The 288,358-nt window shown below is 43.8% G+C and overlaps 4 protein-coding genes and 1 pseudogene across 17 annotated transcripts; 2 read left to right on the top strand and 3 right to left on the bottom strand.

Moving 5' to 3' along the window:
• Positions 1-16: 16 nt before the first annotated feature.
• Positions 17-7,654, top strand: NEIL1 (nei like DNA glycosylase 1). Of its 3 annotated transcripts, XM_080660119.1 has the most exons (11): positions 17-140; positions 425-617; positions 2,012-2,463; positions 5,012-5,131; positions 5,226-5,289; positions 5,515-5,614; positions 5,978-6,105; positions 6,479-6,506; positions 6,671-6,732; positions 6,906-7,068; positions 7,248-7,654. In XM_080660119.1, exons 3-11 carry the CDS (start codon positions 2,030-2,032, stop codon positions 7,262-7,264), a joined length of 1,116 nt encoding a protein of 371 aa, XP_080516245.1. In that variant the 5' UTR covers positions 17-140; positions 425-617; positions 2,012-2,029; the 3' UTR covers positions 7,265-7,654. The 3 variants fall into 3 exon arrangements, 2 of the variants coding, with proteins under 2 accessions (XP_080516245.1, XP_080516246.1); XR_013960130.1 differs by lacking the exon at positions 7,248-7,654 and having other exon boundaries at positions 6,595-6,732; positions 6,906-6,968; XM_080660120.1 differs by lacking the exons at positions 6,906-7,068; positions 7,248-7,654 and having other exon boundaries at positions 6,595-6,772.
• Positions 7,655-8,164: 510 nt separating this feature from the next.
• On the bottom strand, positions 8,165-21,087 carry MAN2C1 (mannosidase alpha class 2C member 1; the record flags this gene model as incomplete). The annotated part of the gene is given in 42 exon segments (XM_080654314.1): positions 8,165-8,262; positions 8,265-8,278; positions 8,346-8,380; positions 8,384-8,455; positions 8,524-8,549; positions 8,552-8,594; positions 8,596-8,675; positions 8,805-8,884; positions 8,980-9,040; positions 9,043-9,088; positions 9,415-9,558; positions 9,671-9,855; positions 9,900-9,945; positions 9,949-10,026; positions 10,254-10,293; positions 10,295-10,323; positions 10,470-10,558; positions 10,755-10,857; positions 10,861-10,910; positions 10,995-11,080; positions 11,204-11,325; positions 11,661-11,787; positions 12,153-12,159; positions 12,162-12,297; positions 12,397-12,425; positions 12,428-12,485; positions 12,701-12,817; positions 12,941-13,033; positions 13,334-13,444; positions 13,607-13,713; positions 14,636-14,791; positions 14,794-14,824; positions 15,127-15,304; positions 16,936-17,006; positions 19,706-19,726; positions 19,730-19,829; positions 20,172-20,227; positions 20,231-20,247; positions 20,250-20,296; positions 20,553-20,576; positions 20,578-20,665; positions 21,045-21,087. Coding segments are annotated over 42 exon segments (3,144 nt in total).
• A 413-nt stretch (positions 21,088-21,500) lies between these two features.
• SIN3A (SIN3 transcription regulator family member A) lies at positions 21,501-106,642 on the bottom strand. Of its 9 annotated transcripts, none has more exons than XM_080660072.1 (22): positions 106,625-106,642; positions 97,731-97,804; positions 77,841-78,061; positions 71,092-71,271; positions 63,757-63,863; positions 62,827-63,109; positions 61,557-61,808; positions 60,856-61,008; positions 60,555-60,713; positions 58,504-58,593; positions 55,959-56,077; positions 55,201-55,411; positions 54,365-54,481; positions 50,645-50,883; positions 49,070-49,253; positions 47,350-47,923; positions 44,911-45,080; positions 40,549-40,722; positions 34,924-35,016; positions 33,442-33,536; positions 26,820-27,027; positions 21,501-24,479 (listed from the first exon to the last, which is right to left on the bottom strand). In XM_080660072.1, exons 3-22 carry the CDS (start codon positions 78,027-78,029, stop codon positions 24,249-24,251), a joined length of 3,828 nt encoding a protein of 1,275 aa, XP_080516198.1. In that variant the 5' UTR covers positions 78,030-78,061; positions 97,731-97,804; positions 106,625-106,642; the 3' UTR covers positions 21,501-24,248. The 9 variants fall into 9 exon arrangements, with proteins under 9 accessions (XP_080516198.1, XP_080516197.1, XP_080516200.1 ...); XM_080660071.1 differs by lacking the exon at positions 106,625-106,642 and adding an exon at positions 102,521-102,616; XM_080660074.1 differs by lacking the exons at positions 97,731-97,804; positions 106,625-106,642 and adding an exon at positions 104,677-104,802.
• Positions 106,643-122,031: 15,389 nt separating this feature from the next.
• PTPN9 (protein tyrosine phosphatase non-receptor type 9) lies at positions 122,032-285,497 on the bottom strand. Of its 3 annotated transcripts, XM_080657937.1 has the most exons (13): positions 284,965-285,497; positions 246,225-246,368; positions 218,882-218,971; positions 218,069-218,193; positions 211,688-211,793; positions 164,232-164,342; positions 160,547-160,875; positions 136,986-137,079; positions 133,059-133,125; positions 126,822-126,900; positions 125,263-125,413; positions 124,635-124,842; positions 122,032-123,887 (listed from the first exon to the last, which is right to left on the bottom strand). In XM_080657937.1, the coding sequence occupies exons 1-13, from the start codon at positions 285,025-285,027 to the stop codon at positions 123,673-123,675; spliced, it is 1,782 nt and encodes a 593-aa protein (XP_080514063.1). In that variant the 5' UTR covers positions 285,028-285,497; the 3' UTR covers positions 122,032-123,672. The 3 variants fall into 3 exon arrangements, with proteins under 3 accessions (XP_080514063.1, XP_080514064.1, XP_080514065.1); XM_080657938.1 differs by lacking the exon at positions 164,232-164,342; XM_080657939.1 differs by lacking the exon at positions 246,225-246,368 and having other exon boundaries at positions 284,965-285,173.
• LOC308254372 (nucleolin-like) lies at positions 238,572-243,864 on the top strand (annotated as a pseudogene). Its single transcript has 5 exons — positions 238,572-238,667; positions 239,113-239,566; positions 239,865-239,889; positions 240,120-240,459; positions 243,205-243,864. The product of its transcript is annotated as a nucleolin-like (transcript).
• Positions 285,498-288,358: the final 2,861 nt, after the last annotated feature.

Below are 288,358 nucleotides of genomic sequence, written 5' to 3'. Positions count from 1 at the left end.
CTGCGCTTTTACACAGCTCCGCCTGGTCCCCAACTCACCCTCTGCTTCGTGGACATCCGCCGCTTTGGCCACTGGGACCTCAGGGGCGAGGGGCAACCAGGCCGTGGGCCATGCGTCTTGCTGGAGTATGAACAGTTCAGGTAGGTGAGACCCTTCTGAGCCTCCATCCCTTCCTCTGTAGACCAATTCAGTGTATTTCCCTGGGGACAGCTTTCAGACAATTTCGATTCCCCTAGCATGTGCCATCCCCTCTTTGCTGGCTACTTCTGAAGTCTCAGCCTGTCACTGCAGAACCATCTGTCGTGGGTTCTGCTTTCTTGCCTGTTTTTTGTTGCTTGGCTGCATTTCTTACCCACAGGCGGTAATGATTCTGTTTATAAGTTATGTGACTGTGCGTTAATACTTAGTGTCACTGGGTCCCCAGGGCCTGCGTTTATCGCGCACCTGCGTGCCCCCTGCGCACATCTGGCAGGAGCCTCTGCTTTGGGACAGGGATGCTGTTTCAGGCTGGGAGTGCTGACCTGTCACTAGCCTGGTGACTTCTCCAGCCACAGACAGCTGCGACGCAGGACCTCGGACCTGATCCCGGATCCCGCAGGCGCCACCCTCCCAGCCAGGTGACTGCCCCAAAGCCTTTCCTACACCCCGACCTCCAGCTCAGGGACCCAACCCCAACCCGAAGGCCTGGGCCTCTGCCCGAGGAACTACATTTCCCAGCGGGCGCTGGAGCAGCAACCAGTTTCGGATGTGCTTCAGTACGGCTGCGCCCCTCGACTGCAACCCCCTAAAGGCTTAGGTTGGCGGAGAGGGGTGTGGGCCGCTGGTAACCTCAGCGGGAGACGGCTTGGGGGAGAGGGTGGGGGCGGACTGTACCGCAGACTGAAGAGAGGATGGGATTTGGTGGCTTTGGGGAGGAAGGGAGCCAGGGTGTACCGAGGACAGGCCGTGGGAGTGAGTGGTGAGGATTGGGGGAGCGGGCCATAGCGTGCCCGCCCTCAGCAGAATTAGGAATCTGGACCTTCACCTTTTCCAGCAGCTCGAACCCTCTCGGGTGCCAGGCCCCAGACTGCGTGAAGGTGTGGGAGGGGAAAGGAGTCTGCCCTGACTAAAGGCCCCCTCTGCCCGACCACATCTCCGCCTTCGATTCCTCAGGGGTGGGGGTGGGGGTGGGGAGGGCCAGCGGCAAGCTCCCCTCCTCAGCCAGGTGGCCAGGGGTAGGGAGAGGAGGTGGAGTAGGTTCCCCTGGGGCCTAAATGCCAAGCAGGGCGTGTCCTGTTTTATCCTGGACCTTTGGCCTGGAGCTCTGGGAGACCTTCCAGGCCCAGACGTACCTAGAGACACCTGCATCCCCTCCTCCTGTCCTGACTCGTCCTCACTGCCAGCTGAGCCTCTCTGAACGTTAGTTTTCCAGCTCCCAATTCCCGGGTGCGGTCATGCTCATTCCCTCAGGGATTATGTCAACAGATGAGGTCAGTTCTGAGCGGTGAGGTGAACAAGCTGAGCTTTCACTGGAGAAAAAGTGGAGGTAGAGGCAGACAATTTCAGATTTGGGAGTGCCATGAAGAAAAGAAAACGTGTCTGGTGGGGGGTGGGGTGGAGAGGCTACTTTGGAAGGGTGACCAGGGAGGGTGGCTCAAGTGTTCCGAGACTGAAGGGACAGCAGGGAAAAAGGTGTGGGGATGGAAAGAGCAGTGCGCTTGGAGCAAGTGAGGGGGAGCCTGGGAAGAAATGAGATGACAACAGGGGCCCAGGAAGGATCTGGACTTTATTCTAAAAGCAGCGAGGGTTCATGGGAGGTTAATAAAGGCAGTCATGCTCTCCCAGCCTGAACTTACCAGTGCCCTGGGTTTTCCCAGCATTTTCAGTTGGGGGCCAAGGGCTGTGGCCAGGCCAGCAGAATTTTCTGCCAAACCCAGCTGTCCATGATCCCCTCTGATTTGCAGGGTCCTCCTTTGTAAAATGGGGGTGATGAATCCTACCTCACAAGGTGCTCACCTGTTCTAACTTGCAGCCATCCTCCCCCCACAAAATGCCTGAGGGCCCTGAACTGCATCTGGCTAGCCAGTTTGTGAATGAGGCATGCAGGGGGCTGGTGTTTGGTGGGTGTGTGGAGAAGTCACCCATCAGCCGCAACCCTGAGGTGCCCTTTGAGAGCAGTGCCTACTACATCTCAGCCTCAGCCCGTGGCAAGGAGCTTCGATTGACACTGAGGCCCCTGCCTGGGGCCCAGCCCCCACAGGAGCCACTGGCCCTCATCTTCCACTTCGGCATGTCTGGATCCTTCCAGCTGGCACCTAGCAATGCACTACCACCCCATGCCCATCTGCGCTTTTACACGGCTCCTCCTGGTCCCCAACTCACCCTCTGCTTCGTGGACATCCGCCGCTTTGGCCACTGGGACCTCAGGGGCGAGTGGCAACCAGGCCGTGGGCCATGCGTCTTGCTGGAGTATGAACAGTTCAGGTAGGTGAGGGGCAGGTCCCAGACCCTTCTGAGCCTCCATCCCTTCCTCTGTAGACCAATTCAGTGTATTTCCCTGGGGACAGCTCCCTGAGCTAATGGATGTGAAAACCCAAAACTGATATGGGAGGAGGTAGGGGTGAGGTGAATAGGTAAGGCATGCCCTGAAGACATAGACAGTTACTGTGAGAGCTGAGGCTGGATCAGTGCCCCACACTGCTTCTTGGTGCCCTCAGGAGGCCCTTGGAAAGGTAGAGAGTTTTAACAACATCAAAGAAGGGAGGCTGAACTGGAAGGAAGGGTTTCAAGGTGGTGGGGAGGGAACTGCCTAATGACATGGTTTCTGAATCCGGTTTTGTGGTCTCCCACATTGTCAGCCCACTGGTCTGTGTCCCATGGTCTCCTCACTGTCTTCTGCCTGTGGGAGGGGTAATAGCCCTACCTGGGATGTGATGGAGGTCACTTAAGATGGCAATGTCAGCCAACTTTTCTTCCTCTAAAGAGGTAAATGGGTATGAGTCTCTGTTTTGTGCCAGGCCCTGCTATAGGTGTTGGGGGTACAACAGAGATCAAGGGCTGAAGTTCAGGCAGGGCAGGGAGGACAAGGAAACAAACTAGATTAATTCATACAGACACATTCCTAAAAAAAATCCAAATCCCAGAGGAAGAGAATGACTTCTGGCCAGGAAGTGGGGGAGGGGAGGCACATTAGGAAAGATCACATTCTAGGAGGTGACATTTGAGCTGAGACCTGCTTGAGAGCCAGCCAAGCAAAGCTCTAGAGCAGTGGTTTCCAATGTGGCGCACACAACCCACAGGGGAGCAACTTGAGTTTTAAGGGGGGCAACTTGAGAATGAGTTATTAACAGTGAATCTTTGGCATTTCTTATGGTTCTAGGGGCCTCATATAAATATATATTGACATATTTATGCATTTCATTTCTCTATGTTTTGAACCTTTATTTGCTATTTTTATATCACTTCATATTATTATTTTTAAAACCATTTCTTAGTGAAATCTTCCTCAGTACTTCAACTGTCCTTTCATTCTTTTATTTTTCTCTTTCATGGATGCCATGTTCTTTGGAAGCTTGTTTAGAACAAGTTAGTGGCCTTTTAGGCTTCCTCCATGTGAATAATAAGAATAATGTTACAGGGGAGGTACCAGGATTTTAGAGATGCTCAGGTGGGGCATGGCTAAAAAAAAAAAAAAAAAAAAAAAGGTTGGGAACCACTGCTCTAGAGGAAGAGCATTCAAACTGACCAGCACCACAGATGCAAAGGCCTGGAGCACATTTGGTAGATCCTCCCTTCCTTGGGGACTGCCCACCTTCACTTGACCCTTAGGAGACTTAGCTGCCCACTGAGGTGGGTCAGGGCATGTCTGGTGCCACAGGAGGCAATTGACTCCTGGCCTTCCTAGGCAGGACCCCAAGTGCACCCACAGGGAAACATCTGTGGCCCTGGATTCCTCCACTCACCTCTCCTGGGGAGTCATCTCACAAGTTAACTCTTTGTCAGCTGGCTCTGAGGTTTCTCTCACAGAATGAGCATCTTAGTCAGGGGTCCTCAAACTTTTTAAACAGGGGGCCAGTTTACTGTCCCTCAGACCATTGGAGGGCCGGACTATAGTTTTTTAAAAAAAACTATGAACAAATTCCTATGCGCACTGCGGGCCCGGGATGAGTCGGCTGCTAAGCAGGACAGGCAGCGGCACCCGGCGGGCCAGATAAATGTCCTCGGCGGGCCGCATGTGGCCTGCGGGCCGTAGTTTGAGGACCCCTGATTAGTTGTTTTCTTTCTTTTTTCTTTTTCTTTTTTTTTTTTTTTAGTTGTTTTCTTGGTCGTATAGCTGGGGAGCCCTCAGGGAGCTGGTCACCCAGTCTAACCTTCTACTCTTTTCTTTACTCCAGAACTGTCTTCTGGTCTCCTATTTCATATGCTTCTCAGGCCCATCACTGAGTTAGTCTTGCCATGAGCCTTTTCCACAAAGAAATAAGATACATTTCTTCTTCACAGTGGTGAGGAGAGATCCATGACCCTTAGAGGTGGGACAGGGGTTGCTGGAGCCCTTACTCCCATGCACTTGCTGTGTGAGATGGTACCAGCCTCATTAAAACCTTCAGGTCTTGAGAAGAATTGACCCTTCAGTGTTAACTCTTCATATCTAAACATCCAGAAGTCCTAGCTAGGGAGCTGTAGACTGTAGGCACAACTGAAGTCCTGTGATCACACTGCTTTCAAGAATGCCTGGAGTCTGGTGCACTCTGGAGGCATTCACACAACAGGTAAGACTCATGTGTGTCCCCTTGAACTCGTGGCTTTTATAATGAATTAAAATCCCATATTGTTCTCATTTATAACAGATAGGGAAACTGAGGTTATCCCTGCCAAAATAGCACTGAGGCTTGGAAAGGGGAACTGGGACTCCCAATTTCCTTTCCCTTATACCTAGGAGCAGGTTCTCCCAGTTCCTATCCTTCATCCCATGGCAATGAGGGGGGACGGGAGGGCAGAATGGGTGTCATGTGCCCAGGCTGTGTCCCTCCAGGGAGAATGTGTTACGAAACCTAGCAGACAAGGTCTTTGACCGGCCCATCTGTGAGGCCCTCTTGGACCAGAGGTTCTTCAATGGCATTGGCAACTATCTGCGGGCAGAGATTCTATACAGGTTAGCATGCAGGCCATGGACACGAGGGCTGGGTTAGCTGGGTGCCCACATTCCCCACTGCTTAGCATGTTTCCCTCTTTCATCCCGACTGTAGGCTGAGGATACCCCCCTTTGAGAAGGCCCGCACTGTTCTGGAGGCACTGAAGCAACACAGGCTGGTGAGGGTGCAGGGGAGGAAGGCACACTCACCTACCAGTGGGGCCTGATAGGGTATGGGCTGGGGCTGGTGTCTCGTGTAACCCAAGCAGGTGTTAGTTTTTCCTTCTCTACAATGTGTGTGTGTGTATTGGGGAAGAGGGGGATGAACCATCTCTGAGTCCTGCCAAGCTCAGAGGAGGTCTGATGGATCAGCTGCTTTCTGAGTGGCCCTGCCCCTTTTCCAGAGCCCTAAGTTGACCCTGAGCCAGAAGATCAAGGCCAAGCTGCAGAACCCAGACCTGCTGGAGCTGTGCCACTCAGTGCCCAAGGAAGTGGTCCAGCTGGGTGAGGCCCGGGAGCCAAAGATAGCGGACTACCTCTGTGTTGGCATATTGTATAACCCTGGGACAGTTGCTGCCCTTCTCTGGGCCTGGTTCTCTGTCTGGGGAATGGAAGTTTGTAGACCTAGTTGTTGCTAAATGGACTAGGCCTCCTCACTTGTCAGATGTCTGTCCTCCAAGCTGCCCATGAGGCAGGCAGGGCAAGGATTATTAACCCCACTCTAGGATGAGCAAGCCATGGCCGAGTGGGGAAGAGGTCACACAGCTGGAGAAGGGAGAGCCTTGGCCCCTGACTTAGTCCATCAGGCTCCCTCTCCTCCCAGCCTCAGTCTGCCGTCTAACCTCTGTCTGGCTCCTCTGTCCACAGGCGGCAAGGGCTATGGGCAGGCGAGAGGGGAGGATGATTTTGCACCCTTTCGAGCCTGGCTGCAGTGCTATGGCATGGTGGGCATGCGCTCCCTGCGGGACCGGCACGGCCGTACCATCTGGTTCCAGGTTTGGGTCCTAATGCTACAGAGGTAAACAGAGATCCCAAAGAGGCAGGTGTGGCAGAGACCTGGGGGTCACAGCCAGGCAGGTGATGGTGTCTTTATCTAGACCCCCAAGTGTCACACTGTCCCTGAGGGGCTAAGCCTTCCCTATGTTATGCCCCCCACTCCCTCTGAATCTCAGGGTCCCAGCTAGTAGAGCAGCCCAAGGCAGGGTGGCCTTGATGTTGGCTCTGACCTGGCAGGGAGTGGGCAGTGAGAGGCTTCCTAGGGGAGGATTATACTAACCTGGGAAGATAGGTGTGAGTCCTGCTTCTCCAAGGGAAAACGACCCCTGTCCCAACCAGGCTCATTCCTGAATATTCCCTATTCCATTTTAGGGGGATCCTGGACCTCTGGCACCCAAAGGTAAGGTACTCCTAATATAATAAGCTAAGAAAGCAGAAAGGATATGTTGCCTGCAAGGGTTGCAGCAGTTTCTGGTCCCCACTCCAAGAGTCACCCCAAAGTGGGAGTCTGGAAAAGGGCCCAAGGCCATAGGACCTTGCATCCTCAGCATCAGTGTCCTTCAGGGGGCAAGTCCCATAAGAAGAAATCCAGCGGAACACAGCGGGGTCCTGAGGACAGAGTGGAGGTATGGCTCCCTGCTCCTAACTCCTCCCTGAAATCTCCCCTGCCCTGGCCAGACCTCCCAAGCCAGACTTTTGGACAACTGCCTTCTGTTGACAATGGGGGGCGATGGTGGGTCCTAACCAACCTCTGAACTGCTCTCTGAGCATCTCAGGAACCTGTTTCTCCTCTATCCAGGACCACCCTCCCCCAAGCAAGGCCCCTTCTGGGACACGAAGGGCATTGAGAGGCCTTCCTGAGCAAACAACAGCTCAGCAGCCTGAGGGGACCAGCCTCCAAGACCCAAAAGTCCCCCCAGTCACTGAGAAAGGGAAGAGGAGAGGGCGAAGGGCCAACTCAGGTGGGCCTTCCTGAGCATTTTCCTCTGGAGATGGAAGGGGTACCACCAAACGGGGCTTTCCAGAAGAAAAGGGTGGCAGTACGGGCAGAGGTTACTTGTGGACAAATGGGGGAAGGAAGGCTGTCTGGGCAATCTTCAATCTGGGGTCTGAGTTGCCACCTCACCTTTCCTCCCCACAGGCTGCTGCAGACCTTAAAAGATAAAGACTGACATCCATCTTTGGAGCCTGAGGAGACCTCAGCCTCTTAGCAGGAGGATCTCCTTGCTTGCACCTAGCCCTTCCCGCTGCCTTGTCCTGGATCTGGGGGCTTGTGTGGCTTTCTAGAAGCATGCAATAGGTTAAAGGGGCTAGATGCCTGTGACCTTGTGGCTGTTCTCCACATAACTATGATGTTTTTCATTGTACTCACCATCCCCATTTTTTAAGCCCATGTGAAAAATGCTGTATTTTTAAAAATATAAACTGGTAAACTTCTTGGGCTGGCTGCAGAGGGTCTGGGATGGCCAAGTTAGGCCTGTTGCCTGGCCCTGAGTATAAGAGGCCAATTCCTCAGCAAGGCAAACTGGGCTCTGTCTCAGTCCTCAAGACCATGGCTCTCATAGGATAGTCTGCCTCTTCAGGGACAGCCCCTCAGAGGTGGTGTAAAGACCCCTCTTAGGAAGCCCAGGCTCTATAGCTCCTCCAGTCCAGGATTCCTCAGGGCCTGGGGTTGCTCCCCAGCCTGGCCAGACTAGTTAGTACTCCCCTCTTAGTGGAGGCTAGCTGGAACCCACCCAGACCCGGGCCCTCTACCTGCTGACACACAGGAGGGACTTCTTATCTCATGCTCTTATCTTGTGGTCATCCATATCCCCACTCATGGGGGCTACAACCCAGACCCTACTGCACACACTGATCACCTTAGATTTTGCCCCTGCCCCCAAATGCCCAGGAAAGACTTCTCTCCTCACAGCTGTAAGGACTGGCCTTAAGGGGAGAGAGCAGGAGTTACCAGCAGGGTTCCTGAGCCAAAGATTTATTGTTGCTTCGGGCTGGAAAGGCAGTCCCCAAAGCCTTCCAAAAAAAAAAAAAAAAAAAAATCCCACCCTCAGAGACTCAGTTCAGTGGAGGTTGCAGCTTAAGCCACAGAGACTGCACTTGGAAGGGAGAAAGGGTGAGTTTTAGGCCAGTGTCCCTAAGGGGTAGGTGGCCAGCTCCAGGAGGTCACAGCTGCAGAACATGAGGGGCCATGAGGACTCTGAGGGCAGGGCTCCTCTCTCCCCCACTCTCCACTCACAGGGGGCCCTCCTGAACTGACAGTGACATTTGCAGTCAGCAGTCCACATGGCTGCCACGTGCCTCATACAGCCTGAGCACCAGTGTGCGGCCCTGGGGGCTGACCTCAGCCTGCTGAGGGAAGTGAGCAGCGGGCAGGGCCAAGGGTGGACCCCGCCCTACCCTATCCCACCCCTTGCCTTCTGGATGGTCTCCAGCACCACCTGGGGGAAGACACAGTGAAGGCACTCCAGGCGGCTGTGGGCACTCCAACCCGGCTTGGACGGCAGCGTCAACAGCAGGAAATTGAGGCTGTAGGCTGCTTGGATAACGCCAGCATCTTGAAAGGAGCCTGGGCAAGGGCCGGAAAGGAACCAGTGGTGCAAAAGGGGTTAGGGGCGTGGAGCTGCTATTTCCCCCACTAACTGTTGGAAAAACCGAGGTTTGGAGAAGAGCAGAGAAGGAGCAAGGCAGCACTCACCCTTGGGCGGCCTCAGCGCATATGTGAACTCGTGGCACCCCATGTCAGCAGTGGCATCAGGGGCCTTAGGTGCCTGCAAGCTGTGGGGAAGCAGGGGATGGGCCGGCTGGAGTTCTGGCCAGGGGAAGACCCACACCTCCATGCCGGCTCAGAGCCTGGTGGGCACACCACTCACAGCGAGAGGCTGAGGATGCTGCCCCGAACTGATGCTCTGTACTTGCAGTCGTTGAGTAGGCCAGCCCAAAGCTGTGCTCCAACAGGTACATCCAGCTGTGGGCCCACACCTGAAGAGCATATCCCAGACCCATATTTTACTCCCATCACTAAAGTGGTAAGCTCTGGGACCCAGGGATTGAATTCCAGTTCTCACAGTAGGAGGCCCTGGACACCACCCAAATTGTCTATGCCTGTTCCTCATCTGTGAAATGGGGAGAACAGTATTTAGCCCACCGAACAGGCACAGTATCAAACTAAACATAAAGCATTTAACACAATGCCTGGCACACATGTTAGGAACCAGCAAATATTGCTCCTCCTCAACCCATTCTACACAAAGAGTCTCTCCCCAGTCAGGGAGAATCCAAACCCCCTCACCCCACCCATGTCAGACCTCAAATTGAGCCCAGTCCCAAGAGGTGGTATAGTGGGTGGGACGCTGCAGATGCCCAAACTGAACCTCATAGGTGGCCTGGGGGTTCTGCATACAGGCAGGGAACTCCACCTTCAGAAATGTGTGGGCTTCATGCCAGTGCACCTGAAGTGGGGGTAAAGAGTGAGGAGAGGGAGACACACACACAGGCCCAGGGCTAGCCCCTCCTTACTACAGCCTCACCTAGGAAAGGCAGCCACCACCTATCCCCTGCTATTTCGGTGTGGAAGGGGACATAGGGGCAACCAACGTGCAGTACAACCTCCTGGCTGAGCTGACTGTGGGGGCTGATCTGCAGTAGGAGCCAGGTGCTGCCCCCCACACCACCCTCAGCACCCACTGCTAGGGTCCCTGCCTGGCTCAGCACTGGCTTCCTGGGGAATATGCGTGGGAGGTGCTGAGCTAGGGCCAGCTGATGGAGAGGCCCAATAGGCCTGTATGCCCACCCCCATCATGTCCCAGGTGGTAATCCATGATGTCCCATGCATCCCATTACAGGGGGACATCATCAAACAGCACAAACTGGTTTCCCACAGTGCCCTTGGCAACAGCCTCCCTGGAAGGAGATGGGGACTGCAGCTTTACAACATGACCTTGGTTTCTCTAGATGTTCAAGGTGGGGTGGGAGGTAGGTGAGTACGGTTAGGGGACAGGGATTCCCCCCAGCCCAGCCTGCCCTGCTCCATGAGTGGGTCCCAGCCCAGAGCCACAGGTGGGCTGTTGAGGGCAGCGCTGTGGCCAAGGGGGCAGGGTCTGGGATCCATCTGCCAGACAGGGAGAGGGCAGTGAGGGGCTGGCACCTGCACCAGGGATGTCAGGCAGCCGGTCGGGTCCAGCCTCACCATTGTCCAGAGTCACAGAACCATCAGTCTTGGCAGAAGGGAGCCTTGAAACAGCTGGCAGGGGTTTCCACAACCAGCCCCGCCTCACCACTTACTCCAGCCTGGGGAGCTCAGAACCCCCACGTTGTTAAGTCCCTTCCCAGCCCTGCCCCACCTGGACATGCCAGCACTCACCTCTTGCACAACAAACACAGGCTGCAGGGGCTGCAGTGAGGTAGGGGCAGGAGCAGGAGTATAACCCATACTGGGCACCGTCACCAGGGCTAGGGATGAGGCCTGGGCATCAGTGTAGCCTCCCTGAATTTTCAGGAGCCTCACTCTGGGATGGGGGGGGTGGTGGTGGTACTGCTACTGCTATTCTCTAGCCTGGGCACCTCAGGGCAGAGATCCCCAGGAGAGTGTCCCCAACTCTCGGTCTGGATTCCTGCTGTAGTAGCAACCCCTCTCCCCAGCTCCTACCCAGGCTGTGGGTCCCGCCAGGCCTGGGCAGGGCCAACACTTCAGTGGGCTTCCAAGGCAGGGTATTTACAATGAGGAGGCCCTTGGCACCTGTCTCCCTAGCTCACAGGGCTGCAGCCGAAGCACTGAGCAGTGTGTTGCCATGGGAATGGATGTCTAAGGAGAAACTGGTTGGGCAATGGGTCTAGGATGACCTGAGTGTCACATAGGAGAGAGCAGCGGGAATGTTCTCAGCCTAACCTTTGTAGTGGCACATGGCTTCTTCTGCCACCAGCTGAATGCAGCTTCCAGTCACCACATCATGGAACTTGTTCAAGAGCAGGAGTATGCAGGGGCCAAGGGCAGGGATGGGGAAGGCCAGGAAGATGGGAAGAATGAAGGCTGGGAGGGGCAGCCAGAGGTTTCTCAGGTGAAGTCAGGTATGTGACAGGGGGCAAAACCAGGCTGACCTCCAGAGGTCCTGCAGCTGCGCTGCCAGGTATAGAAACTGGACACTGCAGACTAGGGCCAGACTGCTGAACAGCTCCATGTCATACAGGATGCGCTTACACTCCCGATTCCCATTCTTGATCTGAGCCCCAGCCAGCGAGGAGGGTGAGTCTCAAGTCTGCTTAAGTATCCCAGAATACCTTCCAAAGCCCTCCCTGGTTCAGAAACCCTGATGGCTCCTCAGGGCCCCCTGGATAAAGCCTCTTGTGGGTGACATGTCCCAAACACCACCCTCCCTCAGCACAAGTCTCCTCTAGGCTCCTGACCCACCCAGCTTTTGCTCTTTTCTCAGCTCCTCCTTAAAGAACAAGCCTCCTCCCCCAGATCTGGGGGTGGGGATTGGGGGAGGCTCTGTCCTGTTTCCTTTACAGAGCAAGGGCACACTCTCCCTGCTCAGCTGAGTGACTAGCTCCTGACCTGGGCGGGGTGGGTAGTGTAGGTGCCATTATGCAGCTCCAAGAAGAGCTCTCCGACGCTTGTGCACAGCTGCTTGGAGTTGCTCTCCAGTGCTGAGAACAGCTGCCCCAGAGAAGACAACTGCACCCTGAAGAGAATGTGAGCCTGGGTCTCCCAGTCTTGGGGGCCACATGGCTCACCCTTGATCCACACCAGAGCAGACAAGAGATCCAGCCCCCAAAGAAAGAAGCACCCCCAGAATGTTCCCACTTTACAAAGCCAGCTCTGGAAACGCCAGGAGAGTTCTCTCTCTGATGAGTTTAAGCCCCTTCCCACCCTCAGCTTTTCTCCCACCTCATCCCCAAGGTAGAAGTTGGGAGGAGCCCATGCACCAGGATTGGAGCAGGACAGGCCCAGTGGAGGGATTGGGTTAAATGGTTGAGCAGAAAGAAGGGCTCAAAGCAAGGGCTAAGTTAGCAGCTCAGCGAGGGCTATTAGTTAGCCAGGCCTTACCTGGGCAGCCATCTGTATTGTATAGCCGCTTTAAGTGGTCCACCATGATCTGAGGGGGGCCACTACCTCCATCCCCAAAGCCGAAGAGGAAGGTACTGTGGTTGGTCCATCCTTTGTCCCGGTTTTTGGCCACTGTCTTTAGTACCTGGAGAGACAGGGGCAGATCAGCATGGTTCAGTCTAGGACAGGACACCCAGCCTTCTCCAGCCCACCTCCCTGCCTTGATCTCTAGGTACCCTCTCACCTCCTCCACACTGCCCTCCATCCCATATGAGGTGGGAAGTGGGCCAGCACACGGGAGCCATCCAGCCCTTCCCAGAAAAAGGTATGGTGCTGCAGGCAGGCAGAGAGAGGGGCTAATGTCAGGGTTGAGGCAGAGTTGAGCCTTCCAGTCCTGCCCTGCCCCTTGTGTGACCCTGGAGCAGGCAGACTCTATCTGGGTGGGGGTTGGGTGATTTGTCCAGGACTCCTGAATAAGCCTAGGGAGAGATGAATGGGCCAGGTGGGACCCAGGCCCACTCTAACGTGACCCACTGGGGTCTGCTCACCGGAAAGGAGTTCACCAAGTTCCAGCTCAGTTTTTGGGCCAGGAAGTGTCTAATGCCACATCTGCGCATGATCTGGGGAAGTTGTGCTGAGTAGCCAAATGTGTTTGGCAGGCAGAAGTGCAGGAAAAGGGCCTCTGAGGCACAGGAACCAAGGCTTTTGGCAGAGCAGCCCAAGCCTCAGCCCCTTATTTCTCCAGGTTAAGCCCCATCTGCCTGAAGGCATAGCAGCTCCCAGCTTACCTCCGAGCATATCTTCCCAAACTCCTGCAGGAAGAAGTTCTGGCCCTGCAGGAACTGCCTCACCAACGCCTCTCCACTGGGAAGATTCCCATCCTGGCAGTGAGAGAAGAGGGAGTCAGCCAGGGTCAGCACCAGATGGGGAATAGGCAGGTACTCAGGTCGACCCCACCCCTTAGGAGAAGCCATGGCTCTGACCCAGGAAGTGTCCATCTCCTGGCTTCAGATTCAACCATTTATCTGCTGAAGGGAGCTTCTGTGCTGGGTTATGCAGACAGCCCGTCACAGTGCTTGAGTCCCAGGGCTTAGAATTCCAAGGACTAATAGTGCTGCAACAGAGAGGTTGTGAAGGGCCTGCAGAAAGCCCTAGGCTGAGGGTATGCAGACTGCACTTACCATCTCCACCCAGGTGCCTCCCAAGGGCACAAACTGCCCATGGCAGGCAAACTCCTGGAGCCGGGCATACAGGCCAGGGTAGTGGTTCTTTACCCACTCAATCTGCTTCGCCTGTGAAGCAGATGGGGCAGGAATTGTGCCAGGAGTAACAAGAACCCCACCAAAGGCCAAGTACCTGGGGAGCCGTGGGCATCTGAGTCTGGGGAGGCCCTCAGAACCTCACTTTTAGACCTATTTGGGTTTCTGGTGTCTCCACATTACTGTCCCTCTGACCTGGGAGCAGGCAAAGATGAACTCTGGGTTCCGTTCCATAAACTGCACAGCTGTTACCCAGTTCTGGGCACATTTCCGCAGAGTCTCTTTGAAGGGCCAAAGCCAGGCTAGATGGAAGAGGGGGACAGAGGATGGAGGGAGAGCAGCAAGGTCCCCAGCTCCACATAGATCTCCAGCCTCACCTCTGTCCCCCAGCACCCTGACCAGGCCCAGTCTGGGTCTCTAGGGCAGTGGTTCTCAACCTTTCTAATGCCGCGACCCTTTAATACAGTTCCTCATGTTGTGGTGACCCCCAACCATAAAATTATTTTCGTTGCTACTTCTCATAACTGTAATTTTGCTACTGTTATGAATCGTAATGTAAATATCTGTGTTTTCCAATGGTCTTAGGCGACCCTGCTAGCGGTTCTCAACCTGTGGGTCGCAACCTGAGAGCACTACAGCCTCCTTTCTTACCAGTCCAGAGCCCCCACCCTCTTCCCCACACCTTGGCATAGAGAAAGCCCTTGTTCTGTGGTCCAAAAACATCAGAATCAACACCTTGGGGAACTTGTTAAAAAATATGGATTTCTGCCCTAACCGGTTTGGCTCAGTGGATAGAGCGTCGGCCTGCGGACTGAAGGGTCCCAGGTTCGGTTCCGGTCAAGGGCATGTACTTTGGTTGCAGGCACATCCCCAGTAGGGGGCGTGCAGGAGGCAGCTGATCGATGTTTCTCTCTCATCAATGTTTCTGACTCTCTCTCCCTCTCCCTTCCTCTCTGTAAAAAAATCAATAAAATATATATATAAAAAAAATATATGGATTTCCCATAAGCCTCACAGACACTGAAAACTCATCAGGTTCAGAATTGAACCCCTGACCCTACCTAGAAAACCACCCCTACGCTTAAGCCCCCATCTCTATTATTTCATCCGAGGCCCAGGACGGGCAAGAACTTGCTGAGGTTTACACAGTGCTTCCAGGCAATGTCAGGGCTTCAAGGTCACTCCTGCCTACCCCACAGCCAACCCAACCAGCTATCCCCCTACCTGTATCAATGTGGCAGTGCCTCATGGCATGGATGGTATGCTGTCTTTTACCTCCACATTGGCCAAAGGACCTGGAGGCCAGATCCTGGGCCATCGGGAAGGTTTCAGGCTGGGCAGGATCACAAACATGTACAATCTGATTGGCTGTGTACAGGCCTGGAAGCTGCGCTGGTTGTCTTTCCCAAGGCCCTGCAGCAGGGTTCTGTCTCTTAATCCCTGTCTCAAGCAAGCGGAGTCTCCAGAACTAGGCCCTGGCTAATCTCCCAAGGGTTCTCAGCAGAGCTCTTTCCTTCCTCCAACTCTTTGCCCCTGCTGTTCCCCCTGCTCAGAACTGTTTCCCTCTTCCCCTTTACATGGAGAAACCCTACCATCTCTTGGGCAGGCAGAAACACTCTCCCTATTCTGCATTCCCAGAGTCCCAAGTATTTGACCCAAGAAACAACCAACCTGGAATTCTAGAGAGTGACCAGGTAAGGTGGGGTGTTGAGTACCTTGGCCATGCCCAGCACCAGTTCCAGATCCACCAGAAGCTTGTGGATATCCCAGTGGAACAAGGCCAGCTCAGCCTGGCTCACCTGGAACATCTTCTCTGGGTCTGGGGCTGCAATCATGGTGCCCTTCCCGGGCCCCAAGAGCCCATTGCAGGCGACTTCCTCATAGAGGGTCAGCCTACAAATATGGGGAGGCAGTAATAGGCCAAGGGACTGGCAAAGACCTCTGGGGGCTTGGGGAGGGAGGACAGAGAAGGCATCCAGATGACCCCTCCCCATTTACCTCCAGGATCCCAGAGTATGTCAAGTTCATATACAAAAGGGTCACAGAAGCACCAGCCTAAACCCATATGGTGATGAGAGCTCTATTATGGTTAGCGAGAACAAGCAACTCATTCTGGAACTGTGTGATGCTACTGTTTAGCCTTTTGTTACCAAAGCTTTCTTTACATAGCACTACCTTGGTCTCAGAACCATCTTTGCACATTAAAAACATGTTTGGCCCAGCCGGTGTGGCTCAGTGGTTGAGTGTCGACCCATGAACTAGGAGGTCAAGGTAGATTCCAGTCAGGGCACATGCCCGGGTTTGGAGCTTGATCCTTAGTAGGCGGTGTGCCGGAGGCAGCCAATTGATGATTCTCATCATTGATGTTTCTATTTCTCTCTCCATCTCCTTTCCTCTCTCTGAAATAAATAAAAACATATATGAAAAAAAGAGAAAACGTTTGGATTTCCCAGAGCAAAGACCCATCAGCCAACACAGAGCAGGCTGTTCTTTGTAGCATCATATTGGGCTCTGGTACTGTTCTACTCAGTCTTCAGAGACCACAGATGACTTGTTTGGGGAAGCCCTCCCTATTCCTCCTCCCACCCCTCTCCTAAGTCTGGAACAGAGTTCTCACATTGAGCTCCGAGGGTTTTCTCTCAGAGCCCTCATCAGTTTTGCAATTGTATAAGTATGTAGGTGTCCTCTTGCTCTAGAAAACCACATTACTCACCGTCATAGTCCCAGTGTCTGGAGGAATCAGACACAGTATTCAGTAAATATTATAAAATAAAATCATAATGTATAAGGAAGTTTTTAATGGTGTAATAAATGTTAATGTTATAATATGGAATGAAAAAATTTAGGATACAAATATCAAGAAAATATAACCTAAACTAGTAAAAACTACACCTAGAAGAATTCCTGAGACAAATACTGAGATATGCACTGAGTGGCCAGATTATTATAATCTCTGAATGCATAATAATCTGGCCACTCAGTGTATATCCTATATAATAAAAGACTAATATGCAAATTGTCCACTCGACCAGGAGTTCGACCAGCAGGCAGGCTGGTCAACCGCCCATGTCCCCTCCCCCTGGCCAGGCTGGCCGGATCCCACCCATGCACGAATTCATGCACCGGATATATATATGTATACACACACATACACACACACACACACACACACACACACACACACACACACACACACACTGAATGGCCAGATTATTATGAGTTCAGAGATCATAATAATCTGGCCACTCAGTGTAAATAATGGTCATCTCTAGGTGAGTGGGATAATGGGAGGTATTTACTTCTTTGTACTTTTCTGTATTTACCACAAGGCGTCAAACATTTTTATAGTCAGAAGAAAACAAATCCTGCTTTTAAAAAACAAACACTGAAGATTTGAGGATGGTTGTGTTGGGAGTAGGTATGTTTCCAAGACCATTCTGGGCTTCAGCTCTCACTAATGTGTCTTCCCCCACTGGTGTCCTCTCCTCCATAACCTTGGTCAACCAGTGCAGGGTTTCACTCACCTCCAAGGGTCTCCTTCTCCCAGCCTCTCAATCAGGACGTAACTGATCTTCTCCCCTTCTTTGGTCAAACATGGTGGGAGTAGAGTGAAGGAGACAGGGCCTGAGGTTTTTGGACAGTTTCATGTTAAACATAAGCTAAGGGAATTCAAGACCCTCTACTCGGTCTCCAGCTTTGGCTTCTTTTCCAAGGCAATCCCAAGAGTGATAAATCAAGGACCCTTGGTAGCAAGTGCCCCATCCCCCATGGCAGCCAGCATCATGACCACCAAACAGCACCAGCAGCAAAGCCCCTGGTCTTATGAGATGGGTCTTGGGCAGGCATCAAGAGACCTGGGTATGGCTCCCACTGTCCTCTGTACCCTTGAATAAGTATCAGAAGGGAAATTCTATAAAGTCAGGGACAGGTTTGTCTCATTTCCTGCAATGTCCCCAGTGCATAGCATAGGGCCTGGCCCAGAGAGGGCATTCAGGAGACATGTGCTGAGCCAATAGAGGGAGAGAGGGCTTTGCCATACAGGTAGGAGTCCTACCTGAGACTGAAAGTCCAATTTGAATGGAAGATGTGCAAACTGAACAAGTGAACTAACCTCTATGTATCTCACCTTAATCTACAAACAGTTATAAAGACCAACCACACATAGGATGATAAAGATACTGTTAGATGCATAAGCAAGATGCTTAATAGTGGTTATATCTGGGGCATTGTGATAGAGTAGAGAGGAGATGTTTGAAAGTTTACCCTCATCCTATTTAATAAAGGGGGAATATGCAAATTGACTGTCACTCCATCACAAAGATGGTGGTGCCCATAGCCACAAGATGGCGGCGCCCAGTCCTCTCAGCCCCACCTGAGTCTCCCAGTCCTGGTGGGGGGCAGCCACTGAGAGCGGGCAGAATGAGCAGCCTGGTGGAATACTTGCTTCATTGCCCTGGCGACAAGGCAAGTGTTCTGGCCCAGCCGCAGAGGGCCAAGGCAAGCGTTCCAGCCCAGCCGCAGAGGGTCTATGGGCAGGCTGGGCCTGGAGCGGCCGGGCGGAATGCTTGCTTCGTCATCACCACTGCAGAGACTCTGACAGCAGGGAGGAGGAAGTCCCACCCCTACAGAATCAGCCATTGGTCAGACAGCTCTCAGCGGCCTGACAGCCAGGCCTCTCATTCACCTGCATCTCAGACCATGACAGAAGGGAGGTGGGACTATGTCTAAAGAGCAACTACTGATACAATGTAGTTCTGCAGCCAAAAGAAGCCTGTGTTATCGGCAGAAAATGTCTGAAGACCAACATGCGTCTAGATGTTGAAAGAAGGCGGCACCTGCGACAGAATGTATCTGAAAAGCTACTATTGGCAAAACGTAGCTCTGAAGCGGAAAAAAGCCGGTGTCATCAACAGAAAATGTCTAAAGACCAACGTGCCTTTGAAGTTGAAAAAAGGCGGTGGCAACAACAGAATATGTCTAAAGAACAGTCATCAACAAGTACTACCAATACTGGTAGGAACTGCCTTCTCAGCAAAAATGGAGTACATGAGGATGCAATTCTTGAACATAGTTGTGGTGGAATGACTGTTAGATGTGAATTTTGCCTATTACTAAATTTCTCTGATGAAAAACCATCCAATGGGAAATTTACTCGATGTTGTAGCAAAGGTAAAGTCTGTCCAAATGATATACATTTTCCAGAATACCCAGCATATTTAAAAAGATTAATGCCAAATGAAGATTCTGACAGTTAAAATTTCATGGAAAATATTCGTTCCATAAATAGTTCTTTTGCTTTTACTTCCATGGGTGCAAATATTGCATCGCTATCAGGACATGGGCCATACTATTTTAGAATACAGACAAGTTTATCACCATACTGGAACTTTACATACTTTGGATGGTGTTTCTTGGAAGCAGGGGAGGGCAACTGGGGATCAGGCTATCAGGGGAGCAGTTAGGCATCGATCAGGCTGGCAGGAGAGTGGTTAGGGGGTGATCAGGCTGGCTGGCAGAAGAAGTTAGGGGCATTCAGGCAGGCAGGTGAGTGGTTGGGAGCCAGCAGTCCTGGATTGTGAGAGGGATGTCTGACTGCCTGTTTAGGCCCAATCCCTGTGGGACATCCCTCGAGGGGTCCCAGATTGGAGAGGGTGCAGGCTGGGCTGAGGGACACCCCCCCACACACCTCCCCACCCTCCTGTGCATGAAATTCGTGCCTCTAGTTGTATATATTATACACAATAAAGAACTGTTTATTAAGAGCTAAAGAGATGTGGTCTACAAAGCCACTAGTCTGGCACCTAGCAGAGGTATAAATGGAATTGCTATACTTATTATTATGATTAGTAACCATATTCAGCCTAGAATGAGAAGGTGGGCAGCCCGGCCGGTGTGGTTCAGTGGTTGAGCATCAATTCTCAGTCAGAGCACATGTCCAGGTTGTGGGCTGGATTCCCAGGAGGCAACTGATTAATGATTCTCTCTCATCATTGATATTTCTATCTCTATCCTTCTCCCTTCCTCTCTGAAATCAATAAAAATACATAAAAAAAAAAAAAAGGTGGCAGTCAGTGGCAGGGTTGGTTTAGCACTAATTATGTTGTGACCCAAATACCAACCATTTAATTTACCCTATATGAGAGGACCTAATCAAGCACAGGGGCCCAAGCAGCAACCTCCCCAGTCCTAAAATCCTTCTACCACTCTGCAGGCAGAGCCACTCAGCCAGCTTTAACTTCTCCAGAGACCAGAACTGAAATGTGGCTATGCCGTCCCTAGGGCAAGGCTCCTTACCTGAACTGGTTCCCCATCACATCACATCAGGCCCTCTCCATCATTTTCCCAGCGAAGGTGAACTTCCTGACCTACCCATGCCTCCAGGATGGTCAGCTCCACCCGAAACCAGCAGATCCACCATCTGCAAGAGAGCCACTTAGATGGGAGCCCTTGTCCTTTTGAAATAGTACTTTCTCGGATTAAGGGTCAGTAGGGGCTCGAGGTTTTCTCTATGCATTACAAGGTAATCAGATTTGATGGACAAGAAAGGAGTAAGGTGAGGGAAAAGAGGCAGAGCCAGGGGTCTGTGATCCGTCCTTGAGTGCCTTTCCTAAGGGGTGTCCAGGGACTGGGAGAAAAGGGGAAATTAACTCTTGCATTAAGTCTGAGGGACCAGGGACAGACAATGGAGGTGTGGCCCTTAGAAGGGAGCCAGCCCAGAGGGATGCCCACTGGCAAGGCCCTGCCTCTGGGCATTACCCACGTGGGTCCAAAGCTGTCGCCGACCTGTGCAGGGCGGAAGTCCTGCCGGATTGCATCCTAGTAGGGAAGCCTCTCAGCGTCAGGAAACTGGAGAGCGTGGCCACCGGGCAGCTGTCCCCGAAGAGCCTGGGCTCAGAGGGGCCAGAGGGCACGTGCTCAAAGTCAGCTTTCCACCTGACGGGTGGAATGCAGGGTCCTTCGATCCACCTTGGAGATGGCTGTCCCACAGCACAGCCTCCCCATTCCCTCCTCCCGGCCATGCCATCCATAGGGGGCGGGCACTTTATCCCTCAGTCCCGGTGGCTGGAGCTTGGGTTTAACCACAGAAAGGAAGGCTGAGGCCGGTGAACGAGGCCAGTTGGTGCCGAGAGAGGGGCCACACCTGCCACAGAGGTTACAGTTGTGGGTAAAGTGGTGACACGAATTTCTCCACCTGCTCCAGCGTAGTGCGCCAGTGCTTCAGGGTTGGCGCTGCGTCACTGCCGCCCGCCCACTCTTCTCAGAAAATTCCGGTGCTTCTGCGTGGAGGAACCTGTATGTGGACGGCTACTGGCTGCTTTCTTACAACAGTCAGGCTCTCTGGGAAGCCCAGCTGTTCTGAACTTGGAGTGGGGCACTGAAAGAAGTGCTTCTTGGGGCTCTACTCTATCACTTCTGGACTGGTGGGCCACTTGGCAAATCCCTAAATAAAATGGGAAGTCTGACGCTTAGATTCTCCAAAAGCTCTGGGACATAGATAGGGGGACCATTAGACGCAACAAATCACTTGGCATCAGCACCAACAGGTGGGAACCCTCTGGTCCTCCAGTGCCAGCCTGGCCTCTGGCTCCCTAGGGCCACCATGTATGGACATAGTGTTGAGGGCTTTGCATACCAGTATCCTCAGCTTCCTCTATTACAGTGGTCGGCAAACTCATTAGTCAATAGAGCCAAATGTCAATAGTATGACAATTGAAATTTCTTTTGAGAGCCAAATTTTTTAAACAAACTTTTTCTAATGCCACTTCTTCAAAATAGACTCGCCCAGGCCGTGGTATTTTGTGGAAGAGCCATACTCAAGGGGCCAAAGAGCCGCATGTGGCTCGCGAGCCGCAGTTTGCTGACCATTGCTCTATTACCTTATTTTATGTACATGGCTGTTGGTCATCACCAGAAACTCTGGAAAAGTTTTGATTTGAGATAGCATGTTAGTCAAAGCATTCAAGATCCTAATAGAATACTGTATTTTACCACACAGGACTGAAGAGTTAAGAGAAGCCATAATGCCAGACACCTAATTTCATTTTCACATTACTCTAGTAGTCCACTGGCAGCTTTTTTTTTTAAGATGGCCAGGGGAGTTCTTGTCTATAATATCATTAAGAAAAATATATACACAGCATTAGCCCTGATATTTTAATGGAAATACTGACCAAGTCAAATTTACAACATTTCAAATGCAAACTACACAGAAGGGTGACTGAGTACATAATACCAAGCATAATCCTATATAATAAAAGGCCAATATGCAAATCCACAGAACGGTGTAATGACCAGTTGCTATGACATGCACTGACCACCAGGGGGCAGATGCTCAATGCAGGAGCTGCCCCCTGGTGGTCAGCGCACTCCCATAGGGAGAGCACTGCTCAGCCAGAAGCCAAGCCTGACTCACTGCTGGCGAGTGCAGTGGTGGTGGTGGGAGCCTCTCCCACCTCTGCTGCAGGCGGGTGTTAAGGAGAGAGGGGTCCTGGAATGGGAGAGCCCCAGACTGCAAGAGTGATGTCTGACTGCCAGCTTAGGCCTGATCCCTGGGGTGGGGTGGGGGTGGAGGAGATCAGGCCTAAGCCGGTAGGCAAACATCCCCCGAGGGCTCCTGGACTGCAAGAGGCCGCAGGCTGGGCTGAGACACGCCCCCCCATGCCCCCAGACACCAGGCCTCTAGTTTAACTTGCCAGCTATAATACAGGCTGGGTTTAGAGCTTGTAGCTCAGATGTCACAAGACAGGAGGGACAAAAATGCTGTTTGTGAAAACCATGTAGTGAAACTCCCCCTTCTTTTTGGTTATACTGGTAGGTTGAAGGTTTTCTCCTGAACTGGCTCTGAAACCTTATTCCCAATCTGCAAGCAAGTGCTCTGGACATAACCCTGTGCAGGGACAGCAACAGCTGGGCCCCATCTATTTCCCCCATAATTCCATGTCAACATGATCTTTCTTGAGTGAGCAGAGGGGGATAGGTGAGTTAATTGCTGGGAAAACCTGAAGATTTCCCATCCCCAATCAGTACTTATCATTCCATCTCCAAGTCAGATACTGCCTCAGCTTCATCCTAGAATCTCCTCCCACCACAAGGCTCTTTTGCTGCCATACATTACTGGGTCCCACCTCTTGTGTTGTCTTCCCCCTCACCACTCCCCCCCCCACACAAACAAACAAACAAAAAAATCAAAGAAGTCTACCATGTATTTTGAAAGTCCAGAAGCCAAAAAGTCTGTGGGATTTGGAAGTGTGTGTTGAGGGTGGGGGTGAGGGGTGTGGATTTTTAATTGAAAAAAACAAACAAAAAAACCACTGTTGGTTACTTTGCAACTATGATTAGGGTAAATGGTTGCTGGAGGAAAATCCACCAGAAGTCCAGGCTGACCACATAAAAATCCTTATCACCCAGGATTAAATGTCTGCCAGTTTAAATTATATATATTCCATTTGCATTTAGTAATGAAGTGTACCAAATCTCCCTCCCAACCCCACTTATACCACACGCCTTATACACACTTCTTTCAAATACTGATTTGGTATTTAAGTTGTTCACTCCCATTTCTACTAAGGATAAGAAAAAATATAGAGAATTACAAATTATATAGCTAGATAACTCACTCAAATATCACACATATCTAAACAGTTGAAATAAGGGAGGGGAAAATATATATTAAAAGAATAAAGTATTCTGCTTCAAAATTTTGGAATATTTTGACTTGAGATTAGTGAAATTGATTGCTAACTAGAACAAAAGCCTGTTGGTACCCTGGATAAGGAACTGAGCCTAAATCCCTGCTTCATAATTGTTCTCTGGTGAGGACAAGGGACTTGGGTTGCAAGTTTATTCCTTAAGAACCAAACTTTATTTTTTTTTAAAAAGTTTTGGGGCAAGGGAAAGACAAGTTTTACACAAAAGTACTACAACCGTAACTCCCTTTGGTAAAAAGTGTAATAAATGTCTTGTACACCTGTTCATAGGTACTAAATCTGAAGTCACATAGAACTATGGTACACAAGAAGCTAGAGCAGTTATGCTAGCACATCAAAGCATATTTCTTTTAATAAAAAATTGACAGTATGTACATTATTTACAAAAAAGAAAATCCCCGTTAAAATTGTGTGTGTTTGAGAGAAAGAGTAAAGCTGGTGGATGGCACTGGGGAAGACTGATAAGGAAGCAGGTACAAAATAGTTCCTCGGGAGCTAAAAAGAACTGATTTGAACTTGTTGAGGTTGATAAACAGAGGAGAAAGTAAAAGGGAGGCAACAAGGGATTCGTCAGGAATCAAATCCACAAGATGATCAATCCCAAAGCCAAACCGTGGGTCCCACATAAAACCTAATGGATGCTCTAAATGTGCTTGAGTGATCAGGAAAAAAAAAAAAAAAAAAAAAAAAAAAAAAAAAAATCACATCCAGTTTTGTTCCCCCCTCTTTTTTTTGGGTGGGGGGAAGAAGAGGAGCATTGACCATCAGAGTTACAACCCATTTGAGCGTTGAGTCCTTCCCCAGTTAGTCAATGTACACCCATCCAGCCAAGGTTTGAATAGCACCTGGTTCCCTCTTTGAAGGTCAGGCCCCAGGAGACTCCAGTCTTAGCTCTGCTGGTGTGTGCAAGCAAGCTGTGTGTTTATGCTTAAGTGGATTTCCTTCCCCACCAGGATCCTAAACCCTTGGGGAAAGTTCCAGAGCACAGACAGATCAGGTGGCCATGTCCCAGAGAGGCCCAGTGAGGCTTGAAAGGCATCTTCCTCATTTCTTCAGTGCGTGTGAGGGCACATGAACCGCACCCCCCTCACACACACACCTCCTTCAAGTTATCTACTCTGGCTTCGCAGTTATGGGGTTTTGAACACTGTGCCGTATTTGACACGGTACTTGTTAATGTTCACAAAATGCAGAGTCTCTGTGTCACAGGTGGTGGTACAGGGTACCAGGCCCTCCAGCCCCTCACCCATGAGCCACTTGCTGGTCTCCGCTGCCATTTCACGGGGCACGTGCTCCTTGGTCCACTTATCTACCCAGGCCTGGAACCTCTGATGTAGCCTCTTGCTTACACGCTCATGGGACTGCAAAACAGAACAAGTAAAAAAACAAAACAAAACAAACAAACAAAAACACCCATGAACTAGGACCAAAAAAAACACAACCCTTCAAATACAAAGCCCAATTTTCTCCTAAAGTAGCAAAGAAAAGATGTGGCCTCAAGTCTCTGATACCACTGGTTAGTGGGGAAAAAAACACACACAAAAATGTAGGAATCTATGTTTAAAGAAGAGAACTAAAAAAGGTTAAGAACATAGAGCATGTAAGGAGTTGGAACCCACTGAGCCACCAAAGAAATGCCAACACAGGTTCTGGGCAAAACAAGCTCAGTGTTTCTCAATTTTAGCATTCATTAGAATCACCTGGAAAATTTGATAAAAATACAGATTTCCTTGTTTCTCTCAATCTACATTTTAACATCAGCAACCCACCTGATTCTAATCCACATCAATTGGTTGCCTCCTGCAGGGGCCCGACCAGGGCCAGGGATCGAGCCTGCAACCGAGGTATATGCCTGTATGTACCCTTTACCAGAATTGAACCAATGACCATTCAGTCCTCAGGCCAACACTTTAGCCACTGAGCCAGGGACCATCGGATTCTAATATACCCTCAAGTTAGACAGCTGTTGGTTATTTCTATCAGCAGCATGGCAATCCACTTCTAAATAACATGAGACTTAAAGGGCTTAAAACCCATTCTCCCTCACAGTATTACCCCCACCCTGTCCAGCAGAGTACCAAGCATAGCGGATCTCCAGTGGATCCTACCTATGCATCCTGTAAATATTTATCAGTGCTCACATAAAAGACAGAGGAGAAAAGGATGAATTAGGCCCAGCTCCCCAAATAATTTGAATCAGAGACACAGATACACAGCACACAGTACCATGAGATAAGTATATTAAACTGTCCACCCAGCATCTCCTACTTGAATGTTTTACTGCCCTATCAAACTTAAGCAGTCAAAACAAAGTGCTTGATTTGCCCCTCAAACATGGTAATCTCTTAATAACAGATATATTCCTAAACTTCCCACTTACCCAAGCAAAACAAACAAAACCAAATAACAAAAACCACACCAGGCATCATCCTTGATGTTCTCTTTTCTCTTACCTCAAATGGGAATCTAATCATTACTGTCTGACAACTGTATCTCCAGTCTGTTTAATTCTTAAAATTCCACTGCCACCTTTCTGCTAGCCGAGGTCACCATCGAATCTCATTTGGACTACAGCAGTTCTTTAGTGTGGTCTCTGCTCTTCCAACTTGGTGCCACTACTTTCCTCATAACAGTACAAGCCATCTTTGTCAACATCCCAATACACTTCAAACAAAATCCAAACCATGGCCTGTAAGACTAAGCAATGTGGCCTCTATTACCCTTCCAACTTCACACATCCCACTTTCCTTATGGCTCAAACCACACTGATGGTTTTAGTTTTTCACATATTCCTCCCTCTCAGCCTTGGACTTCCTTTGCCTAGAAATTATCAACCCCCCACTCTTCACCGAGCTGGATCCTTGTCACTGTTCAGGTCTTAAGCTTCGCCTCCTTAGAGAGATCTCTCCCACAATAGCTAGGCACATCACTTATTCTTGGTCACTTCACCTAGCTTCTTTCCTTGATAGTGAATATCACACTGCCTTCCTTATATGCTCTACTTCATGGCTGTAGTCCCAGGTTGTGGCTCAATACCTGGTACATAAGTATATCAGGAAGCTTTCACTACTGAAGCAGTACATGTAAATGGGTAGCCTTCATATAAGCACTACCACTTGAAAGTAAATGCTGGGAATAGCTTCAATGGAAATGCCACCAGCTGTTATGGGTTGATTTGTGCCTCACCTCCAAATTCATATATTCCAGTCCTAACCCTCAGTACCTCAGAATGTGCCCTAATTTGGAAATAAGGTTGTTGCAGTTATAATTAGTTAATATGTTAGCAGGGTGAACCCATAATGCAACATGACTGCGGAGGAAAATTTGGGACACACACATGCACACGGGGAGAATGCCATGTGAAGATGAAGGCAAGTATCTACAAACCAAGAAATATCACAGGGTGACAGTTAACTACCAGAGCCCAGAGGAGGCAAGCAAAACATTCTCCCTCACAGCCCTCAGAAGGTTTGAACCTACTGCCAACACTTTTAACTTGAACTTCGAGCTTTCGGAACTGAGACAATAAATTTCTGTTGTTTAAGTCACACAGTTTGTGTGGTACTTTGTTACAGCATCCTCAACAACCTAATACACCAGTTTACTCAATTCTTAAATCCAAGTGGAGGTGTTCATAAAGGAAGAGAAAAAACCAGCAGCCTTTGGGGTAGCGCTGGTCCTGGCTGGGGAGAGGTTCTCACCTGATGAGCCCGGAGCAAGGCAGTCCTCCGATACATGTAGTCCTCAGACTTGATCACATACACCATCTTGTAGGAGTTCAGCTTGAACCTACACTCCAGTTTATCCAAGCTATCCACATTCTCCATGCTCTTCTTGCTGTTTCCTTCCTTCCCTTCCTTTTCTTGCTGTTCTCGACCACGCTGACACTTCCGGATCCGCCGCAGGTTCCTACAAAGCAGAAAGCCATGAATGATGAGAGCTGGTCCAGACAGATTTCCATGACTCCCCTAAGAGTTTTCCTTATTATATGCCTTCACAGTACTCATCACAATTTTAGTTACATATAAAAAATGTCCAATGATTTCACTGTAAAAAAAAAAAAAATATTTCAGCTGCAGGGATAAACAGAAAAGCAGAAATCTTCAACCACCTCCTACCCCTAATTCTTCAAAAATCCCGCTTGACTTGGCAGAGATAACCTCCGTCAGCAGTTTTGCTTTGAAATCTTCTAGATCTCCTTGAAATAACATATGTAATCACTTGCTATGGTTCTGCTTTTGGAATTTGTTCAAGACAAAATAGGATCACACTATAAATACTATTCTATTATTCTCAACTTTTCACTACTCTCATGAAGATTTTATTTCACTACATATAGAATTGTCTCTCTTTAATGGCTGCAGAGGAAATGTGCCTCAATTTACCTTCCTTAACAGAAATCAATCAGGGGTTCGTCATCTGAACCAGAGCACAGAAAATTATTTAAATGCCTATTTTCTCAATTATTCCAAAGATGGAACATAATTAATACTATTCTACATACCTAGAAAAAGAGATAAACATCAATGGGTGCCTTGGTAGGTAGGTAGAGCTTAATTCTCTCCAACAATAAGCAGAAAAAGGTTGTTAACTAGGCAATTATATTATTTCCAATACTTTATTAAAAGTACTGTTTCAGTGAGTATCTCTGTATACATGTATCTCTGTAGGACAGCAAGTTCTTTGATCCAAGGACCCAAACTCTTTTCAAGAGGTCTGTAAGATCAAAGCTATTTTCATAATAATACCAAAACATTATCTCCCTCCCGCCCCTCACCCCGCTTTACTGCATTAATATCTGGCCTCACAGTGCAAAAGTAATGGTGAGTAAAAATGGTGGCAGCAAACTATTCTTAGAAATCTTTGCATTCTTCTCTGGCCATGCACTGGCAATTAAAAAGAAAGACGGCGTCACTTAAGAATGCCCTAATGAAAAGTAACTTTTTTTTAAAATATATTTTATTGATTTTTTACAGAGAGGAAGGGAGGATAGATAGAGAGTCAGAAACATCGATGAGAGAGAAACATCGATCAGCTGCCTTCTGCACACTCCCCACTGGGTATGTGCCCGCAACCAAGGCACATGCCCTTGGCCGGAATCGAACCCGGGACCCTTGAGTCCACAGGCCGACGCTCTATCCACTGAGCCAAACCGGTCAGGGCTGAAAAGTAACTTTTAAAAAATATGTTTTTATTGATTTCAGAGTGTAAGTGAGAGAGAGAAACGTTTATGATGAGAATCATCAATTGGCTGCCTCCTGCACGCCTCCTGCAGGATGGAGCCTGCAATCTTGCATGTGCCCTGACGCGAAATCTAATTGTGACCTCCTAGTTCATGGGTTGAAGCTCAACCACTTAGCCTCATCAGCTGGGGGAAGAAGTAACACTTTAAAATTAAATCCCAGCCCCTCAATTCACATCATTTTAATATACTGTAGGTAAAATGGGAACTACACAAGAAGCACCTTTGTGTGCTGAAGTACAATGAAATCTTTGAAGAAAGGCACTTGAGCTCTGCTGAGTTGCAAATGGATCACCAATTTTACCTGAAAGAACTGACTAGTCAGTCTAAGATATATGCCACATTTTTTTCTCAAAAATGAACAAGGGAGCCTGGCACTTCAATGAAAACTACTACATGTATTTGTTGTCAATAAGATTTAAGCTTTCAAGTAAAACTTAGAATTTTGGTAAACTGGTGCTTGCCACCATGAGCTGACAGCTTCCCATTATTTAAAGACTAGAGGCCCGATGCACAAAATTCATGCAAGAGTAGGCCTTCCTTCCCCCGGCTGCTGGAACTAGCTTCCCTCCAGCCACTGGCAGACACCTGGGACCCAGGCTTCCCTCTGGCAGGCACCCGGAACCTGGGCTTCCCTCGCAGGCCCAGCTTAATCTGGAAGGTCGTCTGGAAGAACGTCCAGTCTAATTAGCATATTACACTTTTATTATTATAGATGTATTTGATGAGGTCAATGGCAATATTAATAAATGTGGTTTTTTAAATATTGTAAAATGAAAATGTGTAAACGTCTGGTAGGTCTGCATAACTTAGTGAATTACAATTTTCCAAATAACCAATTGCATGAAGTTATAATGCATGAAAAAGAATCAGACTACAAAATAAACCAATGGTTTGACATAACTGTATGAAAAGATCATTGGTACTTTCATTGATACTGTAACTAATCTTTAAGAAACTACTACTTAAAGGGCTTTGTTGTCATATCAAAGAATGCATATTTGAGTAAGGCCAGATTTTCTTTGCATATTTCAACCAAACAATATAGTGCAACATACTGAATACAGAAGCAGATCTAAGAATCTAGCACGAAAAAGCTTTGCAAAAATGTAATGCAATGCCACTCTTTCACTAATTTTTGTTTGGAATAGCTTTTCATTATAAAATTACTACTGGCTCAGTGAATGGATTTGTGCACATTGAAAGGAAATTAATTAGAAGAAAGATTCGTAAGATAATTACATTACTGCAAAAAATTACATGTCAAAATAGTATCTACATATATAAAAGCCTAAGTGAACAAATGACTGAACAACTGGTCGCTATGATGTGCACTGACCACCAGGGGGCAGACACTCAATACAGGAGCTGCCCCCTGGTGGTCAGTGCGCTTCCACAGTGGAAGCAGCGCTCAGCTGACCAACCCATCCTGGTGGTGCACCAGCCCAGTGGCAGCCACTCACTCCCTCAGTAGTCCTGCAGGGCCAATCTCCAGAGAACAGGCCAGGCACCAATGGACTGGTGCCACTGGCACGATCCCTACAGCACCGTCAGCCTCCTGGAAGTCGGCCTCAGGCACCGCAGCCACTTCCCCTCCCTAGACACTCCGCAAGGAAGAAATTATATAAAAGCGGTCGCCAGGTGGCTCCCAACAACCAGCGTGAATGTCAATGAGATGGATCCGGATCCCGGGCAGGCAAGGGTATACCACTGCCTGCCTGGAGGGCTGATCGCATCCTGCCCTCCCCACCACCCACCTTGGGATGGGTGCCAGATGCAGGGCTTATGGCTGGTAAGCACTGCTGTGGCTGCGCGAGCCTCTCCCAATCGGGACTGACTGGGCGTGAGCCCGCGGCAGGCCCAGTAGGGCCAGGATGAGCAGGAGCGGCAGGCAGTGTTGGACTGCCGGTTTCGGCCCAATCCCACAGGCCACCCTGAGGGACCCCACCTGTGCACAAATTCGTGTACCGGGCCTCTAGTATATAATACAGTATTATAAAATTAAAATACAAAATATTTTAATATCGTTATTTGCCCTTTCTCTATAATAGAAGTGTAATAGATGAAAAAAAATTAGTAAATGTGTATGAAAATAATATATAAATTTATTAATAAACAATATTCTGTTGATGACATTGCTTTCTTTCGGCTTCAGAGGCATGTTGTGCCAATAGCTGATCTTCAGATATATTTTGTTAACGCCACCGCTTTCTTTCAGCTTCAGAGGTACATTGTGCCAATAGTTGGTCTTCAGATACATTATGGCGTCGCATGCGATTGGCGCCAGCAAGAGCTTTATATGTATCGTGCGTGCATGAGTCAACGTTTATTTTTAAACTGCCAGTGCGTGACATGTGTACCGGCCAGCCGGTCAATCAGTCACTTAGCCTTTTATATATATACTAGTGGCCCAGTGCACGAAATTCGTGCACATTAAAAGGGGATTAATTAGAGGAAACAATTTAATATTGCTATTTGCCCTTTCTCTATAATAGAAGTGTCAGAGATGAAAGAAAATTAGTAAAATGTATATGAAAACCTTCCTCCTGCCAGAGTCTGGGGCACACCATGGGACCCAGAGTCAAGTCCCTTGCCCACGCACATGCGCCTCAAAATCTTGTGAGACCCAGACCTGGCCAGCAATCCCCTCCACCCCCGGTCATTGGGATAGATCCAGACCTGGCTAGTCCCACCCTTGTCAAGCCCCGCCAGACAGGGAACGTAGCCTCAGGTCCCCTGGACCAGCGCCAGGACGGGGGACATGGCCTGAGGTCCCCCAGCCCAGACCGAGGTGGGGGAGCGTGCCTTGAGGTCCCCCGTCAAGCCCCACCAGGTGTGGGACATGGCCTGAGATCCCGTCAAGCCCCACTGGGTGGGGGGCATGGCCTGAGGTCCCCCGTCAAGGCCTGCCAGGTTGGGGGTGGGGGGCGCAGCCTCAGGTCCCCTGGCCCAGCACCGGGAGGGGGGAACAGCCTCAGGTCCCCTGTCAAGCCCCATCGGCAGGGGGTTGCAGCCTCAGGTCCCCCCTGGGCAGGGGACACGGCCTGAGTTCCCCCGACGCAGCACTGGGGGTGCACCTTGAGGTCCCCTGTCAAGCCCCACCAGGCAGGGGGGCGCAGCCTCAGGTCCCCTGACTCGGTGCTGGGGCGGGAGGTGCGGCCTGAAGTCCCCTGTCAAGCCCCACCTGGTGGGGGGTGTGGCCTGAGTCCCCTGGCCTGGCGCTGGGGCCAGGGGAGCAGCCTGAGGTCCCTTTGCCCAGCACCAGGACGGGAAGCGCACCTTGAGGTTCCCCGTCAAGCCCCACTGGGTGGGGGGCATGGCCTGAGGTCCTCTGTCAAGCCCTGCCAGGTGGGGGGCATGGCCTGAGGTCCCCGGTCTGGTGCTGGGGTGGGGAGAGCAGCCTGAGGTCCCTTTGCCCAGCACCAGGACGGGAAGCGCACCTTGAGGTCCCCTATCAAGCCCTGCCAGGTGTGGAAGGCGGCCTGAGGTCCTCTGTCAAGCCCCACGGGGGAGAGGAAGGGCATAACCTCAGGTCCCTGCTGAATGCTTGTTAAGGCTCCTTATGGGAACTTGGCCTCAGCTGTGGGTGCAGCCATCTTTGTGACAGAGTGATGGTTAATTAGCATATTCCCTCTTTATTAGATAGGATAGATTTCTGATAACATAATGTGTTTAGTATTATTGTTTTTAAATGAATTCATTAACTTTTTAAACATTCTCAGTTTTAATTTCTAATGTGGTAAATGTAACTAGATATAATCCATATAAACAAAAGCTTTTGGAGGTACTCAACCTCTAAAAGTGAAGAGATCTCAAAGCCAGAAACACTGAGAACCTGAGCTATTAAGGCAAATTATTAGAAACCAAAGTTCTACAGTAAAGGTCCCATACATGAACAGCTCTGACCCCAGAATGATTGTATCAATTTATATCCTTCCCCATGGAATATGAAAATGCCTCCCTTCCCTGCACCGCCTAAAGTATGTGTTACAAATATTTCTAAAACGTTGCTAAACACACGAAATGTTTATTTTCCTGTGTCAGGAGCATGGAAACTAACTCTGTTTTGTTTGCCTGGCACAGAGCAGCTGCTTGGGGTCTGCTCAATGAATCAATGAAAAAAAAGAAACTGGCAGAGCCCTTCTGCTCACACTACCATCCATGTTCTGATTAGGACTAAGCCTGTAATACTGGGATAACATCTTTCTGGAAATGTAAAGCATGAGATTTCAATTAAAATTTTGGCAAGATTTCAATTTTGGGAAGGAAGAAAGCCAGTCTACTACAGCAAAACCTATTTTCCACTTTTGAAACTCTTCTTCAACCTCAAATAGAGGACCAGCATTACAATCTGCCTACATATGGGCAGGGTGAATTAAAAAGATTCTGTGAAGGGAGTTAACAAAGCAGGTCTAAGATTGCTATCCTTTGAGAGGCCTGCTTACAAGGTTGTCCCTTGGGATATTGGATTTTGGGAGCGTTTCCACCATTCCCTAAATGATAAGAGTGGCTCTCTCTATATAAGCTGTTTGCTCAAAACATATGGCTTATGCTGTAAATGTGCTTTCCTTCTGGAAATCTGGAATTCTGGTACATGCTAGGCAGAGGATGCCTACATGACTAGCACCCAATAAAAAAAACTACAGCACTGAGAGAGAACCTAATGAGCTTCCTTGGTAGACAGAATTTCAAACTGATTGTCACAATTCATTGCTAGAGGAATTCAGTGTCCTGTATGACTTCAATGGAAGAGGATTCTGGGAAGCTTTTGCCTGGCTTCCTCTGACTTTGTCACAGATGACTTTCCCTTTGCTGATTTAGCTTTGTGTCCTTTTACACATTCAGTGTAATAAGGGAAGTAAATTGTCACTGATTCTCTAAAACTCTCACTTCTCTGATGCTTTGGCACGAGCTCCAAGTAAGCTTCTGTTTTAACAGCAGCACAAACCTTGATTAGTGCCCTCAGCAGAAAGAACAATGAACAGAGTAAGTGAAAAACAAGAATCTGAAAAGACATTTAACTTTCTGTTGTTTAACCATGCACAAGTGTATCCTGCCAATGCATGACTTAGTTCACTTACCTTGGGAGAAATACTGGTTTCCGTGCCAGATGCTCACGAAGCTCAGGAGAGGTAGTATCAGAATTCATGTATCGCTCCACATAGTCTGACCAGCGCTAGGATTACAAACACAAAATAGGAGTGGGGAGAGAGCAAAAACCTGAGCTCTATCCTCCCTCATCAGCAAATTATATGACTAAAATTCCTAAAATTTCAAGATCAAAAAATATGTTCCCATAATGACATGCTTGTTACTTGGTATTGAAACACAGCTTTAAAAGTCTGTTAGATCAGCTATTTCCCATTTTTTTTTTTTTTTCATTCAGGGCACACATAAACTAATTACCAAGATTCTGTGGCACATGCCCTGGCAGGGTGGATGGGTTGGAGCATCATCTTGTACACCAAACGGTTGTGGATTCACTCTCCGATCCAGCGCATATGGGAGGCAACCAATTGATGTTTCTCTCACACATCAAAGTTTCGCTCTCTTTATATCCCCCCCCCAAAAAAAAATCAATTAAAAAATATATCCTCAGGTGAGGATTAAAATAAAAAAATAAAAATTACAATTCTGTGGCACACCAAACAATGTATTTTTGCCAATATGACAAAAAAGTTAGGTATAATTTTGATTCACTCACACCAGACAACTATTATTATATTGACTGTCATTTTTTTATTTGACAATCTAAAGGGAGAGGTCAGTGCTCCTAACTAAATAGGTATTGCATGTTTTAAAAATTTTTGTGGCAAACCAGTTGAAAGTCACTGTGATAGATAGCAAAACCCAGTTTCTCTGAGATACTTAAAAGTTACCAGAAGTAATAAATATGTATCAGATGGCTCATTCACAAGTTTTATTTCCTCACAGAGCGTTTTTGTTAAATAAAATATTAGTGGCAAATGTTTGAAAATCAGTATCTTTCACATTAAAATCTGGACTTCTGGCATCTCTTTAAAAAAATGTAATGATTTGGCAACCATGAACCAATATTCCCACAAAACAACAGTCTCCCTTCCATATTCCCCCAACATCATACACATGGCTTACATCCTCATTAATATTACCAGTTACACCCAGGTATGATAACCAACTCACTCTGTCTACTCTGTGGAGGTTGAGAACTCCTGGCTTCATCTAATCCAGTAAGAAGTAAACATAACACAAAAAATCAAGATGAAACAGGGCAGATGCCACTTCATTTGTTGTTTCTTACATTTAAGGACAAAAACAGGAAAGTTGCTAACCATGAGGTTTCCTCAGAGGAGATGGCTTTACTGAAAGTAGCTGAGACTGCCATCAACCCCAAATAGCTACCTCCAGATAGCCTTTCTCTTCAGCTGAAGACATGGCTGGAATGATCTGTTCTTTAAAGAGCATCAGGTCCTGACCCTTAAGCAGACCTACGGCTGTCTTGGCCTTCTAGAAGACAATCAATGCGGAGTCTCCCAGGACATGACCGCTCCCTCAGCAAAGCTTCTGCAATATACTTGTCATACCTCAGCTTCTACAGGGTCATCTGAGTTCTCCTCTTCTGTGTCCAAAAGCTCAATAGTCAGCTGAACCTGGCCTTGGCTCTGAATGAACATAAGCTGCAAATAAGAAACCTGAGTGTAAACAAAAGACCATCTCCAAAGCTATAACCTAGCTTCTTAAGGGTTGAGAGGCAATAAAGTCATACAACTCTGTTCCAATGGAAAAAATGAGGAAGACAAAAACTTAGGAGGCAGGTGACTAAAAAGGCAAAAGTTTAATTTTGCTAGCAGCAAAATGAAATGGTAGTGCAAAAAGCACCGTTTTATATTTCATACTTCTTAAATTAGCTAGAATAATCAATGTCAGTAAGAGTGCTTTAAAGTCAGAACTATACAATGTCAAAGCCATTTCACTTGATAATCCCATTTCTAGGACTTAACACAAAGATGTAAACAAGTCTACAGTATCCTATATAATAAAAGCCTAATATGCTAAGTGTCTGGTCGACCGGTTGGCCATTCAACCAATCAAAGCGTAATATGCTAATGATATACTAAGGCTGCTCAACCACTCGCTATGATGTGCACTGACCACCAAGGGGCAGCCGCTCCAACCAGTAGGTTAGCTTGCTGCTGGGGTCTGGCCGATTGGGACTGAGTGAGATGGGCCAGACGGCGACGCCCTAGAGCCCTCCCTGGCTGGCCAACCTCCCACATCTCTCCCCGGCCCTGACTGTGCACCGGTGGGGTCCATCGGCCTGGCCTGCACCCTTTCACAATCCGGGACCCTTCAGGGGATGTTGGAGAGCTGGTTTCAGCCCGATCCTGTAGGCCAGGCTGGGGGACTCCACTGGTGCATGAATTAATGCACTGGGCCTCTAGTTTTAAAAAAGAAGGAACCTTCTCAAACCAAAGTGAAGATGAAAACATGAACACAACCGAGAGAAGCAACTGCATTTCCATTGCAATAAAGATTACCCGAGGTATCACACACACCATAGGGGTAAGGAACACAAAACACTGATGTATTAAGAAGTGATCTGCTATAAAAGTATTAGTCATATTGGAAGTTCTTCAAAAGCAAGTCATGCATTGCATAAAAGAACTATCAAATGATGATGGCACATGGATCTCCCCTTTCAGAACCCTAGGACTTTCACTGTCCTTATTCTAAGGGATTGCTACAGACAAGGTCATAATTCACATCACATGGAAGATCAGCACTTAGAAGGAAGCTTGAGAATAATTTATTTCAACCTCTTTGGTTTAGACAGAAAAAAACCTAAAATTCAGAGAGTAAATAAACAGGACTAGAAGCCAGCTATGGTTTCTGATTTGTTCTGGAGAAGCTTTAGAAATTCCTATCTTCTAGTAAAATTTAAAACATGACAAGAACATAATATATACACAAATACAAACAAAGTTACTTCTAAAATAGATGTGAGAAAAAAACCTGCCTCTAGGACTATGCTAAACCCCTCTGCCACTAGGATGACCTAGAGCAGTGGTTCTCAACCTTTCTAATGCCTCGACCCTTTAATACAGTTCCTCATATTGTGGTGACCCCCAACCATACAATTATTTTCGTTGCTACTTCATAACTGTAATTTTGCTACTGTTATAAATTGTAATGTAAATATCTGTTTTCCGATGGTCTTAGGCTCTACAGCAGCGGTTCTTAACCTGTGGGTCACGACCATTGGAAAACACAGATATTTACATTACAATTCATAACAGTAGCAAAATTACAGTTATGAAGTAGCAACGAAAATAATTTTATGGTTGGGGGTCACCACAATATGAGGAACTGTATTAAAGGGTCGCGGCATTAGAAAGGTTGAGAACCACTGACCTAGAGTGTCTAGATTAGTACTATTGCTCTAAGGAAATCACCCTTCAAAGTGATATTGAGTAGGCAGTCTACTCTCTACATGCTTAAAATTGAACTCAAATTCATCCCAACAGGCTCCTCCACCTGTATTCTGTCTTGCTAGGCCCTTCCCCATGCATTCACCCAGTTCCCTCACCTCTGTAACCACTCTCCAAGCCTTAACTAGTTTCATTATTAGACTGCTCACACCTATCACCCAAATTTGGTTAACTGCCTCCAGGAGTAAACTCGCCTCTGATTCCTCTGCATCTTCTTACTCAGTGCTACCAAACTGTCTTCCTGAAAACTCAAATCCAGTGGGATATTTAGTCCTTAATAATGCCTCACTGCTCATCAACCACAAGAAAATCCAAACCATTTACTTACTAAAGATCCTCTACCACTTGGACCCCCTCTGTCTACATGCCTCTTCCACCAATATCCTCCCTATACTTCATTTACTCAACACACAGTCACTGAATGTTACTACTTAACAGACAGGATATATGGTAAACGGGAACACGGTTCCATGCTCCAACTCCCTCTCCCACCCTTTGGGAATAATAATGAAGGCCATCTGTAAGCAGACTGTGAGACCTTGGGAACCTGGCTAGCAACTCAGTCTAAGGTCAAAGAGAAACTGCTTCTAGATGTCAGCCTGGATTGTAAACAGCTAGTGTTTCAATCTCACAAATCTTGTGCATATGTTCCTCCCCCTTGCATGCCCTGTTCCTCTGTTTTCTGTACTCTATAAAACCTGTATTGGGAAAGTCTGGGTGGTGCAAAACAATAGCACCGACCAGCTACCCCTGGTCGGGATTTTGTGGGACAACTTCTTTGGTGCAGCAGTAAACATTACTGGTCAGCCCCAACCAGTGGGCACAGAAGTCCTAAATCCCATGTCTTTCACAGCTAGCCATTTCTTTGGAATCCACAAACAATACCTAAGATTTTCTGGGACTTCAGCACTTTGCATAACACAGAGGCATGCTCAAAAGAGAACATAATTTCTTGTTTGGAGAAGATTAATTTAGTAAAGTAAATAGGAATATAAGCACCTAAGTAACCACAAAGGTACTATTTTAGAGACATGAGCAATATGCTGTGAAAATAAATAATTTCTCTTCAGTGAGCTGAGAAAGATTTCACACTTCACTGAAGTGACCCTCAGCTGGGCACTGAAGGATACAGAAGATCAATCAATTTCAGAGAAATTTTGACAGAGACAACTGTATTTTAATAAGTACATAAAAAGAACTACACCTTCCTCCCCCCCAAAAAAGTTGAAATGTACAAATAAACAATACACAGTAGGACAACAGGAAACAGGGAAATATGAATTTAAATAATTAATTTTCTAACCATCTAACTGGAAAAAAATAGAAGAAGTTTGATAAACCAATTGACCAAGGAAATCAATGCTCTTATGCAAGGGTACACTGGTACAGCCTAACATTTTAGAGAGTGAAATGGCAATATCCATTAAAATAAAAAATTTAAAATAGGTATCCTTTTGACCAAGTAATTTCACTTTTTTGTCTCTACCCTAGGTAAATACTAACACCTGCACACAAGGATACAAGTACAAGAAAATGCTGTTCAATGTAGCCCTATTTGAGATAGTTAAAAAACAAATACAAAAAAGTTTAAATGCTCACCCATAAGGGAATGATTTTTTTTAATATGGTACATTTATACTATTATGTATGATACAGCAGTTGAAAAAACTGAGCTAGATCTATATAAACCAAAATAGAGCAATTCTAAGACATACTAAGTGAAAAAAGCAGGATGTAGAATATGCACAGTCTAATGTTTCTACATATACATATGTATGTAAATGCACAGAAAAGGGTCTGAATGAACATAGCGAGAGCTAAAAATGCCTGAATGTAGAATGTACATAGGAAAAATAAAGGAGAGGAGGCTGAAGGTGGGTGGGGAGTGGTGGCAGAGGATTTAAAGGGCTGCTTATGTTTAGCTTACTGCTAACATATTAAATTTTATTCTCTATGTACTAGTAAACATTTTAAAGAAGAGGATCACTGTGGTGACACAATTTTCCTGGCTACAAAGCCTTTCTTCCTGCTATTCCCCCTGATAATTATTCTTATCTACAGATCGAATCTGTCCATTCCTTCATAAGGCTCTGGCCACAATTTAATATCCTGTTTAACTCTTTAATGGTGGGGAGGCTAATTCTGTTTCACCACCAAAACTAACACACAATAAGCGCACAACAAACATTTATAGAAAAGCTTAGGGAATCTCTTCTGTAGTGGGAAAGTCCTCAGGTATTAGAGGATCAGATCTGAGGACTGAACTGAAAAACTTGCTTCCAGTTCTTTGATTCTAAATTAAGCAAACATTACTAGTACTGAATTAGAAATGAAAACAACTGAAAGTAGAAGCAGACAACAAAGTAAAACGTTTGGGATCAGATCATTAAACTATTTGGAACATACCCAACTAGATCAAACTGTTACTTAGCTTTCTTCCCTGTTCAGCCAATCACAAACCTTAATCTGGGTCACCTGACCCTGCCCTTGTGTGTAAATACATATAGGCTTTGCTCAACTATACACATTTATTACATAGCTGCAATCATAATACACATACTTTTATGTCCTTTTATTTGCTTTCAATATTTTTATAATTTATAATGAATTTTAAGGGCTGCAAAATATGCTATCCAAGTATTTATACAATAGAGTACCATTAACCACTCCCATAGTGGGTTGGACATTTAGGCTGTTTCCAGCGATATACTTTTCAAATCAGCCATTACAATGATGGAAAACTGGAAACAACTCAGGTGTCAAATAAGGCAGGCATGAAATATCAAATAGTCACAAAAATATGCTGGACTCACAGGTGTTGCTAATTGCACAAAACAACTTATGGATACTATCTAATAAAGAGGGAATATGCTAATTGACCCTCACACCGTCACACACATGGCGGTGCCCACAGCCAATAAGGAGGGAATATGCTAATTGACTGCCTCGCCCTTAAAGATGGCAGTGCCCAGTCCCCTCCGGAGTCCCCCAGCCACCCAGGGCCAGCCCGAGGTGCAGGCAAGCCTCGGATGGCGGCTGCCCAGCCGCCCATGGCCGCCTGAGGCTCAGGTAACCAGGACCGGCCAAGGCTTATGCTTGCTAGCAGTGGCAGCAGCAGAGGTGTGATGGGGCATCGCCTTCCCCTGATTGCCAGGTCGCCTCCCACCTCTGAGGGCTCCCAGACTGTGAGAGGAGGCAGGCTGGGCTGAGGGACCCCCCCCAACTCCAGTGCATGAATTTTCATGCACTGGGCCTCGTGTGTGTGTGTGTGTGTGTGTGTGTGTGTGTGTGTGTGTGTATTTCTAGAAATGTAATCAATGATTATTTCTGGGATGAATTGTGGCCAATTTTTCTTTTCTCTGAATTTCTTATCTTTTCTACAACAATCAAGGATTACCTTTTTAAACATTTTAAAACAATATACTTACAAAACACTATCATATAAAAAAACATTCAAAGAAAAGCAGAAGACAAAATTATAAAAATCATATAAAACAAGTAATTTTTTATTAAGGCAAGAAAGTAAGAGACTGCCCGTAGGAGACTTTACTTCTATTTTTCCATGTTTTTTGTATATTCTCCAGTGAGATTACAGGAACTCTAAGAAGGTTCCAGCAGTGGAATCACAGAGTCAAAACACTGCTCTTTGACATCTGGTAGAGATGATCCCAACAACTTCCCCTGTTACTAGCACAGTTATTAACTACATGAGTAACTCACCTTAAAGCAGTTCTCCTCTGACATGAGCTGTTCGGCTTTCCGCTGATATGCTGACTCCAAGAGACTCCTCGAAGTCTGTGTGTTCAGCTGGCCTCCAGTAGCCCCATTATTGTTTTCTGCCAGGTAAAGGTCAGTCACTTGTACACAGATCTCATCACTCACAATGTGCTGCAGCTGGAATCAAGCAAAGGCAAGTAGACAATGAATCAAGAAAATATTTCTCCTTGTCATACACTCAACCTTCCTTTGATAGTTCCAGTCACTTAGCTCAAAAAGAGGTTTGGGAATTGGTAATTTTAAAAAATCAGTCACACAAAACCATTATTATTTTTTTCTTGGAGAATAACTAAGCCAAAATCTTCAACCATATCACCGGTCCATGAGTAAAACATTCGTATCTATTTTAAAGCAAAACTATAGACAATGGTTATTAATGTGCTACCTATTTAGTAAAGTTCTAAGGAACTTAAAAAAATTTTTTTACATGAAAGAAAATTCCCATGGTGCCTATTTTTAGGGCACTTCTCTACCATTTACAATTTGCTTGGAAGAGTCTGGAGAGGGGTGTTCTGTTACATGAGACAAATTTACATGTTTGATAATAAAACTCACTGTGTGCCCAAGGTGAGGAGAGGGACCTTAGAAAACCATGAAAGCAAGATCCATGTCTATATCCCCAGCCCTAATACAAAGTCTGAAACTCATTAAGTATTTAAGAAACTGTTGCTGAATTAACTGCTAAGGGCCTCAGCTGAAGGAGCAGAGTCAGGACTAATATTCAAGCTTTCTGACCCCTAGGGCCAATATTCTTTCTAACCACCTATTTTTCTACATCTGATAAAGTATAGTACTTAAATTGTATATAATGTTAATTATCTTTATTTCAAAACATGTCAATCATGATGGACTACTGCTAACATTTGTGACTATCTTATTAAATTACCTGATGACTAGAAAGTTGAATCTTTCAGTTTACATTTCCATGGATCATGACAATCCTTCTATTGTGAAATAAAAATTTCCTCAAATAAAACTACCCATTACAATGCCAGAGAATGTTAAAAACAAAACAAACAGATAAAGTAGAAAGCAAAAAGTCAACTGCAATATCAGCTTGTCTATTTTATTTTAAAATTCTCATAACCACTAAGCTATTCTATTTTTAGGAAGATATGTTCTTTTTGAAGTGCTAGTAACTGTAAAAACTATTTATTTTTAAAAGTCTTCAATAACAAGTATGTGTATTTGTACATAAATGAACACAGTGCAAAGTCAGAGGGTGAATGATTTGAGGGCAGTCTAAAAATCCACAATTGGAGATGATTAAATAAATAACAATTAGTCCAGACAATTGATTCTAATGGAGCATTAAAATAACGCTTATGATAATTTGATAACATAGAGAAAAGCTTAAGATAGTATTTTAGAGAGGGAAAAAAAAGCAGTTTAAAAGAAAATATATTCAAAGCATGGTCTCTACCATCCAGCGGTCCTCAAACTGCGGCCCACCGAGGACATTTATCCGGCCCGCCGGGTGCCGCTGCCTGTCCTGCTTAGCAGCCGACTGGTCCCAGGCCTGCAGTGCGCATAGGAATTTGTTCATAATTTTTTTTTTTAAACTATAGTCCGGCCCTCCAACGGTCTGAGGGACAGTGAACTGGCCCCCTGTTTAAAAAGTTTGAGGACCCCTGAATAGACACTTAGACGTTACTAGAGGCCCAGTGCACGGATTTGTACACTGGTGGGGTCCCTCAGCTTGGCGTGCGCCCTCTTGCAATCCGGGACCCCTTGGGGGATGTCGGAGGCCCGGTGCATGGATTTGGCCCAGTCCCCGCAGGCCAGACCGAGGGACCCCACTGGGGAACTGGGCCTCTAGTACGCATATAAGATTTTTCATTAATCTCTTCCCACCCTCCCCGCTTCTCCCTTCCCCCTGAGATTCATCAGTCTGTTTGTTCCATGCCTGAGCATTGAGTGTCTGCCCCCTGGGGGTCAGTGCGTATCATAGCTACTGGTCGAACGGTCGAACACTTAGCATATTAACCTTTTGTTATATAGGATACCCTCTTGTTAAAGTAAACCAGGTCACTAACTCCCCACCCCTACTCTGTTCTTGAATATCTGGCCCCTTCTAGAGTCTTCGGAAAGGGCATCACTATAATCCAGGGACAACTAGATAACTCCACACCCAAGCAAGGCTGGTCAGATTCTCACTCCCCCTAATCTGAAATGACAGTGCACGATAGACAGAAGAGCATCTGGATGGAAATATCAGGTAATGTTTGGGTCAGAGGCACTGCCATGGAAAGCCAAGGCCGGTAGTAGGGGGTGGGAGTGGGGGTTGAGGATTCAATGTTCATTTGCAGAGAAAAGCATTAGAATGAAGCAGATGTCTAGAAAAAAAGCATGCAGGCAAGGGGGGAAAATGTCCCAATCCAATTCCTATGTGATCTGGGCATATACTGAGTTTTGTACTAGCTACCTATTTTATTCCTAAAACAAATCCCTCTTAAATTAGCCTGGAAATGGTAAGATAAATGTATGGATTGACCCTGAAACATATGTTCTCCTCCAGTCAGGAATGAACTTAAGGAGAATACCAAGTGAGATGAGGTGAATGAGAGAAGATATGCCTTCAATTGAGGGGTTAAGATGAGAACCATGAACATAGATTTTCAACATATTGAATTAGGGTTTCTAGATGAAACCTGTTTCCATATAAAAGGACTAAACATTATGTATTATTGACTCAAAATCATAACCTAGTGCTTCTAGTAAATGAACTAATTATATCTATTGTTTCAAAAAAACCAACCTTGGCTTATAAAAAGTTAGTTTTAATGACGTTACTCCTAGCTGTAGCAGCAGCAAACTAACTTGTAAGCAGAAAAATAAGCATATGACAACTTTTAGGGGATGTTAACAGAGTCTCTCAAAAATTATGAACATAGCTAATTATATTCATACAATGATTTCTGCCAGTCATGATATAGACCTCTTAAGGAAAGGCCTAATAACTTCTTTAACTTTCAGGAAAAAACTGTCTGCTTGACAACTTTCGTGAAGATGCCAAAATTCAGAAGCATTTTCCCTGACTCTGAGAAGCTGCTATGGGAGGGATGCAGAGCCATGGGTACTCTACAGAGGATTTCATACTTTACCCCAAGCAAACACTTGAGCAACAAACTTTCCTTTCCATAGTGGCAGTGTAGACTTTAGAATTATCTTTTTGCTTTTTATAAGTTTTCACTTTATTTATTTTTTGTTATCCTCACCCGAAGATATTTTTCCCGTTGATTTTGAGAGAGTGGAAGGGAGGGAGAGAAACACAGAGAGAAACATTGATATGAGAGAGACACATAGATTGGTTGTCTCCCGTACGCACCCCAACCACAGCTGGGGATTGAGCAACTGAGGTACGTGCCCTTGACTGGAATCAAACCTGGGACCCTTCAGGCGGGGGGGGGGGGGGGGGGGGGACGCTGCTCTATACACTGAGCCAAACCGACTAGGGCAAGTTCTCACTTTATTTATTTATTTTTTTAATATATTTTATTGATTTTTTACAGAGAGGAAGGGAGAGGGATAGAGAGTTAGAAACATCAATGAGATGAGAGAGAAACATCGATCAGCTGCCTCCTGCACACCCCCTACTGGGGATGTGCCCGCAACCAAGGTACATGCGCTTGACCAGAATCGAACCTGGGACCTTTCAGTCCACAGGCCGACGCTCTATCCATTGAGCCAAACCGGTTAGGGCGGCAAGTTCTCACTTTAAAGAAAGTAGTGCACCAACTACACACTCCCTTTGGAAGTTGACAACTCAAGGCATACTGTATACTGTTTGCTATAAAATTATCATTGCAATAGAGGACATCAAACATATTTATAAACACCCAGGGTGCCACAGGAACAAGCCACAAAACCAACAACAAACCTAACTCAGAGATGCTCTATGAAACCCTTCCTGTAAAAAGAACTTCAAATATTAAATGAAGAAAGAATGCAGAATTACCAACACCTATAGAAGAGAAAAGGCTACCAGCAGAGAGCTCACCCCTGACAGACGAGAACAGAGCTGGGCCAGGAGGGCAGAGATCAGGGTCAGGACCAATGCTGGCTCAACAGGCAGCCAGCAAGAAAGGAGCCAAACATCAGGTGTGAGGCAGGCTCATCCGACTATGAGGGCACACGGAGCAAAGTGAGGAGTTAGTTATGTGGCTGAAGTGCATATTCACTTCCTCTCCCCTCTATAGAAGCATTCGTACATAAACATCATTATAAACCCTTTCTTTGTGCCTGGTCCATCTTTAGGGAAGGCTATCTTCCTGTACCCATCCTCACCCTCACCCTCACCCTCACCTGTCTGACGATGCTCTGGATGAGCTTGTCCATGGTGAAGGCAATGTAGGCATGAATGGTGAACATCTCTCGTAGTGAATCTTCATATTGTGATGAGTCAATGTTGCCATCCAGCAGGCTCCGCACCATATCCAGGAAAGCTGGGTAATAATCTTCTACATCAACATCCACTGTGGGAGAGATGGAACAGGTGAGGCTTTACCCTGCTAAGGAAAGATCAGGAGAGCAGGCAGGGCAGGTCCCAGAGCTGGCCTAAGGAGCATTGAATGAACCAATCCTAGGTACTCAAAGCATGCCTCCTCAATCTGCAGACACAATCTGACTACAATCAGGAGGCTACAATCAGCAGCTCTATCAGAGGACAGTGATTCTGCAACTTCACCAGCAGCTTCCAGAACTCTGACCATGCCAGAAAGACACTTAGTGACAGGCTGGGCTCTGCATAAGAGAGCAAAATATCCCAGGGAAGAAGTTTCTTCAAAAAGTTGTTGGCTCCCCTGCTGAGAGAAAACTATCACACCTCCCCCTCCGACTCAACCCCACCTGTGAAGAGCATTCCTCACATGAGTCACTTGCTCACCAAGCTATTTCCATGAAACATAGAGGGGCAGATGAGAAAAGCAGATAAGAGTCACACTCTAGCATTGGGAAACCTCTCAGGAACAGAAAAAAGGGTGAGCAAATTAAATACCCTATGAATAATAAAGTCATCTGCATCTGTCAAAGTCCCTTTGTTTCAAAATGGATTCCAAATGTTATACTTCACAAATTGCACAGTGATCTGTAGCTGTACATGAACCATTTCTGCCACCAACTGGAATCTTATCAGTTGTGATGGAGACGTTGGCAACTACCAGAGTGCACAGGAATGGTGAAAGGACTCTGACTGCAGCTTACTAAAATAAGACCTATTTATTTACACAAGGCACAAAAACATGCAGACTTGAAAGTGGCATGAGGAGGCTACTGGTATATTGGTTGTGTGTTGTTTCTTGATCTAGGTTCTGGTTACACAGGTGTGTTCACTTTATAAAAGTTCACTGAGCTATACAATTTGGATTTGTATACTTTTCAGTATGTGTTACACTTCAATAAAAAGCTTTCACTAAAATGACATTTGGTCACCAGTTTGTAAAGTATATACAGGGGCAAAAAGGCTAAGAGCAAAAGCTGAGTCCATTTATCTGCAATGTGATGGACTTATTCAAGACAAGCAAAACAGGACAATTACTGTTTAAAAGCAGCAACTGGCTTGAGTTTCTTCAGAATATCACCTTGTTCAGAGTCACAGCATAGGCATGAGCCATACTAGTGCCATGAAAAAATGCTGTTCTGTCAGAATAAAGCAGTGAGTGGAAATGCACATGAGCTATGATCAGTGAAGCTGGAATTGTCACTCAAGACCAAACTATGAAACCTCAAACCAAGATAAGTCAGTGGTCAAGCGAGGATTAGGCCATTTTCTCTTATTTCTACCCAAGCAGGTGGAATCACCACACTGAGGTCCAAAAGTTGTCTCTGTCAAGCTAGGACTAATCCAGATAAAGGTTTTTAAAATTCCCAGGGTCATTAGCTCTTCAACAGATTGAAGGGTAGGGCCACACATGGGCTTCTTATATTAGCAACAGTTAAAAAAAAATAAAAACTAATTTGCTCCACAGATTGTCTATTTCCTCAAGGGCACAGAAGAAAGGCTTCATGAAAAAGATTTTGGCTCACACCTCAAGTATTTAATTTATGAACTGAATAGTTATCTAGAAATAGGTGGCACAGAATTACTTAAAGCACATAATGGATGTCTTCCTTAACCCCTATTTATTTTCCTTTTCTTGGTTCTCAATCTTCATTTCTGTTTTGCCTATTCTGCTGGCTCACACCATCTCTTGAGTTCCAATCTCCTTTCCATACCCCCTTCTCCATTTATTAGGAATGAGCCATGAACCCCTCTGGTTAAAGAGAAGTCCTACCCAAATACATCAGAAAATTCCCATCTGCCTTAGGCATGAACCACTAGGAATTTATGTTCTGTCATGCAGTGGAGCCAACTGTGCTGTTTTGTCTCTCTCTATCCTTTGAAATTCTTTGTAATAACCCAGAGATCTGCCATTTGGGAAACTGATGGCAACTGACACCCCCTCCTGGTGTCAAGTGTCCACAATCCAAGCACTATAAAGGGTGGTTTGCTATTTTTCTTCACTTCTCCCAACAACCTCATAAAGTAACAAGTAGCACCTTCATTTTACAGGTAAACAGGTTCAGAGAGTTAAGTAAGGTCACACAACCAGTAAGTTGCAGAACTAGGATTTGAACTTCTCTGAAGCCTGCCTGTATCCCATGTATAAAAGGAAACAGTCCCAAGTCTAACTAGGCCCCAAGGTCACCAACCCCTCACATCTTCTGTGAACACATCTTCTGTAAACCAGCAGTCTAGGCACTCACTAGGTTCTTTAAGACGGAGCTGGATGGCAGGGCTGTCGCTCTTGTCTCGCTTTATGCCCAGCACTTCCCGCTCCCACTCCCTCTCTCTGTTTTCTTCTTCGATCTGCCGTTCTGCTTGGGAACAAATCCGCAGAAGTCTCAAGCAAAGAATCTGGTGCAGTCGCATAAAGATGTACCAGTTGTTATTAACATAGAAGAGGTTGTACACTTCATCCATCCCTCTTAGCTTCTGTGCTGTTGTGTTACTAAACAGTAGCTTGGACTTAGGGGGGCTGCCCCCAACCCCATTGTGCTTCTTAGCCACCCCTGTGGCCTCATCTACATCCATCTCTTCTTCTTCCTCTTCTTCTACATCCGAGAGATCACCCCTCTGAGCAAAGAGCAGATCTGGAATGAAGTGATGCATGATCTGCTTGATTTTGTACTTGTCCTCCTTCTGAATGCCTGCCTGTCTCTTCACGTGGTGGATAATCAGGGCAGCAGCGTCCTCCAGGATCTGCTTGTCTTCATAGGCCAGAGAGAGGTGCGGGCCGGCAGGTATGCTAGCATTTTCTTCAGTAGCCTGCTCTTGCCTCTACCAGGAGAGAGAGATACAAAGTAGTAAGTGCCATATCCATAGCCAACAACCAACAGACCTATGAGACAACACATCAGTACATTCAATTATTAACCATAGTGACTATTATTTTCCAATCCAAAACTTCTAGAAACAATAAGGTAATGTGGAAGATGTGGTTTGAGAACAAAATATTGGTACCTTCTAGACCAGGGGTGGGCAAACTTTTTGACTCGAGGGCCACAATGGGTTCTTAAACTGGACCGGAGGGCCGGAACAAAAGCATGGATGGAGTGTTTGTGTGAACTAATATAAATTCAAAGTAAAGGAGCGGAGGGGAGAGCAAGAGAACCGGATAGAACAGCCGAATCCGGCCCGTGGGCCGTAGTTTGCCCAAGGCTGTTCTAGACTATGAAGACTGATAGGGGACATTGGGACAATCTTCTAAAATTCTGAATTAGCATTTATGGAGGAAACAGTCTGTATGAGGTCTAGGATTCACTTTAAAGTACTTCTGGGGTGGAAGTGCAGAAAGTGTTAGATGTAAAAACATTGACAAAATAGAAATGATTATTTAAATTTACGTAAGAGTTCACTTTATTATTTTCTCCCCTTTCATGTATATTTTACATTTTCACAATAAAAAGCTTTTTAAAATTCAAGATCACATCACTTCCAGGAATTCTCAACCACACTACATTTATGTCTCTATCCATCCCCTAAGACTGTGAATTTAAAGAAAACAGGATTACTTTCTTATTCATCTCTGTATCCTTGCTCCTGAACTACATATAATCTTTGTAAATATGCTGAATAAATGAGGATTAGAAAGAGTTTGGTATCAGTGAGAAGAGTTTAAGCAGTGGGAAGCTGAGGCAGATCAATCAAATACAAGGTACTAAAGCAGTGAATGGGGAGAAGTGGGGTTGTCAACTGAAACCAGGAGGGTAAACTAGGAAACCAGTAAGACAGCTTAGGTAGAAAGGTAAGATTAAGAGTTAAAATGGTAGAATCAGGAATAGAAGCTTATGACAGTTATGAAGCAAGAATCAAGAAATCTTAGAGGGTCTTGCTTTCATATAACAAAGGTAATTTCCAGGAATCAAAGCTATGCAGAATACAAAGATTGGAGCCCTCTCAGAGGTGTAGAAACTTCCAGCTCACCTCATCATAGATACTCTCAATCTCGTTGAGTAAGCTCTTAGACCTTAGGACCTTGGTGTCATTCTGTTTAAAGTTGATACCCTGATGGTCCAGAGACTTCAAGTAGTATTTCTCATTTTGCTCTCTCCACACCTTGTTAAAGCCCCTCTGAGCTTCTCGCCATTCTTCCTCTTTCATCTTCAACCTAGTCGGGTATAGAGTGGGGTGGAAACACACGTGGAAGTCAAACTCTTTGGAATGGAATCCTGGCTTTGCTGTACCAGTGAAATAGGGATAATAGCACCTAATCCACACCTGAAACCTATATAGTCATGTTGACCAATGTCACCCCAATAAATTTAATAAACAGATAGATAGATAGGTATGATAGGCCTGTCAAAATTATTGGCGACTTGGGATAAATGTTATTCAAACCAGTCTTTAACTCTGTTACATGAGGAAATTACTCATTCAGGATTTTGGGGAAGTAATTTTTCCCACAGTCAGAAATCCTACTTAGAACAGTATTTCTCAAACAGCATTCCATGAAATATTCTTAAATATTCTCATCCTTGACCAGCTAACACAAAGTTAAACAAGTTTCTTTGATACAGAACCTCTAAGAATGTTTACTATGCAAACATAAATGCAGAAGTCCAAGAATAGAGAGCCTGCACGGTAATGTTCCTTTTGACACAGTTTGGAAAGTTCTGATGAGAACTGATCCTAACCTCCAGAAGAGAGGAGAGTAAAATAAAAAACAACATGGAAACTGAAGAATGTTCTACATCTCAAAGCTAAAACTTAAATGCTTCTGGTAAAGAGAAAATAATCTGTGGTAGTATCTGAAGGGAAGACTAAGGAGGGATACTAAATTGGGGCATCTATGCAGCAGATAAGAATTCCTTTTCACCAGGTAATACTGAGGAGGACCCTGCTCTTAGCTAGGATTCACAGTGTGGTCCACACTTGGAGGAACCTGGGCTTAGCCCTAGCTCTGGCCCCCTCCTTTGATGGGCACAAAAGCCCCTCTACAACTCAGGCTGAAGACTTATTAGGAGAAAGAAAAAGACATTTTTGATAGAAAGGCATTCTTAAGTCTTTTTAAATAATACTTATCAATTTTCCAAAGACAAAGGGTGACTCTTTTTAAAAACCAAAGGGTTAGTACTGAACGGTAGGAACATGCGTGGTGATTTTCTTCTTCGTTCTTTTTTATACTTTAAAGTATGGCTTTAAACATAGAGCATTCCACTATGGACTTTCAAGGTTTGCCTTCTACTGTTGATTACACAGAACCCAATCAAGAAGCTCCACCAGCATGCTCGATTTGGCAGCACATATACTAAAATTGGAACAATACAGAGAAGATTAGCAGGGGCCCTGTACAAGGATGACACACAAATTCATAAAGTGTTGTGTGTGTGTGGTTTTAATAAGCCCCACTATGCCACACTGTACCTGACTTTCAATAACCAGGGTGGGGAGAAATGGAGGTCTCATGGGATAACAAGGTAAAAAATGAGCTTTATTTAATGGGACACCAACTATGTCCTGAAGCACAGGAGAGCATGAAGGGCACATTTGTTTGGATACCTTTTAAGTACAATGGGGACAGCAATGGAGGGGTTCTTCCTCAGACCATCAATGATGTCGGCTGCTTTGTCAGCATATATCCTCTGGAGTGCTTTTCGATGGATGACTTCTGATGTGCCCCCAAGGGTGTTGTCCAAGCGAAATTTGGCTTGTTCCTCAGCAGACAAACGGGAAAGCTTCTTCTGTATTGCTTCCAGAACCCGGATTGTTGCCAAATTGGTCTCTAAAACTACATCAAGCTAAAGAAAAAGACAAAGTGTGCTCAGGACCCAAATCAGAATAGAATAGTAGTTAGGTGTATATGGTGAGGGTCAAACTCCCTGGACTGGAATCCTGGCTCTGCCGTAAAAGCCATAGAAGACTGTTTTCTTACCAGTAAAGTAGGGATAACAGCTACTCTTATAAGGTTGTTCTCTGGATCGAACGATACAATCCACATAAATGGTTTTGTGCAATGCCTGGCACATAACATCAATAAATGATGACTAGCCCAAGCCGGTTTGGCTCGGTGGATAGAGCATTAGCTTGCAGGCTGAAGGGTTCCGGGTTTGATTCCAGTCAAGGGCACGTACCTTGGTTGCAGGCTCTTCTCTGGCCTGGGCCCTGGTCAAAGCGAGTGCAGGAGGCAACCAATCGACGTGTTTCTCCCACATCGATATTCCTCTCTGTCTTTACCTGTCTCTCCCACTCTCTCTAAAAATCAATGGAAAAATATCCTTGGGTAAGGATTGAATGAATAAAGAAAAGAAAGAAAAGAAAGAAAAGAAAGAAAAGAAAGAAAAGAAAGAAAAGAAAGAAAAGAAAGAAAAGAAAGAAAAGAAAGAAAGAAAGAAAGAAAGAAAGAAAAAGTGATAGTCATTACTTCTACCACCACCAGTGTGCTACTACTAACCCCAGAGTAGAGGGACTTAACAGGAAGCAACCTTATAGACACTTTCCCCTGAACTTTTCTGAATTGTTAAGATCTGTTACAAACAATAACAATCAAAAAACAAAACAGCCCTAGCCGGTTTGGCTCAGTGAATAGAGCATTGGTCGGCAGACCAAAGGGTCCCAGGTTCAATTCTGGTCAAGGGCACATACCTCAGTTGAGGCTCCTCCCTGACCCGGGCCCTGGTCAGGGCTCGTGCAGGAGACAACCAATCGATGTGTTTCTCTCACATCGATGTTTCTCTCTGTTGTTCCCTCTCTCTTCCACTCTCTAAAATCAATGGAAAAATAAACTCAGGTGAGGATTAAAAAGCACACACACTCAAAAAACCACAATTCCAAAAATACCATTCAAGATGACAACTCTCAGTCTCATGAAAAAGGTTTTTCAGGGTAACTTGAAATATTTAAATATTTTATAGCCTTGTTCACATTCAGCAGTAATAACAGCAGAGACCATCATTCCTTAAGGATTTCAATGTTGCACGTGTAGGTGCCCATTTAAATTCTTACTGAAACTCCTGCAACTTATTTTCTGGCAAGGGCCTAGTCTGACCTAGTTTAGGATATGACTGGCATCCTTTGAGTTAACTTTTTTCCTAGTCTTAACACAAGATTCTTTAAATAAGAAACAGAAAGTAAAGGAGCCGTCTCAAGGGCCTATGACAAAATGTCTGTATGAGTTTCCCTAAGTTTTAAGTCATTTTGTCAAATATTTCTGGTCCTCCCTTCCCCAATTTTGGACAAAAGATGGATTGAACTTCCTGGTTCTCTTATGATCAGATAGGTCCACATAACTAGTTCTGGCAAATGAGTTATGAACAGGTGGATCAGAATACTTATTACTTCCAGGCTAGAGCATTTAAAGGTGCAAGACCTTTCTGAGCAATCTTTCCTTCCAGTGACTGGCAATGTTCAAGATGGTAGCAATCTGTCAGCCTGGGACCCTGAGTAATTCTGATGAGCAGAATACCCCCACTAAACATGTAACAAGATCAAGGAATAAATCTGTATCTTAAAGCCACCAAGATTCGGGGAAGGAGGGGGTTGTCTGTATTGTAGGATCACTTAGCTATCCTGATGTATAAAAGGAACGCTCCTTGAAAACCACTGTACTGATAAGAGATTTTCAGAAAGGAACACTCCTTTTAACTAGCCCATCCCACCCAAGCCTAAACACACACACACACACACACACACACACACACACACACACGCACACGCGCACACACACACACACACACACTTCTGTCACCTTCATTCTTATTATCACAAATAGGAAATGAGACTGTTGCCTCTCATTTGCTTGCATACCACTTGAGAATCAAAAAAGATGCTAGCCTCTGCTTTCTAACTCATCTCACCTTACTAAACATAGGTAACAAAGAAATGCTTTCTTTAGCCTGATAAAACTTTCCATGAAAGTCACCATCTATCAATATTTAGTTCTCTGCAAATGGTTGAAGCTCCTACTAAACCCTGGAGCAGGGGCCAAGCAACACCTTGCTCTTCATTCAAAACATGCCAGAGACAGCTGGAGTAAGTGTGGGGGATAACTGGCAGAGGGATAAAATAGTATGGGCTAACAAAGAGCAAGGTATCACCCATCTACAGGGATAAGCAGGGTCAGTAAGTTTTATATATATATATAATAAATACATTAAATAGGATACATGTAATTTTACCTCTTTAGACACATTTAACATGCCCTTTTCTTTTTTTTTTTAAACTGATTTGAGAGAGAGAGTGAAAAACATGGATTGGGTGCCTCTGGCACATGCCCCTACCAGGGACCGAACCTGCAACCAGGGCAGGTGCCCTGACCAGGAATTGAACCCACCACCTTTTGGTGTACAGAACGATGCTCCAACCAACTGAGCTACACTGCCCAGGGAAAAATATTCCCTTTTCTTGTTGATAATATCAGTGAACATGGGGGATTTGGAACCCATTTTCAGTATTCCCACTTCTAGCATAGGGGCTCTATCAGCTCATTTATTCACTCAAGCCCTTCCTAACTACTTTAAAATAAAATCCCTAATTTAACTTTCTTTCAAAGGGAGCCAACCACATCAATATCAGAATGATGAAAGAAGAATTCCAATTCACACAGGAGAGCTGGTTTGCTAACCACCTGCTACGAATAACAATACACTTTAAAATAAGTAATTTCCAACAGCTTCAAAAAAGCCCAGTAGGCCTTACTGAAGTACTAAGTTTTTATATACCTTTGTAAAATATAATAACCTTTAAAATGCCATTAAAAATTCAAATTAGCCCTAGCTGGTTTGGCTCAGTGGATAGAGTGTTGGCCTGTGGACTGAAGGGTCCCGGGTTTGATTCCAGTCAAGGGCCCATGCCTGGGTTGTGGGCTCAATCCCTAGTGGGGGGCGTGCAGGAGGCAGCCGATCAGTGATTCTCTCCCCTCATTGATGTTTCTCTCTCTCTCTCCCTCTCCCTTCCTCTCTGAAATCAACAAAAGCATATTAAAAAAAAAAAAAGACCTTGCAATTTATTTTTAAAAAAGCAAATTATTATTCAGCTATCAATTGATAATTTCAATTAAAAGGGTTAAAGTGGCCTAGATAAGTCACATTTGCCATTAAAATATTACTAACATATTTGACAAACTCTTAAAGTATGGTAAGTACAACAACAAGCATTTACCACAAAAGAACATGAACCTCTGACTCTTTAGTCTTAAAAGTCAACCCTCACAGATAAGTATTTAAGATATCTTATTTAGCATCTCCCATTTTCCCAAACTTCATATGATCAAGGAGGTTGTACCTCAAAGCGTTCGTCTTCACAACGATAGATATGTTCTTCATACTGAGTTTTCTTGGAACTAACAAAGGTGGAGTCTTCAGACCAGGAAGGGAAGGAAACCCAGGTATCATTTAAAACCTTTGGGTAATAGAAGAGAAATTGAAACAAAAGTGTAACAAAGCTTTCTGGCAAGTAAATATTCTCAATAAAAAGAAAATTCTAGAAGGAAGAATCATTTAACATTACAAGCTTCCCCTTTAGCAAGTTTACAAAATATATTAGAATAAGGAAAAGGTTCTGAATATAAGCGTAAAACATTTTCTTTTGAAAATGTTTTGCTCAGTGGATAGAGCCTCGGCCTGCAGGGTCCCGGGTTCGATTCCAGTCAAGGACACATGCTCGGGTTGTGGGCTCGATCCCCAGTAAGGGGCATGCAGGAGGCAGCCAATCAATGATTCTCTCTCATCACTGATGTTTCTATCTTCCTCTCTGATATCAAAAATATTTTTTTAAAAATAGAGAAGGGTTGCCAAAACCGGTTTGGCTCAGTGGAAGAGCGTCAGCCTGCGGACTGAAAGGTCCCAGGTTCGATTCCGGTCAAGGGCATGTAACTTGGTTGTGGGCACATCCCCAGTAGGAGGTGTGCAAGAGGCAGCTGATCGATGTTTCTCTCTCATCGATGTTTCTGACTATCTATCACTCTTCCTTCCTCTCTGTAAAAAATCAATAAAATATATTAAAAAAAAAAAAATAGAGAAGGGTCTTGATTTCTTCACTGATACAAATTCTTGATCCCTAGGACCATTCCCTTCCAGAGAACTTCCCCCAGGGTTGTTCCTTTCTGGGGAAGGCCTTACCTCTTTACAGAGAGGAGTCCGTCCTGTACACTTGGGCTGCTGGTAACTCTTTGGGAGGGCTCGGTAGCTGGAACCCAACCGTTTACAAGAGGCATAATCTATTTCCATGGCAATGCCCTCTGTAGCTCGTTCCTTTGGAAAGGTTTCCAAATGTACAGACTCCTTATAGCCCAGAAAGTTTTTAAACCAATTAAACAATTCAGGGAATTTCCTGAAAAATCAAACCAAAAACTGGTGAGCAATAAGAAGCATTATGCAGTTATTTTGAGATATGAGTACCACTATTTGGTGTTAGGTTAGGACTCTGCTACCAAGAACAAAGTCCAATGGCAATTATTGCTTCGAAGCATTTGGCTTCCCCTTTTCTTACAGAGTGCTCTACAGTCAGATAAGGTGGTGATAGAAGAGTGCACTGAAATCAGACAAAGCCAACTATTATTCTAACCAAGGATATTGCTTCAGTATTAAGATCATTTTTAGGTTGACAAATACAATCAAGATTCTAGAACCCTGGAATAGATTGGTCTCTGTAACATCCTACACTGATCAGGGGATCAGGAGATGCTAGCCAATGGCCTCTCTATTTTTTCCAGCTCTATAGTTGAAATAGAAGACTTCCCCCATAAGACTCTTGATATTGTATGAGCCAAATGACCTAACACAATCACATTAATTTTACCTATCATATACTCTCAAAAACTAAGTATATTTCAATTCTGTATCATGCATCAGAGCTAAGTCCCCTCAACTCTACTTACCCCAGGAAAGGAGAGACTAATTGCACAAGCTCAGCCCGAGAGATCACCTCCTGGTTAAAGATAACAAGACAGCGCAGGAAATTTTCATAGGCCTCTGCATTCCGCAGAGCCTTTCGAACCTTATGGAGACAACCAAAAGAGAATGATTAAGTGGGGAATGAAGAGATCTGGGATCATTTTTAAATGACTAAGGAAATTTGAAGTTATCTGATGATTCTAAGGAATTAACGTGTTTTTTTTTTCAGATGTGTTAATGATTATGTCTGAAAAAAGGTTTTATTTTAAAAGGAAACAGTAAAATATTTATGAATGAAATAATATCTGGGTTCTGTCTGCAACAATTTGGGGTGGATGAGAGCACACATGAAAGAAGCAATATTGGCTAGCGGCTGGATGATGGGTACGTGAGGAGTCAGTTTACTATTCTCTTTAATTAATTTCACCTATGTTTAAAATTTTCCATAATAAAATTTTTTCAAAATGAGATCCTGAAGTTAAGACATTTACTTTCTCATACTCTTGATTCTCCAAACCAAAATCAGAGTACTTCAAGCTTTTGTTTCCTCTCCTAACAGATGTTTACAGCAAGAATCTTGTCAACACTGTTTTGGTAATCTTAAATAATGATCTTTTTAAATAAGATACTTGTGTCCTCTGACCCAATTCTTTTCCTTCTTCCATTTATAATATTAAGCATTTTAATATCCAAAAATCTAAAAATGTTCAATGGCATAGACCAGTGGTCGGCAAACTAATTAGTCAACAGAGCCAAATATCAACAGTACAACGATTGAAATTTCTTTTGAGAGCCAAATATTTTAAACTTATACTTACAAAGTAAAACTAGCCTGGCTAGATGAGCAAGCTGAAGTTTTAATTTCAGAAGTAAGTATTTAGCAACTGTGTTCTTTTATTGGGGGATTGCAGACCATGTGGTTTTATCAACCCCTTCTCCAGGCTCCCATATACTTTTCATAACTACCAATCAGTAAACACAATATAAAATATCTACTTTCATGCCCTAACTGGTTTGGCTCAGTGAATAGAGGGTCCCAGGTTCAATTGTGGTCAAGGGCACATGCCTGGGTTGTGGGCTTGATCTCCAGTAGGGGATGTGCAGGAGGCAGCCAATCAATGATTCTCTCTCATCATTGATGCTTCTCTCTCTCTTCCTATCGGAAATAAAGGTATATTTAAATAAATAAAATATCTACTTTCAAAGCCAAAGGTGAAAGAGCACTTCACTGTTGTACTCTATACCCTATTTACTTTTAATTTTTATTAGCTTTTCAACATACAGAGTAGACAGAATAGTCTAATGAACCCCATATAATCACCCAGCCTTAATGATCAATATATAGTAAATTTGGTTTCATTTAAACCCATTTCCCAACCAATGAGTTTTAGTGAATTCCAGACATTTCATCTACACCTAACTCAGTATATATCTCCAAGAAAGAAGTACTTAAAAACAACAACAGCCCTGGCCAGGTAACTTGATTAGAGCATCATCCCAGGTTGTGGATTTGATCCCTGGTAAGGGTACATGCAAGAACCAACCAATGAATGTATAGATAAGTGGAACAACAAATCAATATATTTCTCTCTTTCCCTCTCTAAAATCAGTTAAGTGAAAAAACAAAACAACCACAAGATACCATTCCTCTCTAAAAATTGAACTCATTTTGTCCCCCACCCCCACACTTTCCTTGCCATTTGTTGGTTGTGACCTGAACTTCATTTGCCTTCGATTACAAGCCTCAAGTGCCCAGACAGCCCTCAGAAATGATTCAAGTCAGAGCCTCGACTTTTTGCAGAAAAGCTCACACAGGCACAGCAGGCTTGAGAGAGATGAGATCAAGAGGCACCAATCATGGAGATATTAAGTCATTCGACCTTTTGCAAAAACCCACAATTGCAAGACAGGGTAAATCACCAGCTCCTGCCAGTGAGAAGTCTGACATTTGCCAGCCACCCTGATGAAAGTAACCACCTAATCACCAAGTTGACTCCAAGGAGGAAGTCAGACACAGGAGAAAGGTCAAACACACACACGCTAAAACACCGTTTAAACCAGTGATCACCATTTCAGGCTGTTCATTAGAATCACCTGGGGAGCTCTGAAACTAAATCAGAATCCCCAGGAATTCTATATGTGATTCTGAAAATAAGTATCACAAGCAATTAGAAGATTACGAGTTATCTTAAGTCTTCCACAACTGGTGCACCAACACTCCCCAATGTACACACCTGGGCACCTGCAACAGAGGGCTCCAAAAACCTTTTGAGAGTATTTAATATCATGTGTTTTCTTAAAGCTGTCTTCCACCATGGAAAATGCAGTATTTTGTTGCAAACCATTTCACAAAATCAAAGCAGACAATGCTACAATTTCTCTAACACTGAAAGGACCTACAACTTATAAACTATGTGAAATAGTAGAAAGCTCTAATCAGCTTGATGCCTCTAAAAAAAAATCTTGAGAATGGTGATTTTCTTTTGGTATTAATGGTCGGTATTAAATCTAATTCATTCATTTACTCACCTTATCAAAAAATAATGATTCAGTTCCTACGCCATGCTTGCTGGCATCTGCCATAGAAGAATCCTTTAGGCTGAGAAGTTTGGGTTTCTTCTGAAAAAATAGGAAAAATACAAACATGCTAAAATTTAAAGGGTGGATTCCTCTATTATTTTCACGTGTTCAATGGTTTCCTTATTAACCAATGCTGATTAATAATTTGCAACAAATGAGAGAATTCAAGTCCTAACTTGCTTTACACCCTACAAGATTTCCACCCGTCTTCTCTATTTGTTTACCTTGTCATTTTTTCCCCCCGAGGATCATTCTACTCAAATATTCTCTCTACTTTTCCCCTGGGCCAAAAGTATGGAGGCAGAAGAGAATGTTTGTAAATTCATGAAGAGAATATAGTTTATTTTTCTAATAGAAGGAATAACTATCTTGTCAGCAATATCCATTCAGGTCAATTTAAGACTGCCTTTTGTTTTTTGTTAATCCTCAATGGAGGATATTTTTTCCAGTGATTCTTAGAGAGAATGGAAGGGAGGAAGGGAAGAAAGAAGGAAAGGGGAAGGGGAAGGAGGGAGGAGGGGAGAGATGCAGGGATGGAGGAAGGGAGAGAGAGAGGGAGAGAAACATTATGTAGGCTTATCAATTGGTTGCCTCCCGCATGAGCTGGGATGGAACCTGCAATCAAGACATGTGCCCTTGACCGAAATTGAACCCATGACCCTACAGTCCAAGGCAACCCTCTCACCATTGAGCCAAACAGGCTAGGGCAGTGGTCGGCAAACCGCGGATCGAGAGCCACATGCGGCTCTTTGGCCCCTTGAGTATGGCTCTTCCACAAAATACCACGTGCGGGCGCGCACGTACAGTGCGATTGAAACTTCGTGGCCCATGCCCAGAAGTTGGTTTTCGGATCTCAAAAGAAATTTCAATCGTTGTACTGTTGATATTTGGCTCTGTTGACTAATGAGTTTGCCGACCACTGGGCTAGGGCAAGACTTTTTTTAAAGGAAACTAACAGGACACGACAGAAGTGTCAGGCAAAATTTACTTTTTTTAAAAAAGGAAGGAAGGCATTTTCTTTTTTAAATTGATTTTAGAGAGAGGAACGGGGAAAGAAACATCAATGTAAGAGAGAAACATCGATCGGTTGCCTCCCACACTTGCCCCAACAGGGGATCAAACCCGCAACCTGGGTATGTTCCCTGACTGGGAATCAAATCTACCACCTTTTGGTGTATGGGACAATGCACCAACCAACTTAACCACCCAGCCAGGGCAAGAATTTATTTTTAAAAAGCTATATCTCAACTATCTGTGAAGAAACACACAAACTCTGGGAAAAACAGCACATTTACCTTTGTCATTCCAGAGCTCACTCACTGAGGAGCCACAGCCACTGCTCACACTGCCTAAGCAAAAAGTAGGGAGGGAGTTCTAACCCCAATGTAGTGTTTCCACCTGTGGGTAATCACGTGCAGGAGAAGACCAACTCACAAGTGGAACAGATCTGTTGACTGCTTGCTACTCATATGACAGCTAATAACAAAGAGAGACAAAATCAATAAAAACTCAAAAAACCATAGTGCCCTGGCCAGTGTTATCAATGGTTTGAGCATTGGGCTGCTCACAAAAGGGTCTCCCCTCGATTTGATTCCCAGTCAACAGCAGGTACCTGGGTTGCAGGTTTGATCCCCGGTCCTTGTCGGGGCATGTGTAGGAGGCAACCGATGTGTCTCTCTCACATTGATGTTTCTTCCCCACTTACTCCACTCTCCACTCTCTTTAAAAAAAAATCAATGGGAAAAAAATATCTATTCTCGGTTGAGGATTAACAACATAAAAGCATATTGATCTGAGTAATTAGTAGTATTCTAATTTTTTTTTTGCAAAGCCAGGTAAGAAGCTTTGCATTGAGTTTCTATGCCATATACCCTCACTCTGAATATCCAAGATCCAACTGACTACCTGCTTAGGATAAATACACATGACCAACCCTAGGGTACCCTGTCCACTAGAATTGCTCCTGAAAGTCAAAATGAGCAGCTGCTGCTCATTCTCACCTTCACCGGAGGGGTGGTTCCTGTTCCAGAGTGCCTCCGGATCTGGCAGCCATTCTGGCTGGGCCTCTGTGGCTTGTTGTTCAGCTGGGGCTTCTTCACAGTGCCTCCATGGTCATTTCTCACAGAATCAACCTTCTCCGCAGTTGTTTTGCTTAAAAGCTAATTAAAACACACAAAATAGATTAATGCTGTCATCAAAGCAAGTAAGTATCATTTAGAAAAAGTTCCCTTCTGATTCCAGCTTCCTAATTCATCTAAGAAAATAATTCTAAATAGTGTAGTTCTTCTAAATAAAACTTACCACAGAGCTGTTGGCATCTGGTAAAAACTGTCCAAACTCCGACAACAGATCTTCTTGATTTTTAAAAAGACGAGCCACCTGGGCATAAACCTCCTGCTCAGTCAATGCTGGAGTGTAGTTTCCTCCAGCTTCCTTGGCATTTCGCTGCTCTTTCTGACAAATTGCAAATGGAAGAGATCATATTGGAGGGGCACTGTTTTGGATGACTCACTTTTGCACATTTTTTGAGACTTCTGACAGGAGCTCTGTATGTCACCTACTTGGGCTACATTTGAAAAAGTCTATACCTTTAACAACTGTTTTGACTGCAAACTTTAAGGTGAGAAAGTGTGGAAAATGGTGGCTGACAATTCCTTTTTAAAACATTTAAAATTAGTATGTGAATTCGCAGAGGACCACTACCAATTGATAAAACACAAAAAATTATAGAGAAATTTCTCCTTACACAAGTCATCCTATAAACTTCCCACATAAATAAGTATGCATTTCACAGGGCAGTAACTTTAAAAATGCTGACTACCTGCTATAAAGTAATTAAAGCCAAGCAATCAAATGCTTTATAAGTACATATCATAGTTTCCAACTGGTTCATTCCCAGTTAAGAATTAGGAGACACAATAATATTTATTCAACTTCTTCTTGGACTAGATGCCCTCAGAGGGTGACCTGGTTAAGACAGGATGAAAGGGTAACTCTCTTACCTGATATGTGTGCAAAATTTCCAGGAATGCTTTGTAGATGTCTGGTTGGCCCTGGAACCTGTTCTTGATCTTATTAACATAGTTGATAGCATGATTAAACTCCACAGGCTGATTGTTCTGCAAGGATGGGGCCGTTCCCAACGAGATTGTCACTGGTGTATGAGGTTGGACAGGTGGAGAGCGTGGGGATGCGTATGGTGGGAGTGGGGGGGTCTGCTGGCTGGCGGGAGTATGTGCTTGTAGTTGGGAAGGCTAAAAAAAAAAAAGTCTTTATTCTCCTCAGGAACAGATGGTTTGACATAGGAAAGTTTGAACTAAAGAGAAACAAGGTATCTGATAAACTTATATCCTTTATTCACTCTGGCCAGGCCATTTCAGCCCAACTCAAATCACATTGGGCAGGGGTGGGAAGTGTAGAGGGCTCACAATTCTCATACAAATATTTCAGTCTCAAAATTTCTAAATACAGCCTTAAAAATAGATACAGGGAAGAACTTTTCACATGCAATTTTAAGTATACTAGCTCAACAGGTGCAAGAAGGATAGAAAAAAAACTCATTCTACATGTATCTTTAGTGTCAAAAGAGAAAATTTTAATGTTACAGTAACTCCACATCAAAGTCTTGTACACCAGCTCTGTCCAACAGAACTCTGATGATGGAAATGTTCTTTATTTACACTGTCCTGAATGATACCCACTAGCCACATGAGACTACTGAGTACTTGAAATGCAGGCTAGTGCAACTGAAAAACTGAATTTATTTTAATTAATTTAAATTTATATCTAGCCATGTGTGGCTACTGTATCAAACAATGCAGTTTTAGATAAAGTACACCCATTATTATTATTATTGTCATCAGATTTTTCTGCTTAGCTTGATTATGACCTAGTCTGGTAAATGGAGTAGCCTCTGTAAAATGATGACCATGAAGCCAGTAGCATAATCTGATCATAAGATGACCATTTCTGCCTGTGCTGTCAAAGTACCACTCACTACCCAAGCAAAGTTTCCACCCATTGGGGTGCTCTTGGTTCAATGAGCATAAGATGGGGGCAAGAGAGTCCTTGTAGGTTGTTCATGTCTTAATTTAGACAGATCTAAATATGTGGTATGTAAATGTGAACCATTTGATAGGGATGTGACTACTGCACCTTCTCTGATGAAATCACTGCAATATGTCTATCTAGTCTTATATAAAGGGAAAATGTCAAAAAAGAGTGCTTTCTAGGGATGTATTTCATGTAATGCAAAGTATTCCAAGTGCTCACCTTGCTGACTTTGGCAGGTGGGGGCTGAGGAGCTGGCTGGGCAGGAGCTGGGGCTGACTGGGCTGAAGACTGGGAAGGATGTTGGGTTGGTGGTTGAGGCTGGGGCTGGATGCCATGGGTGGGAATCTGATGGACCTGGCCAGGAGTTGTCACATTCACCATGTCATTGGTGTGCACCTCAATCTTGTAGCCAGGAGGCAAGAAGGTATTGAAGCCCATGATCAGGTCTGGGTGGCCTTTGAAGAGCTGGGACACACGACTTATCACTCCTGGAGTGTCGATGCTGATAAAAAAAAAAAAAAAAAAAATGACAAACTTGAGAAGCACTCTAGTAAGAAAAAAAAAAAAAAAAAAATCACACTGACTACATTCCCTAGACAGGAAAACAGATAAAAATCAATCTGCATATTACAAAATTAAGAACATACAAAGAAATTTGAAATTTCAAAGACATTTGGTCACAATTTTGAACAGAATATACATTCACTAACAGTCCTATCAAGCAGATACTCAGACAGTAAATCTAAAGCTGCAATTTCCAAGCAATATCCAACACATGATACACCAGTATAAATTATCATGTATCTACATTTTCCCAATTAATTATCTACACTTTTATAACAATGAACCATAACAGAATATTAGTGTATCTTAAGTCAAAGAGCAAGTAGCCTAATCATTACCCATCTACTCCCTTGTTTTGCATTGAAATCCTAAGAAAATTTTAGTTAAGAATAGGGAGAAAATAAAGATCTAGGGACTATAATTTTCATCAATAAATCAATACATAAAATTAAAGCATCACCCTGAAAATTAAACCCCCCAAAAGGGACATCCATTATCTTTCAGAAGACGAGAATAAGCTATATCCTCCCTTCAAAATCAACATTCTAAGCACAAAGCTTGTGTACAACTATATATATCTTTTACCTCTGTGATTTAAATTCCTTCATGATGTCAAGGAAATCATTGTAGACCTGAGGCTGACTACCAAACTGCAGCTTCACTTGGTCAAGATAGGACAGTGCATCCTCCACCTGAAGCAGGTTATAAAAAGAAAATAAGCCAAGAATTATAAAAAACAAACAAATGGTTTATGCTTAAATAAAATTAACATAGTAAATGAAACAGGAATATATAGTAAAACATGAAAGTATTAAAATTAGTATGGATGTCATTAATAAAACACAAGCTTCAAATAAAAATCAAATAGCCTTGCCTTGGATACTTTTGGAAAAAATGATTAGTGAAGCATATACATGAATATCTCATTCACTTATTTGTTCATTTATTCATCTCACAAATATCTACTAAAGCTACAATATGCTATACTAGTGGGGTACTAATGAATCAATGACAAATAAGCCACAGTCCCTGCTCTACAGAAGTTCCATCACATCTAGCTGGGCATACTAACACAGTGGTATAAGGGGACAATCCCTGAACACCCAGAGAGAACATGAGAAGAACACAAAGGCTTTCCCAGGAAGTAATTTGTAAACTGAGTCTTAAGGATGAATACAAGTTAGCAAAAGTGAAAACTCATGAGAAAGTAAGAGGAAAGAGCATGGGCAAAATCCCAGACAGGACACTAGTTCACTTGGAAAACTACAAACAATTTACTTTGCCTGGAGGATTTGTGTTAAGAGGAGGAATGGAGGCAAGAAGAGTGACAAGAAGAGACAGAAGAGGAAGCAGAACCTGATCCTAAAAGGCCTTTAAAACTTGTTAGAAAGCAATTGAGATTGTTATGTGCATTTTAATGTATTCAATTTGGCTACAGTGCTGAGACAAATTGGTGCAAGGGCAGGATAGATTGAAAGGATGCAGGAAAACCAGTTATGCTCCAAGGCTAACTCACATGTGAACAATAGTTGCTCAAACTATAGTCCTGACCAAAGGAACAGGGAGAACTGAACATATTCAAAAGTTTTGTAGGACTCAGAAAAGACAGGGATTGGTGACTGACTGAATAGAAAAAAGGAAGATTCACTAAATTATAAATTATTTGGGCATTCGCAAAGAGAAACAGTTTGAAGGGCTAGAAAGTTATGAGTCTGATTTAGAACAACTTACTTTTTAGTTACTCAGAAGATATCCAAGGAAATTACCTACTATGTGCTTCCTATATACTCTGGGATTATTTTAAACTAGAGGCCCGGTGCACAAAATTTGTGCACGGGGGGTAGGGAGGGGGTTCCCCCCTCAGCCCAGCCTGCACCCTCTCCAATCCGGGACCCCTCGGGGAATGTCCAGCTGCCGGTTTAGGCCTGATCACAGATATCGGGCCTAAACTGGCAGTTAGACATTCACAATCCAGGACTGCTGGCTCCTAACCACTCAACTGCCTGCCTGCCTGATTGCGCCTAACTGCCTCCCTTGCCAGCCTGATCACCCCTAACCGCCTCTACCTGCCAGCCTGATCACCCCTAACTGCCCCCCCCGCCAGTCTGATCACCCCTAACCACCTCTGCCTGCCAGCCTGATTGCCCCTAACTGCCCCCCATGCCGGCCTGGTCGCCCCTAACGGCCCCCCCCCTCTGCCAGCCTGGTCACCCCTCACTGCCCTCCATGCTGGCCTGGTTGCCCCCAACTGCCCCCCCCCCCGTCGGCCTGGTTGCCCCCAACTGCCCGCCCTGTAGGCCTGGTTGCCCCCAACTGCCCCCCTCTGCTAGCCTGGTTGCCCCTCACTGCCCCCCCCTGCCAGCCTGGTTGCCGCCAACTGCCCCCACCCCGCCAGCCTGGTCACCCCACACGGCCTCCCCTGACAGCCTGGTTGCCCCCAACTGTCCCCCCTATTGGTCTGGTGGCCCCTCACTGCCCCCCTCTGCCAGCCTGGTCGCCCATCACTGCCCCCCCCCGCCAGCCTGGTCGCCTCTCACTGCCCCCCTCTGCCAGCCTGGTTGCCCCTCACTGCCCCCTCCCCCCCCCCGCCGCCAGCCTGGTGGCCCCACACAGCCTGCTGTTCAGTCGTTTGGTCTTCCCTCACTAACCCCCCTAGTGGCCTGGTCGCCCCATGCAGCCTGCTGTCCAGTCCTTACTGTGAGAGCATCCTGACCAATTTGCATATTACCCTTTTATTACTATAGATTATACAAACTATCAAGTTTAGGAAAATTTCAAAAATAAACTGATTTGATAAACTCTACTCGTGATAAATATTGTGAAATAGAACATTTATGTTCAAATAAACCATTAAATGACATCTCAAGAGTTGCCCAAACTTCCAAAATGGCCATAGTTAATCAGTGTATTTCAGTGTTGCTAGAGCACAGATTATATGCTTGGTTGTTACACACTCATTTGATGGCTGGATTTTCTTTATATATAGCATGACAATTTCTACTGAAATTCAATAAACTAATTCATATTCAGAACTTCCCATATTGAAATGTTTCACTAATAACAAATGATGGAACATAAAACTAATTAAGTCTGCAGAAGAAACAAAGACTTTGGAAGATATTTTAAAATAGCATTCATAATCATAAGACAAAGGAGGAATTATCAAAAATAAACAAACACCAGCCCTGAGAAACCAAGATGGCGGCATAAGTAAACACCTAACATGCTGCCTCGCACAACAATTTCAAAACTACAACTAAAAGACAAAACGGCCCTGACTGGTTTGGCTCAGTGGATAGAGCGTCGGCCTGCGGACTCAAGGGTCCCGGGTTCGATTCTGGTCAAGGGCATGTACCTTGCTTGCGGGCACATCTCCAGTGGGAGGTGTGCAGGAGGCAGCTGATTGATGTTTCTCTCTCATCGATGTTTCTAACTCTCTATCCCTCTCCCTTCCTCTCTGTAAAAAATCAATAAAATATATTAAAAAAAAAAAAAAAAAAGACAAAACAGACATCATCCAGAACCACAGGAAGGCTGGCTGAGTGGAAATTCTACAACTAGAAGTAAAGAGAAAAGCACAATGGGACTCAGAGGAGCTGCAGGAGGCAGAGGTACTGAGATGCATGCGCCGGAGAGGACGGGCAGCTAAGTGCACGGACGGCTGGCTTTCTCAAGCAGGAGGGAGACAAAAGCTCCAGACTGCACTGAACTCCAGTTCCAGGCGAGACTCTGGGGACCCAGACTCATTCGGGGAGAAACTGGACTGTCTGGCAGCAGGCGGAACTCAAGGGCGGCTTTATCTCAGAGGTGCTTGCAGTGATTACCAGGGGACACTGAGACACAGGGGCCTATTAGGGCAGGGCTGACGGGAAACCAATGCTGTCTGCTCCGCCCTGAGACTCCACCCCATTCAAGCTGAGCACAGAGGCTTTTGCAAGTCTTCTCCCATAAGGGTGTCTCCAGCATAGAAGTTCTCCCAGCATAGACACAGCTGATCCTCACAGCCAATTGGCCTGGAGGTCAATTCCTCCCAGTGATACCAACAACAATCAAGGCTTAACTACAACAAGACTGTGCACCCAGCCCACAAAGGGGTGCACCAAGAGTGTCCACCTCAGGTAACTGGGGAGGCTGAGCCACTGGGCCCTATAGGACACCTAGCACACAAAGCCACTCTATCAACTCAGGGAAGCAGCCAAAATGCTGAGACAAAGAAACAGATCACAAATGAAAGAAATGGAGGAAAGCAAACAACTGGATATGGAGTTTAAAACCACGGTTATAAGGTTTTTCAAGAATTTCCTAGAAAAGGCCGATAAATTTAGCGACACCCTCGAGGATATGAAAAAGGACCAACTAGAAATTAAGCATACACTGACTGAAATAAAAAATATTATACAGAGCTCTAACAGCAGACTAGAGGATCGCAAGAATCAAGTCAAAGATTTGAAATACAAAGAAGCAAAAAAGACTCAACCAAAAAAGCAGAAAGAAAAAAGAATCCCAAAAATATGAAGATAGTGTAAGGAGCCTCTGGGACAACTTCAAGCGTACCAACATCAGAATTATGGGGGTGCCAGAAGAAGAGAGAGAGCAAGGTACTGAAAACCTATTTAAAGAAATAATGACAGAAAACGTCCCCCACCTGGTGAAAGAAATAGACTTACAAGTCCAGGAAGCGCACAGAACCCCAAACAAAAGGAATCCAAAGAGGACCACACCAAGACACATCATAATTAAAATGCCAAGAGCAAAAGACAAAGAGAGAATATTAAAAGCAGCAAGAGAAAAACAGTTAGTTACCTACAAGGGAGCACCCATACCAATGTCAGCTGATTTCTCAACAGAAACTATGCAGGCCAGATGGGAGTGGCAAGAAATATTCAAAGTGATGAATAGCAAGAACCTACAACCAGATTACTCTACCCAGCAAAGCTAACATTCAGAATTGAAGGGCAGACAAAGAGCTTCACAGATAAGAAAAAGCTAAAGGAGTTCATCACCGCCAAACCAGTATTATATGAAATGCTGAAAGGTATTGGTTAAGAAGAGGAAGAAGAAGAAAAAGGTAAAGATAAAAATTATGAACAACAAATACATATCTATCAACAAGTGAATCTAAAAATCAAGTGAATAAAAAAATCTGATGAACAGAACAAACTGGTAAATATAATAGAATCAGGGGCATAGAAAGGGAGTGGACTGACAATTCTCAGGGGGAAAGGGGTGTGGGGGGTGGGGGAAGAGACTGGACAAAAATTACACACCTATGGATGAGGACAGTGCGGGGGGGGGGGGGGGGGGTAAGGGTAGAGGGTGGGGTGGGAACCAGGTGGAGGGGAGCTATGGGGGGAAAAAAGAGGAACAACTGTAATAATCTGAACAATAAAGATTTATTAAATAAAATAAATAAATAAATGAGCCCTAAAAACAAAACAAAACACCAGCCCTACCCGGTTTGGCTCAGTGGATAGAGCATCGGCCTGCGGACTGAAGGGTCCCAGGTTCGATTCTGGTCAAGGGCACATGCCCAGGTTGTGGGCTCGATCCCCAGTGGGGTCGTGCAGAAGGCAGCCAATCAATGACTCTTACTCATCATTGATGTTTCTCTCTCTCTCTTCCTTCCTCTCTGAAATCAATAAAAATATATTAAAAAAAATAAACACCAAAAAAATTAAAGTGAAAAAATAAATAAACAAGCACACTATGGTATAATGTAATTACAACATTTCTGTTAGCTTAATAGCAAGTTTATAAGCTCTTTTGCAACATTAGTAATTAACTGCTGGAATTAAGTCACATCAAACCAACTTTTACAAAAATATTTTCAGAGCTTGGTGAAGTGCTAAGTATAGTAATAATACATTTTATTACACAGACATCACTCTATAAGCAGAGAGTTACAATGTTATAAGGAAAATAACAATATAGCTAATAAATATTTCCCCAAAGACAGAGACCAGAGTGAAGTTTCAGGCCCATAAATAATTTGTACTCTCTTTAAAGACTATGGTTAGCCGAAACCGGTTTGGCTCAGTGGATAGAGCGTCGGCCTGCGGACTGAAGGGTCCCGGGTTCGATTCCGGTCAAGGGCACGTACATTGGTTGCGGGCACGTCCCCAGTGGGAGGTGTGCAGGAGGCAGCTGATCGATGTTTCTCTCTCATCGATGTTTCTAGCTCTCTATCCCTCTCCCTTCCTCTCTGTAAAAAATATCAATAAAATATATTTAAAAATAAAAAAAAAATAAAAATAAAGACTATGGTTAAATACAGTCAACTCTTCATTACTTAAAGTCATGTAGAAAATGTAAATTTTACAACGTCCTTCTATACAGCTCAGCTTTAGTGTGCTTTATTATATTTATGTAGCATTTACTTTCCTTAGGCCAATATTAAACACTAGAGGCCTGGTGTACGAAATTTGTGTGTGTGTGGGGAGGGAGGGTCCCTCAGCCCAGCCTATGCCCTCTCGCAGCCCAGGAGCCCTCAGAGGATGTCCAACTGATGGCTTAGGCCCGCTCCCCGTGGGCCTAAGCCGTCAGTTGGACATCCTTAGCACTGTTGTGGAGGCAGGAGAGGCTCCTGCCACCACTGCTGTGCTTGCCAGCTGTGAGCCCGGCTTCTGGCTGAGCAGCGCTCCCCCTGTGGAGCACACTGACCACCAGGGGACAGCTCCTGCATTGAGTGGGATCAGGCTGAAACCGGCTCTGACATCCCCCCGCAAGGGGTCCCAGATTGCAAGAGGGCGCAGGCCAGGCCGAGTGACCCCAACCGTTCATAATCAGGGCAGGGGAGGGACACGGGAGTTTGGCCAGCCAGGGAGGCAGAAGGGTTCCAGGGCGTTTCTGGCCCGTCCTAATCGGCTGGATCCCAGCAGAAGCAAACCTACTGGTAGGAGCGTCTGCCCCCTGGTGGTCAGTGCATGTCATAGCAACTGATTGACCAGTCGACTGCCCCCTGGTGGTCAGTGCATGTCATAACAAGCGGTTGAGTGGCCTTAGCATATCATTAGGATATTACGCTTTGATTGGTTGAACGGACGACCGGACACTTAGCTTATTAGGCTTTTACTATATAGGAAGTTCCTGAGAACCTTAACCAAGGAGAACAGGATCAGGGTGAACTTGACTAAGTAGCAAGGAAAACAGAAGGCTGAGATATTTGCTAAACATAATGTATCCTTCAAGGGTATACTATACATTCCTACCTGCAAGCTACTTAATATAATAAGACTGATTGAACCAAATACACATCCAATATCTTTCTTTTCTCTTTATAGTTCTTTAATTTTATATTTCCTGCACTCAAGTTTAAGCTTTATATAAATGTAAAAAGAAAAAACTGAAATATGGAACATTTGCAGCAACAATCACACACATTCTAAAAAATAACACTCAAGCAGAGAGAGTGAAAATTAGCTGGGAACATAAACTTCACTTCTCCACAGATGCCTCATGAATTTCAAAGCACTGAAAACCTATGGCACATACCCTGGCCAACAGTGTGTCTCGGTTGGGCCTCATCCCAACACACTGAAAGATTGCTGGTTGATTCTGGGTCAGGGCACATTCCCAGGTTGCAGGTTCAATCTTTGGTAGGGGGCATGCAGGAGGTAGCCAACCAATGTTTCAATGTTTCCCTCTCACATGGATATTTCTCTCTCTCTCTCTCTCTCTCTCTCTCTCTCTCTCTCTCTCTCCCTCTCTTACTCTTTCTCTAAAAAAACAATAAAAATATTTTTTAAAAAAAGAACTAAGAGTTCAAAATGAGACTTCTAAAAAATGGACTTTGTTGATTTCGTATAAAAATGGCCCCTCAATCCTGATCTATCTGAGTGGCATGCATTCATAAATTCCAGAAATGTTTGTTGCCTGCTATGAGAGAAACTTTGTGATAGAAGGAAAAGAGCTGAATACCACCTTGAGCCTCTGAAACTGCTGCTGTCCCTGTACTGGTGCAACTGGTGGGGCTGGATGAGCATGACTCTGGACCACCTGGCCTCCGTGGGGCTGCACAGCTGTTGGGTGATGATGGCTGCTATGAACCGCTGCTATGGTGGGTCCATGACTGCCACCAGAGCCCTGTGGCACAGCTGAAACCTGGGGTGGACAAAATAGATACAGGAAAGGTCAAGGCTTGTGTATTCTTGTCCAAATGTGTCTAAAGAACATACATACAAAGATAAGTAGAAACTCAAATTTTCCACAAGATGAAATTGGTGAAATAAATTATAGCACACTCATTATAAAATCCTATGCATTCTGTTAGGTATTACACAACTCAGTACTTCTCAAACTATCTGTGGTTAAGCACCAATTTTCTTTTTTTCTTAAATTACAATCCATCATGGGCTGCTACTTTTACAAAATACAGTAAAAATGACCCTGGCCGGCATTGCCTGCTGGTTAGAGCATCGGCCTGTGCTCTGAAGGGTTGCGGGTTTGATTCCTGGTCAGGGGCACGTATGTACCTGGGTTGCGGGTCCAATCCCTGCCCCTAGTCAGGGCATGTGTGGGAGGCAACAAATTGATGTGTCTCTGTCACATAGATGTTTTTCTCTCCCCCTCCCTTCCACTCTCTCTCTTAAAATGAAGGGAAAAATATCTTCACTCCTCAGGTGAGGATTAAAAATAAATAAGTAAATAATAAAAAATGAAGTAAAAATGGATTGCTGGAAAAGTGAAATAAAAAATACATCAGCCCACAATTTTCACTACTGGATTTTACAGACATAAAATTACAATGTCTAGTCACTATAAAAGTTTCTGAACACTAAATTTCTACTTACACAGGAACTGCTCCCAGCCCGCAGGCCCTGATTGCCTGACCGGGGCCTGCCAGCCAACCTCTTGGTCCCCCACCCTGGCCGGCAAGCTCTGATCACCCGATGGGGTATGGGGACCTGGGGGTGGGTGGCAGCAGACGTGGGTGGCGCCAGGCCAAAGTGGATGTGAGCGAGCGGGGCCTGATTGCCCCACCGGTCATCCCCCACAAAGAGGGTGACCAGTGTTGGTGGTAGGGGGTTGCCGGGGAAGATTGGCCCTGATCACAGGCCAGGCCTAGGGACCCTACCCGTGCACAAATTTTGTGCACCGGGCCTCTAGTATTTTATAACATTAAAAAATGTTCACAATCTAGTAGAGGGTAAAGGAAATCAAATATATGGTGACAAAAGATTTGACTTTGGATGATGGGCACACAATGCAATATACAAATGATGTATCATAGAATTGTATAGCTGAATCCTATATAATTTAATTAGCCAATGTTACCTCAATAAATTTAATTAAAAGAAAAAAATGTCGCCCTGACCGGTTTGGTCAGTGGATAAAGCGTCGGCCTGCGGACTGAAGGGTCCCAGGTTCGATTCCGGTCAAGGGCATGTACCTTGGTTGTGGGCACATCCCCAGTAGGAGGTGTGCAGGAGGCAGCTGATCGATGTTTCTCTCTCATCAATGTTTCTAACTATCTCTCTCCCTTCCTCTCTGTAAAAAATCAATAAAATATATTTTAAAAAATAATACCTTTAAAAAAAATGTTCACAATCCATAAGTTGATTGTATTTGTGTTCCCATTTAATATGAAATTGAACTTTTAAATAATTTTATAAAGCACATTACAAGGCAGTATATAAAATGCAATAAAAAGATTTTAAATCCTAGACAACAAAATATACATCAAAATGTTAGCATTTTATCTTGTGGTGGTGGGGTTAGAAAAAAATTTTACTTTGTTTTATTTTTCTTGTCCTTATTTGCTTCTAAAATAAAACAAAATTTTTTTCTAAATTGTTGGTTTGACCTCAGACATCTTTCTTTTCTATTTTCTCATTTACATTCATTCTCTTTCTCTCATTCTCTTATAAGTTTAGGGTGACATAAAAGCACAAGCCACTTTGCTCCCATTTCTATTACAAGAAATGCCATGTAACATTTACAAAACTTTTAAAAGTTTTCCTATTTCAGAACTGTTAATCACTACAGAAGCCAACTAAAGACAAATATACCTGATTTGCCACATCTCCAAAATAAGGAAAGTAAATATCATGAAATTTTCTCTAAACAATGTTGTGTCCTACAACTAAAAAGAAGATATGTGTGGGGTTTTTCCAGAGTCTCCACAAATTTATAAAGATTAACCTGGGTAGAAATAATACAAATCCACAGAAAAAAATACAATATACATTAGGAGCAAAAAAAAATAAAAAAAAAATACTTAAGACAATTCTACAAGTTCTAATATATCTCACAAGTGTTATTATTTTGAGCTTCTAATTCCAATATGAATAAATTGGACAGGTTTAGTTTATAACTCTTTGAGATCGCTGGTTTTATATGAACACATTATAGTTTCTAGTATAAAAACAGATATAACGTTATCTCAAGAGTAGGAAACAATCATGAACATGTTCAGATAAAAATAATCAGCCAAGGAAAACAAGCAACCTTTTTTTCTTCCAAGTCCTAACTTAAAGATTTGATCTGTAGCAGTCCTCTGTACATGAAGTTTATAAAGGCATTATACTGCTTCAAGGGGGTCTCCTGAGAAAGAGTGGCACACCTAAGGAAACACCATATCCTACCTACTTCACCTGGTTTCTCTCTTCTTTGATTGCTTTTTTTTTTTTTTTTTTTTTTTTTACAGAGAGAAAGACAGGATAGAGAGCTAGAAACATCAATGAAAAACATTGATCAGATGCCTCCCGCACACTCCCCACTGGGGATGTGCCCGCAACCAAGGTACATGCCCTTGACCAGAATTGAACCTGGGACCCTTTAGTCCACAGGCCGACGCTCTATCCACTGAGCCAAACCAGCTAGGGCTGATTGCTTTCTTATAATAACTCCAGAATGTGACACAACTGTCAAACTGTTCTCAAGGAAAATTATACCAATTTATATTCCCAGCACCAGTCATAGCTTTTATTTTATTTTTAAATATATTTTTACTAGAGGCCCGGTGCACGAATTTGTGCACAGATGGGGTCTGGCTGGACAACCCCCTAGTCGAACTCCCAGTCAAGGGGATAATTTGCATATTAGCCTTTTATTATATAGGATTGATTTCAGAGAGAAAGGGAGAGGGGGAGAGGGAGACAGAAACATCAATGATGAGAATCATTGATCAGCTGTTTGCTGCATGCCCCCCACTAGGGATTGAGCCCACAACCCGGGCATTGTGCCCTTGACCAGAATCAAACCCCAGGACCCTTCAATCCACAGGCTGATGCTCTATCCACTGAGCCAAACCAGCTAGGGCACTAGTCATATCTTTTAAAAGTCACTTACAAGTTAGGTTAAAGAAGGCCTCTCCAGACCAGTTAAATAAGTTATGGTTCAGATGACCTGGGATGGAATATTACGTATGCAGTAATTCTTTAAAAAAATTACTTGGGTCTCTACATATATTCAAATGGAAAGTTGTCTACTATATAATAAGTGAAAAGAGCAAATAGCAGAACAGTATATACTATATGATCAAAATTGTGTAAAAAGAGGAATGTATCTAGATAGGTAGGCAGGTAAATATAGATATGTTTGTATATGCATACAAAATGTTGGAAACCCAAGAAATACACCAGTGAGATAAAGTCGAGGGGTAATTAGAAAAGGTAATCTATCTTTTTTTTTGTAATGATGATGTTTACTTTCATAATTTAAAAAGATAAAAAAATTAAATTTCTTTTTTTTGGCAAAATAGATGAAGTTGTTCAGGATGTAGAACAATAGGAATATACAATGTTGGTGGAAGTATAAATTCATACAACTCTGAAAGCCAATCTGACATCACCTGCTAAAGTGAAAATGTGCACACCTTAGGACTCAGCAATCCCTCTCCTATATACTGGAGCAACTCTTCCTCACGTGCCCTCTTACCTGCTGAGTGGTCTGCAAGAAGATAAAAAGTTTGCACCAAAATGTAAACCAACTACTTCACTAATAAGCACACTATTTAATTCAGCTGCCTTTTTTTACTCAAGACTCTCTTGATAAAAGTAGTGTGTTCCTTTAGATTCTGGTACAAGTTAACTTTGTCACAGGGTCACCACTGTGAGTACCACTGCACTAGAGAACCACCTAGAACGTTAACAGTAGTGCCATTATAAAAAAGCATAAATCTGGAAATAGAATGATTGTCCATTAACAGAATAAACTGGATATATTCATATATAATTCATAACAGTGAAAAATGACTCAGTTACTCATAAAAATATGGCTATGTCTTGGGAATCACACCGAGTAAAAAAAAGAGCCAAAGAAGAAAATATTCATGTTTTCATTTATAACAAAGTTAAAAAATACCCAAACCAAACAATTTTAGTGTCTAGAGATATAAACAAAATGACTTTAAAAAAAAATAATGTCGAGGAAATGATAAATGCAAACGAAGTTCAGATCAGTGACTACCTCTGAAGTGATGAAAAAGGAAAAGGGGTCAGGAAAAAAAACACAGTGAACACACCAAGGTCATAACAACCTTCTTCTTTATAAACTTACGTGGTGAGTACACAACTGTACATTATTTTCATTAATTTTATAACTTACATATCCTATATAATAAAAGAGTAATATGCAAATTAACCATCACTCCACTATACCCACATGCCACGCCCACAAAGCCAATCAGGAGCGAATATGCAAATAAACCCAACCAAGATGGCTATGGCCACAGAGAGCAGGAGGGAGGCTTGGGTTTCCCCGGCGATGGAGGAAGCCAAGCTTTCCGCCTGCCCTTGCCGGCCTAGGCCTCCACTCAAGGCTACAAAGTTTCAATGATAGAAGATACATAAAACCAAACAGAAATGGTGGCAGCCACGGAGCTGGAAAGAGACGGAGGCTAGGGTTGCCCCCGGAGATGGAGGAAGCCAAGCTTTCCCCACACCCTGGCTGGCCCAGGCCTCACTTAAGGCTACAAAGTTTCTTTCTTTTTCTTTTTTTTTTTTTTTTATATTTTATTGATATTTTACAGAGAGGAAGGGAGAGGGAGAGAGAGAGCTAGAAACATCGATGAGAGAGAAACATCGATCAGCTGCCTCCTGCACACCTCCCACTGGGGATGTGCCCGCAACCAAGGTACATGCCCTTGACCGGAATTGAACCCGGAACCCTTCAGTCCGCAGGCCGATGCTCTATCCACTGAGCCAAACCGGTTTCGGCAAGGCTACAAAGTTTCAATGATAGAAGATACATAAATCCCCCCCAAAAATGGCTGCTGCCACGGAGCAAGCAGAAGGCTTGGCTCTGCTCCAGGCTACAAAGTTTCAATTGTAGAAGATAAATAAACCCCAGATACCAGGGCCTCCAAATGGGTCACCAGGGGGCGTGGCCGGCCTGCAAACCACCACAGGCCCCTCGCCCAGGCCACCCCACGCCCCAAGGGAACCCCACCCTGATCCAGGACAACCTTCAGGGCAAACCAGCTGGCCCCCACCCATGCACCAGGCCTCTATGCTACCTAATAAAAGAGTAATATGCAGATTGACCATCACTCCAACATACAAGATGGCTGCCCCCATGTGGTCAAAGATCCTGCCCCCAGGTGGACACAAGATGGCCACCACAAGATGGTCAGCAGGGGAGGGCAATTGGGAGGGACCAGGCCTGCAAGGGAGGGCAGTTGGGGGCGATCAAGCCTGCAGGGGAGGGCAGTTAGGGGTGACCAAGCCGGCAGAGGAGGGAAGTTGGGGGCAACCAGGCCTGCAGGGAAAGGCAGTTGGGAGGGACCCAGGCCTGCAGGGGAGAGCAGTTGTGGGGGGACCAGGACTGCAGGGGAGGGCAGTTGTGGGCGATCAGGCCAGCAGGTGAGGGCAGTTGGGAGGGACCAGGCCTGCAAGGGAGGGCAGTTGTGGGCAGTTGGGAGGGACCAGGCCTGCAAGGGAGGGCAGTTGTGGGCCATCAGGCCAGCAGGTGAGGACAGTTAGGGGTGACCAGGCCTGCAGGGGAGGGCAGTTGGAGGGTACCAGGCCTGCAGGAGAGGGCAGTTAGGGGTGACCAGGCCTGCAGGGGAGGGCAGTTAGGGGCAAACAGGCTGGCAGGGGAGCAGTTAGGCATCAATCAGGCTGGCAGGGGAGTGGTTAGGGGGTGATCAGGCTGGCAGGCAGAAGCGGTTAGGGGCAATCAGGAAGGCAGGCAGACGAGCAGTTGGGATCCAGCAGTCCTGGATTGTGAGAGGGATGTCCGACTGCCTGTTTAGGGGGATCGGGCCTAAACAGGCAGTCGGACATCCCTCGAGGGGTCCCAGATTGGAGAGGGTGCAGGCTGGGCTGAAGGCCCCTCCTCTCCCCCATGCACGAATTTTGTGCACCGGGCCTCTAGTATATCCCATAAATACTTTATATCTCACTGAATGCTTAATAAAAACTTCTAACTGGCCGGCCAGTGTGGCTCAGTAGTTGAGCATTGACCTATGAACCAGGAAGTCACGGTTAAATTCCCACTCAGGCCACATGCCCAGATTGTGGGCTCATTCCCCTGTAAGGGGCATGCAGGAGGCAGCTGATCAATGATTCTCTCTGATCATTGATGTTTCTCTCTCTCTCTCATTTCCTCTCTCTCAAATTAATAAAAACATATTTAAAAAACAAACAAACAAACAAACAAACAAAAACTTATAGCTGGATGAAACCATCATACTGGCCTTGGCGTAGCACCTTGCAGTACCAGCTCACCTGATAACTGGGAGTGACGGAGTACTGAATGCCCGTGGCTGACTGCATGGTCTCAGCCACAGCTTCATACACAGGAGGGGCAGGGGCGAGCACTCGGTGCTGATGAGGAAAAGCCTCTGTGTTACCAGGGATCCGCCGCTGCTGAGCCGCATACACCGATGATTCTTGATCATCCAAACGTCGCTTCATTCTGCATTCATGCTCAGGGATGCACTAATAACCTGCAGAAACCACAAGTACAACATATACACCAATTCATGCTCCATACCACATGTACAATTTAGGATCAGTCCCCAGATTTAATATAAGCTCCCCACTTTGAACAAATTATCTATTTCATTCTAGGGATAATCACTGGGTAGTGTAAGTACATGCTTGTGCACAGACACCCCACATCAACAGGTTATCATAACTGAAAGACAAAATATAAATAATAATTTAAATTAGTTTGGTACTGTAGAGTTGAAAAATAACCTCCAATTTAAAAACACAAATATAGCCCTAGTCAGTTTGACTCAGTGGATAGAGCATCAGCCTGCGGACCAAAGGGTCCTGGGTTTGATTCCGGTCAAGGGCATGTACTTTGGTTTCAGGCTCCTCGCCGGCAGGAGGCAACCAATCGATGTCTTTCTCTCACCTCGATATTTCTCTCTGTCTTTCCCTCTCTCTTCTACTCTCCCTAAAAATCAATGGAAAAATATCCTCGGGTGAGGATTAACAACAAAAAAGAACCTCCACAAAATAAAAACACAAATATACCTTTTTCTTTATTCTCTAGTTTTCTCTTCAAATGCAATCATTCCTAATATTGTGAACTACTTACTCACACACTACAAAAACATTGAAGTGTTTTTTTGTAGTTCTTCCTAACTCCTCTCAAAACCTAGTACTATAACTGTGGTCTAATTTTCAAAGTATCAATGGTATGAAAAGAGTACTGGGCCAGGACTCATAGACTTATGGTTCTAGACTTGCCAATATAAGTTGTTTCAACAAGTTTCTCATTTCATGTGAGTTTGTTTCTCCAGCTATAAAATAAGAAGGTTGAAATAGGCAATTCCTAAGGTTTCTTCTGATTCTAACATTCTTTTTTTAAATCTATCTATTGATCTACCTATATTTTAAAATATATTTTTATTGACTTCAAAGAGGGAGAGATAGAAACATCAATGATGACAATCATCCATCGGCTGCCTCCTGCATGCCCCCTACTGGGGATCAAGCCCCAAGCCCGGGCATATGTCCTGACGGGGAATCAAACTAGTGACCTCCTAGTTCATAGTTTGATGCTCAACCACTGACCCACACTGGCCAGGCTGACTGTAACATTCTTGAACACTAAGGAGGTTCCAGAATCCCTTAATTTTTTTCTTTATTTTTCCATCAATATTTATCCCTCCATACCTTAATTTAATAATCCCTCTGTGGGAGGATACTTTCTTGCAGGATATTAAAGTTTAGTAACACTGGCTAGGAATCTGGTTGGGTCTTTTCAGAGCTATTCCAACACAGTATCACTAACACAAGCATATCAGTAAGAATACTCCAAGTCTGGCTGCGTAACTCAGTTGGTTAGAGTATGCCCTAATATGCCAAGGTTGCAGGTTCAATCTCTGGTCAGGGCACACACAAGAATCAACCAATGGTCCTGGCTGGTATTTCTCAGTGGTTAGAGCTTTGGCGTGGCACCGAAGGGTCATGGGTTTGATTCCCTGTCCTGGTTGGGACGTGTGGCGGAGGCAACCAATCAATTTGCCTCTTTCACATTGATGTTTCTTTCTCTCTCTCTCTCTTTCCCTCCCTCCCTTCCTTCTACTCTTTTCTAAAAATCAATGGAAAAAATATCCTAGGATGAGGATTAACAATAACAACAAAACAAGAATCAACCAATGAATGCATAAATAAGTATAACAACAAAGTGATGTTTCTCTCAAATCAATAAATTTTAAAAAAAATTTAAAAAAATGCTCTAGCCCTAACTGGTTTGGCTCAGTGGATAGAGAGATGACCCACAGACTGAAGGATCTCAGGTTCGATTCCAGTCAAGGGCATGTACCTTGGTTGTGGGCTCGATCCCCAGTAGGGATTGTGCAGGAGGCAACTCATGTTTCTCTCTTTCAATGTTTCTAACTCTCTATCCCTCTCCCATCCTCTCTGTAAAAATCAGTAACATAAATTAAAAAACAAAACAAAACAAAAAGAATGCTCCAACCATCAAAAGACAAAATGCGGCCAAGTCCCAACTACTTTTTCCATCACAAAAAATACCTTTAAAAAGACACTACTCCTTTGGCCAGTTTGGCTCAATGGAGAAGAGCGTCAGCCTGCAGACTAAAGGGTCCCAAGTTCTATTCCAGTCAAAGACACATGCCCATGTTGTGGGTTCGATCCCTAGTGGGAAGCGTGCAGGAAGCAGCCAATCAATGATTCTCTCTCATCATTGATGTTTCTATTTCTCTCTCCCTCTTCCTTCCTATCTGAAATTAATAAAAATATATTTTTTAAAAAGACACCATTCCTGTGGTAAGAAGATAAAAAATACAGTAATTGTAGATCTCACAAACCACCACCTCCATTTGAAGCAAGGCTCTTTTTGTAATTAGAAAAGAAAAAAAAAAGCCTCTACCTAATTTTATAAATCACCCTTCCCTCTTTTCTTCATTCCTTGGAAGCATGAAAGCCCTGAAGCTGCAGCAGTCCTCACAAAGCCTCCCCAGTGTCACTTCATATCTTCTCTGTCCTCACTAACATCCTCACCCTGCCTGTCACTCTAACCCTCAGCCTTAAAATAGGGTCTGGTTTTCTGACACCTCACAACCTAAGTTAGCCCTGACACAGTAGCAAAACTGTTTCATTTGCAACACTCTAACCACTGAACCAAACTGGCTAGGGCTGCAGGCTGGCCATTTAATATTATCTTTCTATAAATCTCAAACCACAAATAAACTCTTTCTGTTGACTCTAACTTTAGATCAAAGGACTAAGTCTTCAAAACTTATGTATGATAATACATTGAATTCAATTAACTTACAGTTGAAAACAATGCTGACATGCTGAAGGAAAATAATTTAAATGTCTTAACTAATTATGTTTTCCTAGGCTTTTGTAGTAAGTAGTATATTTAGCTTAATATTTCAAAACTTTTCAGATATAGTAAGCAATTGGAAATATAGACTTACCCATGCTATTGATACTTAATGAGCCACCAGTTAATTGACTATGAACATTCAATCTCAACCTATTTTGGGATAAGGAAACAGGTCAAATAAATGGACAGAGAAAAAAGTCTTAAAGACCTTTTGGCTGCTATTCTATGTACACAGATGACCTAGACCAGCGGTCGCCAACCTTTTGGACCTCACGGACCACCAGTGGTCCACAGACCACCAATTGGCGATCGTTGCTCCAAAGGTTTCCTTAAACCAATGGTCGCCAACCTTTCTAACCTCACAAACCACCAATGGTCCGTGGACCACAGGTTGGTGACCGCTAACTAGACCATAGTTTGGTCTTGGGTTCTGTTGATTTGAAACCTAGATGCTTAAACTCACCTGAAATTAATATTTTTAACCAAAAGCCAAGTCAACGCTTCATAAATGGAAAGCCAAATTTAGATCAGAAGAGCACAGCATAGGACTATGGAAAAAAAGACTAGAGTGTATCTGTCAAGACATGGATTCTACCCTAGTATAATGCTAGTGGGAATGCACACTGGTGTAGCCATTATGGGAAACAGTATGGAGTTTCCTCAAAAAATTAAATATGGAACTGCCATTTGTCCCAGTAATCCTACTTCTAGGAATATATCTTAAGAGACCTGAAACACCAATCAGAAAGAATGTATGCACCCCTATGTTCACGGAAGCACAATTTACAATAGCTAAGATCTGCAAACAGTCCAAGTGCCCATCAGCAGATGAGTGGATAAAAAAGCGGTGGTACATTTATACCATGGAATACTATGCAGCAGTAAAAAAAAAAAAAAAGGGATCTCTTATTCTTTGAAACTGTGTGTAGGGACCTGGATAGTATTATGCTAAGTGAAATAAGCCAGTCAGAGAAAAACAAGTATCACATGATCTCACTCAAATGTGGAATCTAATGAGCAAAATAAACTGATGAACAAAACAGATCCAGAGACACAGAAGCATGGAACAGACTGTGAAATCTCTGAGGTAAGGTAAGGACGGGTGGGAAGAGATCAACCAAAGAACTTGTATGCATATAGGCATAACCCATGGACACAAGACAACAGGGTGGTGACGGCCTGGGGTAGGAGAAGGCGGTGGGCTAAAAGAGGTCAATGGGGGAATAAAGGGGACATATATAATACTCTGAAAAAGTATCTAATAATAATTAAAGAAAGACCTGCTCTCTAACTTTGGTCCTGTTTCTGATCTGCAAAGGGAGGTGATTAGACTAAACCAGTGATCCTCAAATGCTGGTATATGGACCATCTACAAGAAAATAAAAAAGGAGAAAAAAAGAATTGTGGTGAGTTTTTCATGAGTTAAGTATTAAAATACTATATTTCACCCTGGCCGGAGTGGCTCAGTTGGCTGAGCGTTGTCCCATGCACCCAAGGGTTGCTGGTTCGATTCCTGGTCAGAGCACATACCCAGGTTTCGAGCTGGATCCAGGTCTGGGAGTGTATGGGAGGCAACCAGTGAATGTTTCCCTTTCTCTCCCTCTCCCTTCCTCTCTCTCTAAAAAAACAATAAAACAAAATGTTTTATTTTGAAATCATACCCTATCCTTTTGCTATTAAAATGTCATTTCTTTTATAGAATGATTGTGATTTTTTTATAAAGTATTTTAATTTCATTCACCTCTAAAGTGTTTTGCCATCCAGACCATCTCCGTGACACTGAAGAGGCTGCCCAGGGTCTGTACTTCCTCTGAACCATACTTTACTCCTTTAATAATCACCACTCTTAATTCTATTTCCTGAACGGTTCTCAAATAAATTGCTTCTTTTCTAATCATATAGCCACTCCTTGATTTCAGGCCCTCATCATCCCTTACCTCAATTGTTGCCAATACCCTCCAACCTCTCTCCAGTCTAGTCTACTCTCTAGACTGTTTTCAAATTGGTCAACCCCAAATGCAAGTCCAATCCAGTTGCAAATTCATCACTGGCTTTTCATCACTCAACAATACAAATTCCTTACTTTTGCCTATAAAATTCTTCCTTACTGACTGGGGCGGGGTGGGGGGAAGCGGGTAATTTAACTTACTAATTATCTCTTTCCAGTCCCCACACTATGGTCCAGTCCTGTCAAATGTCTTCCCATTACCTAAATAAGCCTCAAGTCTATAAGATTCTTCAAGGTAGCATCCATCCTTTTCAAATTTGTCTGCATTCCCCAAAGTACTAACACATCGACACTCAAACACTGTAACATAATAGTTAACGTAACAATAGTTAGTATGTAGAATGCCAAGCACCATTCTACATAATTTCCAAATATTAGTTTAATCCCATTACAAGGTTCTGTTATTCTCTAGTTTGTAAATGAGGAAACTGAAATACAACGATTAAGTGAACTGTCCAAGGTTGCACAGCTAACAGGCAAAGCTGAGATAGGAATCCATGAAATCTGCATCAGAGCCTGGATTCTTAACCTACCTATAACAGAAAAATAAAATGAAGGAAGAGTACCCTTTCACTTAGTTAAGGCACACATGCTCAAAGCAACTTCAGCTTTCTTTTTTTTTTTTTGAAATATATTTTATTGATTTTTTCACAGAGAGGAAGGGAGAGGGATAGAGAGTTAGAAACATCAATCAGCTGCCTCCTGCACACCCCCTACTGGGGATGTGCCCACAACCAAGGTACATGCCCTTGACCGGAATTGAACCTGGGACCCTTCAGTCCGCAGGCAGATGCTCTATCCACTGAGCCAAACCGGTTAGGGCAGTGGTCGGCAAACTCATTAGTCAACGGAGCCAAATATCAACAGTACAACGATTGAAATTTCTTTTGAGAGCCAAATTTTTTAAACTTCTTTTAACGCCACTTCTTCAAAATAGACTCGCCCAGGCCATGGTATTTTGTGGAAGAGCCACACTCAAGAGGCCAAAGAGCCGCATGTGGCTCGCAAGCCGCAGTTTGCCAACCACGGGGTTAGGGCAACTTTAGCTTTCTTTAACCTCTCACACACTTAGTTCATTCATTCTTCTTTAGCCTCAACCCAATAAAGCAGGAATGCTTTGGCAGCATTCATTCATTCAATTAGCAAATATTCAGTGAGGAGATGTGAAGGTGGTAGATGATCTTGGCCCTTGCCCTATAAAAGCTTAAAAACTAGTTGGGAATACACTACACAGCCTCACTAGTAATCAAAGAAATATAAAGCAAAATGATACCCCAAAGGAACTGGCTAAAGAGAATGATGATTTCAGTGTGGGTGAGTGTGTAGGTATTTGCTGAAGTTTTAATAGGTACAATTTGATTGTTGGCTTGCAGGCATATATTAAATTTTATAAATTAAATTTAAAATGTGCAAACCTTTAACCCAGCCATACAACTTCTAGGTATCCGAGACATATGCCAAGTATATTTATTATAGTAAAGTATGAAAAAATGTAAATGTCTATCAATCCTCCTATATAATAAAAGCATAGTATGCAAATTGTCCCAACAGGGAATTGTCCAAGAGTTCGACCAGGGGGGGCAGGAAGGAGGGAGGCCCCTAGGGACCCTACCAGTACACTGGGCCTCTAGTAGCTAAATAAAGTTGATACATCCATATTAGGAAAACTATGTAGCAATTAGAAAGATTAGGGTTCATCTACAAGGAAAGCACTCTAACACATACTATTAGTAAAAAGAACAAGCTACAGAATATATATAGTGTGATCTGAACACAACACAATGTACTCTTAAGAACTGTGCATTTCATTGTATGTAAATATTGCATCAAAAGGAAAAAGCTATAAATAATGAACTCTACATAAAGATATGCATGCTCACATACTCAGGTGAAAGTATACAATAATGCATGAAATTTACTTTCAACGACATCAATAAGTTAAATTAATAGATGGAGGGATGGATAGATGGGTATATGATAAAGCAAATACTGTAAAAATGGTATGGTAAAATCTAGGTAGTAGCGTATATGGGTGTCCACTATAAAATTCTATCAACTTGCTGTGTATTTGAAATTTTTCTTTAAATAATGGCAAAAAAGCTAAAAATACAAATCAGTTTATGCATGGTACAAATAAGTACTATAAATCTGGAAAGGAGTGGCAATGTGTACATTGGGAAACACTGTACGAAGAAGGTGAATGTTAAGTTATATCTTGAAAATTAGAGATGAATTTGGGCATGTGGTATAGAGGATGAAATTAAAATATTACAGTAACAATAGACTTACATATGATAGTTATTTACAATCTTTGGTAATTCATCTATCTGACATACAGGGTAGTAGGTTTACATTGTGAATACACAAAACACGAAGTTAATTCTTATGCTTATGTTATTTATTAAATATTATATTATTTTCTATATAAACAACTGTAAACCTATTTTTTGCCCCACCCTGTATAATCCCAGTGTCTACACATGCAGGCCCTGTGCTTGGTGTCAGGGCTTTAGCACTGAACAGGACAGACTTACTACCCCAAAACAACAATGCTGACATAACGCAAATCAGTTGATGTGCTCCTCACAACAGTCATTTTGGATGGGGCACACCCAGAACCTTCTATTTAGAGGGAAACTGACACTCAAAAGAAATTAAGGTCACATAGCTGGCTAAAGGAGGAAGAGGCTATTCAAAAGGGTCTTTTAAACTCGTGTGGTCAAAAAAATACTGCTTACTCTAAGCTATGTTATCTACAGACCATTTTGCCTTCTATCTTCCAAAGAATAATCACTTTGGGCAAACTGAAGACAATACAACAAAATCAATAGAGAGCTTATAAATTGCTTTCATTTTATTGTATGCGTATATATGTGTGTGCTGAAATAGGGATATATTTCTAGTAATATATCCTAAGAAATCCAAAACACCAATCAGAAAGAATGTATGCACACCTATGTTCATAACAGTATAATTTACAATAGCTAAGATATGGAGACAGCCCAAGTGTCCACCAGCAGATGAGTGGATAAAAAAGATGTGGTACAATTATACCATGGAATACTATGCAGCAATAAAAAAGAAGGATCTCTTACCCTTTGAGACAGCATGGGTAGTATTATGCCAAGCAAAATAAGTCAGTCAGAGAAAGACAAGTACCACATGATCTCACTCATATGCAGAAACTAATGAACAAAATAAACTGATGAACAAAACAGATCCAGAGACACAGCACAGAACAGACTGCGGAACCTCAGAGGGAAGATGGGGTAGGGTGGGTGGGTGGGAATTGATCAACCAAAACACTTGTATGTGTGTGTGTGTGTGTGTGTGTGTGTGTGTTTATTTATATATTTATACACACACACACACACACACACACACACACACACACACGCAATAGTGGCCCAGTGCACGAATTCGTGCACATTGAAAGGAAATTAATTAGAAGAAATATTTTAATGTTGTTATTCACCCTTTCTCTATAATAGAAGTGTCAACCAAATTCACGATCGACAATGACAGATCGAAACACACGCATGCGATGGCGCCAGTGAGAGCTTTATATGTATTGTGCATGCGTGAGTGAACTTAGCCTTTTATATACATAGAATAAACTTGCTTAATTAGACCTGCCTTCTGATTTAGCTAAACATTTCCAGCACAGTGAAGCACCCCAATTTCTCTTTCAGGTAATCGTCAGCAACACAGCAGTAAATATCAACATGAAGCAGATTATTATTGTAGATCACACAGGGAGAACAAAGGGTAAAATATTTAACTGCAGCAGTGTTTGACTATATTCTGCGCAGTGAGAAAACCTGAAGTCATTTTCAAGTTCCACCATTTCTTACTTCTTTTCAGTCGGCTCAATTTCTAAGCTTTCTAAATTTCTGTTTTCCAGCTAATGAAAAGAAAATAGGATTCCACCAAGTCTCCTATCTACCTACTCCAGGACTTCTGTGAGGATCAAATGAGATGAGGCACAGGGAAAATGCTTCACAGACATTTGGTTAAAGTGTAAAATGTTTCCACCTGGCTATAATATAAAGCAGGTGTTCCTGGACTGAAGAAACTGCAAGGAAGCTAGTCACTAAGGAGAGGAAGCCGGGCATTGCTATGTGACACCATTACCTGGTGCCCACAGCCACTGTTTCCGGGCTGGGCTGTGGGCCGCATTTTGCACCATGGGGTCTCGACAATGTCAGCTGCGATTTGATGGGGTGTTGGGGCCTGTGTCCCACTTGTGGGAAGCCAAGTGTTGTTTTGTGGGTGCCAAGTCTGCGGTGTCGTTTCTCTGTAAATGGCCAGTGCGCATCACAGTAGCTCCTGCATTAAGCGTCTGCCCCCTGGTGGTCAGTGCACGTCATAGTGACTGGTTGGACACTTAGCATATTAGCCTTTTACATATATAGATACATATATCCCATGGACACAGACAACAGGGTGGTGAAGGCCTGGGGCGGGGGCAGGGGTGAATGGGGGGGGGGGAAGAGGACATATGTAATACTTTCAACACTAAAGATTTAAAAATTAAAAAAATAATAAAGGAGCAAGAGGCTAGACTCTCCTTAGAATACATAAGCAATCTGGAGTAAAAATATTGGACAGACTATAGTATTCTGCTTGCTATCCTGCTTACAGAGAGGTACAGTGTGATTCCAGATTGTAAAGTATTCAAATGTCAGCTGAAATGATTTTCATGTGCCACTGTGGTCTCCAACTTTTTCAGATTTGGAGCTTGCACTATTATCAGAGGTCATCTATGAAGACAATTTAAAAAAAAAAGCACTTTGAGTGATTTTGAGGGATGGAAACTAGTGAAAAAGATTTATGTGAACAACAATGTCAGCAGAACACTAAAAAATCACCTGGCCAAGTGTGATAATATATCACCCTGCCATGTGTGATAATATAAAGTGGGAACAACTTCAAAGTCATCATGCAAAGGAATCATAATGCCCAAGTAAAGCAAGCAGAGAAGGGTAATTCTTAACACTGCAGAGGAGACGTCTGGAATGGGGTTGAACTTGGAAGCAAATGTGACAGATTTCAGTCAAATGTTAGAAGGGAAGAGGTAAAAGCTAACTTTTTCAGAATAAGAAAAATAAAAACTGATTTTCTAGTTCTACAACCTACAATGTCTTTAACCACAATAAAGTGTTTCCCTCCTAGAAACAGACATTTTCCCATGATCCTTAAAATCCAAATGGAAAAATCCAACTTTAAAGAATCTTATCTTTTCTGGCCAAGAAACATATGAAAAAAATGCTCCAAGTCACTGATCATCAGAGAGATGCAAATTAAAACGACAATGAGGTATCACCTCATACCGGTCAGAATGGCTACCATCAACAAATCAACAAATGACAAGCTGGAAAGTACACTACAGGTGGCAATGCAAACTGATGCAGCCATTATGGGAAACAGTATGGTTTCCTCAAAAAAATTAAACATGGAACTGCCTTTTGACCCAGTGATCTCACTTCTAGGACTATATCCTAAGAAACCCAAACACCAATCAGAAAGAATGTATGTACCACTATGTTTTAGCAGCACAATTTACAATAGCTAAGATCTGGAAACAGCCCAAGTGCCCATAAGTAGATGAGTGGATAAAAAGCTGTGGGACATTTATACCATGGAATACTATGCAGCAGTAAAAAAGAAGAATCTCTTACCCTTTGAGACAGCATGGAGGGAACTGGAGAGTATCATGCTAAGTGAAATAAGTCAGCCAGAGAAAAACAAGTATCACATGATCTCACTCACATGTGGAATCTAAGTAACAAAATAAACTGATGAAGAGAGTGGATCCAGAGACATGGAAGCATGGAACAGAGTGCAGAATCTCGGAGGGAAGGTGGGTGGGAGGTAATCAACCAAAGACCTTGTATGCATATAGGCATAACCCACGGACACAGACAATGAGGTGGTGAGAGTGGGGGGCGGGGGATGGATGGAGAGGGTCAAGGGGGAGCAAAGAGGACATATGTAATACTTTCAACAATAAAGAATTATGTAGGAGAAACCAAGACGGCGGCATAGGTAAGCACCTAAACTGCTACCTCGCACAACAATTTCAAAACTACAACTAAAAAACAGAACGGACACCATCCAGAACCACAGGAAAGCTGGCTGAGTGAAAATTCTACAACTAGAAGGAAAGAGAAAAGCTCACAGAGAATTGGAGGTACGGCAAAGGGGCTTTGTGCACGCAGAGAGGAAGGGCGACTGAGAGCCGGGCTGACTTTCTCTGGCGGAAGGGGGAAGGAAGCCCCCGACCGCACTGAACCCCAGTTCTGACTGCACTGAACTCCAGTTCTGGGTGAGCCCCTGGGGACCCACGCTCTTACGGGGGGAGTCTGGACTCTCGGGCGGAGACTCGGGAGCTGGGGAAGGCAGAAGTCTGAAGGCGCGCGCATGCCAGTGCGCACAAAGGCTGCGGAGGTTGCCACAGGCTTTCCCTAGTGGAAGGGAGTCGTAGGCTCCTGACTGCACTGAGCCCCAGTTCTGACTGCACTGGACCCCAGTTCCAGGCGAGCCCCTGGGGACCCACGCTCTTGTGGGGGGAATCTGGACTCTCGGGCGGAGACTCGGGAGCCGGGGAAGGCGGAGGACTGAAGGCGCGTGCGTGCCAGTGCACACAAAGGCTGCGGAGATTGCCACAGGCTTTCCCTGGTGGAAGGGAGTCGGAGGCTCCTGACTGCACTGGCCCCAGTTCTGACTGCACTGAACCCCGGTTCCAGGCGAGCCCCTGGGGACCCACGCTCTTGTGGGGTGAGTCTGGACTCTCGGGCGGAGACTCGGGAGCCGGGGAAGGCAGAGGTCTGAGGGCGCGCACGTGCGCGCAAGGGCAAGGCTGACTGGAAGCCAAGACTGAGACTCCACCCCATCCAAGCTGAGCACAGAGGCTATTGCAATTTGGCAAGTCTAATCCTATAAGGCTGTCTCCAGCACTGAACTTCTGCCAGCATAGACACAGCTGATCCTTACAGCCAACTGGCCTGGAGGTCAATTCTTCCCAGTGATACCAACAACAATCAAGACTTAATTACAACAAGGCTGTACACACAGTCCACAAAGGGGTGCACCAAGAGTGTCCACCTAAGGTTAACTGGGGAGGCAGACCCACTGGGCCATATAGGAAACCTAGCACACAAATCTACCCTACCAACTCAGGGAAGCAGTGAAAATGCGGCGTCAAAGAATCAGATCACAAACGAAAGAAATGGAGGAAAACAAACGACTGGATATAGAATTCAAAACCACGGTTATAAGGCTTTTCAAGAATATCCTAGAAAAGGCTGATAAATATAACGAGACCCTCGAAGATATGAAAAAGGACCAACTAGAAATTAAACATACACTGACTGAAATAAAAAATATTATACAGAGACCCAAAAACAGACTAGAGGAACACAACAATCAAGTCAAAGAATTGAAATACAAAGAAGCAAAAAACACTCAACCGCAAAAGCAAAAAGCAAAAAAAAAAAAAAAAATCCAAAAAGTTGAAGGTAGTGAAAAAAGACTCTGGGACAACTTCAAGCGTACCAACATCAGAATTATGGGGGTGCCAGAAGAAGAGAGAGAGCAAGATACTGAAAACCTATTTGAAGAAATAATCACCGAAAACTTCCCCCACCTGGTGAAAGAAATAGACTTACAAGTCCAGGAAGCCCACAGAACCCCAAACAAAAGGAATCCAAAGAGGACCACACCAAGACACATCATAATTAAAATGCCAAGAGCAAAAGACAAAGAGAGAATATTAAAAGCAGCAAGAGAAAAACAGTTAGTTACCTACAAGGGAGCACCCATACGACTGTCAGCTGATTTCTCAACAGAAACTATGCAGGCCAGACGGGAGTGGCAAGAAATTTTCAATGTGATGAATAGCAAGAACCTACAACCAAGATTACTCTACCCAGCAAAGCTATCATTCAGAACTGAAGGGCAGATAAAGAGCTTCACAGATAAGAAAAAGCTAAAGGAGTTCATCACCACCAAACCAGTATTATATGAAATGCTGAAAGGTATTCTTAAAGAAGAGGAAGAAGAAAAAAGTAAAGATAAAAATTATGAACAACAAATACATATCTATCAACAAGTGAACCTAAAAATCAAGTGAATAAAAAAATCTGATGAACAGAATAAACTGGTGAATAAACTGGTGAATATAACAGAATCAGGAGCATAGAAAGGGAGTGGACTGACAATTCTTGGGGGGAAAGGGGTGTGGGGGGTGCGGGAAGAGAATGGACAAAAATCGTACACCTATGGATGAGGACGGGGGCGGGGGCAGAGGGTGGGGTCAGAACTGGGTGGAGGGGAGCTATGGGGGAAAAAAGAGGAACAATTGTAATAATCTGAACAATAAAGATTTATTAAATTTAAAAAATAAATAAATAAAAGGTTTTTTGTAAAAAAAACAAAACACACACACACACAAAAAAAACACCGTAGTAAGCTCTGGCCAGGTAGCTCATTTGGTTAAGGCACTGTCCCACTACACCAAGGTTGCCAGTTGATTCTAGGTCAGGGCACATACAAGAATCAACCAATGAATGAACAAATGAGTGGAACAACAAATCAATGTCTATCTCTAGCTCTCTCTCCTCCTCCCTCCCTCCCCTCTTTCTCTCTCTCTCTAAAATTAATCATTAAAAAACCACAAAAATTTAGTAAGAATTTAAACAGCAAATTCTTATTCCATGTTTTCCTGATTTTGAAGATATAAACCCCCCAAATAGGCAATATCCATTAAAATGCAACTAACCAGTCATTAACTGTGATCCTATTCTGTAAATTTTGATTCCAAATTTCAGTACATCTCTAATAACGTTCTAACTTACCATCACTTTTGGGACTATATTTTTTCTTTTGCCTTTGCATCAATCAAAAAATATATATTAAAAAACTCAGTTCTTATTTTGGTTAAAATGAGGACAATCATCTTCTTCGCTTCACAATACAAGCATTGTTTTAGACAATACCAATTCGAACAATCAATCCAATGATTATTTTTTTCATTTCTACGTCATGTTCCCTTCCAACCACCTCTGTACACACACCTATGTCCACTTAATACCATAGGAAGTTAAGTTTTGGTACACAAACATCCTAAAAGATGAAAGAATACCATTGCAATCCTTTTAACAAATTGAAATGGTTTTGCTTTTTGTTGAAAATACTGCATTCTGAAGTCCTTCCTATTGAACGACTACCTAGATGAGTCATTCATGAAGAAATATGAAGATGCCATTCTTCTTTTTTTTCCTCTCAGAGATATAGTCGACTCATAAATTCTTCAGTTTGAGAAAATTAATCTGTGATATCCTTGTCTGAAGACTCAAGTCTGTGACTTAGCTTATACCAGTGGGCGGCAAACCGTGGCTTGCGAGCCACATGTGGCTCTTTGGCCCCTTGAGTGTGGCTCTTCCACAAAATACCACGTGCGGGTGCGCACGTACAGTGCGATTGAAACCTCGTGGCCCATGCGCAGAAGTCGGTTTTCGGCTCTCAAAAGAAATTTCAATCGTTGTACTGTTGATATCTGGCTCTGTTGACTAATGAGTTTGCTGACCACTGGCTTATACAATCACTCTATCATCATCATTACAGTCTACAGTGTCTATTAGTTCCTCTAATAATTGTGAAATGTCTTCCTGTTAGTTTTCCTCTCTTTGCCATTATAGGAGGGAAATGAAAAATTATGGATTATCAAATATGTTCAATGAAAGCTTTAAAAAGTTACAGTAGTATAAAGAAATTATCATATACCCTTCACCAGATCTCCCAAAGGTTAACATCCTATATAACGTTTAAGATGTTACACCCAAACTTCTTTTATACTTTCTTGAAAGATGCTGCAATGCTTTGGGCAAAAAGCAGTAAGAAAACGGAAGTATAATAGTTATGATTTATTTTACTACTATATCATTCTTATAGGCAATTCTATCATTCTTCCATTTTTCTTATTATTTTAGTCTTTTTAGCATAGTTGGGAATAATGATGAGAAATGATGAAATACCAAAATGTTTCAAGGTATAGGAAAACTAAGATCATTAAGATCCCATAATATAGCTCAGATGTATAAATGATAACTAAAATGAGTTTTACATTAAAAAGAAAGTCAATTTTATCTTTGTTCTTTTAAATACCTTCAATAAAAAAAGTAGTACTGCTCAAAAAGAAACTCAAAACTAAAACTGGGTCCAACTGACACTGATATTATAGGTAGAAAATGAACAGAAAACTATGTAGCTCAATGTAAAAGGTATTAATTGTATTAAGGTTAACTTCCTGATTTACATCAGTATACTACAGTTTTGTAAGATACATCTGAGAAATCTGGGTGAAGGTCACATAGCAATTATTTTTGCAACTTTTTTGAAGTGTAAAATTCTTTCACAATGAAAAGCTAAAAAATATTTAAGCAATAATCGTAAGGGATTATAAAAGGAGCAAATCATAGTGTATTCCTATTCTCAAAGACATTAACATTTAGTTTGTGTGACAAGGTTTCTATAAATTAATTGAGAATGACATAAAAGACTAAGTGTAACAGAAAATATACTGGCTAAAGCTATTTAAAAAAGCATTATAAAAAACAGGACTTGAGAAGGTTCTTAAGAGGCCAGGTACATGTGTCACTCACTTCATACTGCCTTTATCCTACTAGTTTTATTTTTGCCCCTACACAGACTGGGTACACACACCTTTCACCATCTTTGCATCCTCCACTGTGCTCAGCACACTGCCTTGTTTGTGGTGGAAACCAATCTTTCATGCATCCTATAATATTTATTGAGCACAACTATGGGTCAGGCATTGTTCCAAAAGCTGGAGCTATAGCAGTAAACAAAACAAAAAAAACTTCTTCCCTCATGAAGTTTACATTTTAGTGAGAGAAACAGACAATAAATAAGACAATTAAAAAAAGCATTCGGAATATTGGACAATGACAAGTGTTAAGAAGAAAAACACAGAAGGATTTTGAAACGTTATATAAGAGTGACCAAAGAACACCTCACTGATAAGGTAACTTGAATAAAGGCAGTAAGGAGCTAGCCATGTGGGAATCAGTGGGGTAAGCATTATAGGTAGTGGGTCCAGCAAATGCAATGATCCTGATGCACACTTGGCTTGGTATTTTCCAACAATAACAAAAAGACTGTGTAGCTCCAGCAGAATGGGAGAGAGACTAATAAAAACTGATGTAAGAGAGGTAATGGGGTTGGGGGTAATAGGAAGGGAACATATCATATGTTTGTTCTCAATAAGTCATAATAAGGACTCTGACTTAAGACTCAGACTGAAATGGGAAGCCACTGAAGAATTTAAAGCAGGGAAGTGACACGGTCTGACTTAGGTTTTATAAGAATCACTTGGGCCCAGCCTGTGTGGCTCAATGGTTGAGTGTCAACCCAGGAACCAAAGAGATCACTGGTTCGATACCCAGTCAGGGCACATGCCTGGGTTGCAGGCTCGAACCCCAATATGGGGTGTGCAGGAGGCAGCCCATCGATGATGTTTTGCTCTCATCGGTGTTTCTATCTCTCTCTAAAAAAAATAAAAAATAGCCGAAACCGGTTTGGCTCAGTGGATAGAGCATCAGCCTGCGGACTGAAAGGTCCCAGGTTCGATTCCGGTCAAGGGCACGTACCTTGGTTGCGGGCACATCCCCAGTGGGAGGTGTGCAGGAGGCAGCTGATTGATGTTTCTAACTATCCCTCTCCCTTCCTCTCTGTAAAAAAATCATTAAATATATTTTTTTAAAAAATAGAAAAACTTAAAAAAATAAATAAATAAAATAAAAAATAACATATTTTAAAAAGAATCACTTGAAATGCTGTGTTAACAGACTGAATAAAATAGTATTGAATGTAAACTGTGAGTGAAAAATAAAATTTTTAAAAATAGACTGAAGGAAAAAAAATAGACTGAAGAGGGCAATAACAAAGCAGACAGAACAGTTAAGGTGCTACAAAATAATCCAACCTAGAGGTATTAGTCATTGTTGTAGTTAGGGCGTAGAAGGAATTAAGTGGTCAAATTCTGGATAGTATTTTGAATACAGAGCAAATAAGGTTTGTCAACTGACCACATATGAAAAAGACAGAAAGAGAAAAGTCAAAGATGTCTAGGAGATATCCAAGAAGAAATATGAAGAAAGGGGCAGGGGGCCTAGCTGGTTTCACTCAGTGGATAGAGCGTCAGCCTGAGGACTGAAGGGTCCCGGTTTCGATTCCGGTTTAAGGGCACATGCCCAGGTTGTGGGCTCGATCCCCAGTGGGGCATGCAGGAGGCAGCCAATCAATGATTCTCTCTCATCATTGATGTTTATATCTCTTTCTCCCTCTCCCTTACTCTCTGAAATCAATGAAAATATATTAAAATGGGGGTACTAGATGTTAGTCTATAATACAGGGAAGAAAGAGGTTCTTAGTTAGAGATAGAAATTTGAGTTATCAGCATTGCTTGGATTTCAGAAAGTGCATGTGGCAGCTCCAAAATCAAGCACATTCACATTTCTGCATCAAGTGGAACAGCTTAGACAGGTCAGGTTGTGCTCCTAAATTGGTTGTGGAACCAAACTTACCATCAGTAATAAATTATTTCATTTCCGAGTTGCAGATAAGAGATTGTGGTATATGCTTCAACAGTCTGCAAGTTAGCAGCCTAGCCTGGAGGATACCAGCAGGACTGGAGAAGTATCCACTGCCAAGATGCCGGTAAATACAAATGTAGGCACATATGCCAGAAAGGAGTGGAGAATACAAAAGCAAACAGAGAGAAAAAGATATATCTGTTAGAAATTGCTACCAATTAATGCCTAACTAACTTTGAATCCAATTGCAACTGAACAGAAGCAGCCTCTGGATAGCAAACTTTAAAATGCCATTCGAGTTCAGTTAGTAAACCAGTTATTTATCACCTATTGTGTCCCAGCACTGTCCTAAGCACTGTGGCTATCAAGAAAGTTAACTCTCAATCTAGGCGAAGTCTGCACCACTGGTGCAGCACTCCCTGAAGATAATCAGTATCAGGTAGTTGCCCTGAAAATTTATGAGGAGAAAAACTCTATGCATTTGGTTATAACCAACAACAAATACCATTGGGCATGTCTTAGAGGAAGAGACCTAAAAAGAAAGTTACATAATTAAAGAAAGCCAAGGTTGTATATGTGTGTGTGTGTGTGTGTGTGTTAAGGTGCTGTTAAAAGAACATTAGATCACTATCTAGAAACAATTAGAATTCACATTTTTTAAAAATGCCAGGAAGCCTGGCCGGTGTGGCTCAGTGGTTTAGCACTGACCATGTACCAGGGGGTCACGGTCCAATTTCAGGTCAGGGCACATGCCCAGGTTTTAGGCTCGATCCCCAGTGGGGGCTGTGCAGGAGGCAGCTGATCAATTATTCCCTCTCATCATTGATGTTTCTATTTCTCTCCCTGAAATCAATTAAACATTTTATTTTAAATACTAGGAAAATAAAATTTCTCAAAATATTTAGAAATATGTAATTTAATGGCAAAACCCTAATTCACAGACTATCCAAGTATGCTGCATTAGATGGGTTTCATTATTTGACCTTAACTTCAATAAAAAACAAATATCCAGAATTATTTACTTAAACTGTAACAACAACAAAAAGATAAAAACCCCAAACTATTTCTGCTACTCATTTGTTAGCAGAAACATAAACCCATGTGAAGGGAAAGAAGATTTAAGAAATAACAGTTGAGCCCTAGTTGGTTTGGCTCAGTGGATAGAGCGTTGGCCTGCAGACTGAAGGGCCCAGAGTTCGATTCCGGTCAAGGGCACATGCCTGGGTTGCGAGCTCAATCCCCAGCAGGAGGCATGCAGGAGGCAACCAATCAATGATTCTCTCTCATCATTAATGATTCTATCTTCTCTCTCCCTTTCACTTCCTCTCTGAAATCAATAAAAATATATTTTAAAAAAATAACAGTTGACCATATTAACAATATTATCTTGAGCTTGACATGATAGCAATAACATATATGCCTATTTCTTCATTGTGATTCTTAACCTTCCAACAGTAGAAACAATCAGGTCCGCAAACTGAAGAGAACAGGATTCACAAACTCTGGGAGACTACAATCCACTTGCCAATTCCTACATGATGCCATCCATACCTTCTAACATTCCAAAGCATTCTCTAGCGTACTTTGTGTGAGAGATGTCTAAAGTCATGTTACCACTCAATTCAACTGGATCTAAGACTTTAGACTCCATCCTATTCACTGTCCCCTCTCCCTCCACCCAAAGGTGGGCTCTTCTTCCTCCAAATTCCTTACAGCTCTTTGTATTTGACTCTTTTGGCCTCAACCTACAATGACATATAGTAAAATCATAACGCATATATTTGCCTTTTCTTCTAACAATGTAAACTTCTATAGGACTAAGATTCTTCCTGTGTCAGCCTAGCCCTAGAGGTATTTAAGAAGATGGTCAATAAATGAAAGTTGACGCAATTCACCTTTAGAATCTGAGTCCCAATCTTTTCCTTCAAAGCTGCTTTCAAAAACACACTGCTGGTTCCTCAAAAAATTAAACATAAAATTGCCATATGATCCAGCAACTCCACTTCTGGGTATATACCCCAAAGAATTCAAAGCAGATACTTGAAGAGATATTTATACACTCATTTTCACAGCAGCATTATTCACAATAACCAAAAGGTGGAAACAACCCAAATGTCCATCCATGCATGAATAAACAAAATGTGGTATATACATACATACAATAGAATATTATTCACCATCAAAAAGGTAATTCTGGCTCTGGCCAATGTGACTCAGTCAGTTGAGCTTCGTCCTGTTCACCAAAAGATCGCTGTTTGGGGGTGAAAAAAGGGGACATATGTAATACTTCAACAATAAAGAACTATTTTTAAAAATTTTAAAAAGAAAAAAAAGGTCGCTGGTTTGCTTCCTGGTCAGGGCATATGCCCAGATTTTGGGTTGGGGTGTGTATGGGAGGCAACCAGTCGATGTTTCTCACATTGATGTTTTTCTCTCTAAAAAAAAAAATCAATAAAAACATTTTTAAAAAAATACATTTTATTGATTTTTTACAGAGAGGAAGGGAAAGAGATAGAGAGTAAGAAACATCAATGAGAGAGAAACATTGATCAGCTGCCTTCTGCACACCCCTTACTGGGGATGTGCCCGCAACCAAGGTACATGCCCTTGACCGGAATCGAACCTGGGACCTTTCAGTCCACAGGCCAACGCACTATCCACTGAGCCAAACCGGTTAGGGCTAAAAACATTTTTTAAAAAGGTATTTCTGACACATGCTACCACAGAGATAAACCTTGAAGACATTATTCTAAGTGAAATAAGCCAGACACGACTGACAAATACTGTATGAGTCCACTTCTATGATGAGTAGTCACATTCAGAGGGAGAGAGAAAGTACAACAGTGGTTGTCAAGGGCTGGGGGGAGATTTTTGTAATTGTTTAATGGGCACAGAATTTGAGAAAATGAAAAAGTTCTGGAAATGGATGGTGGTGATGGTTAACAGTATGAAAGTACTTACTGCTACTAAACTGTACACTTTAGATGCCCTGGCCAGGGTGGCCCAGTTGGTTGGAACATGTTCCCTGTAAACCAAAAGGTCATGGGTTTGATTCCTTGTCAGGGCACATACCTAGGTTGTGGGCTTGGTCCCCAGTTGGGGCACATAAGGGAGGTGACCAATTAATGTTTCTCTCACATCGATGTTTCTCTTTCCCCCCACCTCCCTCCTTTCCTTCCTCTCTCTAAAATTAATAAACATACCCTTGTGTGAGGATTTAAAAAAAAAAAAGCACACTGTTCCTTCTGTTTACTATCCTTAGAACAGAGGCAGCTGAAGTATAAAGAGCATGAACTCTGGAAACAGAATGCCTGGATCCAGATCCTGGCTTGATCACTTATTATATGTCTAACCTCACTGTGTTACTCATCTTTAAAACATGGATTCCATAGTACTCACTACATAGGGTTACCATGAAAATAAAATGGGTTAATAAATGTATAGTGCCTAACTCAGTGTCTGGGACAGAGTAAGGGCTTCATAAATGTTGAATTATTATTATTATTCAAGGAGGCAGAGGTGCAGTTAGAAAAAGCATGTAACTATCATTTTTGCAAGAACTACAGAAAGTAACTTACACTCTTGGTTGGGGAGTTAATGAAACCTTTTACAGCACTGCACTAAATTACTGAATGCTGTGAACATAATCTTTCAATTCCAACTAAAATTCACAGCCATTAACATCAGCTTTGCACAGTTCTCCAGTATCCTGTCTGCTTGCACTGAAGATGTAAACAGGACTATGCTTTGCCAGGAATCTTATCAAATTACTATGTACCTCCTTCCTGAAAAAAGAAAAAATATCTTTAATTACAAATCTTATCTTCTTAATTACAAAATGCCAATCTATCTGAGATCTTTAATTCTGACAAACTACATAGTATATAACAGTGATTTTTGGATATGTAAGAAACATTTATGAAAACTTTCCTAGGACAGTATATCCAAGTTCTTACTTACTTTTTTGTTGTTGTTAATTCTCATCCAAGGATATTTTTCCATTGATTTTGAGAGAGAGTGGGAGAGGGAGAGACAAAGGGAAACATCGATTGGTTGCCTCCTGCACACACCCCAACCAGGGCTGGGGAACCTGCCCTTGACCAGAATTGAACCTGGGACCCTTCAGTCCGAGTGCTGATTCTCTACGCACTGAACCAAACCGACGAAGGCTCTTATTTGAATTCTTAACGCCTATGTGGGGATTTGTGACCTTGCCACACCAATAGACAACATTCTCGAAAGGCAAGAATTAGGTCTTCCATTTCCCAGCACACAGCATTGCAAATAGTGGGAACAACCATGTGTTGACCAATCCTGAGTAGTAAATTCTCCACTATTTCACTATCTTTGTCAGTTTATAGTCAGTAGGTCATCGGGTTACATCGAGATCCATTCCTACCGCAATTTTCACCAAAAGTCGGAACCCACCTACATAGGCACCTACATCACTCACATGGAGCACATATACAGCAGTAATGAAGTGAAACAGTAAAAAAAGTTTAGCCCTAACTGGTTTGGTTCAGTGGATAGAGCATTGGCCTGCGGACTGAAGGGTCCCAGGTTCGATTCCGGTCAAGGGCATGTACCTTGGTTGCGGGCACATCCCCAGGAGGTGTGCAGGAGGCAGCTGATCGATGTTTCTCTCTCATCGATGTTTCTAACTCTCTATACCTCTCCCTTCCTCTCTGTAAAAAAACAACAACAAAACAATAAAATATATTTTAAAAAATTTAAAAAGATAACAATTCCTGACCTTTACTTGTGGTAAACAAATAATAAAAAAAATGTAAAGTACATATGTACATACATCAAAATGACGGAACTTTTTTTTATATAAATAAATGGGAGATGGCAACTAAACGATGAACATCGAGTCCGACATAACCCGAGGACTGACTGTATCAGGAAAACACACAGGTTTTCACCTCCAAACCAATTATATTACAGCCACCAATAAATCAAACTAAAAAGCTACTGTTGCCCCTCCTATTTCTTTAGCTGAGAAGGTGGGGGGCTTACTCTCTCCAAGGTACCAAGCTCTCAGTCCTGAGCAGAGCACAAATCTAGAATTTAACTTCAGTTCAGCCAATTAATTAGCCAGAGGGCTTGCTCAGATGTTAAATTAAAAATAAACAAACAAAAGCCCACATTCATTCAATGTTTATTTTCTCATGAAAACTGTCAAAAACTTAACTTCTCATAAGAAAAGAGAATGTATCATGTCAGAGCAAAATCTCAACTGAAATGGTTTATTAAACCTGAAGTGTCCTAAGACAAATCCCCAATTCACGTTGTAGGGGCAACGCTACATGTCACAAACAACTCTGCACTACTCCTCGACTTCACCCTACTTTCTGTAATAAAACAGGGCATAAACATGTATTTTATAGACTATAACAGAAATTGGTCTAGATGTTCTAACATAAAACCAGACTTTTCAAGAACACCTATTGTTACTTAAATTGCAACTTATTTCTTTGTAAAATTAAGCAGAAGAGCCCTAACTGGTTTGGCTCAGTGGATAGAGCGTCGGCCTGCGGACTGAAAGGTCCCAGGTTCGATTCCAGTCAAGGGCATGTACCTTGGTTGCGGGCACATCCCCAGTGGGAGGTGTGCAGGAGGCAGCTGATCGATGTTTTCTAACTCTCTATCTCTCTCCCTTCCTCTCTGTAAAAAAATCAATAAAATATATTTTTAAAAAATTAAGCAGAAGAACCACCAGTACAAAGAATGCATTAACAAATTTAAGGGTTGAAGAAACCACAGTATTATATGCAAAATGTGAGTTTTTAAATAAACCACCATCTTTTATAAACAGATCATTTTAACATAAAATGTAAATCTAACCCTTCCTTTTCGAAATCTGAGCCTTATGAAGAGCAGGACCTTCCACAGCCTTTTCATGGCTGTGTTTGAAGTCCTAAGGCACCGAAACAGTGGCTAAGTCTAACTACTATACCCACCACCCCATTGGCTCAAAGGAAAGCCCGCCCCATATAACCACGGTAACTGAACATCAAGAGAACTACAGAAAAGGTTGTCCCTGGCTACATTTCTAATCTCTGACAATTCTCTTGGTCCTTCCCCCAACTATGATCACAGCACTAGCAGAGTTCGACCCAGACTTCAATCAAAGGACCTCATCCCCAAAAGTACAACCAAGAGGAGAGTGGTGACGACTACGCTCCCATTCTCCAAGATGTGCGGTGCCATCCTCACTGCAAGGACCAAGACAGACAACAGCTCCAGCAGGGGATCCTCGTGCACCATGCAACAGGCACCGCAGAGCACAAGATCAGTTGATGACACCGCCCACCTCTCGGGTGGGAGAGGACCCCTTCCACTCCCGGAGAGGTAGGGCGGGGCAAATCTAGGCGGCGAGACTCCAGACAGCGGGATCCTCCGAGCCCGGCTTCGCGTTCCCAGGAGGAGGAAACCGGGGGTTGGGGTGGGAGAGGTTAAGGATAGCCAGGGGGCGTGGCATCATCTGTCCATACAGCCACTCCGGCCAACAGGATCCCAAGAAGGCGGACTTCACGCACCATCCCGGCCTCGCTCCCAGCCCCACGCGGGAGACCCCCTCCCGTCCCACACCCCAGAAAACCCGCGCACCGCCCCCAGCCGAGGCTCCGCCTACCCCGGGAGGACCGGAGAGGGAGGTCAGCCACAGACAGCACACAGCGCAGGGCCAGACCCGCCCCTTTCTCCGCTACCGCACGCGCGCGCCGACCCCGCCCCTGAGCAGCGGCGCAAGAGCCCGCCCTCGCCGCGCGCACCGGGACTACGCTCTCCTCCCCCTCCCGCTCGAAGCTAACCCGCTCCGCCCTCTCCACCCCCTCACACAACCACACACCTCCCGTCCGCCGGCTCTACGGGAAGCCGAGGAGGTCAGTCACCCCCTTAAAAATACACACCCTCGAGTACCGCGTTACCCGCCACCAGGATCCCTGGCCCGGCGAGCTCTCACCGCAAAGCTGCTACGGCCGCTTCTTACTGCGTGTCCCTCTCAGCATGAGGCCCCGCGAACGGCGCAGGGCATAGGCCCACCGAAGAGGACTGGCAGCTTCCTCTCCGCTAACGAGGCGGTCACAGGCCCCGATGCCCAGACTAGGAAGGAGGGAGGGAGGGAAACTCTGAGGGGGAAGGGGAGGGGGGGAGATGGAGAAACCGTCTCCGCCGCCTCTACCGCCGCGGCCGCTTCTCTGTTACCCGGGAAATCCCGCCCACTCCGCCGGCCCGCCCCGCATAGGAAAGACTCAGCTTCGCTCTGCCACAGGACCCATAATCTGTCAGTCAAAGGTTTAGCCAATCGCTGTGCCCTGTCTACAGTATGCCCGCCCCCTCCCCCTCTGCAAGGAGAGGAGGGGGAATCGCTCACCTTCTCCACGCCCCTATTGGCGGGGAGCTACCCAAACTCAACCCCGCCTATTGGAGATGAATTGCTGAATCCCACCCCCAAGCCGCAACACTATTGGAGGAAGCATAAAAGCTCTTTTACGTCTCATTGGAGGATTCCAAGTATCACGCCCCATGCCGTCTCAGCTACAGACCCAACAAGTCAGCTCTCGCCCTCGCCGATCATCTCATTGGAAGGCTCTCCCACTGCCCTAGGAAGGTAAGTAATCGATGTGGGATAAAATGTCCGTGAGACAAGCTCCTCCTATCACACTGCCGGGCCATGCCCCGCCCTCAACTATCGTATTGGATAGCTCGCGTCTGATAGAAGCCCCATTGGCCAGGACGCCCGTCTAAGAAGGAGCTGACTCCGCCCCGCGCGAGGAGGCTGAACCTTAGCAGTCCTTTTGTGGAATGTTTACACTAGAGACTGAACGCAGAGTTCCAGAGCCGAAACAGGAGGTGCCGCCCTCCATAGCCGAGATTCTATCCTTGGGATTAGGAGAGAGGCAGCGGCAGGCACAACCACCTTGGATAAACCCCGCCCCCTATACAGAGAAAGAGAACCTCATCCTTCCTATTCCATTCGCTCTTTATAATTTACATTTCTGCACGCTGCCTCCTCGTAAACACTAATATCCGGAGCAGCCGACAACTCCTTTTAATATGCAGGGTGCAGAATAAGGACTGGAGACCAAAGCCGAGAAACAGCCCCAGGGGTTGCCAACCCGCAGCACACTTCTAACACCGACACTCCATAAACCTGAAAAAGCAGTCTTAGGAGGGCGGAGATAATAAAAATGAAGGCAGGGCTCTAACAGCCATGGCCCTGGGAGGCGGAGCGTGAAGCAAAAGGCACTCGCGATCTCCAGGTTAGATCAGCATCCTCAGACTGAAAGAACTGAGGAAGTAGACCAAACAGGCCATGGCATAAATAAACCTTCACTCAAACTTCAGAAAAAGGATAAAAATTAGAACTGGGGACAAAAGATAGTAATAACGGCTGTTCACCTCCTCCTTGGAAAGCGAGCGTTAATGGCAGTCCTTAGGCCCTCTCTTTGCCATAGTGCTTCGAACAAAGTGCTTGAAGTCTTTGGGTTGCTTTTATTTATTCACCAAATAGGGCGGAGAACTGATGCTAGCCATGTATTGGAGGGTGCTTACTGAGCGCCAGGAGAGGAGGGGGCGGGACTAGAGTTTTCCCGCTCTCTCCAGCCAAAGGCTACTCCAAGAGAGCCTACTCCACAAGTGGCAGGCCCCAGAAACCTAAGTCCTAACGTGCCCTCCTTACCCAATCGGGCGGAGACGGCAAGGAATGAGCGCCGGCAACAGGTGGGCCTGAGTCGAAGGACGGATTCAAGCCGCAAGGACAAGGTAGCTAATTCTGAACCCCAGGAACAGCCGACAAATGGAAGCAGCCTCGCTGGGAGCCAAGCCCTGCCCAATACAGAGTTCTAAAAATAAGTCAACACCGAGGAAAGGGAACCCCGGACCAAACCCTTCGGTTTCGAAGAAGCGGCATTTCCGAGGGCTGTTAACTCTAGGTCGACCCCGCTCCCTGCACTGTATGCCACACTGCACTCCCACCTGACCACTTCGAACCCAAGCAGGATTCATCCGTCAACAGGGGATGAGCTGCTCTGGATCTTGCCTGAGGCCTCCAGACCAATCATACTTAGGTTGCTTAGAGTTTTAGATAAGCATAACTAAGGACTACGGCTGCCTTACGTTGGGAAGAAAACAGTCAGCGTCCGCAGCGTTTTCAAGCTTAAACAGAGGACGATCTTTGAAAAGTCCAAGGGCGCAGGAATAAGCCAGGCCGCGGGGTCAGTACTTTAGTACTTGGCCCGGAAGGGCAGATCCCACTCCCTCCTTCCAACTCATTCAGATCACCCGGAGCTAAGGGCCGCCCCCTCCCCGAATTCTCTTCGCACCGTCAACCCCTAATTTTATCGCAAAGGCTACTAGATATCGAGCCTTGGTGGGATGAATCATTGTGTGTCTTCTTGGCTCGCCCCGCCTTGCCACAGGCTCCAACTCCAAAGCCGGGACTTCCGGGCGGGAGACACTTCTAAGCAGCAAGGCGGGCCTCACCCATGTGTCCAGCGCGCACACAACCCAAGAGAAGGGGCGGGGAACAGGGGTGGACTTCCTCCTCCAAGCTAGCTACGCCAGAGGCGGGACCATCTATCCCACCAATCAGAAGTAGGGGAGGGACCTTGCGCCTAGCGTTAGGCCGTAGGAATCCCTCCTCCGCCGTTCACGAAAAAAAAAAAAAAAAAATCCTCCAACTTAAACTCCAGCCCAGTGTCCCATAGGCGGAGCTCGGAAGTAGGTTATCCAATCAATAACCGAGGAGGAAAAAAAGGGAGGCTCACCGCCCATCCAGTGGAAGACAAGAGAAGGCGGGCCCTCTGGAGGAGCCCGAAATGGGTGGAAGAGAGGGGGAAAGGCCCCGCCCCCCAGTCCTCCTCCGGGTGTGTAGACAGGCGGTTGTCGGAGTAGATAGTAAACAGGCCCGATGTGGGCCCGGCCTCTGCGCTTCCTCTCTCGGAGACGCTCCAGCCGACCGCAGCGGTTCCCGCCAACGCCCCGCCTACCAGTCGGCGGCCGCCATTCCGGCTGACAGGCGCGCCCCCCGGCCCCGCCCCGCCCGCTGATGCATTTCCTTTTCCCGAGTCTGAGCGTGGAGACTGTTTTCCCAGTTTCCGACCTTCACTGCTCCTCTCAACTAACCCCCGTGGGTACGCTCATAAGCCGCGCCCCCGCCCCTTCGGCTGTTGCCTTGGGGTGGGCGGGGAGGGAGGCAGCTCCTTGTTTGTGCGATCAGCTGGTGCACGTCGAAGCCACCGAGTTGTTGGAGGTTTTTCACAGCTACGGGCCGAGTTGGCGCGAGCTCGCGGCCTGGCGGGTTCCAGCGCCGAATGCCGGTTCTGCCACGGCCCGGGAATCCAGAGCGCCTAGGCCAGCGCGGTGGTCTCTTTCCGGTGGCCTTCCCGCCCCCGGCCGCCCCTCCCGCTAGGCCCGCGTTGCCCCCGCCCCCAGAGTCCATAACAACCATGGGCCTGTGGCACTTGTGCCTCTCAGGAACGCGCCCACCGTCCCTCCTACAGTTTGCGTATAGAAACGAAACCCTCCGGGCGCCAGTCGTACTCGCCCGGCGTGCTTAGTCGCGGGAGCCGCGGGCCTCGGCTCGCTCCCAAACTCCAGCTCTCGACCCACTCCGGCGCCGAGGGCTCAGGCCTCCGCCCCTGCTGAGCCCGCGCGCCGCAGCTCCGGCCCAGCTTCAGTCGGTGTGCAGAATCACCCTTTTTCCTTTACAATAATTTTTTTAATGCTTTCAAGGGAGACCCCTCCTGCCCGCCACTTAACCCAGTCCCCCGCCGCAACCAACCGAAACCAACGGCTCAGTGAAACAAACTAGGCAGCACACCGGCGTGCTAGCGACCCCTCCCCACGAAACCGGCCAGGCTGGGAAACACTGGCGAGCGACGACGCAGAGATCTCTTTCCTGGCCTGCCCCTCGCCTCTCTCGGACCCCAAGCCTCTCCTAGTTTCGTCCCTAGGCCCAGGGCGCCCGCACCGTGGCGGACAGGCCAAAGCGATCACCCAGCTAACTAGCCCCCCAAACGCTTGAGATTGGGGGGAAGAAATTAAAAGCAGCTGTTTAACATACCTTGGGAGCCAGGCGAGGAGTCCTGAATGGGGAGAACGCCCCCCATGGGCCATTGGCTCCCCGGTGCTGGCGTCAATCACCCTAGGTCCGCCCCCTCCGCTTGCCCCACCTCTTCTCTTCATTGATCGCCTCCTCCCTCCAAAATAAATACAAATAAATAGATAAACTAGCCTCGCGTGGGAGGCGCTTTTGTGGCAGAGGCCCCTATCTCTCCGACACCGACGCCTCTAGTTTCTTGAGGCCTTTGGACTGGAAAGAGACATTCTGGAACTTGACCCGCGGGGGGAGGGGGCGGAGGAGGAGCTAGCAGGGCTACTACAGCCCTACTTCCTTTACACACGCACCTCATTTGGAACTGGGCAGAGGGAGGCGATAGGGACACCCTCGGGTTTGGCTGGCTGCGTCCTGACTCCTCTGGCTGTGTAACCTAACCATGTCCGGCCCATTCTGGTAGGCACTAGCCTAAAATGAACTGTGTAAGCGGGAAATCCTGCGTTCAAGGCAACAGGCACTAGTCTGAGCACCCACCCTGCCTTAGGCAGACACATTCATACCCCACTTGCTGCTGGGTGCGATTGCAGAGATTAGATGAAATGCTTGCTCTGTACCTTCCAAGGGCTCCAACTGAGGAGATGCCACAGAAAGAGCTAAAGCAAGGCAGAAATGTTTATATAAACAGATATCCATAGGAGCTTAGAGCAAGGAGATTCTTTCTAGCTGAAGAAAACTAGGGGAGTATTCCTCATGGAGGAGGTGATGGTGCTCAGGTTAGGTCTTTTTTAAAACCATTTTTTATTTTAGTGATTTTAGAGAGAGAGGAACATCCATTTGTTGTTCCACTTATTTATACCTTCATTGGTTGATTCCTTTATGTGTCCTGACCCAGAGATAGAACAGAAACCTTGGGGTATCAGGACACTCCAACCAACTGAGCTGCCCAGCCAGTGCTCAAGTTGGGTCTTAAATTATTTCATCAGGCAGAAATAGAGAGGTAAGTCATTTTCAACAAAGGAGTACATGCAAAACATTATTAAGGGCCTTCAAGTGTGGCTCTAGTAATGAAAATCAGGGTTGCAAGGATGGGACCAAACTAGAATACTTTAATACCTGATTAAAATTCTTAGAATTATACAACAGAATGTGCAAGCAGTATGGTCATAGGACTACAGGCCCAGAACTATGGATTCAGATACTCAGCATTTCAGTACCTGGATAGGTTCTGAGGGTGGGTTAAGTAAGGGCTATCTACACACAGCAAGGAGAGACACAAAGGCTGATATAAATACTGGGTTTGGAAACTGCAGAGGTACATCTTCTGCTGAAAGAGGTAGGTGAGAAAAACCAAGAGATGGTTTCTTTTCTCTCCCAGCAACCTAATCCAGAAAGCCTTCCCTACCTTCAGCAGCCCTCAAGTCAAAGCTCTGACTCAGATCCTTTCTTGAATAATTTGCATTGTCATAACTTTCAACCAAAAGGAGTTTCTGAGGGGGCAGAGGCTACCTCACATGTCTGTGCTAAACAGAGCTGAGCCTGAGGCCAGGGCACATAGTGAGGAAGAAGGACCTATTAATTGAGGCACCCAGAAAAACTAGGCAAGTCTTCCTCAGGAAAGGTAGCTAGTGTGGATGAGGTCTTGTGTGCAGAATGTGAAGGGCCTTGAGTCCTGTGGGCAGAAAGGGGACTGCAGGAGAGCATTTGGTATCTTGCTCCCCAGTGTGTCATCAGTTTGGTTCAAATAAACTAAAAAATAAATAAATAAATAAATAAATAAATAAATAAATAAATAAATAAATAAATAAATAAATAAAGGATGGGGGCCTGCTGCCGGTTAACTGTCCAAACAATCCAGGTGAGATGTAATAAGGACTTAACTAGGGCAGTGGCCATAGATAAGCAAGAATAAAAAAGGAGAGATGTGTTTGAGAAATTCTCAAGGAAACTGGGTGACTGATTCTGCGTGGGTAACGGACGAAAAGGAGTCAGTGGCCTGGTGTTTGAAGAGGGAGAAGAGCTTGAGGCTATTGGTTAGGTAATCTGGGTTGTAGATTTAGCATGGCCAGTGATTGGTGATATATTTAGGCAAATCCTTTCCTCCCTCTGGACCTGTTTTCCCCCCTGTGAAATGGGGTGTTAATTGAAGTAGAAAGACAGGCTCTAAAGACTCTTCTTTCACTCAAGAGTCCATGGGGCTAGTGCAGTGGTCGGCAAACTCATTAGTCAACAGAGCCAAATATCAACAGTGCAACGATTGAAATTTCTTTTGAGAGCCAAATTTTTTAAACTTAAAACTTCTTCTAACGCCACTTCTTCAAAATAGACTCGCCCAGGCCGTGGTATTTTGGGGAAGAGCCATACTCAAGGGGCCAAAGAGCCGCATGTGGCTCGCGAGCTGCAGTTTGCTGACCACGGGGCTAGGGGGATCACACCGGGAAGGAAACTTGACACTAAGGAGAAGGCAGGAGGGAAAAAATACTGATTTGGGAAGGGGAGTGGGTCATAAAGGGCACTAGAATACGGGTGGTAGCTTGGTTGACAGAATCATTGAGGGAAAAGGGTGTGAAGGGAAAAAGGCCAAGATATAAGGACTGTGTATTCAATGGGAGGCCCAGCAGCTGGCAGGGCCATAAGGATTGAGATTCTCAGAATAGGGGCTCCCTAGGGTGAGGACCAAGTATTATTGTATCAGAACAGAGATCACCTGATATCTGGAACCCCATAGCAGATTCCTGCTCCATTTCCTAAGAAGCTGTGGCCTAGATGAAGGCATAACAGATAGTGTGTGAATATGAGATGAGACAGAAAGAACATTAGTCTAGAATAGGTCCCAGTTAGTCTCTTGTGATCTATGGATCAGCCTCCTGTCCTGTATAAGAGGATAACATAGCAATCCTTGTCCAGTTATGAAGATCAAATGTAATGATATTTACTTATTTTTTATTTTTTTAAATATATATTTTATTGATTTTTTACAGAGAGGAAGGGAGAGGGATAGAAAGTTAGAAACATTGATCAGCTGCCTCCTGCACATCCCCCACTGGGGATGTGCCCGCAACCAAGATACATGCCCTTGACCGGAATCAATCCTGGGACCCTTCAGTCTGCAGGCTGATGCTCTATCCACTGAGCCAAATCAGTCAGGGCAAATGTAATGATATTTAATACACCCAGTGAGGTTCTGAACTTCTGTGGAGGCCAAAGGCCCATTCATTTGATTTTAAGTCTGGACAGCACATGGTATACTGTGGATGAAGTTACTTGTGGAGAATTTACAATTAGAATAGTTAATCCCACTCAAGAGAACCAGGCTTCACTGATACTCCCTATCTTCGTAAGTGCATCATGCTGGTGGAAATCCCCCCCTGAACACCCCTTACACTGAGTTCCACTAGGACAACCACTCTAATTCACCACAGCAGTAGAGCACAGGAGACCCTTTGGGAGGGGTTTAGTAATTGTTTCTGACTCAGTATACCAATGCCTGTATAGCAGAGCAAGCCCCAGACTCTTTGGGAAAGTGAGTATAGTAAAACCTCCATTTAACAGACTAATTTGGGTAAGGGGGTGTCCATCAATGCCTAAAATCCATCTATATATATAAAAGCCTAAGTGACCAAACGACCCAACAACCAGTCGCTATGATGCACACTGACAACCAGGGGGCAGACACTCAATGCAGGAGCTGCTCCCTAGTGGTCAGTGCACTCCCACAGTGGGAGCGCTGCTCAACTGACCGTCGGGCGCCAGACGCTGGAGACCTATGCGAGCCTCTCCTGCCTCCACAGCAGCACTACTGAGCAACGTTGACAGGCACAGTGGGGCCAGGATGAGTGTGAGCAGTGCAGCGCTGGGCTCGGGCTCCACCCTAGTCACCTGCCGCTTTGCACACTACTACATCCCCCGAGGGGTCCCAGATTGCGAGAGGGTGCAGGCCAGGCTGAGGGACCCCAGCGGTGCACGAATCTGTGCACCAGGCCTCTCGTTATATAATAAAGTAGGTTTTCCCAATGGGCATGTTAAAAAAGTGATAAAGCAGTTAACCTGTTTTTACTTACATAGACACGTTTGTGTAATAATTAAGTATGTATGAAAAGTTTAATTTCACAGAAAAGTTTCCTATATGTATTATTGTAATTTTATTTATTTTTTATTTAATAAATCTTTATTGTTCAGATTATTACAATTGTTCCTCTTTTTTCCCCCCCCCATAGCTCCCTTCCACCTGGTTCCCACCCCACCCTATGCCCTTACCTACCCCCGCACTGTCTTCATCCATAGGTGTATGATTTTTGTCCAGTCTCTTCCCACACCCATTTCCCCCCGAGAATTGTCAGTCCACTCCCTTTCTATGCCCCTGATTCTATTATATTCACGTTTATTCTGTTCATCAGATTTTTCATTCACTTGATTTTTAGATTCACTTCTTCATAGACATGTATTTGTTGTTCATAATTAGTATCTTTACCTTTTTCTTCTTCTTCCTCTTCTTAACCAATACCTTTCAGCATTTCATATAATACTGGTTTGGTGGTGATGAACTCCTTTAGCTTTTTCTTATCTGTGAAGCTCTTTATCTGCCCTTCAATTCTGAATGATAGCTTTGCTGGGTAGAGTAATCTTGGTTGTAGGTTCTTGCTATTCATCACTTTGAATATTTCTTGCCACTCCCGTCTGGCCTGCATAGTTTCTGTTGAGAAGTCAGTTGACAGTCGTATGGGTGCTTCCTTGTAGGTAATTAACTGTTTTTCTCTTGCTGCTTTTAATATTCTCCTTGTCTTTTGCTCTTGGCATTTTAATTATGATGTGTCTTGGTGTGGTCCTCTTTGGATTCCTTTTGTCTGGGGTTCTGTGTGCTTCCTGAACTTGTAAGTCTATTTCTTTCACCAGGTAGGGGAAGTTTTCTGTCATTATTTCTTCAAATAGGTTTTCAGTATCTTGCTCTCTCTCTTCTTCTGGCACCCCCATAATTCTGATGTTGGTACGCTTGAAGTTGTCCCAGAGTCTTCTTACACTATCTTCAACTTTTTGGATTTTTTTTTTTTGCTTTTTGCTTTTTCGGTTGAGTGTTTTTTGCTTCTTTGTATTTCAATTCTTAGACTTGATTCTTGTGTTCCTCTAGTCTGTTTTTGGGTCTCTGTATAATATTTTTTATTTCAGTCAGTGTATGTTTAATTTCTAGTTTGTCCTTTTTCATATCCTCAAGGGTCTCACTAAATTTATTAGCCTTTTCTAGGAAATTCTTGAAAAACCTTATAACCGTGATTTTGAACTCTATATCCACTCATTTGTTTTCCTCCATTTCTGTTATTTGTGATGTTTCTTTGTCTCCTCATTTTTGCTGCTTCCCTGAGTTGGTAGAGTAGCTTTGTGTGGTAGGTGTCCTCTAGGGCACAGTGGCTCAGCCTCCCCAGTTACCTGAGGTGGACACTCTTGGTGCACCCCTTTGTGGACTGTGTGCTCAGCCTTGTTGTAGTTAAGTCTTGATTGTTATTGATATCACTGGGAGGAATTGATCTCCAGGCCAATTGGCTGTGAGGATCAGCTGTGTCTACACTGGGAGAACTTCTGTGCTGGAGACACTCTTTGAGACAAGACTTGCAAAATTACAAAAGCCTCTGTGTTCAGCTTGGATGGGGTGGAGTTTCAGGGCAGAGCAGACAGCCTTGTTTTCCCGTCAGCCCTGCCCTATGAGGCCCCTGGGTCTCAGTGTCCCTCGGTAATCACTGCAAGCACCTCTGAGAGAAGGCCACCCTTGAGTTTCGCCCGCTGCCAGACAGTCCAGTTTCTCCCTGAATGAGTCGGGGTTCCCAGAAACTTGCCCGGAACTGGAGTTCAGCGCAGTCGGGAGCTTCCTTTTCCCTCCCGCTTTAGAAAGCCAGCTGCGCACTCAGCTGCCCATGCACACAGCCGCCCGTCCTCTCTGGATGCGAGTCTCCGTACCTCAGCCTTTTGCAGCTCCTCTGAGTGTCAATGTGCTTTCCTCTTTTCTTCTAGTTGTAGAATTTCCACTTAGCCAGCCTTTCTGTGGTTCTGGATGTTGTCCATTTTGTCTTTTAGTTGTAGTTTTGATATTGTTGTGTGAGGCAGCAGTTTAGGTGTTTACCTATGCCGCCATCTTGGTTTCTCCCCTGTGTTATTGTAATTTTAAATTTATACTGAATAGGTCTAGTAAATGTGTGCATTAACCAGTCACTGTGAGTAAACAAATTACACATCTGGGGTGTGGCTTAGCGCATGTGGGAACATCAGCCTGCATGTGTTAAAACTGCCACAGAGCCCACCAAGTGTGACTCAGTGGTTGAGCGTCAACCCATGTACCAGGAGATCACGGTTCAATTCTCTGGGTCACATGCCTAAGTTGCAGGCTTGATCCCCAGTAGGGGCGTGCAGGAGGCAGCTGATCAATGATTCTTTCTCATCATTGATGTTTCTCTCTCTCTCTCTGAAATCAATAAAAAAAAAAAAAAATATATATATATATATATATATATATATATATATATATTTATTAATTGAAAAACTGACACAGAAACTCATACCACATGACAACAGAATCAATTACCAGGCACACTGCTGTATGATCATGTGCTAATCTTTCTCCAAATATTGTTTATGAGCAGTGACTCTTAGGTTTAAATATGTACACTATAGTTGTAGATGTGTAATATTTATGTCTGCAAAATTACTAGTGTTTTTTCCAACATATGGCCTAGTCACTAAAATTTGTTAAAAATAACAATGAATTAATAACAAAAAATAAGCTGTTAATTTAATTATAAGCAAATCTTGGTTAAAAGCATTTTAAAATTAACAGGGTATTAATTTTCACATATGACATACGGACAAGAAATTTTGACCATTAAATATGAAGTCAGTTAAATCGAAGTCCAAAAAATCGAGGCTTTACTGTTTGATTTGGCGATATTGGTCCTCCAGCTGCATTTAAGGTTGCATCCACCCCACCTTTCTTTCTTCTATCCTATCAGTGAGGACAAAGCAGTGAATGGATCTGGGTAAGGGCCTTCCTTGGAGAATTCACATTGAGAAGCCAGGTTCTGATTCCCAGAAGGCCTCCTTTGTGTATTAGGGATTACTATCCTATTGTAGCTGGGAAAACTGAGGCTCAGAGTAGTAGAGTGATTTGCCCAAGTCACCAAGGCAAGTATGTCCGGGTCCAAAACCTGAGCTTTGAACATCCCCCCATGTGCTGTCTCCATAAACGCTAAGGCCCACGATCTAGGTTAGGACTTCTGGAGCAAAAGAGCCTCCCCTCTTACTCCACGCTCCTTACCTCCCTAACTCCAAGAGCAGTTTGTCCCCAGACAGGTCTAAATGATTTCTGGCCCTTCCAAAAAATATTATCATTGAAGAAGCAAGATTTGTTATCCATATATATGTCTTCTTCAGTTCACATATACTCAAAACTGTCACACCTTCAAACACCCTGTGTCTCACAGACATCTCACACGCACATCCACCCAGCCTCATTCACAGAAAGGACACAGTTCTTTCGGGTGCTTATGGTATGGGTGACTGAGACACTTAGGTCCTGCACTTCAGTAACTTTGTAAAAAAGATGTCAGTGGCCCTAACCAGTTTGGCTTAGTGGATAGAGCATCGGCCTGTGGACTGAAGGGGAAAAGCTCGAGCTATTGTTCAGAATCCCAGTTACCTACTTCCTAGCTGGATATCTTTGACTTATTTATCTTTTTGTTTTTTTCAGAAAAACAACCAATACTTTTATTTTTATTTTTTTAAATAAATCTTTATTGTTCAGATTATTACAGGTGTTCCTCTTTTTTTCCCCCCATAGCTCCCCTCCACCTGATTCCCCACCCCACCCCACCCCAAGCCCTTACCCCCCGCCACTGTCTTCATCCATAGGTGTAAGATTTTTGTACAATCTCTTCCCGCACCCCTCACACCCCCTTCCCCCTGGGAATTGTCAGTCCACTCCCTTTCTATGTCCCTGATTTTATTATATTCACCAGTCCATTCTGTTCTTCAGATTTTTTATTCACTTGATTTTTAGATTCACTTGTTGGTAGGTATGTATTTGATGTCATTTTGTTGTTCATAATTTTTATCTTTACCTTTTTCTTCTTCTTCCTCTTCTTAAAGAATACCCTTCAGCATTTCATGTAATCCTGGTTTGGTGGTGATGAACTCCTTTAGCTTTTTCTTGTCTGTGAAGCTCTTTATCTGACCTTCAACTCTGAATGATAGCTTTGCTGGGTAGAGTAATCTTGGTTGTAGGTTCTTGCTGTTCATCACTTTGAATATTTCTTGCCACTCCCGTCTGGCCTGCATAGTTTCTGCTGAGAAATCAGCTGACAGTCATATGGGTGCTCCCTTGTAGGTAACTAACCGTTTTTCTCTTGCTGCTTTCAAGATTCTCTCTTTGTCTTTTGCCCTTGGCATTTTAATTATGATGTGTCTTGGTATGGTCCTCTTTGGATTCCTCTTGTACGGGGTTCTGTGCGCTTCCTGAACTTGTAAGTCTATTTCTTTCACCAGGTAGGGAAAGTTTTCTGTCATTATTTCTTCTAATAGGTTTTCAATATTTTGCTCTCTCTCTTCTTCTGGCACCCCAAAAACTCAGATGTTGGTACGCTTAAAGTTGTCCCAGAGGCTCCTTACACTATCTTCATATTTTTGGATTCTTTTTTCTTTTTTGTTTTTCTGGTTGGGTGTTTTTTGTTTTCTCATATTTCAGATCTTTGGTTTGATTCTTGGTGTATGTTGATCTACAGTTGTTTCTGTATATTCTTTATTTTAAACAGTGTATGCTTAATTTCTGACGGGTCCTTTTCCATTTTTTTGGCATTCTCATTAAGGTCCTTGAAGGTCTCACTAAGCTCCTCGGAGGTCTCATCAAGTTTCTTGGCGGTTTTTAGAAGATTCTTGAGTAGCCTTATAAATGTGGTTCTGAACTCTATGTTGTCTAGTAGTTTGCTTTCCTCCATTTCTTTCATTCGTGACATGTTTTTTTGTCTCCGCATTTTGCTGCTTCCCTGTGTTGATGAAGTGGCTCTGTGTGGTAGGTGACCTATAGGGGCCAGTAGCTCAGTCTCCCCAATCACCTGAGGTGGACGCTCTTGGTACACCCACTTGTGGGCTGAGTGCAAAGTCTTGGTGTAGTTAAGCCTTGATTGCTGTTGGTACACTGGGAGGAATTGACCTCCAGGCCAATTGGCTATGAGGACCCGCTGTGTCTATAATGGAAGAACTGCTGCACTGGAGACACGCTTATGGTGCAGGACTTGTTTCTGTGGGGCTTTGGTGCTCACTGAGTCTGCCTCTTGAATGTGTCACTTTGGATGTGAGGAGTTGAAATCTGGTGTCTCACACTGACCACTAGGTACACTGGCTTCTGGATCTCCAATGGGGTGCAGGTCAGCTACTGTCTGAGGCCACCCAGCAGGAGCTACAGTTTTATCCTCTTTGCTTGGGGTTTGGAGGTTTTGGAGCTGTCTGACCTGGGCTGCAAGTTTGCTATGTTAAGCTGCCATAGGGCAGGCCATTCATATGCTAAAGCCGCTGCTTGGAGCTTGGGTGGGTTTGTAGATTGTGCGGGGCGGGGTCTCAGGTTGTCACTAGGCGAGGGCGTGGCAAACAGCGATGGCTGCCAGTTAGCCAGCTCTGTGTCTCTGACCGTGTCCCCGTGTCCCGCGTCCCAGCACAGTAAACAATTATTCCTGCGCGCAGCCCTGCAAGCAAGCCACCCTCACTTTCCGACCCGATGGCAGACAGTTCAGCTTCTCCCCGTAGGAGTTTGGGTCCCCTGCGTCTCCCCAGAAACTGGAATTTGGAGTAATCGGGAGCTTGTCTCCCTTCGGGCTGAAAAAAGCAGCGCTCCCAGTCACCCGCCGCCAGCCCGATTCGCGCGCCTCCGTACCTCAGCTTTTCAGCACTTATGCACGTCTCACTGCTCTTTTCTCTTTCCTTCTGTTGTAGAACTTCCACTCAGCCAGCTTTCCCGGGGTTCTGGGTGATAGACGTTTTATCTTTTAGTTGTAGTTTTAAAATTGTTGTGTGAGGCAGCAGTTTAGGTGTTCACCTATGCCGCCATCTTGGATCCTCCGCCAACAACCAATCTTGTTTATCTTTTTGACAAGTCACTTATTTATCTTTTCAATTTTCTTATCTATAAACTAAGAACTGCAGTGGGCTGTGAGATTAAAAACAAAGTATGTCCAGCATTTAGTCAAGAGTTCTCAGACTTTTTTCTCCTTAATCGCATCTGCTGTTCCCTCTTCTGAAAATTCAAATGCAAAGTCTGAGAGGAAGCCAGGACGGGCCTAACAGACCCAACAATCCCACTGTGTGAATAAACTCCATTTCTCTGGAAACAGGTTGGCTTATGTTGTACATATTCCATACTTCTGATATGTGGGTGGCTTTGGAGGCTTGGGAACTTTAGTGGGTGTTAAGACTGCTAGGTATTTCCTTGAAGTGTCTTGCCTTCATTGAACATTAATTTACCTCTCTGGATCACTTCCAGCCCAAATCTAGAAAATAGATATAAAACAGTATTTTCCCCAGGTTCCCTTTTTTTCAAAGTTATTTCCTTCTGTGTATCAGTTGTGGTTTTTTATCTTTTTAAAAAGCAGCAGTTTCCTTTGTTCAAATGAAATCTTAACCAGAGGCCTAATATGTAAGAGAGAAAGGTGGGCCTTGCATTGGTTGAAGCAGAGACAGCCCAACCACTGCTGTCTCTATTCATTTACCTCCCATACATGCCTCCTCCCTGTCACCCCTTTCATCTCCCAGCCCTACCCCCCGCCCCAGGCCCCTGAGAAGACTGATGAACCTACATTTCTGAATCCTGTTCCCTCATCCCAGCCACTTCTCACTGCTCACCAATCTATGAGAACACAGCCTGGCTTTGTCCTTGGTTATCTCTATTAATCAAAATCTTTCACAGGCTTTTCTTCATCCTCCCTTAAGTGTTGGTTGCTCTCAAGGGTCTCCTCTCTTCTTGCCCTCTTCATTCTTCTCTGTTCTCACCCACTTCCAAGGATCCTAGCTTCTATCTAAACTAAGTCCCCAGTTGACATCTCCAGCACACTATCTGCTGTGAACATCAGACTCCATATGTCCCCTGGCTGCTGGCCACAGAACAGGTATTCATTAAAGGTCAGGGAAGTAAAACAGAGACCCCACAGGACAAACAGGCTGACCTAGGCTCAGTGCACATCTGTAAATCATGAGGTTTGGACAACTACATTAGCTTAGAGACATAACCAGGTTCAGATGTGGGGGAGGAGTAGAAAGAAGGGAACCTGGAGTGGGGGATGGGCACTGTGCACTCTGACCATCTTCTCTGCCATCTCACTGTCTTGCTTTCTTACTTTCATCTTCATCTTAGTCCTAACAACTCTCAGGAACATAGTAGCCTAAATTGTTGAAAAGGAATCACTGCTCCCAGTCAACTTTGTCCATGTTGGCCTTAGAAGAAAAAATATGGGTGTAAAATATTGCAGCCTATAGATTTAACTTAAACAGAAGGAAGCATTTTATGAAAGCTGTGATGACAGGCAGAGAGAAATTAAACAATGCAGCAAGTTTCTGAGTGCCAGATTTCTATTTGTGAAAAAGACCTAGTCTTTGTGGTTAAGAGCAATGTAGTTGAATATACACTGAGTGGCCAGATTATTATGACCACCCCATCAGTACTTCTTTGGGCCACCTTTCGCCTTCAATACTGCGGTGATTCTTCTTGGCAATGACTCCACGAGATGTTGAAAGGTGATGCGAGGAATCTGACACCATGCCTGATGAATAGCACTGTCCAGTTCTGTGAGATTTGATGGTTGTGGAACCAGCTGCCTGATGGCTCTTTTAACTTCGTCCCACAAATGCTCAATTGGATTGAGATCTGGTGATTGTGGTGGCCACCTAAGCAAGGTAAAGTCTCCCTCATGTTCTTGAAACCACTCCTGCACAATACGAGCACCGTGTCATGGCGCATTGTCTTGTGGAAGAAGCCATCTCCATTGGGATACGCTATCAACATGATAGGATGAACTTGATCAGCAACGATACTTAGGTATGTTGTGCTATTCAGACGTTGTTCCACACAAATTAACGGGCCCAAGTCATGCCAGGAAAACATGCCCCAAACCATAACACTGCCCCCACCAGCTTGAAGGGTTGTACTCATGCACGTGGGGTGCATGCTTTCATGCTGTTTCCGCAAAATTCTCACTCTGCTATTTGCATGATGCAACTGGAAACGTGATTCATCAAACAACATGACTTTTTTCCAATGCTCGACTGTCCAATCTTTGTGTTCCTGTGCAAATTGGAGACCTTTTATCTTGGTAACTACAGACAGCAAAGGTGTTCGAACAGGCCTTCGGCTTCTATATCCCATACGATGCAGTGTACGGCTAATTTGCCTACAAACGTCAGGTGGTAATAATAATCTGGCCATTCAGTGTATTTAATATCCACCACTATTTTGTGATGGTAACTATGGGAGCAGATACCTCCCAAGAGAAAATCTGGTTCCCAAGCTTTAGCTCGTGCCCTCAGTAAGCTAACAGTACTAAGTGGACAGTGACCAAAACCTGAGACAAATCTATGACCTTGGCTGGGAGTTTGGGTCCTTAGTTCATTCCTTGACTCTAAGTTACTCTGCCCCCCATGGAGCAGCATGAAAGCCTTAAAGGTCTATGGGTTGATCTATGGATTACAAGGTTATTTGACCTGTTTTCCAAGTTGGGGGCTAAGTGGGTAGAGAACTGAGTGAATATAGGGAAGTGGGAGTTGACCCACCTGGAGAAGGTCCTGATTGTTCCTGATGGTTCCTCTGAATATATTCACTTCCAACAAAGAATTAGGTCCTTCGAATTGGACGGCCTATAGTAAGATCATCTAATGTGGTCTCTTATTTTACCAAAGGAAGCTAGGACTTGATACTTGGGTTAAGTGGTGAGACCTCAAAATTACCAAATAGCTCAGTCACTCTAGGCAAGCTTTCTATCTGGCCCACCTCCCTCCAGATCTCTGATTTGTGCATTTCCATATGTGTGTCTGGTTATTCCTAGGGGACACCTTTAAGGACAGGAGTCACATATTCCTCAAGCTACAATGCTTAAAATAGTCCAGCTTCCCAAGAACCAGTCCCATTTTGTCATTTACCTGCAAATGGTGACGTGGAGACTGACAATGACGGATCTCCTAGGCTGTGGGTGCTGTGGCACCTTCCACCTCAGGAGTCCCATCCTAGCTTACAGGGATGGGCAGGATAAAGGGACCAATGATAGAGGAAGTATAAATTAGGTTAAAAGTAGCAATCAAATTAGAAATAGAAGCCTGAGTTAGCCCACGCTGCTCTCTTCCCTGGACACTTTCTCATCTTATGTTCACAACTGTACAATCCAGCATTTGATTGTGGGTTCGCTTGCTTTGTTCACCAAATCTCCTGTGGGAAAGTCTTGAATTCCTGAACAGATTCGGGGCTTCTTTTCTGTATTCCTCCTTTTTGCCTCCTTTAACACTTAAAACAGATAGGCTCACACTGAGCCTACTGATTATCTTCCCAGTGGTGAAAGTTAGAAGTAACTATGGCAATGGGGCTGTTGATCTTTCTTTCAGATTTGGAAGACATCAATTTACTAACCTTCCTCAGAGTCAGGGATATGGACAAAGACAGTGCTTCCGAAACCTGGCTTATTCTGTCAGTTACTTAATCACGTACTGGGCAGGACCCAGGAATCTGCATCTTTATGGAGCTCTTGCAAGTGTTAACTTCGCCAACACTCAGACATGCAAGGAGGAGCTCATGAGTAACCTGAATTCACAGAGCAATGGATTACAGCCTCTTCAAATAAATGACAGTTCAAGTCTACTTCCTACAGATAGATCCTTTATAATTTAATCCTATTTCCTATACATTTCACCAAAACCCTCCCCTCTCTGATCTCCCAGATTGCAGGTATCTTTGTTCACCACTTATGCTTCTTGCCCCCAAGAGAATAAAAGAATCATCCAGAAAATTACTAATCATTTTCTGGCTTAATTATTTTCTCTACAGTTCAGCTCTTAAGTCAGAAACTCAAGAAAAATTTGTTGGCAGATCCGGAGATGAATCCTTAGAGGGAATCTAGTGTAAGGGTTAACATTAACAGCAGGTACTTTGGAATCAGATGGTCCAGGTTCTTAGTGGCAAACTAATTTTCCTGTACTTCAGTTTTCTCCTGTCAATACCTACCTCAAAAGGTTGTTTTGGCCCTAGCCAGTTTGGCTTAATGGATAGAGTGTCAGCCTGCGGTCTGAAGGGTCCCGGGTTCGATCCCAGCCAGGGGTGCATGCCTGGGTTGTGGGCTTGATCCCTAGTAGGGGGCATGCGGGAGACAGCCGATCAATGATTCCCTCTCATCATTGATGTGTGTGTGTGTGTGTGTGTGTGTGTATATATATATATATATATATATCCCTTCCTCTGAAATCAATTAAAATATATATATATATTTTAAAAATTTGTTTTGAGGGTGAATGAAATAATACCTAGAAAGCACTTTAAACACCTGGACAGTCAAGTACCCAGTAAATGTTAACTGCTATAATTTTTAAGAACACTCCAATAATTGCACACACTCCAGGCCAGAACAGTCCCAGCTTGGCAGGCTGTCAATAGGGAGTAGCTATCTGGCATGGGGAATAGGCCTGCGTGGATAAAGCTTCTGGTTCCATTCTAAGAGAGAGATGCAATTGACGCAAGATCTTCCCACAACACGAGTGTACCCATAAGCGTGTAGTGTCCCTAGGAAAATGACCCCTTCAGTACTCTACAGACCTGAAGACCCTACATAAGGAGGTCCTATTTGGGAGAATCAGTCACCAACTCTGTCACCCTTCTAGACTACTACATGCAACATGAGCTCAAGATCAATTACCTGGAATTTTAAGCAATGTTTATGCTCTGAAAGAGAACTACAAAAAAGATGTAGTTTCAAAAGACAAAACACTATATGTTTGAGAAAGCAATGCAGTGAAGAGGCCAAAGGCTTTGTAAGCAGACCAACTTCAGCTCTAGTTCTAGAGCAAATCACTGTAACCTTCTGGACCTTACCTTCTTCATCTATATAGAAATAGAATGAAGAGAGAATAATCTTTCATTGGATTGTTGTAAGGTTTGAATAAGGTAATGAGAAGAAAAGCACCAAGCATAGAGATTGGCACCCATAAGCACTCAACTGGTACGGATTCCCTATTTCTGCCCAGAGCTAAAGTCATGGCCTATAGGCAAGGTAGATAGATGGCTTTCAGACCTGAAAGTCTCAGATATTGAGGCCTTGGGTCCCTCCCTGCCTCTCTATCCCTCCCAGACCAGCTCTTAAACCCTCTCCTTACCTTCCCAGCCCAACTCTGCTACTAAATTGATGAAGCTAAAGGAGTTTGATCATGTCAGTATATTTATATGTAAACACAAAACTATTGGTATAAGATACTGAATATGGACATTTACAATTATTTTCTGAATCTGTCTCAATCCATTGACATTAAATACAAAAGGAAAAGACTGTAAAATAAGAACATATACATTCAAGAGCTTATTACAGTATAAAATTATTGAGGTCTGATCAGCTACCAACCTCATCTGTGATGGAGGAAGCTTTAGGAGTTCCTGGGATTTTCTTGGGAATATAGAGCACTGGGGACTCGATTCCATCCCTGGCATATCAGGCTGGTAGGCTGGGAGCAGACAGGGATAGGTTGGGTGAATGGGAAGGAAATAGTAATTGCAGGGGGACTGCTATACCCAGTCAGGAGTTAAGATTTTTACTGTCATAGAACCCACCCAGCTTGAGCTCCAGGGTCTGGCAGGCTACTAGGCAGAAAGAAATGGTTATTTGAGTGGATAGGACCAAGCTGCATAAGGAAAGGAACCTTTTGGCAAAAAGAAAAAGGGACCCTAGCACATTCTCCAGGGACAGATTCTCATAGTAGTTCTCTTTCTCATACCTAGGCTCCTTCTCTTTCCTTCTAAGAAATTGCTTTTGGCTCTGGCTGCTCAGTGAGTTCACCTCTACTCCCAGGCTTCAATCCCCGAGGGATAGGAAGAGAAAAGAGAATCACAGTGGAGGTCTATTGCCAAAATCAGCAAAGTAAACGGAGGAAATCATTAGGTAAGGGCAATCTAAGCTGAATTAAACCAGTGTCACCACAAACCAGTATTTTTGTCTCCAAAAGGTAGCATTCTGGAGTGAGATAAGTCATTACATAAGGATGAAGGCCTGTGGCAAAAACACGAAGAGTAGATGTACCTGTGTCCTCTTCCACCACTCTGTGGTCTGACAATAGGAGACATGATCCCCAACCCCAGCTAGTCCAGGATAAACAGTAGGGCACAAGAAGCAACGAGTCCTAAACTGCAGCATGGAGCCCCAGGAACTTTTATAAAGGAGTAACTGTGTGTATATGTATTTATAGAATACCACCATATTGTCACATACAATATATATTTATATACACACGTACATATGGACCCATATACGTAAGTGCGTGCGCGCACACACACACACACACACAGAATAAAAGAAGAGACTCGAATACACGCTCTAGGTATAAACGTGCTTGGCACTCGGGACTTTCTCTAAAACATATAACTTGGTCAAGCTTTCTGGGAAGGAAGGTGGATGCTCACCAAACCTCCCCATCAAATCCTAGTAATGGGGAAGGAATGGGAAAGAGATCTCCAGAAGGAGAAGGCATTGGGAAAAGGTGGGGGGGGGGGGGTTCCTTTCTCACTTACCTTGCTTAGAGCCTCTGGCAAAAATCAATAGCCACAATTTGGTTTTAATAAGGCACAGTTCAATGGCAGGTGCTAGGAATTAAGAACACATTGCTGCTGGCCCTTTCTAGTAACCATTTCATCACATCTACCTAGCCAAAGGGAAAGGCCACCCTGCGTACACCAGGAGACACAAGAAAGAGGTTCATCCATGGCTTCAGTGTAACTGATGGCAGCCTATAGGCTCAGCGGTGTCCAGGGAGTTTAAGGAAGAAGCCTGGCTAGCAGGAGGAGGCTCATGGGACAGTTACTGACTCTCCATAGCCAGGATGTTGTGGCTGGATGGCACCATGCCCTCCCTTTCTGCGAACTCCAGGATTGCCTTGTAGCAAAAATAGTACTGCTCAGGGGTCTGAATACTGAAGGCCCTCTGGGTCCTCATGCGGGACACTGTCTGGAACACATTAAGGGTACCGAGCTCCTCCAACTGTGCCAGGCAGATGTCCAGTGAGCAGAAGGTACCTGAAGGAAGAAAGGAAGAAAGGAAGCAGTCATATGTGACCTACCTCTCCTCTCCCCACCCCTCTACCAAATAACTCAGGGAGGACTAGATTACTGAATTTAAAGGCAAGGGGCCTTAGGCCTGAAAGAGTCAAGGAGGAGGGCACAGTGAGTGCTGGAGGCCAGAGAAATGAGAGGGCATATATATGGAGGTAATAGGAAGAGGTGGGAAAGTGACAATCCTGATAGAACAACAGCACTCCCACACCTGGGCCCTAATTTTCAGACTACAATTTCTCCACAGAGGCCTAATACAAACCTATTCTTCCTGACCTTCTCCCAAAGGGATCTCTGACGAGAAATGCCAGCAGTCCCTTCAATAATCATCCCCTTAAGGCTAAAGTTGCTAACTGGATCCAGAATGGAGAGATAAAACAAGGTGGAAACCTCCCCAAGGAGAGAGATGGGAAGGAAGCAACAGCACAGATGAGCTCTCTGAGACACCCAGGTGACTGATGAGGTCAGAAGATGACCATGCTGATGGGATGTATAAAGCATCAACCCCCAGAGAACTTGGCTTGTGAAGTGTATGTTTTGGACACATACTTAGCACTAGGGATACCAGAAATACATTAAAGAAGAATTTTTCATGGCAATTCACCTCCATTGGACCAAATTCTCTTAAACTGGCAAGGAAGAGCCTGGTTATTCCTCCCCCACCCTTACTGCCTCCAGAGGCTATGAGAGCTGCATCAGGTGCATTATTACCTGTCCTGCCAATGCCTGCGCTGCAATGGACCACAATGGGTGGTTCAGGGCACTGCCCTTTGGAGTGTGCTCCCATGCTGCTGACGGCCAACCTCTGCTGGCTCCTGACTGCTCTCAAGAAGTCAATGAGGGAAGCCGCTGAGGAGGGTACACCATAATCTGGCCAGCTCAGGAATTGAAAGTGAGTCACCTGGCGTTTCTGCCGCTCCTTGGATAGAAAAAGAAGAAAAAGTTAGTGAGTTACTTCTGCTTGCCCTGACTACCTTCAGCTTTTCTAGTTCTTGACATCCTGGGATCTCTACCACCAAGATTCCTGCCTACCACCCTCAACTTTCTCCACAACTGCTTCTCTACAAACCCAAAGGAAAGGTTTAATGTCTGGAAAGGGCAGAATTCCTATTTGTAGGATCCAGATTTCTTCTAAGTTTTATTCCTACTTAATGCCACTATTGTGTTGAGATAATATGGTTATATTGGCTCTAAATTAAATATCCTGATCCTCTTCCCAGAATAATGGAAGTAACTTATAGGCCCCCTGGAATCCTGCCTATTTCCCTTTGGATATTTTCTTTACAGTAATGGTTCTCCCTTACTTCAAAAAAGTGAGAAAATAGAAACCTGGATTTACCTCTGTGTTATGAATTTCTAGCGTTGTTTTCTTATAATGGTTCATGTTCTCCACGCCTAGATTGGTCACTGTGAGGAAGCCAAATCGGATCCGAGAGTCTTTTTCTAAAGGCCAGTACTGGCCACACTTCCTCCTGCCGCCCTCCTCAAAGCTGAAGATACACAGAGCAAGGTAAGCCTTCCGCCCTTCTTCTCCACACCATTAACCATGCCCTCCCCAGGGGCAGCAGTATCATCTCTTGCATTGTTTCTAACTTACACCCTTGCTTTTTGGCAGAAAAGCAAGAAAACCTTCATTCTAAACAGATGTAACAACAAAAATTTCTGCATGTACTCATTATGCAGACTTTTACTGAGCACCTACTATAACATTTGGCCCTTTTCCTCTGGGTACTCCTCACATATCTGGGATAAATACTGGGTGGACAAATAAAGACAGCAGATAAAATGTGGTGGGCCCGATTGAACTCTCTGCCTTGTACCTCAGCCACTGTTCATTTTCTTCCCCAATGAGGGCCCTTGAGGGATAGAAGAGTAGGAAAGGCACAGCTCCTAAGATGCCAGCCCTGAGGTCTGTGTAAAGGCCTAAAGTCCACCTCATTACACATCAGTGGCTCCAAATTACTCCAAGGTGACACTTCTTCCACAACCTCCTCTCCAAATCAAAGGTGGTTGTGACAGTACCATGAGAAAGCAAAATGAGCTAACATTCTCATTAATTCTTTTCTCCTCATCTGAAATAGGTTACGATTATCATAATGATAATAGTAATACTAATGAAATAGTAATTCCTGAAGTTTTGGCAGATGTGTACACCAAAATTTCAAAAATACTGTTTTCATCAAGAGCTTCCTGCCTACATAAGCAGAAAATGGTCAAAGTAGCAGGGGAAGGGAAACTGGTAATTCAGACACCACACTTGGCATGTCGGTGTCTGACTTTTTAAGTATAATTTTTTTTTAATATTTTATTTTTTTTTTACAGAGAGGAAGGGAGAGGGATAGAGAGCTAGAAACATCGATGAGAGAGGAACATCGATCAGCTGCCTCCCACACACCTCCCACTGGGGATGTGCCCGCAACCAAGGCACACGCCCCTGACCGGAATCGAACCCGGGACCCTTGAGTCCGCAGGCCGACGCTCTATCCACTGAGCCAAACCGGCCAGGGCTTTAAGTATAATTTAAATGGAGTGACAGTCACAGCCCTTCATATTATTTTTTATACAGCTGCCCTTTGGAAGTATTCAAAGTGAATTGTCCCATGTTTCCTAATATTTCCTTTAGTGGATAAGACCAGGATAGGCTTTAACAGAGCCATGGATTAAAGCTTTGACAAATTAGATCTATCGATTTCCACCATACCCTGGTTGTGTTAACTTTGGATCAGCTAAAAAAAAAAAAAAAAAAAAAAGAGCTACGACATCTCAAACTCTTGGCCATAGCTTTCTTAATCCTCACTGTGTCTAAGAGCTAAATGCCTCTTTGCAATCACCCATGATGCATGGGGGGAGGGGGTCGTGGGGGGCAGAGAGCAGTGGGAAGAAAAGTGATGAACTCACCGAGTGGTCATGACAATCACCAAGACTTTTTGCTCCCATACCATGAGCCAAAAATCACGATAAGTATTCTCCAAAGGGCCTGGAATGAAAGGAGAAGACAAGGTACATGAGCATGTTAGAAACCACATTTGCATGTTAACAAGGTCCCCAGGAGGAACTGTAGGGAGTTACAGTCTGAGAAGCACTGTTACTGAACTTCTCGGAGTCTTATTACCAGGGCTTCAATTATCATATCCAGACTGACAGTGTCAACTGTGTACAGGTCTGTAGCTGTTTTCATTTCATCTAAGCCTTATAATCAATCACCAGTTGCCAAGTGAACTGTCCCCTTCCATGTCCCATCATCTCCTCAGACTCAACATATTTGCAATTCAGCTTCCTCCTTCAAAACTAGCTTTCTCTCTACACTTTCCCATCTCTATTCACAGTACTGGCATTCTTCAATCACCCAGTCTTAAAAAGTTGAAGCCAATTCTGACCCATTTTTTCTAAAATTGTTTTTTTTTTTTTAATGTATTGATTTGAGAGGGGGGTGAAGAGGGGGGGGAGAGAGAGAAACACATCCATTTGTTTTCCGCTTATTTATGCATACATTGGTTGAGTCTTGTGTGTGCCCTGACGGGGGGATCAAAACTTGGCATATCGGGATGACACTCTAACTGTGCTACCCATTTTGGCCAGGGTCTTTACCCATTTTCTTTATCTAACAAGTCCTTGAGATTTTTTGCCTTTGAATTGTTTTTGTTTTTTATTTCCATCCTGATCTCCCTACTCAATTTCACTGCTATGAGAACCAACCATATCATCTTTTGTCTGAGTTACTGTACTTCCATCTTGGCTTACTTTTCTGAACAGAACTCTCTCTTCCAATCTATTCTGGATACTCCTGCCTGTTTAATCTTTCTAAAAAATTGCTTCATCACAATATAGACACATTATGCTCACTTCTGCCTCTATTCCCTTGCTCAAGCCATCTCTCTCATCTCCAAGGCTTTTCACTTTCTATCAATTTTCAAGTGCTGCCTCTCCCTTGCAGCTTTCTCTGACCACCACACTCCTTGTAGGACTTCCTCTTGTCTCAGATCTTGATGGCACAGCTAGATCAAAACAGCTTAACCATTTAATGTATATGGTCTTACACCAGCCATTTTACTTTGTGAGAATTAATCACATCTCAGCAAACATGGTGCTAAGGGCAAGGGCCATGTCATCAAGTTATCCTTCTGTCTTACAACCTGCATAGGATGGGCACTCAGAGGGAACTTTGAAGATACTTGTGGGCCAGCAACTCCCTTTCAATCCAAGAAGTAACAACCCAGGGTAGTTCCTTTTACTTTCCTAGTGCTTTTTCCTCTTCTGGTTTCAGGGAAGCACAAGGGTTGATTTTATCCTGGAAGTTTGCAGGTTTCACTACCATTTTTGCTAACCTTTTTAGCAAGCACCAACATTGTATGACACTAGAATTTCCTCTGTGCAGAGTGGACACTGTGAAGTCTTGAAAACAAACTAAATGTCTAACAAAAGAGGATTAAACTATCACATATCCCTAATTTAAACAATCCATACGGTAATATTATAAGATCTGTATCTTTTGCTCTGGAAAGGAGTGCACATGATATCATCGAGTGAAAAAAGAGAATGTATAAAAAGAGCCCATTTTGTTACATATTTTATAGGTCTATACCTATTTATATGCATAGAAAAAGGTTTAGAAGGAGATGCTGAAAAATGTTAACGTTATCTATGGGTCTCAGGTTTATGAGTGATTTTCATCTTCATTTTCTGTACCAGATATGCATTACCGTAGTAAGCACATCAAAGAGAAAATGAGAATACCCTTGCCCCATCTCTGACTCCCAGCTTATCCAACATCTCACTACATTGTACCACGCAGCTCACAGTTTACTTACCACATTCAAACCACTGACAAATTGGTATTGCCTCTCAGAGCACCTGATACCACTCAAACTCAGGCTGGGCAGAGAAGGTCATAATTTTCTCAAAGGCATGAGAGAGATTTGGAAGGCAAAGCTGTACTCCCCAGATTAGACTCTTTAACAGCACAGTTTTCTGAAATAGTCACCAGTTTGTACTGACATGGGTAAAACAATCCACTGACTAGGCTTGCTAGGACTTTAAAACCCAACAGACATATTTTCAAATCCTGGCTTTGTCACTTACTGGCTGTGTGATACAAGGTCACCTAAGCTATTTGGGCTTCAGTTTGTTCATGGATTAAAAACCTTCCTTGCAAAGTCTCTATAATAATTAGATGGGGATTATGTTCCTGATATATAATACATACTCTCAATAGAGACATATATTGTTACTAGAAATATTATGATGATTAAAAATCAGAATACTATAAATATAGCCAGGAATATTAGCCAGGCAAATCAAACCAGTCTTCTCAACATCACAGGGCCCCCATCTTCTGGTACTAACACTTAAATGTGATCAATGTTTGACTCAAGAAACCCTCTGTTCTATATCCCTGGAGTTTCTTCGCCTGGAGAGGGCCTATAGAACCAGCCTGAAAGAGCCAAGCCTTGCATAATTAGCAATGCTAAGCAGTACCCTTGCCTTCTAAACCTGGAGGCAGGAGCATTCTGAAGCCCCCTAAAGCCAACCCTTATCCTCTATAAGCCCAACCATACCAAGACCATCCTCCTAAATAAAGGCCCTACTCTCTCAGGCATCACATCATATCCTACACCTGCCAACAATCTTCCTTGATTGTTCTCTTGTTTCTTCTTGAAAGGACTCCTTTTGGAGGGAGGGGTCCCTCTTAGAGAAAAATAAACCTGTGACCATAAGACCAATGGACAATGTACCAAGAATCCAAAAGCCCTTTTCCTTTTTGTTATCCCTTAACTTTTATTTTGAAAAATGTGAAAACCTCCAAAAAGTTGAAAGAATAGTACAGTGTACTCATATTCTTTAGTTCAAAGCTGTAATGTTTAGCTACCATTTCGCAACATTTGCTTTTCTCTATACAGTAGTCCCCCCTTATCTGTAGGGGATATGTTCTAAGACCCCCCAGGGGATGCCTGAAACCACAGATAGTACCAAACCTATATATATATATATATATATATATATATATATATATATATATATATATATATATATATAGTTTTTCCCTATACATACATATGATACATAACATAAATTAGGCACAGTAAGAGATTAACAACAACCAATTTTAATAATAAACTGTAACAAGAGTTATGTGAATGTGGTCTCTCTATCTCAAAATATCTTATTGTATTCTACTCACCCTTTTCTTGTGATGATGTGAGATGATACAATGCCTATGTGATGAATGAATAAGGTGAATGACTTAGGCATTGTGACATAGTGATAGGTTACTGTAAGGGTGACTTGAACACAAACACTGATACTCAATGGGATAACTGAGATGTCTACTAAGTGACTAACAGGCAGGTAGCATATATAGTGTAGATACACTGCACAAAGGGTTGATTCACATCCCAGGTGGGATAGAATGGGACAGGCTAGATTTCATCATGTTACTCAGAACAGCATGCAATTTAAAACTTATGAATTTTTTATTTCTGGAACTTTCCACTTAATATTTCGGACCACAATTGATTATGGGTAATTGAAACTGCAGAAAGCAAAACCAGCCCTATCCAGTTTGGCTCCGTGGATAGAGCGCTGGCCCATGGATTGAAGGGTCCTGGGTTCAGGTCCAGTCAAGGGCACGTACTTTGGTTGCAAGCTCAATTCCCGGCCCTGGTTGGGGAGCACATGCGGAGGCAACCAATCGATATGTCTCACATACTAGTAAATGTTTCTCTCTCTCTGTCTCTCCTTCTCCTTTCCACTCTCTCTCTCTCTCTCTCTAAAATAAATAAATAAATAAATAAATAAATAAATAATCAATGGAAAAATATCTTCGGGTGAGAATTAACCAAAAAATAAAAGCAAAACCGCAGATAAGGGTAGGCTACTGTATATAAACACACACATATTTTCCTTTTTACTGAACTATTCAAAATAAGTTTTAATTATTTGGAAAATATAATAAAGAATAAAGAAAAAAATTTTAATGTAATTCTAACTCCCAGAAATAAACACTGTTTATTTTTGGTCAAAAAATAAACAAACAAAAAAGTTTCATCATGCTCTCCCCCTGGAGAGCATGCCTTTGCCTTTCCCTTTCCCCTCTTCTTCCCCTCAGGCACATTACTTAGCTTTGCCTTGCTCTCTCCTTGGCTCCAAGGACCCTTCTTCTGCCTCTGTAACTTGTTTCCTTAGCCTAAGCAGCCCAGCTGACTCACTTCTACTACCTCTGTAACTTTCTAAATAAACTTTCTTATAATTTGGAACAAAAAAAAAGTAAGTTTTAGACATTATGATATTTCACTCCTACATACTTGAACACATATTTAGAATAACAAGGATATTCTCCTACAGAACAATAGCATTATCATACTTAAGTAATTAAACACTGATACAATAATATTATCTAATGCATAGTCTCCAATTGTCCCAATAGTTTGTCCTTAATAGTTTTATTCTCCAAACACAGGTTTCAATCATGGATCACACATTAACTTTGGTTATCATGTCTCTTTAGTTTCCTTTAAACTAGAACAGTTCTCTGACATTTTTCTATGGCATGAACTTTGAAGAGTGTAAGCCAGTTTTCTTATTGTATGTCCAAAATCTGGATTTGTCTGGTTTCTCATGATTAGATTTGAACTTAAAAGCTATCAACATACAACATAGGCTGATAAAGTTCTCACTGTTTCACAACAGGAGGCATATAATATATGTTTGTCCATTATTGGTGCTAAGTTTAATCAGCTGGTAAAAGAAGTATCCACCAAAATTTTTATTTTATTTTTTTGTTAATCCTCAACATAGGTTACCTTTTCCATTGATTTTTTTTAAGAGAGAGTAGAGCCGAAACCGGTTTGGCTCAGTGGATAGAGCGTCAGCCTGTGGACTGAAGGGTCCCAGGTTCGATTCCGGTCAAGGGCATGTACCTTGGTTGCGGGCACATCCCCAGTGGGGGGTGTGCAGGAGGCAGCTGATCGATGTTTCTAACTCTCTATACCTCTCCCTTCCTCTCTGTAAAAACTCAATAAAATATATATTTTAAAAAAAAAGAGAGAGAGAGAGAGTAGAATAGCCTTAGCTGGTTTGGCTCAGGGAATAGAGTGTTCTGAAGGGTCCCTCGTTCGGTTCCGGTCAAGGGCACATGCCCAGGTTATGGGCTCAATCCCCAGTGGGGGGTGTGCAGGAGGCAGCCGATCAATGATTCTCTCTCATCATTGATGTTTCTATCTCTCTCTCCCTCTCCCTTCCTCTCTGAAATCAATAAAAATATTTTAAAAAGAGAGAGAGAGAGGAATAGATGGGAAGAGACAGAGAGAGAAACACGATGTGAGAGAGACACATTGACCATCTGCCTCCCACATGCTGGGGATTGAGCCTACAACCAAGTTATATGCCCTTGACTGGAATCATATCAGCGATCCTTAAGTCCGCAGACTGATGCTCTAACCACTGAGGCAAACTTGCTAGGGCTCCACCAGATCTTTTGCTGGCCATGTTCTGCAATGGTCAAAGGACCTTGAGACCATAAGGGCCTGTTATGTCCTCCTGTATTGTGATTTCTTTCCACCTTCTTAGAAGGCAACCTGATATTCTCCTTGAGATGGCAGAGGCCACGTCAGGAGTACTAGGCACGCAGCAGCATTTATAAAAACTCCATCTGAAACCCTCTGAGAGCCTAGTACTTCACTCTCAGAAGACTGCTGAGGTGCTCTGTGATGGTACAGGGATCAGCAAAGCTTCTCAGGACATCAACACTCATTCAAGATTGGACTCAATTTCCAGGAAGTCCCACTGCCACTCCTGGTCTTCTACTGGCCATAAAGAGCATTTAACTGGCCAATGAGCTCTTCTGATATCCTATCTCTGTGGGTTGGCAATACTAAGACAGAGTCCAAAAATTGTACTAGCGCTGTGTGTTGAAATTTCCAATTAATCTCTATGCAGTGAGTTTCCAGGCACATATGTATAAACTCTGCACCTCTTATCTGCCTTCCTCAATAACTCCCAATCTTTATGAAAAACCAAGATCTAATGGCCACAACATCACAGAAAGTGACCATTCCTTTAAAAATTATGCTATCATCTGGTGCAAAGAATTACAGGTAGATGACTCAAAACCAATTTGTGAGGGGTGGACTAACTTACCTTGTGTACCAATGTAAGCATTCTTCTGCTTATAGCCATCCATAAAACTGGCATTGATGTAATCTGTCTAATGATAAAAAGGAAACATCATTACAGCTGTGTGGAATACACCATTTGGGTGGGAAAATAATGTACTAGTAGATAAATAAAACAAAGGGTATGGCTATTCTTGTCAGGAAAAAAAAAGAGAGAAGCAAAAAGGCCAAGTCAATTCAAAACCTCACTTCCACATATATTGTTGGAACAACTGGATATCTACATGCAGAAAAAGAAAAAAACCAAGCTGAATCCTTCCTCACACCATACACAAAAACTAACTCAAAATGGATCACAGACCTAATGTAAAAGCTAAAACTATAAAACTCCTAGAAGAATCTATCGGATTAAATCTTTTTGACATTAGGTTAGACATGGCCTTCTTAAATATGACACTAAAATCACAAGCAGCAGCCTGGCCAGCAGTGGTTGATTATTGACCTATGAACCAAGAGATCACAGTTTGATTCCCAGTCGGGGCACATGCCCAGGTTGCAGGCTCAATCCCCAATAGGGGATGTGCAGGAGGCAGACAATCAATGATTCTCTCTCATCATTGATCTTTCTCTCTCTCCCGCTCCCTCCCGCTCCCTCTCTGAAATCAATAAATAACTACATTTCAAAAATTTTAATTTTTAAAATAACCGGTTTGGCACAGTGGATAGAGCGATGGCCTGCGGACTGAAGGGTCCCAGGTTCAATTCCGGTCAAGGGTGTATGTACCTTGGTTGCGGGCACATCCCCAGTAGGGAGTGTGCAGGAGGCAGCTGAATCGATGTTTCTAACTCTCTATCCCTCTCCCTTCCTCTCTGTAAAAAATCAATAAAATATATATTTTAAAAAATTATAAGCAACCAAAGAAAAAAACACGGATAAATTCAACTGCATTAAAATTGAAAACTTTTGTGCTTCAAATGATACCATTAAGAAAGTGAAAACAAACAAAAAATCCCACAGAATGCATATATTTGAAAAGAGATTTATACCTAGAATATATAAAGAATTCTCACAACTCAACAGTAAAAAGACAACCCAATTTTATTTTAATTTTTTTAAATAGATTTTAGAGAGGGAGACAAGGAGAGAAAGAGAAACATCGACGTGAGAGAGACACATCTATCAGTTGCTTCCTGAAACATGCCCCAACCAGGGATGAAACCCCAAACCTGCTACCGTTCAGTGCACAGGATGACACTACAACCAATGGAGTCACATCGCCAGGGCAAAGGCAACCCAACTTTAAAATGGGCAGAATAACTATTTCTCCTAAGAAGATGTACAAGTTAAAATCATAACAAGATACCATTTCACACCCACTATGATGAATATAAGTAAGAGATAATAAATGTTGGCAAAAATGTGGAGAAATTAAAACCCTCATTCATTGCTAGTAGTAATGTAAAATGTTGTAGGCACTTTGGAAAAGAGTCTGGCAGTTTCTCAAAATGTTAAACACAGTTAACATATGACCCAGCAATTCTACTTAGGAAAATGGAGTTTCTTTTTCAGGTGATTAAAAAGTTGATTGTGGTATTGGCTGCACAATTCTGTGAATACATTTTTTTTTAAATGTATTTTATTGATTTTTTACAGAGAGGAATACAGAGTTAGAAACATCGATGAGAGAGAAACACCGATCAGCTGCCTCCTGCACAGCTCCCACTGGGGATGTGCCCGCAACCAAGGTACATGCCCTTGACTGGAATCGAACCTGGGACCCCTCAGTCCACAGGCCGACGCTCTATCCACTGAGCCAAACCGGTCAGGGCTGTGAATACATTTTTAAAAACTATTGAATTATACACTTTAAATGGATAAATTGTATGGTATGTCAATTATATATCAAGAAAACTATTATTAAAAACAAAGGAAGGAAAGAAGGAAGGAAGGAAGGAAGGAAGGAAGGAAGGAAGGAAGGAAGGAAGGAAGGAAGGAAGGAAGGCAGGCTTGCAGGACTACAGCACAGAACCAAAAAGGAGGCAAGCCAAACACCTGAGCAGGACATCCCGTCAATGCTGCCACACATGAAAGGAAAAGTGTGACTGAATAAGGAAGAAAGCTATACCTCACATCTAGGACCATCAGCAGCATGGGCCTCACACCCAGGATCCATTACTACCTGAATATTCAATAGAAACTATGACTAATAGCTTTATGATTTCAGGAGCAAATCTGGTGAACAATTCACCTGACTCCCCCATTTACTATGGAAATAAAGCCTTTGTCATTGTTTATAGTAATGAGAGGGATTATAACACAAGTGATGATCTTCAGATTAATTACAGGATAACTAGAATAGTCTCCTGGTACACTAAGATTCACTCATTCCTTCACAAATAATTTACTGAACGTCTGGTATATACCAGGCACTGTTCTAAGTATTGGAGACAGAGCACTCAGCAAGACATAAATATAGATATCTCTGACTCCAGAGCCCCAACTTAGCCCTTATATTCTGCTTGTTCATAGCATATACTGTGACAATCTCAATAATACTGATGAATTTGCCCTCAGTCACCCAGGCTCTTAACTAATGCTCCTGCAAGAAAACCTTCTGTAAGGGTCCTAGACTAGAATTCAGTTTATGTGCTTAAAACATTAAGGTTACAAGATCCATGCACTATATACAAGGCAATGATTTTCTAAAAACTTATCCCCTAGAAAAAGAAGAAGGGATTTAAGAATTCCCTATAATATGAGTCATGTTAAAGTTAAGGGTACTATTTAAATTCCTTTACTTTCAACCTCAACCAATGCTGTTTTTGTTTTGTTTTTTAAATGTGTATATAAGCCACCAGACAAAACTGGTATAAAAGAAGGAAAAAGAAAAAAAATGTAATACTTTTTTAGTCATTGACCTCAAAATTGTAAGTGCTGGATATTGCTGTAAACAAATTATATTAAGGAGGACTTTAAAAAGGAATAAGTGGCCCAGCCAGTGTGGCTCGATGATTTGAGCATCAACTTATGAACCAAGAGGTCTGGGCACATGCCCGGGTTGTAGGCTCAATCCCCAGTAGGGGACATGCAGGAGGCAGTTGATCAATGATTTTCTGTCATCATTGATGTTCCTATCTTTCTCTCCCTCTCCCTACCTCTCTGAAATCAATAAAAAAAAATTTTTAAGAAAAGGAGTAAGTGAATGATTATGCTATAGACAATGCATGAGGTACAGGATGAATGAAAAAAAAAAAAACTGTGCTAGTGTTATGCTAATAGATTTTTCTGGTTTAGAATAAGCTTTCCAGTGACATCACCATGTACTTAAAAGGAAATAAAAATGATGTGCTCTAGAAAACTTTTATATTAACTCAAAAGGTAGATCCAAATGAGGACAAAACACTGATGTTAAATGTTTGAACAACATTTACACTAAATATCTCTACTAATGCATTATATGTGATAAAAATATATATCTATTGATTTCAGAGAGAGGAAGGGAGAGGGAGAGAGAGATAGAAACATTGATGAGAGAGAAACATCAATCGGCTGCCTCTTGCACACCCCACACTGGGGATCCAGCCCGCAACCTGGGCATGTGCCCTGACCCGGAATCGAACCAGTGACCTCCTAGTGCATGGGATGATGCTCAACCAACTGAGCCACAATCAGCCAGGGCAATAATTTATCAGGCACCTACAATATACCAGACCTTGTGCTATCAGCACTTACATAAAGTATGTCATTTAATCTCCACTTAATACTATGAGATGGACATATAGGGACTTGCCTATGGTAACAATAGACTAGTATGTAGCAACATAAAAACTCAAATAGTATCTTTCTGACTTAGAATCCATGTTCTTTCAACTATAGTATTAGTAAGCTTCACTTTGTAAGAGGCTTAAATTTCCCTCAGTACTCCTGAAAAGATGGAATTTATCTGTCTACCTGAGTGTGGCCACTTCGTTTTATCAGTTTCACTCTTGTTTGGTCCAGGCAGGGTACATCCCCATAGCGGTTCTTCTCTAGGTTTCCTGGAGACCTGAAGAAAATGAAATAAGCAAAATAAAGAAAAAGAAAAAGTGGGGGTAGTATGTATGTGTACATACAAAGCCTGGCAGTGCTAAGGTGGTGTCAGTTACTGTCAGGGGCAGGTATATTGAGCTTTTCATGATCTAGTCTATATAGTTCCATATCATTTAATATTTTAATAGTAAGTATTATAGAAATATTTCCAATCAAAAAAGAAAAAAAAAGAAATAGAGGTACAACACCAAAAAAATCTAGCTGCAAATAAAATTTTCTACTACTCATTTCCAAAAAGATATTCAAAATAAATCTCTTAAGTTCCAATTTTAAAAGGTAGGTTGGCAACATGTTTGATGCCAGTCCATCCAGCAACCTCATTAAAATAAAAAAGGAGCCCCTCCAGTTGTGCCTCAGTGTTTGAGCGTTGACCTAGGAACCAAGAGGTCACAGTTCAATTCCTGTTTGGGGCACATGCCAGGGTTGTGGGCTCAGTACCCACTGGGGGGTGTTCCTCCCTCATCCCTGTTTCTATCTCTCTATCCCTCTCCCTTCCTCTCTCTCTAAAATCCTATATAATAAAAGTCTAATATGCTAAGTGTCTGGTCATTTGATCGTCCATTCAACCAATCAAAGCGTAATATGCTAATGATATGCTAAGGCCGCTCAACCGCTTGCTGTGATGTGCACAGACCACCAGGGGGCAGACAATCTGACCAGCAGGTTAGCTTGCTGCTGAGGTCTGACCGATCGGGACTGAGCGAGACAGGCTGAACACACCCTGGAGCCCTCCTGCGGTCCCTCCCTGGCTGGCCAACCTCCCGCGTCCCTCCCTGGCCCCGATCGTGCACCAGTGGGGCCCCTTGGCCTGGCCTGTGCTCTCTCTCAATCCGGGACCCCTCAGGGGATGTCAGAGAGCCAGTTTTGGCCGATCCCGCAGGCCAGGCTGAGGGACCCCAATGGTGCATGAATTCGTGCACCGGGCCTCTAGTAAAAATAATAAATAAAGTAATTAATTAGTTAATTTTTATAAAAGGAACTAATCAGTACAAACTCAAAAGTGACAGCAGAGACATAAGTGGACAAAGAAGATTACACCCATTTTGGCAGAGAGAAAAATGGAAGGATTTTCACTGACTTGGCCAATTATAGAAAGCTAGGACCTCTGGCCCAGCATGGCTCAGTGGTTGAGCATCAATCTATGAACCAGGAGGTCACGGTTCGATTCCCAGTCAGGGCAAATGTGGGGCTTCAGGCTCCATCCCCAGTAGGGGGCATGCAGGAGGCAGCCTATCAGTGATTCTCTCTCATCATTGATGTTTCTACCTCTCTCTCCCCCTTCCTCTCTGAAATTAATTTTTAAAAAAAAGAAAGAAAGAAAGGGGGGAGACCAAGATGGCGGCATAGGTAAACACCTGAACTTGGTGCCTCGCACAACCACTTCAAAACTACAACTAAAAGACAAAACGGACATCATCTAGAACCACAGGGAGGCTGGCTGAGTGGAAATTCTACAACTAGAAGGGAAGAGAAAAGCACACTGAGACTCAGAGTAGCTGCAGAAATAAAGTGCAGAGGTACGGAGGCGCACGCACGGAAAGGGCTGGCAACTGAGTACGCAACTGGCTTTCTCAATCGGGAGGGAGACAAAAGCTTCCGACTGCTCTGAACTCCAGTTCCGGGCGAGACTCTGGGGACCCAGACTCATACAGGGAGAAACTGGACTGTCTGGCAGCGGGCGAAACTCGAGGGCAGCTTTTTCTCAGAGGTGCTTGCAGCGATTACCGCGGGACACTGAGACCAAGGGACCTCTTAGGGCAGGGCTGACAGGAAGCCATTGCAGTTTGCTCTACCCTGAGATCCCGCCCCATGAAGCCATTGCACTTTGCTCCGCCCTGAGACTCCGCCCCATCCAAGCTGAGCACAGAGGCTTTTGCATATGAATGGCCTGGTACTTTGATTTCTAAACTTACCTAACAAACTGCAGCTGAGTCAGTGAGACCCAGAACATCCAAAAGAAGGCCCAAGGCCCCGCAGTAGCTTGCATTGCTTCACAGCTGGGCCTCATCTTGGCACCTCCAAAACCCAAACAAAGAAGAGGAATCTGCAAATCTCTCTGTAGCTCCTGCTGGGTGGCCTCAGGCAGAGGCTAAATTAGCACCTCCGTGGAGATCCAAGAGTCAGTGTACCCAGGGGTCAGAGTGGGACCATCCAGATTACAACTCCTCAGATCCATAAGGGACACACTCAGGGGGCAGACTCAGTGAGCACCAAGCCCCACTGAAGCAAGTCTTGTCTCATAAGGGTGTCTCCAGCACAGAAGTTCTCCCATCGTAGACACAACTGTTCCTCACAGCCAATTGGCCTAGAGGTCAATTCCTCCCAGTGATACCAACAACAATCAAGGCTTAACTACAACAAGACTGTGCACACAGCCCACAAAGGGGTGCACCCAAGAGTGTCCACTTCAGGTAACTGAGGAGGCTGAGCCACTGGGCCTACAGGACACCTAGCACACAAAGCCACTCTGTCAACACAGGGAAGCAGCCAAAATGCGGAGACAAAAAAACAGGTCACAAATGACAGAAATGGAGGAAAGCAAACTACTGGATATAGAGTTACAAGGTTTTTCAAGAAATTTCTAGAAAAGGCCGATAAATTTAGCAAGACCCTCGAGGGTATGAAAAAGGACCAACTAGAAATTAAGCATACACTGACTGAAATAAAAAATAATATACAGAGATCCAACAGCAGACTAGAGGATCACAAGAATCAAATCAAAGATTTGAAATACAAAGAAGCAAAAAACACCCAACTGGAAAAGCAAAAAGAAAAAAGAATCCAAAAATATGAAGATAGTGTAAGGAGCCTCTGGGACAACTTCAAGCGTACCAACATCAGAATTATGGGGGTGCCAGAAGAGAGAGAGCAAGATGCTGAAAACCTATTTGAAGAAATAATGACCGAAAACTTCCCCCACCTGGTGAAAGAAATAGACTTACAAGTCCAGGAAGCACAGAGAACCCCAAACAAAAAGAATCCAAAGAGGACCACACCAAGACACATCATAATTAAAATGCCAAGAGCAAAAGACAAAGAGAGAATATTAAAAGCAGCAAGAGAAAAACAGTTAGTTACCTACAGGGGAGCACCCATACAATTCAGCTGATTTCTCAACAGAAACTATGCAGGCCAGACGGGAGTGGCAAGAAATATTCAAAGTGATAAATAGCAAGAATCTACAACCACGATTACTCTACCTAGCAAAGCTATCATTCAGAATTGAAGGGCAGATAAAGAGCTTCACAGATAAGAAAAAGCTAAAGAAGTTCATCACCACCAAACCAGTATTATATGAAATGCTGAAAGGTATTCTTTAAGAAGAGGAAGAAGAATAAAAAGGTAAAGATAAAAATTATGAACAACAAATACATACCTATCAACAAGTGAATCTAAAAATCAAGTGAATACAAAATCCAATTAACAGAATAAACTGGTGAATATAATAGAATCAGGGGCATAGAAAGGGAGTGGACTGACAATTCTCAGGGGGCAAGGGGTGTGGGAATGTGGGAAGAGACTGGACAAAAATCGTACACCTATGGATGAGGACAGTGGGGTGGGGGGTAAGGGCAGGGGGTAGGGTGGGAACCGGTGGAGGGGAGCTATGGGGGGGAAAAAGAGGAACAACTGTAATAATCTGAACAATAAAGATTTAATAAAAAGAAAGAAAGCTAGGACCCATAGAGGTATTTATATAGATACATAATGACTCACCCTTATAAATCCCACACCCTGGAAGACAAGGTGAGGCACAGGACTAAAAACAGAGGAATAAATAAAAATCTGAATGACAGACAGTGAGAATACCTTGCCCCACTCTCCCTGTCCTATCCTGTCTTACACTCATATCCACGCTTGTAACCTACCAGTCAAGAGAGTGGAGAATTCCTCTCTGGAAAAAGTGAATAGCCCTACATAAAAGAATTCTGTCATTTGGAGTAAATCAACAACAAGCAAGCTGATCAGTTTAATTTGAAGCTCACTCATGCAGCTTTAAAAAAAAAATTCCATTCTTCTTCCTTTTTTTTTTTTTTTTTTTTCCCAAGAGGAAGGGAGAAGAAGAGAGAAGTTTAAACATCAAAGATGAGAGAGAATCACTGATCGGCTGCCTGCAACCCAGCTCCTGCACACCCCCCACTGGGGACCAAGCCTGCAACCCGGGCATGTGCCCTTGACTGGAATCGAACCCAGGACCCTTCAGTCCACAGGCTGATGCTCTATTCACTAAGCCAAATCAGCTAGGGCCAAGCAGCTTTTAAGGACCCCACTCCTAAGTGTGAACTAACAGCCAAGGATCTTCAGGTAGTTAAGAAAAGCCCATAACACAAAAGAGATCAATTCAAATACTTGGGGAGGGGGGCAGAGCACAAAATAGAGTTAATATGAGAAAATCAGTTCTAAAAGGGTACAATTAATAACCTCAAAGAAAAAAGGTACTGAATACATGAAATAAGAATAGGATGCAATGAAAAAGGAAGAAGAAAAGCTCTTAGAAATTAAAAAACATATCCAAGATAAGAATTTTAAAAGAAAAGACAAAGAAAGTAGAGGAAATTTCCCAGAATAGGGAAAAAAACGTCGAAGTGATGCAAAATATGAAAAATTTAAGAAAATAAGAGAATCATTCTAGACAGAACTTGGAAAACTTTGGCCTGGCTACCTGTGTTTATAAGTAAAAGTTTTATTGTAACACAACCAAGCCCGTAAGTTTAGTACTGTCTGTGGCTACGTTCACACTACAATGGCAAAGTTGAACACTTACAATAGACTGCAAAGGCTCATGAGCCTAAAATATTTACCATCTTGCCCTTTTAAAAAAATTTTGTCAATCTCTGCTTTAGGAAATGTAACCAGACTAACAGGAACATCCCAGTGAGAAAGAATTGACATAATACAAAGAAAGAAAGAATGGGAAAAAAAGTTTTTAAAAGTCCCTGAATTAAAGAACACAAGCTTTCAAAGTAAAATAACATATTACGCACCTAACAAAATGAATGAAAAAAAGGATTCACACCAAGGCACATCATTGTGACATTTTAAAACAGAAAGATATAGATCTAAAAATGTCCAAAGGAAAAAAAATATTTAGAAAGACTTGAGAAGGAATAAGAATAACATCAAACAATTTAGTAGTTTTAGGTTTGATGGAATAATTGAATCAATACCCCTCCCTCGGGAATTGACTTTCAGGGCATTTCACAAAGGACATTCCACTTGCTAAGACCATTCATTATCTTTCCCCTCAGGACTCGCCTAGAGAATTCTCTGGCTAGAGTCCTTTAAAACCTCTGACTCCCCATCCTTGGGTGCTGGTGCCATTTTTGGGCTCAGCCCATCGAGTTTTCTAGATGACCTAATAAATTCATAATTCTTTACCCCCTTTGGCCTCGTGTGTTCCTCCTTCAGCAACCCTAATAAGTAGCATTTTTAGTAATTAGAAAGACATTGCATTAAAAATTCTGAGGTAAAATTATTTCCAACCTAGAATTCTATGCTGTAATACAACAATTTTCAACCTTTTTCATCTCATGGCACACATAAACTACTAAAATTTTGCAGCATACCAAAAAATACAATTTTTACTAATCTGACAAAAAAAGATAGATGTAATTTTGATTCATTCACACAGAATGGCTATTGTTGTGTTGGCTGTTATCATTTTAAAAAACATGTATTTTTATTGATTTCAGAGAGAGGAAGGGAGAGGGAGAGAGAGAAACATCAATATGAGAATCATGGATTGGCTGTCTCCTGCACGCACCACACTGGAGATCAAGCCTGCAACTTGGGCATGTGCCCTGACTAGGAAGCGAACCCTGAATCTTCTGGTTCATGGGTCCAATGCTCAACCGCTGAGCCACACCTGCCAAGTGGCTGTTGTCACTTTTTAATTTGACAATTTAAGATAAATTAGTGCCTCTGACTAAAGAGTCAGGGAATGTATAAAAATTATGGTGGCACACGGGTTGAAAATCACTGCTCTAGCAAAATCTAGATAATAAAAGCCTAAATGACCTTTATGGCAGAACAGTGCGATATGATGTACATTGACCACCAGGGTGCAGACGCTCAATGCAAGAGCTGCCCTCTGGTGGTCAGTGCACTCCCACAGCGGGAGCGCTGCTCAGCCAGAAGCCAATTTCATGGCTGGGGAGTGCAATGGTGGTGGTGGGAGTCTCTCCTGCCTCCAAGGCAGTGCTAAGGAGCAGCGAGCTGAGGGGTAAGGAGCAGCGAGCAGGCAGGTGGTAAGGGGTGAGGGGTCCTGGACTGCAAGAGGGATGTCCTACTTCTGGCTTACGCCTGCTCCCTAAGCTAGCAGGCAGACATCCCCTGAGGGGTCCTGGGCTGCAAGAGGGCACAGGCTGGGCTGAGGGACCCTCCCCCTCAAGTGTGCGAATTTCATGCACTGGGCCTCTAGTAGAATATAAGTAAAGGGAGAAGAAACTAAACATACAATCACCAGCCCTGTCCAATGTGGCTCAGTTGCCTGGAGTGTCATCCCATATCCAGTGGTCGGCAAACTGCGGCTCGCGAGCCACATGCAGTTCTTTGATCCTTTGAGTGTGGCTCTTCCACAAAATACCACGTGCGGGTGCGCACGTACAGTGCGATTGAAACTTCGTGGCCCATGCTCAGAAGTCGGTTTTCAGCTCTCAAAAGAAATTTCCATCGTTGTACTGTTGATATTTGGCTCTGTTGACTAATGAGTTTGCCGACCACTGCCGTATACCAAAGTGTGAGGGTTCAATTCCCAGTCAGGGCACATACCCATGTTGAGGGTCAATCCCCTGTCGGGGCAAGTGCAAAAGGCAATAGACAGATGTGTCTCTCACATTGTTGTTTCTCTCTCTCTAAATTCAATAAAAACATATTATCAGGTGAGAATTTAAAAATATATAAAACATACTATCACTATATGACCTAGCAATTGCACTCTTAGACAGTTATCTCAGGAAAGAAAAGCCAATAAATGGAAATGGGGAGGGGAAACAACAGGATGAAAGCTGAGGAGCAACCATAGTTTAGACTTGAACAAAACCCCCCCAAAAGTTTTGAAAGTGAGGTCTCTAGGGGAAAAAATAAAATCAGCTAATTATTTGATATATTTGACCACTTATAAAATGAGAATTTAAAATAAATCTGACTTAGCATAGAAAGAAATAAGGATAAGCACATGGAAAACTAAGAGCAAATAAAAAAAAAAAGTAGGTCATTACCTCCAGAACAAAAAAATGGAATTAATAAGGTTTAATATATTTGATCATTTCACAGAAGCACACTTACCTCTGCAATTAAAAAAAATTACAGACATAATAATATAAACACTGACTTAGTAAAAAATGTGACATAATTATATGGGAAAAACAGAAAAAAAGGGAACTGGAGAAAGAGCATAAGATCTAAATCCTATCTACCATAAAAATTAATAAAATTTATATAAGGACTAGAATAGGCTTCCAGTCAAGATGATGGCATAGGTAAACGTGGTACTAGAATCCTCTCACAATCAAATAAAAAATACAACCAATCTTCAGAACCACCATCAGTCAGAACCACCTGAAATCTAGCTGAATGGAAGTCCTATAACTCAGAAGCCAAGTAGGGACGGGGACACGAAGGCATGGAATATGTTGGTCCCACACCCATGTGTGGCAGTTTTTAATTGGAAGGGATATCTTTGTTGTGGAAGTCACCCCTTGAGAAGTGAGGGATCCCAGCATCACATCAGCCCCCAGCCCAGGGTTGCAGTGCCTGGAAGAGAAGTCTCCATAACTTTGGGCTATAAAAACCAGTGGAGATTGTAGCTAAATGACACGGAAGCTACTGGAGTCCCAGGCAGTTCTTTTTTTCTTTTTTAATTGTTTGAAGTATTACAAATAGTAGTACATATGTCTCTTTTTTTTCCCATTAACCTCCCCCCGGCCTCCACTACCCCCCAGTACATGCCTTTACCTGCCCCCCACCCCAGTGTCTTGTATCCACTGGTTATGCTTATATGCATGCGTACAAGTCCTTCGGTTGATCTCTTACAGCGCCCCCCCGCCCCAACCTCCCCTGCCTTCCCACTCCAGGCAGTTCTTAAAGAGCCCAAGCACAGACTTACTCGGACTCACTCCCTTTGAGCTCCAGTGTTGGAGCAGAAGCTTGAAAGAAACCAGGGACATATAAGGAGGAACTAAATAGTCTGGCATCAGGGCAAGAGCTGGGGGGGGGGGGGGGGGGGCGGGGAGAGCTTTCTACCAAACAAAAGTGCTGGCAGAGGCCACTGTTCTTTGCTGAGCCTCCCCACCACAGCACTGACAGGTAGGTACCATATCTGAGTCTCCATCAACCTGGCTCATACTGTTCACCCCCACTAGTGACTCCCTGAGACCCTGCACTACCTAACTAGCAGGATAATCCAAGCCATTTCCAATGACTTTTCCATACAACTGGCCTTTCTTGCCTCATGTTTGGACTTTCCTAAAATCTTTTAAATAATGCCCTGACCGGTTTGGCTCAGTGGATAGGGCGATGGCCTGCAGACTGAAGGGTCCCGGGTTCGGTTCCAGTCAAGGGCATGTACCTTGGTTGCGGGCACATCCCCAGTGGGGGGGTGTGCAGGAGGCAGCTGATTGATGTTTTTCTCTCATCGATGTTTCTAACTCTCTGTCACTCTCCCTTCCTCTCTGTAAAAAAATCAATAAAATATATTTTAAAAATAAATAAATACAAAATAAAACAAAATAAAATCTCTTAAACAAGCAGCAGCTGGCATCAGCATGCTCTGTACCCCTTGCTAAGTGGTGCCAGGCCGAGCACTAGCAGAAGCTCACCTTGGTTCACAGCTTGGCCTCTCCTGGGCACCTTCAAGCCCAGCACAAGTAGCAGCCATCTGCAGATGGCTCTGTAGATCATGCAGGGGAAACCCAGGCACATCACAGGCAGTGGCTGACACTATTTTTTTTTTTTAAAGATTTCTTTCTTTTTTTAAAAAAATATATTTTATTGATTTCTTACAGAGAGGAAAAGAGAGGGACAGAGAGTTAGAAACATCGATGAGAGAAAAACCAAGATGGTGGCATAGGAAAGCACCTAAACTGCTGCCTCGCACAACAATTTCAAAACTACAACTAAAAGACAGAACGGACACCATCCAGAACCATAGGAAAGCTGGCTGAGTGAAAATTCTACAACTAGAAGGAAAGAGAAAAGCTCACAGAGAATTGGAGGTACGGCAAAGGGTCTTGGTGCGCGCAGAGAGGAAGGGCGGCTGAGAGCCTGGCTGACTTTCTCTGGCGGGAGGGGAAAGGAAGCCCCCGACTGCACTTAACCCCAGTTTCAACTGCACTGAACCCCAGTTCCGGGCGAAACCCCGTGGACCCAGGCTCATACAGGGGGAGTCTGGACTGTCAGGTAGAGAGAAAGGCACCCGGAGACTCGGAGACCTGGCGGAGAACCGGGGGAGCCCCGGCGCGCAGGGGTCTGGAAGCGCGCGCACCACTGTGCACAAAGGCTGTGGAGGTTGCCACAGGCTTTCCCTAGCAGAGGAGTCAGAAACTCCTGACTGCACTGAACCCCAGTTCTGACTGCACTGAACCCCAGTTCCAGGCGTGACCCTTGGGATCCACGCTCTTGCGGGGGGATTCTGGACTCTCGGACGGAGACTCGGGAGCCGGGGAAGGCAGAGGTCTGGAGGCGCGCACGCCAGTGTGCACAAAGACTGCGGAGGTTGCCACAGGCTTTCCCTAGTGGAAGGGAGTCAGAAGCTCCTGACTGCACTGAGCCCCAGTTCTGACAGCACTGAACCCCAGTTCCAGGCGAGACCCTGGGGATCCACGCTCTTGCGGGGAGGATCTGGACTCTCGGACGGAGACTCGGGAGCCGGGGAAGGCAGAGGTCTGGAGGCTTGCGCGCACAAGGGCAAGGCTGACGGGAAGCCAAGACTGTCTGCTCCGCCCTGAGACTCCACCCCATCCAAGCTGAGCACAGAGGCTTTTACAATTTTGCAAGTCTAATCCTATAAGGCTGTCTCCAACACCGAACTTATCCCAGCGTACACACAGCTGATCATCACAGCCAACTGGCCAGGAGGTCAATTCCTCCCAGTGATACCAACAACAATCAAGACTTAACTACAACAAGGCTGTACACACAGTCCACAAAGGGGTGCATCAAGAGTGTCCACCTCAGCCGAAACCGGTTTGGCTCAGTGGATAGAGCGTCAGCCTGCGGACTGAAAGGTCCCAGGTTCGATTCCAGTCAAGGGCACGTACCTTGGTTGCGGGCACATCCCCAGTGGGGAGTGTGCAGGAGGCAGCTGATCGATGTTTCTCTCTCATCGATGTTTCTAACTCTCTATCCCTCTCCCTTCCTCTCTGTAAAATATCAATAAAATATATTTTTTTAAAAAGAGTGTCCACCTCAGGTTAACTGGGGAGGCTGACCCACTGGGCCATATAGGAAACCTAGCACACAAAGCTACCCTACCAACTCAGGGAAGCAGTGAAAATGCGGCGACAAAGAAACAGATCATAAATGAAAGAAATGGAGGAAAACAAACGACTGGATATAGAATTCAAAACCACGGTTATAAGTCTTTTCAAGAATATCCTAGAAAAGGCCAATAAATATAACGAGACCCTCAAAGATATGAAAAAGGACCAACTAGAAATTAAGCATACACTGACTGAAATAAAAAATAATATACAGAGATCCAACAGCAGACTAGAGGATCACAAGAATCAAATCAAAGATTTGAAATACAAAGAAGCAAAAAACACCCAACTGGAAAAGCAAAAAGAAAAAAAAATCCAAAAAGTTGAAGAGAGTGTAAGGAGCCTCTGGGACAACTTCAAGCGTACCAACATCAGAATTATGGAGGTGCCAGAAGAAGAGAGAGAGCAAGATACTGAAAATCTATTTGAAGAAATAATGACTGAAAACTTCCCCCACCTGGTGAAAGAAATAGACTTACAAGTCCAGGAAGCGCACAGAACCCCAAACAAAAGGAATCCAAAAAGGACCACACCAAGACACATCATAATTAAAATGCCAAGAGCAAAAGACTAAGAGAGAATATTAAAAGCAGCAAGAGAAAAACAGTTAATTACCTACAAGGGAGCACTACTATTGTCAGCTGATTTCTCAACAGAAACTATGCAGGCCAGACGGGAGTGGCAAGAAATGTTCAAAGTGATGAATAGCAAGAACCTACAACCAAGATTACTCTACCCAGCAAAGCTATCATTCAGAATTGAAGGGCAGATAAAGAGCTTCACAGATAAGAAAAAGCTAAAGGAGTTCATCACCACCAAACCAGTATTATATGAAATGCTGAAAGGTATTCTTAAAGAAGAGGAAGAAGAATAAAAAGGTAAAGAGAAAAATTATGAACAACAAATACATACCTATCAACAAGTGAACCTAAAAACCAAGTGAATTAAAAACCTGAGGAACAGAATAATCTGGTGAATACAATAGAATCAGAGGCATAGAAAGGGAGTGGTCTGATAATTCTCAGGGGGAAAGGGGTATGGGGGCGTTCAGGAAGAGCCTGGACAAAAATCATACACCTATGGATGAGGACAGTGGTGGGGAGGTAAGGGCAGAAGGTGGGGTGGGAACCGGGTGGAGGGGAGCTTTGGGTGGAAAAAGGAGAAACAATTGTAATAATCTGAATAAAGATCTATTAAAAAAAAAAAAAAGAAACATTGATGAGAGAGAAACATCGATCAGCTGCCCCCTGCACACCCCCTACTGGGGATGTGCCTGCAACCAAGGTACATACCCTGGACCAGAATTGAACCCGGGACTCTTCAGTCCACAGGCTGATGCTCTATCCACTGAGTCCACCCAGTCATGGCAGTGGCTGACTTTTTACCTCCTAGGAGGCTCCAGAGCCAGTGTACCCATTGAACAACTTCAGACCGCGCTGGATTATAACCCTACCACCTCCACAAGCAACATACTTAAGGGGTGGACTGACTGAGCACCAAAGCCCCACTGAAGCAAGTCCTGCTCTGTAGGGTTGACACCTGCACAGCCTGGGGAATCAATCCTTCCCAGTGATGCCAATAGCAATCAAGGCTCAACTACAATAGGACATGGTACACAACCCACACAGGGGTGCAACTGGAACGCCCAGCTCAGGTGACTGGGGAGGCTGTGCCTGGACCCTACAGAACACCTACTACACAAGGTCACTCTATCAAGTCCAGGAGACATAGCAGTTCTACCTAATACACAGAAATGAACACAGGGAAGTAGCCAAAACATGGAGACAATGAAACATATTGCAAATGAAAGAACAGGAGAAATCTCCTGAAAAAAAAGAACTAAATGAAATGGAAGCAAGCAAACTACTAGATACAGAGTTCAAAACAATGGTTATAAAGATGCTCAAGGAACTTAATGAGAACTTCAGGGAACTTAGTGAGAACTTCAACAGCCTGAAAAAAGACTTACGAACCATAAAAAGCAACCAGTCATAAATGGAGGATTCACTAATTGAAATGAGGAATAAATTATAGGGCATCAACAGTAGGGTAGCAGACACTGAGAATCAAATCAGTGATTTAGAATGTGAGAAAGCACCAAAAAAAAAAAAAAAATCAGCAAAATGAAAAAAAGTACCCAAAAATATGAAGCCTCTGGAACAATTTCAAGTATACCAACATTCACATCATGGGGGTTCCAGAAGAAGAAGAGAGAGAGCAAGAAATTGGAAGACCTATTTGTAAAAATAATGACAGAAAACTTCTCTTACCTGATGAAAGAGACATACAATTTCAGGAAGCACAGAAAGTCCCAAACAAGACGAACCAAAAGAGGCCCACACCAAGCCACATCATAATTAAAATGCCAAAGGTTAAAAACCAAGAAATAATCTTGAAAGCACCAAGAAAAAGGCAGTTTGTTACCTAAAATTGAGTTCCCATAAGCTGACTCCTCAGCAGAAACTTTGCAGGCTAGAAAGGATTGGCAAGAAATAATTCAAATTGATGAAAAACAAGGACCTACAACCAAGATTACTCTACCCAGCAAAGTTATCATTTAGAATTGAAAGTCAGATAAAGGGCTTCCCAGCCAAGAAAAAGCTAAAGGAGTACATCACCACCAAACTAGTATTACATGAAATGTTAAAGGGTCTTCTTTAAGAAAAATTAGGGAAAAAAGGATAAAAAATATGAACAATAAAATGGCAATACATACATATCCATCAACAATTGAATCTAAAAATCAAAATAAACAAACAAGCAGAACTGAAACAGACTCATAGATACAGAGAACATTTTGACAGTTGCCAGATGGGAGGGTGTTGGGTGCATGGCTGAAAACAGTGAAGGGATTAAGAAGTATAAATTGATAGTAACAATAGTCATGGGGATGTAAAGTACAGGGAATGCATTTTTTTAAAAATATATTTTATTGATATTTCACAGAGAGGAAGGGGGAGGGATAGAGAGCTAGAAACATCGATGAGAGAGAAACATCGATCAGCTGCCTCCTGCACACCTCCCACTGTGGATGTGCCCGCAACCAAGGTACATGCCCTTGACCGGAATCGAACCTGGGACCTTTCAGTCCGCAGGCCGACACTCTATCCACTGAGCCAAACCTGTTTCGGCAGGGAATGTAGTTAATAATGTTCTAATAAGTAGGAATGGTGTCAAATGGATATGAGATTTTTGGGGATGATCACTTAGTAAGTTTTATAATGTCTAATTATGGGATGCACACCTGAAAATAATATTATATTGTAAGTCAACTGTAATTGAAAAATTAAAAAAATGATTTTTAAAAAGTTATATAATTATTTTACTTAGACATATGGAAGAAATACCAGAAGAACCAGCTACAAGAGTTGAAAATGGATGACTAGAAAAGTGGAACTGAGATTAGGAAGGAGACTGCTGTGGGTTTTTTTAATCATTATTACTAGTGGCCCGGTGCATGGATTCATGCACATTGAAAGGAAATTAATTAGAAGAAATATTTTAATATTGTTATTCGCCCTTTCTCTATAATAGAAATGTCAACCAAATTCATGATCGACAATGACAGATAGAAACACATGTGTGCGACTGGCGCCAGTGAGAGCTTTATATGTATCGCGTATGTGTGAGGCAACTTAGCCTTTTATAGATATAGAATAAACTTGCTTAATTAGACCTGCTTTCTGATGTAGCTAAACTTTTTCCAGCCCAGTGAAGCACCCCAACTTCTCTTTTAGGTAACTGTCAGCAACACAGCAGTAAATATCAGCAAGAAGCAGATTATTATTGTTGACTAGAGGCCCAGTGTATGAAATTCGTGCACTGTGGGGAGGGTCCCCTCGGCCTGGCCTGCACCCTCTCACAGTCTGGAACCCCTCAGGAGATGTCCACCTGCCAGCAGTCAGACATCCCTCTTGCAGTCCAGGGCTCTCGCAGTTCAGGACCCCTCGCTCCTTACCGCCTGCCTTTTAGAGAGGCTCCCACCACCACTGTGCTCACCAGCCGTGAGCCCAGCTTCTGGCTGAGTAGCGTTCCCCCTGTGGGAGTGCACTGACCACTAGGGGGCAGCTCCTGCATTGAGCGTCTGCCCCCTGGTGGTCAGTGCATGTCATAGCGACCGGTCATTCTGCCGATTGTTTTGCCGTTCAATCAATTTGCATATTAGGGTTTTATTATGTAGGATCATGCAGGGAGAACAAAGGGTACAATATTTAACTGCAGCAGTGTTCGGCTATATTCTGCACAGTGAGAAAACCTGAAGTCATGTTCAAGGTCCACCATTACTTACTTCTTTTCAGTAGGGTCAATTTCTAAGTTTTCTAAATCTCTGTTTTCCAGCTAATGAAAAGAAAATAAGATTCCACCGAGTCTCTTATCTACCTATTCCAGGACTTCTGTGAGGATCAAATGAGATGAGGCACAGGAAAATGCTTCACAGACATTTGGTTAAAGTATGAAATGTTTGCACTTGACTATAAAGCAGGTCATGTTCCTGGGCCGAAGAAACTCCAAGGAGGCTAGTCGCTAGGAAGAGGAAGCGGGCATTGCTACGTGACATCATTACCGGGCACCCACAGCCACCACTTCCAGGCTGGGCTGGGCTGTGGGCCGCATTCTGCACCATGGGGTCTTGGCAGCATCAGCTGCGATTTGGTGGGCTGTTGCTCCGGGGTGGTGGCAGGGCCTGTGTCCCACTTGGGGAAAGCCAAGTGTTGCTTTGTGGGCTCCAAGTCCATAGTGCCGTTTATTGTTAAATGGCCTGTCGCTAGGGAGAGGAAGCCAGGCATTGCTACATGACGCCATTACCCAGGGCCCACAGCCACCGTTTCCAGGCTGGGCTGGGCTGTGGGCCGCATTTTGCACCATGGGATCTTGGTAGCATTGGCTACAATTTGGTGGGCTGTTGCTCTGGGGTGGTGGCGGGGCCTGTGTCCCACTTGAGGGAAGGTGAGTGTTGCTTTGTGGGTGCCATCTTCATGATGCCATTTCTCTGTGTGCGTCACAGCAGCTCCTGCATTGAGCATCTGCCCCCTGGTGGTCAGTGCGTGTCATAGCGACCAGTCGGATGGTCAGACACTTTGCATATTAGCCTTATATATATATAGATTGATTTAAGAGAGAGAGAGAGGCATATCGATTTGTTGTTCCACTTATTTATGCATTTTATTGGCTGATTCTTGTATGTGCCCTGACAGGAAATCAAACCTGCAATCTTGGTGTATCAGGAAATGCCCTAACCAACTGCGCTACTTGGCCAGGGCTAAGATTGCTCTTTATATTGTTACTGCTTTTTTTTCTTTGGTAGTATTTAGTTTTGAAAAATGTTATGTGCATGTATTTTTATTAAAAGCAAAAAAAAAATTAATTACTATAATATTAAAAGCGTAATATGCTAATTAGACCGGACATCCTTTGGCATGAAACCGGGGCTGCAAGGGAAGCCTGGGTCCCGGATGCCTGCCAGTGGCCGGAGGGAAGCCCAGGTCCTGGGTGCCTGCTGGCGGCTGGAGGGAAGCCCGGGTCCTGGGTGCCAGAGGGAAGCCAATGCCGGCAGCTGGGGGAAGGAAGGCCTACTCTTGCACAAATTTCGTGCATCAGGCCTCTAGTATAAAATAATACCCTATATTGTTCATGGGTACAAACACATATGTAACAGTATAAACAAAATGGACTGGAAAGAAGCATGCCATATTCATACTAGTGGCTACTTCTGGGAGTCAGAACTTATGGTGAACAATATAAGGCATTTCAACTTCATGACATTTTCTTTCATATAATAAAAAAATGACAAAACAAATTTAACAAAATATTAAAAATTGGCAGTATCAATTCTGATAATGGGAACATAGTTGCCTGTCATTTTATACTGTACTTTCCCATATTTTAAAAAACTCCTTCTTCCCCCACAAATAAGCCCAGCTAACATTTTACAAAGTTCCAAAGAAAATCCAATACAGGTACTAGAGTAATTATATATACATAGCTTCCCCCACCCCAAATCAACCTAATCCTTATACATTATACAGAAATTCATAGATTGAAAATGGAAGTGTAAAATATAAAACCATAAAATTTTTAGGAAAGGAAAACCCTAGCTGGATGACTACGTTGGTTGGAGTCTCGACCCATACACCAAAAGGTTGCAGGTTTGATTGATGTCTCTCTCTCACATCCATGTTATTGTTTTTTTTCTCTCTCTCTCTCTTCCTATCTCTCTAAAAATCAATGAAAACATATCCTCAAGTGAAGGTTAATTTAAAAAAAAAAAGAGGAGAAAATCTTTGGAATCTAGGACTAGGCTAAGTATTCTTATACTTGGTGCCAAGAGCGTGATCCATAATAGGTAAAACTCAGAAAAAGGACTTCATCAAAATAAAAATGTTTGCTTTCCAAGAGACCCTGTGAAGAGGATGAAAAGACAAGCTACAGACTACAAGAAAATACTCCCAAACCATATATCCAACAAAGAATCAAAATCTTATATAATAAAGAGGTAATATGCAAATTGACTTTCACTCCAACACACAAGATGGCCACTTCCATGTGGACACAAGATGGCTGGCAGGGGAGGGCAGTTGTGGGCGATCAGGCCAGCAGGGGGTGGGGGGGGACCAGGCCTGAAAGGGAGGGCAGTTGGGGGTGATCGGGCCAGCAGGGGAAAGCAGTTGGGGGGGACCCAGGCCTGCAGAGGAAGGCAGTTGGGGGTGACAAGGCCTGCAGGAAAGGACAGTTAGGGGCGACCAGGCCTGCTGGGGAGGACAGTTAGGGGCAATCGGGCTGGCAAGGAGTGAAGTTAGGGGTGACCAGGCCTGCAGGGGAGGGCAGTTGGGGTGACCAGGCCTGCAGGGGAGGACAATTGGGGGCGATGAGGCCTGCAGGGGAGGGCAGTTGGGAGAGACCAGGCCTGCAGGGGAGGACAGTTAGGGGTGACCAGGCTGGCAGGGGGAGGGCAGTTAGGGGTGACCAGGCCTGCAGGGGAGGGCAGTTAGGGGCAATTGGGCCAGCAGGGGAGCAGTTAGGCGTTGATCAGGCTGGCAGTGGAGTGGTTAAGGGCAATCAGGCAGGCAGGCGAGCAGTTGGGAGCAAGCAGTCCTGGATTTTGAGAGGGATGTCCAACTGCCCGTTTAATCAGGCCTAAACGGGCAGTTGGACATCCCTTGAGGGGTCCCAGATTGGAGAGGGTGCAGGCTGGCTGAGGGACAGATGGCCCCCTAGCCCCCGTGCATGAATTTCATGCACCGGGCCTCTAGTCTAGAATAAAGAACTTTCAAATATCAATAGGTTTTCTTTTAATCCTCACTTGAGGATATCTTTTTCATTGATTTTGAGAGAGAGAGACCTCTACGTGAGAGAACCATCCATTGGTTGCCTTCTGTACACACTCCAACCGGGGACTGAACCTGTAACCCAGGTATGTGCCCTATCTGGAATATCACACCTGCCACCTTTCAGTGTACGGGGGTAACACTCCAACCAACTGAGATACACCAATCAGGGCTCTCAATTTTTTTAAAAAAATACAAGTAGAAAATAGGTAAAAGCCATGAAAAGACATTTTACAAAAAGAATATACAGATGGCAAATAAGCACATGAAGAGATTTTCATTAACTATTAGGCAAGTGTAAATTAAAACCACAATGGGATCTCATTATACACCTATCAGAAGAGCTAAAATAAAAAACTGTGACATTGAATGCTGGTGAGGATGCAAAGAATATGGATCCCTCATACATTGCTAGTGGGTATGCAGAATGGTACAACCACTCTGGAAAACAGCTAGGCAGTTTCTCATAAAACTAAACATAAAATTACCATATGACTAGCAATTGCACTCTTGCACATTTATTTCAGAGAAATGGAGACTTATGTTTACACAAAACCTAGATAAAAATATTCATAACAGCTTTATTTTCATTTTTTTGTTAATCCTTAACCAAGGATATTTTTTCCATTGATTTCTAAAGAGAGTTGAAGGGAGGGTGGTGCGGTTGGGGGGGGAGGAAGGGAAAGAGGAAGAGAGAGAAACATCAATGTGAAAGAGACAGACTGACTGGCCACCTCCTGCACACATCCCAACAAGGGCCTAGGATTTTATCTACAATACCCTTGAATGGGAATCAAACCCACGACCTTTCGGTGCACGGATCAATGCTCCAACCGGCCAGAGCCATAACAGCTTTAGTTGTAATAGCCAGAATCTGGAAACAACCCAGATGTCCTTCAATAGATGAATGGTTAAACCAAAATAATAATAATAATAAACAAATTAATAATAATAACAATAATACTCAGCAATAAAAATGCACCAACTATTAAAACATGACAATTTAGGTGAATCATTAGTATACTGTACTGAATGGAGAAAGGTTAAATACAGTATGATTCCATTTATATAGTAACATTCTTGAAATTACAAAATTATAGTAATGGAGAATAGATTAGTGGTTGCAGGGATTAGGGATGGGGAGGGGTGGGACAGCTGTATGTGGTAATGGGATTCTTTTGTATCTTTTCCTGTGGTGATGGATACACAAACCTATGTGTATAATAAAAGTTACAAATACACACAAACACAAAACCCGGGAAGATCTGAAATAAGACTGATAGATTATATCAATGTTAAGATCTGGTTCTAATACTTTGCTATGATTTTGTACTATGATGTTACCATGGGAAAACTGTGGAAAGGTACATGTGATCTCTCTGTATCATTTCTTAAAACTGCATGTGAATCTATAATTATTTCATAATACAAGTTAAATTTAAAAACATCTTTTTTAAAAATAATGTGTAAGGGGAAGAAAAAAAAAGAGAAAGTCTTGGTCCATGGGCATCCTGGACAACAGTGAGAACCTTGATATCTACGCCATAAGCTAGAATTCCAAGGCAGAGTCTGGAGCTTGATGTAAGACAGAGGTCTGGATTTGATGAAGATTCTGGGTTCTAGTTCCTGAAGTAGGGGGCTCATTCATCCAATAAAGAGGCAAGATTAGGCCCTGGCTGGTGTTTCTCAGTGGTTAGAGCATTGGCCTGCTCACTGGAGGGTCGTGGGTTTGATTTCTGGTAAAGGGCACATATCTTGGGTTGCAGGTTTGATCACCCGCCCCAGTCAGAAAAAATATCCTCTGGTGAGAATTAACAAAACAAAACAAAAAGAAGCAAGATTATGATGTCCTTCCATAGGATTGGGATGTGTTTTCTAATTATAATATAACTAGAGGCCCGGTGCATGAAAATTCATGCACTGGAGGGGGCGGGGGTCCCTCAGCTCAGCCTGCTCCCTCTCACAGTCCGGGAGCCTTCAGGGGCAGGAGGCGATCAGGGGAAGGTGACGCCCTATCACACCTCTGCTGCTGCCACTGCCGGCAGCGCAAGCCTCGGCCAACCATGGTTACCTGAGCCTCAGGCGGCCCTGGGCGGCTGGACAGCCGCCATCCGAGGCTTGCCTGTGCTTCGGACCAGCCCTGGGTGGCTGGGGGCCTGAGGGGACTGGGCACCACCATCTTGTGGCTGTGGGCGCCACCATTTTTGAGGGTGTGGCAGTCAGTTAGCATATTCCCTCCTTATTGGCTGTGGGTGCCACCATCTTTGTAAGGGCGTGATGGTCCATTAGCATATTCCCTCTTTATTAGATAGGATAGCTGTTTTGGTTGGTGCCAAGAGAATAATTCAAACCTGCTTTTTTCTTTTTTGGTTTTTAATCCTCACTTGAGGAATTGCTTAGAGAAAGGAAGGGAGGAAGGAAGGAAGAAAGGGAAAAAGGAAGAGAGGAAGGAAAAGAGAGAGAGAGACACAGAGAGAAACATCAATGTATGTGGATCAAACCTGCAACCCAGGCATGTGCCCTAACTGGGAATCAAGCCCAGCAACTTTTTGGTGCACAGGACACTCAAACAGCCTAGCCAGTCTGGCTGACCAAACCTGTGATTTGAATGGGGGGAACAGGGTAATGGTAGAAATAACATCTCAAGGATCCCACAGCAGAAGCACTAGAACAAGTCAAGAATCCACAGAACAAGTGTGCATCCTCTTATAGTAGCACAGAGCTCCTCCCTGCTCCACAACATAACTCTGATTCAAAACTACAGGGGGGCCCTAACCGGTTTGGCTCAGTGGATAGAGCGTCGGCCTACGGACTCACGGGTCCCAGGTTTGATTCCAGTCAAGGGTATGTACCTTGGTTGCGGGCACATACCCAGTGGGGAGTGTGCAGGAAGTAGCTGATCGATGTTTCTCTCTCATCGATGTTTCTAACTCTCTGTCCCTCTCCCCTCCTCTCTGTAAAAAATCAATAAAATATATTAAAAAAAAAAAAACTACAGGGGGGGAAACTGGTTGGGAAAAATACTGGATACATATAAGGACCTTGAACTGTTAGGGAAGAAACAAGGGCAATGTGGGAGAAAAGAATACTCCTCCCAACTTGATATATGTGCTTTCCTTTTTCTTCTCTTACTTTCCTTGCATTCTTGATCTGCTTATTGACTTTTTTCTTCATCACTTCTCTCTTACTTCTTTACCTGTTTCCTAACTCATTATTTTCCTCTTTTCTCTTGTTAAAAGGCTCTCTCCCTGCATCTTCTTTACAGCACACACTAAGCAGGACAGGAATTACAACGGGGAAGATGTACTCACAGAATCATGGATTCCTAAAACATTTAAGTTAGACAATACATGGACATCAGAGTCTAACATCACAGGAAAACTGAAGTACAGAAGTGGAAAATAACGTGTGTAAGTCACAGAGGGGATTTTTGGCTAAGATGGAATTTAAGCCTGGGTGGGACCCACTGGGACAACTTTGCCAATTTCTAGAGCTCAGCTTGGAGAGAGAGAAATTTCTGCTGCAGCCAATGAAAACATGGTAATATAAATGAGAGCAATACTAAGAGAAATGATCTATGCTCTGTTGCCACAACAGTTATCAAGTAGCTCTGAATCAGTTATAATCTAACCTGGTGGTTTTGTAGTACTGTTTGGGTTGAAGGAAAATCACATAGGCTAAATTTCTAAGAGGCAACTCTTCTCTTACTGTGAATCATTTTGTTGTTGTTTTTTGTCTGTTTTGTTTTCTCTTTTCAGAGGCCATTTACAGTCCCTTTCTTCTTGCTGCTCTTGCCAACTCTGACACCAATGCAAACTAAGTTCTTTCATAATTCTAAATATCAAATTTGCAAAGTACAACTGAGTAGTGTATGAAGGAACAAGCAGCGATAAAGAAAATAAAGCAGTGCAGTTTTCTATATTTCTTGTGGTTTTTTTTTGAAAAATCCTTATTGTTGTTAAAATATATTTTGCTGGCAGATATTTCAACTACTTTGTATTTTTCTGGAATACAGATGCTTAGAGAAACAGCTTAATTGTAAGGCTGGTGGTTGGTGTCCTTAGAGTCACAACTGTAGAGGATTTCTGAGGCTGCACTCCCTGAGATACAACTTGAAGTGATTGGAAGTCAGAAACACAGGCATTTCCTCACAAACTAGGGATTATTTTTCTGCCTTCACAAAGCAATGTAGAACATTTACTTGGTTTTAGAGCTGGAGTTACTAGAGATACTCTCAAGACAGAGGAATATTTTTAAAACTGAATCTTTGAATCCTTACATGGAAATGGAAAACATGAGGTACTGCATTCTGTCACCGTATCAGTCAGTGCATCAGTACTTATGCTTCTTGAAAGCAAAGAACAAGAGAGAATGGAAAACTGAGCATTGGCTGTGTAGGCTTGGTATCCATGGAGCACGCTATGAGGCTGCTGTTAGGGTAACTAGAAATCAGGCACAAGGAAGAAAAGAAATAGCACAAATGAGAAGAAGCTCTGAGACTAGGTTGATCCTTTACGGTATGTGGGAACCGGGAATGTCCACAGTTATGACTTGTTAGACAAAGGTAGGTGGTATGAGAGAAAAGGAAAATTAGAATTTCAAATAGAAAATATATATAGCTATGAGTTTTGTAAAATCCGTTCTTTTGTAGAAAACATGACACATAAACTTACTTTGACTTAATATGGCGTCTAGAGATGTGGCTACTGCTTTCTGAGGGAAAACTCCAAATAGCTTTCCTTTTGAGCATAAGTAGAAGAAAGACTCATGTGGAAATATATTCAGCTACTTGTTTACCTTGATCTCAGTTAATTATTATTAAAAATCCTAGCCCTCCTTCCCCTTCTTGCCAGGAGGCCAAAATACATGTTGACTTAAGAATGTCTCTGCCCTGGCCGGTTGCACAATGGTTAGAGCATCGGCCCTTGGACCAGAGGATTGGGGGTTTGATTCCAGGTCAAGGGCACATACCTCAGTTGCGGGTTCAATCCCTAGCCCGGTTGGGGTGCATGCCGGAGGCACCCAACTGATGCGTCGTTCTTTCTCTCTCTCCGTCCCCCCTCCCTTCTACTCTATCTGAAAATCAATGGAAAAATATATCCTTGGGTGAGGATTAAGGAAAAAGGAATGTCTAAAACCCTGCAGAGAATTTTTATAAGAATTTATTTGAGGCAAAACTGACAATTGCTGGGAAGCAATATCTCAAATGCTTCCATGAATTACTTTGAATGCACCTGCACCCCTCCCTCAAAAAATAATGTTAATAAATGCTCTATAGAGAAACTGCCTAAATGAAAGGACCAAATTTCACTCGGAGGACAGGACATTTATGTTTTTTTCTAAAAATACCTGCATTTCAGGAAAATATTTTTAAAATGTGTCCATTATTATAGAGTTCCCCTTTTGGTACCAAAGATCATCAGAAATTTCAGAACATAGGATATTGGCAAAAGTACCAAAGCAGGAGATGCCTCTTTCTGGAGGAGAGAAACCATCATCTAAGTGACAGTGATGCTCCCTAACCCAGGAAATCTCAGTTAAGGACGTGAGGTGTGGAAGAGCTGTTGCCAGCCCATGCCAGAGCATCCTAGTTGGCTCAAACCTTTTTCCTACTTACATGGAACAGTGGAAAGTGCCAACAGGGTTCTCACGACGAATGTCTTCATACTCCTCATATATTCCCCGCTTTTGCCTGGTGCTAACATAATTCATCAGCTCTTGGATGGTCATGGCATGAGGACCTGGAACATGCACTGAGTCCCAGTCTAAAGCAGGAGGGAGGGAGAACAAGATGATCTCATCGAAGGGGTCCGGGTGGCCATTCATCTGGGGTAGGAATTGGAAATTCCAAGTGGCGAGGTCCATTTTGACGTACCCACCCAGGTTTTCTGGAAGGCACTCTCTGGGCAGGTGCTGGGTGACCTCGGATGTCTTTAATATCTGAATCTGGAAGGCCAGAAAGAACCATGTGAGTATGTGTATGTGTGTGTGTGTGGGGGGGAGACAAATAATGAAGATAAAGAACAAATGTGGCCCTAGTCAGTTTGGCTCGGTGGATAGAGCATTGGCCTGAGCACTGAAGGGTTCTGGGTTCGATTCTGGTCAAGGGCACATGCCTGGGTTGCAGGCTCAATCCCCAGCAGGTGGCATGCAGGAGGCAACCAAGCAATGATTCTCTCTCATCATTGATGTTTCTATCTCTCCCTCTCCCTTCCTCTCTGAAATCAATAAAAAAATAAAAAATAAAAAAAAGAATAAATGTGCTTCGGGGATGTAAAGTACAGCACAGGGAATATAGACAATAATATTATAATAATTATGTATGGTGCCAGGTAGGCACTTAAATTATGGGGGGGAGGGGAAGGCGGTTACACTGTAAATTATGATTGTCTAACCACTATGCTGTACACCTAAAACTAATATAAAATAATATTAGGTTTGGAGAACAGGATGAAATTTACTTGCAATACTTAGTATACTTGTAAAAACAGACTGTACTTCATCTGTCTGGGATTGAAGTCTTTTGAATTTCCCAGAGAATGTATATCAAATTCCCAGAATGTATAGCACATTCACTCCTGAAAATAGGTGCTCTATTATACACCTTCTAAAAGGAAGGTATAGTGAACAAAGGCGTTATTTTATGCTATTAACAAGGCTTCCCAGTAACATCTGCTGAAGGTAATTCATCTTCTGACTACCAAGAATGAATAGGTAGTGGTTATTTTTGTCAACTTTATACTAAGCCTGTTATAATTTACTTTATTCATATCTTTGTATGGATGTTCTTAGAGATAGTTTTCTATGAAAGTAACACAAGACAAGTCACCCATTCACAGGGTATCCCAGGAAAAATGCTGGAGAAGTCAGCATAATACCTAATTTTGCTGTCTGCTGGAACCCAGCCATACTGGACAATATTAGCCTAGTTGGTTAGTCTTGAAATCCATGTGGAATGAAGGTACCTCTCTTGCTATTGCACTTTCTGGAATGCCCTCTTTCCCTCCTCAGCCTCTTTAAGGACAGCTTATAACTAATGAATCCCATCTGCCCAGGCAATGTTCTCCTCCATGCTCCTGCAGAGCCACACTCCTCTCTCTGCACTTGTCTATCTCTGTGTCCCCTATCAGAACCATGAACTCCTCTAGGATAAGGACTGTCTTAAGCAATTTTTCATTCCCAAGGCCCAGAGCCTGGATTGTAAAGGTCCTCAATATATTTTGAGTTTATACACGCATTTATGTTTGAATATAAAAGTGTAAGAACTTGCCTAAGGAGTCTTCTCAAAGAGTTATATTAGGAAAGATCTCCCCTACTCAGAGTCATTAGGTCCCTAAGTAGTTCCATAGAACCAAATCAGTTTCTCCTTGCCAACTCAAGTCACCTCAACTCTAAAGATCTGCATTATTATTCATATAACCTCATAATCCTATACTACAAAAATCTCTGATATTCCATAACAACTTTATTATCTTAAATCTAATTGTGCCAATGTTTCATATGCCCTTTCTTTCAAGGGTAGAAATGAATGAGTGAATTAGTAACACCATAATCTTTCAGTCCTGGAACACTCAGAGAATAATGGAATTAAGATAATTTTAGATAACACTTTTGAAGTTAGGAAGCAACAAGCTGTTTTAAAAGAAAATGCCAAACCCTAGTCAGTTTGGCTCAGTAGATGGAGCATTCGCCCAGGCACTAAAGAGAGAATGCCAGAAATTTAGGTAGAAAGAGACATAGTGAAATACTCTTCTCTGTCCCCTTGGTAGTCTAAGGACTGAATGGTATTTCTAGTTGAACAAAGTCAAACACCAGTTCAACTAATGCAATTATATTATACACCAGTGGCCCAGTGCATAAAATTCATGCACATTAAAAGGGAATTAATTAGAGGAAATATTTTAATATTGCTATTTGCCCTTTCTCTACAATAGAAGTGTCAGAGATGAAAGAAAATTAGTAAAATGCATATGAAAATAATATATAAATTTATTAATAAATAATCACAACATACTATAACAACAACAAAGACATGATATAAAAACAACAAAAACATGATGTAAAAACAACACTGATACAAACAATGATTGATAAATTGATTAAACTTATTCTAATATCTCCCTGTATACCACATTAAGAGTGGAAACACCTTCAGAGTGCTTGACTAATTTCCCTTGTGATGAAGTTTTACAACTTTAACTTTAACAACACATGCTTTTCAAACTCGAGAGAAAGCAACATATAATTGACCATGTGTGAAAACGGGTTCAGATAGGAATATTCCTACTCCGTCTAGAGTTTGTCCTTGTGATTTATTAATAGTCATCGCAAATGTTGGCATCACGGGAAACTGTCTTCGAATTAATTTAAATGGGAGGCCAGTGTCAGATCAGGGTCTGGGGTGCAGGGGAATGGGATTCCTGGCTATCAGGGCGCTGACAGCAAGCTGTCCAACAGCTGATTCTGCGAGGAATGGGGCTCCCTCCTCCCTCCTGTCAGGGTCCAGTTTGAAGACCGGCAATGCCCCCGATTGCACGAGACCCAGAGTGCTGCTGTGCCCCGGCGGGGGCCCAGAGATCTTTCCCACCACCGCCGTGCCCAGGCTAGGGCAGGGAGGGAGCTCCCTCCCGCCGGCAGCCTGCTGTTCGGTCATCTGTCTGATCATTTAGGTCGTGACGGCCCCTGGCTTTTTATATATTAGGATTGTTAAATATTAAAGGTCTGTATAGTAATAGGCTAAATTTTGGTAGTAGCTATCCCTAAGTTACCCAGAGAACACATTCCTTCAGTACTATTTTTATGCAAAGTGCTATGATGGGAGAGTGTCCAGTTCCTAACTTCAAGGAATTTGCAGTGCAGTGGGAGAGCCAGCCTGTACTGAGCCCTAGAAAGAATAAAGCAGAGCCCTAGCCAGTTTGGCTCAGTGGATAGAGTGTAAGCCCATGGACTGTAGAGTCTCAGGTTCAATTCCAGTCAAGGTCACATACCTCGGTTATAGGCTCGATCCCAGAGTCAGGGTGCATGTGTGAGGCAACCAATCAATGTGTCTCTCTCACATAGATGTTTCTTTCTCTCTCCATCTCTCTCCCTCCTTTCCACTCTCTAAAAATCAATATTGGGTGAGGACTAACAACAAAAAAAGAATAAAGCAGAGAATACACATGAATATACTGACAGAAGCAGAAAGCGCTCTGGAAGAAAAGACAACAAGATTTTTTTGAAGGTAGAAAACTGGCAGGTTTCAACAGCAAAGATGGAAATCTCTAACCACCTCCAAATAAAATAAAACTAGCTTGCCTTACCCTCTCCCGGACTTTGTCCTTCAGGAGGAGGCTGATGATGGAATAGGGCACTCGGAACCATATGGGTGCTCCCACAATCAGCACTTTCTTCAAACGAGCTGGAAATGCCCCCTGTGGAAAACACATGAGGATTTCAAGATACCAATCACGGCACTGCAAGAGAGGCAAATGGAACCTGTGGCTATTCAAGCCCAGGTTTTCTGCTCTTCTACCCATTCGTACCCAGCAGGGGGAGTCTACAGCGTAATTCAATTTTCACTTGAGTAGCTGAAGAAAAAGTGGTTTAAAAGAAAGAAATTAAAAGCTGATTTATCTTTAAAAGTATTTATGTTATGTTCTTGTAGACAAAAGCTTTGTGGATCAAAAACTATACTGACTTTTCTTATCAGCAAACGTGTGCATCCTTAAGTTCTGCTTATTGAAATTTTAAGGAAAAAATAGATCATGGATAAACTGAATATGAAAGAAACATTTCTCTCATAATTTTTCTTTTATTTTAGTATCTGTGTATTTATAACAATTTATTTTTTTACCCAATTCTTCATCTATTTATGTATTCATTTACTTAATTGATAAATATGATCTAGAGGGCCCAAAGGCAAATGAGATCTAAAAGAAAAGGAGACACTGCACAAAGCATAAGAACAAAAAGCAATGACCCTAATCCTACAGCTCTCAATTTATTTTAGTTTCTCAATATTTCAGCCCTTCTCATAGGCAGGGAGACCATTTAATATTGGCAATCTAACTGGGAAGAAATTATTTCGAATGAATCAAAAATAAGAGGATACATAGCTAAATATCTGCTACCACTTTCTCTCCATTGTTTTTCAAAAGACTGAGTCTCAATTTGACACATCACTCTCTGGCTACTCTTCAGTTCTACTAATTTTGGGGTTTGCAAATATTTCCTATAAATAAACAGCATCCAGAACAAAATTCTTCAAAGGCCTCTTCATTAAAGTTTGAGGAAATCACCTTTCATCTCTTCCCTCAAAGATGCAAAAAATTAACAGGGGAACATACATGCATATATGCATAGCCCATGGACACAGACAATAGTGGGGTGAAGGCCTGGGAGGGGCAGGTATGGGGTGGAGGAGATCAATGGGAACACATTAAAACAAAAAATCAAAGGGAACATTTGTCATACTTTCAACAATAAAGATAAATAAATAAATAAAAAGATGCAACAACTTATTTCAGGGCCTAAATATAAATAGCCAAGGCCCCTTTAACTGCCAGATCAAAAATCAATCTCAAGAAACACCTATACTTCCACAAAATGATAAATAGAAAGTAGAGGCCATTACCTCTGCTTCCTCAAAGCAATGAACTACAGACTCAGACCTAGTTCAGCAAAATGACTTTTTGGCACCCAAATATACTGCAGATGGACAGAAAATTAGTAACACCTTCTAGAAGGCATTTGGCTTTATATATGTCCTTAAAAATGTATATATACTTTGATCAGGTAATTCCATTTCTGAGACTCTATTCTAATAAAATAATGAGTAACACAAAGATTTATAAATAAAAACATTTACTGTACTTTTATTTTTGATAGTTAAAAATAATACTTTAGCCGAAGCCGGTTTGGCTCAGTGGTGGAGCGTCGGCCTGCGGACTGGGGGGTCCCGGGTTCGATTCCGGTCAGGGGCATGTACCTTGGTTGCGGGCATGTCCCCAGTGGGGGGTGTGCAGGAGGCAGCTGATCGATGTTTCTCTCTCATCGATGTTTCTGACTCTCTATCCCTTTCCCTTCCTCTCTGTAAAAAATCAATAAAATATATTTAAAAAAAAATAAAAATAAAAATAAAAATAAAAATAATACTTTAAAACTGAAAAGAACATATGTCTGAAAATGGGTAGTGGTTAACAAAAATTGGTATATCTTTTTAAAAGATTGTTATGTAACCTTTAAAATGAACATTTGAAAGCTTTTTTAAAACTGGAAAATGCTCACAATAAAACTTAAACAAGATCAAAACTATAATCTTAATTTTGTTTAAAAACTGACACACATATACATTAACAGAAAAAAGATAATAAAAAATTATATCTAAAGCTAAATAGATTTTATCTCTGATAAGTGGGATCATGAGTAGTCTTAATTCTTCATGTTTTATTTTCTATGATACTCTGTATTACTTTTACTTTTTACAATCTTATTAAGAATGATTAGAGTCCTTGTTCCAGTAATTCTACTTCTAGAAATTAACTTCAAGCAAATTACTTAATGTGCATACAAAAATATGGATATAAAAATATTTGTTGAAAAATTATTTATTGTAAAAAAAGTTGTAATTTGACAACATAGAAATAGTTAAATTATTTATAGTAAATACAGGAAAGACTATTATTCAGCAATTACAAGTGTTTATAAAATAAAGTTGATGAAGCTTATTGTGTAGAAAAATTGTATGAACATAACTAAGACCATATTGAAAAACTTCTAGAAGAAAGTGATACACCAAAATGTCAACAGAGGTTATTTCTGCATGATAGTATTAAAGGTCATATTTTTTTTAAAAAATATATTTTATTGATTTCTTACAGAGAGGAAGGGAGAGGGATAGAGAGTTAGAAACATCGATGAGAGAGGAACATCGATCAGCTGCCTCCCGCACACCTCCCACTGGGGACATGCCCGCAACCAAGGTACATGCCCCTGACCGGAATCGAACCCGGGACCCCCCAGTCCGCAGGCCGACGCTCTATCCACCGAGCCAAACTGGTTTTGGCGGTCATATTTTTTCTTAATGTAAATAATTCTGGGTTGTCCAAAATTGTCTACAATAAATTTTTTCTAACTACAATGGTATTTTAAAGTATAAAAGATAAATATGAAAAAATTAACCATCCTATAAATGATAAGCATAAAAGTATAATGGTAAAAATCTGATTTATAACAGCGCTTGTGCACATACACACTACCCACACACCCTATTTATTTGTCTCTCCCACTTTCCTTGTAGCCCACTAGTCTTAGAATAAAGACGATTTAACCTTGATGTATGCCATGTTTTTATAAATATATGTACATATTTTTAAATCCAGGAATAAAATTCCTAAGAAACATGCAAGATAAATAATTTTAAAACTTTATTGAAAGACATAACAAAAGTATTTTCTTAAAAAGCAGAGCATTTTGGCCCTAGTCAGTTTGGTCCAGTGGATAGAGCATTGGCCTGTGGACCAAAGGGTCCCAGGTTCGATTCCCATCAAGGGCATGTACACCAGATGCAGGCTCCTCCCTAGCCTGGGCCCTGGTCAGGGCTCATGTAGGAGGCAACCATCGATGTGTTTCTCTCACATCAATATTTCTCTCTGTCTTTCCCTCTCTCTTCCACTCTCTCTAAAAATCAATGGAAAAATATCCTCAGGTGAGGATTAAGAAAAAAAAAGCAGAGCATTTCGTAATGAAAAAGATAGCACTGCGAAGATGTCAATCCTGCCTGGCTGGCGTGGCTCAGTGGTTGAGCATCAATGTATGCATCAGGAGGTCATGGTTCGATTCCTAGTCAGGGCACATACCCGGGTTGTGGCTCCATCTCTTGTCGGGGGCATACAGGAGGCAGCCGATAAATGGTTCTCATCACTGATGTTTCTATCTCTCTCTCCCTTCCTCTCTGAGAGCAATAAAAAAATATATATATATATAAAGATTTCAATCCTCTCTAAATTAATTTATTAATTATCCTATATAATAAAGATGTAATATGCAAATGGTCCTTACACCGAGAAGCTAACGACCTACCGCGTAACAACCAACCACATAACAACCTGATCACGGATCAGCAGGAGGGTGGGGCAGAGAGCTACAGGAGTGGTCAGGGCAGCAAGCTATGAGGGAGCTACAGAAGGGCAGGGCAGGGGGCGGAGAGCTACTGGAGGGTGGAGGTGAGTTACTGACACACAGATTCCTGTGCAGGGCTAGTAGTTTATCTTTAATAATAAAAGCATAATATGCAAATCAACCGAACAACTGGCAATGGAAAATAAAGAGAAAATAAATGGGATTACATCAAAATAAAAAGCTTTTGTACAGCAAAAGAAACCATCAACAAAACAACAAGAAAGCCCACTGCATGGGAGAGCATATTTGCAAATGTTATCACTGATAAACGTTTAATCTCCAACATCTACAGGGAACTTATACAACTTAATAAAAGGAAGATAAATGATCCAATAAAAAAAATGGGCAACGAACCTAAATAGATATTTTTCGAAAGAAGACAGAAGGAAGGCCAAGAGACATATGAAAACATGCTCAAAGTCACTAATTATCTGAGAGATGCAAATCAAAATGACAATGCGGTACCATCTCACACCTGTCAGAATGGCAATCATCAACAAATCAACAAACGACAAGTGCTGGTGAGGATGCGGAGAAAAAGGAACCCTCGTGCACTGCTGGTGGGAATGCAGAATGCTGCAGCCACTGTGGAGAACAGTATTGGGGTTTCCTCAAACAACTAAAAATGGAACTCCCATTTGACTCAGTAATCCCACTTTAGGCATATATCCCAAGAAACTAGAAACACCAATCAGAAAGGATATATGCACCCCTATGTTCATAGCAGCACAATTCACCATAGCTAAGATTTGGAAACAGCCTAAATGCCCATCAGCAGATGAGTGGATTAGAAAACTATGGTACATCTACACAATGGAATACTACACTGCAGTAAAAAAGAAGGAATTCTTACCATTTGCAGCAGCATGGATGGAACTGGAGAGCATTATGCTAAGTGAAATAAGCCAGGCAATGAAAGAAAAATACCACATGATCTCACTCATTTATGGAAAATAAAGAACATTATAACCTGATGAACAAAAAGATAGATACAGAGGCAGTAAAGCATCGAACAGACTGTTAAATTACAGCAGGAATGCTGGGGAGTGTTGGGGAGGGAGGGAAAGAGATCAACCAAAGGACTCGTATGCATGCATATAAGCACAACCAATGGACACAAGACACTGAGGGGGTGGGATGAGGGCATGCGACAGCGGGTAGGGGAGGCTGGGGGAAGCTCAATGGGGGGAAAAAAAGGAGATATGTGTACTAATATATGTAATACTTTAAACAAAAATAAATAAAATAAATCACCAAGCAAAAAAAAACAACCTCACTCCTTGGATGAAAATTAAAAAAACAAATCAAAGGCAAGTTATAACTACTGGATATAATACAATTCCCTATTTGTAAAGGAAAAAAAATCATAAATTATCCTCATCCTGTATGTTTATACATACATATACACATACATAATTTAAAGCCTGGACATATATATCCCAAGCTCTTTATTCTGATAATATATAAGGTGTAGGATGATACTATCTTAGCTCTATCACTTAATAGGCTGTATTGCCTTCATTAAGTTCTTAAATTCACCAGTCCTGAGATTCTAGATCTGTAAAATGGGGGTAATAGTAACAGCCATCACACCTCATAGTAGTAATACCAGGATTAAATGGGTTTTAAAAGCATGAAAAGAGCTTAGAACAACATGCAAAGTATTCAGCAAGTTTTAGCAATTATTACTTTATAAATGGCTGCATTAATGAATTTTTTAAACCCATATATTTTAGCCATGTATTTCAACCATGCATTTCATAATCAGAAAAAGTAAAGATAGGATGAAGTCTATATTGTCTGGTTTAAATGATTCATCTAAAACAATAATTCAAGTTAAGAATCCATATAATGGCCCTAGCTGATTTGGCTCAATGGATAGAGCGTCAGCCTGTGGACTGAAGGGTCCCAGGTTCGATTCTGGCCAAGGGCACATGCCTGGGTTGCGGGCTTGGTCCCCAGTAGGGGGCGTGCCCAATCAATGATTCTCTCTCATCATTGATGTTTCTCTCTCTCTCCCTCTTCTTTCTTCTCTAAAATCAATAAAATATATATTTTTAAAAAGAATCCATATAATGGCAACTAAAATAGAGGTTATGACAATTGTAAAATTTAAAATGAGAATTAGCCCGGCCAGTATTGCTCAATGGTTGAGCATCGAGCTATGAACCAGGAGGTCAGGGTTCAATTCCCAGTCAGGGCACATGCCTGGCTTGCGGGCTCAATCCCCAGTAGAGGGCATCCAGGAAGCAGATGATCCATGATTCTCTCTCATCATTGATGTTTCTATCTTTCTCCCTCTCCCTAACACTCTAAAAAGTCAATAAAAATATATTTTCTTTTAAAAAATAAGAATTAATCCTAAGAAATTTACCAAGATGGAGAAAATCTACTCAGAACAACTTAAGAAATCAAAGATTATTATTTTTATTCCCATGTCATATTTTGATTCAAATCCTCAATACAGTAATTGCTGGAAATTAATTCATACTAAATAGAAATCTGAAGTGTGAGAGTGTTTATTAGAGATAAACTTCTAGCCCTAACTGGTGTGGCACAGTGGTTGGAAGGTCGGCCGGTGCACGGGTCATGGGTTTAATTCCCGGTCAAGGGCACGAACCTGGGTTGCAGGTTTGCTCCTTAACCTCTGTCAAGGTGCATGCAGAAGGCAACCAGTCGATGTGTTTCTCTCACATGGATGTTTCTCTCTCTCTCTCCTTCCCTCTCTCTCTCTCTCTCTCTCTCTCTCTCTTCCAGTCTCTCTGAAAAGCAATGGAAAAAAATATCCTCTAGTGAGGATTAACAAAACAACAACAATAAAAAAGATAAACTTCTATTACAACTTTCATGAGAATAAGGAGGGTAGGGGATTGTATTTAAAACTGTATTTTTTCCCAATGACAGAGCAACTAAGTCACTGACAAGAACATTATATAGGTTCTAAAGCAACAGGACTTTATTTAAGCCTCTTTGAATTTATATAGCAAAAACAGCAAGACATCAATAGTACTTTATAATTTTGAACCAAATAAAGGAAGACACACAAACAGCATAAGAACATTTGGAAAAAATACATGACTTTGTTATTAATTAATGGAGTTCACACAAACAAAAAAAGGAGGTATCACTTTAAAATTTCTAAATTAAAAAAAACAAAAACAACAACAGAAAAATTAGAGTGCAGTAATGGAATGGGTAAAGGAAATAGATACTCATACTTGTTGGTGACATTGTAAGTTTTTTTCTACTTTTTTTTTTTTAATATATATTTTATTGATTTTTTTACAGAGAGGAAGGAAGAGGGATAGATAGTCAGAAACATCGATGAGAGAGAAACATCGATCAGCTGCCTCCTGCACACCTCCCACTGGGGACGTGCCCGCAACCAAGGTACATGCCCTTGACCGGAATCGAACCTGGGACCCTTCAGTCCGCAGGCCGATGCTCTATCCACTGAGCCAAACCGGTTTTGGCTTTTTTCTACTTTTGAGAGGAGTTAGAAATAGAGTTAGGCAGACAGGGTAAGGGGTGGAAGAAGCAGAAAGTACAGACATAACTACAGAGCTGAGCAGCGCCGAGCTCCAAACGGCAAGGACATTTATCTTTCAGGTACAGAATGTTAGAGGATTCCAGGGCAGGAGGAATAGGGAAACTGAGACAGAAAAGTTAAAACAAGGCCAAACAGTGTGGGCCATTTGCAGCCAGCTTGTAAATAACAAGCCATTATCTTCCCAGCCAAGGACACAGACCAAATGGTTAAAAAACTTCCCTAAGGAGAGAATGCAGAAAGGGAAAGGGAAAAAAGGAGTTGTTTTACTCCCTAAGCAGAGAAGCCAGCAATCTCAAGGCTTGGAAAGATAAAGTTGCCAGGTGCTTCTCATAAATTCTGGAAACACCACAACAAAGTAAAAAGAGACCTTGAGAATTAATCTGTACCAAAATAGTCAATAGAGAAATTTTGAAGCCTATAGACAGGAGGGTATATAACACCTCAGCCCCCCACCCAGCTTGCTCCTCAGATTAGCTGAGAGCCTGTCTGCTCTTCATAAACCAGATGTATAGGTTTGCTTGCTTTGCATTTTCAAGAAAGGTGCATGCTTTAATAAATTGGCTTTTCACAAAGTAGTCAAAGTCTCTCATATAAATGCATTTATATGAGAAGACAAGGATCGAGGTTGGGGACAGCCCTCTCCCACTGGCTCAGGGGGCTGTCTTGTCTAGTGACACCTCTCTGGTGTCGTTGAGAGGTGCCTACAACACTTTTATGGAGGGTAACCTAGTAAAGTATATGAGAGATTCAAGAATATTCATAACCATTACCCAAATAATCCAAATCTTAGAAGTATCTTCTTAAAATAACTTTAAAAGAAAAGCTAAAATGATTACAGCAGCATTATTTAAACAACCTGAATAACACAGAAAGAGAGTTAAATGGTTAATTAAATTGTCTATAGTACATTAAGTCACCAGGTTATTGTGACAGTTAAAACTGACAATTATAGGGTATCCCCCCAAAATTTAAACACACACTTTGAATAATTATAAAGGCAGTGGTTACTAAAATACATTTCATTTTTAAAATTGAAATATTAGTTGTTAAAGTGTGTATACGTTTTTTGGGACACCCTCTAGTCAAGTTTTACATATTAAATATGTAAAAAAATAGCTATCCACATGGGGAAAAATAGTTAGATTCTGCCTGGCAGGCATGGTTCAGTGGTTGAGCATCCATCTATGAACTCACGGTCAGGGCACATGCCCAGATTGTGGGCTTGGTCCCCAGTGGAGGGGCGGGGGTATAGAAGGCAGCATATCAATGATTCTCACTCATCGTTGATATGTCTATCTCTTCCTCTCCCTTTCTCTCAAAGTAAAAAAAAAAAAAAGAAAAAAAATATATGTATATATATTTTTTTAAAGTAACATTCCGCCCTAGCCGGTTTGGCTCATTGGATAGAGCATGGGCCTACGGAAGGGTCCTGGGTTCGATTCCGGTCAAGGGCACGTACCCCAGTTGTAGGCTACTCCCCGGCCCCGGCCCTGGTCAGGGCAAGTGCAGGAGGCAATCAATCAATGTGTTTCTCTCACATCGGTATTTCTCTCTGTCTTTCCCTCTCTAAGCCACTCTCTCTAAAAATCAATGGAAAAATATCCCTGGGTGAGAATTAAAAAAAGAAAAAAAGTAAGATTCCCACATCTCATACCATACTCAAAAATCAACTCCACAAAATGGAAACCGCCTCTCCTCCCTGCCCCCGCCCCCAAATCAACTCCAGATGAATTAAGGTAATAAAAACAAAATTTTAAACTTTTAAAAGAAAATAGCTCCTCAAAAAGTTAAATATAGAATTACCACATGATCCAACAATTCTATTTCTAGTATGTATGTAAAAGAATTAAAATCAGGGACTCAGATACTTTGTACACCAATGTTCACAGCAGCATTATTCACAACAGCAAAAGGTAGAAACAACCCAAATATTCACCCAGGTGACTGGGTGAATAAAATGTTATGTATACACATGATAGAATATTATTCAGCCTTAAAAAGGAATAAAATTCTGATGTATGCAACAATCTTGAAAACATTATGCTAAGTAAAATAAAACAAAAACGAAAGGATAAATATCATGTGATTCTACTTAAGTGAGGCCCTAGAATAGGTAAATTATCAGAGTCTGGGGGAAGGAGAGTATAGGGAGACATTGTTTAATGGGTACAGAATTTCTGTTTGGGATAACAATATAGTTCTGAAAATAAATAGTGGTGATGGTGGCATTGTGAATGTACTTCATGCCACTGAACTATACATTTAAAAATTGCTAAAATAGGCCTGACCAGTGTGGATTAGTGGTTAAGCATCGACCTATGAACCAGGAGGTCACAGTTCAATTCACAGGCAGGGCATATACCCGGGTTGCTCAATCCCAGGGTGGAGCAAGTAGGAGGCAGCCAATCAATCATTCTCTCTCATCATTGATGTTTCTATCTCTCTCTCTCTTCTTCTCTGAAATAAAAAAATATATATCTTTAAAAATTGCTAAAAAGGTAAATTTTGTTATGTATATTTTACCATAATAAAAATAATCCACTAAAAAATATGTACACATAGAATCAGAAATAGAGCAGTAAAGAAAAAGAAAACGCCCTAACCGGTTTGGCTCAGTGGATAGAGCGTCGGCCTGTGGACTGAAGGGTCCCAGGTTCGATTCAGGTCAAGGGCATGTACCTTGGTTGCAGGCACATCCCTAGTGCGGGGTGTGCAGGAGGCAGCTGATCAATGTTTCTCTCTCATCGATGTTTCTAGCTTTCTATTCCTCTCCCTTTCTCTCTGTGAAAAATCAATAAAATACATTATAAAAAAAAGAAAGAAAAAGAAAACTGATATATTTTTTCTGACTCTGCAATATGGAAGGATTTAAGATGTAAACATTAAACAGTAAAGGAAATTCAGAAACATTTAATCAGATTAAAGTTAAGAGTTTTTGTTAGTCAGAGAAAAGAGAACCCACCGCTGGTGGCAATATAGACTGGTACAGCCATTATGAAAAACAGTATGGAATTTCCTCAAAAAAGTAAATATGGAACTGCCATTTGACCCCGTGTTCCCACTTCTAGGAATATATCCTAAGAAACCCAAAACACCAATCAGAAAGAGTGTATGCACCCCTGTGTTCATAACAGCACAATTTACAATAGCTAAGATCTGGAAACAGCCAAGTGCCCAACAGTAGATGAGTGGATAAAAAAGCTGTGGTACATTTATACCATGGAATACTATGCAGCAGTAAAAAAGAAGGATATCTTACCCTTTGAGATAGCATGGAGGGACTTCGAGTGTATCATGCTAAGTGAAATAAGTCAGCCAGAGAAAGACAAGTATCACATGATTTCACTCATATGTGGAATCTAAGCAACAAAATAAACTGATGAACGGAGTGGATCCACAGACATGAACGCATGGAACAGAGTGCAGAATCTTGTAGGGAAAGTGGGGGAGGGTGGGTGGGTGGGAGGTAATCAACCAAAGACATTGTATGCATATATGCATAGCCCATGGACACAGACAATAAGGTGGTGAAGGCCTGGGGTGGGGTTGGGGGTGGGCTGGAGAGGGTCAATGGGGAAAAAAAGGGGACATGTATAATACTTTCAACAATAAAGAATTGCTTAAAAAAAGAAAAGGAAAGCGACGAAAAAAAAAATCTTTTGTTAATCAAAAGTACTTTATAAAGACCTGGCTGGTGTGTTCAATGGTTAGAGCATCGGCCCATGCACTGAAGGGTACCAGGTTCGATTTCCTATCAAGGGCACGTACCTGGGTTACAGGTTCAATTGCCAGTCCTGGTCAGGGTGTGTACGAGAGACAACCAATCGAAGTCTCTCTCTGTCTCTCTCTCTTCCCCCCTCCCTCCCTCCATTCCACGCTCTTTAAAAATCAATGAAAAGAGCCTGGCCGGTGTGGCTCAGTAATTGAGCATCGACCCAAGAACCAGGAAGTCACTAGTTTGATACAGGGTTGAGGGCTCATTTCCAAGGGGGTCTGTGCAGGAAGCAGCCAATTGATGATGTTTGTCTCTCTATTCCTCTCCCTTCCACTCTCTCTAAAAATCAATAAAAACATTTTTTTTAAAAGATCAATGAAAGGAGAAAACCCCGATGGCAGTGTAGGTAAACACTGGTACTTGCCCCCTCCCACAACCACATCAAAATTACAACTAAGATATAGAACAGACATCATTCAGAACCACCTGAAAGCTGGCTAAATGAAAGTCCTACAACTAAAGAAGTAAAGAATAAAGTACACTGAGGAAGATAGGAGGTGGGGAGGCAAGGAACGAGCTGGTCCAACACCCATGTGTGGTGTGTTTTTAATTGGGAGGGATATATCTGCTGTGGAGGCCACCTGTGAAAAGCAAGAGGTCCAAGCCCCCCCTATCCCCCACCCCTTGGCCTAGGGTTCCAGAGCTGGGAAGAGAAGTCCCTGTAACTTCCGGCTTTAAAACCAGCAGGAATTGTGGCTGAGTGACACAGAGGCTGCTAGAGACTCAGGCAGTCCCTCTTAAAGAGCGGTGCATGAACTTACACTGTCCTGTTCCATTTGAGCTCCAGTGCTGGGCAGCAGCATGGGGGGATCCAGGGACATACAGAGAGAAACTGCACTGTCTGGCCTTGTGGCAGGAACTTGGGGGCAGCTTTCTCCCAGACAGAGGTGCTCTCAGGGGTCATTGTTCTTGTGTTGGGACCTCCCACATCAGAGATGATAGGCAACCATATTTGAGTCTCCATCAGCTTGGCTTACACTGTTTTTTCCACCCTGAGACCCTGCCCCATCAAATTTGCAGCCCCACCCAAGCTGTTTGCAGAGGCTTTTGCATATGAATGGCCTGTCCTGGCTCAGGCTTCAGACTTTCCTAAAATCTCTCAACCAAGCTGAAGCTGGAGTCAGCCAACACCATACCTATCAATAAGAGGCCCAAGACTCAGCTTGGCCTCGCCTGGGCACTTCCAAGCCCAATACAAATATCAGCCATCTGCAGATCACTCGGTAACTCCTGCCAGATGGCCCCAGGCAGTGGCTGACCTTGCACTTCTGGAGAGGCCCCATAGACAGTGCACCTGGTAGACAGCTTCAGACCATAGCAGATTACAACTCTACACCATCCACAAGTGACACACTCAAAGGACAGACTCAGTGAGCACTATAAGTCCCACTGAAGCAAGTTCTATTCCATAGGGGTGTCTCCTGTACAGCAGCTCTCCCACTGTAGTTGCATATGATCCTCACAGCCAATTGGCCCAGTGACACCAACAGCAATTAAGGCTCAACTACAATAAGACTATGCACACAGCCCACACACACAGGGGTGCACCTAGAGTGCCTAGCTCAGGTAACTGGAGAGGTTGGGCCATACAGGACAACTATTACACAAGGCCACTCTATCAAGTCCAGGAGACATAGCAGCTCTACCTAATACATAAAAACAAACACAGGGAAGCAGCCAAAATGTGGAGACAAAGAAACATGTTGCAAATGAAAGAACAGGTAATATCTCCAGAAAAAGAACTAAATGATATGGAAGCAAGCAAACTTCCAGATACAGACTTCAAAACAATGGTTATAAGGATGCTCAAGGAACTTAATGAGAACTTCAAGGAACTTAGTGAGAACTTCAACAGCATGAAAAAAGACATAGGAACCATAAAAAGGAATGAATGAAGGATACACTAATTGAAATGAAGTCAGAAATGAAGGATACACTAATTGAAATGAAGAATAAATTACAGTAGAGTAGCAGACACCAAGAATTAAATCAGTGATGTAGACTATGAGGAAGCAAAAAAACACCCAATCAAAACAGCAAAAAGAAAAAAGAATCCAAAAATATGAAGATAGTGTAAGAAGCCTCTAGGACTACTTCAAATAAACCAACATTCACATCATGTGGCTCTAGAAGAAGAAGAAAGGAGGAGGAGAAGGAGGATCAAAAATATGAACAATAAAAACATAACTATCAACAATTGAATATAAAAATCAAAATAAACAAATGAGGAATCTAATGAACAAAATAAAATGATGAATAAAACAGAACCAGAGGCATGAAAATATGGAACAGACTGATGAATTTCAGTGGGAAGGGGGGACGTGGGAGCAGGAAGAGATTAACCAAAGATGGTATATGCATATATACATCATCTATGGACAGAGACAGTAGAGTGGTAAAGGCCTGGGGCAGGGCAGAAACTAGGACAAGGGGGAAAATGGGGCAAAAAAGGGGGGACATTTGTAATACTCTCAACAATAAAGATTTAAAAAATAAAAATAAAATCAATGAAAAAAATATCCTTGAGTGAGGATTAACAACAAGAAAAAAAAAAAAACTTAGCTCTCCCTCCTGGGGGCATGCCTGTGTCTTCTTTCCCTTTCCTCTCTCCCTCCCCCTCTTCCAGGGATGTTACCATTAGCTTCCTCACTTCCAAGCTCCAGGGTCCCTTCCTTTACCTCCATAACTCATTTCCTAAGCCCATTTCTTCTAGGAATTACTTCATCTATGTCTATAATTTACCCAAATAAATGTTCTCTAACAACAAAAAAGGACTTTATAATAAGTGAAAAATAAAGCTATAAACAAAGACAGTATCTATCTATACTAATAAAAGGGTAATATGCTAATTAGGGTGGACGTCTTCCAGATGTCCATCCGGATATCCATCCAGACAAAGCCCTAGCAGCTGCAAGGCCCAGGGCTCAGGCCTCACAGCTGCCGCGGCCAGCAGTGGCAGTAGCAGCGGGGTGATGGGGGTGGCGCCTTCCCCTGATTAGCTCGATTGCCTCCCACAGGACAACGGGCCTAAGCTGTCAGTAGAACATCCCCTGAGGGCTCCCGGACTGTAAGAGGGGGCAGGCTGGGCTGAGGGACCCCCACACACACGATTTTTCATGCACTGGGCCTCTAGTATATATATAAAAGCCTAAGCAACCGAACGACTGGTCTACCAGTCGCTATGACACGCACTGACCACCAAAGGGCAAACGCTCAATGTAGGAGCTGCCCCCTGGTGGTCAGTGCGCTCCCACAGCTCCTGGAGTTTATTGAGCAGCTGCCTCAGCAGGCGCAGCGGGGCCTGGGCTCAGGCTCCTCCCTGGCCGCCTGCTGCTGTGTGCACTACTACATCCCCGAGGGGTCCTGGATTGTGAGAGGGTGCAGGCCAGCCTGAGGGACCCCACTGATGCACAAATCCATGCACTAGGCCTCCAGTATATTAATACATATAATTAATGGCTTAGTGTTAACAATATGAAAAACAACATAAATGGACAAATGAATAGGAAAATGGATAAAAACCATAAAAAAGTATTATGTAGAAGAACACACATGGCAAATAAATCTATGAAGAGATAATCTCACTAACAAGAGAAATGCAAGTTATACCACAAGAAACCATTTTATCCCACTTGACTGGGAAAACATTAAGAAGTGAGATATCACAGGTTTCAAGATGGCAGCAAAGTAGGTGGATCTTTCACCTCCTCCCAGAATGGAACTGAAAATAAAACTAAATTGGGGAGCATTCACCTGAATTACCAACTGAAGACTAGCTGAAGAGCATACTTTTAAACAAGAAAGGACAGAAACCACTTGCAGATTGGTAAGAGTGGTGTTGTGAGAGGGGCTGGCTTATCCCCATTGGCAAAAGGCTAAGGATTCAGAAAGATACTTTGGCTGTGGGGTTGGAGTTGGGGTTGGGGGTGTTGCTTCCCCTGAGAGGAGTGAGGCCTAGAAGCCGGGCTGGACTCTGCAGCCTAGAACATCCAGTCGGGTAGCATTCAGCAATCATAGGCAGTGGGGATTCCATCTGTCACAAAGAAACAGAGCCTGCCAGGAACAAAGCCACTTTTTTTCCTAAAGGGGCAAAGCACAGGATTTTCTTTCACAACTACTCACTCTGGACTTCGGTAGATGGAAGGTGGTGCACACTGAAGTCACTTGAGGAAAGTCTGGGGTGGGAGGCATTGGGGAGTGATGTGGGAGAGCTGCTACCGGGATCAATGCACTCAGTCATCCCGCCACCTTCCCCCTATACTGCAGCAGCCATTTGTCCTCAGAGGTGCAAGTCCCTGGCAGTAGCAGCAGTCTGGAGAAAGGCAATTACCCCACTCTCTGGAGTCCCCCTTGCCCCACCCTGCGTCTCAAACCCTGCTGCGGAGGCAGCAGCAGAGGGATCTGGGCAATCTAAGGAGCCATCAGAGACTGGCTTTACAGCAGGGCCATTGCCCAACTTACCAAGAACTTAACTTGCACTTCCCTAAAATGGGAGGGCTGATGGGAACCTCTGGCTTCAAGCAGACCCCATAGGCATGCCTAGAAGGGGGTCCACCCTGCCAATGTGAGGGAAATATTCCAGGACAGACTTAGGCATGTGGCTCCAGGGCAGGGGAGCACATTCATCATCTTTCCTGAAGTGTGAATGGCAACTCACCCTCACAGGAGGTCCCATCCTCCTGATTCCACCAAAAGCCCTTTCAGAAACTGCATTTTCAATGACTAAGCCTGTCATCTGGACAACACGCAGAGGCTGTGGATCCTGAGCTTCCTTGGGACATTGGAAGACCCACCGTGGACCCCATGCTGCTAACAAGCTGGCCTTAGAGCATACTGGGCCCTTTCCGTTCCGTGCACAGCTAAACCCAGCGTAAGCAGCTACAAATTGTGGAAGGCTAGAAGCTTTGACCAGGTTGCCAAAAGCCAATTGTGGACACCTTCTGACATTGACTAGCACTATAATACCTGTCAGGAGGCCTGAAACCAGAATACCAAACAGCTTCAGACAACGTAAGAGGATGATCCAAATGAAGATTGCAACAGGCACTAACTCCACTTTGGTGGTGGTTTTTTTGTTTGTTTTTTTAAATATATTTTATTGATATTTTACAGAGAGGAAGGGAGAGGGATAGAGAGTTAGAAACATCGATGAGAGAGAAACATCAATCAGCTGCCTCCTGCACACCTCCTACTGGGGATGTGCCTGCAACCAAGGTACATGCCCTTGACCGGAATCGAACCTGGGACCTTTCAGTCTGCAGGCTTACACTCTATCCACTGAGCCAAACCGGTTTCGGCCACTTTGGTGTTGTTTTCATTATTTTCTTTATATTGTCTCTTATTGCTTGATTACCTTTTCATTTTTTCCATATCTCTTCTTTTTCTCTTTTCTTACTCTATTTTTCCCTTTCTCTTTTTTCTTTTTGTCCTTTTTGTAATTTTTTTCTTCTTTCTCCTTTTTCCCTTGCATAATTTTTTCTTCTTTTTTCTATTACCATTTTCCTTTTCCTATTCTTTTTAAAAAATGCTTTCATTGATTTTAGAGAAAGAGGAAATGAGAGGGATAGACATAGAAACATCGATGAGAAAGAGAGAGACATCAATTGGCTGCCTCTTGTTATCACCTCCCCCCGCAAACTGTGGAATGAGCCCACAACCAGCACATGTGCCCAGACAAGGAATCTAACTGGGGACCTCATGGTTTATGGTCAACGTGCAACCACTGAGACACACCGGACTGGCTTTGTTTCTATTCTTATTTTTTTTACTCTCCCTTCCTTCCTTTCATTTATTTTTTAAAATCTTTATTGTTGAGAGTATTACACATATCCCCTCTTACCCTCCCAATTGCTCTCCGCCACACAGATCTCACCCTGCCTCAGGCCTTCACTACCCTATTGTCTGTGCCCATGGGTAATACATACATATACACTGAGTGGCCAGATTATTATGACCACCTGACGTTTGTAGGCAAATTAGCCGTACACTGCATCGTATGGGATATGGAAGCTGAGGGCCTGTTCGAACACTTTTGCTGTCTGTAGTTACCAAGATAAAACGTCTCCAATTTGCACAGGAACACAAAGATTGGACAGTCGAGCATTGGAAAAAAGTCATGTTGTTTGATGAATCACGTTTCCAGTTGCATCATGCAAATAGCAGAGTGAGAATTTTGCATAAACAGCATGAAAGCATACACCCATGCATGAGTACAACCCTTCAAGCTGGTGGGGGCAGTGTTATGGTTTGGGGCATGTTTTCCTGGCATGACTTGGGCCCGTTAATTCGTGTAGAACAACATCTGAATAGCACAACATACCTGAGTATTGTTGCTGATTAAGTTCATCCTAGCATGTTGATGGCATATCCCAATGGAGATGGCTTCTTTCAACAAGATAATGTGCCATGCCACGGTGCTCGTATTGTACAGGAGTGGTTTCAAGAACATGAGGGAGACTTTACCTTGCTTAGGTGGCCACCACAATCACCAGATCTCAATCCAATTGAGCATTTGTGGGACGAAGTTAAAAGAGCCATCAGGCAGCTGGTTCCACAACCATCAAATCTCACAGAACTGGACAGTGCTATTCATCAGGCATGGTGTCAGATTCCTCGCATCACCTTTCAACATTTCATGGAGTCAATGCCAAGAAGAATCGCCACAGTATTGAAGGCGAAAGGTGGCCCAAAGAAGTACTGATGGGGTGGTCATAATAATCTGGCCACTCAGTGTGTGTGTGTGTGTGTGTGTGTGTGTGTATCCCCCTTTTGGTTAATCTCTTCCTGTGTCCACTCTCCCCTTCCCTCTGAGTTTCGTCAGTCTGTTCCATGTTTCCATGCCTCTGGTTCTATTTTATTCACAAGTTTATTGTGTTCATTAGATTCTTTGTTCATTTATTTTGATTATTAGATTCAGTTATTGATAGATATGTATTTGTTACCATTTTATTAATAATATTTTTTATCTCTTCTTTTTCTTCTTCTTCTTCCTCTTCTTAAAGAATACCCTTCAACATTTCATGTAATACTGGTTTGGTGGTGATGAACTCCATTAGCTTTTTCTTGTCTGGGAAGTTCTTTATGTGACCCTCATTTCTAAATGACTAGAGGCCCGGTGCACGAAATTCATGCACGGGGGCGGGGGGTGTCCCTCAGGCCAGCCTGCACCCTCTCCAATCTGGGACCCCTCGAGGGATGTCCGACTGCCCATTTAAGCCCAATTCCTAAATGGGCAGTCGGACATCCCTCTCACAATCCAGGACTGCTGGCTTCCAACTGCTCGCCTACCTGCCTTCCTGATTGCCCCTAACTGCTTCTGCCTGCCTTCCTGATTGCCCCTAACCACTTCTGCCTGCCAGCTGATCACCCCCTAACCACTCCCCTGCCAGCCTGATTGATGTCTAACTGCTCCCCTGCCAGCCTGTTTGCCCCTGCCTTCCCCTGCAGGCCTGGTCACCCCTAACTGCCCTCCCCTGCAGGCCTGGTTCCCCCCAACTGCTCTCCCCTGCAGGCCTGGTTGCCCCCAACTTCCCTCCTCTGCCGGCTTGGTCACCCCTAACTGCCCTCCCCTGCAGGCTTGATCGCCCCCAACTGCCCTCCCTTGCAGGCCTGGTCCCTCCCAACTGCCCTCCCCTGCTGGCCATCTTGTGGTGGCCATCTTGTGTCCACATGGGGGCAGGATCTTTGACCAGATGGGGGCAGCCATCTTGTGTGTTGGAGTGGTGGTCAATCTGCATATTACTCTTTTATTAGATAGGATAGAGGCCTGGTGCATGGGTGGGGGCCAGCTGGTTTGCCCTGAAGGGTGTCCTGGATCAGGGTGAGGGTTCCCTTGGGGCGTGAGGTGGCCTGGGAGAGGGACCTGTGGTGGTTTGCAGGCGGGCCACGCCCCCTGGCGACCCAAGCGGAGGCCCGAGTATCTGGGGTTTATTTATCTTCTACAATTGAAACTTTGTAGCCTGGAGCAGAGCCAAGCCTTCTGCTTGCTCTGTGGTGGCAGCCATTTTGGGGGGGATTTATGTATCTTCTATAATTGAAACTTTGTAGCCTTAAGTGAGGCCTGGGCCAGCCAGGGTGTGCGGAAAGTTTGGCTTCCTCCATCACCGGGGGCAACCCTAGCCTCCGTCTCTTTCCAGTTCCGTGGCTGCTGCCATTTCTGTTTGGTTTTATGTATCTTCTATCATTGAAACTTTGTAGCTTTGAGTGGAGGCCTAGGCCGGCAAGGGCAGGTGGAAAGCTTGGCTTCCTCCATCGCCGGGGAAACCCAAGCCTCCCTCCTGCTCTCTGTGGCCGTAGCCATCTTGGTTGGGTTTATTTGCATATTTGCTCCTGATTGGCTGGTGGGCGTGGCTTGTGGGTGTAGTGGAGTGATGGTTAATTTGCATGTTACTCTTTTATTATATAGGATAGCCTTACTGGGTAGAGTAATCTTGGTGGTAGGTCCTTACTATTCATCACCTTGAATATTTCTTACCAATCCCTCTGGCCAGCAAAGATTCTGTTGAGAAATCAACTAACAGTCTTATGGATGCTCCCTTGTAGGTAACTGATGGCTTTTTTCTTGCTGCTTTTAAGATCCTCTCTTTGTCTGTAACATTTGGCATTTAAAAAAAATCTTAATCGTTGAAAGTATTACATATGTCCCCTTTTTTCTCCCAAGGACCACCTCCATCCCTCTCCCACCCCTGCCCCAGGCTTTCACCACCCTATTGTCTATGTCCATGGGATCTGCATATATGCACAAAAGGTCTTTGGTTGATTATCTCCCACCCACCCACCCTCCACCATCTTCTCTCTGAGATCCCGCACTCTGCTCCATGCTTCCATGTCTCTGCATTCATTCCATTCATCAGTTTATCTTGTTACTTAGATTCCACATATGAGTGCGATCATGTGATACTTGTCTTTCTCTGGCTGACTTATTTCACTTAGCATGATACTCTCCAGTTCTCTCCTTACTATCTAAAAGGGTAAGATATTTTCCTTTTTACTGTTGCATAGTAATCCATGGTATAAATGTACCACAGCTTTTTTATTCACTCATCTACTGATGGGCACTTAGGCTGTTTCCAGATCTTAGCAGCACAATTATAAATTGTGCTGCTATGAACATAGGGGTGCATACATTCTTTGTGATTGTTGTTTTGGGTTTATAAGGATATATCCCTAGAAGTGGGATCACTGGATCAAAAGGCAGTTCCATATTTTTTTTTTGAAGAAAATGCATACTATCCTATATAATAAGAGGCTAATATGCAAATTGTCCCCTGGGGAGTCTGATCACTCGCTATGATGTGTGCTGACCACCAGGGGTGGTGGGGAACAAGGCAAGTGACCAGTGGTGGCAGCGAGGTGCTGAAGGAGTGAGGGAAGGAGGAGGCAGGGAGGCCAGGAGGCAGAGAACTGCGATGTGTTGGCACGTGGGTGGCAAGGGAAGGAGGAGGCGGGGAGGCCAGGAGGGGGGGAACCTGATTGACCCTGATCGCCAGCCAGGCCTAGGGACAGTACCTGTGCACAAATTTCATGCACTGGGCCTCTAGTTTTCCATAATGGCTGCACCAGTCTGCATTGCCACCAGCAGTGTGCTAGGGTTCTCTTTTCTCCACATCCTCACAAGAACTTGTCATTTGATTTGTTGATGGTAGCGATTCTGACAGGTATGAGGTGATACCTCATTGTTAATTTACATCTCTCTGATGATCAGTGACTTTGAGCTTTTCATATGTCTCTTGGCCATCTGTACATACCCTTTGGAGAAGTGCCTATTTAGGTCCTTTGCCCATTTTATTAAAATATATTTTTATTGATTTCAGAGAAGAAGGGAGGAGAGATAGAAACATTAATGAGAGAGAATCATCGATTGGCTGCCTCCTGCACACCCTCTACTGGGGATCGAGCCCACAACCCAGGCATGTGCTCTTGACTAGAATCGAACCCAGAATCCTTCAGTTCTTAGGCCAACGCTCTATCCACTGAGCCAAGCCATCTAGGGCTTCTTTGCCCATTTTTTAATTGGATATTTTGTCTTCCTTTTGTTAAGTTGTATGAGTTCCTTATATATTTTGGATATTAACCCTTTATCAGATGTATCATTGCCAAATATGTTCTCCCATGCAGTGTGGCTCCCTTTTCGTTTTGTTGCTGGTTTCTTTTGCTGCGTGGAAGTTTATTTTGATGTAGTTCCATTTGTTTATTTTCTCCTTAGTTTCCTTTGCCCTCGGAGATGTATCTGTAAATATTTTTTCTATGAGATGTCTGAGATTTTGCTGCCTATGGTTTCTTCTAGGATTTTTATGGTTTCCTGACTTACATTTAAGTCTTTTATCCATTTTGAGTTTTTTCTTGTGTATGGTGTAAGCTGGTGGTCTAATTCATTTTTTTGCATAGATCTGTCCAATTTCCCCCAACACCATTTATTGAAGAGATTCTCTTGAGTCCATTGTATGGTCTTGCCTACTTCATCAAAAAATAATTGAGTATAATGGCTTGGATTGATTTCTGAGATCTCTGTTCTGTTCCATTGATTGATATACCTGTTCTTGTGCCAGTGCCATATTGTTTTGATTATGGTGGCTTTGTAGTATTTGATATCTAGTAATGTGATCCCTCCAACTTTGTTTTTCTTTCTCAAGATTGCTGATGCTATTTGGGGACTTCTTTGTTTCCATATGAATTTTTCCAGATCTGTGAAATATGCTGTTGATATTTTAATAGGGATTGGACTGAATTTGTAGAGTACCTTGGGTAGTATATACATTTTAATGATGTTGATTCTACCAATCCATGAACATAGAATATTCTTCCACACATTTATATCTGCTTCTACCTCCTGTAGTTTTCTGCATATAAGTCTTTTACCTCCTTGGAAAAGTTTATTCCTAAGTATCTTAATTTTATTTTTGGAATAGTAAATGGGATTGTTTGTTTAGTTTCTCTTTCTGAGAATTCATTCTTGGCACACAAAAAAAGCCATCAATTTTTGGGTGTTGATTTTGTATCCTGTTACATTGCCAAATTAACTTATTAAATCTAGTAGGTATTTGTGTGTGTGTGGAGTCTTCAGGGTTTTCTATGTACAGTATCATGTCATCTGCAAAGAATGAGTGTTTTACTTCCTCCTTTCCAAATTGGATGCTTTTTATTTCTTCCTCTTATCTGATTGCTGTGGCTAGAACTTTTCAGTACTATGTTGAATAAGAGTGGAAAAAAGCAGACATCCATGTCTTCTTCCTGTACTTAGGGGAAATGGTTTTAGTTTTGCCCTTTGAGTATGATGTTGGCTATAGGTTTGTCATATATGGCTTTTATCATATTGAGAAATGATCCATCTATTCCCACTTTGCTGAGAGTTTTTATCAAAAATGGGTGTTGGATTTTGTCTAATGCTTTTTCTGTGTCCATATGATCATGTGATTTTTGTCTTTCAATTTGTTTATGTGATATATCATGATTATTGATTTTTGAATATTGTACCAGCCTTGCATCCCTGGAATAAGTCCCATTTGGTCATAATGTATGATCTTTGTCATATATTACTGGATCCAGTTTGCTAATATTTTGATAAGGATTTTAGCATCTATGTTCATCAGGAATATTGGCCTGTAATTATCTTTCTTTGTAATGTCATCTGATTTTGGAATTAGGATAAAGCTGGCCTCATAAAAAGACCTTGGAAGTGTTCCTTCCTCTTAGATTTTTTAGAAAAGTGTGAAGAGTATAGGTGTTAGTTCTTCTTTGAATGTTTGGTAAAACTCTCTTATGAAGCCATCTGGACCCAGGATTTTGTTTGTTGGGAGTTTTTTGATTACTGCTTCTATTTCATCAGTTGTTATTGGCCTGATCAGGTTTTCTGATTCTTCCTGATTCAGTTTTGGGAGATTGTATTTTCCTAGTAATTGGTCCATTTCATCAACATTGCCCAGCTTGTTGGCATATAGTTGTTCATAGTATATTCATACAGTCCTTTGTATTCCTGTGGAGTCAGTGGTTACTTCTCTGCTTTTGTGTCTGTTTTTACTTATTTGGGTTCTCTCTCATTGTTTCTTGATGAGTCTGGCTAATGGTTCATCAATCTTATTTATTCTTTCCAAGAACCTGCTCTTGGATTGTTTGTGTGTTTTTTTTCTTGTATATTTGTTTTTGGGTTTTTGTTTTTGTTTGTTTTTGTTTGTTACTCTCTATGTCATTTACTTCTGCTCTAATCTTTATTATTTTCTTCCTTCTACTGAACCATAGGCACCCCATCTTGTTAGAATTGTTGTTTAGAAGTTTTCCACTGAACAACAAGTTTTCCACAGATGGTCCCTTGTTCTGTTAATTAATTATGCTATCTCTGGCTTCTGTAAGTACACTTGCTCAAATCTCTGCTAACCTAAGAGTCTGGCATTGATTCCTCTCATGCCAGGTGCCTCCTAGTTATCTGAATCATATTGTGCTCAAGGCCACAAGTTTCCTGCAAGATAGCTGCTAAGCACACTGTTCCCATCTCAGCATATGAGACTTTTTTTGTAAAGCCTGTGAAGGTCTGGAAACCCCATATTTGGGAGACAAAGAACCTAGGAAAGTATAAAAAGAAAACTACCTCCATGTTGTTTTGGCTCAGACTCTGGACGCAATATTCCTCTGAGTCCGCCGACATAATAAAGACTCCACATTTGGCTTACTAAGGTGTCCCCTATTCAGCTTGCTGATTTCTTATGTAACATTTGGAGGTTCCACCGAGATATTGTGTACCAGCACTCGGTCTCAGATGCCGAGGGCAGACAGCCTCCCCCGGCCTGGCTGCCAGCCCCCGGGAGGTCCCCAGGGGGAGGTACACCACCTGAGAAGTTCCAGGGCCCCGGAGATACTCCTCAGTGGTGCTAACAGCCGAATGGGGAGACGCCTGACATGCCCCTGCATTCTTTCGGAGTCACTAGAAACGCCTCCAGAGGTTAAGTGAGTTCGATTAAGTGAATTCGAGTTCACTTTCCTGCTTGCATCCTTGTGACCGGTCATCTTATTACCGGGAAGAAGGACTGGAGGCAGTGTACCTTCTCTGGTAGATTCTCACCGAGACATGGATCGAGAATCCTGTTTTTGGGGCATGAGTTCCAGGAGGGCTCCCACATCTGTTTCTGTTAGGGTAGTTAGACAGGAATTCGGTTAGCTGTTTAAGTTCCGAGTGAATGTCTGCTGAAAGAGTGTGAATGTGGAGGGAGGGGGCTTGCACTCCTCTCCATTGTGTGGCTCAGGTGGGCATCTGAGTGGATCTACGAAAGTAGATCATCTCCACCCTCGTTTGTCTTGGCTTAAGTATCTGTTTACCCCATTTGCTTGTCTTGTCGTTTTCAGTTGTTCATAAGGGTCCTCTTAGAGGACAGAACTTGGTTCTTCCCTTCTCTGTTCACCCCTGACGGCATATGTGACTGGATTACTAAGCTTTTCTATCAGGATTCCCTCCAGGACTTTAGTCCACTGGAAATTTCCCTGCACACACTTTTCCTCCTTTGCCTTCTTTCTCTGCCCGACTAAAGCCACCTCTTGTTACAAGCCAATCCCCGACATCCAGACAGGAGAATTTCTGCTGCCTCTAGTTCCCCCCTATTACTCTCTTTTTCTTCTTCCTTACCTCAGGCTCCACCCCACCCACCACACGAGACACACTTTATTCTGGACGCGCCTCCCTCCCTCCGCCTAGTGGGGAGGGACAGCGGCCCGAGTGTGAGAGCAGGCCAGAGCTTGAGGAGCCCTCCCGCCTGCAGCCGCCAGGACCTTTCTGCACGAGACAGGGAGGAGGGGCCAGGGCCAGCGCTACCCGGGATACACAGCTAAACGCAGCCGCGGCACAGACTCCAGGACACAATGGAGGAAGGGCCTAGCACAACCAAGGCACCCTTGGGATGTATGCGAAACACTTAACGGAGGGTTTTTCTCACGGTGTATATGGCATAAAATTCGCGAAGGGCAGGCTGAGGACCTTATGTGAGTCAGAGTGGCCCATGCTTAGAGTAGGTTGGCCAAACACGAGGTCTTTTGAGCCCGGGCTTGTAAAGCGGTCTGGAATGTAGTCACTGGGGACCCCCCAGCACCAGGATCAATTCTCCTACATAGATCAATGGTTAGACTTAGTGCAGACTCCCCCACCATGGTTAAAGAATTGTGCTCTGCAGATTGGGACTTGAGTATTAGTAGCTAGCACCAAGGAGAGTGCTAAAAAGGGAGCCAGCAAGGGGAGAGCTGAAAGGGGAGCGCTGTCCAAGCCCTCGATCCTCCCCCTGACTCCAGAGGAAGCAGCCCTGCCTCCACAGTATAATCCCCAGGTTCCTCCCCAGTCAACACCACAGTGTCCTCCCGAGAAGGAGGAGGCATGAGTCCCTCAGCTCCCTCACGAGAGAGTCCACCACTTTCACCACCCACAACCTGGAGTCGTGCCCAGGCTCGCGAGGGTGGTCCTGGGGCCCTCTTCCCTGAAGACTCCATCTTACCCTTAAGGGAGGCTCCCCCGACAGAGGGAGCTCAGGGAGAGCAGCCCTTTTTGGTCTATGTCCCATTCTCCACGAGCAACCTCGATGACTAGAAAGCTCAAAAACCCCTTTTTCTGAGAAGCCTCAGGCCCTAATTAGCCTCCTAGAATCTGTCTTTCATACCCACCAGCCAACTTGGGATGACTGCCAGCAGCTCCTCGTCACTCTCTTCACTTCGGAAGAGAGAGACAGAATTCGGCTTGAGGATAGAAAAGCCACCCTAGGGCCAGGAGGAGGTTCACTCAAGGAGAATCGGGATCGAGTGGAAGAAAATTTCCCATCCCTCAGGCCCTGCTGGGACCCCAATTTGGCGGGAGGGAGGGCAGCCCTAGACACTTTTCACCGTGTTCTTCTATCAGGCATAAAGGCTGTAGCCCAAAACCCCACAAATTTGTCAAATTACCAAGGTCAATCAGGGACCCCAAGAGTCACTGCAGCTTTTCTGGAGCGTCTTTGCGAAGCTTACAGAGTTTACACTCCCATTGACCCAGACACCCCAGAAAACCAAAGGGCACTCAATTTAGCCTTTGTAACTCAGTCCACTCCAGACAAAAGGAAGAAACTCCAAAAACTAGAGGGATTCCAGGGTATGAATCTGTCTCAATTAATTGAAGTAGCCCAAAAAGTATTCAACAACAGAGACTCCCCAGGGGAGTTACAGGAAAAAAGGCTGGCAAAGGTAGTTGTGGCGGCTCTAAAAGAAACAAACTCCCCAAGGGAAAAGGGTTCACAAAAAGACCAACAGCAGGGAAGTCAACCCCGGTTAAGGAAAAAACAGTGTGGCTATGTAAAAAAGAAGGACACTGGAAGAAAGATTGCCCCAACCGACATGGCAGAGACAAGCCACAAGCTCCCAGGTTCCTAAATCTAGAGGAGGATTGACGGGACCAGGCTCCATTCAGCTTAGCCCCCAGGAGCCCAGGGTAACATTACAGATAGGGGGAAAGCCTGTTAGCTTCCTAGTAGATACTGGTGCTACCTATTCTGTCCTGACCAAGCCTATGGGACCAGTAACCACCAAAAAGACATCTATCCAGGGGGCTACCGGAAAATCGACTCTGCCCACGGACTTCAAAAAAGACAGTAGATCTTGGGAAAAGCACTGTAACCCATTCATTCCTAGTCATCCCGGAGTATCCCTTCCCCCTAGTAGGGCAAGACCTCCTACAGAAGCTACAAGCCACCATCTCGTTTGAAGGGGGTAAAGCCCACCTTACAGTGGACCCTCCAGATCAAGGTTCCTTTCCTACCAGAATCCTACTCACCTGCCCTCTGTCAGAGGAGTATCTTTTACAGGAAGAACCGCCTCCGGAAGCTTCACCTGCCAGTGAGCCCTCTGCATACCTGAAAAGACTACAGCAGCTTTTCCCCACAGTATGGGCAGAGAGCAACCCTCCGGGACTGGCAAGTCATTAAACCCCTATCGTAGTCCAACTGATGGCCACCACAACGCCGGCTTGGATAAGACAGTATTCTGTGAGCCTAGAGGTTAAGCAGGGTATTGCTACACACGTTCACAGACTACAAGAAGCAGGTATTCTTATCCCTTGCCAGTCTCCTTGGAACACCCCCTTACTCACGGTCCTAAAACCTGGGATGAAGGACTATAGGGCGGTACAGGATCTAAGGGAGGTAAACAAGCGGGTTGAGACCATACACCTGACCATCCCTATCCCTTACACTCTCCTAAGTCTCCTTCCCCCTGAGCGTCAGTTCTATACTGCCCTAGACCTAAAAGACGCCTTCTTCAGCATCCCCTTGGCACCCGTAAGCCAACCCATTTTTGCATTTGAATGGGCAGACCTTGAGGCGGGGCTCTCCCAGCAATTGACTTAGACCCAACTACCATAAGGGTTCAAGAATTCTCCCACCTTGGGATCTCAATACCAGATTTCAAGCTGTATTACAAAGCCACTGTTCTCAAAACAGCCTGGTATTGGCACAAGAACAGACATATAGACCAATGGAACAGAACAGAGAACCCAGAAATTGACCCAAACCACTATGCTCGATTACTATTTGACAAAGGAGGCATGAACATACAATGGAGTGAAGACAGTCTTTTAAATAAATGGTGTTGGGAAAATGGGACAGATACATGCAAAAAAAATGAAACTAGACCACCAACTTACACCATACACAAAAATAAACTCAAAATGGATAAAGGACTTAAACATAAGACAGGAAACCATAAAAATACTAGAGGAATCCACAGGTAACGAAATCTCAGACATATGCCGAAGCAATTTCTTCACCAATACCGCTCCTAGGGCAATGGAAACTAAAGAGAAAATAAACAAATGGGACTACATCAAAATAAAAAGCTTTTGCACAGCAAAATAAACCATCAACAAAACAACAAGAAAGCCACTGTATGGGAGAACATATTTGCAAATGTTATCACTGATAAACGTTTAATTTCCAACGTTTACAGGGGACTCATACAACTTAATAAAAGGAAGATAAACGATCCAATAAAAAAATGGGCAACGAACCTAAATAGATATTTTTCGAAAGAAGACAGAAGGAAGGCCAAGAGACATATGAAAACATGCTCAAAGTCACTAATTATCTGAGAGATGCAAATCAAAATGACAATGCGGTACCATCTCACACCTGTCAGAATGGCAATCATCAACAAATCAACAAACGACAAGTGCTGGTGAGGATGCGGAGAAAAAGGAACCCTCGTGCACTGCTGGTGGGAATGCAGAATGCTGCAGCCACTGTGGAGAACAGTATTGGGGTTTCCTCAAACAACTAAAAATGGAACTCCCATTTGACTCAGTAATCCCACTTTAGGCATATATCCCAAGAAACTAGAAACACCAATCAGAAAGGATATATGCACCCCTATGTTCATAGCAGCACAATTCACCATAGCTAAGATTTGGAAACAGCCTAAATGCCCATCAGCAGATGAGTGGATTAGAAAACTATGGTACATCTACACAATGGAATACTACACTGCAGTAAAAAAGAAGGAATTCTTACCATTTGCAGCAGCATGGATGGAACTGGAGAGCATTATGCTAAGTGAAATAAGCCAGGCAATGAAAGAAAAATACCACATGATCTCACTCATTTATGGAAAATAAAGAACATTATAACCTGATGAACAAAAAGATAGATACAGAGGCAGTAAAGCATCGAACAGACTGTCAAATTACAGCGGGAATGCTGGGGAGTGTTGGGGAGGGAGGGAAAGAGATCAACCAAAGGACTCGTATGCATGCATATAAGCACACCAATGGACACAAGACACTGGGGGGGGGGGGGGCGCGTGGGATGAGGGCACGCACATCCCACATAGGGGCGGCTGGGGGAAGGTCAAGGAGGGGAAAAAAGGAGATATATGTACTACTATGTGTAATACTTTAACCAATAAAATAAAATTAAAAAAAAAATTCTCCCACCTTATTTGATCAAGCCCTAAGCTCAGAACTGCTCGCTTTCCAGCACACACACCCTAAGTGCACCCTGTTACAGTATGTAGATGACCTTTGAAAACCCAGAAAACCAAAGGGCACTCAGCGGGTCCATTGTCCGATCCTAAAGGGATCCCACTGAAGGTTTTCTAGAAAGCCTACAAACCTTAGGATACAAGGTATCAGCCAGAAAGGCTCAACTCTGTACCCTCAGGGTCACATACCTAGGATACAACATCAACCAAGGAAAAAGAACTCTTTCTCTCAGTCAGGTTGAGGCAATGCTATGAATCCCCACCCTCAAGACTAAGAGACAGTTATGAGAGTTCCTAGGGGCAGTTGGATGCTGCCACCTATGAATCCTGGGGTTTGTAGAGATCGCCAAGCCTTTATACTCCAGCACAGGGGGAATGCAACCATTAGAGTGGCCTGAGACCTGTTCATTCAGACGGGAAATGGAGCTCAAGCAATCAGCCCCCAATTCAGGTTGAGAAGCATTTATAAACCGATGCATGGCTGTAAGCATAGTGAAAAGGGAAGGTTCTTGGGGAGGAATAGGGTAAGGTGGTGGGGAAGGTAAGGCCAGAGGGTAGGTTCAAAGAGTTGAGATTTGGGGCGGTCTGGTTGGAGCGGGACCAACTGGGATAGGTAAAGCTAAGCTCTGGGAGAGGGCCTATGGGCCTCTGGGGTGGAGAGTATGCTTTTCTTTGGACAGTTAGGAGGGTGCCTGGATCTTTATATGTTACATATAACTTATTCCCCATGGAGGGTGCCTGGATCTTTATATGTTACATATAACTTATTCCCCATGTTCTTCCAGTGTTCCAGGAGTGATCCTGAATTTGTCGGGGCCTAAACTCAATGGAGTTGCTGTTGCCCACGGCACAAGAGGAAGGAATAGGGAATCTTTTAAAGCTAAGATAGTTATCCCTGTGGGAACTGTCAATGGTGGAGATGGTTTCACAACCCCAATGCACACAAAAGAATTCCCCGGGACTTAAACACTGATAACTGACCTCACCAATTCCCCGACATATATAAATGTCTATGGTTTGGAGTGATTTCTCTTTGTAGACTGCCCCACAGCTGCCCCACTTGTAAGCTGAGGCATAGGTGATTGTTCCTTCTGGGGTAGTAATCGGAATGGGATTACTGTCAATTGAGTTAGGGGAATATGCCAGGATAACATCCTATCTAATAAAGGGGGAATATGCTAATTGACCCTCACACCATCGCAAAGATGGAGGCACCCACAGCCAATAAGGAGGGAGTATGTTAAATGACTGCCCCGCCCTCAAAAAATGGTGGCGCCCACAGCCAATAAGGAGGAAATAGGCTAATTGACTGCCACGCCCTCAAAGATGGCGGCACCCACAGCCACAAGATGGCAGCGCCCAGTCCCCTCAGCCCCACCGGGGCGGCAGGCGTGAAGCAAGGCCGGGCCCGCCCTCAGGTTGGCCTGGCCTTGCCATGCGCCTGCCTCCAGAGTCCCCCAGTCCCCTCAGCCCCCCAGCCACCCAGGGCCGGCCCAAGGTGCAAGCAAGCCTTGGATGGCAGCTGCCCACCGCCCAGGGCCAGCCCAAGGTGCAGGCAAGCCTTGGCTGTGGCTGCCCAGCTGCCCAGGGCCGGCCCGAGGCACAGGCAAGCCTCGGATAGTGGCTGTCCAGCCACCCAGGGCCGCCCAAGGCTCAGGTAACCAGGGCGGGCCAAGGCTTGTGCTGCCGGCAGTGTCAGCAGCAGAGGTGTGATGGGGGCATTGCCTTCCCCTGATCGCTGGGTCCCCTCTCACCCCTGAGGGCTCCCGGACTGTGAGAGGGGGCAGGCTGGGCTGAGGGACCCTCCCCACTCCAGTGCATGAATTTTCATGCACTGGGCCTCTAGTCCTTAATAAAGTACAGAGATCAATAGTGAGTTAGATTCCCCCCATAGTTGCTCTGTTACGTTTGCCAGTACCTCTCCTGTTATTCCATTTCTGAGTTCCCATGTCCATTTTGGGGGAGGTCTATGAGGGTTGTCAACTGGCGACACACGTGAGAGTTTTATCTTTAGAGGTTCCGAAGAGTCCTGGAACTCTCCATTCTGCCTGTACTGCCTTAAGCCAGGTGTGATGAAGCCATGTCGGGATCCCGTCGACCTTGACTTGTTTTGTGTCCTAACGTAGTCTATCTTTGAGAATGACCCATGTGCATTTGAGAAGAATATATTCTGCAGCTTTGGGGTGAAATGTTCTATAAATGTCAATTAAATCCATATGATCCAGCGTGTCCTTTAAAGTCTCTGTTTCCTTGTCTGGAAGATCTATCCAGTGAAGTCAGCAGGGTGTTAAAGTCCGCAACGACTGTATTGCTGTCGATCTCTCCCTTGAAGTCCTCTAGAATTTTTTGTTATTTTTGTGTGTTTGTTTTTTTTTAAATATATTTAGGTGCTCCTACATTTGGGAGCATATTTGTTTACCAGGGTTATATCCTCTTGTTGAATTGATCTCTTTAGTATTATGTAGTGACCTTTGTTGTCTCTTGTGATGGCCTTCATTTTGAAGTCTATTTTGTCAGATATGAGTATTGCTACTCCAGTTTTTGTTTCTTTTTCATCTGCATGGAAAAATTTTTTCCATCCCTTCTCTCTCATCCTGCATGAGTCTTTTGTGCAGAGATGGGTGTCTTGTAAACAGCATATAGTTGGGTCATGTTTTTGTATCCATTCAGCTACTCTATGTCATTTGATTGGAGCATATAATCCATTTACATTTAAGGTTATTAACAATAGGTACTTATTTATTGCTATTTTAATTCTGTATGCCTAGGTTTCTCTCTCTACTTCTTCTTCTCATTACAGCAGTCACTTCAGCATTTCTTGTAATGCTGGCTTGGTGATGATGTACTCCTTTAGCCTTTTTTGGTCTGGGAAGCTCTGAAGCATGAGCTACAGAGCTATCTGCAAGTGGCTGCTATTTGTGCTGGGTTTGAAGGTGCCCAAAAGAGGCCAAGATGCGAACCTTGGTAAATTTCTGCTAGTGCCAGATGTAAGGCTACTTATCAAGAGGTGTGGAGTACACTGAGCCCAGCAGATATTTGTTTAAAAGATTTTAGGAAGTTCTGAAGCCTGAGCCAGATAGGTCATTCATATGGAAAAGCTACTGCAAACAGCTTGGGTGGGGCTCCAATATTGGTGGGGTGGACTCTCAGTAATCACCATGGTGGGGCAAACAGTGTGGTCCAGGTTGATTGAGACTCAGATATGGCAATGCCAGTCAGTTCTGGGGGGCTAGGGGGATATCTCAGCATAAGAACAATAACCTCTGCCAGCACTATTGTTAGAGAAAGTTTCCCCCTAGTAGTTGTCCTAATGCCAGATAGTTTAGTTCCTTCCCGTAATTCCCTGGATTATTTCAAACTGCTGTGCTAGCACTGCAGCTCAGAAGAAGTGGGACCAATAAATCCTTGGGCCCTTTATTAAGAGGAACTGCCTGTGTATTCGGTGCCTCCATGTCACAGCCACAAAACCCACTGGTTTCCAGATCCCAAAGGTTCAGGGACATCGCTTCCCAGTCCTGTAACACTGGGCTGAAGGTTCTGGTGTGGAGCTGGGACTCCTTGCTCCACAGGGGAGGCCTCCTCAGCCAAAGCATCCCTCCAAATTAAAAACATGCCCAATGTGGGTGTCAAACTAGCCATTCTATGCCTCTGCCCCTCTTACTAATTTCAATGTAGCTTCTTCTTTAATTCTCTAGTTGTAGGACTTCATTCAGCCAGATTTTATTTTATTTATTTATTTTTTTTTTTTTTTTAAAGGAGAAATTCAGCTCTCTTGAACTAAGAGACTTTTTTTTTTTTTAAAATATATTTTATTGATATTTCACAGAAAGGAAGGGAGAGGGATAGAAAGCTAGAAACATCGATGAGAGAGAAACATCGATCAGCTGCCTCCTGCACACCTCCCACTGAGGATGTGCCCGCAGCCAAGGTACATGCCCTTGACCGGAATCGAACCCGGGACCTTTCAGTCCGCAGGCCGACGCTCTATCCATTGAGCCAAACCGGCTTCGGCAATTCAGCCAGATTTTAGATGGTTCTAAATGATGGTTGTGCTCTACTGTAATTGTAATTTTGATGTGGTTGTGGGAGGCGGTGAATACAGAGGTCACCTACACTGCCATCTTCTCATACTCTTTTGTCTTACCCTTTATCCATCTGATATACTTTATTATTCTTGTTCTCTTTTCTTTTTCCTAATTACCTTTACTCTTATGGTTGTTTTTTCTGTTGTTATTGGGTTCTTTTGTATGTTTTTGTTCTTTTTCTTATTTTGTTTTGTCTTGTTTTGTTCTGTCAGCATCTGTATAACAGCTCACACAACATGGTCAGGGTTGAGCCTCACAGTCAGCCAGCCTGAGGGAAGATCCCACCCATGAATGGAACAACAATCAAGACCCAATTACAACAATAAAGCCCACATAACACACACAATGGACATTTCTAGAGCATTCAGCGTAGGAGACCAAGGAAAGTGTACCACAGGGTCCCACAGGACACTTACTACATAAGACCAACACCAAAGGCTGGTAGTCATAGCAGTTCTTTTTTTTTTTTTTTTAAATATATATTTTATTGATTTTTTACAGAGAGGAAGGAAGAGGGATAGAGAGTTAGAAACATCGATGAGAGAGAAACATCGATCAGCTGCCTCCTGCACACCTCCTACTGGGGATGTGCCCGCAACCAAGTTACATGCCCTTGACCGGAATCGAACCTGGGACCTTTCAGTCCGCAGGCCGATGCTCTATCCACTGAGCCAAACCGGTTTTGGCATAGCAGTTCTTTCTAATACATAGAAACAAACACAGAGCAGATTTTTGGGGATGACCTGCTGCTCTCCCATACTGCCAGCAGTATTGGAATAAACACTCATATATGACTCAACCTGTCTGCTTACTTGGCTCAAGTAGTGACAGGCAGCATGGACCCACTGATTGTCCTACATATTCTAGTGACCATGAAGGAATGTAAGCAAGAGACTCCTCTGGGGAAAGTATCGGGAATCCTGCTTGCTGCCTGGACTGGGGCTCCTGGGGCTGAAGCCTGGACTCTTCTTTTTTTTTTTTTAAATATATTTTATTGATATTTTACAGAGAGGAAGGGAGAGGGATAGAGAGCTAGAAACATCGATGAGAGAGAAACATCGATCAGCTGCCTCCTGCACACCTCCCACTGGAGATGTGCCCACAACCAAGGTACATGCCCTTGACCGGAATCGAACCCGGGACCCTTCAGTCCGCAGGCCAAACCGGTTTTGGCTGAAGCCTGGACTCTTTATTTTCAGCGCTGCCAGGTATTTTCCTGAGTTACAGCTGCAGCCTCAGCAATCTCCGTCTCACCTGAGACCTAAGTTGAATCAAGTGTTTTCATAGGAGGAATCAAGCGTGTTTGTATGGCACGAGAAGCATTTGCTGCCTCTCATCTGGGCTTCTTTGTAAGGAAGCATTTACTGTGTAGGAGGAATCAAGCGTTTTGTATGGCACTAGAAGCACTTGCTGCCTCTCATCTGGAATTCCTTGTAAGGAATTATGTACTGTGTATGGCAGTACTGTGCTGGCATAGGAGGCATTTTACTGCCTCTCGTCTAGGTGAGGCTGATCAGCTTTGGGTGGCAATGGACCTCCAGTGGTCCTTGCCTGGTCTCTGAGCCCTTAGTTTTAAGATCCACTCTGGGACGAGAGACATTGCTCTGCTTTGGTCTGTTTTAAACGCAGGGCATTCTGAAGTTTCTGTGGCTAGATAGACAAGGAGCAGGGTGTGAAGCTCTTATCTGTGGGTTGTGTGTGCCTATAAATATTATACATAACGTGTCTCTGTTGATTGTTGTTTTGTATCTTTTTGCTGTTTGCTTTAATTTGTTTAAAGATCGGGCACATCCCATTTTGCTAGGGACTCTAGCTACTTGTGGTAGGCTGAACCCGTGGTAGGCTGAACCCGTGGCAGTGATTGAAGAAACTTCCCACCAGCAGCCAAGAATTCTTAATCTTGGGGACCCTTCCTGCTCTACCTATCAAGACATCAGCCACTGGAAACGCTTAGTGAGTGAAAGTTCTTGTCTGTGATGTAACTTGGTTACTGATGTTCTTTGCTTGCTTTCTTATCTTGAGGGGGGACTTAGTTTGCTCTTTGCCTTTTTATGAACATAAGGAATCCTCACTCTGTTGTTTGGGCTTTGTGCCACTCAGAATCCATTTGCTGTGCTGGGTTAGTATAAGATAAGATTCTAAGGCTAATGTCCCAGTCCACCCTTTTGTGAGTACTCATTTATTTACAGGGCTTTTGTTTGTTTTTAGGATCTCTTCTTACATATAAGATTTCATATTGTTAGTCTACTCAGAAAGAAAAAATATGGGGAAAAAATCTCCTAAACACCCCAAGTCTTTTTCCTAGGAGGAACACACCTGCAGAAGTACCCTCCAGCATGCTGCAGAAATTTGCAAATAAAAATAAAATAAAATAAGTACTTTCACATTAAAGCCACTGGAGGCTGGTGAGTTATTCTTGTTATAAAACTTGCCAAGAAAATGCCTTGGGTAATAATAATTGGCTTTAAAATCTCAAAGTTGTAAAGGCAAAATAAATATAGCTAAAATGAAGGGTATATAAGAAAGCTTTTCCAGTGATAATTATATAAGCCTAAACATCGTTTTCCAAACATCGTTTTCTTTGGTAACTTAAAACTTTGGAGGAAAATGCTGGGTTAAATAGTAAAAATTATTAACTATCTACTAGGTAGTTTGAAATAACAAGATACTGAAATACTAATTAATCTGAGTTTGCCTCGTATGAAAAATCTAGAAGATGGATTTGAATGAATAAGTCTTGTATTTTATTTGAAATCTCTTAAAATGTGAATATTGCTAATCTGAGGAACGTTAATTACGTATATGTCACCTAAAAATCAAAGTTCCTAAGGGTTATGAATTCTAACTAATTGGAAAGAAATTATGGTTTGGTGAAATAGAAGGCATGAGGAATGGAGATGCATTTTGAAGGAAAAACAAAGTGGATTCTAAAGCTGGTTATTTTTGAAAGTTGTTAGGTTTGTGAATAAAGGTTTGTGAAAGTTGTAGAACATTTGTAAAGAAAAATGTTGAAAGTAAGTTGTATAAATGACAGAGGCCAGTGAGCCAGGAGTAGTAGAATAGGGAAATTGAGATGGTTAAACAGCAATTTGGAGCCATTTGATAAATCCTATCTTCCCTAAACCCAGGACACTTAAGAGTAAATGATTTGCATTTTGCCTCCCTAACCAGAAGGTAAATAGCTTATATCAACCTACTCCGGGAGACAGATAGCAGAAATCCAATTAGTATCATGTGCTGACCACACCCAAGGACAAATGAAGTCAGAGAATAAACCTCATTTTGGTTAGTCCTTTTCTAGTCTTAAAAGGGAAAAAGTTTTTCCTGTTTTTGCCCAGGAAACAAACGTTCTCTAAATAATTGAAATGGTTATATGTTATATTAGTCAGGTACTTGATTATTAAAAAAAAAAGCATCTTAATCATGGGAAGTGAAGGTTGCTACCGTATGTTTGTGTTTAATACCCTTTTGTCACCTTGAATGCTAAATAATAATGATATCTGATTTTTTGGTAAAATAAGTTTGACAACCTTCCCAGGGTTTGAATTTTAAGATACTTTTTTTGTTGTTGTTATGTACCTTTTATTGAGATGGTAAAAGATACATCCATCCATTCAATAATTATTTATTGGGCAAGATACTTTTTCTTAACCTAGAACTGGCTATAGGTCATTCCAATAGGCTCTGCAATGCCTCAAGAATTTGTTTTCTCGCCCTAACCGGTTTGGCTCAGTGGATAGAGCGTCGGCCTGCAGACTGAAGGGTCCCAGGTTTGATTCCAGTCAAGGGCATGTACCTTGGTTGTGGGCACATCCCCAGTAGGGGGTGTGCAAGAGGCAGCTGAATCGATGTTTCTCTCATCGATGTTTCTAACTCTCTATCCCTCTCCTTTCTTCTCTGTAAAACAAATCAATAAAATATATTTTTAAAAAAATTTGTTTTCTCTCTCATGAAGGAAAATTTTCTGCTTAAGGTACATGGGAAGCTTTGTCAAATAAAGAAATAACTATATTCTATTTATATGTGCATATTAGATAGATTCTGATATGCTTTCATTTATAACTAATTGTTAGTTATAATATTGTGGAATATTATATTTTGCAGAAAAGACAATATTCCATTATAATCAAGTCCATAATCAACTCATTTTAAATTTCTTCTTGTCACTTAGAGACAGTCACTGTTGTGTTATAATGCATCTGAAAAAATACACATCTTCTGAGGGATCCATGGAAAGGACTGACATTTTCAGATCATCCCCTTCAAACAGGGTGAAAATTATTAGAACTCTTTAAAGTATCCGGATTTGTAAAAGTACTGGCAGAGAAAATTAGAAGAAACAAAAATTTGATTATGGGGCTGAACGAACTGTAAATAATTATAAAGTTTTGGTAACTTTTGTTGAAAGTATTGCTGGTTCTTAAACTTTTTGTTTGTCAGATATAAGGAAGTATCTTTAAAGCAATTTCGTAAATTATAGATTTTTCTCCCTACCTGTCCCTCCAGAATTTGGCAGTTCTTAATAAATGGCAATATGTTGTTTCTGTGCATGAGTTAAATAAGACATGTTTCCAATTGTGGTTATGTTAACCAAGACTTTGACTGGAATGTCATGTCTTAGAGAGACATGCCGGGACTCTGGATATCACCAGAAAGCTTTAAGGAATGAAGCCAATAAAAGCACCTTGGAGAAAGCCTGGTACCTTGCTTGGTCACATGGTTCATGGCAGTCTTTTCAGGTAAGGAATGAAGGTTGCTTTCCTGAGAGATAGCAAAGAAGGAACCTCAAGACATCATTGGGGACCTCAACTTGAGGACTTCACCCATATCTATAGGTATTGCAGGCAAACCTGATGGCAGCTAGTGGCTCAGCTTCTTTGCCCTGCAGGGCTAATTAAAGCTCGATCATGAGTTTCCAGCAAAGCATTTTTTTTTAAAGCTTATGTGGTCAACTGTTATTCTTATTGTGTTTATGCAAAGAATCAAGCCAAATTGTCTTAAATAAAAATGAGGGTGATTTTAGGGAGAAAAATTATGTTTTAATAGGAAATTATTAGAACTGAAATGTTTTTTTCCTTTCACCAGACCATTTGTCATAATTCTTGCTGTTCTAACTTTTGCCCAATACTAAATTTTATAACACAGTTTGTCTCCACCAGGTTACAAGCCCTGCTCGCACTCAGGGAATACCACCTCAGACAACATTGCCACCTCCTTCTATGACGAGGCCTCATCATCCCTCTGACAGACAGCAAGGATATCTTGGCTCTGAAGGAAAAACTTTATCCTTCTGCAGCATGAAGCAGTTACAGAAGAGACCCTGCGCCCCCTTTCTCTGAAAGAATTCAGAATCAAGATCGTTGAGGGGATGAGGTAGGCAGTTAGACAGACCTGAGCAGAGCAAGGACGATGGGCCAACCGGGGGAGAAATGGACGAGACCCTGAGGAGTGTTTCTCATCACTCCAACTGCTCTGATGTAGGCAGTGGAGGAACCTGTGTAGAAATGACCTTTACATTTTGCTGAGTAGGAGTTGGGACACCTATTGATAATATATAGAATTATTCCATTCATTTTGGGAAGTCATATATAGGGACCTTTATATGTTGGGAACCACTGTCTGTGAAAAGGATGCAGGGATATTTCCCTTAAAGGTTGCTGCAATTGTTCCCTGTAGTAAATGTCTGACTTTTACTCAGTGTTCTAGTTATTGTCTTTAAGTATCTAGTAACTACAGTATGAATTGTTCTGATAATTTCACCCTCCCTTATAGTAATGGACATATTAAGCCACCAGCTGGTTGGTTTCTGATATGTGGGATAACTGTTTATTCATATATTCCTGCCAACAGCACTGGGGGGCCCTGTTCCTTAGGATGACTGTCTTTATGCCTCAGAAACATCACAGGGTCTGAACCAAAAGAGACTTTCTCAAGGTCATGGCACTGGACAGCAATGACAATCTCCACCTGTGGAGCCCTGCTGAATATGTTGCTTTAACCACTTTTGTTATGCTGGTAATGGTAGGCTCCCTTAATGTAGAAGTGACCTGGCTGGCTTGTAGCATGGTAAAAGCCCTGAATTCCACCTCCAGGGCTATACAGGAGATAAATCAAGAGCTGAGCCAGGTCAGGGAAGCAGTTCTAGAAAATCTGGCAGCAATAGATTATTTGCTATTACAGTATAACCATGGTTGTAAGGAATTTAAAGGAATGTGCTGTTTTAATCTTTCTGACAATTCTCAGTTGATAGATCACATATCCAAGATTCTGCACTTGGTGTATCCTATCCCTGGGAACTGTTTTCAAGGCAGAAGCAAATGCAGTCCAGTAGGATGACACTTCTTAAAAATGTTATTATTGATTTCAGAGAGGAAGGGAGAGGGAGAGAGAGAAACATCAATGATGAGAGAGAATCATTGATTGCTGCCTCCTGCATGCTCCCTACTGGGGATCAAACCTGCAAACTGGGCATGCGCCCTTGACTGGAGTCTAACCTGGGACCCTTTTGTCCGCAGGCCGACACTCTATCCACTGAGCCAACCCAGCTGGGGCAAGATGAGACTTTTTCATCTAAAATTATCTCATAGATAAAGAAACCAAGATGGCGGCATAGGTAAACACCTAAACTGCTGCCTCGCACAACAATTTCAAAACTACAACTAAAAGACAGAACGGACACCATCCAGAACCACAGGAAAGCAGGCTGAGTGAAAATTCTACAACTAGAAGGAAGGAGAAAAGCTCACAGAGAATTGGAGGTACGGCAAAGGGGCTTTGTGCGCGCAGAGAGGAAGGGCGGCTGAGAGCCTGGCTGACTTCCTCTGGCGGAAGGGGGAAGGAAGCCTCCGACCGCACTGAACCCCAGTTCTGACTGCACTGAACCCCAGTTCCGGGCGAACCCCTGGGGACCCACGCTCTTACGGGGGGAGTCTGGACTCTCGGGCGGAGACTCGAGCTAGGAAAGGCAGAAGTCTGAAGGCGCACGCGGGCCAGTGCGCACAAAGGCTGCGGAGGTTGCCATAGGCTTTCCCTAGTGGAAGGGAGTCAGAGGATCCTGACTGCACTGAGCCCCAGTTCTGACTGCAGTGAACCCCAGTTCCAGGCGAGCCCCTGGGGACCCACGCTCTTGTGGGGGGAGTCTGGACTCTCGGGCGGAGACTCGGGAGCCGGGGAAGGCGGAGGACTGAAAGCGCGCCCGCGCCGGTGCGCACAAGGGCTGCGGAGTTTGCCGCGGGCTTTCCCTGGTGGAGGGGAGTCAGAGGCTCCTGACAGCACTGTGCCCCAGTTCTGACTGCAGTGAACTCCGGTTCCAGGCGAGCGCCTGGGGACCCACGCTCTTGTGGGGGGAGTCTGGACTCTCAGGCGGAGACTCGAGCTGGGGAAGGCGAAGGACTGAAAGCGCACATGCGCGCAGGGGCGGGGCTGACAGGAAGCCAAGACTGAGGCTCCACCCCATCCAAGCTGAGCACAGAGGCTATTGCAATTTGGCAAGTCTAATCCTATAGGGCTGTCTCCAGCACCGGGCTTCTCCCAGCATAGACACAGCAGATCCTTACAGCCAACTGACCTGGAGGTCAATTCTTCCCAGTGATACCAACAACAATAAAGACTTAATTACAACAAGGCTGTACACACAGTCCACAAAGGGGTGCACCAAGAGTGTCCACCTCAGGTTAACTGGGGAAGCAGACCCACTGGGCCATATTGGAAACCTAGCACAAATGTCTACCTTACCAACTCAGGGAATCAGTGAAAATGCGGGGTCAAAGAATCAGATCACAAACGAAAGAAATGGAGGAAAACAAACAACTGGATATAGAATTCAAAACCACCGTTATAGGACTTTTTAAGAATATCCTAGAAAAGGCCGATAAATATAACGAGACCCTCGAAGATATGAAAAAGGACCAACTAGAAATTAAACATACACTGACTGAAATAAAAAATATTATACAGAGACCCAGAAACAGAATAGAGGAACACAAGAATCAAGTCAAAGAATTGAAATACAAAGAAGCAAAAAACACTCAACCAAAAAAGCAAAAAGCAAAAAAAAAAATCCAAAAAGTTGAAGATAATGTAAGAAGACTCTGGGACAACTTCAAGCGTACCAACATCAGAATTATGGGGGTGCCAGAAGAAGAGAGAGAGCAAGATACTGAAAACCTATTTGAAGAAATAATGACCGAAAACTTCCCCCACCTGGTGAAAGAAATAGACTTACAAGTCCAGGAAGCCCACAGAACCCCAAACAAAAGGAATCCAAAGAGGACCACACCAAGACACATCATAATTAAAATGCCAAGAGCAAAAGACAAAGAGAGAATATTAAAAGCAGCAAGAGAAAAACAGTTAATTACCTACAAGGGAGCACCCATACGACTGTCAGCTGACTTCTCAACAGAAACTATGCAGGCCAGACGGGAGTGTCAAGAAATTTTCAATGTGATGAATAGCAAGAACCTACAACCAAGATTACTCTACCCAGCAAAGCTATCATTCAGAATTGAAGGGCAGATAAAGAGCTTCACAGATAAGAAAAAGCTGAAGGAGTTCATCACCACCAAACCAGTATTATATGAAATGCTGTAAGGTATTCTTAAAGAAGAGGAAGAAGAAAAAAGTAAAGAGAAAAATTATGAACAACAAATACATATCTATCAACAAGCGAACCTAAAAATCAAGTGAATTAAAAACCTGAGGAGCAGAATAATCTGGTGAATATAATAGAATCAGGGGCATAGAAAGGGAGTGGACTGATAATTCTCAGGGGGAAAGGGGTATGGGGGGTTCATGAAGAGAATGGACAAAAATCATACACTTATGGATGAGGACAGTGGGGGGGAGGTAAGGGCAGAAGGTGGGGTGGGAAAGGGGTGGAGGGGAGCTATGGGGGGAAAAAGGAGAAATAATTGTAATAATCTGAATAAAGATTTATTTTTAAAAAATTATCTCATAGATAAGAGATGATAGAAATATCAGTGGGGGAATGTTAGGAGCAAATACAGAATACTAGAGGCCTGGTGCATGAAATTCGTGCACGGGGGGGGGGGGGGAAGGGGGTGTGTGTCCCTCAGCCCAGCCTGCACCCTCTCCAATCTGGGATCCCTCTCACAATCTAGGACTGCTGGCTCCCAACCACTCACCTGCCTGCCTGCCTGATCACCCCCTAACCACTCCCCTGCCAGCCTGATTGATGTCTAACTGCTCCCCTGCCGGCCCGATCGCCCATAACTGCCCTCCCCTGCCAACCTGGTCACCCCTAACTGCCCTCTCCTGCTGGCCTGGTCACCCCTAACTGCCCTCCCCTGCTGGCCTGGTCACCCCCAACTGCCCTCCCCTGCTGGCCTGGTCCCCCTCCAACTGCTCTCCCCTGCAGGCCTGGGTCCCCCCCAACTGTCCTCCCCTGCAGGCCTGATTGCCCACAACTGCCCTCCCCTGCTGGCCACCTTGTGGTGGCCATCTTTGACACATGGGGGCGGCCATCTTGTGTGTTGGGGTGGTGGTCAATTTGCATATTACCTCTTTATTATATAGGATTGGGGACTAGCTACGGTTATGGGAAATATTAATCATGCTCTGTTAACCATAATTACCTTGTGTTGGTTAAAAAAAGGACATTCTGACCTAGCTGGGAGTTGTACACCCCAGGACCTGGCAGTCAACCTTGTATCTGGGAATCAACCTTGGAACCATTCTCATTCAGGAACTGCCTATTATCATGGAAAGATTAACAACCTTGTTGCCCAACCAATGGAGTCCCACCCCAGCCTCCTACTTCCCCATGTAATCTTTGTCCTACCCTATATAAGCAGCCAATCAACAACAACAAAAAAGAATTTTAAAAAAATGATAATAGTTTATGGAACTTTGGGACAACATGGAACAACAATATCTACATCATAGGGGTGCCAGAAGAAGATAGTGAGCAAAGGCTAGAAAACCTGTTTCAAGAAACAATGACAAAGTCCTAGCCAGTATTGCTCAGCGGTTAGAGTGTTGGCCCACAGACTGCAGGGTCATGCATTTGGTCAAGGGCACGTAACTCAATTGCAGGCTTGATCCTTGATCTGGTCAAAGTATGTGCGGAGGCAACCAATTGAGGTGTCTCTCTCTCTCTGCCTCTCCCCATCCCTTCCACTCTCTCTAATAATCAATGGAAAAAAAATCCTCAGGTGAGGAATAACAACAACAAAAAAGACAGAAAATGTACCTAACCTGGTGAAAGAAAAAATCACACACTTTCAGGAAGCAGAATCCCAATCAAGATGAATACAAGGAGGCAATAATGAAAAAACATTTGAGAAACACTGACCTAGAGATACACCTGCACACATGCACCAGAAGAAAAGTATAAAAGTATTCATAGCAGCACTATTCATAGCAAAATCAGGAAACAATCCAAGGAGCCATTAGTAGAAAAGCAGATGAATAAATTGATATATTCACCAACGGATGAGGAATTAATAGGTAACAATCCTTCAACTATCAATAAAAAGGAGTAAATCACAGCTACATACCACAAGAGGAATTTCAGTAAAATAATGATGAGTGAAAAATTCAAGTCCCAGAAAACAACATGCAGTATAATACCCTATCTATATACTATAAAGCTGTAATCTTATCTAAGAAAGAGGGAATATGCAAATTGATTGTCACACCATCACAAAGATGGAAGTGCCCACAGCGGAGGGGGGATTCCATAACACAAGATGGCTGCACCCACAGTGGAGGCAGAGTTCCCGAGCCTTAAGGAGCAATCAGCAGGGACCTGAGGCTGTGTGGCGCTGGGCCGAGGCAGGGGACCTGAGCCGGTGCCCCCTGCCCGGTGGGGCTTGACAGGGGACCTCAGGCTGCACCCCCCGCCCCTGGTGCCAGGCCGGGGGACCTCAGGCCGCACTCCGCTCCCCAGAGCTGGGCCGGGGGACCTCAGGCCGTGCCCCCGGCCCCGGCACTGGGCCAGGGGACCTAAGGCCACACCCCCCACCCTGGCACCGGGTCAGGGGACCTGAGACTGTGCCCCCCGCCCAGCGGGGCTTGATGGGGGACCTCAAGAGGGACCTCAGGCTGCTCCCCGTGCCCTGGGCCAGGGTGTCTAACCAGGGCTTGGCGGGGGACATGAGGCTGCAACCCCGCCTGGTGCCGGGCCTGGGGACCTGAGGCTGCACACCATACCTGGCAGGGCTTGACGGGGGACTTGAGGCTGCGCCCCCGACCCGGCACCAGGCCAGGGGACCTAAAGCTGTGCCCGCCACCCGACAGGGCTTGACAGGGGTGGGGCTGGCCGGGTCTGGATCTCACCCAATGGGGGTGGGGCCGGCTGGGTCTGGGTCTCATGCGATTTTGAGGTGCCGCGGGTGGGCAGGGACTTGACTCTGGGTCCCGCGGCACGCCCCAGACTCTGACAGGAGGAAGGTTTTCATATACATTTTATTAATTTTCTTTAATCTCTGACACTTCTATTATAGAGAAAGGGCAAATAGCAATATTAAACTATTTCCTCTAATTAATCCTCTTTTAATGTGCATGAATTTCATGCACCGGCCACTAGTAGTAAATAAACACCTCTAGAAATCTAGTTCCTCAGTACTCCCAAGTGAGGTCCTGGAACAAAGAGTGCATAGACTCCTAGATGAATGTTTGTCACTTAGTGGGTCCTGAATTTAATTTAATAGGTCATGACTAACATTAAAAAAAAAATTAAATAGAAGCAAATAATCAAAATGACTGCTCACAGTAAGGGTAAAGCTTGTTTTGTTTTATAAATATGTATACACAGATACACACATCCCTATCCACAGATTCTAAAATCTAAACAATTCTGAAAACCTTAAATTTCTTTCATAAGTTTAGTGAAAAAATTCACAGGGCAGCCAGCCTGGCCAGTGTTGCTCAATGGTTAGGCATCGACCTACGAGCCAGGAGGTCACAGTTCGATTCCCAATCAGGGCACATACCCAAGTTGCGGTCCCCAGTAAGGGATGTGCAGGAGGCAGCCAATAATGAGTCTTATCCTTGATGTTTCTATCTCTCTCTCCCTCTCCCTCTTTCTGAAATCAATAAAAAAATGTATTTTTTTTAAAATTCACAGGGCAGCAAAAGCTAATCTGAAATACCCTAGGCTATTCATAGCCTTTATTTTTTTCCACTCCTTATAATACATTCCATTGCAGAAATATTAATGTTTGGTTATAGCATGGCATACATATTATCTTCTTTTTTAAAAAAAAATATATATTTTTATTGATTTCAGAGAGGAAGGAAAAGGGATAGAGAGATAGAAACATCAATGATGAGAATCATTGATTGGCTGCCTCCTGCACACCACCTACTGAGGATCAAGCCCACAACCTGGGCATGTGCCTTTGAGCAGAATCTAACCTGGGACCCTTCAGTCCACAGTCCGACGCTCTATCCACTGAGACACACCAGCTAGGGCAGCCGTGGGCAAACTACGGCCCGGCCCGCAGGCCGGATCTGGCCCGTTCGGCTGTTCTATACGGCCCGCGGAGCCGAAAGAGCGGAGGGTTCTCTTGCTCTCCCCTCCGCTCCTTCACCAGCAGCAGTGTTAACATGGCAACGTCGGGAAACACAGCCGCAGCTCCTTCTTCTGAGTGGGCGGATTTATATCCGCCCATTCAGTAGAAGGAACAACCTTTCAATCTTCCAGAGGCTCCTTGTAATGCCCGCGGACGTGTCTCCAGACATCACCCTGGGAATGCGTAGACACGTTATCGTGGTGATGTAGGGAGACACGCCCCTGGAGAGCACAGTATCAGAGCCTTTCTGAGGTAAGATTAAGAGCTCTACTCAAACACAATTTTTTCCTGTTCCCACATTCTGTTCATCACAATGACTTGTTAATAAAACAACAAAGACTTTCAGCTTTTAGGGCTTGTATCCACTGCAGTTTTTTTTTCCCACTGCGGACGCGCGCAGCAGGGAAAAAGACACACAGAGGACATGTCACACTAGCCATGCTGCGGCTGCATTTTTTTGCTGATAAGGATGCGGTATCAGTAACGCTACTGTGGCCACTAACCGCATTTACTGTTTACACATTTTGTTCTTTTCTATTTGTTTTAGTTTTAAATTATTTTATTATATTTAAGTTTAATTTGAAAGGCTTTTGTACCTTTCCTTTGTTAGGCAATTTTATTTTGCCTTTGCCATCTTCAATATAAGGTATGTTATTGTGCTATGATTCCTCCATTTTTTGAAGTTTCAAATTATAATAATTAGTGTTTACATTCTTCTTGTTAAAATGTTTGAAATGAATAAAACTATTGAAATAAAAAAAAAAAGACCGTACCCTTTTATGTAATGATGTTTACTTTGAATTTATATTAGTTCACACAAACACTCCATCCATGCTTTTGTTCCGGCCCTCCGGTCCAGTTTAAGAACCCATTGTGGCCCTCGAGTCAAAAAGTTTGCCCACCCCTGAGCTAGGGCCATGTTATCTTTTAAAGTTCAAGACATTACAAAAGACTTCTGGACCTAGGAGTTTGTGATAAGAGATTAAGAACCTTATCTATGTATGTAACTCTACATATATGTGTAAGTATACATATACTTTTGTGCACTAAGTCATAATGTAAAATATATTTCTGGCCCTGGCCAGGTGGCTCAGTTGCTTGGAACATTGACCCATATACCAAAAGGTTGCGGGTCGATTCCTGTTCAGGGCATATACCTAGAATGTGGGTTCAATCTCTGGTCAGGGCAAATACAAAGGAAGGCAATCGATAGATATTTCTCTCTCACATTGATATTTCTCTCTCTCTCTCTCTCTCTCTCCATTACTCTCTCTCTAAAATTAATAAAAACATATCCTCGAGTGAAGATTAAAAAATCTTTTCATTAAAAAACCCCCACACATATTTCTGACTAGGTTGAATTAAAGTCTGAAAGTCACTGGCTAATGACATTTTTCATGGACACTGGCCACTTCATTCATTCTTATTCTACAAAACTCCAGGAAAGAAACATGTCACACCTTTATGATTCAGAATGTTCTTGTGCATTTTTTATTTAAATTCTTCCCATTTTACTTTTAAGACCATTTCTTGTTCTGAGGAAGCAGTAATCAGTCATCTTTTATAGGTGACCTTTAAATGGAACACAATGTCTAAAATTTACATCATTCCTAAGTTCAAAGAATAGAAAAAAAATATTCTAACCATTATAGGAGTTAAGAGGGCCCTGTCACAGCCTTACCTTCAGCAGGTTTAGGACTTTCTTGCCAAGATCCAGCTCAAAGTTGGTATAATTAGAACCACACATGTCATAGATAAACACCAGTCCATTTCTCTGTGTTTCAAAGCTGTAAAGCAACCATTGAACAAAAACATTTAAGTAATCAGATGAATGAGGTAGATTGAAAGTCTGGGGCAAAAACAAAAGTATGGGACACATTTGGGACCAAAATAACGGCCTCCCTGAACACTACCCTTACAAAAAGATGATTTACCTTTGGTATCTGCTATGCTTATTGTGATGTTGTGATTTGTAATAAGAACTATATACAGTATTTGGTCTTTGACCCTGCTCCTGGCATAATTCTGAAAACTCTTGGAATTTCCTAAGTGAAGAGCTCAATAAAGGTGTCTGTTGTTATTGAGGTAACTGCTGGAATGTCACTAAGTTACCAAGGATGGGTGCTGGTTGCCAGGGAAACCAAACACTGGGAAGGAAGAGTGGGGGAGGGGCTAGAGACTGAGTTCAATCACCAATGGATAATGATTTATTCTATCACACCTAAGTAATGAGGTCTCCATAAAAATTCAGAAGGATGGGGTTCAAAGAGCTTCCAAGTTGATGAACATGTTGAGAGGTATTGGGAGAATGGCTCTCTCAGAGAGGGTATGGAAACTCCGTGCTCCTTCCTCATATCTTGTTCTATGAATCCCTTCCATCTGGCTGTTCCTGGGTTATATCCTTTTATCATAAATCGGTAATCTAGTAAGTAAAATATTGCTCTGAGTTCTGTGAGCCATTCTAGCAAATTCATCAAATTCAAGGAATGGGTGGTTGAAACCTCTGATCTACACAGCCTATATTGGTCAGAAGCAGAGGTGACAACCTGGACTTGCCATTGTATCTGAAGGGGGTAGAAGGAGACAGTGTTTAGGACTGAAAATCCTTAACCTGTGAGACCGGAGGCTATCTCCAGGTAGATAGTGTCAGAACTGAGGTGAATTGTGGAACCCTGAGCTGGTGTGGAAGAACTGCTTGATAGTGTGGGAAAAAGCCTCACATGTTGGAATTGGAATTGGCATTATACTTACTGATGCATATTTGTCCAGATTTATCAAGTACAAATCTCCTAAATTGAGAATGTTCCAGAGCATCTAGGTTATTGAAATTTGAACTGTTTTCTTGTATGTCTCTGAATCTGCCTATCCAAATTCTCTAACATTCCATGTTCAGCTCAAAAGTTTCCTCTTCCATGAAGATATATCTCCCTGATAACTATAATCAAATGTACTGCCATACTTCACCTTCTTGAAGCCCCATAAATCTTCCTGTGGATCTTTATTACAGCTCTTAAAGTATGCCAACTTTGTATAGTTATCTGATTCTCTCCTAGAGTAAAAATGTGTTTTGTTCACTCATTATCCTCAACAGTCCCTAGCACAGTCCTTGCAACACAGGCCCATAATGATTGGTCGCTGAATTGTAACCCAATGGACTGGAAGCTATCACTAAGAAAATACATTATACTTGTGAAAAACTAAAAAACAAAAACAAAAACAAACTCTAAGCTTAATGACTGTGAATTTGTGTATTTTGACTTATAGGAAGAGGACCCACAAATGGTCTTTGAAAAACATCCTCAAAAGTAAATTGGCCCAAGCCTGTTTGGCTCAGTGGATAGAGTATCAGCCTATGGACTGAAGGGTCCTGGGTTTGATTCCCTGCCAAGGGTACATACCTTGGTTGCAGGTCAGGGTACGTGCAGGAGGCAACGTGTGTCTCTCTCACATCGATGTTTCTCTCTCTCCCCGTCCCTTCTACTCTCTCTAAAAATCAATGGAATCTACCTCTGTAATTTACCCAAGAAATGTTTTCTTATACAAAAAAAGGTAAACTGAAAGGTGGTAAGCCTATTCCCAGATTGAAGTTGGGAACACATGAAGGTATGAAAAGTAGTCCTCAGTGCAGCCTTAAAGCCTAAGTACTTTTCAAAGTTGCCTCTTCTACCAAGCCAGATCCTTGTGTGTTTTTTTTTGTTTTTTTTTTTAAATATATTTTATTGATATTTCACAGAGAGGAAGAGAGAGGGATAGAGAGCTAGAAACATCGATGACAGAGAAGCATCGATCAGCTGCCTCCTGCACACCTCCCACTGGGGATGTGCCCGCAATCAAGGTACATGCCCTTGACCGGAATCGAACCCAGGACCTTTCAGTCCGCAGGCCGACGCTCTATCCACTGAGCCAAACCGGTTTCTGTGATCCTTACTTGTTTTATTCAATACACAGAATAAACCATTATTTGACTGGACTATTCACAGGTGATTGCAAGAGTTTTCACATTTATTTAAAATTGAGAACAAATTTTGGCTCAAAACACAATTCTGAAATCAGGGTCTCATGTTATTTTGTACACTAATTTTTTTGTATGACCTCCTGGAAGCCTCTATACCTTTATCCTTTCAATAAAATCTAAGAAAGAAACACCAATTCACAAAGTAGTATTTAAAAAATCTCTAATTGTGAGGTACGCCCAAGTTTCTCTAGCACCCCTTCAAATAGCCCCTAATATGCTAAATCTTGACTCTTTTTATGACCCCAGAGATTATGATTCATCAAGAGCAAAGATGCTATTAATCGAATGGCACAATTACTATCCAGGTCTAGACTTCTCATTTCTTCACAAGCTCATCAAAGATCAAATTCAAAGAATTATAGATTTTCCCTCACAGCTCTAGCTTGAGGCAGGAGACTGAAAAGAGAGAAGACAGTGCCAGAGGAAATAAAATTTAATTTTTTAAAATATTTTTTAATTGATTTCAGAGAGGAAGGGAGAGGGAGAGATAGAAACATCAATGATGAGAGAGAATCATTGATTGGCTGCCTCCTGCACGCCCCCTCCCACTGGGGATCGAGCCTGCAACCTGGGCATGTGCCCTTGACTAGAATCGAACCAGAGACCCTTCAGTCCGCAGGCCAAAGCTCTAGCCACAGAGCCAAACTGGCGAGGGCAATATATTTTTTTTAATCCTTACCTGAGGATATTTTTTCCAATGATTTTTATTTTTTTCCCATTGATTTTTACAGAGAGTGGAAGAGAGAGGAGGGAAAGACAGACAGAAATATCGCTAGACCATTGGCCAGGGCCCAGGCCGGGGAGGAGCATGCAACCAAGGTACTTGCCCGTGACTGGAATCCAACCCGATTCCCTTTGGTCCCCAGGCCGAAGCTCTATACACTGAGTCAAACTGGCTAGGGCTAGAATTTAATTTTTAAAAAGCAATCTTTAAAACGATGCAGGTTCTATATTTCCAAAAACTGTTCATCCTTTGAAGACACATGAAATAAATAAAAATAGAATAGGATTTTCACTTTTCTGGGTATAGAATATGAGGTTTACAATAACAGCTAATTCCCTACTAAGAATAATTGCTTCCCTCCTGAATTTGATTCCTGGGCTGGATGCTACTAGTAACACCAAGAAGTTTAAAACACAGTCCTTCACATGCTTCAAAATAATCTAGGGGAAGGGTGGGTAAGGAACTATCAGTGAAACAAGATTGGTTACAGATCACTTTGAAGACCATGGATGATGGGCATGTGGAAATTTATGGTAGCATTTCTTCTCCACCTAGGGAGATTTGGAAATTTTCCCTTATGTAATGTTAAAAAAGAAGGTATTCTACCCTTATGGAGCTTACAATCTAGTAATAGATTTAAAAAAAACAATAATATAAAATAACATCATAAAGCCATGCATAATTAAACACAAAATGATCAGTATTAGTAATAAGTGCTATTAAAGTCAGAATAAGAAGAATTTTATTTGTGACAGGTTGGAGTGGTGACAGGGCCAGTCATAGAGGTTGGACCTTAAAAAAGGGCATGATATAATGAAGAGGAGAGCTTTCCTCTTCTTCCATCCTGGTTCAAGGTAACATGGGAAAACAAGAATTTCTTCTCACTATAGAGAAGATTTTCCTTGGAGAAAAGAGTTGACATTTTAACTCTTATGCACCCTCTGAATAATGAGGAGTCACTAGGGGTTTTTAAGAAAGAAATGAACATCATGAAAAATGTTATGATTTTACTTTTGTGGTGCTCCTGTGGGATCAAATACTCACACTGGAAAGAGCAAGCTTTGGTTACTGCCATGCCTATATGAGAGTTGTTTTTTTTTTTTTTAATATATTTTATTGATTTTTTACAGAGAGGAAGGAAGAGTGATAGATAGTCAGAAACATCGATGAGAGAGAAACATTGATCAGCTGCCTCTTGCACACCTCCTACTGGGGATGTGCCCGCAACCAAGTTACATGCCCTTGACTGGAATCGAACCTGGGACCTTTCAGTCCGCAGGCCGACGCTCTTCCACTGAGCCAAACCGGTTTTGGCCCTATATGAGAGTTTTGACTCTCTAAGCTGCCCAAGGGGGAAGGCCAATACTGAATTTTCTGGTAAAGGGGTCTTTCATTCATTCCCCTGAGTTAAAGTAGAATTTCAAAGGAACCTATATTCTGGAAATCATGTCTGAAGACCAATCACCAAAAAAAAACTGAGACACTCCACACTTCTGATTGTGCAGTACTGGCCCCTGAGACCATTGGACCTCTCTCCTTAGTAACTTCTCCTTTTCAGAACAATACTGTGTGTAGTTTAGATCTATCTCCCACTAAGCATCAAAAGCCGAAGCTAAATACTATGAAAATAACATTAACAAGGCAGTAACAAGTAAACTAGACAGAGAGCTTCAACTGAGACAATCCTTTGGCTATTCCCATCCCTTAAATCCATAGTATGACTAAAGCTGTACTCTTACTATATCAGTCTTAATATATCACTCCTAACCCAGAGGACCAGCCCATAACATCCAGAGCAATAATAACCTGTAAAGGCAAGCACGAAGGTAAAAAGAACAGCAGAAAAACAACATAGTAGGGTACAAATGCTCTAGCCAAGCGAAAAAAAATACAGGATCTTAGAACTGCTTGGACCAATATGTGACAACTGTAAAAGAGTCATATAACTTCTTGGGACTTCAGTTTCCTTTTCTATAGAATATTAATAATATTATTTACCTTAGAGGGGGAGAGATATAACCTGAATTGTTTGGTTTTTTTATGTATCTATTGATAAACAAGATTTTACTTAACTTTATACTTTTGGACTCTTCACTCCTGATTGTCAAAATCCTCTGAGCTAAATGCCATTATTCCTATTTTACAAAGAAACTGAGGCCCCAGAGGGTTTTGAAAAGTCAACAGTCAGGGAAGAGTAAACAAAAAGAACCAGCACAGGCCCTGACCACGTAGCCCAGTTGGTTAGAGTGTTATCCTGATATGCCAAGGTTGCAGGTTCGACCCCTGGTCAGGGCATATACCAGAAGCAACCAATGAATGCACAGATAAGTGAAACAACAAATTGATGCTTCTCTCTCTCTCTCTAAAATCAATAAATAAATATTGCCCTGGCTGGTTGCTCAATGGTTAGAGGGTCAGCCCTGGAACTGAAGGGTCGTGGGATCGATTCCAGTCAAGGGCACATACCTGGGTTGCAGATTCCCCACCCTGCTTGGGGCTAATGGGGGAGGCAACCAATTCATGTGGCTCTCTCACAGTAGTGTTTCTCTCTCTTTTTCCTCTCTCCCTCTTCCCCTCCCTCCCACTCTCTCTAAAATCAATGGGAAAAATATCCTCTAATGAGGATTAACAACAAAAAAGAAAGCGGGGGGGGGGGGGGGGGGGACCAGCCTGGTGGTTCAAGTGGTTGAGCATTGACCTATGAACCAGGAGTTCACAGTTCAATTCCCAGTCAGGGTACATGCCCGGATTGTGGGCAGCCAATCATGATTCTCTCTCATCATTAATGTTTCTGTCTCTCTCTCTCTTTCCCTTCCTCTCTGAAATCAATTAAAAAAAATTTTTTTTAAGGGACAGCAGAGGCTGGTCTGGGGGGTTCAGAGAGGTGGCCCAGCAGCACAAGAAGAAAAGGAGCCCCAGCAGGGGCAGGGGGTTGACATCCGCCACACAGCAGGGAGACCTTGGAAGCACTGCCCAGACTCTGACAGTACACAACACCACTGCAGCCAAATTATCCTTCAACCATCAAGTAGAATAAAGGTGTTTTCAAAAAAATAAAAGAAATATTTTAAAATTGCTATTTAATTTGCTTCCCCAGTTTCTGTTATTCTGAAAAGAGACAGCAGGTAAAGATACAAAAACCCCATCAGCTTGATAGTACCTGGAAACATGCCAAGCCTTTAAGGATATGGGACATTTTCCATACATAGCACTCACTGCTCAGGACATATCTGAGAAACATATGGAAGGCACTGCTAAATTTTATCAAATCAAGAACTGTCACTTTCCCATCTGAATGTTGACCACCTAAAAGACAATCTCACCTATCCACAGCTCTGTCTAACAAGTAAAACAGAGCCTGAAGTACCACATGTTGCACTGACTTGTGGGGATGATGCAATCTGGCAGTGAAGAGGGCAATAGAGGCTCCTGTTGGGTCCCGAACATCCTAGAGGAAAAAAAACAAAAGACATTTAGAAATCAAATAGAAAATTCCAGTAACCTTTAAAGATTCTTATATCCTGGACACAGCTTTCTGATATGAAGATAACTGATACTGGCAATACTTCTCTGACTTGCATTAATTGCTTCAGAAAGGAAAGGGAAGAAAGTTTATGTCATCCCATGACTGATTCTCAGCAAGCCCCAGCCCCAAACTATATTTCAGTGATAGGGAAAAAACACATTATCTTAAATCTTCGATTGCAGAAATTAAAATATGGTCTACACTGGCTGATTAGCTAATTTCCCAGGCAGGATGCCAAAAGAAACAAACAGCAGATGAAAACTATAAAGTCCACCCATTGTTACTTACCTGCAAGGCTATAATTTCTAATTGGAGCTTGCATTCAATAACATAGGACGGGTCTCTGACACATTATATACCCATTCCAAAGGCCTTGACTGTTATGGACCAATGAAAAAAACTTTTCTAAATCTACAGTACAACTGATTCTCAATAATTTCTTTTATTACTAGAATAATTTTATGCCAAATTGCACAGCTGCTTCACATCTGCTCCTGACTGTAGAAACTCTCTAGATTCGGGATAAGGTATGCAGCAACAAAGTCCAAAGAGGACAACAGCTACAAAAAGAAATAATGAGACATTACAAGAGGGGTCCATGAAGACTCACTAAGATGGTGAATTTTCCACTAAGAATCTCAGAACGGAGAGGTTCTTCATGAGGTTTCAGATTCACAATGCCTTCCTTCCTTCTTGTTTCCTAAAAATAAAGCACACAAGATAAATTAATATGAAAATACTATGCACCCTAGTCAGTGTGGCTCAGTTGGGTTGTGCGTTATCCCATGCACCAAAAGGTTCCCCGGTAGGGGTTGTGCAGGAGGCAGTCTATCAATGTTTCACTCTCATCTCACATCAATGTTTCTCTCTCCAGCTCCCTTCCACTCTCCCTAAAAAAATAAAAAATTTAAAAAATATATATATATATATATATATTTTTTAATTTTTAAGAGATTAAAAATGGTGGCAGAGTAAGTTAATGCTGCATGGACACACTCCCAGGAACAAACTGGAATTACAACTACAATACCAAAAAAACTTCCAGAATAATCAATGGAAGACAAGGGTTGCTATCTGCCAGGAAGAGATGGCTAGAAATGCAGGCAACCTCTTAAAGGGTCAAAGCACAAAATTTAGTGTGTAGCCATTCACCTTGTGCTCTGGCAGAGGGAGAGCAGAGTGCACTGGAGCTGTGTGGGCAGAAGCCAGGATCAGGGGCTCTGGAGTTAAAGCTCAGAAGGCAGACACCCTGGTTTCCTGTGCTGAGTCATCTTTCTCACACAGATATTTGCTATACAGGCAGCTTTGCCTGGGGGGAAGAAAGTTGACCCACCATATTGGAAAACACCTTGCCCAAAGGTGCGAAGTTCTGAGGTCCAATAGGAGACAGAATATGACAGTTAGCCTCCAGGCAGAAGCAATTGCCCCACCCTGTTGAAAAAACTCTCACCACAACTGTGAATGATTAGTTAAGGACTATTCAAGACAGAATCCTATCAGCCTGTAGGAAGTGGAGGTCTCTGGAGGATTTGAGTCTTTGCCTAATCTAATTAATCAGAAACAGCATTTGACACTATCCTGCACTAGAAGTTAGTGTAGCAGATCTACCTAATACATAGTCACAAACCCAAATAGGCAGCCAAAATGAGGATACAAAGAAACAACCCCCAAATGTAAGAACAAGAGAATTGTCCAGACAAAGATATAAATGAAATGGAGATAAGAAAATTATCTGATATAGAGTTCAGAATATTGATGGTAAAGATGCTCAACAGCATGAGGAAAGATGTAGTAACTATAAAAACAGAAATAAAGAGTGACATGGCAAAAATAAAAAGACATATTAGAAGGAATACACAGCAGATTAGGGGAAGCGGAGGATCGAATCACTGAATTAGAAGACAGGATTGAAAAAAATCACCCAATCAGAGAACCAAAAAAATAAAAAACAGGAGGACAGCTTAAAAGATCTGTGGGACAACATCAAACTTAACAATATTTAAATAGTAGCTGTGCCAAAAGAGACAGAAAGGGAGAAAGAGATAGACAACATGTTTGAAGAAATAATGGCAGAAGGAAAAAAAATCACAAATTCAGGAGGCATAGAGAGTCTCAAGGAAGAACTGAAACAGTTCCATGGCCAGACACATCCTAATTAAAATGCAAAAAGTTAAAGGCAAAGAGAGAATTTTAAAGGCAGCAAGAGAAAAGCAAACTGTTACCTACAAAGGAGCTCCCGTAAGGCTGCCACCTGATTTCTCATTAGACACACTACAGGCCAGAAGGGAATGGCATGAAGTACTCAGGGTAATGGAAAGCAAGGATCTGAAACCAAGATTACTATATCCAGCAAGGCTATCATTCAAAGTGGATGGTGAGATAAAGAACTCCCCAGACAAAAAAAAAAAAGGCTAAAGGAGTACATCACCACCAAGCCAGCATTACAAAAAATGCTAAAGGGACTGCTGTAATGAGAAGAAGAAATAGAGAAATCTAGGCATACAGAATTAAAATGGCAATAAATAAGAACCTATCAATAATAACCTTAAGTGTAAATATATTAAATGCTCCAAATGAAATAGGGTAGCTGAATGGATATAAAAACATGACCAAATACATGCTATCTACAAGAGACCCACCTTAGGACAAGACACACACAGGATGAGAGTGAAGGGATGGAAGAAATGTTTCCATGCAAATGGAAAAGAAATAAAAGCTGGAGTAGCAATACTCGTGTCTGACAAAGAGACTTCAAAATGAAGGCCATCACAAGAGACAACAAAGGTCACTACATAATACTAAAGGGATCAATCCAACAAGAGGATATAACCCTGGTAAACAAATATGCTCCCAAATAAAGGAGCACCTAAATATATTAAAAAAAACACAAACTTCTAGAGGACTTTAAGGGAGAGATCAACAATAATACAGTCATAGTAGGAGACTTTAACACCCTGGTGACTTCACTGGATAGATCTTCCACACAAAAACTTAACAAGGGAATAGTGACTCTAAAGGACACACTGGATCAGATGGAGTTAATTGACATTTATAGAACATTTCACCCCAAAGCTGCAGAATATACATTCTTCTCAAGTGCACATGGATCATTCACAAATACAGACCACATTTCAGGACACAAAATAAGTCTCTACAAGTTCAAGAAGATTCAAATCATATCAAGCATCTTCTCTAATCACAGTGGAATGAAATTAGAAATCAACTACAGTCAAAACACCCCAAAACATTCAAACACATGGAGGCTAAATAGCATATTATTAAATGACTAGAGGCCCGGTGCACGAAATTCGTGCATGGGAAGGGGGTCCCCAACTCAGCCTGCACTGTCTCCAATCTGGGACCCCTCAGGACCCCTGGCTCCTAACTGCTCACCTGCCTGCCAGCCTGATCCCCCTAACTGCTCTCCCCTGCTGGCCTGATCCCCCTAACTGCTCTCCCCTGCCTTCCTGATCGCCTCTAACCTCCTCTGCCTTGGCCCTGCCAACATGGCTTTGTTGGGAAGGACGTCCAGAAGGACATCTGGAAGGTCATCCGGAAGATGTTCAGTCTAATTAGCATATTACCCTTTTATTAGTATAGATTCCACCTTGTCCTAAAAATGCAGGTTGTTCCCAGGTTTTCCTATCGTGGAAGGGGAGCCCGCAGTAGCATCCTGGGTTCTGACCAGGGCTTATGCGCTTGTGCTTTATCTCAGCAGATGTGATTCCTAGTAGAAGACTCTTGGATGTACCTTGAACATTTCTATCAAATTTGCCAAATCATCCTCCAAAAATGTTGAACCACTTTAAACTCCCACCAGCAACCATGTGTGTGCCTTCTATCCCACTTTGATGCCAATATCATTGATTTCTCCCTAGAAGCTTCCCTCCGGTCAGCCGGGATTGCTTGATACTTGAGCTAACCTCATTGTTCAGCTGGGGCCTTGATTTCCCGAGACAGAATTATGGAGGAGGAAAAATAGTTTTCCTCTACCTTTCTGAGTTCTTAGTGGAGGCCCTTGTAATGAAAGACAAATCACCAAGAGAAAAACAAAAGTTCATTAACATGTGTACCTCGTGTATATGTGGGCGATCCCAGGGAAAAATGAGTAACTCCTCAAGGTGGCTTAGAATGCAGATTTACATACCTTCTTCCTAGGGAAAGGGGACAGGAGATATAGGCCTCTTAGAGGAAAGTAAATGGTTTTTAGGATGAATGGGGGTGTAGGGAAATCGTTTGTAACAAAGTTTGGGTGTGATGTCAACTTCTACTCTCCTGTCCTGTGATAGCAGTCAGTCTTCTCTGCCTGATGACACTTCTCCCGTCAAGGGGACCTATGACATTTAAGCTCCTTTAGGGGGGTCCGATTTTAGGCAGATCAGGAGACTTCAGTGAAAGCCTCTGCATGCATTTGCTATTTTTCAAGCATCTGTAGGTCAAAATCATCAATATGACAACACAGCATATGTTGGGGTGGCATGTTCTCTGACCTTCAGAATAAACCCAACAAAAGCTTGTTTCCTCTCTTAGATGATTTGCCATGGTAACATTATTCCCTGGAGACGGTATTCTGACCACACCTTCCTGGGAGTGTTCATAACATACCCTGTGCTTGTAGAAAGGTGTGGGCCACATGACTAAATAAACCAGGGGCAGTTTTCTCATCTTGTGGAAAGGGAGATAAAGTTATGATAGTTTATCTCCCTTTCCACAGGTTTCTTGCGGGTTTGTGTCTCCGCTGCCCTCCCCCACCCCACCCCCAGCAGCCCCAGCACCACCGTGGCGAGCCTTGGGGCTGCTGGGTGCCGGCCTCCCTGCGGGTCTGTGTCCCCAATCCAGTCCCCCCCAGCCCCAGCGCCGCCATGGGGGGGCTTGGGGCTGCAGGGTGCCGGACTCCCTGCAGGTTTGTGTCCACGATCCGGGTTTGTGTCCCCAATCTGGCCCCCACAGTCCCAGCACCGCCATGGCGGGGCTCAGAGCTGCTGGGGGCTGGCCTCCCTGCGGGTCTGTGTCCCCAATCCGGCCCCCTCCAGTTCCAGCACCGCCATGGCAGGGCTTGGGGCTGCAGGGTGCCGGACTCCCTGAGGGTTTGTGTCCCCATCTGGCACCCAACAGCCATGGCAGGGCTCGGGGCTGTGGGGTGCCAGACTCCCTGTGTGTTTGTGTCCCCATCCGGCACCCAACAGCCATGGCAGGGCTTGGGGCTGTGGGGTGCCAGACTCCCTGCGTGTTTGTGTCCCCATCCGGCACCCAACAGCCATGGCAGGGCTCGGGGCTGCGGGGTGCGGGCCTCCCTGCGGGTCTGTGTCCCCATCCAGCCCCCCGCAACCCCAGCGCTGCCATGTCGGGGCTTGGGGCTGTGGGCACCGGCCTCCCTGCAGGTTTGTGTCCCGATCAGGCCCCCCACAGCCCTAGCGCCACCATGGCGGGTCTTGGAGCTGCTGGGTGCCGCTGCCTGGCCGCTATGGGTGTGGCCATCTTTGTTGGGTAATTTGCATACTCACTCCTATTGGCTGGTAGGGTAACAGAGTGATGCTTAATTTGCATCTTACTCTTTTATTAGATAGGATATCAATAAGGAAATCAAAACACTCCTGAAAACAAATAAAAATGAACACACAACAACCCAAAACACCTGGGACACAGCAAAAGCAGTCCTGAGAGGGAAGTTCATAGCACTACAAGCCTACCTCAAAAAAACAGGATAAACATAAATAAACTATTTAACCCTAAAACTAAAAGAACTAGAAAGAGAACAAGAAAAGCCCAGAGTAAGCAGAAGGAAGGAAATAATAAAGATTAGAACAGAAATAGATAACATAAACTAAAAATCAATAAAACCAAGAGCTGGTTCTTTGAAAGGATAAACAAAATTGATGAACTGAGCCAGACTCATCAAGAAACAAAGAGTGAGGACCTAAATAAATAAAATCAGAAAGAAAGTGGAGAAGTAACCACTGAGACCAAAAATACAAAGGATTTTAAGCAAATACTATGGACAGCTATATGCCAACAAGCTGGACAATGTGGATGAAATAGACAAATTCCTGGAAAACTACAATCTCCCAAAACTGAGTCAGGAATAATCAGAAAACCTGAATAGACCAATAACAACTGATGAAATAGAAGCAGTAATCAAAAAATTCCCAGCAAACAAAAACCCAAATCTGGATGGCTTCACAGGGGAGTTTTACCAAACATTCAAAGAAGAACTAACACCTATACTCCTCAAACTATTCCAAAAAATCCAAGAGGAAGGAACACTTCCAAGCTCTTTTTATGAGGCCAGCATTACCCTAATTCCAAAACCAGATAAAGGCACTATAAAGAAAGAGAATTACAGGCCAATATTCCTGATGAATATAGATGCTAAAATCCTCATCAAAATATTAGCAAATCGGATCCAGCAATATATGAAAAAGATCATACACCATGACCAAGTGGGATTTATTCCAGGGATGCAAGGCTGGTACAATATTCACAAATCAATAAATGTGATACAGCACATAAACAAATTGAAAGACAAAAATCACATAATCATATCAACAGACATAGAAAAAGCATTAGACAAAATCCAACACCCATTTTTGATAACAACTCTCAGCAAAGTGGGAATACAAGGAGTATCTCAACATGATAAAGGCCATATATGACAAACCTACAGCCAACATCATACTCAAAGGGCAAAAACTAAAACCATTTCCCCTAAGAACAGGAACAAGACAGGGATGTCCATTTTCACCACTCTTATTGTGCATAGTACTGGAAGTCCTAGCCACAGGGATCAGATAAGAAAAATAAAAGGCCCTAACCGGTTTGGCTCAGTGGATAAAGCGTTGGCCTGTGGACTGAAGGGTCCCAGGTTCGATTCCGGTCAAGGGCATTACCTTCGTTGCAGACACATCCCCAGGAGGGGGTGTGCAGGAGGCAGCTGATCGATGCTTCTCTCTGCTCGATGTTTCTAACTCTCTATTCCTCTCCCTTCCTCTCTGAAAAAAAAAATCAATAAAATATATTTTTAAAAAATAATAAAGTAAATAAATTCATCTTCCCCTTATTTAAAAAAAGACGAAAAAGGGGAAAAAAAGGCATCCAAATTGGAAAGGAGGAAGTAAAAATAATTATTAGCAGATGATATGATATTGTATGTAGAAAACCCTAAAGACTCCAGAAAAAAAACTACTAGAGGTAATAAATGAATTTGGCAGGATACAAAATCAACACCCAAAAATCGATGGCCTTTTTATACACCAATAATGGATTCTCAGAAAGAGAAAATAAATAAGCAATCTCATTTACCATTGCAATTAAAACACTTAGGAATAATCTTAACCAAGGAGTCAAAAGATCTGTATTCGTACAGTTCAGACTCCTCTCGTTCACGCACCTCCCTCAGCTTCCTCTGCGATATGGCTGAGATTGAGAAATTGGAAATTGAAGAAGACAGAAACGCAAGAGAAAAACCCACTGTCTTCAAAAGAAACAATTGAACAGGAGAAACAAGTAGGCGGATGGTAATGAGCCGCCAATATGCACTGTACATTGTCTTCTTATTTTACTTCTTTTAGCAGTCTAACTTGGTAAGATGCAAAGAGGCTGGATCAGTTTAAGTGACTGTGCTACCCCTTTTCACATCACCACTACTGACAACTAAGGCCGCATCTGCCGCTCCCATCTGCCTGGCTGGCTGGCAGGGAAGAGAAAGAACTTGCATGTTGGTGAAGGAACAAGCTGGGTGGGTTACAACAGTGAAATCTAGAGTAAAAACTAAGCTGGTCCAAGGTGTCCCAGGGGCTGTAAAATGCAGTTTAATCAGAGTGCCATTTATTTGTTGTTCAAATGATTTTAATTATTGGAATGCACAGTTTTTTAAATATGCAAATAAGTTTTAAAACCTGAAAAAAAAACAAAAAGAGATAAAAGAAGATGTAAACAAGTGGAAGAATATATTGTATTCATAGATTGGTAGAATCAGTATCATTAAAATGTCCATACGACCCCAAGGCAATCTAAAGATTCAATCCAATCTCTATTAAAATACCAACAGCATATTTCACAGACCTAGAACAAATACTCCAAAAATGTATACGGAACAACAACAACAAAAAAGACTCCGAATAGCCACAGCAATCTTTAGAAAGAAGAACAAAGTTTGGAGGAATCACAATACCAGATTTCAAGTTATACTACAATGCCACCGTAATCAAAACAGCCAGCACTGGCACAAGAGCAGGCATATAGATCAATGGAAAATAACAGAGAACCCAGAAATTGACCCAAGCCATTATACTCAATTAATATTTGACAAAGGAGGCAAGACCATACAATGAACTCAAGACAGTCTCTTCAATAAATGGTGCTGGGAAAATTGGACAGATACATACAAAAAAATGAAACTAGACCACCAACTTACACCATGCACAAGAATAAACTCAAATGGTTAAAAGACTTCAATGTAAGTCGGGAAGCCACAAAAATCCTAGAAGAAACCATAGGCAACAAAATCTCAGGCATCTCTCCTAGCAATATGTTTACGGATAATCTCCTAGGTCAGTGGTCGGCAAACTCATTAGTCAACAGAGCCAAATATCAACAGTACAACGACTGAAATTTCTTTTGAGAGACAAATTTTTTAAACTTAAACTTCTAACGCCACTTCTTCAAAATAGACTGGCCCGGGCCGTGGTATTTTGTGCAAGAGCCACACTCAAGGGGCCAAAGAGCCGCATGTGGCTCGCAAGCCGCAGTTTGCCAACCACGGTCCTAGGGCAAAGGAAACTAAGGAGAAAATTAATAAATAGGACTACATCAAAACAAAGTTTCTGCACAGCAAAAGAAACCATCAACAAAATGAAAAGGGAACCCACTATATGGGTGAACATATTTGGCAATGATACATCTGATAAAGGGTTAATATCCAAAATATTTAAGGAATTCATACTGAAAGGGCGGGGAGAGACTGACTCCATGTTCCCTTTGTTCCATGTCCTCCACCTCATGGAGTCAGGTTCCTGCCCTAGAACCTCTCCAAGAGCCCAACCCACACTTTTAAATTAGCCAATAGAAATGCAAGAGGAAAGTAAGTCGTGCCCTGCCCCCATGTGCAACCTGACCCCGACCAATCAGCGGAGGCCACACTACCTCAACCCTCCTACCTCTCCCAGGCCCCCTATAAATTAGTGCGTTTGGGGTCTGGGGCTCTCTCTCTCTCCACCTCGCCGCTGCGCCGGTGTGTGTGTGTGGGACTGAGCTCGAGCTAGCTCGATTAAAGACTCTTTGCTTTTGCATCGGACTCGGCTCCCTGGTGGTCTTTGGGGATCACGAAATCTGGGCATAACAATACAACTTAACAAAAAGAAGACAAACAATCCAACTAAAAAATAGGCAAAGCAACTAAATAGACACTTCTCCAAAGAGGACATACAGATGGTCAAGAGAAAAAATGCTCAAAATTACTGATCATCAGAAAGATGCAAATTAAAACGACAATGAGGTATCACATCACACCTGTCAGAATGTCTGCTATCGACAAATCAACAGCCCTAGCTGGTTTGGCTAAGTGGATAGAGCGGTGGCCTGTGGACTCAAGGGTCCCAGGTTCGATTCAGGTCAAGGGTACATGCCTGGGTTGTGGACTTGATCCCCAGTAGGGGGTGTGCAGGAGGCAGCTGATTGATTCTCTTTCATCATTGATGTTTCTAACTCTCACTCCCTCTTCCTTCCTCTCTGAAATCAATAAAAATATATTTAAAAAAAAAAAAAAAGCCCTAGCCGGTTTGGCTCAGTGGATAGCCTGTGGCCTGAAGGATCCCGGGTTCAATTCTGGTCAAGGGTACATGCCCGGGTTGTGAGCTCCATTCCCAGTAGGGGGCAGGGGCATGCAGGAGGCACCCGATCTATGATCTATGATTCTCTCTCGTCATTTGCCGGAGGAAACCGATCATTGTCTCACTAATAGAAAGATGTGGACAGGAAACCCAGAAGGCTGGTCAACAACCTTAATTGCTCTAATCACTCACTGTTTAGTTGAAACATTGTTAGCTGAAGCAGGCTCTACCTCTGTTTGTCTTATGTAAATTTCTGTTATTGGAGTTTCCTGCCTAAGGGCTATGGGTGTATCCCATAGTCTCAATAAAAGGGATAGCAAGGCCAGAGCTGTGGTAGTCCTCCCACTAGAGGTGGGCTCCTCCCTGGCCCCCAATATTCCCAAATACATTTCTAGTCTTTTTTTCATTTGTGTGCGGCCTTCTCCAAGACCTGAACCCTGAACTGGAACCCTGAACCACGCCGGACGTGAAAGGGATTCCCACAATCATTCATTGATGTTTCTATCGCTCTCTTCCTCTCCATTCCTCTCTGAAATCAATAAAAATATATATTTTTTAAATGAACAAATGAAAAGAGCTGGCAAGGATGAGGAGAAAAGGGAACCCTAGTACACTGCTGGTGGGAATGCAGACTGTTGCAGCCATTATGAAAAGCAGTATGGAGTTTTCTCTAAAAATTAAATATGGAACTTCCATTTTACCATGATCCCAATTCTAGGAATATATCCTAAAAAAACCAAAATACCCAACAGAAAGAATGGACGCACCCCTATGTTCTTAGCACCACAATTTACAATAGCTAAGATCTGGAAACAGCCCAAGTGCGCATCAGTTGATGAATGGATAAAAAAGCTGAGGGACATTTATACCATGGAATACTATGCAGCAGTAAAAAAGAAGAATCTCTTACCCTTTGAGACAGCATGGAGGGACCTGAAGAGTATCGTGCTAAGTGAAATAAATCCCTCAGCGAAAAAACAAGTACCACATGATCTCACTCATATATGGAATCAGTAACAAAATAAACTGATGAAAAGAGTGGATCCAGAGACATGGAAGCATGGAAAAGAGTGCGAAATCTTGTAGGGAAAATGGGGGAGGGTGGGTGGGTGGGTGGGAGGTAATCAACCATGGACCTTGTCTGCATATATGCATGGCCCATGGACACAGACAGTGCAGTGGTGAGGGTCTGATGTGGTGAGCGGAAGTGGAGGGGGTCGATAAGGGAAATAAGGGGATATATGTAATACTTTTAATAATAAAGGTTTTTTTTTAAATACTATATATTTAGGACAGCTTTATGTAATCACCAAATTTCAGAGATAAGGGACTTTACAAGTCAACTAACCAAACCAAAAATCCTTTTTAACCCCCTCCCAGGCCAACTGAGTTTTATCAGAATTCCTGTCCAATGACACCTTGTCAGTCTCTTAGGTAGAATAGTTTTCTTTGAATCACTGGGAATCCTGATTCTTTTTTTTTTTTTTTAATAAATCTTTATTGTTCAGATTATTACAGGTTTTCCTCTTTTTTTTCCTCCCATAGCTCTCCTCCACCTGATTCCCCACTCCACCCCATGCCCTTACCCCCCACCACTGTCTTCATCCATAGGTGTAAGATTTTTGTACAATCTCTTCCCGCACCCCTCACACCCACCTCCCCCTGAGAATTGTCAGTTCACTCCCTTTCTATGTCCCTGATTCTATTATATTCACCAGTCCACTCTGTTCTTCAGATTTTTTATTCACTTGATTTTTAGATTCACTTGTTGGTAGGTATGTATTTGATGTCATTTTGTTGTTCATAATTTTTATCTTTACCTTTTTCTTCTTCTTCCTCTTCTTAAAGAATACCCTTCAGCATTTCATGTAATCCTGGTTTGGTGGTGATGAACTCCTTTAGCTTTTTCTTGTCTGTGAAGCTCTTTATCTGACCTTCAACTCTGAATTATAGCTTTGCTGGGTAGAGTAATCTTTTTTTTTTTTTTTTCAGTTTTATTTTATTTTTATTTTATTTTTTAAATAAATCTTTATTCAGATTATTACAATTATTTCTCCTTTTTTCCCCCATAGTTCCCCTCCAGCCATTTCCCACCCCACCTTCTGCCCTTACCTACCCCCCACTGTCCTCATCCATAGGTGTATGATTTTTGTCCAGTCTCTTTATGAACCCCCCCATACCCCTTTCCCCCTGAGAATTATCAGTCCACTCCCTTTCTATGCCCCTGATTCTATTGTATTCACCAGATTATTCTGTTCCTCAGGTTTTTAATTCACTTGATTTTTAGGTTCACTTGTTGATAGATATGTATTTGTTGTTCATAATTTTTATCTTTCCTTTTTTCTTCTTCCTCTTCTTTAAGAATACCTTTCAGCATTTCATATAATACTGGTTTGGTGGTGATGAACTCCTTTAGCTTTTTCTTGTCTGTGAAACTCTTTATCTGCCCTTCAATTCTGAATGATAGCTTTGCTGGGTAGAGTAATCTTGGTTGTAGGTTCTTGCTATTCATCACATTGAAAATTTCTTGCCACTCCCGTCTGGCCTGCATAGTTTCCGTTGAAAAGTCAGCTGACAGTCGTATGGGTGCTCCCCTGTAGGTAACTAACTGTTTTTCTCTTGCTGCTTTTAATATTCTCTCTTTGTCTTTTGCTCTTGGCATTTTAATTATGATGTGTCTTGGTGTAGTCCTCTTTGGATTCCTTTTGTTTGGGGTTCTGTGGGCTTCCTGGACTTGTAAGTCTATTTCTTTCACCAGGTGGGGAAAGTTTTCGGTCATTATTTCTTCAAATAGGTTTTCAGTATTTTGCTCTCTCTCTTCTTCTGGCACCCCCATAATTCTGATGTTGGTACGCTTGAAGTTGTCCCAGAGTCTTCTTACATTATCTTCAACTTTTTGGATTTTTTTTTTTGCTTTTTGCTTTTTCGGTTGAGTGTTTTTTGCTTCTTTGTATTTCAATTCTTTGACTTGATTTTTGTGTTCCTCTTGTCTGTTTTTGGGTCTCTGTATAATATTTTTTATTTCAGTCAGTGTATGTTTAATTTCTAGTTGGTCCTTTTTCATCTCTTCGAGGGTCTCGTTATATTTATCGGCCTTTTCTAGGATATTCTTAAAAAGTCTTATAACCGTGGTTTTGAATTCTATATCCAGTCGTTTGTTTTCCTCCATTTCTTTCGTTTGTGATCTGATTCTTAGACGCCGCATTTTCACTGCTTCCCTGAGTTGGTAGATTTGTGTGCTAGGTTTCCAATTTGGCCCAGTGGGTCTGCCTCCCCAGTTAACCTGGGGTGGACACCCTTGGTGCACCCCTTTGTGGACTGTGTGTACAGCCTTGTTGTAATTAAGTCTTTATTGTTGTTGGTATCACTGGGAAGAATTGACCTCCAGGCCAGTTGGCTGTAAGGATCAGCTGTGTCTATGCTGGGAGAAGTCCGGTGCTGTAGACAGCCTTATAGGATTAGACTTGCCAAATTGCAATAGCCTCTGTGCTCTGCTTGGATGGGGTGGAGTCTCAGTCTTGGCTTCCCATTAGCCTTGCCCTTGCTAGCACGTGTGTGCCTTCAGTCCTCTGCCTTCCCGGCTCCCGATTCTCCGCCCGAGAGTCCAGACTCCCCCCACAAGAGCGTGGGTCTCCGGGGGCTCGCCTGGAACTGGGGTTCACTGCAGTCAGAACTGGGGCTCACTTCAGTCAGAACTGGTGTTCGGTGCCGTCAGGAGCCTCTCACTCCCTTCCGCTAGGGAAAGCCTGTGGCAGCCTCCCGCAGCCTTTGTGCGCACTGGCGCGAGCGGACTTTCAGTCTTCCGCCTTCCCCGGCTCCCGAGTCTCCGCCCGAGAGTCCAGACTCCCCCCACAAGAGCGTGGGTCTCCAGGGGCTCGCCTGGAACTGGGGTTCACTGCAGTCAGAACTGGGGCTCACTTCAGTCAGAACTGGTGTTCGGTGCCGTCAGGAGCCTCTCACTCCCTTCCGCTAGGGAAAGCCTGTGGCAGCCTCCCGCAGCCTTTGTGCGCACTGGCGCGAGCGGACTTTCAGTCTTCCGCCTTCCCCGGCTCCCGAGTCTCCGCCTGAGAGTCCAGACTCCCCCCACAAGAGCGTGGGTCCCCGGGGGCTCGCCTGGAACTGGGGTTCACTGCAGTCAGAACTGGGGCTCACTTCAGTCAGAACTGGGGTTTTGTGCCGTCAGGAGCCTCTCACTCCCTTCCGCTAGGGAAAGCCTGTGGCAGCCTCCCGCAGCCTTTGTGCGCACTGGCGTGAGCGGACTTTCAGTCTTCCGCCTTCCCCGGCTCCCGAGTCTCCGCCCGAGAGTCCAGACTCCCCCCACAAGAGCGTGGGTCCCCAGGGGCTCGCCCGGAATAGGTGTTCAGTGCAGTCAGAACTGGGGTTCAATGCGGTCAGGGGCTCCCTTCCCCCTTCCGCCAGAGAAAGCCAGCCAGGCACTCCGCCGCCCTTCCTCTCTGCGCGCACAAAGACCCTTTGCCGTACCTCCAATTCTCTGTGAGCTTTTCTCCTTCCTTCTAGTTGTAGAATTTTCACTCAGTCAGCTTTCCTGCGGTTCTGGATGGTGTCTGTTCTGTCTTTTAGTTGTAGTTTTGAAATTGTTGTGCGAGGCAGCAGTTTAGGTGTTTACCTATGCCGCCATCTTGGTTTCTCTGGGTAGAGTAATCTTGGTTGTAGGTTCTTGCTGTTCATCACTTTGAATATTTCTTGCCACTCCCTTCTGGCCTGCATAGTTTCTGTTGAGAAATCATCTGACAGTCATATGGGTGCTCCCTTATAGGTAACTAACCGTTTTTCTCTTGCTGCTTTCAAGATTCTCTCTTTGTCTTTTGCCCTTGGCATTTTAATTATGATGTGTCTTGGTGTGGTCCTCTTTGGATTCCTCTTGTACGGGGTTCTGTGCGCTTCCTGAACTTGTAAGTCTATTTCTTTCACCAGGTAGGGAAAGTTTTCTGTCATTATTTCTTCTAATAGGTTTTCAATATTTTGCTCTCTCTCTTCTTCTGGCACCCCAAAAATTCGGATGTTGGTACACTTAAAGTTGTCCCAGAGGCTCCTTACACTATCTTCATATTTTTGGATTCTTTTTTCTTTTTGTTTTTCTGGTTGGGTGTTTTTTTGTTTCCTCATATTTCAGATCTTTGGTTTGATTCTTGGGGTACATTGATCTACAGTTGAGTTTCTGTATATTCTTTATTTTAAACAGTGTATGCTTAATTTCTGACTGGTCCTTTTCCATTTTTTTGGCATTCTCATTAAGATCCTTAAAGGTCTCACTAAGTTCCTCAGAGGTTTTTAGAAGAATCTTGAGTAACCTTATAAATGTGGTTCTGAACTCTATGTCTTCCAGTAGTTTGCTTTCCTCCATTTCTTTCATTCGTGACAGGTTTCTTTGTCTCCGCATTTGGCTGCTTCCCTGTGTTGAGGGAGTGGCTTTGTGTGGTAGGTGACCTATAGGGGCCAGTATCTCAGCCTCCCCAATCACCTGAGGTGGATGCTCTTGGTACACCCCTTTGTGGGCTGAGTGCAAAGTCTTGGTGTAGTTAAGCCTTGATTGCTGTTGGTACACTGGGAGGAATTGACCTCCAGGCCAATTGGCTGTGAGGACCCACTGTGTCTATAATGGAAGAACTGCTGCGCTGGATACACGCTATGGTGCAGGCCTTGTTTCAGTGGGGCTTTGGTGCTCACTGAGTCTGCCCCTTGAATGTGTCACTTATGGATGTGAGGAGTTGAAATCTGGTGTCTCACACTGACCACTAGGTACACTGGCTTCTGGATCTCCAATGGGGTGCAGGTCAGCTACTGTCTGAGGCCACCCAGCAGGAGCTACAGCGAGAACTACAGTTTTCTCCTCTTTGCTTGGGGTTTGGAGGTTTTGGAGCTGTCTGACCTGGGCTGCAAGTTTGCTAGGTTAAGCTGCGATAGGGCAGGCCATTCATATGCTAAAGCCGCTGCTTGGAGCTTGGGTGAGTTTGTAGGTTGTGAGGGGCGGGTCTCAGGGCGTCACTAGGCTAGGGCGTGGCAAACAGCAATGGCTGCCAGTAAGCCGACTCTGCGTCTCCAACCGTGTCCCCGCATCCCGCGCCCCAGAGCAGTAGGCAATTATTCCTGCGTGCAGCCCTGCAAGCAAGCCACCCTCCCTTTCCGACCCGATGGCAGACAGTCCAGCTTCTCCCTGTAGGAGTATGGGTCCCCTGCGTCTCCCCAGAAACTGGAGTTCGGAGTAATCGGGAGCTTATCTCCCTTCGGGTTGAAAAGAGCAGCGCTCCCAGTCACCCGTCACCAGCCCGATTTGCACGCCTCCGTACCTCAGCTTTTCAGCGCTTGTGCAGGTCTCACTGCTCTTTTCTCTTTCCTTCTAGTTGTAGAACTTCCACTCAGCCAGCTTTCCCGTGGTTCTGGGTGATAGATGTTTTGTCTTTTAGTTGTAGTTTTGAAATTGTTGTGCGAGGCAGCAGTTTAGGTGTTTACCTACGCCGCCATCTTTGATCCTCTCCAGATTTTTTTATTCCCTTGATTTTTAGATTCACCTGTTGATAGATATGTATTTGTTGTTCATATTTTTAATCTCTTCGTTTTCTTCTCCTTCTTCTTCCTCTTCTTAAAGAATACCCTATAACATTTCATGTAATATTGGTTTGGTGGTGATGAACTCCTTTAGCTTTTTCTTGTTTGTGAAGCTCTTTATCTGACCTTCATTTCTATATGATAGCTTTGCTGGGTAGAGTAATCTTGGTAGTAGGATCCTACTATTCATCACTTTGAATATTTCCGGCCTGCATAGTTTCTGTTGAGAAATCAGCTGACAGTTTTATGGGTACTCCCTTATAGGCAACTGACGGCTTTTCTCTTGCTGCTTTTAAGATTCTTTCTTTGGCCCTAGCTGATTTGGCTCAGTTGCTAGAGCATCGGTCTGCTGACTGAAGGGTCCCAGGTTCATTTCCAGTCAAGGGCACATGCCCAAGTTGTGGGCTCAATCCCCAGTAGGGGGCATGAAGGAGGCAGCCAATTGATGATTCTCTGTCATCATTGATGTTTCTCTCTTTCTCCCTCTCCCTTCCTTTCTGAAATCAATAAAAATACAACAACTAAAAACATCTAAATGCAGAGCACTAAAAAAAAAAAAAATGATACTCTCTTTGTCTTTAACCCTTGGCATTTTAATTATGATGTGTCTTGGTGTGGGCCTCTTTGGGTTCTTTTTTTTTTTTTTTTTTTTTTGTATATATATTTTTATTGATTTCAGAGAGAGAAAAGGAGAGGGAAGATAGAAACATCAATGATGAGAATCATTGACCGGTTGCCTCCTGCCCACCCCCTATTGGAGATTGAGCCCACCCTAGTATATGCCCTTGACCGAAATCAAACCTGAGACCCTTCAGTCCGCAGGCCAATGCTCTAACCCCTGAGCCAAACCAGGTAGGGCTGGCTTCCTCTTGTTTGGGACTCTGTGCTTCCTGTGCTTGTAAGTCTATTTCTTTCACCAGGTAGGGGAAGTTTTCTACCATTATTTCTTCAAATAGATTTTCAATATCTTGCTCTCTCTCTTCTCCTTCTGGCACCTACATATTGCGAATGTTGGTACGCTTGAAGTTGTCCCAGAGGCTCCTTACACTAACTTCATATTTTTGGATTCGTTTTTCTTTTTCTTTTCTTTTTTTTTAAATATATTTTATTGATTTTTTACAGAGAGGAAGGAAGAGTGATAGATAGTCAGAAACATCGATGAGAGAGAAACATCGACCAGCTGCCTCCTGCACACCTCCCACTGGGGATGTGCCTGCAACCAAGTTACATGCCCTTGACCGGAATCGAACCTGGGACCTTTCAGTCCGCAAGCTGACGCTCTATCCACTGAGCCAAACCGGTTTTGGCGGATTCTTTTTTCTTTTTGCTCTTCCAATTAGGTGTTTCTTGCTTCCTCATATTCCAAATCATTGACTTGACTCTCAGAATCCTCTACTGTTGAATCCCTGTAAATGATTCTTTTTTTAAATATATTTTTATTGATTTCAGAGAAGAAGGGATAGAACCATCAATGATGAGAGAGAATCATTGATTGGCTGCCTCCTGCATGTCCCCTACTGGGGATCGAACCCACAACCTCAAGCATGTGCCCTGACCAGGAATCAAACCTGCAACCTCTTGGTTCCTGGGTCAATGTTCAACTGCTGAGCCATGCCCGCCAGGCTGTAAATGATTCTTTATTTCATTTAGTTTATGCTTAATTTCTGACTGGTCCTTTTTCATGTCTTTAAAATTCTTACTAAGTTTCTTGAAAGTCTCATGAAGATCCTTGAGTAACCTTATAACCATGGTTCCATTTCTTTCGTTTGTGATATGTTTCTTTGTCTCCTCATTTTGGCTGCTACCCTGTGTTTGTTTTTATGTATTAGGTAGAGCTGCTATGTCTCCTGGAATTGGTAGAGTGGCCTTGTGTAATAGTTGTCCTGTAGGGCCCAGTGGCTCAGCCTCCTCAGTCACCTGACCTGGGCATTCTAGGTGCACCCCTGTGTGGGCTGTGTGCATTGTCCTGTTGCAGTTGAGCCTTGACTGTTGTTAGTGTCACTGGGAGGAATTGACCCCCAGGACAATTGGCTGTGAGGAACAGCTGAGCTGCTGTGCAGGCAACAACCCCTGTGGAACAGGGCTTGCTTATGTGGAGCTTTGGTGCTCACTGAGTCTGCCTCTTGAGTGTCTCACTTGTGGTTGTGTAGAGTTGTAAACTGCTATGGTCTGAAGCTGTCCACTGGGTTCACTGGCTCTGTGGCCTCCAGGGAGGTGCAAAGTCAGCCAGTGTCTGGGGCCACCCAGCAGGAGCTAAAGATGGATCTGCAGACTGCTATTTGCTATTTGTATTGGGCTCGGAGGTGCTAGGTGAGGCCCAGCTGTGAAGTAAAGCAGGCTGGTGCTAGTGCTGGGTCTTGGGCCTTTTATTGATAGGTTTGGGGCAAGCTGTCACCAGCTGCAGCTTGTTTGAGAGATTTTAGAAAAGTCTGAAGCCTGAGCCAGAACTGACCATTCATATGTAAAAGGTGCTGTAAACAGCTTTGGGTGGGGCTGCAAATTGGATGGGGCATGGTCTCAGGGAATCCCAAGGAATCCTGAGGGTGGACCAAACAGTGTACTCCAGGCTGATGGAGACTCAGATATGGCTGCCAGTCAGCCCTGTGACAGGGGAGGTCCCAGCACAGGAATAAAGACCTTTGTGAGCAACTCTGTCTAGGAGAAAGCCATCCCTGAGTTCCTGCCCCGATGCCAGACAATCCTGTTCCTCCCCATACGTGTCTGGATCCCTGAGTAAGTTCGTGCACCAGCCCTTTCAATGGAACACCTGGGACTCCAGCAGCCTCCTTGTCACTCAGCCACAATCCCCACTGGTTTTTGCAGCCCATAGTTGCGGGTACTTCTCTTCCCAGCTTTGGAACCTTGGGCTGGGAGTCTGGTTTGGGGATGGGACCCCTTGCTCCTCATGGGCAGCCTCCACAGAGACAATCTCCCTCCCAATTAAAAAAGTAGCCCATGTGAGTGTTGGACCAGCCCATTCCGGGCCTCCACCCCTCTTATTAGTGTCCATGTCCTTTCTTCTTTACTTCTCTAGTTGTAGGACTTCCATTCAGCCAGCTTTCAGGTGGTTCTGAATGATGTTTGTTCTGTATTTTAGTTGCAATTTTGATGTGGTTATGGGAGGCAGCAAGTACAGGTGGTTACCTATGCCACCATCTTGGTTCTTTTGCCAAGCTATTTCTGGTTCAGCTTTCAATGAAGGTCTTCAAAATGGTCTTCACAAGTGTTCTTAAAGTGAATGTGAAGACTTGAACCTCTTGATTTGCAAGGATTTGTGGGGTTTTCTGGGTCAAGTGAATAGCAAACCATTTTCTGAGGTCACCTCAGGCTGCTTTTGGGAAGAGCTATGGACAGATTATTTAAGCTCACCTTCAGGTCCCTCATGCTCAGTCCACTGCATTCTCATGTCCTCTACTTACAGAAGGACCTTCCTGTCACTGAATCCAGTGGGCATTTTCAGTCCTCCTTTATGTGACCAGTTTAACTGCTCACATTCCCCTCTTCCTGAGGCATTTTCTATCTTTAATAGAGAATACTTTCTGGGTTTTGTTATTTCTTCAATTATTCCTTCTAAATGTCTTTTTTGGGCTTCCCCCCAACCCCATTCATTTGCTCACTCACTGACTCATTCATTTATTCTGCAAATATTTGTAGAGCAACTATTATGTGCCAGGCACTGAACTAAGTGCTAGGAATATGATGATGAATAAAACAAACCAGCTTTCAACTCAGTCTCGAGCTCTAGCTGGTAGCGAAACATACACGCTCCAGTTTTTCACTACCATCGATGTTGTTTGGTTCCTCTGGGCACATCTGTGCCACTCACCACCATACACTCCACCGTCATAAGCCATCATCATGGTGAAGCTCGCAAAGGCTGATTAAAATCAAGGTGACCCCAAGAAAATGGCTCCTCCTCCAAAGGAAGTAGAAGATAGTAAAGATGAAGAAGATGAAAGCAGAAAGAAAGGCAAGAAGGCTACCACAACTCCAGGAGAGAAGGTGATGGTTTCCCAAACAAAAAAGATTGTAATTGCCACACCAGGCAAAAAAAAGCAGTTGTCACCCCTGGCAAAAAGGCAGCAGTTACACCAGCCAAAGCATTAGCCACACCTGGCAAGAAGAAAGGTACAGCAAGCAAAGCATTTGTAGCAACCCCTGGTAAGAAGGGAGCAGCCACCCCAGTCAAGGGAGCAAAGAATGGCAAGATTGCCAAGAAGGGCCCTGACTGGTGTGGCTCGGTGGATAGAGCGTCGGCCTGTGAACTAAAGAGTACCATGTTCGATTCCGGTCAAGTGCATGTACCTTGGTTGCGGGCACATCCCCAGTAGGGGGTGTGCAGGAGGCAGCTGATCGATATTTCTCTCTCATCGATGTTTCTAGCTCTCTCTCCCTCTCCCTTCTTCTCTGTAAAAAATCAACAAAACATATTTAAAAAAAAAAAAAGAAGAATGCCAAGAAGGAGGAATACAGTGCTGAGGAAGATGATGATGACAGTGAAGAGGAAGGTGAGGATGAAGATGATGATGAAGATGAGGATAATGACAAAGAAGATGACTCTGAAGAAGAACCTATGGAGATTGCACCAGCCAAAGGCAAGAAAGCTCCTATAAAAGTTGTTCCCGCGAAGGCCAAAAGCACAGCTGAGGATGAAGACAAAGACGATGATGAAAGGAGGAGGATGAAGATGATGATGAGGAAGATATGAGGAGGATGAAAAGGAGGAGGAAGAGACTGTCATAGAAGCACCTGGGAAACAAAAGCAGGAAATGGCCAAACAGAAAGCAGAAGCCACAAAATCAACTACGGCTTTCAATCTCTTTGTTGGAAACCTGAACTTCAGCAAATCTGCTCCTGAATTAAAAACAAGTATCAGTGACATTTTTGGTAAAAATGATCTTGCGACCTAGGTGGTTTGGCTCAGTGAATAGAGTGTCGGCCTGCGGACTAAAGGGTCTTGGGTTTGATTCCAGTCAAGGGCATATGCCCGGGTTGCAGGCTCGATCCCCAGTGGGGGTTGTATGGGAGGTAGCCAATCAATTATTCTCTCTCATCATTGATGTTTCTATCTCTCTCTTCCTCTCTGAAATATATATATATATATATATATATATATATATATATATATATATATATATCGTGCTATTGTGGATGTCAGAATTAGTGTGTCTAGGAAGTTTGGCTATATGGATTTTGAAGAAGCTGGAACTGCTGGAAAAAGCTGGCCTGGCTCAGTGGTTGAGCATCAACCTATGAACCAGGAGTTCACAGTTCAATTCTGGTTAAGGTACATGCCTTGGTTGCAGGCTTGGTCCCCCGTGTGGGGCCTGCAGGAGGCAGGCAATCAATGATTCTCTCTCATCACTGATGTTTCTATCTCTCTCTCCCTATCACTTCCTCTCTCTGAAATCAATAAAAAATATATTTTAAAAATAACAATAAAAAAAATAAAAGTCTTTGGCAATGAAATTGAACTAGAAAAACCAAAGGGAATGACAGTAAAAAAGATCGAGATGCAAGAACAATTTTGCCTTATAAAGTTACTCAGGACGAATTAAAAGAAGTGTTTGAAGATGCTATGGAGATCATATTAGTCAGCAAGGATGGAAAGACTAAAGGGATTACTTATATTGAATTTAAGACAGAAGCTAATGCAGAGAAAGCTTTGGAAGAAAAGCAGAGAACAGAAATGGATGGGCGATCCACTTCCCTGTGCTATATGGGAAAGGAAGATCAAAATCAAGACCATAGAGGTGGAAAGAATAGCACTTGGAGTGGTGAATCAAAAAAACTGGTTTCAGCTCAATATGCCAGTAACTATGGAAGAAATTGAAGCAGTCATCAAAAAGCTTCCCGCAAACAAAAGCCCGGGGCCAGATGGCTTCACAGGAGAGTTTTACCAAACATTCAAGGAAGAACTAAAACCTATCCTCCTCAGACTATTCCAAAAAACTCAAGAGGAAGGAACACTTCCAAACTCCTTCTATGAAGCCAGCATCACCCTAATACCAAAACCAGATAAAGACCACACAATGAAAGAGAATTACAGGCCAATATCCCTCATGAACGTAGATGCCAAAATCCTCAAAAAAATTCTAGCAAATCGGATCCAGCACTACATCAGAAAGATCATACACCATGACCAAGTAGGATTTATACCGGGGATGCAAGGATGGTACAATATCCGCAAATCAATTAACGTGATACATCACATAAACAAATCGAAAGATAAAAATCACATAGTCATATCAATTGATGCAGAAAAAGCATTTGACAAAATCCAACACCCTTTCTTGATAAAAACTCTCAACAAAGTGGGAATAGAAGGATCATACCTCAACATAATAAAAGCTATATATGATAAACCCACAGCTAACATCATACTCAATGGGCAAAAACTAAAACCATTTCCCCTAAGAACAGGAACAAGACAGGGATGCCCACTCTCACCACTCCTGTTCCACATAGTACTGGAAGTATTAGCCATTGCAATTAGACAAGACGAAGAAATAAAAGGCATCCAAATTGGAAAAGAAGAAGTAAAGCTGTCCTTATTTGCAGATGACATGATATTGTACATAAAAAACCCGAAAGACTCCATCAAAAAACTAACAGACTTAATAAATGAATTCGGCAATGTAGCAGGATACAAAATTAATGCCAAGAAATCTATGGCATTTCTATACACCAAAAGTGAACTTACAGAAAGGGAGACTAAAAAAGCAATCCCATTTACCATCGCACCAAAAAAATTAAGATACCTAGGAATAAACTTAACCAAGGAGGTAAAAGACCTATACACGGAAAACTACAGGACACTAAAAAAAGAGAGAGAGGAAGACGTAAACAGATGGAAGAACATACCATGTTCATGGATTGGGAGAATCAACATCATTAAAATGTCCATGCTACCCAAAGCAATCTATAGATTCAATGCACTCCCCATTAAAATACCAACAGCATATTTCACAGACCTAGAAAGAACTCTCCAAAAATTCATCTGGAATAAAAAAAGACCCCGAATAGCCACAGCAATCCTGAGAAAGAAGAATAAAGTAGGAGGGATCTCAATACCAGATTTCAAGCTGTCTTACAAAGCCACTGTCCTCAAAACAGCCTGGTACTGGCACAAGAACAGACATATAGATCAATGGAATAGAATAGAGAATCCAGATATCGACCCAAACCACTATGCTCAATTAATATTTGACAAAGGAGGTATGAACATACAATGGAGTCAGGATAGTCTCTTCAATAAATGGTGTTGGGAAAATTGGACAGATACATGCAAAAAAATGAAACTAGATCACCAACTTGCACCATACAAAAAATAAACTCAAAATGGATAAAGGACTTAAACATAAGACGGGAAACCATAAAAATACTAGAGGAATCTAGAGGCAGCAAAATCTCAGACATATGCCGAAAGAACTTCTTCACTGATACTGCCCCTAGGGCAATGGAAGCCAAAGAGAAAATAAACAAATGGGACTACATCAAAATAAAAAGCTTTTGCACAGCAAAAGAAACCATCAACAAACCAAAAAGAAACCCCACTGTATGGGAGAACATATTTGCAAATGTTATCACTGATAAAAGTTTAAACTCCAACATCTACAGGGAACTTATACAACTTAATAAAAGGAAGATAAATGATCCAATAAAAAAATGGGCAACGGACCTAAATAGAATCTTTTCGAAAGAAGACAGAAGGAAGGCCAAGAGACACATGAAAACATGCTCAAAGTCACTAATTATCCGAGAGATGCAAATCAAAATGACAATGCGATACCATCTCACCCCTTTCAGAATGGCTATCATCAACAAATCAACAAACAACAAGTGTTGGCGAGGATGCAGAGAAAAAGGAACTGCTGGTGGGAATACAGACTGGTGCAGCCACTGTGGAGAACAGTATGGAGTTTCCTCAAAAAACTGAAAATGGAACTCCCATTTGACCCAGTAATCCCACTCCTAGGAATATATCCTAAGAAACTAGAAACTCCAATCAGAAAGGATATATGCACCCCTATGTTCATAGCATCACAATTTACAATAGCTAAGATTTGGAAACAGCCTAGGTGCCCATCAGCAGATGACTGGATCAGAAAACTATGGTACATCTACACAATGGAATACTATGCTGCCATAAAAAAGAAGGAATTCTTACCATTTGTAGCAACCTGGATGCAATTGGAGAACATTATGCTAAGTGAAATAAGCCAGTCAATGAAAGAAAAATACCACATGATCTCACTTATTTGTGGATAATAAAAAACATTATAAACTGATGAACAAAAAGATAGATACAGAGGCAGTAAAGCATCAAACAGACTGTCAAATTACAGCGGGAAGGTTAGAGAGAGGTGGGGGAAATAAGAGATCAACCGAAGGACTTATATGCATGCATATAAGAATAACCAATGGATGCAAAACATTGGGGGGTGAGGGCATGTATGGGAGTGGGGGGGGGGGCCAATGGTAAGATATGTACATATATAATACCTTAATAAAAAAAATTAAAAAAAAAACAACACTGGTTTTAAGCAACCTTTCTTACAGTGCAAGAGAAGAAACTCTTCAGGAAGTATTTGAGAAGGCAGCTTTTATCAAAGTGTCCCAGAACCAAACTGGCAAAACTAAAGGGTATGCATTTATAGAATCTGCTTCATTTGAAGATGCTTAAGAAGCTTTAAATTCCTATAATAAAAGAGAAATCGAGGGCAGAGCAATCAGGCTGAAATTGCAGGAGCCCAGGGGATCGCCTAATGCAAGAAGCCAGCCATCTAAAACTCTGTTTGTCAAAGGTCTGTCCGAGGAGACTACAGAGGAGACATTGAAGGAGTCATCTGATGGCTCTACCCAGGCAAGCATAGACACCAACCGGGAGACAGCCTCTTTCAAAGGGCTTGGCTTTGTAGACTTCAACAGTGAGGAAGACGCCAAAGCCACCAAGGAGGCCATGGAAGGCAGTGAAATTGATTAAAACAAAGTTAGTTTGGACTGGGCCTACCCCAAGGGTAAAAGTGGCTTCGGGAATCGAGGTGGAAGCAGAGGTGGTGGCAGAAGAGGCCAAGGTGGATTTGGTGGCAGAAGCTGGGGAGGTTGGGGAGGTTTTGGAGGTCGAGGAGGATTCCAAGGAGGCAGAGGAGGAGGAGGAGATCACAAGTCACAAGGAAAGAAGACGAAATTTGAATAGTTTCTTCTATCCCTCTCTTTCCCTCTTCCATTTGAAAGAAGGATCTGGTGTTTTCACTCTGTTACCTGATCAATGACAGAGCCTTCTAAGGCTGTTCCAAGATAGTATATAGTCCTGTGGTCTACTTGGAAATCCATTTAGATAACATTTCAAAGGAGATACCCTGTTGATGTTGGTTTTGACTGGATATTCGTATAAACTTTTTAAAGAGATGAGTGATAGAGCTAACCCTTAACTGTCAGTTTTGAATTTATGCTGTTTCTTCCTGTGTACAAAACCATTTTTTTCCAACAAATAGGTTTTTTTTGTGTGTGTTGGGGGTATAATGGAAAGCAAAATGTCTTATCGTGATTTTGCTTCAGCAGCTTTGGGACAAATTAAAAGTCCTAAACTCTGAAACAAATAGAATAAAATACAACAAACCAGGTCTTCCTAATCCTTCTCTATAAGCAAATTCAAATGCCTTCAGTAGCAAATGAAGACTGTGTCAGTGGTGGGATCACAAGAGAGTGCATGCCCTATATAAAGCATTCAAATTCAACCTATAAAAACAACTTTTCAACCAAGAAAAGCAAGAAGTCTGAGGTGAGATTCTGCCCTACATGTCTTCCTATTCCTCACACTCTCCAGAATGACCTCACCCATTCTCATGGCTCCAATATTCAGCTCTACTTTGGTCACTCCAAAAGCACTACTTGTATCCAGATTTCTTTTCTGAACTCTAAATGCATATTCCAACTGCTTAGAGGACAAGTCTATTTAGATATCCCAATGGCACTTCAAACTTAACATGGCCAAACTAAACTCATGACCTTCTCTGTCCATATAACTGCACCCTTCAGTGTCTCCTATTTTAGTGCATGCCCCCACCATGTACTCTGTCATCCAAGGCAGATACCTAGAATCCTAGTCTCCTCTTGCCTCACACACCAGTTTAAGCAACACTGTCCTACCAATCTTACTTCTAGAATCTGCCCACTTGACACTACGCCTTAAAGACACCACAATAATCTCTTTTCTATAAGTACAAGAGCCTTTAAATTTGGTCTGTCTTCAGTATAACCATTATGATCCATTCTCTAAAGTACAGTGAGAAAAATCTTTCCAGAATACAAATCTGATCAAGTCATTCTGCTGTTTATACCTTCAATGAATTTCTCTACCCTTAAGAAAAAGCAGATAGATACTCCCTTATCTGGCCTTGTTTACCTCTGCTGCTCAAACTACTCCCACTTACTGTTTCTGCTCAGCTCAATTTCTCTCTGGGTATCTGAAACTTGCTGTTCTCTCTGCCACACTTTTGCAAGCTTTATCTCCCTGACTGATTCCTACTCATTCTTCTTCTTCTTTTTTTTTAAATCCTCACTTGAAGATATTTTTTCCATTGATTTACTTTTTTTAGAGAGTGGGAGGGAGAGGAGGGGGAGAGAGAGAAACATTGATGGGAGAGAGACACATCGATTGGTTACCTCCTTCTTGTGCCCCGACTCGGGCCAGGGACCGAACCAGCAACTGAGATACGTGCCCTAGGCTGGGAATCAAACCAGTGGCCCTTTGGTCTGTGGGCCAACACTCTAACCACTGAGCAAACCAGCCAGGGCCCTATTCATTCTCTCTCTCTCTCTCTCTCTCTCTCTCTCTCTCTCTCTCTCTCTATATATATATATATATATATATATATATATATATTATTGATTTCAAAGAGGGAGAGAGAGATAGAAACATCAATATTGAGAGAGAATCATTGATTGGCTGCCTTCTGCACGCCCCACACTGGGGATCGAGCCTGCAACCCAGGCACGTGCCCTTGACTGGAATCAAACCTGGGACCCTTCAGTCTGCAGGCCGACGCTCTATTCACCAAGCCAAACCAGCTAGGGCCTATTCATTCTTTAGATCATAATTTAGAAGTAATTTCCTTCAGGAAGGCTTCCACAGAACCTAGTACTGCCCTCTCATAACACTTCTATAATTGTTTGTTTACTGTCTTCCTAAATAGTAATCTCTATACCTGGAACATAGCAGGTATACAGTTAATTTCTGTTGAATAAATTAATGAATATTGAACGAGATGACCATAAAATAGGCCTACTTGAGCTTTAGAATTAAACCAATCCTAGTGCTTCTTATCCCTCCCCCTCCTTTTTTTTTTTTAAATTTAGAAAGATCTCTCTTCAGAAGGATTCTCTGACCCGAAGGTAGAGCTCCTGAATACTGACCCACTTTTTACTTATTTATTTTTTTATTTTTTTATGAGAGTGAGGAAAACACTCAGAACCACTGTCTGTAAAGCGTGGCAGAGAAAATAGCAACACAGAGAGCCAAGCTGCAGCAGGTCTGGTCCATCCTGAGCTACATACCCTGTAGGAGTGGAACAACTCTATGGCGCGGAGCACATCAAACTTCCGAGCCATGAGGAACTTTACAGCCACATTCCAAGAAAGAGGGGAAACGTTGTACTGAACTGTCCACTTGTTAATCTCTTCAAGAAACTGCTTGGTGGCCTGTTTAACAAAGAAGATAAAGAATAATGATTAAGTAGAGAACATATTTACTGAAACAAAAAACAAACAAGAAAAAAAACAACAATCAATCTTTCCCCCAAGCAGGTCTGAAACTAAAGATTACTACAAGGAGCTAGTGAAGACAAAAGTTTGAAACCAGAAATAATGAAAATTCATTGGTACAATTCAATGAGGCCAGATGAGGAGACAAGGATCCCAAATGAGATGCAAACGATTGGCCCCAAAACAAACAAAAAAAACAACACAGCAGTTTGTTTTTCGTTGTTTTTTTAAGGTTAAAAAATTCGATGGGTCCTAGCTGGTTTGGCTCAGTGGATAGAGCGTCAGCCTGTGAATTGAAGGGTCCCATTTTTTATTCCAGTCAAGGGCACATGCCTGGGTTGCTGGTTTAATCCCCAGCAGGAGGCGTTCAGGAGGCAGCCAATGATTCTGTCTCATCATTGATGTTTCTATCTCTCTTTTCCACTCCCTTTCTCTCTGAAATAAGTACAAATATGTTTTTAAAAAAAGTTAGATGGGCCCTCTTAAGGGTTACTGCACAACGTGCAGTACAATACATTGGAATTAGCAGTACTATTTGAGAGCAACAAAACTTAAGAAGAATTTAACAAATCAAAAGGACAACTGTTCTTTGCAGCTGACTGACCCCACAGGACCCCTTCATACTTCACATGGCAGCCCAAAACCAGACACTAGTGCCCAAAGAGTCATTAACAGCCGCTCTGGATAGTGGTTTGGGGGAGGGGCAGTGGTGCAGAAGGATGAAAATTTTTCATTTTCACTGTATGATAACAAGCTGGCAAGATGCCTGTTTGTTCCAATCTCTTCATTAAACCATATTTTTTAGCCTCTTTCACCCTGTTTCTCCTTACATTTTTAACCAGTTTCCACTCTAGCGATGCTATCTTTCTGTTTCTTCATTAAGAACAGGATTTACATGGGGATTTTTTCACAAATATTCTAAATTCCTAAACCTTTTCTGCATAGCTATTCAGTCCCTTCCATCCAAAAACTTTTCTCACATATTTGTCTAAAAGGTGATCAACTTGATGAGAATTCTGAAATTTAGTTGATCAACCAATCAACCCACAGTTAAAATGTATTTATTTAGCTACTAGAGGCCTGGTGAGGGTCCCTCGGCCTGGCCTGTGGACATCCCACAAGGGGTCCTGGATTGCGAGAGGGTGCAGGCCAGGCAGAGGGACCCCACTGGTGCACAACAGGGCACCACACGATAGGGGCTGGAGAGGGACCACTGGAGGGCTCCAGGGCGTGTCCGGCCCATCTCACCCAGTCCTGATTGTCTTGCCCAGTCCTGATCAGCTGGACCACAGCAGCAAGCTAAACCATCATAGTGACTGGTCGAATGGTCGAAAGAACAGTCGGACACTTAGCATATTAGGTTTTTGTTACATAGAACTAGAAGCCCGGTGCACGAAATTCATGCACTGGAGGGGGGCGTTCCCTCAGACCAGCCTGCACCCTATCCAATCTGGGACCCCTCAGGGGATGTCCGACTGCCGGTTTAGGCCCGATCCCTGTGGGGGGTCCACAGGGATCGGGCCTAAACCGGCAGTTGGATATCCCTCTCACAATCTGGGACTGCTGGCTCCCAACAGCTCGCCTGCCTGCCTGCCCAACTGATTGCCCCCAACTGCTTCTGCCTGCCAGCCTGATCAACCCCTAACCACTCCCCTGCCAGCCTGATCGACGCCTAACTGCTCCCCTGCCGGCCCAATTGCCCCAAAGTGCCCTCCCCTGCCGGCATGGTCACCCCAAACTGCCCTCCCCTGCCGGCCTGGTCACTCCCAACTGCCCTCCCTGCCAGCCCGGTTGCCCCCAACTCCCCTCCCCTGCCGGCCTGGTTGCCCCCAACTGCCCTCCCCTGCTGGCCCGGTTGCCCCTAACTGCCCTCCCCTGCAGGCCTGGTCCCCTCCCAACTGCCCTCCCCTACCGGTCTGGTTGCCCCCAACTGCCCTCCCATGCCAACCTGATCACCCCTAACTGCCCTCCCCTGCTCACCTGATCGCCCACAAATGCCCTCCCCTGCTCACCTGATTGCCCACAACTGCCCTCCCTGCCAGCCATCTTGTGGCAGCCATCTTATGACCACATGGGGGTGGCCATCTTTGTGCAGGGTGTGATGGTCAATTTGCATATTACCTCTTTTTATATAAGATTATGTTATTTATTAACTAGTGCTAATAGTTGTGCTAAGAAGTATAAGGAATAAAAAAATGAGGTGTGCTTCAAAAGGTGTAAGACCAACGTACTGTGTGATCTTGGACAAGGTAGTTCTCTTTACCTCTAAATTTCCTATTGAAAAAACAAGGAGAGAAAAAGTAACAACAATGACCTATTTTGAGAGTCTTGGCAGTAAGTCCTAGCATGCAAATACAATCCAAATTGCTACATATGTGTTTAAACAAGTAGCAAACTAGAGTCCCAGGAAGAGTTCGTAATCCCTCACTACAGAGCACCTGATTTATTCATCCCCCAATTTATAGGAAAGAAAAAAGGCACTTTATAAACCAGAGTGAAATTTAAGAGGACCGAGGCTGCATCTGAGCTTTAGGATCTTCCAAGTGAGGCAACATAACTTACAATACTGAAAAAGGAGAGAGGCAAAACGAATCAGGCAAAGTGCATAAAATGAGCCAAGAAATAAAAGCCATGAAGGAACGCTTTCAGATGATCACTTAGGCCTAGAAGCAGTTCAAGCTAGACCAGAGAAATGAGTTCCAGAGAAGAAAATAGGACAAGCTTAGAATGTTACCCCAGAAAATAGTTTGAGTAGCCGTGGTGGGGTGAGTGGCCAGCATCAGAATGAGGAAACACTGAATGGAAAAAGAAGAGAAGTAGGCACAGAAATATCCCAGAAACAAAACTTCAGCCAGCTCGGAAGTTCCCCAGGAGAGTTTGTAAAGGGTGTGTGTGTTTTAATTACCATATCCTCTTTCAACTCCAGCCCTCTCCCTGCTTTGTAGAATAAAACACCAGAATATTGGTAGAATATTATTTTCCTCTTTTTCTAACAAAAACAATAGACAAGTCAATATGCAGGCAGGAGGGAAATAAATATATAGTTAAATGACCAGGAGGTGATATGAACTCATCACATATCCAACTGTTATGACAATTATTAATTTTTTCATAAATAAGCCATGCTCCCATAAGAGACATACAGGTTTAAACACTTACTTCGACGTACATATTGGCTTCCTTCTATTAAACTCAGTTCTTTCAAGGTTCTTAATGTCCTGTAGATCCCAAGAGCTTTTGCCTTAAACTGACCTCTGTCCCCTGCTGGTTGGAATGTTATTCTTGGCTTTAAACAAGGGAACAATTCCTCCTGATTTTGCCTGACTAGGTCTTGCATGAAGAGAATCCAGTGTACAGTAAACACCGACGTGATATTTACAGATACAAATACACACACACACACACACACACACACACACACACACACACACACACACACCGCCTGCTATCCTCAGCCTCAGATTCACCATCCTATACATCACAATCCCTCTGAAAGAAGTCAGAAAAGATGGTCTTGTCTTCAACAGCCTTTTTCTAGAGTTATTCAGATCTCTCCTTTTGTTTACACATGGATTTGGTACAACCAGTGAGTATAGACCAAGTTGTAGGTTACCAGAAAAGAAGTCCCAGATATTTGAGTGAGCAACCAACTCTTCAGAAGGGATAATTGAAATTCCTGAACTCAATATTCAGTGTATTTCCTGGTGAAAGAAAGAATGAGCCAAAATATGTATTTATTTAGCTACTAGAGGCCCAGTGGGGGTCCTTTGGAAAAGGTTTAAGCTCAGCTAGATCTTATCTTCCCCACTAGGAAAAGGTTTAGAATATTTAGCTTACAAAATACTTCAACTCCAGGTCAATGGTTTGAATCTATCTAGGCTTCTGAATAACCATAGTGGTTAATACCTGGCAGCTAAGTAGTGGTCACAGTTCAATCAGCTTTGGTCTTCCTTTGGGAAAAGGTCTGAACTGATGTACATAAAAACTAACATTAGCACTTACAACCCTCCTCAACCAGCTTTTCAGGTACAGGTAAGATTTGTTTTAGCTTAGTCAAAAGCTTACTGTAATTATATACTTCTCCCACAATCATGTTTAAATAGATAAGACAAATTTCTTAACTATGGACATAAGGAAAAAGCTACTAGAGAACCTGCTCTAAAATGGCTAAGAAATCTGTCAAGTGAATGGATTATACCCTGTACACTATCCACTGGTGTTGAAATATGATGTAGGAGAAATAATACCAACAACGTAATAGTCTTCATGTTATATCAAAGTCCCAAAAAGGTCAAGAAAAATGTACTGGCACACCCAGTTCCACAATTAGTACCTTAAATCCTGTATTCCCAGTTAATGTGGTAGAGAGCGGAAGAGCCAGGCCTAAGAATCCTGTTCTTGACATAAACTCCTGGTTATCAGTCACCTAACCACCAAGGAACAAGTGTAGTAGACTAACTGGTTTGGTGCTCAGCAAAAACCATCCTCTCACTGCTGTGTGATATTTGGGCTAGTCATTTAACCTCTCTGAACCTCAATTTCCTCATCTGAAAAGACAAGGCTTGAAGAGACAAAAGATAGTCCTAGCCAGTTTGTCTCAGTGGAGAGCATCAGCCTGTGGACTGAAGGGTCCTGGGTTCTATTGCGACCAAGGGCACATGCAAGCTCAATCCTCAGTAGGGGTGTGCAAGAGGTAGCCGATCAATGATTCTTATCATTGATGTTTCTATCTCTCTCCCCCTCGCCCTTCCTCTCTGAGATCAATAAAAAATATTGAGAGAGAGAAAGAGAGAGAGAGAGAGAGAGGATAGAAAAGCATCCCCACAGTACCTGGCATGTGGAAGTAGTCTCTGAATGAATGATTTTTTTTCTGTCTTTACTCCACTCATTTCACACTAAAACTTCTTTCAACAGATAGAGTTCCTCAGAATCAAGTGACCTCTGTTGCTACTCATTAGCCTATAGCAATTCAATCGCTCTAATCCATTTTATCCAAAAGCATAGATTTAAATTAGAAACTTCCAATATGTGTTAAACTGCAAAATAAAGGTGTCTAAAGAAACAACGCCTCCTCAGTCAGGGTTCTGGGGTAATATAGAATAAGCTAGCTTCAGAAGTATATATTCTCCTGCTCCCGCCTCTAAATCCTTTGTCCCTACTTTCAGACTACACTAGCAGCTCTGTGGATTAACACTGCCATCCTGAGCACAAGTGTTTTTTGTTGTTGTTGTTTTCAATTTTTTTTTATTTATTTCAGAGAGAGAAGGAGAAAGTGATAGAAACATCAATGATGAGAGATAATCATTGATCGGCTGCCTACTGCACATCCCACACTGGGGATTGAGTCCACAACCCGGGCATATGCTTTGACCAGGAATCTAACTGTGACCTCCTGGTTCATAGGTCAATGCTCAACCACTGAGCCATGCTGACTGGGCCACAAGTGTTTTTTAACAAATCAAACTGACTAGAGACTATGTTTCATTATAATAAACAACTCTGTACAGGACAAACCATGCAAAAAATGCAGTCACTCTGCACTGAATACCTAAATAAAGTGATTCAATATAAGACTTAATGTGGGGGAGTGGAGCTTAGTGGCTGCCTTTTACCAAATTTGAGGTTACCTATGTGTTTCAGCAAATATGCCTTTTCCCCATTAATTTCAGGGGGAAATGCATTAGTAAACTACCTTCTTCTTATACCTATTTTCCCATCTTTCCTTTGTTAATTGTTGCCTTCTTGTCTATTAATCCATTTAGTCCTTATTAGTATGCTAGAAAACAAAAGCTGAACTAAAACACATTAGCTTGCTATAAGGGGCAAGGTGAGATTTGTTGATTTTTCTAACTAAAAACTACAATCATTCCATTAGCCCTTTGTTTTTTTTTTGTTTGTTTGTTTGTTTTTTTTAAATATATTTTATTGATTTTTTACAGAGAGGAAGGAAGAGTGATAGATAGTCAGAAACATCGATGAGAGAGAAACATCGACCAGCTGCCTCCTGCACACCTCCCACTGGGGATGTGCCCGCAACCAAGGTACATGCCCTTGACCGGAATCGAACCTGGGACCTTTCAGTCCACAGGCTGATGCTCTATCCATTGAGCCAAACCGGTTCTGGCCCATTAGCCCTTTGTTATTGTGCCAAATCCTCCTATATAATGAAGAGCTAATATGCTAATGGTCGTCACACCCTCACACCATGATGCCCTCACGCTATAACGAGCAATCACCAGGAGGCTATGTGTGCTGTGGGCCCGCACGGGTGGGCGGGGCTGCGTGTGCGGCGAGGTGTGTGCAGGTGGGCAGGGACAACACTGCACGCGTGGCATGGAGGTGGGTCCCGGCAGCTCCATGCAGTGAGGCCAGGGTTCCCGCAGCTCCGCGCAGTGCGGAGGCAGGTCCCGCGGCTCCAGCCTACCTCTTTGGGGGAATCCATCGAGGAGCCCCAGATGGGTGGACAGGGCCTACCTCTTTGGGGCGATTGATCGCAGGGCAATTGAGAGGGCACATGCCAGGCGGGGGGGGGGGGGGGGGGGGCATTCAAGTGCACGAATTTCATGTACCGGGCCTCTAGTATATAATAAAAGGCTAATATGCAAATTGTCCCCTCAAGAGTTCGACCAGGAGACCAGGAGTTCAACTGCTCACTATGATGTGTGCTGACCACTAAGGGGTGGTGCAGAACATGGTGGGTGACTAGCTGCGGCAGCAGAGTGCTGAGGGAGTGAGGGAAGGAGAAGGCAGGGAGGCAGGGAACCTGATCGGCCCTGATCACTGGCCAGGCCTAGGGACCCTACCCATGCATGAATTTCATGCACCGGGCCTCTAGTATGGAAATAAACCGAGTCACTTTAAATTACCATTTACTGGTTTATTGTTTATCGCTAATATTTTCATTTCATCAGAAAAATTTTGTCTTTTCTAAAGATGTGATCTTAAAAGAGCGAATGCAGCCCTAGCCAGTTTGGCTCAGTGAATAGAGCCTCAGCCTGAGGACTGAGTTTGGGTTTGATTCCAGTCAAGGGCACATGCCCGGGTTGCGGGCTCCATCTTCAGTAGGGAGCGTGCAGGAGGCAGCCAATCAATGATTGTCTCTCATCATTGATGTTTCTATCTCTCTGTCCCTCTCCCTTCCTCTCTGAAATCAATAAAATTAAAAAAAAGAGCTAATGCTTTCTAAACTAGGGTTTTATAGCATCTGGAAAGGAAAAGCTTTTAAGAGACATTTCTAATTTTATCATGTTATGAAACAATGTAATAAAGAAAATTTGAAAAAAAAAAAAAAAGGTTACCCATATTCCACACACCTGTTTTCATGTTTTTAATAATTTTAAAATTAAAATTAAAATACTAATAAATATATCATTTTCTAAGTATATGTCCCCCCAATCACCTCCACCAAAGGAAAAAAAAAAATCTTGGGAGAGCCGAAACCGGTTTGGCTCAGTGGATAGAGCGTCAGCCTGCGGACTGAAAGGTCTCAGGTTCGATTCCGGTCAAGGGCATGTACCTTGGTTGCGGGCACGTCCCCAGTAGGGGGCATGCAGGAGGCAGCTGATCGATGTTTCTCTCTCATCGATGTTTCTGTCTATCCGTCTCCCTTCCTCTCTGTAAAATATCAATAAAATATATTTTAAAAAAAAATCTTGGGAGAGGGAGGGGAAGAGAAAGACAACTTTTTCAAATATATATTGTTCTAGTTCAGAGAATCATTTCCTCTCTGGCAACTTTCCTTGCCTAGCAGCATCAGTATTCCCCTTCAAGAGAACAGAACAGTAGAGCTCTTTCAGGTATTCAGTTATGTTGTCAGTCAAGCATTCACAAGTATCTGTTTGAGGGCCTACTTGGTGCTAAGCATATAGTAGCTGCTGAGGAGGCACAATTTAGAGAGATACTCTATTCTGAAAAGTTGACAGTCATTTAAAAATGGAGACATGTATTAATAGGTTATTATCATATAATTTTTCAATATGTTTTTATTGATTTTAGAGAGAAAGGGAAAGGGAGAGAGAAAGAGAAACACTGATATGAGAGAGAATCATTGACTGGTTGCCTCCTGCATACCCCACAGTGGGGATCGAGCCTACAACCCGGGCATGTGCCCTGACCAGGAATTGAACTGGTGGCCCTTTGGTGCATGGAACAACCCTCAACCAACAGAGCCACACCAACCAGGGCAATTATCATATAATTTGATAAGTTCTAGGGCAGAGCTATGAACAGAGTGCTATGAGACTTGAACTCTCTCCAGAAGAAGTTTTTAAAAATCCTTTTAGAGCCCAGCTGGCATGGCTCAGTAGTTGATTACCAACCTATGAACTAGGAGGTCATGGTTCAATTCCCCATCAGGTGAGGATTAACAATAAAAATAAAATAAATAAAATAAAAAACAAGAGCTGTCAACAGATTAGAGAAACCAAGATGGCGGCATAGGTAAGCACCTAAACTGCTGCCTCGCACAACAATTTCAAAACTACAACTAAAAGACAGAACGGACACCATCCAGAACCACAGGAAAGCTGGCTGAGTGAAAATTCTACAACTAGAAGGAAAGAGAAAAGCTCACAGAGAATTGGAGGTACGGCAAAGGGTCTTTGTGTGCGCAGAGAGGAAGGGCGGCTGAGAGCCTGGCTGACTTTCTCTGGCGGAAGGGGGAAGGAAGCCCCCGACCGCACTGAACCCCAGTCCCGGGTGAAACCCCGTGAACCCAGGCTCATACAAGGGGAGTCTGGACTGTCAGGTAGAGAGAAAGGCACCCGGAGACTCGGAGACCTGGGGGAGACTCAGGGGAGCCCCGGCGGGCAGGAGTCTGGAGGCGCGCGCACCAGTGTGCACAAAGACTGTGGAGGTTGCCACAGGCTTTCCCTAGCAGAAGGGAGTCGGAAGTTCCTGACTGCACTGAACCCCAGTTCTGACTGCACTGAACCCCAGTTCCAGGCGAGCCCCTGGACACCCACGCTCTTACAGGGGTGGAATCTGGACTCTCGGGCGGAGACTCGGGAGCCGGAGAAGGCAGAAGTCTGGAGGCGCGCGCCTGCCAGTGCGCACAGAGGCTGCGGAGGTTGGCACAGGCTTTCCCTAGTGGAAGGGAGTCAGAAGCTCCTGACTGCACTGAGCCCCAGTTCTGACTGCACTGAACCCCAGTTTCAGGCGAGCCCCTGGGGACCCACACTCTTGTGGGGGGAATCTGGACTCTAAGGCGGAGACTCGGGAGGCGGGGAAGGCAGAGGCCTGGGCGCGCGCACGCAAGGGCAAGGCTGACTGGAAGCCAAGACTGTCTGCTCTGCCCTGAGACTCCACCCCATCCAAGCTGAGCACAGAGGCTATTGCAATTTGGCAAGTCTAATCCTGTAAGGCTGTCTCCAGCACCGAACTTCTCCCAGCATAGACACAGCTGATCCTTACAGCCAACTGGCCTGGAGGTCAATTCCTCCCAGTGATACCAACAACAATCAAGACTTAACTACAACAAGGCTGTACACACAGTCCACAAAGGGGTGCACCAAGAGTGTCCACCTCAGGTTAACTGGGGAGGCCAACCCACTGGGCCATATAGGAAACCTAGCACACAAATCTACCCTACCAACTCAGGGAAGCAGTGAAAATGTGGCATCAAAGAAACAGATCACAAACGAAAGAAATGGAGGAAAACAAACGACTGGATATAGAATTCAAAACCACGGTTATAAGGCTTTTCAAGAATATCCTAGAAAAGGCTGATAAATATAACGAGACCCTCGAAAATATTAAAAAGGACCAACTAGAAATTAAACATACACTGAATGAAATAAAAAATATTATACAGAGACCCAACAACAGACTAGAGGAACACAAGAATCAAGTCAAAGAATTGAAATACATAGAAGCAAAAAACACTCAACCGAAAAAGCAAAAAGAAAAAAAAATCCAAAAGGTTGAAGATAGTGTAAGAAGCCTCTGGGACAACTTCAAGCGTACCAACATCAGAATTATGGGGGTTCCAGAAGAAGAGAGAGAGAGCAAGATACTAAAAACCTATTTGAAGAAATAATGACCGAAAACTTCCCCCACCTGGTGAAAGAAATAGACTTACAAGTCCAGGAAGCACACAGAACCCCAAACAAAAGGAATACGAAGAGAACCACACCAAGACACATCATAATTAAAATGCCAAGAGCAAAAGACAAAGAGAGAATCTTAAAAGCAGCAAGAGAAAAAACAGTTAATTACCTACAAGGGAGCACCCATACGATTGTCAGCTGATTTCTCAACAGAAACTATGCAGGCCAGACGGGAGTGGCAAGAAATTTTCAAAGTGATGAATAGCAAGAACCTACAACCAAGATTACTCTACCCAGCAAAGCTATCATTCAGAATTGAAGGGCAGATAAAGAGCTTCACAGATAAGAAAAAGCTAAAGGAGTTCATCACCACCAAACCAGTATTATATGAAATGCTGAAAGGTATTCTTAAAGAAGAGGAAGAAGAAAAAAGTAAAGATAAAAATTATGAACAACAAATACATATCTATCAACAAGTGAACCTAAAAATCAAGTGAATTGAAAACCTGAGGAACAGAATAATCTGGTGAATATAATAGAATCAGGGGCATAGAAAGGGAGTGGACTGATAATTCTCAGGGGGAAAGGGGTATGGGGGGGTTCAGGAAGAGCCTGGATAAAAATCATACACCTATGGATGAGGACAGTGGTGGGGAGGTAAGGGCAGAAGGTGGGGTGGGAACCGGGTGGAGGGGAGCTATGGGGGGGAAAAGGAGAAACAATTGTAATAATCTGAATAAAGTTTTATTTAAAATTAATTAATTAATTAATTAAATTAAAACATTAAAAGAAAAAGAGCTGTCAACAGACTATTTCAGAGGGAAAGGGGTCAGGGGTGGGAATAGATTAACCAATGAACTTACATGCATAGCCCATGCGCAGATAATAGTGCAGGGAAGGCCTGGGGAGAACTGGAATAGGGTGGAAGGGTTCAATGGGGCGGGGTGGGGGGGGCATGGAGGAGACATCTAATACTTTCAACAAAAAAGATAATTTTTTAAAAAAAACAAGATATGTTGCCCTGACTGGTTTGGCTCAGTGGATAGAGTGTCGGCCTTTGGGTCCCAGGTTTGATTCTGGTCAAGGGCATGTACCTTGGTTGCAGGCTTGACCCCAATGGGGGGCGTGCAGGAGGCAGCTCATTAATGTTTTTCTCTCGTCGGTATTTCTGACTCTCTATCCCTCTCCCTTCCTCTCTGTAAAATAGCAATAAAAATATCTTTAAAAAAACAGACAAAAAAAAACAAGATATGTCAAATATCCCCTACAAAAAAATAATACCAACAGGCTGAGATGATTTTTAAGCCATATTCTATTAAACTTCCATCACATAGTTAGACAGACATGAGCAGAGTAAGGACAATGGGCCAGGTACAGGTCACCAGGGTGGAAAGCCCCAGTTGCCTAGCAAAGGACAGTTGTAGGGTGAGACCTCACCCCCAGGGTGACCTTTCTTCCCCTAGCACAGTGGTCGGCAAACCGCGGCTCGCAAGCCACATGCGGCTCTTTGGCTCCTTGAGTGTGGCTCTTCTACAAAATACCACGGCCTGGGCGAGTCTATTTTGAAGAAGTGGTGTTAGAAGAAGTTTAAGTTTAAAAAATTTTGCTCTCAGAAGAAATTTCAGGCCTAACCAGTTTGGCTCAGTGGATAAGAGCGTCAGCCTGTGGACTGAAGGGTCCCAGGTTCAATTCCAGTCAAGGGCATGTACCTTGGTTGCGGGCACATCCCCAGTAGGGGGTGTGCAGGAGGCAGCTGATCGATGTTTCTCTCTCATCGATGTTTCTAACTCTCTATCCCTCCCCCTTCCTCTCTGTAAAAACATCAATAAAATATATTTTTTTAAAAAAATTTCAATCGTTGTACTGTTGATATTTGGCTCTGTTGACTAATGAGTTTGCCAACCACTGCCCTAGCAGATCACTGGTCCTATTCCCCTAGCAGAAAAATGGCCATGCGATTTGGGGTTGTTGTTTTTTTTAATTTCTTTATTGATTACAGTGTTACATATGTGTCCTTATTCCCCCATTACCTCCTTACCCCCCTCATGCTTGTTTTTGTTTTTGTTTTTGTTTTTGTTTTTATCATGCGATTTGGACCTCTGATCTTTCGTATCACTGGTCATGTGGTTTAGACTCCCTGACCTAAAGATAAGACCTAGCTGAGCCTCAGTTGTATTTCAGGCCCAGAAAAGCAGCAAAAGCAGATGAGTGACGCATGGCTGCCTCAGGACCAGCTGCATTGACTAATGACGTCTGCCCTGGCACCGACCTGTAGTGGAGACCATAACCCTAAAAGAGCATGCCTGGAAAGCTGATGAATATTCTATGGAGACCCTCCCCTGAGACCTCCCTTAAGATTTCCACCTGCAAGAGAGAGAGACAAATATGCTCAGGATAAAGGACCCAGAGAGTGCTCTGCCCCTGGGAGCATACCCAAGCCATTCCCTTCTCCCTTCTTTCCTCTAAGGGACACCAAAAGACTTACCACCAGGGGAGCAATGGGCAGTGGCAGCTTGTCCCAGGCTAATACCCTGAACCTGTCTCTAAGTGATACCATATAATAACCTGATCATTATTTAACAGGAAAGGAGTAAAGGGAAGATTAGATAATATAGGTATGCCATTTATACAGCTTTGCTAATTTAAAACTCTCCAAGTATGCTCTCTGCTGATGGATGGGGGACAGGACGGGACAAAGGCAGTTTGGATACTTGCCCAGTAAGGTCTGAATTACATTTATTTGGAAATCAGAGAGGTAGAAGAGGTAGAAGTGAGTGAGAAGGTGCTTACCTGTTGGTCACACCTGTGAACAAATTAATGGCCAGAATAGGCATGGCCATTGCAAGGGTGAGAAACCTGAATTTTTTTATTTTTAAATATATTTTTACTAGTGACCCGGTGCACGAAATTCGTGCACATTAAAAGGGGATTAGAGGAAATAATTTAATATTGCTATTTGCCCTTTCTCTATAATAGAAGTGTCAGAGATGAAAGAAAATTAGTAAAATGTATATGAAAACCTTCCTCCTGTCAGAGTCTGGGGCTCACTACGGAACCCAGAGTCAAGTCCCCGCCCACCCACATGCACCTCAAAATCGAGTGAGACCCAGACCCGGCTGGCTTCCCCTCCCCATTGGGCTAGATCCAGCACACTTCTAAATGCGTAAACCCTAGGACCCATACTACCACTTCTAGTAATCTACTGTACAAAAATATAAGCATGGCCCTGACTGGTTTGGCTCAGTGGATAGAGTGTCGGCCTGCGGACTGAGGGGTCCCGGGTTCGATTCCGGTCAGGGGCGTGTGGCTTGGTTGCGGGCACATCCCTGGTGGGAGGTGTGCAGGAGGCAGCTGATCGATGTTTCTCTCCCATCGATGTTTCAAACTCTATCCCTGTTCCTTCCTCTCTGTAACAAATCAATAAAATATATTTAAAAAAAATATATATATAAGCATGATGGTACAAAAACATACAGATTATATATATGTTGATTATATATTTTGTTGAAAATATTTTGCTATTAGAAACAGTGCTGCAATGAATACTGGATATACGGTTCTTCACTGTAGCATGGTTTTATCGGCCTTAATCAAATAGTCAGATATTTCTCCAACAAAATGGGTTTATTTGGGAACAACAACAAAATTGCATTTCAGGACATGCAGTCTAATGGTGAACCACATGCATATCCAGAGAACAAAGGAGAGGAAAGTTGTTTTATAGAAGAAAGAGGATGTTCAGAGGGGCTGTTGTTAAAAGTCCATTGGAGGAAACTGGTAGTTCAAAGTGGCTTTTCACTGAGTGAGCTGTAATAATCTTCCACTGGCTGACTGGTAACTGTGCAAGAAGATCTTCCTTCTTCCCATTGGAGTGGTAAGGTAGAAAAACATTTTACTGTTGAAGGTGGACAATATGGGCTCTTATGGTTTGGGATAATTGAGGATAAGTAGTAGGGCCTGAGAGCTACCCCACAGGCACTCCCAACTCCAATTTGAAAGAGGTTTCCATATATTAATCTTCAGTTTCCAATGGCAAAATATTAAAAATAGCCTAAGTAACCAACAGCATATAGAGAAATTTAAAAAGTTATGAATGTACATGTAATGGACCACTGTGAAGCCATCAAAGTATATCACAATTTTCTGTTAAAAAAAAAGCAACAGCAAAAAACTGTAAGGCATCCCAAACATGACAATCTATAAAGCAGTGAACCTTTTATTTTTAATTTATTGATTTTAGAGAGTGAGAGAAAAGGGGCTTTGAGAGAGAGATAGACAGACAAAGAGACAGACATCCTTTGTCCTACTTACTACCGGTAGTAGTTATGCATTCACTGGTTAATTCTTGCATGTGCCCTGACCAGGGACTGAATCCACAACTTTGGTGCATCAGGATGATGCTCTAACCAACTGAGCTATCCAGCCAGGGCAAATCTTTTATTCTTTTGTTTGCATGTTTTCCATTAAATAAAATGAAAAAATATATATGAATTTCAAGTTAAATCCAAAATAATTCTATTTGCTTTCTTAAATCACTATCAATATTACTAAAATACTAATATATAAAAAGCCAGGGGCCGTCAACGACCGAAACAACTGGAAGGACAACCGAACACAGGCTGTATGGGGCGACAATGCTGGCAGGGGGGTTAGTGAGGGATGTCCAAACAACTGAACAGCAGGCTGCGGGGGCAACCAGGCTGGCAGGGGGGTTAGTGAGGAAAGATGAAACAACTGAACAGCAGGCTGGGTGGGACAACCAGGCTGGCAGGGGGGGGCAGTTGGGGGTGACCCAGGCTGGTGGGGGGGGCAGTGAGGGGTGACCAGGCCAGCAGGGGGGGGCAGTAAGGGGTGACCAGGCTAATGGGGAGACAGTTGGGGGTGACCAGGTTGGCGGGGGGCCAGTTAAGAGGCGACCAGGCTAGTGGGGGGGGCAGTTGGGGGTGACCAGGCCGTCAGGGGGGGCAGTAAGGGGCAACCAGACTGGTGGGGGGGAGGCAGTTGGGAGTGACTAGTCCGGTAGGGGAGGGTAGTTGTGGGCAACCAGGCCAGCAGGGGAGGGCAGTTGTGGGCGATCAGGCTGGCAGGGGAGGGCAGTTGGGGGCCATCAGGCCGACAGGGGTGGGCAGTTGAAGGCGATCAGGCCAGCAGGGGAGGGCAGTTGTGAGTGATCAATCTGGCAGGGGAGGGCAGTTGGGGGTGATCAGTCTGGCAGGGGAGGGCAGTTGGGGGTGATCAGGCCATCAGGGGAGCAGTTAGGCATCAATCAGACCAGCAGGGAAGTGGTTAGGGGGCGATCAGGCTGGCAGGGGAGCAGTTAGGTATCAATCAGGGCGGCAGGGGAGCGGTTAGGGGGCGATCAGGCTGGCCGGCAGAAGTGGTTAGGGGCAATCAGGCAGGCAGGCAGGAGAGCAGTTAGGAGCCAGCAGTCCCATATTGTGAGAGGAGTGTCCAACTGCCAGTTTAGGCCTAATCCCAGATTGGATAGGGTGCAGGCTGGGTTGAAGGACACCCCCCCCCCACCGTGCATGAATTTCATGCACCAGGCCTCTAGTCAATGATGAGAGAATCAATAATCGGCTGCCTCCTGTGCACCCCAAGCATGTACCCTGACCAGGAATCCAACCGTGACCTTCTGGTTCATAGGTTGATGCTCAATCACTACACCATGCAGGCAGGGCTCAAATTTAATTTTACCAATGTCAAACGGATCTAACAGTAATGACTTAATGACTTGTAGTCTAAAACTCTTGAGACTTGGCATGTCAGACCTGTTGCTAACCTGGCCCTGGTCTACAGATCAGACCTGCTGCTGCTAATACAATCTACACAAAATTTAACTGTGCCCCTGCTTTCTTCCAGAGACTGAGCCCCACAACTTGTGCCCTAGGTAAGTGAATCCTGAGTCTTTGTCACCTAGTCAAGAAACTGGGAGGCTCTCAGTATGGAAACATGGCACCACCCCAAATGGGGCTTATGCCTCCAGGTTAAGAGCTGCTTCCCCCTTCCTAACACGGAGGAGATACTGCGCTGGCCACTACCCAGCACAGAGGACGGCCCACAGTGTGGCAAGGGATGCAGCCTTTGAGAGGCAGAGGCTGAACCACGCCACCTGCTGTGAGTGGCTCCCCACCTCCACCACGGCACCAGCAACGCCTGATTCGCTGCCCCGGAGGCTGCAGGAGGAACGCTGACTCCATAGCTGGTGAGGGAAGTGGGCGCGGAGCTGGAAGTACGAGGTCAAAGTCACAGGCACTTCTTTGCTTTCCCCCGTTGGGTTGGACACTGGTGATGGAGGGTGGAGGCGAGGGACAGGCTGGGACCCCGGGGTGGAGGTGGGGGAGTAGGAGGGGGTGGTTAGCGTGGCCTTTGTCCCACCCCTGGAGACCGTCCTCAAGGCACGCCCGCTTTCTATCCATGGCTAGCTCCCGACTGGGCCACTCCCTTGCTGGCCCAAACAGTTGTTTACAAGGGAGTCAGTATGCTGGGAGTGAGTGGCACTGAGTGCCAGAGGACGTGGTTCTGGCATCGGTGATCTAAGCCCCTTTATTTTGCTGAAAGACCCTTTCTGCTGGGGAGTCTCTGGTGTCCTGCTTGGGCCTGGCATGAAGCTCAGATAGATGGTCTACAAGGCAAGTTCGAGGATCCTTTTCCCCTTGGAAGAGGTATAGATCAGCTGCATTTTACAGATGAGGAAACTGAAGTTACCCAGCTAGTAAAGAGCTAGAATTGGAACCCATGTGTGTCTGAGACCAACACCCATCCCTCCCACATACAATGACATCACAGAGAATACACAGCTATCAACAGATCCTTAGCGGGTATCTGTTTGGGGGATATACGTATGGAGGAAATATGGTCTTGGCCCTTAAGAAGTTAAAAATCTAGGCGAAGAGTTTTGTGGGTTTTTTTTTTTTTTAAATAAAAAACTAGCAAAAAAAATAAAGAAAGAAAAGAAACTGGGACTCTCCCTAAATGTCTCTATGACCCACAGCTCCATTATGCCTTCAGAGGGATACAGCTGGCCAGAAGACTACAATTAGCCAATGTCAGTCATCTCAGACCTCAGCTATTTCAAAATCAGATAAACTTAGAGCTAAACCTATTCAAGCTCATAAAACAGTTCAAGCACATCAGCTTATTGTACTACTAGAGGCCCGGTGCACAAAATTCATGCACAGGTAGGGTCCCTAGGCCTGGCCAGCGATCAGGGTCTTCCTATCCCCAGCTCCCAGGTGCTAGCAGCCGAGGCCTTCCTTCGTTCCGTGCCACCCCCTGGTGGTTAGCGCACATCATAGTGAGTGGTTGAACTCCCAAGGGGACAATTTGCATATTAGCCTTTTATTATATAGGACTAGTGGCTCGGTGCACCGATTCATGCAAATTGAAAGGAAATTAATTAGAAGAAATATTTTAATATCGCTATTCACCTTCTCTATAATAGAAGTGTCAACCAAATTCATGATTGACAATGACAGATTGAAACACACACGTGCAATTGGCACCAGCGAGAGCTTTATATGTATCGCGCATGCGCAAGTCAACTTAGCCTTTTGTATGTATAGAATAAACTTGCTTAATTAGACCTGCTTTCTGATGTAACTAAACTTTTTCCAGCCCAGTGAAGCACCTCAACTTCTCTTTCAGGTAATTGTCAGCAAAACAGCAGTAAACATCAACATGAAGCAGATTATTATTGTAGATCACACAGGGAGAACAAAGGGTAAAATATTTAACTGCAGCAGTGTTTGACTATATTCTGTGCAGTGAGAAAACCTGAAGTCATTTTCAAGTTCCACCAATTCTTACTTCTTTTCAGTCGGGTCAACTTTCTAAATCTCCATTTTCCAGCTAATGAAAAGAAAATAGGATTCCACCGAGTCTCCTATCTACCTACTCCAAGACTTCTGTGAGGATCAAATGAGATGAGGCACAGGAAAATGCTTCACAGACATTTGGTTAAAATGTGAGATGTTTCCACCTGGCTATAAAGCAAGTCATGTTCCTGGGCTGAAGAAACTCCAAGGAGGCTAGTCATTGCTAGGGAAAGGAAGCCTGGTGTTGCTACGTGATGTCATTACCCGGCGCCCACAGCGACCATTTCTGGGCTGGGCTGGGCTGTGGGCCACATTTTGCACCATGGGGTCTTGGCAGCATTGGCTGCGATTTGATGGGCTGTCCCTCCGGGGTGGTGGCGGGGCCTGTGTCCCACCTGGGGGAAGCCGAGTGTTGCTTTTTGGGCGCCAGGTGTGCGGTGCCAGTGCAGTCATGGCAGCTCCTGCGTTGAGCATCTGCCCCCTTGTGGTCAGTGCGCATCATAGCGACCGATCAGATGGTCAGACACTTAGCTATTAGCCTTTTATATATATACTAGAGTTGCAGACCTACCAGAATGAAGCTAGGAAAAGCTGCCTGTTATCTAGTCATCCTCATAGCAGTGCCCCACTTTCAGTTCCAATTAGAACTGGGTTCAGCTTCCTGGCAGGACCTAGAGAGTAAAATCTGATAACTCCTAGTATCTGGTAATTCCTAGGTCCAGATTCTCAGGGCAACTTACACTGGAGAAACACCAGCTTCCCTATAGAATAGCCTTATCAAAGTTGGCAGTTTTTCCTAGCTGAATCAGAACAGCCTGTCTCCTTTCATTCAATATTCCCTTGGAAGCCAAGCATCTCTCTAGAGAATGCCATCTGAAGTGGACACATGGTATATCAATACCCTGTTTTCAACCATGCTAACATCCTGGTTCCATTTCTACTTCTCAAGTGGATAGAGGTTCTGTTCTTTCTTTGAATGAGAAAAACTATGGTAAGTGCTAGTCTTTATGAACTCTGGGACAGCACAATTCTAGCCCAGAATCAGAAGATTCCTGGAGCTTTCACCCATTTTTGACTAGTTCTATACCTAGAATTCTCAAACCAATTTGTAAAGCCAGGCCTTCCCTTCCTGAAGTAAACCTGAATATCTAAACTCACTTCTAGATGGTTCCCTGACAAACACAACCTACCACCCTAGTTATTCTCTGGCTCACTACTTCTCCAACTTAAACATGCATTTGGAGGCTTGTTAAAATACAGATTACTGGATCTCAACCCTAGAGTTTCTAATTCAGTATGTCTGGGGAGGGACTTGGATATCTGCATTTTTAACAAGCTTCAGGGCATGTTCCTGTTGCTATTGTTTGTGTGGAGACTACGCTTTGAGAACCACTGCTCTAGATCAACAATATTTCAGGTAATTCCCAGAACTATATTGGGAAAGGGGTGGGGGAGAGATGCTATACACATGGGTTCTTTTTCATCATAATATTCAGTGTTTTGTCCTACATAGAAAACTCTTTACTCCTACAAAGTAGATCTCAACTGGATCTCACAGATGAAATATTCAGGAGTTTAAAAATGATGACAATTCACATTCTAACAAATTTTAAAAACAGATAGATACATCTGTAACCAAGAAAGGGTACTTATGTAAGAGATCAGCAGTCAAACTAGAAGTGGAAGTAACATCTATTCTCTTTCCTTTGCTTCACCAGCTGCGTTATTCACTAAATGAATTAAAACCTGTAAACTGCTTAGAATAAAAGCCTTTATTTTTTTACTCTGATAAAATATACATAAGCCCAGCTGGTGTGTCTCAGTGGTTGAGCATCGACCAAAGGAACAGGAGGTCACAGGTTGGATTTCCAGTCAGGGTATGTGCCAGGGTCACAGGCTCCATCCCCAGTGGGGAGCATGCAGGAGGAAACCAATCAATGATTCTCATCATTGATGTTTCTCTCTCTCTCCCCCTCTCCTTTCCTCTCTGAAGTCAATAAAAATATAAAAATTAGCCCTAACTGGTTTGGCTCAGTGGACAGAGTGTCGGCCTACGGACTGAAGGGTCCCAGGTTCGATTCTGGTCAAGGGCATGTACCTTGGTTGCGGGCACATCCCCAGTAGGGGTTGTGCAGGAGGCAGCTGATCGATGTTTCTCTCTCATCGATGTTTCTAACTCTCTATCCCTCTCCCTTCCTCTCTGTAAAAAATCAGTAAAATATATTTAAAAATATATATACATAGAAATTAAAAAAATAAAATATACATAATATCTATCATTTTTTAAATTCCTAAGTATAGCCCAGCCAGTGTAGCTCAGTTGGTTGTGCATCATCCCATGAACCAAGAGGTTGCTGGTTCGATTCCCGGTAAGGGCACATGCCAAGGTTTTTGGCTCAATTCACAGTTAGGGGTGTGCAGGAGACAGCTGATGGATGTTTCTCTCATCCATGTTTCTATCTCTCTCTCTCTCTCTCCCTCTTTTTCTAAATTCAATAAAAACAGCCCTGGCCAGTTTTGCTCAGTAATTAGAGCGTTGGCCCTTGGACTGAAGGGTCTCGGGTTCAATTCCAGTCAAGGGCACGTACCTTGGTTGCAGGTCCAATCCCCAGTTGGGGTGAGTGCAGGAGGCAACCAATCAATATGTCTCTCACACTGATGTTTCTCTCTCTCTGTCTCCCTCTCTCCCTTCCACTCTCTCGAAAAAAAGAAAAATCAATGGAAAAAATATTCTCGGGTGAGGATTAACAACAAAAAACACATAAAACCAAACATATCTTAACATTTTTTAAAATATATTTTTATCAATTTCAGAAAGGAAGGGAGAGGGAGAGAGAGAAACATCAATGATGAGAGAGAATCACTGATCGGCCGTGTCACACATGCCCCCTACTGGGAACCAAGCCCACAACCCAGGCATGTGCCCTTAATCGAATCAAACCTGGGACCCTTCAGTTTGCAAGCTGACGCTCCATCCACTGAGCCAAATCAGGTAGGGCAATAAAAACAAATTTTAACTTCGTAAGTATACAATTCAGTGGTATTTAATACATTCACAATGATGGGTAACCATCACCACTATCTATACCCAAAACTTTTTCATCACCCCCAACAGAAACTATACCCATTAAACAGTAACTCCCCCTCCCCATGTTCCCCCTAATCCTGGTATTCTACCTTCTGTCTCTATGAATTCACCTATTTAAGGTACCTCATATAAGTGGAATCACACACTTGTCTTTCTGAGTCTGGCTTATTTCAGTAAGCATAATGTTATCAAGGGCCATCCATATTGCAGCATATAACAAAATTTCATTCCTTTTTAAGGCTGAATAATGTATATTAAATTTTATTTATTTATTCATCTGTCCATGGACACTTAGGTTGCTTCTACCTTTCAGCTATTGTGAATAATGTTGTTATGACATGAACCTACAAGTATCTATTCCAGTGCCTGCTTTCAATTACTTTGAATATACATCTTAGAGTGCAATTGCTGGGTCATATGGAAATTCTGTTTAATCTTTTGAGAAACTGTCAAACAGTTTTCCACAGTGGCTGCACTATTTTACATTCCCATTGCCATCAGGAATGCCAACACTTTTTTTTTTTTTAATTATAGCCATCCTGATAGGTAGTGCTTAGCCACTATTATTATCACAAGTTTTGACATGGGCTTTTCATCAATACTTGTAGCACTATAAGGGCAGCATGACAACAAATCAGAGGTTCTGACTAGTTTTCAAGTTCAAGTGGTCTTAGCGGTTTCATTTAAAACATGTTTCCAGTTGCTTCTAATTTTCTCACAAAACCATCTTCAAGGCTAGCATTTCCTAGCTTGATATCAACTAGGAAAGAAAATGGCTCCTTGGGTGGCTAAAGAAAAAAAGATGGTTTTCCACTTTTTAAAAAATCTCTCATACCTTAATTCCAAATAATGCTGAGTTTTACCTATAAACAAAATGGTGCACTGGCATTCAGTTCAAGAAATGTCACATGGCTCCAGCTGATGTGGCTCGTTGGTTGAACTTCAACCTATGAACAGGAGGTCAGGGTTCGATTCCTAGTCAGGTACATGCCCAGATTGTGGGCTGATCCCCAGTGTGGGGTGCGCAATGATTTTTTCTCATCATTGATATTTCTCTCTCTCTCCCCCTCTTCCTTCTTCTCTGAAATAAAAATATATTTTTAAAATGTAAAGTTGTTTCTCTAAAACATTTATAATCCTAATCTAAAAGGATTTATTTTTTGAAAAAAAAGTATATTGGAACCAACAATGAACTTACAGAAAGAGAGACTAAAAAAGCAATCCCATTCTCCATTGCACCAAAAAAATTAAGATACTTAGGAATAAACCTAACCAAGGAGGTAAAAGACCTATATGCGGAAAACTACAGGACCCTGAAAAAAGAGATAGAGGAAGATGTAAACAGATGGAAGAACATACCATGTTCATGGATTGGTAGAATCAACATCATTAAAATGTCCATACTACCCAAAGCAATCTATAGATTCAATGCACTCCCCATTAAAATACCAACGGCGTATTTCACAGACCTAGAAAGAACTCTCCAAAAATTCATCTGGAATAAAAAAAGACCCCGAATAGCCACAGCAATCCTGAGAAAGAAGAATAAAGTAGGAGGGATCTCAATACCAGATTTCAAGCTGTATTACAAAGCCACTGTCCTCAAAACAGCCTGGTACTGGCACAAGAACAGACATATAGATCAATGGAACAGAATAGAGAATCCAGATATCGACCCAAACCAATATGCGCATTTAATATTTGACAAAGGAGGCATGAGCATACAATGGAGTCAAGACAGTCTCTTTAATAAATGGTGTTGGGAAAATTGGACAGATACATGCAAAAAAATGAAACTAGATCACCAACTTACACCATACACAAAAATAAACTCAAAATGGGTACAGGAGTTAAATATAAGACGGGAAACCATAAAAATACTAGAGGAATCCACAGGCAGCAAAATCTCAGACATATGCCAAAAGAACTTTTTCAGTGATACTGCCCCTAGGGCAATGGAAGCCAAACAGAAAATAAACAAATGGGACTACATCAAAATAAAAAGCTTTTGCACAGCAAAAGAAACCATCAACAAAACAACAAGAAAGACCACTGTATGGGAGAACATATTTGCAAATGGTATCACTGATAAAGGTTTAATTTCCAACATCTACAGGCAGCTTATACAACTTAATAAAAGGAAGATAAAGGATCCAATAAAAAAATGGGCAACGGACCTAAATAGAATCTTTTCGAAAGAAGACAGAAGGAAGGCCAAGAGACACATGAAAACATGCTCAAAGTCACTAATTATCCGAGAGATGCAAATCAAAACAACAATGCGATACCATCTCACACCTGTCAGAATGGCTATCATCAACAAATCAACAAACGACAAGTGTTGGCGAGGATGCGGAGAAAAAGGAACCCTCGTGCACTGCTGGTGGGAATGCAGACTGGTGCAGCCACTGTGGAGAACAGTATGGAGTTTCCTCAAAAAACTGAAAATGGAACTCCCATTTGACCCAGTAATCCCACTCCTAGGAATATATCCTAAGAAACCAGAAACACCAATCAGAAAGGATATATGCACCCCTATGTTCATAGCAGCACAATTTACAATAGCTAAGATTTGGAAACAGCCTAGGTGCCCATCAGCAGATGACTGGATCAGAAAACTATGGTACATCTACACAATGGAATACTATGCTGCCGTAAAAAAGAAGGAATTACTACCATTTGTAGGCACTTGGATGGAATTAGAGAACATTATGCTAAGTGAAATAAGCCAGTCAATGAAAGAAAAATACCACATGATCCCACTCATTTGGGGATAATGAAAAACATTATAAACTGATGAACAAAAAAATAGTTACAGAGGCAGTAAAGCATCAAACAGAATGCCAAATTACAGTGGTAAGGTTAGGGAGAGGTGGGGGAAATAAGAGATCAACTGAAGGACTTATATGCATGTATATAAGAGTAAGCAACGGATACAAAACATTGGGGGGTGAGGGCATGTATGGGAGTGGGGTGGGGGTGGGGGGCAATGGTAAGATATGTACACATATAATACCTTAATAAAAATTTGAAAAAAAAAAAAAAAAAAAAAAAAAAAAGTATATTGGAAGGCCCCGGCCAGATAGTTCATTGGTTAGTGTTGTCCAATAAGCCAAGGTTACAGGTTTGATCTTCGGTCAGGGCACATACACAGGAGGCAACCAATCCTATCTAATAAAAGAGTAATATGCAAATTGACCGTACATCTGCTATACCCACAAGCCACGCCCATCAGCCAATCAGGAACGAGTATGCAAATTAACCCAACCAAGATGGCTGCGGCCATGGAGTGAGCCGGAGGCTTGTGTTTCCCCAGCAATGGAGGAAGCCAAGCTTCCCACACACCCTGGCCGGCCCTGGACTCCACTCAAGGCTACAAAGTTTCAATTATAGAAAATAAATCCCAACAAAAATGGCAGCAGCCACAGAGCAAGCAGGAGGCTTGGGTTTCCCTGGCGATAGAGGAAGCCAAGCTTCCTGGCCTGCCCTGGCCTCCGCTCAAGGTTACAAAGTTTCAATTATAGAAGATAAAGAAATCCCAGATACCAGGGCCTCCGCTTGGGTCTCCGGGGGGCGTGGCCAGCCTGCAAACTACCATAGGCCCCTCACCCAGGCCACCCCATGCCCCAAGGGAACCCCCATCCTGATCTGGGACACCCTGCAGGGCAAACCAGCCGGCCCCCCACCCATGCACCAGGCCTCTATCCTATATAATGAAAGAGTAATACGCAAATTGACCGTCACTCCAACACACAAGATGGCTGCCCCCATGTGGACACAAGATGGCCACCACAAGATGGCCAGCAGGGGGAGGTAGTTGGGAGGGACCAGGTCTGCAAAGGAGGGCAGTTGTGGGCAATCAGGCCAGCAGGGGAGGGCAGTTGGGGGGGACCAGGCCTGCAGGGGAGGGCAGTTAGGGGCAATCAGGCTGGCAGGGGAGTGGTTAGGGGGTGATCAGGCTGGCAGGCAGAAGCGGTTAGGGGCAATCAGGAAGGCAGGCAGGTGAGCAGTTGGGAGCCAGCAGTCCTGGATTGTGAGAGGGATGTCCGACTTCCCATTTAGGCCCAATCCTACAGGGCCTAAACGGGCAGTCGGACATCCCTCGAGGGGTCCCAGATTGGCGAGGGTGCAGGCTGGACTGAGGGACACACCCCCGCCCCATGCACGAATTTCATGCACCGGGCCTCCAGTGAATACATAAAAATAAGTGGAACAGCCCTGGTCGGTTTGGCTCAGTGGACAGAACATCGGCCTGTGGACTGTAGGGTCCCAGATTAGATTACAGTCAAGGGCACATGCCGGGGTTGTGGGCTCCATCCCCAGTAGGGGGCATGCAGGAGGCAGCCGATCGAAAATTCTCTCTCATCATTGATGTTTCTATCTCTCCCTCTCCCTTCCTCTCTGAAATAAATAAAAATATATTTAAAAAAATAAAACATGAATCATTTAAAGAAAAATAAGTGGAACAAAAGTATATTGGAAAACCCTGTCTATTTTAACCTTGCTAGCTATGTCACTTTTAAATCTCTCACCTAGCCGAAATACCATTTTCACTTCACTTGGGTTTTCCAGGTATGGAAGAGCTAAAGTCGCAGTGAGACACAGGACCATTCCTAAATAAACCTGCTTGCTTGTGCTCAGGTATTATGTTCAAGGTTTCAAACCTTTCAGTAACTCTTTTTCTTCTTTTATCAATATAAGAAAGTGAAAATGTAGAAATAGATAAAGTAAAAAGGAGAAAAAAAATCTTGTTTTTATAAATGTTTTCTTCCTCAACTTTTACATTTGGCAAGAGTTGAGAGAAAAAAACCTAGTAGTAGCTTAGGTACAGACAAAACATGGGCAGCCCTAGCTGGTTTGTCTCGGTTGGCCTGTGGACTGAAGGGTCCCAGGTTTGATTCCAGTCTAAAGCACGTATCTTGGTTGCAGGCTCAATCCCTGGCCCTGGTTGGGGCTCATGTGGTAGGCAACCAATCTATATGTCTCTCTCACATTGAAGTTTCTCTCTCTTTCTCTCCCCCTCCCTTCCACTCTCTCTAAAAATCAATGGAAACTATCCTCAGGTGAGGATCAACAAAAAAATAAAAATATGAACATGGGCAAAGTGAAGGTATCACGGAAAAAAAACAATTTGAAAAACTGTAGTTCCGTCCTCGTTACTGGTAGAGAAGTATACCATATATACTTCCCCATTATGATGATGACAATATTTAAAAAATTAAACTCTACTGCCCTGGCCAGTGTGTGTTTGGTTGGGTGTCGTCCCATGCACCAAAAGGTTACTTGCTGGTTTGATTCCTGGTCAGGGCATATGCCCCAGGTTGGGGGCTTGATCCCCCATGGGGGGTTGTGCAGGAGGAAGCCAATCCAATTACACACTCACATTGATGTTTCTCTATCTCCCTCTCCCTTCCTCTCTCTCTTAAAAATCAATAAAAATATTTTTAAAAAATTAAACTCTGCCAATAGTACCCCAGTTGTCTGAGACATCAAGGCAAATAGTAGGTAGGATAGGTTGAAGTGGCTGAAATTGCACTAGAGCAGTGGTCGGCAAACTCATTAGTCAACAGAGCCAAATATCAACAGTACAACGATTGAAATTTCTTTGGAGAGCCAAATTTTTTAAACTTAAACTTCTTCTAACGCCACTTCATCAAAATAGACTCGCCCAGGCCGTGGTATTTTGTGGAAGAGCCACACTCAAGGGGCCAAAGAGCCGCATGTGGCTCGCGAGCCGCAGTTTGCCGACCACGGCACTAGAGGGTTTTAGTATTTGAACAAATAATCAGTTTGGGGAGGTGATGTCTAATCTTGACACTGCAGCACGCCAGCCATTCTGCTATAAAATGATGCTTAAGTCCTAGCTGGTTTGGCTCAGTGGATAGTGAGTCGGCCTGTGGACTGAAGGGTCCTGGGTCCTATTCCAGCAAGAGCACATCCCTCAGTTGCAGGCTCCTGGCCCTAGTCAGGGGCATGCAGGAGGCAACCAATCGATGTATCTCTCTCACATCAGTGTTTCTCTCTATCTCTCCCTCTCCCTTCCACTCTGTCTAAAAATCAATGGAAAAATATCCTTGATGAGGATTAATAACAAAAATAATTAACTTATATTTAATTAATTTAAAAAGTAAGTACTTAAGGTCAACTTCCTGCCAGAAAACATCCAGGTTCCTTAATATTCACAAAAGTCCAAGACCCTTGATATGCTCAGAAATTTTAAGAGTAAAATTCTCATATCCAAATGAGATTTTTACCTAATTGCTAATTACAATATCATTTGTTACTGGCAATAATGAAAATAATGAGGATTCTTCAGCTCTGCCTCCTCTAATTTCCCTCTCTGGAAAACCTTAACTTAGTATTATAAATCACTTGGTCCTTGACATATGGCTACTTCCGGAGAGAGCAGCTGACATTTAGCATAGGACATTTGAGGCTCTGGGAAAAGAGACGTTCTTGGCCACAAGAACCAAGAAAAAAACCCTGCCCTTGAAAAAAAAATGCCAAAAATTTCTAGACAGATAAACTTTTAGCTTTAGAAGATTCTGTTATAAGAACAAACCAGGATTAGAATTAGAATAGGTTTTTGAAAAACCTAGACCATAAAGTTACAAGATACCTATTTTCTAGCATTCTTAAGTATCCATGCTAAATTATGGTTCCCGAGTGAATATGAATATTTCCCCCCCCCTTAGGATTGGTTTAAGCTAACTTGGCTCTAAAATCTTTTACTATTTTAAGACAGAGAATGTCATGACAATGGCTAACTTTATGAAGTGCTTACTATGTAAGCATCAGGCTAAGTGCTCTACATGCATTAGGTTATTATTCCTTTTAACAATGCTAGAAGCTCTAAACAATATAAACTCTAAAATAGGAATTTTCTTTAGAAACTTTGAAAATAAATATTAGAATTTTTGTTACAAAAACTTTAAAGAACTCATGAATTCTTTTTTTTTTATATATATATTTTATTGATTTTTTACAGAGAGGAAGGGAGAGGGAAAGAGAGTTAGAAACATCGATGAGAGAGAAACATCGATCAGCTGCCTTCTGCACACCTCCCACTGGGGATGTGCCTGCAACCAAGGTACATGCCCTTGACCGGAATCGAACCTGGGACCTTTCAGTCCACAGGCCAACGCTCTATCCACTGAGCCAAACCGATTAGGGCTCATGAATTCTTTTTAATGTGAGAGAAGTACTATATGAGTTATTAAAACCTTTTTTGGTCTAAAATAAAAATATGAGAGAAAGCAAGATGGCGGCATAGGTAAACACCTAAACTGCTGCCTTGCACAACAATTTCAAAACTACAACTAAAAGACAAAACGGACATCATCCAGAACCACAGGAAGGCTGGCTGAGTGGAAATTCTACAACAAGAAGGAAAGAGAAAAGAACAGAGACTCAAAGGAGTTGCAGGAGGCAGAGGTACTGAGACGCATGTGCGCGGAGAGGACTGGCAACTGAGTGCGCGGCTGGCTTTCTCAAGTGGGAGGGAGACAGAAGCTCCCAACTGCACTGAACTCCAGTTCCGGTCGAGACTCTGGGAACCCAGACTCATACGGGGTGAAAAGCACACTGAAACTCAGAGGAACTGCGGAAAGCAGAGGTACCGAGGCGTGCGTGCGCGCGGAGAGGGTAGGCAACGGAGTACGCGGCTGGCTTTCTCAAGCAGGAGGGAGACAAAAGCTCCCGACTGCACTGAACTCCAGTTCCAGGCGAGACTCTGGGGACCCAGACTCATTCGGGGAGAAACTGGACTGTCTGGCAGCAGGCGGAACTCGAGGGCGGCTTTCTCTCAGAGGTGCTTGCAGTGATTATCACGGGACACTGAGACACGGTGCCTATTAGGGCAGAGCTGACGGGAAACCAATGCTGTCTGCTCCGCCCTGAGACTCCGCCCCATCCAAGCTGAGCACAGAGGCTTTTGCAAGTCTTCTCCCATAAGGGTGTCTCTAGCACAGAAGTTCTCCCAGTGTAGACACAGCTGATCCTCACAGCCAATTGGCCTGGAGGTCAATTCCTCCCAGTGATACCAACAACAATCAAGGCTTAACTACAACAAGGCTGTGCACACAGCCCACAAAGGGGTGCACCAAGAGTGTCCACCTCAGGTAACTGGGGAGGCTGAGCCACTGGGCCCTATAGGACACCTAGCACATAAAGCCACTCTATCAACTGAGGGAAGCAGCCAAAATGTGGAGACAAAGAAACAGGTCACAAATGAAAGAAATGGAGGAAAGCAAACGGCTGGATATAGAGTTCAAAACCATGGTTATAAGGCTTTTCAAGAATTTCCTAGAAAAGGCTGATAAATTTAGCGAGACCCTCGAGGATATGAAAAAGGACCAACTAGAAATTAAGCATACACTGACTGAAATAAAAAATATTATACAGAGATCTAACAGCAGACTAGAGGATCGCAAGAATCAAGTCAAAGATTTGAAATACAAAGAAGCAAAAAACACTCAACTGGAAAAGAAAAAAGAATCCAAAAATATGAAGATAGTGTAAGGAAACTCTGGGACAACTTCAAGCGTACCAACATCAGAATTATGGGGGTCCCAGAAGAAGAGAGAGAGCAAGATACTGAAAACCTATTGGAAGAAATAATGACAGAAAACTTCCCCCACCTGGTGAAAGAAATAGACTTACAAGTCCAGGAAGTGCACAGAACCCCAGACAAAAGGAATCCAAAGAGGACCACACCAAGACACATCATAATTAAAATGCCAAGAGCAAAAGACAAAGAGAGAACATTAAAAGCAGCAAGAGAGCTGAAACCAGTTTGGCTCAGTGGATAGAGCGTTGGCCTGCGGACTGAAGGGTCCCGGGTTCGATTCCAGTCAAGGGCATGTACCTTGGTTGCAGGCACGTCCCCAGTGGGGGGTGTGCAGGAGGCAGCTGCTCGATGTTTCTCTCTCATCGATGTTTCTAACTCTCTATCCCTCTCCCTTCCTCTCTGTGAAAAATCAATAAAATATATTTAAAAAAAAAAAAAAAAAAAAGCAGCAAGAGAAAAACAGTTACCTACAAGGGAGCACACATACAATTGTCAGCTGATTTCTCAAAAGAAACTACGCAGGCCAGACGGGAATGGCAAGAAATATTCAAAGTGATGAATAGCAAGAACCTACAACCAAGATTACTCTACCCAGCAAAGCTATCATTCAGAATTGAAGGTCAGATAAAGAGCTTCACAGATAAGAAAAAGCTAAAGGAGTTCATCACCACCAAACCAGTATTATATGAAATGCTGAAAGGTATTCTTTAAGAAGAGGAAGAAGAAGAAAAAGGTAAAGATAAAAATTATGAACAACAAATACATATCTATCAACAAGTGAATCTAAAAATCAAGTGAATAAAAAAATCTGATCAACAGAATAAACTGGTGAATATAATAGAATCAGGGGCATACAAAGGGAGTGGACTGAATTCTCGGGAGGAAGGGGGTGTGGGGAGTGTGGGAAGAGACTGGACAAAAATCGTACACCTATGGATGAGGACAGTGGGGTGGGGGTAAGGGCAGAGGGTGGGGTGGGAACCGGTGGAGGGGAGCTATGGGGGGGAAAAGAGGAACAACTGTAATAATCTGAACAATAAAGATTTATTAAAAGCCTCAGTATGTTAGAGAACTGTAATTCCATCCTATCAATTGTAAAAACAAAAAGACAGTGAAAGGCTATAACTGCTGAATTCAAAAATCCTCAGAATCCTAGTTAAGAGTCTTTGTTTTATGGTTTATTAGAGTTCTCCTCACAACGTATGCCCAAAAGGATGTAACCTAAGGAGCCTCACTTAACTTTCTGTTAGTTACACAGACATAGAGCTTAAGAATATAGGCATATAACATAAAATACATACATGTTTTTTTGTTAATCCTCACTTGAGGATATTTTTCTATTGATTTTTAGGTAGAGTGGAAGGGAGAGAGAAACACTGATGTGAGAGAGACACATTGGTTGGTTGCCTATCACATGCGCCCCAACCAAAGCCAGGTATCAAGCCTGCAATCAAGTTACATGCCCTTGACAGGAATCAAACCCAGGACACTTCAATCACCAGGCTGACACTCCTTCCACTGAGCCAAACTGGCTAGGGCACCATAAAATATTTTTAACTACCTGTGGTGGTCAAGTTAATTATAATTTAGTAAATTCAAAAATTTCAGATCAAGTTACAAATGTGAGTATATGCTTTAGAAAAGTAAAATTAGGATAATTAGTAACATAGTAAGAATAAAGACTAGTACTAATGTGTAGAAATTACCCATCACACTCCCAAATTTACAATTTTGCCAGCATATTAAACATAAAAAAAAGAACGTAGCCATGACACAAAAACACCTTGGTTTTTATACTTTGGTGAGATAATATTCTTCATATTTGGCTCCAAAATAGTTATTTCTCCTGTACAAAAGAAAAAAAAGAGGTGTCTGTTTAATTGGCTCAAGTAGTAACAGGAAGCCCAGACAAACTGATTGTCCGGTTTCATATTCTGGCGACCCAGACGGGATATAAGCGGGGTAGTCCCCTTGGGACTCAGCTCAAAAATCACCTCCTCTAAGAAGCTTGCCCTGATACATCAAAGCTTCCTTTGGTGTTCCATTTAAAAACTTAAAGCTTTAGAGATTAAAACGGTGGTGAAGCCCTGGCTATTTGGCTCAGTGGATAGAGCATTGGCCTGCAGACTGAAGGGTCCCAGGTTCAATTCCAGTCAAGGACACATGCCCAGGTTGTGGGCTTGATCCCCAGTAAGGGGCACACAGGAAGCAGCCAATCAGAGATTCTCTTTCATCATTGATGTTTCTGTCTCTCTTTCTGTCTGTTTCTCTCCCCCTTCCTCTCTGAATCAATAAAAATATTTTGAGAAAAAAAAAATGGCAGTGGAGCCAAAACCGGTTTGGCTCAGTGGATAGAGCGTCGGCCTGCGGACTGGGGGGTCCCGGGTTCGATTCCGGTCAAGGGCATGTACCTTGGTTGCGGGCACATCCCCAGTGGGAGGTGTGCAGGAGGCAGCTGGTCAATGTTTCTCTCTCATCGATGTTTCTAACTCTCTAACCCTCTCCCTTCCTCTCTGTGAAAAATCAATAAAATATATATTTTTTTAAAAAATGGCAGTGGAGTAAGTGGGTACTACACAGACTCTCCCAGGATCAAACTGGAATTACAAGTAAAATACAAAAAAAAAAAATCCTGAATAATCAACTGAAGACTAGCTGGAAAGAACACTGATAACCAAGGATGGAAATCGGAGACCGCATAGAGAGCATAGAGACTGGTAAAAAGGGAAGAGGTGTGAAAGGCCTGGCCAGGCTCCCACAGACAGCAGCTGAAGGTCTGGAGAGATACCTCGAATCTGGGGAGCGGCCACTGACAACTCTGGGGTCTAATCCCCAAGCTGGGCCCCCCATCAGAGGGCATCAAAACTGAGAACGGTTGCCACATAATATCTGGCTGTGAAAAGCAGCAGGGTTGCTCTCTGCCAGGGAAAGACAGCCTGAAATGCAGTCACCCTCTTAAAGGACCAACACACAAAATTCCCTGTGCAGCCACTCATCTTGTGCTCTGGCAGAGGGAGGGCAGGGTGGACTAGAGCTGTGTGAGCAGAAGCCATGGTTGAGGGCTCTGGGGTTAGAGCTCAGATGATGGACACTCTGGTTTCCTGTGCTGCAGAGGTCATCTTTCTCACACAGACATTTGCTACGAAAGGGTTTTGCCTGGGGGGAAATCAGTTGACCACCCTATTGGAAAACACCTTGCCCCAAGGTGTGGAGTTTCGGAGGCCCATTAAGAGACTGAGAATAACAATTAGCCTCCAGGCAGAAGCAGTTGCCCCACCCTGTTGGAAAAAAAAACCTCACCACACCTGAGGACAATTGCCTGAGGGCTATTCAAACCTGAATCCAATCAGTCTGCAGGCAGAGGCGTGTCTCTAGAGGCTTTCAGCCTTTGCCTGATCAAATTAGTCAGAAACAGCATTTGACACTGTCCTGCACTAACAATAGAGAGGTGTAGCAGATCTACCTAATATGCAGTCACAAACCTAAACAGGCAGCCAAAATGAAGAGAAAAAAAAAAATACCCCAAATGAAAAACAAGAGAATTCTCCAGAAAAAGGGATAAATGAAATGGAGATAAAAAAATTTATCTGATATAGTGTTCAGAGTAATGATGGTAAAGATGCTCAACAACAGGAGCTGCCACTTGCACCCACTGCTGGCACTGGCCTCACTCGCACCCGCTGCTGGCACTGGCCCCAATCACTCCACACCATCAGTGGGTGTGAGCGGGGCCGGTGCCGTCAGTGCATGGGAGTGGTGGCGGTGGGAGCAGGGCTGCCAGCAGAGAGGGGACCGGGGGCTGCAGTGGGAGGGGTGCAAAGGATGGGCCGAGACCTGCCCTGTGCCCATTGCAGCCTTGTGGCACACAGTTCCTTTCAAGGTACACAAATTCGTGCACTGAGCCCCTAGTATAATAGGAAAAACATTTGCAGTGGAGGCAGAATAACCTAGTTCTGGGTGGAAATCATGGCTCCAACACTTCTTAGCTATGTGACCTTGGGCAATTTCCTTTTCTCAGTCTGAGTTTTCTCATTTGCAAGATGAAGTAATAATTCCAATCTTATCATGTGTAATATGCCCAGCACAGAGCCTGACTCAAAGCAGGAGTTCAGGAAACAGTTACTGTTATTACTGTTGTTATTCATGTAAACTCCTTAAAGGCATAGCATACTTTTTTCCTGTAATTCAACTGAAGGCTCTATAATTGAGAACTGAAAGAGTAAAGGCAAGAAACATCAAAGTTATAAATGAGGATTTGGTATATATCAGTTCAACACATGCCTATATAGGACATGACACTATCAATATACATAAAAGGCTAAGTGACCACCATACATACATACGACCGTACAACCATACAACTGACCAACTGGTACATATGACATGCACTGGCAATCTATATCTATAAAAGCCTAAGCGACCGGATGACCAGACGACCAGACAACTGGACAACTGCTTGGTAGCTATGACGCGAACTGACCACCAGGGGGCAGACATTCAATGCAGGAGCTGTCCCCTGGTGGTCAGTGCGCCCCCACAGCGGGAGCGCCACTCAGCTGACAGATGGGCAGGCGCCAGACACCAGGCTGACAGCTGGCAAGAGCAGCTGCGGGGGCGCAAGCCTCTCCCGCAGACACTCCCCCTGCATGCCCGAGCGGTGGCGGCAGGCGCAGCGGGGCCGGGATAAGCGGGAGCAGCGTGACGCCCAGATGGGCCTGGGCTCCTCCCCAGCCACCTGCCACTTCGCACACTACTTTGTGCTATGTGGGATCGATGCGAACAACGGGCTGGAGCCCCATGAACTGTCGGGTAAGGCTGGCTGCGGTGGCGCAGAGGTCCACTGATCCCCACAGGCCAGGCTGAGGGACCCCACTGGTTCAGAAATCCGGGCACCGGGCCTCTAGTTTAAAAATAAACATTGACTCGTGCATGCGTGATAAATATAAAGCTCTCGCTGGCGCCAATCACGAGTGTTTTAATTTTATAATACTACTAGTGGCCCGGTAAACTGATTCATGCACATTGAAAGGAAATTAAATAGAAGGTGGCCGGCAGGGCAGGACTGGGCTAGATGGGCCGGACCTACCCTGGAGCCAACCTCCTGTGATCCCTCCCTAGTCGGCTGCACCTGGGGTGGCGCCGCAGCTCGAAGGGTGTCTGCGGAGTGAGCAGGGTCCCTCTGGCGGGTGAGGTCCGTTTGCCAAACCAGCTAGGGCTACATATACTATTTGGACGTGTAATTTTTTGCAGTAATGTAATTAACACACGAATCTTTCTTCTAATTAATTTCCTTTCAATGTGCACGAATTCATGCACCAGGCCACTAGTAAAGTAATAATAATGACCTTCAACACATATCAAAATAAGCAATGTCCTTATTTTCATAAGCCATTCTAAAAGGAGATGAATGCTGTCTGCGTATAAATCACATACAGGATTACTTTAACTCATTCCACAAGTATTTTCTGAATGTCCATTAGGGGACAGTCATTATGTTAGGCAATGTGCCTATGATGGTAAGCAAAAGCAGACACAGTTCCAATCCTCATGGAGCTTCTGGTCATGCAATCACACAGAATGTAAACTTGTGGTGATATAAAGGACAGTACATATTACTCTGAGAGCCAGTAACAGAGATCTAACCTAACTAGGGACATCAAGGAAGGCCTTCCAGAGAAAGTGAAATCTGAGAGCTAAAGGATGAAGAGGGAGTTAGCAGTGGAGGGTATTTCCAGACAGAGGAAAGTTGGAAAGGGCAAGAGGCAGGATCAAAAGGCCAGTGTGCCTGGAGCAAAGATGAGGTGTGAGAATTAGCTAGGGTTCTAGACCACTTAAAGGCTGAGGCTTTGCAGATCATATTCAAGAGTTGTAATGACCCCAAGAACAATGAAAAAATCACTGAATGGTTTTTTTATAAATGCTTATTTGGGGGACAGGTAGGCTAAAGGGAAGATGCAACCAGATATGCAGTTTGCCTTTGGCTTCTGGAATAAGAGCTAAGAAATGCAGATAGGTCAGGTAGGAAACAGAAATCATGTCAGGATATGAAGTATCTTGGGGACTTCGGTGATAAAGGTGGCAGTGGAAGAAATTAAACAATTCAAGAGATATTCAGAAAAACCTGATGATCCTATATAATAAAAGCCCAGCAATCAAACGGCAGAATGACCAATCGACCAGTCGCTATGATGCACACTGACCACCAGGGTAAAAGCTCAACGCAGGAGCTGCCCCCTGCTGGTCAGTGTGTTCCCACAGTGGAAGCGCCACTCAGCTGACCTGCTCCCACTGTGGGAGCAGCCGCTCAGAGGGCGGGTCCACAGCCGCTCAGCTGATTGGGATGAGCAGCATTCCCACAGCAGGCTTATCCCCACAGGCCACGCCCCCCAACCAGTGCACAGATTCCGTGCACCGGGCCTCTAGTCCTATATAATAAAGAGGGAATATGCTAATTGACCCTCATGCCATCGCAAAGATGGCGGCGCCCACAGCCAATAAAGAGGGAATAAGCTAATTGACTGCCCCGCCCTCAAAGATGGCAGCACCCACAGCCAATAAGGAGGGAATATGCTAATTGACTGCTATGTCCTCAAAGATGGCAGTGCCCACAGCCACAAGATGGTGGCGCCCAGTCCCCTCAGTCCCTCAGCCGCCCAGGGCCGGCTCGAGGCACAGGTAACCAGGGCCAGACGAGGCTTGCGCTGCCGGCAGTGGCAGCAGCAGAGGTGTGATGGGGTGTCGCCTTCCCCTGATCGCCAGATCGCCTCCCACCCCTGAGGGCTCCCAGACTGTGAGAGGGGGTAGGCTGGGCTGAGGGACCCCCCTCCAGGGCATGAATTTTCATGCACCGGGCCTCTAGTGTATATATAATATACACCGTCTGAGAGAGAGCAGTGTCCATGAATACTTCTAGGTTTCTGATTCACATGACTGTATGAGAGGTAGATACCATTCAGGAGGGATCTGCTCCAGAAACATCTGTAAGGCAATTTCCACACCCCAAAAAGGGCCTAAATGCATTTCAGTTTTGCCTTAACCCAGTTTGACCACCTACTTTACTTTTGAAATAGTGTTCCAAAAGATTTTTTACTATTTCCAAAAATCAAATAGCCTTTCAAAAGTACAAGATTTTTCCAACATTGAAAATACTTCAAAGATTCCACCACAGCTTTGAAATAAATTCTAAATGAGTTCTAAAATTGGTTTGAGCAATGGACTAGCATTATGGAATAAATGTGTTATTTCCTATGATGACTACTATTATAAAACTACACCCACTTGCAGTTTAATTTAAATACTTTAAAGACATCTTTACAGTTAAGAGTACTCTTCCAGCCCTAACCGGTTTGGCTCAGTGGATAGAGTGTCGGCCTTGGGACTGAAAGGTCCCAAGTTTGATTCCAGTCAAGGGCATGTACCTTGGTTGCGGGCACATCCCCAGTGGGGGGTGTGCAGGAGGCAGCTGATCGATGTTTCTCTCTGATCGATGTTTCTAAACTCTATCCCTCTCCCTTCCTCTCTGTAAAAAATCAATAAAATATTTAAAAAAAAAATACAAAGACTTTAAAAAAAAAAGAGTACTCTTCCATGATATTAAAGTAAAATATAAAATTTTACCAAGCATTGCAATAATTGGAACTATAATACTTGGAACTATGCTGCTTTTATGTTTGTTTCAACATTTTGAAATGCCAGTAGAAAAGAGTTGTTTCCACCCAGTCTTTGCTAATAGCCATCACATTGATATAAACGGTTTTTACTTAACCACTTTATCAATACCTTATCAATACTTTAATATTTGCTTTCCTTGGTTTTAATTTTTTAAATTTGCAACCTAATGCCATCTTCATAGTGGAATACTGATGCCATGAAGTCTTAGAAACTTCAAATCTGAGTAATCCCCAAAAAAAGAAGTGAATGAAAGAATTTTGTCCCTTTAAAATCAATCTAACACATCATACCTTAGTACTAAAGTATTTCTTTAATTCTGGCAGGATTGGCTCCTTGGCCCCCTGCTTGCACTAAGCCCTGACTAGCATTTTATTAATGCTTAACTGCGGTTACCAGAATGTTGCCATGCCTTGTACAGAGCAGCAGAATTTTTTTCCCCCGTGCTGATTTTATCTCAAAACGTCAAAAGGGAAGACTGTGGTCTGAGGCTAAATATGAAAAATGTCATCTCCACAAATGAGGAGAAACGGGTTTTTAAACAATCAAGTATTAAACAAGCCCATTAACCAATATTGGTTTGTAGAACCAGATTGTCTCCATACTAGAAACTGTACTATCAAATGTGGTTCTTGGGAACAAGGGATGGAGAGTTTGAAATGGGTGACCATCTTATCTCAGATGAGGAAATTCCTTATGGCTCTATCTGGGCATGGCTAAGGCCGGGTATGGGTAGTGCCAAGAAAGAGGCAGGGAAAAATCTGTAGGACTCCCATCTTCTCAGAAGGTGTGGTCCCTGCCTGTCCCGCAAAAATGTGAGAGAGGGGGTTAAAAGGCCCGGCTTTTCCCTTACCCAAGCCCTCAAAATGACACCGCAAACCACTTCCTTCTGGGAATGACGGTCATAAGCGTTCAGGGACAATGGAGCTCAAAGTAGGCTCCGGAAAGATGGAGACCGGAATCAGACGGGGTAGGGAAGTGGGCGTGCAGAAGAGGAAGGTCCAGGCCCGAGACTTCTAGGGCGTGGGAAGGCCCGGACCTTCCAGAATGTGCCCCGCAGACGGCCAGGGCGCTGCCCCAGGCCCGCAGGGCTCATCTGGAAACCGAGGGCATCCTCGGAGAACAGACAGTCCCCGCAGGAGCCCTGCCCCCAACTGGGGCTTTTCTGCCCTAGAAAACACCCGCACAGAGAGAGCAAAACCTGTATAGGAAGGAGAGGCCAGAGGCAAGGAGCTCTGCAAACGTGGGGGCCGGGGGCGGCCGGGAGGCCCGCTTCGGGGAAGGGCTGCAGGGGCGCGGCCGCCGAGGGAGGCCGCCGCGGGCTGGGGCGCGGGGCTCCGCTTACCTGCTCCTCCTCCGGGGTCAGATCCGGCGCCATGTCGGCCTGGGGCGCGGTCGCGGGCTCCATCCCGCCGCCGCCGCGAATAGAGCCCGCTCCGAAGCGCGACGCGGCTCAGCAGTGCGGGGCCGGCCCGTGCATGCTGCGCCCGGCGCCGTTGTCTCCTCGCCGAAGGCTCCCCGGTGTCGCCGTCTTCTGGGCGGAAATCTTGTGTATGTTCTCCTCCCGGAAAACAGTGCGGCGAAGAGCTGAAAGCCGATCGGGAGGAAAGAGGAGGAAATGAAGAACGGTCAAGGCCTCGTCGGCGGCGCCGCTTCTACCGAGCGTGACCGGTCCTCCGGCTGCGGGTCCGGCCACCCGCCAGCCACCTCAGCGCCTCAGGCCACGGCCAGGGGCCGAGGGAAGAGACGGAATGTCGCGCCTCCCTCCCGACTCACTGCCACCCCCGCGGCTGCACGAGCCCCCCCGCGGCTCCATTGAGAAACTACGCGTTCCGTTCATTAAGGGGCGGTCGACGAGCTAGGTCCATCGGGCGGGACGCAGTCCGGGAGGGGGCGACAGAGAGGAGGGGGGCGGGTGCCTGCTGGGGGAAGCGGGGGCGGGAGGAGAGAAAGGAAGGCGGGAGCGCGCGTTTTCTGAGATTAAGTTCCATGGAGGAGGGAGAGAATACAGATGCAGGTCGGCCGGTCTCCGCGGTGACTGGCCGCGAGGACCCAGTGAGAAAGGCACCTGCTCCCGCCGCTGGCGGACTGGACCCCTGGAGAAGTCTGCAGGGTCCCGGCTGCTCAGGTGTCGAACCTCCGGATCAGCCCCGCCCTGGCTCTCGCTTTGCCGCGGTATCCCGGAATCCATCGCCCACGGGAACTAACGTTAGTACCTCGCAACCACAGCCTTGGGTTTGGAAATCGCATCCAGAACACTGCAGCTTCTGCAAGCCTCTGATTTCCCCGCAGGCGGTACCACTATTGGGGGCCGTCTTACTGCGCGGTCTGGGCCAGTTCGGAGTCACAGGGAAGGCAGGGCTGGCTCCGCTGTTTCTGCGTCATTCCAGACCAGTAATAAATATAAAAGGGTTGAAGCCCAACGGAGGGTCTTCAGACCGCTGAGAAAGTTCCTTCCAGGACTTTAAAAACAGCCTCACTCATTTCTGCATCATTGCAACAGGAACTTCGGGTGCCGGCTCTTAGTTAAAAAAGAAGCCCCTGGTACTCAAAGGAGGTTATTTTACCCTTTGCATCAGGAAGGCTGACTCTGGGTTGCCTTCATAACCACTTGCAGGAGTTATGGTTTCATTATTACAATCAGGTGCTCCTCTGGAAGACCCTGTCTATTTAACAAGAATATTTATATACCAGGCCCTGGGGTTACTTCCACATGTTAGAATTTGGAATTATCCCTAAGCTATATTATGAGGTGAAAAATATCAAGACTCAAGTGTGCATTTTATGCTGTCACATGTATAAAGAAAAAAATGAACATACATTTGTAAACTTATTTATACACTAGAGGCCTGGTGCACAACATTCATGCACTGGGGAGGGGGCCATACCTCAGCGGGGCCTGCGCCCTCTTGCAGTCCTGGAACCCTGGGGGATGTCCACCTGTGGGTTTAAAGGGGCAGTGGGACATCCCTCTCTCTTGCAGTCTGGGACTTACACCCGCATGCTTGCTGCTCCTTACCACTGGGCTGGCTGCTCCTTAGCGCTGCCACAAGGCCCCAGGCCCCGCTGCACTCACCAGCAGTGAGCTTGGCTTCCGGCTGAGCGATGCTCCTCCTGTGGGAGCACACTGACCACCAGGGGGCAGCTCTTGTGTTGAGTATCCAGGCTTTCCGCTTTCTGGTTGATTTGGGTATTAGGGTTTTATTATATAGGATTACAAAAGGTTTGGGAGGACACACAAGAAAGGTAACAGTGGTTGTTTCTCAGGAGAGGACCCGGGAGTCAGAAACAAGGGATAAGGAGAGTTTCCCTATACAGTCTTTTGTACATTTTGAGTTTTTTTAAAAAAAAACTTTTTAAGTACACATACACAAAAAGTGAAAATGTTTGTACTTTCATAAACTCAACATACCCATGTAATCAGCACACAGATCAAGAAATTAGAGCATTCCCAACTTGCCAAAGCCCCAATTAGTCACTACCCCCAAGTAACTACTCTCCTCAAGAGTAACCACTATCACGAAAACTGGTTTGGCTCAGTGGATAGAGCGTCAGCCTGCGGACTGAAAGGTCCCAGGTTCGATTCCGGTCAAGGGCAGGTACCTTGGTTGCGGGCACGTCCCCAGTAGGGGGTGTGCAGGAGGCAGCTGATCGATGTTTCTCTCTCATCGATGTTTCTCTCTATCCCTCTCCCTTCCTCTCTGTAAAAAATCAATAAAATATATTAAAAAAAAAAAAGAGTAATCACTATCTTGGTTTCTAACAGCATTGTGTGTGTAAGTTTTCCATGTAGATGTATAACCTTTTCCAAAAAATTTTAAAAATAGTAACAAATACAGTTGACCCTTGAACAAAATGGGTTTGAAGTGCACAGGTACACTTATATGTGGACATTATTGCATAGTTTTTCTTCCTAAGCAGGTAGAGGGCTGTAGGACTAAGCTGGAGGAGGAAAAGGCAGGACCTGAGTAGTACAAACCACTGAGTAGACACAGAAGAGGATGTTTTGTCCAGTAATCTTCAGTACACCAAGGGCCGGTGATTTATCCAAAGTCACACAGCTAATTAATTTGTATTGAGCTAAAACCTGAACCCAGGCATTCTAACTCCTAGTGCAGGGAGAATTAATAAAGGAAGAAGTTTAACAGAGTGAACCCTGAACAGAAAACTCAGGTTTTTAGAGGCACAGTTGTGTGTAAGGGAACAGTTCTCAGAACTGTTGCCTTTTACAGTCCTCATAGGACAATGTTTGGAAGTTGCTGAGCAGAGATGTGGATAACAAAACCAAGTGCAAGGCAGCTGGCTGGATTTGCTCTAAGAGGTAAATGTTAGGATAATGAGAGTAAAAATGCTAGTCTATGCAGGCTCAAACCAAGGAAATCAAGTATGGCATTGTCATCCTGCTCGATCAGATCTTAGAGATGCAAAATGATTTGTAATAGCAAAAGAATGAAACAACATAATGGCCTATCAATAGGAAAGTCTGTAAAATAAATTATAGTACATACATACACTGAAATAATAATTTCACATTTATTGTGTCCTTACCACATGCCAGACACTGTTCTGAATGACTTTCTTCTACTCTCACTATCATAGTATGAGATAGCTGAAATTATGATCTGTGTGTGTGTGTGTGTGTGTGTGTGTGTGTGTACTAGAGGCCTGGTGCACGAAATTCGTGCATGGGGGGTGTCCCTCAGCCCAGCCTGCACCCTCTCCAATCTGGGACCCCTCAA

Source organism: Plecotus auritus (genome assembly GCF_963455305.1).
Source record: "Plecotus auritus genome assembly, chromosome: 1".
Classification (NCBI taxonomy): Eukaryota; Metazoa; Chordata; class Mammalia; order Chiroptera; family Vespertilionidae; genus Plecotus; species Plecotus auritus.
The sequence above is the reverse complement of the archived record's forward strand: the minus strand, read 5'-3'. Positions and strand labels throughout refer to the sequence as shown.

Bases quoted from the DNA above. Each gene is read 5' to 3' on its own strand.
- NEIL1 (XM_080660119.1), top strand. From the start codon at position 2,030: ATGCCTGAGGGCCCTGAACTGCATCTGGCTAGCCAGTTTGTGAATGAG. The intron at 5,615-5,977 runs GTGAGGCCCGGG...CTCTGTCCACAG, and splicing joins CAAGGAAGTGGTCCAGCTGG to GCGGCAAGGGCTATGGGCAG. The intron at 6,507-6,670 runs GTAAGGTACTCC...AGTGTCCTTCAG, and splicing joins TGGACCTCTGGCACCCAAAG to GGGGCAAGTCCCATAAGAAG.
- SIN3A (XM_080660072.1), bottom strand. From the start codon at position 78,029: ATGAAGCGACGTTTGGATGATCAAGAATCATCGGTGTATGCGGCTCAG. The intron at 58,594-60,554 runs GTGAGAATGAGC...CTATTTTTTCAG, and splicing joins GAACCACCCCTCCGGTGAAG to AAGAAACCCAAACTTCTCAG. The intron at 56,078-58,503 runs GTGAGTAAATGA...TGTCTCCATAAG, and splicing joins AATCATTATTTTTTGATAAG to GTTCGAAAGGCTCTGCGGAA.
- PTPN9 (XM_080657937.1), bottom strand. From the start codon at position 285,027: ATGGAGCCCGCGACCGCGCCCCAGGCCGACATGGCGCCGGATCTGACC. The intron at 218,972-246,224 runs GTATGTAGCTCA...CTTTATTTTTAG, and splicing joins AGTTGTTCCACTCCTACAGG to GAAACAAGAAGGAAGGAAGG. The intron at 160,876-164,231 runs GTAAGGCAAGCT...CTGGCCTTCCAG, and splicing joins AGGACAAAGTCCGGGAGAGG to ATTCAGATATTAAAGACATC.